Raw genomic sequence first — 288,358 nt, 5'->3', positions numbered from 1 at the left:
AGTGAACCAAGTAGAATTATACTCACTAGTTGATGGGCATAAATATCTGGTGTCAAATCAAAGAGGATTGTGTCAATGGAATAATGATTATTTGAACCAAACTCAAGTAAGAAATCCTCGATGGATTTATAATGTGATATTTGTACAATAAAATAACCCAAAAAGTAAATTTCCAAATAGTAGCCATAAAACATAAAAAATAAAGGAAAATAGTTTCCATGACTCAATAATCAATAATAGGAAAGAAAAAATTTCTTGAAATCAAAATTGTGTTATTTATTTAGCAATATCAAACCACAATAAAAACTTCAACACGATCTCATTCTCATTCTATGTAACCTTAAGATCACAATCCCATCTTCTCTCATATCATTTTGGGGCAGGAAACGTACCACAAAAAAGAGAAATAATTAAGAAAAATAGTAATGTCTAGAGACATTGTTGCGTTGAAGCATAAATGACATTCATGATCAAATAGTGATAGACTGATCCAAGGACCATTTATAAATAGGTTTTTCATGGACAAAACCAAAAAAGCATGGGACCATAGTTGTAACTATCCATAAAGGTGGATCTAAAAATCCAAATGTGGAAGCAATTAATTCATATTTTGGTTGACAACCAACACCAAGAATAGTTGAGTCCCTGATTTGAGAAGGTGAGATTTACTAAGGAACCCAATTCTCTAACAACTAGTATCTTTCAAAGTAGTATAATAGAATTCAATGGAAGATGAGGAGATAGTAACCCCTTCCACCTCTATCAAGATAGATCAATGGTTCACTCAAACATTAAAGGATACTTAGTCATATATTAAGAATCCTAGGAGAAAATTTAGAGAGAGTAGACTTCCAAATAATTTTCTAAATTGCAATGAATTAATGAGAAAAATACTATACTTTAATCCTTCCATATTTAGTGTGATGCCATGGTGGATGGGTACACCTCCATCATGAAGAATGATTTGAAGGGCATATTTTCAAGGCTACAGGGAAAATTGGTAGTGACTTCCAAGTGGCTCTACAACATCAAGCATGCAATAAATCAAAATATTGAGAAGTTCAAGGTGAAGTTTATGACAAAAGTGCTCTCCAATAAATAGGAACTAGATTTAGGAGAGCTTTTATCTAGTAACCAAGTATTCTTTGTTAGGCCCTAATACTACTAGTATAATCCCTTATTGTTATTAGTACAACCCCCTTATTATATTGTTGTACCCATGCAGTCCCCGTATTGTTATTATTGTGCCCCATACAAGCCCACTATTGTTATTATTGTGCCCTTACATTATTTTTGTTATGTCGGCTCTGATTATATTATGACCCCTTCGACTCCTATATATAGAAAGGAGGTCTTGTCATTTGTATCATCTAAGAATTGTTCATTTGTGTAATGTAAAGGAGGTTTCCCCCTTGAAGAGGCTGAATTCTAAGGTGTTGATCTATATTTTTTATCTTTTTGTGAGCTGGTTTCATAACATTTGGTATTAGAGCTTTGGATTATAGGGTTTTGCTGCTCCAAACAGGTAATCATGGGATTTTCACTATAACGTTTTTTTTGTTACGTTTCAGATGCTAAAAAAAAACCCATTTCTGCTGAAATCATTCTGAACCTTAGGTCCGAATTTTATAGCTTTTTGTGCTATATTTGTGGAGATATGATATGAGGAAGTTGGCCTTTTTGCAGACTCCCAAATTACATTCCAAACAGGAAACCTGGGGAAAATAGTCATAAATTTTGTTTTGAGGATCAGATTGAGATTTCGTAAGAAGTTACAAAAAGAGGAGGAACTTTAGTTTCCTGTGTATATTTTTTAGATCCTAAGGTCAAAACAGTGACATGTGGCACTTCGTACAAGTTCACTCTTTTGAAAAGGTATATAATCAAGTCATCTTGGGAGATTGTGCATAACTCTTTCTTGGAGAATATAAATTCGATCAGATTGGTGGCATTGGAAAGAGAACACAGAGGGCTACTTTAGGTCGCAATTTCAGAACTTAAAGATCCGAAAGTACAGAGTTATAGTCATTTCAAGATCGAACTCCTGAAAACAAGAAAAAGTGAGATGAGGAAGTTTGATGGAAAGGATCCGGTAAATTAGATACTACAGATGGAGAAATATTTTGATCTACATGGTGTACCACTATTACAAAAGGTATGTATTGCATCTTCATATTTAGAACAAGATCAATTTTTATGGTATAAAGGGCTTTGTTCTCGTAAACAACTTGTTGCGTGGTCAATTTTCACTGAGGAAATTATATCACATTATGAGAATACAAAGAGAAACACCTTCTTTATAGCAACACCACAACAATTGGAAGAAAAAAGAGAAAAAGGGCTTTGTTACAACTGTGATAAAAAATGCACTAAAGGTCATAAGTATTTTGAGAAGAAATTATTTTACATAGAGTATGAAGAGTAGGAAGAAAAGGTTCAAGAAGTGAAAGATCACACCAAGAAAGAAGAAATGAATCCAAACATATCTTGTAATGCATTGGCTGAAATTACCACTCCTCAAACTCTCAAGATAGAAGGACATATCAAGAAGAAAAAGGTTCAAGAAGTGAAAGATCACATCAATAAAAAAGAAATGAATCCAACCATATCTTGTAATGCATTGGTCGGAATTACCACTCCTCAAACTATCAAGATAGAAAGACATATCAAGAAGAAAAATGTTCAAGAAGTGAAAGATCACATCGAGCATCAAGAAATGAGTCCGACCATATGTTGTAAAGAATTGGAGGAAATTACAACTCCTAAAACTCTCAATATAGAAGGACATATCAAGAAGAAAAAGGTTCAAGTAGTGAAATATCACATCGAGCATCAACAACAAGTTCTCCAACTTTTAAAGGATAATGCCACTTTGGTGCATATTGAATGAAACAACAGGTAGATCAACATCATATTGAAAATAGTTTTGATGTAGATGATTGGTTATTTTTATAGCTACATCTCAAGCAAGCTATTTATGAGAAGGAAATGTTGGCATTACTACATGCACTTAAGAAATGGCAACCTTACCCAATGGGAAGACACTTCAAGGTAAAAATGGATCATGATAGTCTTAAATACTTTTTAGAGAAAATGTTATCTTTAGAAGAATATAAAAAATGGGTCACAAATATGTTGGGTTATGACTTTGACATCATCTATAGAAAAGGGAAGAAAATTTTTGTTGCAAATGCACTGTCAAGAAAGGATGAGGATGTGGAAGCATTATTTTGTGCTATTTCTACTATCCAACCAGATTGGATAAATGAAGCAAGGGATGAATGTAAGAAGGACAAAGAAGTGTGGACACTCATTCAAAAGTTGTAGAATATCTCAATTCAAACAATATTTCTAGAACTTGTAGAGGAAGGAAAAATCATATCGGAACCTGGAGCAATCATAGAAACAAGAACCCAACAACTATGAAATCGATCAATTTTGGAGTATCTCATCAAGTGGAAGAACTTACCTACTGAAGATTCCACATGGGAGGACAAGAATTTTATACAAGAAGCATCAAGAACTACTCAAGCATTGAGGACAACAATTTTTGAAGGAGAGGGGTATGTTAGGCTCGTATACTACTTGTGTAGCCCCTTATTGTTATTAGTACAACCCCCTTATTATATTGTTGTACCCATGGAGTCCCCATATTGTTATTATTGTGCCCCATAGAAGCCTACTATTGTTATTATTGTGCCCTTACATTATTATTGTTATGTCAGTTCTAATTATATTATGACCCCTTAGACTCCTATATATAGAAAGGAGGTCTTGTCATTTGTATGATCTAAGAATTGTTTATTTTTGTAATATAAAGGAGGTTTCCCCCTCGAAGAGGCTGAATTCTAAGGCATTGAACTATCTTTTCTATCTTTTTATGAGTTGGTTTCATAACATTCTTCCATTGAAAAGATTATGTCGTTAGTTTCATTCATAGGATGTGGGACACAACAGATCGATGTGAAGACAATTTTCTTTAATTGGATCATTGAGGAAGAAGTGTACATAGAGAAACCTCAGTGATTTGAGGTAAAAGGGAAATAGTCCCATATTTGCAAGATTCAAAAGTCATTGTACATACTTAATAAATCACTAAAAGCACCAAATTATATTATAGATAAAAATACACAAAGCATGGGATTCATCAAAAGTGAAGAAAACCCTATATTATATTACATATATTTTTTGGGACTGTTATGTTTATGTTGGTGTTCTATGTAGAGGAATTGGTTCTTAAAAGTGTAGAGAATTTCATTGTGGGCTAAAAAATTTACATGGAAACTAATTTGAGGTGAAGGACATTAAGATGATGCATTAGTTTTTAGGTTTGAATGTTTTGTAGAAAGTAGGGGAGATTGTCACTATGCAATGTAATCATGTAGTGGATATACTAAAGAGGTTTTAAATGAGGATTTCAAAACTATAGCCACACCCATTATCATTATTCTAAACAAGGTGATAACCTCAAATTCAAATCTAGTTGATAGTACATTATACAGGTAGTTGATAGGTTCCTTGATGTATTTGGTCAACACTAGAGCATATACATGTTTTTGAATTAACACCTTGAGTTATTTGTGGGGGAGCTAAGTCATGAGCATTGGGTAGTAAAAAGAGATGTTCATAGATACTTTAGGGGCACATTGGAGTATTATCTTGTAGTGGTGAAGTGATTTTTTAAGAATATTAAAACATAGATTGGGTAGATAGTGCAACAAATAAGAAAAGCAATTTAGGGTGCTACTTTAGCCTAGGATCAACAACGATATCTTAGTTAAATAGGAAGAATATTTCTATAGTTTTAATATCAATGGAGGAAAAATACATGCTAATTAGTGCTACTAATTGTGAGGCCATCATGTTTTGCAGGTTATGTGCATGATAGTTGAATAAAGGGTTAGACCCCACAGTCATTTACTATGACAACCAATATGTTATTAATTCATCTAAGAATCCAATTTTTCATGATAAGTCCAAGCACATAGATATCAAATATCACTTCATATGAGATTAGATTTAGGGACAAATTTGGATTGTTGCATAATCCCTTCCTTGCTAAGAGGGAGTGTTAAGAAATGTAGCATGAGGAGGGACTTCTTCCATAGTATTCTATATGAAAGAAGTGGTTCAGAACATTTTATTAGAGAAAAATATGGCAAAGTGGGAATAATTATGTCTTGTAATTTCACTTTAAAAATTAAATGAAATGTGAAATTCAAATTTGTTGAGGTGAACCAGTCTTAGGAATAAAAATAAAAGTTTCTAGAAATTATAAAACATTAGTAACTTACATTATAATTCAATATTATATATTCATCTCATGATTCATATAGCCATAAACTTGTTAGAAATATGATTTCATTGATGGCCAAAGTAAAAGAAGGCAATGGCAAAGGCATAGGCAGTTGCAAGAACAATGGTAAAGGTGCAAATACTTTGTAGCCAATTACAAATGAGAAGAGCATCTCAATAGCTCTTGGAAACTACTTACATGCATAAATATCCGAAAGAGCTTTCTAGTGGTGTATAGAAATCTACAAATGGTCTCCTAGATTAGAAGTTAATTTCATTCAAAAATCATAAGTCTCAAAGTCAAAAGGTTGTAGCTAAACTTGGTGGTAGAGTAAAGTTTCGATGTTTTAGCAAAATTGGTAAAGAAAATCAATGCTAAAATGTGGATAGCTTTGTGTGATGGATTTGAACCACATGTCCATTTAACCCATAAGAAAGTGTAGGGGTCCATGCCCACTTGAGGATTGAAAGTGGGGAAGGCCCTACATTGGTAAATATTGGCATACTGGTGATTGGAAGATCAATAAATACACTAAAAGCGGGACCCTGTGCCCATTTACCACTAAACCACATAAGGGGGATCCACCCAAAACCATGGAAATACAACATGGTCGTTGCAATGAAATCATGGTGAGTAATGGTTGACTGAGTGGGAGGTCCACATTAGACAACTCACCCTGGAGGTTCGACCCTAGAAGGGCCAAAGGAAACAAAATGTTGAGGGAGCCAAGATGAAAAGGAAATAGGAGAACATGGAATCTAGCTAGTGCATAATCAAAGGACACAACAAGGTGACTTGTCTCGAGACCCTTACTATTTTATTGAATAATTTCATTGACAAACCAAGGCTCGGGACACCCCCTTCCTTTGTACCCTTAGCAAGATGGAAAAATTGAGTAAAGACAAGTGGCATATTCTAATTCACTCATAAAGGTAACAAGAGAGATACATTGGTATGATGATGTTAACATGACATTAGCATGATGTGGTGCGAATGAAGGGGTCACACATGGCATGTATATTTTAAATTGTTAGGTACCCAAGTGGGCCAAAAATGAGTGACACATGGCACCAGTCAGTGAGTGACGTGTGGCCCTATAGAGGAAGTGGAAGATAACTGGCAGACACATCAACTCGAAAGGGAAACCCTAAGACATTTTTAACGTGTGTAGGCTTAAGCATCTAGGGATAGAGTTCCAAGGCATAGTGGAATTATGAGTGCAAAGACAACTCATCCCAACGGGACTTTGATTCATACATTTGCATAACACAAGTCCCATCGGGACATGTAATCACAAAGAAGGGACCCCAAAAGTATGGGAGAAGGAACACATGCATAGCTCTCTAGGATGACAAGGCTACAAGACACTATGGTATACACATCTAGAGTTGATGACTAATGGTAAAGGAATAATTAGCAAGGTGGGTCCTCATGTGACACATAATCCCAAAGGTCCAACCCGATTGGTGTTTTCAAAGGCACAAAGGAATAAAGGATGAGGAGCTAAACTTTAGGACCATGACGCAATATTGTGTGGACATCAAAACTAACAGAGTGAAAAGATTTCAATAATGATTAAACCCTCAAGGCTAATAGCACTAAGGGGCCTAGTGGAGGTTATATCTAATGCTTTTTGGTTAAAGCACTTAGGCTCAAATTACTATTCAACAACGATGATTTTATGTACCTTGTGCCTATATTGAATGCGTAACTCCATGTACAGGTAAAAAACTTTGGTGGTGAATATCATGTCTGATCAAATCCACCAAATCAACACTGCATCAATGTTGGGATATCAGAAATGAATGAGTTGGAAGAAAAGATAGTGAAATGGACCGATTTGAAAGAAAATTTAACAAATTATCCAAATTTGAAGTCAGCTAAATTTCAAAAGTTGTTACTAAACCCTGATATTCTTCCAAAATTACAAAATTAACCAGTTTAACTTAGATTTTCTTCTAGATACAGGGGAGAAGAGTTAAATAATTTAATACCACATTCGGAGGACTTAGCAGAAGTGTGATATAAGCATAAAATTTTTTTATGCATGGATACGATATTAACCTAACTAAAATTTGAAAAACTAAAAATATTAGTCCTAAATTCCTTATAAGAAGAATCAAGTTTGCAAGTTCGTAGATTTGTTTCAAGTTTGTTGGTTTTTGTTCATAGGTGGATTTCAATGGATTGATAAGTGATCAAAGATTGTTGAAGGTAATTTTATGATGTTTATTATCAATGATTGAAGTGAAAAATTTATTTTTTATGAATGGAAGTGGCCTTCATCATTTGAGTTTGAAATTGTATGAAAAATGAATCAAGGAGGTCAAGCATGTGGTAGCTTGTAGACCAGGGGTTATGTCTCCTTCAAATAGTGGCTAGTAGATATATTATGGGATGGAGCTCCATTGATTTGAAGCTAACAAACTAGGGGTTGTATCTCCTTTTAGTTGCAGCTCCTTTCAGTTGTAGATAATAAATTAGGGAATGGTATCTTCCTTCTGGCTGTAGTGAGAGAACTTTGTAACAACATGAAGAAACTTTTCTTTGTGGAAATAATTGAAGAGAAGTTTGAAGAATTTATGTGTTCTATTTTTTCTTCTAATGATTGATTCTTGTGATGTTGATATCAATTGTTGTTGAAGTATTTATTGGTGTTCTTGTAATATTTAATAATGGAATAAAATTTTAAAATTAATACAATATTGATTCACCCCCTTCTTAATATTGTCTGAGTTTCTAACAAAACTAGGATTGAGAAGATTATTTATCTTATCTAGAAGGAAAAAATAGGAAAAGATTGACGAGGTTGAACACATACATGAGAAGAAAACAAGAGAGTTGAGAAACTAAAGAGTGCATTAAAGGAGAAGAACAAAAGTAGATTGCCAAAGTAATCGATAATTAAAGTAAACCGTATGGATCATATAACTAATATAATAGTCATTTCTTTATGCACACATTTTACACCCTCTTATTTAGTAGTACATACTCAAATTTGGGCGTACACTATTGTTTGAGGTGATTTTATTGGACATATTTTTACTAATTCAAAGTAGACTACATAGGTCAGCATGCAATTGGTTAAAGGAATAAGAATTTTATTTGAAAGAGAAATCCATGTGTATGTGATGTATCTCTTTATTTGTTTATTTTTTAATTAGTGTACAATAGATTTAAATTTTATTATTCAATAAATTATATTTCATGTTATTTAGGATGAAGAAATTAGGATAACAATCAATTAGGTTTGTAAACATTACATAATCGCTATTAGAGCTCTAGTTTCTAGTGTTGGTGGCCATAATTTAAAATCATATAAATTGATAGCAATGCCCTTTATATATTTAATTACTAAACTAAATTATTACACAAATTCCATCGATTTAAAGTGTCTTTCTCACTGGATTTTACTCTTAATCCCACAAGAATTGTAGGGGCTAGTGATCAACTTTGATAATCATCTCCTTATGAAAAGGAAGTGCTTCCACTTCTTTAGTAATTCGATTAGGGCATAGATTTCCATAAACTATGCAGGGGTTTTTTCAATACTTTTCCATGCCATAAATACTAATGATAGAACATTGGTCTCCCCTTTAAATTAATATTGATCTCAAAGAATATGCACTAGAATTAATTTCTTCTTCAAATGACTCTAAAAATTAGTTAGTGTTAGGACTAATGTTGACTACCATTTTGTTTCATTGTTTCAAATGGTTTCTATTTAATCCTACCCAACTTGGCACCCTTTCCCCTAGTTGTTATAACATGAAGTAGTGTTGTGGACACTCAAAATGTTACTATAAACTTTCTAAAAAATATTTGTATCCTTGGTAAAACAACTGAATTTTGAGGACCTAGTACAAATATGCCATTTAAGGATGAACTCTACTTATTTGGGATGAATATTTAACTCATCTCCATCAATCGTATTGCTCAAGTGCATCAAGCACTAACTAACATACTCACACTTATTTATGTATGCTAACTACTAATGTTTCTTAAGTGTCTCTGTCACTTCCCTAATGTGTGTCAGATGCCCCTCCAAAGTATATCACAACAATTGAATCTTGGAATGAATGCAATATCATTAATTAAGAATATTAAATTAGTTGAGGAATTACGAAAACTGAAAGGAATTACTATGCATTCAAATGCTCCTTGCTTCATCTTTAAGACAATATTCCAAATGTCTTCTTTGTTAATCTATATTTGATTATAATCAATTTTCAAATCTAGCTTGGTGATGTACTATTCATGATATAACTACTCTAACAAGTCATTTATTTGTAGGAAAGGGTATTGATTTTGAGAGTCATATTATTCTAACCATAGTAATCAAAGCACATTAGCCAAGCCCCATTATTCTTTGCCACAAAAATTACATGGGGGCACATGGTAAGATACTTGGTCTTATTAATCCTTCCGCAAGAAACTCTTGCAACTAGTTGCTCAATTTACTTGACTCTAATATGGACTATCTATAAATTTTCACATATAGCAAAGGAGAATGTATTAGTAACCATATCTTGATCTTCACTCTCCTCTTGGAAAAAAAAACCTTTTGGTTCAAAAAGCACTTTTCTATATTCTTGCAAAATATCTCACATCTATCACTTATTTTCTTTTATACATCACTCCATGGATTCTTTGACATTTATTGAATCAAAATCTTTTTGGTTATAACTCAAGATAACAAGTACATACTTCTTACATGACTTAATAAATGTCTTAGATTGGTGAGCACTTAGTAGAGATATTATACTTATCTTTATGTGAATTAACGATATAATAGCTACCATGTTTTTATCAAGTGTTATTAGTTTCCCTTCTGATAAAATAGGGAGAGAATCTACTTGTCTAGGATACAAAAAACGACATGGAAATAGAAAAAAAAATGCAACATTAACTTCTCAACCATCACATACTTGTATAGTAACTTTTAAGTCTACATCCTTATTCACCCATCATAAAGGGAATGGACGAGGGTCATCGTGGATCTCTATAACAAGCTTACATACGAGGTCAGCTATATGAGGTTAACCATTGAAGTAGAATAGATCAATGAATTAACCTTTTTATTCTTAATACAATTCTTGATTTGGAACAAATTTTAATTTCTTTATCATGTTTTGTAATGAGAGATATTTAGATTCACCTCCTTCTATGTTGTTACATAAATTTGTAATTACTACAACTAAAAATTCAATTTAAGTGATCACTTTTAGTTTTTCAGAGAGCTTGATATGAACCCTTCCATTTTAAATGGGGTTTGATAATCATAGGTATTAAAGTTCTCTATTTTTTGGATTCATGTTTTGCTTCTTTTTCCTTGCCTTCTCATAATATTTTGTGTTCTCATAAGTTTAGAGTCACTCTAAATATGGGTTCATATTTCTCTGAAGAGTGATCATGAGTAAAGCAATAATCTTGGAAACATCAGCTACTCGAACTTCGAACTTCTACATATTCTTTCATTTTCATTGAAGGGTTGTTCGTACCCAATCTTCCAGTTTGTTAATTTGTAATGACTTTTTAACCATTTGTCTATCCATCTTAGAATACATAACATATAACTCTATAACAGACATAGATTATGAAATTATCATGAAGCTATACTTGATTAATAGTTTTAGTTTCTTTAGTGACATAATAAATAACATAAGCACACTAACGATAGATCACTATTACAAGAACAACCACAAAAATATATATTATAATACATAGATTTATTCTCGTATCTTCAAGGACTAATTTCGTTTTATTATATTTATTAATTTTAAAATTTATTGTTAATGTTATGTTAGTTTAAAAAACGGTTATATAATTTATGCACATTTTCTTAAATTGATATTAGTATATTACTGAAATGTTACTCATGAACCTAAAACTTCACAGAGATGGTTGCCACCCATCTTGATCCATTTGAAACATTTTATGGAACCCACTCTTGTATCATAGATGTAATTTGTATTATTACATTTTGAGTTAATTATATGTGAAACAATTTCAATTTATTTTCATATAATACCATATGCACTATATAAAGGTATCTTTCTCAAAAAGTCTTTGTCTGTATTTATGGTACCATGCATTGCCTTGTTTCATGACGTAAAGCATTGCAACATGTTTCATTTAAGTGCAATGCCTTCATGACGCTGACAAACGAGTCAATTGTCGGCCACGCAATACAATGGTGGGCCCGTCCTTATAATACACACATCGGCGAGAGCTGTCAGCGGACAGAGTGGACGAGGCACCGGACCTCTGATTCGGCAATGTGACTTCACGGGAAGAAACAAGAAGGAAGTGGATGGGCGGTGTTGCAGATGAATCCATTTGTTCATCATTTATTTAAAATCAAATGAAAGGAGTAGTCTAGCTAGGCGGAAGAATGGCCCGGTTTCCGTCACCGTCCGGAAAATAGTCTGGCTCCAGCCGCCAGCCATCCCTCGCCCTCCGCCACCCTCCTTCTCCGCCACCCTGGCACCTCTGACATTCCCTGACAGAAAATCCGATCGGAGCTGGAAATCCTGACCGGAATTGCGGAGTCCATCACCGTCTTGCCGCCGATAGTTAATGCACATTCCCAATTCGAATTCGGAAATAACCGCGGGCCCCTGGCCAATTCGACCCGGCACTCCCCTGTAGCTCACCTGGTCACAGAACAAGGCGGAAAACTCACTCCCCGGGTCGACTCGCCTCTGCGGCTCACCACGCGACAAACAGGCAGGTTTATTCATCGAACCCAATCCTGTAGTGATATGGTAGTCTAGTTGTTTTTGTTTTTGGTAGTGGAAGCAAATGATACTTATCTGGTCGAGCAGTGGTGTGGCGACCAAAGGAATTGCAAATCTGGGCTTAAATACAGGCAAAGTGAAGGCGCGATTGAAGTTGACTACATTAAAGTAGACCCATGGTGAAAGAATTTATGTTCTTGCTCTATGCTTGAATCTCCTTGTCTGTCAAATGTATTCTCATCTGCGTAACTACTGCTTACAGTGTGCCTGGTAGACTACTCCCATGGAAAGAAGTGAAAAGCGTAGTCTATCGTAGCATAAAATTCATTAATGAAGATTTCAAGCAAAACGCAAACTTCATTTATGAAGATTTCAAGGAAAACCCAAACTTGAAACCTGCAACTTCAATGGAACCACCTGTAATTGACAAATCGTTTGCTTCGGTTTGTTTGATGGAGCCAGCCAGGGAAACCTTCTGCCATGCGGGGCTGGTGGAGTTCTTTTCATTTCTAATGATCTTTCTTACTCTCGAAATCAGAATGGGTAGAGGAACAAACATCTTTGCAGAACTACAAGTTATTCTCAATCTTCTGAAGCGGGCTTCAGTAAACGGCATAGGCAGACTCCAAGTATTTGAGGACTTTAAACTTGTTGCATGGTTGAAAGGGAATTACAGGTTGCAGAACTCATCACTGAGGCCTTTGCTTGAACGGACTGTCCTCACTACACGTTAATTCTTAGACGCAACCACATTAGGAGGTCAATGCTGAAGCAGACTCTCTCTAAACAGGCTGTTGTTGGTTCCATTGGCTCTCTGCTAGTAGAGGAAGACACGGGGGTCAATGCCTCTGATGATCTCTAGTGTTACTTTTTCCACTGGCTGCTCTGTTTTTTCAGGATATGATTGTTATCATTTCTGATGATAATGTGGAAGATTTGAAGTCGACACTCGTTACCATCAAGACAGGGTCTATTTATGCATTTATTTCAGAACTATTGGGAGGTTTTTGTAAAGGCTTCAAAATCTGTTCTAGGTTTTAAGGGCACAGTCCCTTATTTGAATATGTAGGTTGCCATTTGATCATTTGAATATGTATGTTGCCATTTGATCATATGGTAGTCTATGAAGGACAAGTTTTGCTATCCTTTACTAGTAGTCTTTTGTTCTTTATATGAGTAGTCGATGGCCTTTTGGGGGTGGCAACTACTATATCCTCTTGAAATAAAGTTATGATTTTACCTTCCAAGAAAATCAAAGGTCTGACAAACTTTTAACTTGGTTGACTCAAATGTGTAAATAAGCAATTATATGATTGTATGATTACCAAATCCTGCTAGTAAATCTTGCTTCTTTTGCTCAAGGATATGGTTATATTATTGATAAACCAAAACCGAAAGAATTAGGCTATTTATCAGAGATTAGAATGGTTTATGGTGACTGAGCAGATGCCTATTCCAGAGTCCAGACAGAAGAAGGGTAGAACAAAAGAAATGCTATGCCAGGTTCTTCTATTCAGCAGGAATATGTAAATATAATAGGAAATGAACATGATATCATGGCATGTTTTGTAAAGAAACTTTAGGTGTACATTCCAAAATCCATAAGGAAAAAATACATAGTATTGAGCAAATAGCATAAAACGATTTTACTGAGTCCTTTGAACATACAACAAACCTATGGGAAATCTGTTTTAAAATATCATAGGTATGCTAGATCTGTTCTATAAATACCGTAGCTCTCAAATTTTCTTTTTTATCCATCTAAGCTTGTTCATACAAGGTAATGATAAAATGGTAATCGTTATGATAACCTTGTGTGTAATGGAATTACTTAATATTTATGACGATGATGATTGTTAATATCTACTAAAGACCAGCTTTGGCCTATCCTGGTAAAGAATTTCCTAGTTTGCTTTAGAACTTTATTTCTATACTCTGAAAAATAGGCCTCATCTTTCTTTTTTTCTCTAATAAACCTCATGTGATGCTGAGAAATCTCATGAGATGTTTGAGATACAAAGGAAACCCTAAATTAATTTACAATGAAGACAGGAATTTGTGAAACCATTACATTACCCTGCTCCTCCAGCTAACAATGATCTGGGGGCCTTCCAGGTTTTGATCCATTATAATCAACATACAAGCTCCATACACTAAGCAGAAGCAGAATCTACATTTAAATTGCAGAGTAAATACTGAATCTCATTTACAAGAATTTAAGTTTGGAGATTGTAAATACTAAACATCAGAATAGCAAGTAACATTTAGATAGTTCTATATTATGTTGATGCTAACATGTAAAGAACCCACATGTAGACAGAATTACCATAACCCAAGGGCACACACAGTAGCATGTGTTAATTTCATTTTATTAAGCAGTCTTCTAAATGTAGATTAAGTGTAAGTTTAGTGAGGTGCATACATACAGATAAGGGTACAGAGGATCCATGTTTGAATCAAGGATAATTTTAGGGGCGAATGTTCGCCCTTTGGCGAAATTAAGGGGTTTTAAATTTTTAGTGGGCGAATATTTTGTATCATAGTACATTTTTACAAATCACCTCAAATAGCCCACCTTATTTTAAGGGAGAGGGTAAAAAAGGTAAATTTAGCCCTTGAAATTAGGACTTACAACCTTCCATTCGCCCATTTTCAAGAATAGGTTTTATTTAAGTGAATCCTATGGGCCAAATACCATATTTATAAAAGAGGTATGGTAAATTAATAAAAATATAAATAAATGAGAGGTATGGTAAATAAATAAAACATTTTTTATATTTACTCCATAAGTCACCTTATATACATGTAAGGGTGTAAACAAATAAAAATATAAGTAAAGTGGAGGTATGGTAAATAAATAAAATGTCTTTTTATACTTATTCAAGAGGTATGGTAAATAAATAAAAATATAAATAAACTACACGTATCGTAAATAAATAAAACTTCTTTTTATATTTAGTCCATAACCCTCGTTCTATTTATGAAGGCTCAAGAAAGAGGTTTTATTTAAGTGAATCCTATGGGCCAAATACCATATTTGTAAAAGAGGTATGGTAAATTAATAAAAATATAAATAAACGAGAGGTATGGTAAACAAATAAAACATTTTTGAATATTTACTCCATAAGTCACCTTATATTTACGAACACTCAAAAAATGGGTTATATTTAGGTGAAACCTATGGCCAAAATACTATGGGACAAATACCATGGACTAGATTGTTATTAATACCATGCAAAAAGCCATTATTAACCCTAATATTAGAATTAATAAAAATAAAAATGCCACATGGTATTGACCCATGGTATTCACCAAAATGGCACATGGTATTGACCCATGGTATTCACCTGGAATGTAGCCTATTTAAATGGGGGAATTAAACCAACATGTAGCCTATGCTAAGATTCACTAGGACTTTACAAAGTTTTATTATTTAGTGAAAGACTCGCCAAGATCTTACAAGATTTTATAATTGAGTAAAATATTCGCCATGCCTGGTGAGAGATTCGCCAAAAAATTATATTTACATATTATATTATTGATAAAATCGCCTTCCATTTTTCTTATATACCATGGAGATTCGCCCATTTATTATATTTATAAATTTAGTGGGGGTTCTTAAAATTTTCCCCGGTTTGAATGCTTCAGATCATCTCCAATGGATGCATTGTTGTACATGTGTCCAGATTCATTGGGCTTACTCTTCTTCGTCTATAAAGTAGAAAGCAAGGGTATAGGCTCATTCATTTAGTACAGCAACAAGCAATGAATTACCCTGTTGTCTTTTTCCTACAACAAATTCCAGTTCAGAATTAATGAGAAAGAAATAACAAGTTTTGACAGTTCATCTATTGAGCTTCTGTTTTGCTTTTAACAATGATTTAGTATGTTGTAATTTGTATTCCTGCTTATTAATAGCACTGTGATTTAGGACAAAAATGTGAGTTTTAGTTATATATTTTCTATAGTATGTGTTAGCCAGTGTTCCAAACTTTAGTGATGTTAGTGAATTGTGCCAATGATTGGCACATGGACCTAAGACAAGTTGTGGGGTGAGAAGCCCTTGTTGATCTAATGATTGTAAAGTGTAGCTTGTTTGATGTTGTAACAATGGAGACTCCCGATATGCAAGAAAGTCATTTGTACCATGAATGTTGAGTTAACTGTTTATTTTAAAAATCGCATATTTGTGGTAACTTGTGTATGTTGTAATTTGTATTCCTGCTTATTAACAACACTGTGATTTAGGACAGAAATGTGAGTTTTAGTTATATATTTTCTATAGTATGTGTTAGCCAGTGTTCCAAACTTTAGTGATGTTAGTGAATTGTGCCAATGATTGGCACATGGACCTAAGACAAGTTGTGGGGTGAGAAGCCCTTGTTGATCTAATGATTGTAAAGTGTAGCTTGTTTGATCTAATGATTGTAAAGTGTAGCTTGTTTGATGTTGTAACAATGGAGACTCCCGATATGCAAGAAAGTCATTTGTACCATGAATGTTGAGTTAACTGTTTATTTTAAAAATCGCAGATTTGTGGTAACTTGTTGAGTAGGTGGCTGTGCCACCTACAGATCCCCAAGATTTGGTAGAACACAACAGGAAGGCAGTGGTAGCAAAGCGAATCCTGTTGGAATTAGTGAATATCACTTTATCCCTCATATCATCAGGAAGAACACTGCAAAAGAGATGTATGATGACTTGGGAACCTTATAACAAAGTGTGAATGTATCCAAAAATATGTTCTTAAAGAACAAGCTCAGCATTAACTGAATGAGCAAGACAAATATAATGACAAGCTATATCATGAAGATAGCAAAACTAAGAGATCAAATTGTAGCAGTCGGAGACACAATTGAGGATAATGAGCTAGTTCAGATTTCTCTTAATGGCTTTAGACCATCGTGGCACAATTTTGTCCCAAGTATCTATGGTCAAGAGAAGCCTGCTTGAGTTCAAGCACTTGTGGGATGATTTCAATGGAGAGGAGATGAGACTATAGCATGTAAGATAAAATGCCAAGCTTTCGCTTTGTATATATTTGTTTGAAAGGAACTCCTGGCTAGTTTCTGTTCGGTATGTTATTGTTTATTTATAACTGTATGTTATTGAAAAAGCCATATATGGAATGCCTCTGCAGAATTTTGTTACCTTTTTGGATGGACTAATAATTGATGAGTGCCTTTTTTTATGATGACATTGCAATCAATCAAATATTAAAATGAAATAGGGTCAGCGTAAATATCTTGTATTTTATGTATAAGTGGCCATTATATTACCCCATTGTTTAAAGATTTTTTATATGTCCAATGTACAAACCAACCATCCAATTATTTACTTGAAAGTAGAAAGATATTAGATACATATAAATGGTGATCCAAACCTTTAAAGCTATGAAGGAACTTTGATTAACACATCCACCGGTTACCAGATATTACTTGTTAACAATGAAATACAACATTGGTTTGAGACACTGTGCCATTAAGATATTACTATTCTTTTAATATAAACATGGATCTACCATGGAAAGGAGATCAACATAGCACTTGAGAAGATGACTCAGAGAACCTAGCAACAATGGTCAAAAGCCCACTTAAAATAGATATTGGCCTCCATTTTGGCCAAATTAAAAATTCTTCACCCGTCAATTATTCTAAATAATATCATAGGCACTGACCAAAGTAACAAAATAATAAATGTGAAAATCCATACCACCCAAATCTTAAGAAATATTAAAAGAATGCATAAAACAATTACTAATTTGAGTAAACTATATCAATCACAAAATTGCTAGAAAAAAGATTACAAAAATTCAACAACAAACACGAAATACCTACTAACCCCTAAATAGGCTCTCCAGCTAAATGAAAAGTTGTAGTTCTGCAAATCACATTTTCTCATATTTTACCCAAAATATTTGTTGCCTCCATTTAAAACAAATTGAACATTATTAGCAAACAAAGCAAGCCACCGAAAGTTTACAGCAATGACAAAATGAGGAAGCATATAACACTATATCCTGTTCTCTTTGATTATAATTTTCCCTGCAACTACTTGTAGTCCCTCTTTGATGATGCGGCTGCTGTCATATTTTGGTCTCTAAAGACATCAGTGTCAGTAACAGGCTGAAATGAATTTGCAACTTATTTTAAATGATCACCCAAAGTCTTAAAGAAATCTTGTGCAGCTGTCCTCTGCCATTCATCCAACTGATTAACAATCTAGAATCCCTAAACACTTGCAGCTGAGAAACATTGTTGTTCAGAGCACATTTGAGCAGAAACCTTAATGTCATATGAATTATTCATAGTTGTTCTAGCTCCCAATCCTGCAATTGTTTCAACAATTTGATTTCCAGACAGATGCAAATTACTCACAATAGTGCCTTTTTCTGAGGTTCCATCAAAGAACTCCTAAACTTGTATTTTATTGATTACCAAATGGAGTGGAGCTGAACATCAAAAGTTTAGAAAAATAACAGATTGCTAACAAAAAATTCACTGCAATGGATTTCATTATATTCAATTTATTACAAAATGCTAGAACTGTTCCCTCAAAACCATGGAAACTGCCACAGTATTGAATAATACTTCCCTTGTGCTTCCAGAGCATCATTTCATGTAATGATTGCTTATACAAAGGGTAAATTAATCTATCACAGTTTTATCACTTGCTGTACAACTGGAAGTTGGAAAACCATGGACTAGATAAAATACAAGCCTTCAACCATGGCCATCACTTCCATGATCTGTTTTACAACAAAAAATATTCGTATAGATAAACATTGTGTGCTTGGCAAAAGACCACATTGTGTGCTTGGATGAGAATTGCATGCTTGGAAAAATACCACATTGTGTGCTTGGCTGAGAATTTATGTCTTCCACATTGAGGTTCAATGCATGGACAATCCTGGTTGGAAGCAGAACTATAGAACAACCTAAAAAAAAAGAGCATCCACATTAAAATTTTGAAAATTAATCAACACCATTATCCTAGCAGACCATAAACTATATGTGACCAGGAACATCAACACACATATATACACAAGCACACAAGATCAAAATAAACACTTTCACCGAACACACAACTAAAAGATAACAACCGACATTGATTTGGGCAATAGTACAGTTAACACTTTATCACAAGCATAAAAAGATAGAACATCGTTCAGTGAATATCAACAAATCATGAAGAGGGCATGTTCAAAATAATGCACAGTTAACTGCATTATTTCACAGTTAACATCACATTTTCGTCTTTACCACTTGGATTTTCATGACCAAATAATGCACAGTTAACTGCAGGGCTCCGTTTGTGATTTTTTTTGTTCTGAACTTCAAAACCCTTAGGATATAAACCCACATATTCATGGTGCAGATTTGTACTCCTGATATAGGAAAGGATAAACTCTCTAGGATGCTCTTGTAAAACAGATAAGTAACATGGGATCCTTATTGTATTTTCATTTTTTTTCTTCTATAAAGCATCATCAACCTATCCTTTTTTGCCTCTTCTAAATTTCCTATAAGCAAGGTTTGTCTTCAAAGTTCGGATAGCTCATTAGCTGATTGACCAGTTAACCAGTTAGTCTCTCTAGGAAGGTCCGGTCTCTCTATCCAACCAGCTATCTATTATCCTGGCAAGAAAGCAGTCTATCTCCAGGCAAGGAAAGCATTGACTGCCTAGCCTATGGAGCAGTACCTGTTTACCTACTTGCAAATTAGACTGTAGGAAAACGGTGTGGCCAGCCAACTTGAATCTGCCAGGGGAGTAGAGCCCCCACTATTCTTCTCGGGTAATTTGAGATCAATGAATGTAGTTCCACTGACAATTAGTGGAACAAGTATAATTTGAAATATAAGTGATGATTGGGTTTGAAATAAAGCAATGGTAATGCAATCCAGCAACTCAGATGTGTGAGACTGACAAAATTGAGGCATACTTCGGGATTGATTTCTCAATCTGTGAGGTAAGTTCATTGTAGAAATTGACACCAGATATCTAATGTCATGCTTTAAAGGCAAAGAAATACTATAACTTCTTATCCAATAAACTGAGGGATTTAGAACAGATAGGAAGGGATGTAAATATTTTGAAAATGAGACTGATTATATAAACATGAACATAAAGAAGATATTGTGTTGTAAAGAAGAATGGAAAGTTTTTTACCATAATCTCCAAGCAGTGAACAAAGTAGTGATTCTAAGGCAGTACCAGATTTCGGAGAAAACAACGTGTGCTATGTAATGTGAAGTGGCTGAGGGTAGAGTTTACTTGTGCGTGTCTGTGGAGTGGCTGAGCGAAGTATCTCTGAGATGGTTGCTCAAATGTTGATGTGCTCAAGTGCTAGGCCTGTAAGGCTAGTATTCTTTGCTGGTTAAGGCTGAATGTTGTCCCATCTGCTATGTGTTCGTATCAAAGGCTGAGTGTGCTCCTGTAGTGTTTGGAAGGCTGTAACAGAGTGCAAAGATCAGAAATAAGGGGTTATTCATCACCTTTGCTGAAGTTGTACTGAGGGCAATTCTCCGTGTACAAACCAGGTTCCACTATTGTTCCTATTGTGATATACTATCTTAATATCTGCAATATATATCAGCAGCTCAAATCATCTCTGAATGCAATCTGCTATCTTAATATCTGGCCTGAAGTCTTCTTATATAGTTGCATCATTATATGCTATTGTTCAAGCTACAAACAAAATTTTTAACATCTACAGCAGTCCCGCAACAAACTCTTGTCAAAAGGCTTCACCTTAAAAAATCACATAAAACTCCAGTGACCAATTTGGGAAATTTATAGAGGGAATTCTACAGTGGAGTACCTAAAGAATAACAACGTGCATACCAAGGAACACATCCATATCTCCAACATCAACATAAAAGTTGTCTCTAACAGTATAATCTAGCACTATTAGTTATCTTCTTGACACATCATAGTTATCTTGAAACATCTTAGTTATCTTGTTTTTCCCCTAGGGCTTGAATTGCTGGACAGATCTTTTCCAAACAGATCTTGAATTGCTGGGCTCTGATATTTCAAAACAGATTTAGCAGAGCTATGATATTACAAACAGATTTACCAAAGAATTATAGGTTTAGTTTCTATGTATAAAGACAACTGATAAAGCCATTGAATTTAAGTAATATGCGGATTATTCATATGAATTTCTTCAGTGCACTCTCAAAGCCCCTGAAAACATCATGCTTCATTCTTCTTGTATGTGGCCTGGGGTGATTTCTTGTTTTATCCCATATTTGTTTCTCTTTCTTCACGCTGAATACTCTAGCCATACCTTTTCTGATTACTATCTTGAAGGCTAACTACCTCTGCTGATGCACGATCTAGCCTAATGTAGTCTTAGCTACTATGCTAAACCGAAAGACGAAAATGTGATGTTATGCCTTGGGTTATGGTAATTCTGTCTACATGTGGGTTCTTTACATGTTAGCATCAACATAATATAAAACAATCTAAATGTTACTTGCTATTCTGATGTTTAGTATTTACAATCTCCAAACTTAAATTCTTGTAAATGAGATTCAGTATTTACTCTGCAATTTAAATGTAGATTTTGCTTCTGCTTAGTGTATGGAGCTTGTATGTTGATTATAATGGATCAAAACCTGGAAGGCCCCCAGATCATTGTTAGCTGGAGGAGTAGGGTAATGTAATGGTTTCACAAATTCCTGTCTTCATTGTAAATTAATTTAGGGTTTCCTTTGTATCTCAAACATCTCATGAGATTTCTCAGCATCACATGAGGTTTATTAGAGAAAAAAAGAAAGATGAGGCGTATTTTTCAGAGTATAGAAATAAATTTCTAAAGAAAACTAGGAAATTCTTTACCAGGATAGGCCGAAGCTGGTCTTTAGTAGATATTAACAATCATCATCGTCATAAATATTAAGTAATTCCATTACACACAAGGTTATCATAACGATTACCATTTTATCATTACCTTGTATGAACAAGCTTAGATGGATAAAAAAGAAAATTTGAGAGCTACGGTATTTATAGAACAGATCTAGCATACCTATGATATTTTAAAACAGATTTCCCATAGGTTTGTTGTATGTTCAAAGGACTCAGTAAAATCATTTTATGCTATTTGCTCAATACTATGTATTTTTTCCTTATGGATTTTGGAATGTACACCTAAAGTTTCTTTACAAAACATGCCATGATATCATGTTCATTTCCTATTATATTTACATATTCCTGCTGAATAGAAGAACCTGGCATAGCATTTCTTTTGTTCTAGCCTTCTTCTGTCTGGACTCTGGAATAGGCATCTGCTCAGTCACCATAAACCATTCTAATCTCTGATAAATAGCCTAATTCTTTCGGTTTTGGTTTATCAATAATATAACCATATCCTTGAGCAAAAGAAGCAAGATTTACTAGCAGGCTTTGGTAATCATACAATCATATAATTGCTTATTTACACATTTGAGTCAACCAAGTTAAAAGTTTGTCAGACCTTTGATTTTCTTGGAAGGTAAAATCATAACTTTATTTCAAGAGGATATAGTAGTTGCCACCCCCAAAAGGCCATCGACTACTCATATAAAGAACAAAAGACTACTAGTAAAGGATAGCAAAACTTGTCCTTCATAGACTACCATATGATCAAATGGCAACATACATATTCAAATGATCAAATGGCAACTTACATATTCAAATAAGGGGTTGTGCCCTTAAAATCTAGAATAGATTTTGAATCCTTTACAAAAACCTCCCAATAGTTCTGAAATAAATGCATAAATAGACCCTGTCTTGATGGTAACGAGTGTCGACTTCAAATCTTCCACATTATCATCAGAAATGATAACAATCATATCCTGAAAAAACAGAGCAGCCAGTGGAAAAAGTAACACTAGAGATCATCAGAGGCATTGACCCCCGTGTCTTCCTCTACTAGCAGAGAGCCAATGGAACCAGCAACAGCCTGTTTAGAGAGAGTCTGCTTCAGCATTGACCTCCTAATGTGGTTGCCTCTAAGAATTAACGTGTAGTGAGGACAGTCCGTTCAAGCAAAGGCCTCAGTGATGAGTTTTGCAACCTGTAATTCCCTTTCAACCATGCAACAAGTTTAAAGTCCTCAAATACTTGGAGTCTGCCTATGCCGTTTACTGAAGCCCGCTTCAGAAGATTGAGAATAACTTGTAGTTCTGCAAAGATGTTTGTTCCTCTACCCATTCTGATTTCGAGAGTAAGAAAGATCATCAGAAATGAAAAGAACTCCACCAGCCCCACATGGCACAAGGTTTCCCTGGCTGGCTCCATCAAACAAACCAAAGCAAAGGATTTGTCAATTACAGGTGGTTCCATTGAAGTTGCAGGTTTCAAGTTTGGGTTTTGCTTGAAATCTTCATAAATGAAGTTTGCGTTTTGCTTGAAATCTTCATTAATGAATTTTATGCTACGATAGACTACGCTTTTCACTTCTTTCCATGGGAGTAGTCTACCCAGGCACACTGTAAGCAGTAGTTACGCAGATGAGAATACATTTGACAGACAAGGAGATTCAAGCATAGAGCAAGAACATAAATTCTTTCACCATGGGTCTACTTTAATGTAGTCAACTTCAATCGCGCCTTCACTTTGCCTGTTGCCTGTATTTAAGCCCAGATTTGCAATTCCTTTGGTCGCCACACCACTGCTCGACCAGATAAGTATCATTTGCTTCCACTACCAGAAACAAAAGCAACTAGACTACCATATCACTACAGGATTGGGTTCGATGAATAAACCTGCCTGTTTGTCACGTGGTGAGCCGCAGAGGCGAGTCGACCCGGGGAGTGAGTTTTCCACCTTGTTCTGTGACCAGGTGAGCTACAGGGGAGTGCCGGGTCGAATTGGCCAGGGGCCCGCGGTTATTTCCGAATTCGAATTGGGAATGTGCATTAACTATCGGCGGCAAGACGGTGATGGACTCCGCAATTCCGTTCAGGATTTCCAGCTCCGATCGGATTTTCTGTCAGGATTTTCTGTCAGGGAATGTCAGAGGTACTAGGGTGGCAGAGAAGGAGGGCGGCGGAATGTCAGAGGTACCAGGGTGGCAGAGAAGGAGGGCGGCAGAGGGCGAGGGATGGCTGGCGGCCGGAGCCGAACTGTTTTCCCAAATATTCAGCGAGGTGGAAAAATCTGTTTTAGGGTTTATGGGACCGCCTCATTTGTGGCTCCATAGGGTTTGTGGGACCACTTAATTCTAGGTCCACAGAGTTACGGAAGTTTTAACCATATATACAGTAACCCTTTACTTTTCACCAACAGCATTCATTCAAACACCTCAATTAACCAATTCTTGCAAATTTCTGGTCGCAGAAGTGGAGCAGAACTCGTTTTAGAACGTCGAGTTCCAAAGCACTAGACGACGAAGGCGGCATTGCTACACGAGAACCGTCTTGTTCTATCAAGTGGTTCATAATCACAATTGCTTTAGTTTTTCCTTGATATCTCATGATGAGTATGCTTTCCACTAGTAACCATTGCCTTTGATGGTCAAGCATAGTAGTGGAAACATCTTTTACTAGTTTCACTTGCATCAATAGAGTTGCATGGTGCACGTTTTTCACCATTGCTAATAGTTCAGTTCCATTATTCATGTTGTGACCCCGTGACATGAGTATAGGAATAGAATGTTTTTTTGGTCATATTTAAACACTCCAAAGCAACACCTAAAGTATTATGATTACACTTGGACTCCTCATTGAAGTTTATTTTGATGAACTCATGAATGATACTCTCTTAAAGATGTTCAATAGAGTTCATCCATTTCTTTATACAATGCATTTTATTTAATATTGTTGTTATTTTCTCATTCATGGTGAGCTTCCTCTTTCCATATTAGAATAGAATGCCTAATAAAATATAACCCTGGTGCTTCTTTTATTATAGGAAGATCATTTCAGAATCAAACCCTTGCATTTTGCTTACCAACATTGTTGCTCTTTTGATGACAAGTTTTGCTCCAAAAGACACTCTAAAAAGTGGCATGGTTTATATTGATTTTAAAGTGTCTCTAAAAGAGATACTATTACCATTTTTTTTCATGTAATGTTGCTTCCATTTCATTTTCATTAGTTCATATCCCTCTCTCTCTCTCTCTCTCTCTCTTAACAAAAATGAAAATTTTTGGAGAACCCTAACTTTAAAGATCGATTGCCAATATTACACCACATACAACTATTTCATAAATGCAACAAATGGGCTAGTTACAACATGTCACTTGAGACTTAAACCCATGAAGTTAAGCAAACAAATTGTTCACCAAACCACTTGAGCAAAGATCCTTTGACTTATTTTTTATATGATTATTTCACAAGGATGTTTGTTGAATTTCTTACTTGAAAAGCCAATGGCATCCCTTCTTGTGTCAACATTACTTCAATTCCTTCTCATGAAGGATCACATTCTACTATGAGTGTTTTCCCAAAATTAGGTGTTACTAATATTAGAGTAGAAGACATGGCATATTTTAAGAGAAAGAATGCCAAAGTAACCTCATCATGACATTCAAATGATTTTTTCTTCAAGAGACTTGTGTGTGTGTCTACAATTCCTACCTAATTCTCAACAAATTTTTTACCCAAAAGTTCTCTAACACTCCTAACTCTTCTTTCGAAATAATATGATTCAAATGCTCTACTTCTTGATTCCGAAAAGCACATTGGATCTTTTTGCACATAATTGATTGATCTATGTTAATGTTCTCCTTTGAATATTTGTTATAGATAATTATATCATCAAAGAAAATTAACCCAATTTCTAAGGTGGGGTCGCAATTTTTCATTTATAAGCCTTTGTAAAGTAGGAGCATTAATCAAACCAAAAGGTATGACCAATAACTCATAGTCTCCTTCATTTGTTTTAAAACTTGTTTTAGGAATATTTCCTTTCTTAATTTGATATGGTGGTATCGTAATTTGAGATCAAGCTTTGTAAAATAAGCCACTTGCCACTTCCTATGCATGCTCCCATGGTAGAATTGTCTATAGCTTTATTCCTGGTTTGAATATTACCATAAAATCACATTTTTGAGCTCATATACACCATGACAATTATTATCCATGTATTGAAATTTCACAATTCAATATTCATGGTAAACAAATCAAATGATTATCATTCTCATGCACATATAATATTAAAAACAATATTATCAATAATATAAATGAGTACAAATGTACATATTTTAAATGCCTATATTAATCTAATTAAGTCCAAATATATATTAATAAATGAGCTATTATGATGAGTAAAATTGAGGTTCTAACTATGTAAGACCAAAATATGGGGCATTGCATATAACAACCATGTAATAAAATCCATTTTGAATTTATTGTCATTAACATTCTACATAAAGTCACTATAAAACATCTCTATGTCTTCCCAAATATAGGATCCTATGCTATATAGGTCCAACAAAAACTTTATTTCATTGATAACATGTTCAGGATAGTATTTTCTTGAATGTAATTATACCTATGTATTAAATACCTTACTGTATGTTGACTCCATTTTATTACCAATTTTAGTTTAGTTAACGCAAAATGTTTCTCCTATTACAATTTCTCGTCCTTCGCGCAATGGCTTTACTTCTCACGTGGTGTACTATCTCAAAGTTGGGTTAAAATTCACATATTTAATAATTATTTAATGATAATCCTACCTCTAATACGACATTTAAAAATATTGAAATTATAATTCCCTTCTCCCATTCTAGATTCATATTCCTTGATAAAAATCATAATAATAACATTCTAGAATATAATTATAATTATGATAATAATAATATCTTTACCAACCCAACCAAAAAATTGGTGTTTGTAATTACTTTTCACTGTTATACTCATGCAAACTATACAAAAAATATTTATTTGTTTCAACATGCTTAGGTAGTGGCTTAATGTTGCATTCAAACCATTGGATGTGACTAGGTTTCTCAATGCTTGACATAAGTTTCCTAAAAAATACAAGGAATGGATTCCCAAATTCATTGAGAGTGATGCAATCACTCATGAAAAACACATACATTAATTCTATTTCATTGTTGGTGGAAGAGTAATAAAACTAGAGGATATCATCATGATGTTGTTTTCCATGTCTTTGGAAGGAAGTGCTAGGGATTGGTGTCTATATTTTCTTAAAGGGGTCCTCAAGAACCATGGCTAGCACTACAAAGTTGTTAGGAAAAATACTTGGTGGGGGGTGGGAAGCAACAAATCGATATTTTTATTTCACTTACTCTTCAATTTAAAATTCTTAAAAGTGTATTTTATTTTTATTTAAGCAACTCATGTGCGTATGTGTCTTTAGCGAATGAAAGTAGTGCATATGCATATTGCCAATTTTTTATTATAAAGAAAATCTTCTTACAATTTTGTACATGAGAAAACTCTTGCCAGTACGCAGGCTCCTACCTATAGGAGGCTACTACCACCACTCCTTCTCCATCTCCTACTAGTGGAGTGACTACCCCGTGATTAAGCTTATCGTCTCCTACCAGAAGGAAGTTGTGACTTCCTCACTAAAGGCTATGAGCCTCGGCACCTTTATGGGCCACGTTTCAAAATTTTTGTACTGGATCCACTTCTCTCAAAGAAAAACCTATAGGCCACCTTTCATCAATTTTCAAACTTAACCCACACCTAACAATATGATCAACTACAAAATACAAATAACCCCTCTAAAACCAAATATTGAAGAATTGAATAATAATTACACATATGCAATGATAAAATGATCAAATAAATATGTTCATTAAATACAAAGATAAAAAACACCCTTCTACAACTAGATCATTGATATACCAAGTCAGATGTAATTCAATACCACCACAAACATACTAATTAAGAGAATAAGAAAGCAATAAAAGACTCATTCACTTTCATAATCAATCAATACCATTTTGTTCATACTCAAGTTAGAATATATATGGGACTATAGCTAAATAAATATGTGTATATTATTGGCTTAGGTTGCGCTTACTCATGTTCGATTCTTTATTCCGCACCACTAACACCCTCAATCACTTGCCCTCTCAGCAACAACATGGAAGTAGATCGCAGTATCACCAGAAGTGACAATGGGAGGATGCAGAACCAGGTTTCTGCAGCCTTGGGGGATGATGCGATGTGGTATTTTTCTGTTCTTTTATATTCAACATTCATAAGTTACTTCGCATTCATATATTACTTCACTACATTACATTCATCACTAAAAGCATATCATATACTTCAATAAAGCTTCATTGTACTGAAATAAAGTGCAATTGCTACTCTATAACATATGATATTAAGCAAATAAACACATGAAGACACAGATTTTATCTTGGTTCATCCTAATGTCAGACTACATCCACAAGAAATGTTGTTTATAATAGATAATTTGTACAACATATAGTTCTTAGCCTGCACACTTAGCTGCAGGTAGTTTGCGCACTCCGCTGTGGACATAGGCCTCTACGCACTCTACTACAGAGCCTTGTCTTCTTCCCCAAACCAGAACTCACAAAGATTCTTCAAGATTATCTCCATCTTTATTATTCATCCCAAAACCATGGTCCATATAGTACGGAATCCCCTAATATAAGCTACTATGGTCCAAAAATCATTCATGATTTACAAAATAGTATTCTTTTACAAAAAGGGAGGGGCTTTGACCCACTCTAAAGCCCAAATACAACACGATATATCTACTGCACTGTTGACTTTGGCACTCCATTTCTCTACTGCGTGGTCCACTTCGCAGTCCACTGCATCCTTTAATTCACACTCCACTCACCAAAATGTGGAGTCTTCATCAGAATCTAGGGCAAGTTGGGCTATGCTCAACAGGTCCCCAACACTCACATGTGAATCGTCCAAGGTCACTGAGCTGCTTTGCCTCTGATGTTTGTTGTGATGTTGTTGTAGGCCTCGTTGAACTGTTGGAGAGCTTCTATCACCTGCTTGTCCTCGTTGCATACTTCCTCCAACATTACCTCTATCACATGTTTTGTATCCTTCTACACCAACATTGTTTCCCTTTGTCAAAGATCCTCAAGCTTCTCATCCACTACATGTGCTAACTAGAGGGCCTCATCCTACCAAGGTTGAGTCCTCTGTATCAAAATCTACTCCTCCTTCTTCAGTTCCTCAATGTTCTTCTAGAGGGCCTTACTCTCATTTATTTTCACGAGCCTTTATGAGATGTGTAAGATCTTTGCAGATGCCGAAATTTATTCTAACTGTGGTTTCTTGTACTATATTTCTTCCTGTAGTTTCTATACATTTGGATCTTCTTGCAGCAAAGTCCAAATTTGTAAACTTTCATCCAACAATTTCCAATAGTTTGTCAATGCTGCGGAGTTGCTGGCCATTATAGTCTTTAGGTTAGTCTCCCTTTGGTCCCTTACTTTCGGTGGAATAGTAGACTGCAACATCATTTGGAGCTCACTAATCTCCATTTCATACTTGAATTACACTGCGGTAATTTCATCCTTATACTCCTTCACTCCAAGGCTGAGCTTTGCAACCATTTCTTCTACTGGCTCTTCCTCTTGGACATCAAGGCCCATAATATCTTTACATGTGCCTTATACCACCTCCTTGATCTTCTGGTGTTCCTTTTCCATTTGATCATTTTCTTGCATGACCTTTTCAAGCTTTTGCCAAAGTACACCTCGCTCTTTTTCCACTTGTATATTCAGCTATGATGTATGTTGTTTCTGCAACTTCAGTTCCTCTATAATTTCTATCTGCAGTTTGTGTATTGTTTCCAATAACACTATTTCTATATTCATGTTTACATGCTTCCGTTCTTTAGCATGTTTCTAGTTAGAAGTGTGTCGTAGCGATCTTTGACTCTGTTCCACATTTCTGTTTTTGCTTCTTGTATCTCATCCCTGATTTGATCTAAATCCCCTTTCATAAGGACTATGGGATCATTCATCTTATCATCCTTCTGCTTCTTCTCTTTGTTTGAGGCAGCCTCGCCCTCTATCTCCTTGGTCTGCTCATCTCCCTCAGGAGTATCCTGCTGACCCTCATAATGTTGTTGTTCCTCCTCTAACTCATGTTCATCCTACTCCTTATCATTTCCACTTTCTTCGCCATGCTGCAAAGTTCCACCTTATCTTCTTCGATCACATTCTCTCATGTTTCCTCTAGTAGAGTCATCCCTTCTTTGGGAAAATTATGTATCTGTGTAGCAAGATCATCTTTAGTTACCATATATGGCAAGGCATGTCATTTCCTCTTCGTATCCCTACGTGCCTGTATGTATACTATGTGAAAAGATACTTTGAACTTCACCATAGAGTTATACTGCTCCTATAATCTCAGAGAGAGTCTAGGATGCTGGTTTATTAGCATGTGTAAATCTATGTCATAAAGTACAAATAAATTGTGTTTTCTTATGTGATCGATGCTTTGGTGGTAAAGCACAGTGAAACATACCTCACGGCTTCACAAGTATCTGTAGGCATCTGATGGAACTGTGATTCCTCTAGTTCCCTTCACACCAACATAACAATAATTAAGATCAACCAAGCATAGTGGAAAGTGTAACTTTATCCTGGAGCTCACGGAAGTCATCCAAGAACTCCTTTCTTAGTTATCCAGCCCAGTCATAGTGAACCCCGTTGGCATATTGTGCAGCTAATGACACCACTGACATAGGAACTTCATTTGTGTGACATTTCCTCATAATCCTCCTCGCGAATATGTGCAACGCGAAGTGAAATGTTTGGTCATTGATTGAATTTATATCATAACCCTTCTTTCCTTTTACCAGCATGAACTTTTTCTTCATAATTTCCGTTGTAGCATGGTCCTGATCCTTTCTAACAAACTCCTCTACGAGGTTTTGTCCTTGGTATGGTAATCTTTTGATCCTCCAAATTAGCATAGGGTCTATGTGGATCTTTTTTCCCAACCATAATTTCCATCGTGTACCAACACCAACAACTACCTCACACATGTTGTGCTCCCCACACTTTTGCTGAAGTGCAACATGTTCAGCATATTTAGCAGTCCCTAACTGCCCCAACCTATTCACCCATTGTTGTGGCTCTAACCTCGTCACTCCGCTGTTTGGGTAGTGCACTTGTTTCAAATACTGATCTGGTACGAAATGGAGGTACTTATTCCTATCGTTAAAATCATAATCCACGAACTTGAGCTGCGAAACTTTTCATAAAGCTTCTCCCTTAAATGGTACTTCTTCTCGCAACAAGGGTCTAATTGTGCCATACTTTGCATATTTTCATTGGCCATCCATTCTTTGTGATGGTGTTGTAGTTGATGCTACTGTGGGTGTTGCTACTATGGCCATTTGAGATGATGATGCAGGTGTACTAGCTGTTGCCACCACGGCTACTTCCATGACTCCTTCTATGCCTCTTTCGTTGAATATACATGTAAATTCTTTAGTTGACATGACGTTCATGCGGAAATTCTTTGCAATTTATTCGCACTATCAACACTGAAGCTCTCGATTTAGTAATGTTATTAATTTGGGTGGGACGTGGTTTATTTATAAAATTCATGAAATTCAAACCTGATCATTAGATTTGATTTTGTCCATATTTTCTCACTAATTGCATATATATCCTTAGAGATGAAAAAATAGATTATCTCCACTATTTCTTGTTTATTGGGCTATCAATCCAACCAGTGAGTGGATGAGGCCATCATAGGTTTTTTTCAGTCTTTTCAGCATTTGAGAAGCCCTCAATCACCTTCAACTACACTGTGTTTCTAACATATGCTATCCATGAGCAGTTCCTAAAATTTTCTACAGAGGGAACTTTTAAGTATGCTTCAGTTCTAGTTTATTTATTTTTATTCCATCAAGCAGACAAATTTCAATTTCCCTTACAGAAATTAGATGAGCAAGGAAATGGCCAATCTGTAATTCATTGGACTTCCTTGGTAAGGAAGCAGTCCAATGAATTTACCTTCAGTGAGTATGTTGATCAATTTTTATATAAAGTCTCTTGCCTATTGAATAGTAATGTTGAGCCAATGATAGGACCAGATATAAAAAAATTTCTTCATATCAGTGAGAAAACAAAAACAATTGATTAGAACTTGTACCAAAATTATACAAAAATTAGAGTGTATGGGTGTGAATTTCCACCATACAGGTTGGCCAAGTTTGTCCCAATGAGAATTTTTTCACTAGAATATATTAGACAGATGGGACAAATTATGTTAACTAGTTGGGTAAAATAACTTTTCAACTTCATAGTAAAGCAACACTTTCTAAGGCTGAATCATCACCAGAAATCTTCGAAGATAGTGCCAAATGACTACAACAAGTTTAATTACCTATATTTTTGTACTATTTTTGCAAACAATTTTTAGGATATTTTTTAAGGAAAATCTTGATATTTCAAATTAAGATATTTTGTTAAATTTTGTATAAATACTTCATGACTCGAAGTGAAAAAGGTTGGGACTTGTATCAAGAAATCATACTTTGATGTAAAGTTGCTCACTGAGCTAAAAGTGGTCATTTCATTAATACAGAAGATCATTCCAGGATTCATGTGTCAAGCAAATTGGTGATGTTTTTCCTCTTGTAAACTTGTTATATATCTGTTTTTCATGTCCTTATTATTTGTATTGTTTAAAAGAAGATGAAGGGTTGAACTTGTTTAATTACATTCTTTCCTAGCTTATAAGAAATATATATGTTTTCAAATAGAGATTAAATATATAATTCATGTTAAAATGCTCTTTGTTTAATTGAATATGTTCTAATATTTATTGCGCAATGGCCTTTTCTTACAGTTTCAACCAAACATTTCAAAAAACAAAACTTTGAACCTAATAACTACCCTAAAATCCCAAACAACAAATCTAAATCCAATAGAGAGATCGCTCTCTAAGTTTTAAAGGGCTAGCTTCTAATATTAAAAGTGGTTTTGTGGTTACCTCTAGGTTTCTTTCACAACCTTAAGAAATTACAAAGTGATAACAATCTACACTGAAATCAATGCATCTAGTGTAAGAAATCTTATTCCCTCTCTTCCCCCTCCATCTATATCTTTATCTCACTCCATATCTCTTTATTTGTCCATCTATCTCACCCCCCCCCAAACATAGATGCTCTCTCTCTCTCTCTCTCTCTCTCTCTCTCTCTCTCTCTCTCCCCACATCTATCTATCTATCTCCGCCTCCCTCCTTCCCTCTCTCTATCTCTCTTTTCTTCCCTCTCTCCACCTCCCATCTATATATCTCTCTCCTTATGCCTCTCCTTTGTATCTCTATATCACCCCCAAAACATACACAATCTTTCTCCATATCTAGCTATCTCTCCCTCCCTCTTCCGCATCCTCTCCCTCTCCCTCTCTCTTCCCCTTCTCTCCATCTCCACCCCTTCTATCTCTCTTCCCTCCTCTTCTCTCTTCCTAAGTCTATCTCCCTTATCACTCCCACTCACCTCTCTCTCCCCACCTTTCTACCTCTATGTCTTTCATTTTACCTTCCTCTCTCTCCCCCCCAACTCCATCTCTCTCTCCCTTTCTCTCCCACCTCTTGTTGTCTCACTCCCGTTTCTCTCTTCGCCCTCCAACTCTATCACTATCTACCTCCCTCTCTCCTTCTCTCTCATTCTCTTCCCCCTTCTTTCAACCTGTCTTTCTTTGTCTCTCTATCTCACCCAAAAACTTACACACTAACTCTCCATCTCTCTTTTTTCACTCCCTCTCTCTCTATCCACTTTTCTCTCTCCATATCTTTCTTCTTCGCTCCCTCTCCCCCCCTCCAACTCCATCTCTCTGTACCTCCCTCTTTCTCCCTCCTTATCTCTTCCTCTCTCTCGATTCCTCTCAATGGTCCTTCAGCTCTCTCCCTTTTTCTCCTACCTCCCTCTCTCTCCTCCCATCTCTCTCTCTGCCCTCCATCCTTATCACTATCTACCTCCCTCTTTCCTTCTCTCTCGCCCCCTCTCGCCCCACTCCATCTTTGTGTCTCCCTCTCTCTATCTTACCCTTCTCTCCCTCTCTCATTACTCTCTTTCTCTCTCTCGTCACTCCTCCTTCGCCCTCTCCTTTATTTTATCTCCATGTCTCCTTTGTCACTCCCTCTATCTCTCCACCTCTATCACTCTATGTTTTTATTCTTCCCTCTATATATATCTAGTCTTAATATATAACATGATATATTAATATATATTATAATATGACAAATTAGATATTATATTAACTTTAATATCTTATTAATCCAAAGTTATTAAATTCAATAATATTATAATATATTAATATTAATATTATATTTAATATTAATATTAATATAAATATTAATTTCTTGATATTAATATTAGATTTAATGGTTTTTTACATGATATGGCAACAAAATTTATAATAAATTTCATTAAATTAATATTTTCAAATTTTACAACTTTGATGTGGAAATATTTATGTCTTTAAAAATTTTAATATATCCATAGGATGTTTTTTTTTTCTTTTTAAAGATTCATTTTAAAAATATTTAATTAAAAAATATTAAATGATTTTGACCAAGATTTTTTTATTCTGTGTTGAATTAAGCTTTTTCTTTTGATTTAAGAAATGATATTGGCTTTAGTAAAGAGTAAAAATGTTCAAAATTTTACCTAATTTGGAATTTTAATGTAGTAATTGTTTTTTTGTTAAAGGTAAATTTTTGATCCATTCAAATTCACTTATATGATAAGTATGAGATAATTTATTATCCATTAAGATTGTATATAACAATACATAGTTATATTTTAATAATTAACCTTAGTAAAAAGTTATATATAATCTAAAGATTCAAGTTATATAGTTTAAGGTACAAGTTAATGTTTTGGCCAACATTAGCCAATTTTTTTTTTTTTTTCTGAGGACATGACATACTTACACATCGGCGTCATAATGGGCTATAAAATGCACCTCTCGGTGCAATAATAGATAGGTGATAAAATACATCTAATCTACATTGGATAAACAATATTATTTTTCAACCATCTCAATGCTTTTAGGGTGGAATATTTAGAGGAATTAGCCTGCAAGGTTATTGAGAAAAAGAGTTTGAAAATTTTCAAGTGAAAAAAATTCAAGAACCAATTTGAGGCCTTAAATGACCATTTTTTGTGGACCCAACCTTAGATGGACCTATATCCCATAATTTGAAAACCAATATCTTTCCAATAGTGAAAAAATTGCCTAAATCAGGGTCCATAAGAAAGCATTATGCCTTCCATAAGTAGACATATTGAAATTGACCACCATAATGCCATTTCATTCCAAATCATCCCCCTGTTGCTCATGGAAAGGATCCAAAGATGTGGGAACTATGTACAATACTATAGAAGGGTCTAGTTGTAACTCATATATAGGGTTGAATGGTGTGAATTTAACCCCTTATTTTCTATAAGGCTATGTCATAATCATGCTTCTAGGAGGAAAATGGGTCTCATTATATTTGAGTGCATTTTTTTCCAGTAGACGAGTAGCCTAGAGACACACAATGCAAGTGTCATCATCTTGGAATTGCAACATGAGTATCTTCAGTTAAGAGTTGTAGCATGTGTGTGTTTTGTTGATGTCCAGAATAGAAGTGTTGTTTGCCCAATATTTTTCGAATTCTTTATGGGATAGACCATGAAAGATGGGAACATAGCCCAAAATTTATATCCTTCTTTATATATATTACAACTTCTAAATAACTACTTATTATATGAATACAGTTAGCATTAGTATTGTTGTCCTATTTACATGCATGTACCAACCATAGATATTGCCATAAATCACAAAAGAAAACAATCAAAATGTCATACCTCACATATTACAAAAGAATCAAAATATCACCTCTCTCTCTCTCTCTCTCTCTCTCTCTCTCTCTCTCTCTCTCTCTCTCTCAAGTCACCCCTCTCTCTCTCTCTCTCTCCCCCTCCCTCCCCCCCACTCTCCCTCTCTCCCTCTCTCTCTCTCTCTCTCTCTCTCTCTCTCTCTCTCTCTCTCTCTCTCTCTCTCTCTCTCTCTCGCTCTCTCTCTCTCTCAAGTCACCCCTCTCTCTCTCTCTCTCTCCCCCTCCCTCCCCCCACTCTCCCTCTCTCTCTCTCTCTCTCTCTCTCTCTCTCTCTCTCTCTCTCTCTCTCTCTCTCTCTCCTCCCTCCCTCCCCCTCTCCCTCCCTCCCTCCCTCCCTCCCTCCCGCTCTCCCTCCCTCCCTCTTGCTCTACCTCTCTCCCTCTCTCCCTCTCTCTCTCCCTCCCTCCCTCCTGCTCTCCCTCCCTCCCTCTCTCCCTCCCTCTCTCCCTCCCTCTCTCCCTCCCTCCCTCTCTCTCTCTCTCTCTCTCTCTCTCTCTCTCTCTCTCTCTGTCTCTCTCTGTCTCTGTCTCTCTATCTCTCTGTCTCTCTCTCTCTCTCTCTCTCTCTCTCTCTCTCTCTCTCTCTCTCTCTCTCTCTCTCATGTAAATATGACAAAAATACTAATGCTAATAGTATTCATATAATAAGTAGTTACTTAGAAGTTGTAATATATATAAAGAAGGAGAGAGAGAGAGAGGGGTAATTTTTTTATTCTTCTTAATATTTTGATTCTTTTTTAATATGTGAGGTATCACATTTTGATTATTTTATTTTTTGATTTCTAGAAATATCTATGGTTTGTACACAGATGTAAGTATGACAAAAATACTAATGCTAATAGTATTCATATAATAAGTAGTTACTTAGAAGTTGTAATACATATAAAGAAGGATATAAATTGTTGACTACGTTCCCATCTTTTATGGCCTAACCCATAAGGGATTCGAAAAAGGTTGGAAAAACAACATTTCTATTTTGGACATCAACAAAAGACACACATGCTACAACTCATAACTCAAGATACTCGTGTTGCAATTCCAAGACGACGACACTTGCATTGTGGCTTCTTGTTACTACAACTATCATTCATGTGACTCTTAGTCAAGTGGCTACTAATATAATTATGGAAAATTATTATATCATATCACCTCAATTTCATATTTGTCACCAATTAATTTTCGAAATTGATTAACTAACCAATCTCCTAACACAAGAAAATGACAAAGGAAATTAGTGGTTTCATAAGAAAAGTGTGACCCAACTTCCACTTTCCATATATTTTATTGATCTAACATATGCCTAAATTCCTATCTTCTGAAGGAAATTCATGGTAACTAGATAGAACAATCATAATTTTATTACTTCCCATTGAATTCTTAATATAGTTCAAATATTTGTATAAGTAGGACAATTCGTGATGCACCTAGTAGTGAATCAATCACTCTGAATATGAAAGCTAGTTTGCAGTTGTAATTTAATTCTTTCAATACAAATTCAAATTTCTTTCCATCGATGGTGTGTTGATTGGCTAACATGTTGATTTTACTTTAACCAATACCTCCTCTAAAGAGGTAGCCCCCCCTTAGCTAGGCATTGTCTATTCATTATAGTGTAGCTATAGTTTTATTTGTATTTCCTTATTTCTGGTAATTCCTCTATTTATCCTTTTGTTGAACCTTTGATTATATTATTCACACAATGATGCGTCTTTAACATTTTTTTATAGCCATTAACACATTACTACAACTCTTAAACATAGACACATTTCAATTTTCCCACTACCACCATAATCGCATCATGTTGTTTGAATGTCTTTGGAAATCCCTTGATGAATTCCATGGATATGACTTCCCAATTCCACTCAGGGATTGGAAGTGGTTGCAATAATATCGTTGGATGTCTGCATTTGACTTTGATTTGTTGGCATTTTAGGCATCTCACAATATAATTAGTTATTTCCTTCTTTATTCCTAGCCAATAATATAAATTATTTATGGTTGTTATCATTTTCTAGTAACTAAGATTACCTAAATAAGGTATTTTCTGAAACTCATCCATTATGAGCATTTTCAAGTTGATCACACAAGGTACATACCATCTATCTTTGAAAAATAACATACCATCACTAGTTAGCTTGCAATTATTTCTTATTATTTTCCCTGGTTCTTGTTGTAATCATTCCTTCACATACTAGAAATCCTCATCATGTAGTCATGCTTCTTTAATATTTTTTTGTTGTGAATTTCATGAGTGCTTGTGGCTTGCAAGTGAACTACTTCTATACTTCCACTAAGTGCATCTGCTACCTATTTTTCCTTGCCCTTAATACGATTGATTTCAAAAATTAAATTCACTAATCAAATCCAACCATCTAGCTTGTTTAGAATTTAACTTAGTCTGATCAAACAAGTATCTCAGTCCTCCATGATCTGACATCAAGACAAACTTTCTCCCAAGAAGGTAGTGCCCCCACATCTTTAGTGCATCCACAATTGCTTCTATCTCCAATTCATGAGTCATGTAGTTACTCTCATGCTTTGTTAGTTTCCTTTAATCATAAAAGATTACATTTCCTTCTTGCATTGAGATTCCTCCTAGTCCTTCCTTGCATGCATTTGTGAAAACTAGGAAATGCTTCTCTCGGTTGATATCTTTGTGGGCCAGTAGGAATAAAATAGTGATTAAGCATTGATTAAGAATCTTAATTAAGAGGATTATTAATTAAGCTCATACATACCATTCATCATATTTTATGTAGAAACACATTATTCTAATTATTCTAGTTATTTCATCAATTTAATGAAACATTTAATAAACCATGATTGATTCCTTGCACATCTTGCAATCTGATTGAACTTTTCCATAGGAAAATGAATATCAATTAAATAAGAATGAATATAAAGGTACTTATAACTAAACAAGAAGAGTTTTTATGCATCTATCACACATTTTTAATGTTGTGAGAAAAATATTAAGTTAATATATTCAAAATCCATTGTTGTCAACTAAGAAATCATAATGCACAGTTTCTCATATCAATAATAAACTAAATATTGAACAACACAGTAGACATTCATTAAAAATTATAGACACACAAGATCTCATACTAGTCATAAGCATAACATTGAACATCATGGTTCATGATTCAAATATGCAATTGTAATATAATTATCTATATATATTAAACTAGTTGGCAACTGAAGGGGGGGCTTCCACTCTCCACCCATGTTTTCTTGGAGTCGACCACCCTTTCAGTGGATCCATTATTTGAGGAAATCTTCATTCAAGGAATTCACACCAAATGCTTGGTTTAACACTGAGAATATGGATCCCACTATTCAGGTGACTTATCAACTTCCTTCTAATAATGAGCATTGAGGTGATTTATCAGTTGTACCTACAATAAGCACTAGGGTATTTTATCAGTTGTTCCTAGTAAACGCCACAATGAACTACTCTTTCCTTTGACTTCATTTACGGGGATTCAGCCAAGGTTTATATGGGGTATTTTTGAGTCTTAGGAGTTGAAATCCACTTTTCAAGTGTTTTATCAACTTTGTTTGTATAGTAAGCACGAGATGGATCTAACTTCCATTTTCCAATTTGTTATCAGCTACTTAGCAAGCACCATAGTGACTTAGAATTCCATTTCCACTTGGTTTATAAGCTATACAACAAACACCATAGTGATGCAGTCATCAAATGAACCTCTCGCTAACCATAGAAGCTTAAACAACATTGTCCAATGACCTCACACATAGTTCACATGGTGTTCACCCAAAATTTGAGGAGTTTAATTCATACTTATGCGTTTGCATACTAGTTGAGACACCACTTTGTCTTCTATAATCAGTAGTGAAAGCTCACGAAATACAACCAACCAAACAACTAGTGAACCTGTGAACCAACCGACGAGAGCCAACCTAAAGCCAAAAGACATTTCTGCCCAAGAGAGCCCACTCCCTCTTTAGTCGTGCATTTATATGTTTCCTGATATCATCCCTTCATGTGTTTGAGAGGTCGTTTGCTTGTCTCCTTGATGAAATGTGGGAAGAAGGGCACCAAGTTTTCCTGCATTGCCTCTAATCACATATTATAAATTGACTATCAATAAGTAGCTTGCTTTTGTATGCAATAAATGGATCACTAACTTTAGTATTTAAGTTGAAGGTTGATTTCATGGCTTTCCAAGAAAGCAACTCCATGAGATATTGGGGTCCAGAAGGTCATCTTCTTGTTCAATTTGCAATTAGAATTAAATTTTTAAAACAAATTATATCATCTAGTCATGGCTCCCTTAACCACTTTGGCATTATAATCACATTAGAAACAATGGGGTAAATACAATTGTTGTCACATTATCTAGGTTTTGATAATATTAGTTATTAATTAATTTAATTTCTAACTTCATTTTCCTTTTTCTTTTCTTGCCTCCTCATGACATTTTGGGTTCTCATAAGTTTAGAGCCACTTTAAAAATGGGTTGATATTTCTCTTAGGAGTAATCATGAGTAAGGTAATACTATTGAAAATGTCAGCAACCTGAACTTCCAACATCATAAATCTTCTTTCATCTTCATTGAAGTGTCCTTCATAATGAAATATTCATAACATTTATTCTATGGACCTTAGGATCCATATCATAGAACCCTCTAGTAAACTTAGATTTTATAAATGGTATATGCATATATAACACCTAAATTACACAATGTCCAAATAAAATTAGTATAACACCACTATGATTTATAAATCATCCTAAATATTTTAATAGATGGTTCACAAAACTATGCTTTATTAATCTTTTGTAATAAATTAATAAATAATAAACACAACAACTAAATTCTTTAACTAGTGATATATGAAAAAAGCAAAAATATATCACATAATTTACCTTAATATGTCCCAATTCTAATTTTATTTTATTATATTTATTAATTTTAAAATTGATTACTTAATTTACTATATAAAATTTTTAAATGTATATTTGTGTTATATGAAAATAGATTATAAATATAAAATTTTAAATAATTCTAATTTTATTTTGTTATATTTATTAATTATAATATTGATTACGTAATTTACTATACACAAATTTTAAATGTATATTTGTGTTATATGAAAATAGATTATAAACATAAAATTTTAAATAATGTTGGCCGTTCATCTTGACACTTCTTGAATCTTTTTTATTTTGGCTTATGATAGATGTAATTTGCATCATCAAGTAATGTGAAAACCTTAGGGTTGACATTAGATATTTACTATTGAAATCTTCGTTTATGGCAAATATTAACTACTGTGCTTTACGTTGTTTTGTGTTGTAGAGCATGCAGTATGCCAAGCAGAATGTTTCATTTAAGTGCAATGCCTTCATGACGCTCACAGACGAGTCAATTGTCGGCCACGCAATACAATGTGCATCATGGTGGGCCCGTCCTTATAATACACACGTTGGCAAAGGCTATAATATACAGACTGGAAGAGGACACCGGCCCTTCGATCCGGCAATGAGACTTCACGGGAAGAAACAAGAAGGAAGTGGATGGGCGGTGCTGCAACTAAAAGGAAGTAGCTCATAAATCCATTTGTTCATCGTTTATTTGAAGTCAAATGAAGCAGTCAGTGAGGTGGAAAAATCTGTTTTAGGGTTTATGGGACCGCCTCATTTGTGGGTCCACAGAGTTGTAATTTAATAGGGTTTGTGGGACCACTTAATTCTGGGTCCACAGAGTTACGAAGTTGTTAGCCAACTACATGGCAACCCTTTACACACCTTATATTTAGCCATATTAGCCATGGAGTTTTTAGCCATATTTCAGCAACCCTTTATATTTCACCAACAACATTCATTCATACACCTGAATTCACCAATTTCCAATTTGGGCTCATTCCAATTTCTTATTCATCATCAAACATGTTGAATATAACTTTTATCTGAACACAACTAGCTAAATTTCTTGCAATTTGTGGTTGGTACAGGTTGCAAAGACCAGAAAAATGCATTTTGATCATAATGCTCCGGTCGGAATCCAGAAGGCCTGGAGCACCGAGTGCAAAACATGTGTGGAATCCTAACAAGTCAATACTCACTGCTGATGATGTTGCAGAATTAAAAGAACCAACCATATCGCAAACATAACAATTAGGATACCATAACGAAACGCAGACATAGTGAGAAGCACATAACACCCACGATACCATATAACGCACATATATTATATATATATATATATATATATATATATATATATATATATATATAATTATAATTATATAATTTTAATCAACTTAATATTTGACTAATTGTTAGTAATGGGAATAATGGCTCTTGGCTTTAAGAATGGTTCTCTCCATGGTCTATGGGTTTAGCATCCTTGAACTCTATATATTTAATTTTTTCTAAACTCTTCAAAATTTATAATTTGCTATAGTTATTTACTTACATGATGGCCTAAGCTTCTTATCTCATCATAAATTTATATCCTATTATTTGTGTCATACCATCTTTTCTATCTTACTAATTCTTAATCACTACTGCTTTAGTTTTTCCTTGCTATCTCATGATGAGTATGCTTTCCAATTGAAACATCATATCAAAGGAACCATTGGCAATGCCCCCTGAGCATTTTTTCCCAAAGTCTTCACAATTTATAATTTGTTATGACTACTTACTTATATGATGGTCCAATTTTCTTATCTCATCATAAATTTATATCTTATTATTTGTGTCATACCATCTTGTTCTATTTTACTAATTCTTAATTACAACTGCTTTAGTTTTTCCTTGCTATCTCATGATGAGTATGCTTTCCAATTGAAACATAGTATTAGAGGAACCATTGGCAATGCCCTCTGAGCATAATGGTGGAAACATCTTCTACTAGTTTCACATGCACCAATGGAGTTGCATGGTGCGTGCCTTTCACCATTGCTCCATTACTCATGTTGTGACCCAAGTGACATGAGTATAGGCATAGAATGTTTCCTTGGTCTTATTTAAACACTCCAAAGCAACATTGACTAAAGTGCTATGATTACACTTGGACTCCCCATTGAAGTTTAGTTTGATGAGTTGATGAATGAGACTCCCTTAATATTTGTTCCATAGAGTTCATTCATTCTTTATACATTGCATTTTTTGTTTAACATTGTTGTTATTTTCTCATTCATGGTGAGCTTCTTCTTACAGAATAGAAGGCATAGTAAAATATAAACTTGGTGACAACTTTCTCCTTGCATTTTTGCTCTTTTGATGACAACTTTTTCTCCAAAAAACACTTTAAACACTATCATGGTTTATATTGATTTTAAAGTGTCTCTAAAAGAGATACTATTACAATTTTTTTTTTATGTAATGTTGCTTCCATTTCATTTTCATAAGTTTATCTCTGTCTCTCTCTTTCTCTCAACCGAAATGAGAATTTTTGGAGAACCCTGACTTTGAAAGATCGATTTCCAATATTACACCACTTACAACTATTTCATAAATACCGGAAATGGGCTAGTTACAACATGTCCCTTGAGACTTAAACCCATGAAATTGTTCACCAAAGCACTTGAGCAAAGATCCTTTGACTTATTTTTCATATGTTTATTTCACCACGACATTTGTTGAATTTCTCACTTCCAAAAGGTAGTGAAATCCCTTCTTGTGTCAACATTACTTCAATTCCTTCTCATGAAGGATCACATTCTACTATGAGAGTTTTCCCAAAATTAGTTTTTACCAATATTAGAGTATAAGACATGACATACTTTAAGAGACAGAATGCCAAAGTAACCTCATCATGACATTCAAAAGAATTTTTCTTCAAGAGACTTGTGTGTATGTCTACAATGCATATACAATTCTCAACAAATTTCCGACAATATCTTGTAACTCCCAAAAATATTCTAACACTCTTGATGTTATTACGAATAGACCACATTTTAGCGTGGATCTTTTTTAGAGTCCATCTTAGCAATTCTTTTGAAATATTATGATTCAAGTGCTTTATTTCTTGTTTCCCGAAAACAAATTGGATATTTTTACACATAATTGATTGTTATCATGAATTTGAAGAACTCTATCTACCTATTTAATGTGCTCCTATGAAGATTTGCTATAGATAACTATATTATCAAAGAAAATTAACACAAAATTTCTAATATGGGTTCAAATTTTTTTGTTTATAAGGCTTTGTAAAGTAGGAGTATTAATCAAACCAATAGGTATGACCAATAACTCATAGTGTCCTTCATGTGTTCTAAAACTTGTTTTTGGAATATTTTATTTCTTAGTTTGATATGGTGGTATGCTAATTTGAGATCAAGCTTTGTAAACTAAGTCACTTGGCACTTCATATGCATGCTCCCATGGTAGAATTGTGTATAGCTTTATTCTTGGTTTGAATATTATCAGAAAATCACATGACTTTCATAACATTTTGTGGACGTTTAAGGAAAAACTCATATTTAAGCTCATGGTCTAAATGTAGATTTGTTTACACCATGCCAACTATTATCCATGTATTGGAATTTCACAATTCAATTTTCATGGTCATCAAATCGAATGATTATCACTATCATGCACATATAATAGTACAAATAATATTATAAATTATATAAATTAGTCCAAATGTACATATCATAAATACCTATATTAATTTAATTAAGCCTAGATATATATTAATCAATAAATTATTAAGATGAGTAAATTTGAAGTTCTAACTATATAAGACCAAAATATGGGGCATTGCATATAACAACCATGCATTAAAATCCATTTTGAATTTATTGTCATTCACATTCTACATAAAGTCACTATAAAACATCTCTATGCCTTCCCAAATATAGGATCCTATGTTATATAGGTCCAACGAAAACATTATTTCATTGATAACATGTTGGGGATATTATTATCTTGACTATAATTATACCTATTTATTAAATACCTTACTTTGTGTTACCTTCATTTGATTACCAATTGTAATGTAGTTAATGCAAAATGTTTCTCCTATTACAATTTCTCGTCCTTTATGCAATAGAATTACTTTTGACATGTTGTGCTATCAAAAAGTTCGGTTAAAATTCAAATATCTAATAATTAGTCCCATGTCACCCCTGAAAATACTGAAACGAGGTGACACGTTTCCTCTACCATGTCATCAACCGTATTGCCACGTCATTGCTGATGTCAGTTGTCCTTTCTACTCTAAAGACCAATCGCATGCCACCACATGACCTCTAAGAGGAGAGAGAAAATGGCCCCACCAGGACTTAGTTTTTTCATGAATGCCTTTGTTAGCGAATTTTCGGCCTCCTCGACGATTTTGTATTAAATCACAAAATCTAAGCTTTCCATTACTTCGGAGTTGCAGACCCCGCCAATCGTTGATGCCACATGGAGGAGAGAGAAAGGTGATGCCCAATCCTTATTTTTTCGGTCATTTCCTTTGTATTTAGTTTTCTCGGCCCCTCGATATTTTAACACTGACATTATAAATCAGCCTTCGCAAGCCTTTGGAGTGTCAGCCCATGAATCCACAGGTATGCCTATATGTCTATCATTGGTCGCTCTATGCCCGGGGCTCCCAACTACCAATATGTTGTAAACAGACCCGCCGCATGTCGATATGCGATATCGGCGATCGACAGATCATTTGTTTCTCACTTTCTTAGTGCTCCTTACCTGCCTAAACACCGATATGCAATATGTAATGAGTCTCCTAGGTCCTTATTGTGATTTTTCCCTCGTACTTAGCCATTTTTTGATTTTTTGAGATTTCCAAGGTAATCTTAAAAACGTTTTAACTTCTGCTCCAGGAGTCCATTTTTGTACTTCCATGTACTATTGGAAAGCTCTATCCGAGCACTAGGTAATGGAGAGGGACTGATTAATATATGATAGCTTCTGTGGCCCAAAAGTTAGCATCAAACCTCACTACTATTTGACTTTTTAAGGAACTAAAGACTGATGGAGTAAGTGATAACAGTTCCCCAAAATCATTGAGAGTGATGCAATCACTCATTAAAAACACATACATGAATTCTATTTCATTGTTTGTGGAAGACTAATTAAGTATGAGGATATCATCATGATCTTGTTTTCCATGTCCTTGGAAGGAAGTGCTAGGGAATCATATCTATATTTTCCTAAAAGGAATTCTCAAAAACCAGAACTAGCACTATGAAGCATTCAATAAGAGATGGGTCATTGTTAATGAAGGCATGCAACTCTTAGCTAAGTTCCATGGAGCAAAGAAAACTTGAAATGAGAGTGTTAAGGAGTTCACCCAATTATTCAATAAGATGCTTAAAGAAGTTCCTCCTCTATATAAATATATGGATCAAATAATCAAAACATCATCGTAAAGAAGTAAAACATGTGCTAGAGTCGTGGAAAAAGCAGGTCAAGGAAAGTGATAACGCATGCCTACGTGGTTTCTCCCTCTTGACTGCTATACACTCAAAATATTGGACCACCATTAGCTGGTCACTTATATATGGAACGTAGTCTTAAAGTGATTACCACTCCATTGACACTATATTCACTTACACCTATGAATTAATGGGTTAACCCATGACCTTTAATTTCCAATTGGGGGTTGCAAACACCTCATAGGGTTATACATTTAGCCATCACTAGAATAAGATAGGTAATACTTATATGGTGCTTGGTTTAGTTAGATATTTTAAGGCAGTATTTGTGTAAGGCATTGGTTGCACCCCTAACATTAAGTAGGACCCACTATGATGCATCCATGGTTTTTGATACCTAATGATTGTTGATTGCAACTTTATCTTGAAGAGGATTAGTTAGGTGGTTCTCATTATATTAGTATATGGATCATAGAGATTGACTTTGATGATGCATTGTCACATACTTAGAGCAAAATTTTGAGATACTTTATCACTATGAATGATGCTTGAAAACTCAAGGGAGCTCGATGTTGAAACATTAAGCCTATAAATATTGGTCTTGGGGATATTGATGATGTGTCAAGTGGACTTGGGATGCCCCCCAGCTAGCCTTGACACTGTTTGATGGAAATTACTTGTTCCAAATCCTAGATGATGATGGTAATCCTTGAGATGACAAGGGAGGGATTTTACATCACCTTGATGCCCCAACTCTTAACTTATTGAGTGCCATGTCACACCCCTTCTTCCTTTGAGGGTGACTCAGAGCACCATGTAAATGACATGTTCACATGGAGTGACTTTGTTGGCTTACATAAGATCCTTGAGATGCATCTTACAGTATGGAGCACTTATCAGGCCTTATAACACATTTTGGTGGCAACCCCTTCTTGAAGATGATCAATCGCTCTATTTCCTACTTTTAGGAGTTTTACCACTTCTTGTACTTTCTTAAAAATCTAGTTAGAGGATCCACCACCTATTGTATAAGTATCATCTCATCATATATTTATTCCATGGTGTCCTCCATTGGCCCTAGTTCTTGCTACATGGATGACTACAATTCTGCGGTGCTAAAATTCAGTGACGATAACCATTGATTCTCTGCCACAAGATCTTCTACTTGTTACTTCATTGCAACAAGTTCTTTCCTCGATCTAGAATTCTCACTTAGTAGATATTTAGAGTTGTCCTATGCTGCTATGGAAAAAATAATATTTTCCACCATGAATTCCCTAGGATTCCTTCTAGTATTGGTAGTGATCACCTTCTTTGTAGAAACTAAGACTGGATTCTGAGGAAACTTTAGGAAGTAAATATGCTTCTACTGCACGAAATTCTTCTTAAGTTGATCAAACATGACACTGCATACATCCAATAATCTATCTGCCAGTGGAGGTGTGATCCCCATTTCTCGAAACGGAGGATGACCACTTGTGAGAGGATGTTCCTCTGATGAACCTAGTTCATCCTCCATAGTTTGGATAGTATCTTCTTCCTCCAATTCTTCCTCTTCTATCTCTTAAGTCAAATATTCTTCTTCCAGTCTCTTTGTTTCTTCTTCCTCTGGGGACTACCTTTGTTGTTACTCTTCTATCCTTCTCCTTTCCTCCTCTTCTACTTGTTACTTCTCCAACAACTCATATTTCTTACCCTTCTCCTCTTCTTCTTATTATTTTTTCTCTTGTTCTTATTAATAGATCCTATGTTTAAAGGATCAACTTTCCACTTCCTTCTTCTCTCGCCTACCAAATCATACCCGATCCTATTCTTAGGAGTTATTTTTCTTGCTTGATGTGTTATATGTTCTTCATCTCGAACTTGCATATTTTGAACTAGTGGATCTTGGGGTGAACTGGTCTTTGCTATGGATGTGTTTTTCTAACTTCATTATACCATTTCTTCACTTTTTCTATGGACATCAATGAATACCTTGTATTGAAACTAATATGTTCACAATGTTTTCTGCACACTCTCCTGGGATCATATGCATGAAAGTCTTTAGTGGAAAAGTGCAAGCGATCTATCTCTTGTATTTATGTTGCTATTACCTTGTGGATTTTCAAATCATATAGTATGATCCTCAGTAGGAACATGAGCCAAGGGGATTTCTTCCTCTTGTGAAGAACTCCTGACAATCCCTTGTCCAACTAATTTGCTACTTCCTGCTTGACCACCTTATCGGTTACATATCACAACATGAGATGAGGGGATAAATCGCAACCAAAACATATAATGTATGTACCCTTGGGAGATGCAAACCAATCTGTGATATTTCGTAGTGACCCCTTCAAATGATCAGTCATGCAAGGAGGATCGATCTTGAATACCATATGGAAAATAATTGCAAAGAAGTGTTCAAACAATCTGTCATATGTGCCTCTGAAACTTGATTCTAACAACACTATGTAGTGGAAGTAGACTGGGAACTTATTCTTAGGGGTCATGTTCCATTACATTCCTAGGAATGAATATTGGGCACAAATTCTATCTAAAAGGAATGCAAACATATAATTTTGGATCCTAGTTTGCCATCAAAGATGATTTTTCCTTCCCCGCATGACGTTGCAACTGAAATGACAATATATCTTCCCAATTGAAGACTTTTCCATGGGTTAAGAACAAATTGAACATATATATCCATTTTTCCTTAAACACCTCAGTGTTCTTGAACCCATGCAACCAAGAACACATGGCTATCAGATACTGATATAAATCTATGAGAATCTTAGTCAAATAGATTGTATATGGGCGATGGAGAAACTTAACTTGCTCTCAAAACCATGATTTGGTGACATAGCTTGTGTTAAGGTCGGCCCATCTAATGTAGAAATTGTCATTTTCATATTTTGTGGGCCTATGCGTCTTGTAGTACGTATGTATGTCTTCTCCATAATAGGTGGTGAACTAACCGCCACTCTCACTGCGAAGCACAAGATAAGAGTCATGCATATGTATAATGATCAATTAAATTAATTCCATATAGGGGATGATCAGGAATCTACATGTGATCCTATGCAGCCTTGAATTCTAAATGTATACTTGTTTACACCATGACAACTATTATTCATGTATTGAAATTTCACATTTAAATTTTCATGGTAATCAAATCAAATTACTATCATTAATATGTATATATAATAGCAAAAATAATATTATCAATTATATAAATTAGTCCAAATGTACATATCTTAAATTCCTATATTAATCTAAGTCCAAATATATATTAAGAAATGAATTATTAGTATGAGTAAAATTGAAGTTCTAACTATGTAATACAAAAATATGGGAGCATTACATATAACCACCATGTAATAATATTCATTCTGAATTTATTGTCATTAAAAATCTACATAAAGTCACTATGATAAATCTCTATGTCTTCCCAAGTATCAAATCTTATACTACCTAGGTCCATTGAAAACTTTATTTCATTGCTAACATGTTGAGGATATTATTATCTTTACTGTAATTATATCTATTTATTAAATACTTTATTGTGTCTTAACTCCATTTTATTACCAATTGTAATTTAGTTAATGCAAAATGTTTCTCATATAGAATTTACTATCATTTATGCAATGATTTACTATTCACATGGTATGTTATCTCAAAGTTGGATTAAAATTCACATATCTAATAATTAGTTAATGATAATCCTACCTCTAATATGACATTTAAAAATATTGAAATTATAATTCCCTTCTTGCATCCTAGATTCATATCCCTTGATAAAAACATAACAATAACATTCTATAATATAATTATAATTATGATAATAATAAGATTGTTACCAACCCAAACAAAATTTTGGTGTGTAAAATTACTTTTCACTACTATACCCACTCAAATTATACACAAATTATTATAATTATTTAAATATATATCCATTTTAAATTAAGAAATAAAAATAAAAGTTGAAAAAACTATTTATTTATTTCAACATGCTTATGTAGTGCCTTAACGTTGCATTAAAATGATTCGATGTGTGCGGGTTTCTTGTTTCCTAAAAAATATAAGGAATGGTTTCCCAAATCCATTTAGAGTGATGCAATCACTCATGTAAAATAGATGCATGAATTATTTTTCATTGTTGGTTGAAGATTAATAAAAGAAGAGGATATCATCACAATGTTGTTTTTCATGTCTTTGGAAGGAAGTGCTAGGGATTGGTATATGTAGACAACTTGTGTGTACATTTCTTTAGTGAATATTGTTTTTCATGTCTTTGGAAGGAAGTGCTAGGGATTGGTATATGTAGACAACTTGTGTGTACATTTCTTTAGTGAATGAAAGTAGTGTATGTGCATATTATTAATTTTCATAATTTCCATTAATTTTTTAACTTAACCATTGAATCATTATTTCATTAGTTATTCATTATTCATTAACCATGAGCAGTAGTCAAATAAATCATAACACATAATCAACAAGCCACATGAGGACAACAATATTTTAGGTAGGAAACCAATGTGGGAGAAAATTAAGATGTTAGATGCACCAAACTCTATCCTTGGGAGGAAGATTCACGCTGATTCAGTTAGTTTTATAGCATATGGAAATCTATTGGATGCACCTTTTTGCATTGCCTATGTGCATTACCAATGAGACAAAATCTATAATAGCTAATTTTCTATGGCCGTAACTAGAAGGGAACAAAAAATATCACCTAATAAAATGGGAAGACAACACTAAGCCACGATACATTGACAGATGGGGAATTATCAATGTAAAAACCTTTGGAAAATCTCTCCGAATTCAGTCCATGTGGATATTTTTGTTTGGCGATGCGATCATACAAAGTATTTCCAGAGGAAAATATCTAAAAGGAAAGCCTTTTTTGGACTTGTTTCATAGAGGAGAAATTGGCATAAAATATGGATCATATATCTGGAGGAGTTTCCAGAAATCCAAATTACACTTTATACAATGCATTAGATTGGCTTTTGGAGGGGGTATTCAGATCATGAAATGAAGAGACAACATCATGGGTTTGAACAATGATTTTGGCCATTTGACGCGCATCCTAGAATCTCTACACCATCGAGGTTTGTTCTTCTTAGGACAAGTGATCAATGGGTGGCGTGGGGTACATCTGACATGGAAGGAGGCATCACAGCTTGGCATGACATGACACATTGCCTAGATTTGGAATGTTTTTGTAAACAGTTTAAGGAATGTTGATTTATGCAAAAGTTTAGGTGGATATTTCCTCACATGGGAGGGTAGTATAAAAAACCACTCAATGGTGGTGGTGGAATGTTATGAACACTTCTCTCTACAGGATTTAGAATACGCTGGTCGATCCTGGTAAATAAAAATATGGAATTCATTTTCACCTTTAAAAGTGATTTTATTTTGTTGGCTTGTATGGCAAGATTGCATTCTTATTTGGAATAACTTGTGCAAATGTGGTTTTACTGGACCAAGTTGCTGCATCTTGTGTCGTTCTAGAGAAGAATCATTATCACACTTTTTCCTTCATTGTAGCTTTACTTTACATGTTTTGTCTATCATACTTTCGTCATGCATGTTACCCTTTAGGATTTTTTTATCTATTGAGCATTGTCTAAGATGGGGTGCTGTTGGGGGTGGTACCATTTCCTACATTCCCTTCTTCATACTTTGGGAAATATGGAAGGCATACAACCATTGTATTTTTTATGGGCAGTGTATCCAAATACACCATGTATGTGTAAAAATTATATCTTGGATAAATCAAATGGAACCTAAGTTCCCCCATGTCCAGGACATGTCCACATGTCTCACATCCCCTTGCATTATTTTACCAGTGAGATACTTTGATGGTGCAATGCAGAGGGGAAAATGTGGTTGTGGGTGTTGGTTCTGCTTGGATGAGCATACTTTTTGTAGACTACACTAGAGTGTTGGACACATAACAGACACTAGGGAAAGCATGATTTCCCTCTGGGGCTTGCTATGGTTGGCTAGAGAAAAGGGATACAAAACATACATATTTTTGGAGATTCACAAACCATCATCGACGACTTCAAGGGGGTTACAGTATTTAACCCGCTGGATCTACGGGGATGGAGCGATTGCATCAATTCTATATTGTGTCCTTTTGAAAGCTATACTATGATACATATCTTGATGCAGTCTAATAAAGTTGCAGATGGTCTCTCAAAAAGGGGACCGCAAGACCCAAAATATGATTTGTTGTTGAATGTTAGTTTTTTTGTGCTAATTTCAACTTCAGCATTAAAAACAATCTCTCATCATTTGATTTATGTGCATAGGTTTCCTTTATGGTGTTTGTGAATGTAACAGGTAAATTTGTCAAGTTTTTATATCAAATTCATGAGAAAAATTGCATGTAAATCAAGTGCTAAACAATAGCAAACAAATGTACAACAAACCATCAAAATGAACATTTAACACAATTTTTTGATGGAGTGCACCCCTCCTGGGCTACATCTCCTTGGTCCAACTTCCATGCCTTGGGCCTCTATATTAGCTCAAAATGGAAAAATGTGTTGTTTACAATGCTCTACTACTCCTGAAACCTGCTTCAATGTGCTCAAAACATCAAAATCATATAGGAATGACTTTTTATGACCCCAAATTTGTCGAAAATTGTAAAAGTTATGACAAAAACAGTTTCCCCTAGGAAAATTCCACTAAAACTGGAGAAACTCCAGTTAACTCCACTGAATTTGGAGTTAGCATTGAATTTAGGGGACCACCAAAAATGTTTCCAACTTAATCTTGCATTGATTAAACAATAATCACATTTTAATTAGTTGTTAACCCCACTTAGCACTAATCACATGTGGTTGTGGTTAGGCTAGTGGTTTTCGTGGTAGTGGTCACATGGGAGGTGGTTGGCCCATAGGGCTGGCCCTCTCCTTCCCCCAACTACCAACCAATAAAATCAAGCCAAATCACCAAACTATAGACCAATCGCAATGCACCACTTGGCGAGACCTCATTGGCCATGACCAACCCTTTGACCTGCCTAGTCACCTGCGACGTCAACAGTACAGACTACTGACTATGCAGTGACTACTTTTTTTGCAGAATTCTTCTATTTGGAAAAGCAGACAGAATGCGATATCTTCCATATACAAGCTCTACTTTGAGTGAAACAAGTTGCATTGGCATCATGTCATCGAGATGGACGTGGTCATTCAGGTTTTGAGCAATTGTGAGCGATTTTCGAGCTAAATATTGATCACCTTATGATTCCTCCCCATTGGAAGCCTTTTGCACCCAAAAAAATACTATCAATTGTAGAAATTTTGAATAATATAACACTTATTCACAGAGATTATCCTGATTATACACTATTTGAGGAATGCATGCATAATACATAACCTCTTCTACGTTGATCATCAATTTCCAGAATTAAAGAAACAATCGCATGCGCACATTGAAATATCAACCACACATATCAACACAGTATGTACTGGGAAAGCATACAGCTGAAAACCCCCAACTATCTGTATATTATAATGATAGAGAACATGTAACAATACATAGAAAAATACTCCTCACAAGTACTCAGTACTATCTCCACCTGCTACACACAAACTAGCTCAGATCTGAACAAGTCACAGGTTCAAATCTCCTCCACTGTTTGCGTGCCTCTACTGCCCAATCCAAGTTGAGAATAGATCTAATCCAAGTTCGAATTCCCTTGGTTTGTACTGTGCAATCCTCACTGGCAATCTCAATCAATGATTGTGCAAATCTCATGCACAGATATAGTCACAACTGATAACAGTCTCACCCTTTCACCCACCTCTAACACTTGTCTCCACTGAACTGTCCATGCACTAAGTCAACTGATGTATTATTTAGTTGATTTATGAGTTAATAATTAATTCACGTCACTCATCACTAGTGTATTTGGCAGTTAGACTAAATACAACTAGTTCAACTAAGTCAAACTGAACACAACTCCATCAACTCCTCCATCAACTCCACCAAACTCAATCACTTGAGTTCTAACTGAAGTCCATCATGCAATAGCTCAACTAACCCATAGGAAAAGTGTATTTCCTTCTGGCAGTTGCATGTGCCACATCCGTAGCTCGAACTAAAGTGCTGCAAGAGGATAAGATAATGTTTATAGTCCAAATATTATTAAGAGCTAATAATATTCGACTGTTCTATTTTTAGACTAGCAGTCTAAAAATAGACTCTGCCCATATGTCTAAAAGTATAGGTCCATATATTTTTACCAACATTACCAATCATCCATAAATAGCATCCTGCAACTCATAGACCATGATCCATATGTCTAAAAATATACATAGTCTAAAAATAGACTTTGCGTCAAAAATAGCCTGTGGGCCCACTTAGTGAAGGCGACTTCTTTTCACTAAGCTCCATCATCTTGTTGCATTTTCAACATCAATTGTTTAGCAGGTGAGGGTAAAAGTCCCTCACCTTCTCAATCTGCATCCATTTGGCCTTAGAAGGATTTTGTCCCTTGAGTCTCACTCGAAGGTATTCGACATTCCCTCTCTTTGAAGTTCTAGTTCTTCTATCAAGTATGAGATATTGTTGTAGTTCATCAAAATATTATGGCGAGAAATCATCTATTTATGGCATATAAACATGCTCTCCTTGATCATCAATCAAAGAAGGCTCAAACAATCTCAAGTTCTCAACATTAACAACAGAGTATATTTGCATATAAGGAGGCAAATCTAGCTTAAATGCATTGTTACCAATCTTTTCCATAATTTTGAATGGACCATAACGGATTGGATTAAGTTTTTTACCTTCCCCTTGAAGTCTCTCTTTGCTAATATATAACCAAACTTCATCTCCAACTTGAAATTTATTGCCAACACGGTTTTTGTCATGCCTTGCCTTGTAGCTTCTTTGACTCTTTTCAAGTTGTTCTTGGACTGTGTGAAGTAAAAAGTGAATTTTCTTAATGAAATTCCTTGCCTTATCGATGTCGCTATGACCATCGATGGTGACATCTTTCTCAAAGATGAATTCCAATGGTGATCTTGGAAAGTACCCGAAACATGCCTCAAATGGTGATGTGTTTGTGGAAGAATGCTTTGCCCTATTGTATGCATGATCTATGTAATGCAACTGTTCATCCCACAACTTTGGATGTTTGCTGCAATATCCTCTAAGACGATGAATGGCTATCTTGTTGACCATCTCAGTTTGTCCATCTATTTATGGATGAAAGGTTGTACTCTTCTTCAACTTAGTGTCCATCATGTCCCACAAATTTGACCAAAAATTCCCAACAAATCGAGAATCTCGATCACTTACAATGGAAGTAGGAAGACCAAAATGAACACAAATATTTTGAAAGAATAGATGAGATGTCTGTTCAACTATGATTTTCTTTTTACATGGCATTAGAATACACATCTTGTCGAACCTATGTACAACTACATGCAAGTAATCATGACCATTCCTTGATAATGGAAGACCTCCTACAAAATCCATTGAGATACTCTCCCATGGACGTGAAGGTACCGGAAGTGGAGTGTACAATCCTAGTTTCCTATTGCTATGCTTACTTGTTGCACACAAAGAACATCCTCTAATGAAACGAGATACATTATCAAACATGTGTGGCCAATAACAATACCTTTGGAGATTCACTACTATCTTGCCTACACCAAAGTGTCCAACAATCAATGAAGTGTGCGCCTCCCTTATGATATTGTTTTTTTCTCCCTATGGAATACATAACTTTCCCAAGTGATATAACAAACTACTATGTACATGGTAATCTAACCCTTCAATTTGGTTTCCTTGCCTCAAGCTTTCATATGCATCTTGAAAGTCATTATCATATGCATATTGCTTAATGTAACTTTCATGTAAAACAAAATTGTGCTTGAGTATAATAGATGAATTTACAATAGGCATAGAAAGCATATCAGATACCTTATTGTAGATTCCCTCTTTTGTTTGATAACCAAATGAAACTATTGTAGAAAACCCATCCATCTGAAGTGTCGTGATTGCTGCAACTTTGACGGTGACTTTAAATACTGCAATGGTTGATGGTTGGCATGGATAATGGTGTCCTTCCCCATCAAGTAGTGTTTTGATTTTTTAACACTTTGTACCAATGCGTAAATTTCTTTGTCATAAGTGGGATAGTTAGTCACAGCACCATTAAAAATTTCAGAATGAAATGAAATGGGCTTACCATGTTGCATAAGAACTGCTCCCATGGAGTAATCACTAGCATCCATTCGAATCTCGAATGGTTATCTAAGATACAAAAGAGGCAATACTAGTGTTGAACTGATCTTTTGTTTTAAAGAATCAAATGTTTTTTGCTGTACATCTCCCCAATGGAAGACTTTCTTGACACTAGTCAATGCATGTAGTGGAGCTGGAATCGAAGAACAACTAGCAATAAATTTCCTCTAATATTATGCTGCCCCAAGAAAGCTTCTTACCTCTGTAACTGTATTGGGCTTGGGACAATTCACAATGACCTCAATATTAGAGGGGTCTATCTTCAGCTCACCTCCTCCAACAATGTTTCCCAAAAACACTAAAGAAGTCTTGCCAAATTCACACTTTGACATCTTTAAAAACAATTGTTCTTTTCTCAAGACATCAAGTACTTTGTTCACATGCATGACATGTTCATCTCTGGATTTGCTGAATATGAGAATATCATATAAGAAAACAATGATAAAAGAATCTAGAAATAGTCTCAATACACCATTCATAACTCTCATGAAAGTAGTTAGAGAATTTGTAAGACCCAAAGGCATAACAAGCTACTCAAACAATCCTTGTTTAGTTTTAAATGTGGTTTTCCAAATGTCCTCTTCAGCTATTCTAACTTGATGATAACCACTTTGTAAGTCTAACTTAGTGAAATACTTTGCATACCTCAATTGATCAAGCAAATCATCAATTCTTGGGAGTGGATAACGATTCTTTACCATTATCTTATTCAGTGCACGAAAATCCACACACATGCAGCAAGTCCCGCCCTTCTTTGGCACCAAGACAATGGGGGAAACACATGGTGAAGTAGATGGGCATATGATACCTTTTTTCAACAATTATTGAATTTTCTTCTTGATTTCCATGATTTCCATGATCAACATGTGATACATGCCAATGTTTGGAAGTGGAACATCCTGTTGCAGCTGTATCTCATGCTGAATTCCCCTCTTGGGAGGTAACTCCTTTGGTTCCTGGAACATCTCTATATGCTTTCTTACCACATAAAACAAATTATATCTTAACTTATCATCACAACCTTCAAAATATTCATAATCTATGTCATTCGTTTTCTTGATCATGAGAAGCACAAAATTTTTACTTGCATTTACTAGTCTCTTCATCTTCCCTGCACTAACCAAAGAAATGTTTAACTTTTTGCGATGGGCTCTCACAATATATTCCACTCCATCCTTGAGCAATTGGTATTTTTTCTGATGGCGATAAAATACCACTTCCCTATCATACAAATATGGGCTCCCGAAAATTATTCCTGAGATGTCTCGTGGAACTACATCTAACTCAACTTCATCAATGAATTTTCTAGTAATGGCAAACCTGAATAAGAATTTCCTTGTAACCGGTAAATTTGGATTATTGAATGTCCAACCCATGGGATATGGCTTATGATGAGGTACAATTTGAAGGTTATGGTTTTTTACCAAGTCTACTGAAATTAAGTTTGATTGTGACCCACTATCAAATAATGCATCAATCTTTGTATGATTTGAAATTACCCTTACATGGAACAACTCTATCCTTGATTCTTCATTTGGAGTGTTGTTGTGACTATGTGAGGAACTAGTGCTTGCTATAGCTTATTTTCCTTTTGTAACCATGGCTTAAATCTTGGTCTCATCACCAAAATTGGATCCAAGATCATGTTGTGTGGTAGCGGTTGCCTTTTGTTTCCCCTTATTTTTTTGTTTCTTAGGTCTTAGTTCAGGATGTAGTTTCCAACAGTGGGTGTCATCATGCCCCACTTTGGAAAAATGTTGGCATATAGTTTTATCCCCTTATTTCTTTACACTTGCATTCTTCTTTCCTTTCCATTTTCCACCCTCCTCTTTCTCCTTACCCTTGAATGACTTCTTCTTACTACCCTCTTCCTAAATGTTTTTTCCTCTTGCTTCAAGGTGCGTGGCTTGCACACATACCTCATCTAAATTACTTGGATTGAACATAAGGATAATTTGTTTTAAGTAGGAATATAAACCCCCAATATATTTCAAGAGAGTATCTTGGGAATTCAAGTTTATTCCTAACAACAAAGCCCTTTTCCTAAACCCCTGGGTATAGGCTTGAACTGGTTTGCCCTTGAGTTGCCTAAAAGTTTGCCAACTCATAATGGATTTTTTCATATACGCTAAAGGATAAAATTGTCTTTTAATTGAAGAAACAAATTCAACCCAAGAAATGGATATCTTACCATGAATTCACATTTCCTCTTGAGTCTTTTCTTCCCACCAAACTAGTGTTGCTCCTTCTAGCCTCAATGAAGCCAACTAGATTTTTATGTCATCTTCTTGAAGGTTCTGAATTCTGCAATAAACCTCCAATTGTTGAATCCAATTGTCTAACTTTTCTGCATTCACCTCACCATTGTACATGGGAAGTTCAAACTTAATGTCCAATTTGAGTAAGGGAGTTTTTCTTTTGGGGTTTTTGAATGAGTATGAACAGCTTTTGTGGTGGAAGTGGAAGATGATGTTGTTTGTGATGATGAGGATGATGAAGATGACGAGGAAGATTATGAATATGGTGGAGATGGAGGAGGCTTTCCTCCATTACCCTTTAAATCCTTCTTTTCATATTTTTTATCTTCTGAGCTTCCCTCTCCATGTGGGGACTTAGAACTCTCTCTAGCCATTCTAGTATTCCTCTCTTCGTAGAGGACTCTAACCATGTCAGTTAAGTCATAGAAAGATTTCTTGAATCCTTCATATTCTGAAAGACCTTCAGTCTTTGTTGCTCCAGACATGATGGCTTTGGATTCAAGCTCAACTTCTCGTACTGCTTGTAGCTCCTCAATCTCAATTGAAGGTAAAAATTGAGGTGCTTCAAGTGTAGCTGGGATTGAAACTTTGGGTGGAGATTGTGGCCTTGTGGCTCTCCTTCTTCTGGGCATTACCTCGAGATTTTCAACCAATAGTTTCCCTTCTCCTCTCAACAACTTTAACCTTGTAAGCATAACAAATTTGAAACCCTTAAAACCCTACTTGAACAAAACTCAAGCAATCAAGAAAATAACCTTTGCTCTTATACCAACTTGATCTATTGCTGAATGTTAGGTTTATTGTGCTAATTTCAACTTCAGGATTAAAAAGAATTGCTCATCATTTTCTTTATGTGCATAGGTTTCCTTGATGCTATTTGCGAATGTAACAGGTAAATTTGTCAACTTTTTATGTCAAATTCATGAGAAAAATAACATGTAAATCAAGTGTTGAACATCAATAAACAAATGTACATCAAACAATCAAAATGAACATTTAACACAGTGTTTTGATGAAGGAGTTCACCCCTCCGGGCTACAACTCCTTAGTCCAACTTCCATGGCTTGGGTCTCTACATTAGCTAAAAATGGAAAAAAAATGTTGTTTACAATGCTCTACTACTCCTGAAACCTACTTCAATGTGCTCAAAACATCAAAATCATTTAGGAATGACTTTTTCTGACCCCAAATTGGTTGAAAATTAAAGTTATGGAAAAAACATTTTCCCCTAGGAAAACTCCACTAAAACTAAAGAAACTCTAGTTAACTCCACTAAATCTGGAGTTAGTGCCGAATTTAGGGGACCGCTAAAAATACCGCCAATTTAATCCCACGTTAATTGAATGATAAGTGTAGTTTAATTAGTTGTTAACCCCACTTACCGCTAATCGTGTATGGTTATGGTTAGTGATGGCCGACAATTTTTGTGGTAGTGGTCACATGAGAGGGGGCTAGCACTCTCCTTTCCCGAACCAACAACCAATAAAATTGAGCCAAATCACCAAACTGCAGACCAATCACAATGCACCACTTGGCAAGACCTAGTTGGCTGTTGACGAACCTTTTGACCTGCCCAGTCACCTACCACATCAACACTACAGATTGTTGACTATGTAGTGACTGTACTATTTTTTTCCAAAATTCTTCTCTTTGGCAAAGAGGACAGAACACGATATCTTCATCATACAAGCTCCCTTTTGAGTGAAACTAGTTGTGTTAGGATCATATCACTGAGATGGACATGGTCGTTTAGGTTTTGAGCGATTCTAAGAACTTTGTTTTTTGACCTAAATACTGATCACTTGATCAAAATCCCTCATGTCCTATTGTACCAGCACAGAAGGCAACTAGCGAGAAGAAGGACAAATCGTCATTCCCTAGATGACGGGGTTTATTTTGTGTGTTTTATGCGTCTTCTTCTGATCCTTTTTCTTAACTTTTTGTGGAGATATTAGGTGGCTAGTTATATATTTCTTGAAAATGCATGTTTTTTCTGAATCCTGATGAACTATATCTTTAAATATGTCTTTCAATGTCTGTGTAATTTACTCCTAGTTTGGTTGAATTATGAAGGTGGATACAAAGGAATATATGTAATTGGTTTTCACTTAATATAAACACCAGTTAGTTGTTCTCTTTTCAAAAAATAAAAAATAAAAAATAATATGTGTGTGTGTGTGTGTGTTCTTCCACTATTCCTACTCGCATGGGTGTATTTTTATGCCTAACAAGGTCTAAAAACTATTCATAATAAGATTGATAACTAATTTCTATAACAACAAAGATGATTTAATTCTATAAAAATTTTGCAAGGCTATTTTTAGAAATAATTTCCTAAGATATTCCTTCATGATAATCAACAATGTCTTCCTCTCCCATTTTTAACTTTTTGTTTAAAATTTCCTAAAGTGATGATAAATTTTTCACTTACTTCATTGTTGTAAAAATAATTGTAAGAAGAAAAAGATATAAATAAATCAATATACTTGGAATTATATGTAGAATTATCTAATAGAATATATCCTAACCATTATCCAAATGTATCTTCAATATCGTGAATAGAAGACTTTTGGCTTACTAAAATGGTTGCACGTATGTCCTCATCTTGCTTGCAAAGTAATATGTGAGGTATCACAATGGAGTTTTCCTCCAATTTTCTTAATGTGTTTATAGAATCATGTGATGTCTAACTCATATGCAACCTATGAATAATATCATCATCTATTGAATTTTTATCATCATAATGAAATAGCTAATATGTGTCCTTTTCATATTTTTTGTGAGGGTTTTCAATTTTATCCTCATTAGTAAGGCATGATGTTATGATTTTTCATATAAAATGTTTATTAGATAATAATTCATTTTCATTGGCATCCAATACCTATTCAAATTTATGATTAATACGAGAAATCATATAATTACTATAAACTACATCATTAAATGTCAAAGTATGAAAATCTCCAGTGATAGCTTCATCAATTGTGTTTTCCTCTAGCCTACTCACATGGGTGTATGTTTATTCCTACCATGGTTTAAATCATAATCATTATAAGTATAATAATTAATTTATGGAAAAAAAAGGAATATTCTATTCTTGAAATTTTGCAAGGATTCTTTTAGAAATATTGTCCTTGGACATTTCTTTTCAATAATTGACAATGTATTCTTCACCCCTTGACTTTTTGTTTCAAAATTTTATGTAGTTTTAATTTTATGTGCACCTGATTAATTATGTATTTTGATCAATAGGACTATCGAATGGTCTTTTATGATTTCCAGAAGGTAATAATGAAATACGACTATCATGCTCAAAATATATAAAATAAAGAAAACACCTTTTTGAATATACAAGAAATAAAAGAAGAGGACTAAGCAATAAAGATAATGCTTTTGAAGCAAATGATTCAACATATTCTTGACCGTTTTGTAGTAAACTAAATATTTTCGTCTAATAAATTAGACATGTGTTAATAAGGTCCTATTAATTTTTAGGTCATAGAACTATTAATATTTTTCCACTTACAATGGAAAATAAATATTTCACAGAAGAAATTGTATTAAGTCTATATAAATAAATTTATTGCATACAAGAAAACAATAAACTCGTCATGTAAATCTAATATCTCACACTCACAACCATGAAATTTGAAAAATAACATTTGGGATAAACGCATTTATCATAATAGATAGGCGATAAAACACATATGAGCTAGACTAGATTAACACATTGGGTGGAATATTTATAGGAATTAGCTTCTAGGGTTATTCACAATAATAATTTGAAAATTTTCAAGTGAAAAAAATTCAAAAACCAATTTGAGGCCTTAAATGACCATTTTTTGTGGTCCCAACCTTATATGGACCTATATCAGACTAATGTCTTTCCAATAGTGTAAAAATTATCTCAATAAGGATTCATAAGAAAAATTTACACCTGCCATAAGTAGACCTATTGAAATCGGCCACCATAATTCCATTGGAGTCCACATCATCCCCATTACTCATGGAAAGGATGCAAACATGTGGGAACTATGTACAATAATATAGAAGTGTCTAGTTGTATCTCATATATGGGGTTGAATGGTGTGAATTTAAACCCCTCTTTTCTATAAGACTATGGCATAATCGTGTTTGTAGGAGGAAAAGGGGTCCCATTATATTTGAGTGCATTTTGTTACGTAGATGGACAATGTGTTAGAGAGAGAGAGAGAGAGAGAGAGAGGTGATATTTTCATTCTTCTTGATATTTTGATTCCTTTGTAATATGTGAGGTATGGCATTTTGATTCTTTCCTTTTGTGATTTCTAGTAATATTTATGGCTGGTACATGCATGCAAATATGCAACAATATTAATGCTAATTTCATTCTACAATAAGTAGTTACTTAGAAGTTATAATATATATAAATAAGGATATAAATTATGGGCTATGTTTCCATCTTTCATGGTCTAGCCCCATAAAGGATTCGAAAACAGTTGAACAACCAATATTTCTATTTTGGACATCAACATAAGACACACATGATACAACTTGTAATTGAAGACGCTCATGTTGCAATTCCAAGATGTTGACACTCACATTGTGACTCCTTGTTACTAAAACTTTCCTCCATGCCTTTGTTGCAACTCACTCCATCATAGTCTTGAAACTCTTAGTCAAGTGGCTACTAATGTAACTATGGAAAATTATTGTAGCATATCACCTCAATTGCATAGTTGTCACCACTGAATTTCCCAGATCGATCGACCAACCAACAAATCTCCTAACCAAAGAAAGTGACAAGGAAAATTAGTCGCTCCACAAGGAAAGTGTGTCCCAACTTCCACTTGCCATACATCTAATGAATCTACCATGTGCCTAAATTTCTATCTTCTTAAGGAAATTCATAGTAACTAGATAGAACAGTCAAAATTTCATTACTTCCCATTAAAATATTAATATAGTTCAAATATTTGTATAAGTAGGACAATAAGAGATGCACCTAGTAGTGAATCAATCACTCTGAATATGAAAGCTATTTTGTAGTTGTAATTTAATTCTTTCAATACAAATTCACATTTCTTTCCATTTATGGTGTGTTGATTAGCTAGCATGTTGATTTTACTTTAACCAATACCTCCTCTAAAGAGGTAGGCCCCCCTCCTTAGCTAGGCATTCTCTATACATTGTAGTGTAGCTATAGTTTTATTTTTTATTTTTTTATTTCCAGTAATTCCTCTATTTATCATATTGTTGCAACTCTGATTCTTTTATTCACACAATGATGCAACTCTAACATTTTGTCTAGGTATTTACACATTGCTGCAACTCTTGAACATATACATAGCTCAATTTTTCTAGTACCACCATAATGGCATCATGTTGTTTGGATGTATTTGGAAATCCCTTGATGAATTCCATGGATATGATTTCCCATTTCCACTCAAGGATTGGAATTGGTTGTAATAACCCTGCTAGATGTCTGCATTCGACTTTGATTTGTTGGCATTCTAGGCATCTAGCAATATAATTAGCGATTTCCTTCTTTATTCCTAGGAAATAATATAAATTATTTTACGTAAAAAGACATTATTCTAATTATTCTAGTTATTTCATCAATTCAATGAAATATCTAATAAACCACGATGAATTCCTTGCACATCTTTCAATTTGTTTCAACTTTTCCATAGGGAAATGAATATGAATTAACTAAGAATGAAGACACACATACTCATAACTATACAAGAATTTTTGTTATCCATCTATCACGCATTGTTAATCCTTTGAGAGAAAAATTGAGCTAGTATATTCAAAATCCATTGTTGTCAACTAAGAAAGCATAATGCATAGTTTCTCATATCAATCATGAACTAAATATTGAACAACATGGTTAAGACATTCATTAAAAATCATAGACACACAAGATCTCATACTAGTCATAAGCATAACATTGAACATCATGGTTCATGATTCAAATATGAAATTGTAATATACTTATCTATATGTATTGAACTAGCTGGCAAGTGGAGGAGCGGGTTCCACTCTCCACCCAACCATAGGCTAGCTACACAATAGTTTTCATGCAGTCGACCACCTTTGCACTGGATCCATTATTTGAGGAAATATTCATTTAAGGAATTCACACCAAATTCTTGGTTTAACACTCAGAATATGGAGCCCACTACTCAGGTGATTTATCAACTTCCCTCTAATAGTCAATGTTGAGGTGGTTTATTAGTTGTACCTACAACAAGCAAAAAGGTATTTTATTTGTTGTTCCTAGCAGTAAACACCATAGTGTCCCACTCTTTCCTTCGAGTTCATTTATAGGGATTCACCCAAGGTTTAGATGGGGTATTTCTTAGTCTCAAGAGTTGAAATCCATTGTCCAAGTTGTTTATCAATTGTCTTTTCATAGAAAGCACCATAGGGATCTAATGTCCACTTTCTAAGTGGTTTATTTGCTACATAGCAAGCACCATAATGACCTATAATTCCTTGTCTCTATGGTTTATCAACTATACAAAAACAACCATAGTGATTTAGTCATCCATTGAGCCTCTAGCACTAACCACACAAGCTTAAACAAAATAATCTAGTGGGATCACACACAGTTAACTAGGTATTCACCCAAAATTCTCAGGGGTATAACTCATACTTAGGGCTCTACATACTAGCTGAGACACAACTTTGTCTTCTATGATCATCAATGAAATCCCTCAAAAACCGACAAACTAAATAACTAGCAAACCTGTGAACCAACCAACGAGAGCCAACTTAGAGCCAATATACCATTCCTCCTGAGAGAGCCCACTCCCTCTTCAGTTGTGCATTTATATGTTTTATGCTAGTGTCCCTTTGTGTGTTGGCATATCTCCTCAATGCAATAGGGGGGAAATGGAACCGTGTTTTCCTCCATTGCCTTTAATCACATCTTATAAATTAACTATCAATAAGTAGCTCAACTAGGTAGGAAATAAATGGCTCACTAACTTTAGTGTTTAAGCTCAAGGTTGATTTCATGGATTTCTAAGCAAGCAAACTCCATAAAAAATTGGGATCTAAAAGGTAATCATATCCTTCAATCAACAATTAAAATTAAATATTTAAAACACATAATATCATCCAGTCATGGATCATGTGCCCACTTTGACATTACAATCACATTAGAAAAATGGGGGTAAATGTGATGGTTGTCACATTAAATAGGTTGTGATAATATTAGTTATTAATTTTCTTATTTTTAGCTTATTTTTTCCTTTCCTTTTCTTGCCTCGTCATAATATTTTGTGTTCTCAAAAGTTTAGAGTTAGTGTAAAAATAGGTTGATATTTCCCTTAGGATTGATCATGTGTAAGGCAATATTGTCGACTACTTAAACTTCCAACATCATAAATCATCTCTCATGTCCATTGAGAGGTCCTTCCTAATGACTTAATATTAACTTTTCTTCTATGGATCTTAGGATCGATATCATAGAACCCTCTAGTAAACTTAGATTTTATAAATGGGATATGCATATATAGTACCCAAATTACACAAATATCCAAATACAATTACTATGACACCACTATGATTTATAAATCATCTTAGATATTTTAATAGATGGTTCATGAAAGTATGGTTTATTAATTTTTTGTAATAACTTAATAAATAATAAACAGTCTCACTAAATTCCTTGACAAGAATTATATGATAAAAAAAAAAATATAGTACATGATTTACCATAAAAGGTCCAAATTCTAATTTCAATTTATTAATTTTAAAATTGATTACGTAATTCACTATACAATTTCTTAGAAAATTATATTTATATTGTATAAAAATGGCATATAAAACACAAAATTTTAAATAATGCTCGCGATCCATCTTAACATTTCGAGAGTCTTGAATTTATGTTTATGTGACCCATATTATAATTGTATAATTGTTTAGCTATCCTTCGGTGAAAATCACAGGGGAAACTTTTTGTGATAGCATTTAGTATAACTCATCGTTATGACACTTTCCGAATCTTTTTTATTTTGCCTAGTAATAAATATAATTTGCATCATCAAGTCATGAGAAAACCTTAGTGTTGAGACTAAGTATTTACAATTAAAATCTTAGTTTATGGCCAATATTTACTATCGTGCTTTACGTAGCAAAGCATGTGGTATGCGAAGCAAAATGTTTCATTTAAGTGCAATGGCATGAGAAAACCTTAGTGTTGAGACTAAGTATTTACAATTAAAATCTTAGTTTATGGCCAATATTTACTATCGTGCTTTACGTAGCAAAGCATGTGGTATGCGAAGCAAAATGTTTCATTTAAGTGCAATGGCTTTACGACGGTCACAGGGAAGTCCATTGTCGGCCACGCAATACAATGTGCATCATGGTGGGCCCGTCCTTATAATACACACGTCGGCGAGAGCTGTCCCGTAGGCCACAGACTGGACCAGGGCACCGGCCCTCCGATCCGGCAATGAGACTTCACGGGAGAAACAAGAAGGAAGTGGATGGGTGGTGCCGCAACTAAAAGTAGCAGATGAATCCATTGGTTCATCGTTTATTTGAAATCAGTGAGATGGAAAATCTGTTTTAGGGTTTATGGGACCGCCTCATTTGTGGGTCCACAGAGTTGTAATTTCAATAGGGTTTGTGGGACCGCTTAATTCTGGGTCCACATAGTTACGGAGTTTTAGCCATATATACGGTAACCCTTTACTTTTTCCAAACAACATTCATTCGAACACCTGAATTAGCCCATTCTTGCAAATTTGCGGTCGCAGAAGGAGAGAAGGACTCGCTTTGGACCGTAGAGTTCCAAGGCACTAGACGACAAAGGCGGCATTGGAACAGAGAAGAAGGCAGCCCAGGTCTGTTTTGTTTCATTTATACTTTTTTTCTAAAGCAGGAGTAGGTGACATTTTGTAACTTAGTTTTGCAGGATGGAGAATGAGAGTTGGATGAAATTTTGGTTGTCCACTGATACGAAGTCACCAGAAAAGGCTTCCCACGACGAATTCTGCATTGCTCCGGTGAAAGCCTTCCCAGTTGCTACCAAAGAGAGGATGTCTGACTTGGTTCTGCCCTTAGATGTCTTGGTATGTTTCCGCATGCATTTTTGGAGGCTATTCTTCCGTTCAGTTTCCTGGATTTGTTTTGCTGTAATTTGGAAGTAATGTGTTTGTTTTACAACACCACATAACAGGTACAGATTGTATTGAATCTCCGTCACGATGAACTGGAACCACTGTCTAGCGTTTCAAGTACGGTCAGAGAAGCGGTAAGGGCTTTGGGCTCATTACAATTTAACTTTTTGATGTTTGGTCTATGCGGAGAACTAGAATCAGTATAAATTGACCGTTATCTGAACACAACTATTGCTTAAATTTCTTGGAATTTGTGGTTGGTGCAGGTTGCAAAGGCCAGAAAAATGCATTTTGATCATAATACTCCGGTCGGAAGATCATCGAGAGCGGGCAATGCCTGTAAAAGGCCTGGAGCACCGAAGCCAAAACATGTGTGGAATCCTAACAAGTCAATACTCACCGCTGATGATGTTGCAGAATTAAAAGCACCGCTCATATCGCTACGCAAAATGAGGCAACGTCACTGAGATCCCAGGCGGCAACAACGACATCAACAACGGACGGCTAAAGGTAAACAGTATATAAAAAAGGTAAATAGAGCATACATAACAATTAGGATACCATATATAACACACATAATATCCATAATACAAATACCTACATATTTTCTATATAATTTTAATCAACATAATATTGGACTTATAGTTAGTAATGGAAATAATGGCTCTTGGCTTTAAGAATGGGTTGTGACTCATAGGCAGTAATGGAAATAATGGCTCTTGGCTTTAAGAATGGGTTGTGACTTATAGCCAATAATAGAAATAATGGCTCTTGGCTTTAAGAATGGGTTTTTCCAGTGGTTTATGGGTTGAGAACCATTGAATTCTACATGTTTAAGCTTTTTTAAAGTCTTTACAAATTAAAATTTGTTATAGTTAGTTACTTACATAATGGCTCAAGCTTTTTACCTTATTATAAATTTGTGTGTTATTATTTTTGTTATACCATTTTGTTCTATCTAGTAGTTCATAATGACAATTGCTTTAGTTTTTCCTTGCTATCTCATGATGAGTATGCTTTCCAATTGAAACATCATGTCTTAGGAACCATTGGTAGTGATGGTCAAGCATAGTGGTGGAAACATCTTCTACTAGTTTCACGTGCACCAATAGAGTTGCATGGTGCATGCCTCTCACCATTGCTAATAGTTCATCTCCATTACTCATGTTGTCCCCCAGTGACATGAGTATAGCGATAGAATGTTTCGTTGGTCATATTTAAACACTCTAAAGCAACATCTAAAGTACTATGATTACACTTGGACTCCTCATTGAAGTTTAGTTTGATGACCTGATGAATGAGACTCCCTTAATATGTGTTCCATAGAGTTACTTTGTCATTCATTGTGAGCTTCTTCGTGCCATATTAGAATAGAATGCATAAGAAAATATAATCTTCGTGCTTTTCTTATTATAGAAAGATCATTTCAAAATCAAACCCTTGCATTTTGCTTCCTAACATTGTTTCTCTTTTGATGACAACTTTTGATCCAAAAAACACTTTAAAAAGTAGCATGGTTTATATTGATTTTAAAGTTTCTCTAAAAGAGATACTATTACCATTTTTTTTCATGTAATGTTGCTTCCATTTCATTTTCATTAGTTCATCTCTCTCTCTCTCTATCTTTCTCTCTTCTCTCTCTTTTAATAGAAATGAGAATTTAAAGATCGATTGCCAATATTACACCACATACAACTATTTGATAAATGACACAAATGGGCTAGTTACAACATGTCACTTGAGACTTCAACCCATGAAGTTAAGGAAAAAAATTGTTCACGAAACCACTTGAGCAAAGATCCTTTGACTTATTTTTCATATGTTTATTTCACAATGGCATTTCTTGAATTTCTTTCTTTGAAAAGCCAATGACATCCCTTCTTGTGTCAACATTACTTCAATTACTTTTGATGAAGAAGCACATTCTACTATGAGTGTTTTCCAAAAATTAGGTGTTACCAATATTAGAGTAGGAGACATGGCATACTTTAAGAGAGAGAATGCCGAAGTAACCTCATCATGACATTCAAATTATTTTTTTCTTCAAAATACTTGTGTGAATGTCTACAATTCATACATAATTCTCAACAACTTTTTGACCCAAAAATCCTCTAAAACTCTTAACTCTTCTTTTGAAATAATATGATTCAAATGCTCTATTTCTTGATTCATAAAAGCACATTGGAATTTTTTACACATAATTGATTGTTCTCTTGAATCTGTAGAAATTTATACACCCTAATGTGCTCCTCTGAAGATTTTCTATAGATAACTATATCATCAAAGAAAATTAACACAAAATTTCTAAGATGGGGTCAAAATTTTTTGGTTATAAGCCTTTGTAAAGTAGGAGCATTAATCAAACCAAAAGGTATGACCAATAACTCATAGTGTCCTTCATTTGTTCTAAAACTTGTTTTAGAAAAATTTCCTTTCTTAATTTGATCTTGTAGTATCCTAATTTGACATCAAGCTTTGTAAACTAAGCCACTTGAGACTTCCTATGCATGCTCCCATGGTAGAATTGTCCATAGCTTTATTCTTGGTTTGAATATTAGAAGAAAATCACATATTTAAGCTCATATACATCATGCCAACTATTATCCATGTATTGAAATTTCACAACTCACTATTCATGGTAATCAAATCAAATGATTATCACTATCATGCACATATAATATTAAAAACAATATTATCAATTATATAAATTAGTCCAAATGTACATATTTTAAATGCCTATATTAATCTAATTAAGTCCAAATATATATTAATGAATGAACTATTATGAACTATTTTAATTATTTAAAGAGAATCCTACCTCTAATACAATATTTCAAAATATTGAAATTATAATTCCCTTCTCCCATTCTAGATTCATATCCCTTGATAAAAAGACATAATAATTACATTCTATAATATAATTATAATTTTGATATTAATAATATCTTTACCAACCCAACCAAAAAATTATTATAATTATTTAAATATATATCAAATTTAAACTAAAAAAAATAAAAGTTGAATTTTTTTTTTCAACATGCTTAGGTAGTGGCTTAATGTTGCATTCAAACCATTGGATGTGACTAGGTTTCTTGATGCTCGACATAAATTTCCTAAAAAATACAAGGAATGGCTTCCCAAATTCATTGAGAGTGATGCAATCACTCATGAAAAACACATACATGAATTCTATTTCATTGTTGGTGGAAGACTAATAAAACTAGAGGATATCATCATGGTGTTGTTTTTCATGTCTTTGGAAGGAAGTGCTAGGAATTGGTATCTGTATTTTCCTAAAAGAAATCCTCGAGAACCACGGCTAGCACTACAAATTTATTTTCCTAAAAGAAATCCTCGAGAACCATGGCTAGCACTATGAAGTTGTTAGGAAAAATACTTGGCTGGGGGAGCACCGAATCGATATTTTTATTTCACTTAGTCTTCAATTTAAAATTCAAAGAACTATTTTATTTTTATTTAAACAGCTCATGTGTGTATGTGTCTTTAGTGAATGAAAGTAGTGTATATGCATATTGCCAAGTTTTCATAATTTCCATTAGTTGTTTAACTTAACCATTGAATCATTATTTCATTAGTCATTAGTAGTAGTCAAATAAACCATGATCAGTAGTCAAATAAACAATTAACACATAATCAACACAACACATAAGGGCAATGCGATCATTAGGTGGAAACCCAATGTGGGAGAAAATCATCATTGTTTTCACTCTATCTTATTCTTTTATTATAAGGAAAATCTTCTTTTATTGTAAAGAAAATATTCTATTATTATAAAGAGAATCTTCTTTTATTATAAAGAAAATCAGTTGCAAGTAGTCTGCACACTGAGCTACGGAGTCTCTCCTTCGCGCCAAACCAGAACTCACAAAGATACAACCATTCAATACATGATTTGATTCTTTAAGACTTTATCCTTTATTATTCATCCTTATATATGATATTAAATTGATGGATATATCATCACAATACCATGGTCCATATACTATGGACTCCCTTAATACAAGCTACTATGGTCCAAAAACGATTCATGATTTACAAAATAGTATTCATTTACAAAATTGGAGGGACTTTGACCCACTCCTAAGCCCATATACAACATGATATATCTATTGCACTTTGACTTTGGCGCTCCACTGCTTGGTCCAATTCGTGCTCCGCTGCATCCTTTACTTCGCACTCCACTCACCAAAATGCGGAGTCTTCATCAAAGTCTAGGCCAAGTTGGGTTGCTCCCAACAGGCCCCCAACACTCACATGTGACTTGTCCTTAGTCAATCAGCTGCTTTGCCTCTGATTTTTGTTGTGATGTTGTTGTAGGCCTAGTTGAACTGTTGCAGAGCTTTTGTTACCTTCTTGTCCTTGTTGCATGCTTCCTCGAACATTACCTCTATCACATGTTCCGCAACCTTCTACACCATCATTGTTTCCCTTTGTCAAAGCTCCTAAAGCTTTTCATCCACTGGCTATGCTAACTAGAGGGCTTCAACCTGTCAAGGTTGAGTCTGCTCTATCAAAATCTACTCCTCCTTCTTTAGTTTCTCAATGTTCTTCTAGAGGGCCTTACTCTCATTGATTTTCTCGAGCCTCTATGAGATGGGTAAGATTGTCGCAGATGACCAAACTTATTATAACTGTTGTTTCTTTCGCTATATTTCTTCCTATATTTTTTGTACATTTGGATCTTCCTGCAGTGATGTCCAAATTTTCAAACTTTCATCTAACAATTTTTTATAGTCTGTCAATGTTGTGGAGTTGTTAGCCATTACAATTTTTAGGATGAATTTATATATGGACAATTATATTCAAATCTAAATGTCAATATAAACCAATCAACCATCTTTGCCCAGCTCGCAGTAACATGTCGAGGCTCTGTTTCCAAGTACCAATTAAGAGAGATTATCTCCAATGTATGAATGAACCCATGTACCCATTCTTGTCGTGGAATCTCCTTCCATGTTGTAGTACATAATTGGATATGCTCACGAGGACTCATTTCACAATCATATTTCAACTCCATTTCTATGTCTATCTGACCAAATATTATCCACATCAATCTTCGACATTCCTGTCAATCTCCTATAATCTTCTTATGTGTACACCACCATCTAGCTAGAGTATCTTTTAGGGCTATATCCAAAGCTAACAATATTTGACTTTATGGAACTTGTTCCTCATAATCAACAAGAAAACCATTCACATCACCTAAGCCATCATAAGAAGGCAACTAACATACCTCAGATGTCATGCAAAGAACCAATTTAGTAACTCTTGCACAACGCCTTGTAGATACTTCATGTAGGTTGTTCTACTAATTCTCTAATTCTTATTTTGATTTTGATGCACAAGAACTATCATCCCCCAAGTTAACTTGCACTCTGCAGTAGGGTTAACAAAATTCTATTCCTTTCCTATCAATTGATAAATATTATCTATAATATCCACATAGTATTCTTCTCTAATTGGCTCTGTATACCTTGCACCTTTTGAAGGATGCAAGGGAATAATTACTCGCTTATTATTCCCTTTGAATATAATTTGTCTCTTCTTTAGATTAATTATATCCATGTTAGCAAATGGCTAATCAAGTCCAAGAAATGCAGGATAGGGGTTACTGTCATTCACAATTTCCATTACTTCAAAGTCAACTGTAGTGTGAACTCCTTCAATCTCTACTGTTACACCTAACAATCTTCCTAAGGGGAAGATCTTCTGCTAATTTCCCATCCTTAGCTGAATAGGTGACCACTGTAACTTCGGCTTACCCATTAAATCCCATGTCTACTCGTCACAACATTAGCCTCATATCCCAGATCTAAAATAACATGATCCATCTCATAGTCCCCTATCTATGCACAAAGCCTCATTTCTCTTCACATTCTCTTATGCTAATGAAAATTGTTAGCTGTTCTCAACTCACTTCGCGGTATTTCTTTAGATGCACATGAATCTATCAATTCCTAAAGTCCTTCTACAACCTTTTTATCTCTTAATAAATTCATACTAGTTTACATAAAATACTTTAAAAAACCTTCTTGGTTCGTTGACTCTTGATCTTGTGTTAAAGATTGTGTATGTGCTGAAGCTAATGTTATGTCACATTTACCTTTTTGTTTTAGTGGTGCACTAGATGTGAAAGCTCCAACATCCATAAAGCTTTTATTGGCTTCCCTAAACACCTATTTTTCCTTCTGAAGATCAAAGATAGGATCCTTTTCAGCAGCCTTTCTAACCGATGTAGTTTCAAATTCCTATTTTTCATTCACTTTGTCATCATCAGTCACAACTCCACTTCTAGTAACAATATTGATTCGGGGATCATCAGTTCTTTTTTTGGCGCTCATCATTTGGATTTTGTGTCAGCTACTGATTTCTCTATTATTGTAGTTTTTCCATAAGTACCAGACATTCTTCAATTACATGGTCAAAGGATTTATAATACTTACATGTCCTAGTGGGAATCTGATAATCCCTCATGAAGTGCCTTGGCTGGCCGTCATTATAGAAAATAATATGTCCGCATCCTCGACCAACTCCACCACCTCGACCTCTTCCTTGATAACCACCTCAACTATTGTGTTTTCCATTATCCTCATGTCCATGATCTTCTACTTGAATTTTATAAGTGTCAGGACCACACTACATCATTAGTTCATAAGCTCGACAACGGTTTTCATCATGTCCTACCAATTTACAGAACTTGCAATACATGTTCCTAAGAAGTTGAACATATTTTTGTCACAAATTAAAATTTTCTGAGCAATGTTCCCCCTATTTTTTCATATCTCACACCATATGCTGGATTTGTCATTTAAAGGATTCATTGCTCCACTAGCCATGTAATTTTTAAAGAGAGGGCATTGTTCTCTAGAGTGGCCTTCTCATTCGCACTTCACACACCACACTTCTTCTCTGACTTCTTTGCTTTTCTTCACATCTTGTGACTGCAAAGTCAAATTTTCCAACTGACTTTGAATCTGCTGCATACCTGCATTGGTGTCTCCTATAGCTGAAGCTTCTAATTTCATTGCAAGCTATGAAGCTTTGGTTTCAGTTTCTATCTTTTGTTGTGTCAAAGTCAATATGATATGTGGTAGTAGCGCAACTATGAACCATTCAGTATGTTGTTGCAGAGCTATGTCAAATCTTACCTTATCTAATAATACCTTGAATCTCTAGTAAAATTCCTGAGTAGACTCAGTAGGCCTTTGTTTGATTTCTTTTAACTTTTTGATACACTGTAACTCTGAGTTTGACTTCTTAAATTCTTTTACCAACTATGTTTTAATATCTATGAATTATTTGACCTAATTGCTTGAATACTTCATGTACCATGTCAATGCTATATCCCAAAATGTCATGATAAGCTACACCTTATTTATATTTTCATCATGGACCTTCTTCATTGTCCATACTACTTTGTATAAATACGAGAATTGTTCTAGACAATCCAATCCAGTTCCTTTAAAATAGGTAGCTTAGTATCATTGACTATATCTTTTCTCGGAGGGGGACAGGGAGGGGTAGGGGGATTTATAAGGGGATGAGGATGTGGGTTATGGGGTGCAGGGCGACGGAGAAAACCCAAAAGCACCATGATTATTACTCAATTCTGGCTTCATTGAAATTTTAGGCTGGAAGGGTAAATGCTGCGAAGTTGCTTTAGGGTTTTCAGGGAGGCTTGCTTCACTTTCAGATTCACTCAAAAGAGGGCTCTAGTCATTTTCAATGAAACTGTTCAAATCTTGGCCATAAGATCTCTATCTAGTATTTATTCTATATCTTTTTCCCCTTTGTGTTGTTCTAGTCTCTTCTTTGGATCTTCTCTCGAACAAAAGTAAAATAATTTAGTCTCACTGCATTCGTAAAACTCCCTTTTCACACAAAGCATCTTAATCCATAGTTTTAGTTATCTCAAATACTTACCTTGTTGTACTTTGAAAAATTGGTTTTTTACTTTGCTATAGGACACAGTAGAGTCTACTGCGAATGCAGTAATGAATCCTCCCATGATGCTATCAATCTAGAAATCAAGAGCTCTTGAAATCCTATTTTCGTTTTTCTTGAGTTGTTGTATCAATTCAGGAGTCCACTCCTTAGGTTCATCTTCTTTAAAACAACATTTTATTTTGGTCAAAAGTGACATCCACTTGTAAAACTAAACATTAAATTAACTAAAGAAAATTTCGTATTGATCTTGAAAAATATATTTCTATAACCACCTTTCAAATGACAGATGACGAATTCTATTTTATTGATATGAAAATTCTCTTTCCTTCTGTTTTACCCAATATTGAATCTCCTTCTTCGACAGATGCCACATAAACATATCCCTCAAACAAATCTCGGTCCCAATAATGGAACCATTTGTTTTCATAGGTTAGGATGACCTAGGTTTGATTCTTTCATGTGAATGAACAAAACCCTCAACCACTGGCCCTTTTGTCCACGACCTGCAAGAAGATCGTAGTCTCACTTGAAATGACTATGGGAGGATGCAGAACTAGGTTTCTATAGCCTTAAGGGATGATGTGATGTGGTGTTTTTCTATTATTTTACCTTTAACATTCATAACTTACTTCACATTCATACATTACTTCACTACATGAAGTTCTTGCTCGATCAGGGGTTACCTAACCATATTGCTAATGGAAATTTGGCTAGTGGGTTTAGTGAGTCTCTATAGCATCAAGCAAGTGATTTTCCATTCAATACTATCTCGTGACATGTGGGAATGGTAAATAGGTTTAGAGTTTCACCATATTTTAGGGGGTTCTTGATTCCATGTGATGACTTGTTGGATTGGTGAAATAAGTACTAGTCTTGTGTCAAGTGGTGCCTAATCAACAAATGGGAATTAGCTTATGAGTGACTTAATCCTTTGCAAAAGGAACATGTCTAGTGTGATTACATATATTTGCATGATGTTGATGTAGGATTATTTCCACATGGTTCTGTTATAGAACATGAGCTATATGGATTGATCAACACAGCTAAGATCATTCAACCTTTTCTTGTGATAATTTTTTTTTTCAATATCATCTTAAGAAGTTAAACAGAATACCTCCTTAGCTAAGAGGTAGTGTTAAGTTTTTGTAGTTGTGATTGATACTCTTTATTTTCATTAGCCCACAAAACATTCAAAGAGGATGAAAATATAAATTTGATAAGTTATCTCGACATAAAAATGGAAAAAGTCAAATTTCAATTTTCAATTTTTTCCTCCAAAATATCAAGTCATCCAATCATAAAATCAAGTTGTCCCCAGCGAAGAGTCATAGCTATTTAGACTCTTCCAACCAATATAAATATGAATTCAACCTACCTCACTTGGAGTTGTTGAGAACAATTAATTTCTTATCTTTTCTATCCACACATGGAAGGAGAGAGGAAGAAAAGGCCATCTAAGTTTGACCTGAAGTTTGAATCACATTGACTAGTTCTATTGAGGTTTTTCTGGGCAGGTTGATTGTAGGTTGACCGAATTTCTAAGGTAGTTAGAGAGGCCAAAATTTGGCCTATTAAACCACAATTTGACTAGGTCGTATTAGGTTGAAAATGTGGTTTTTTGAAAAGGCTTGAGTCATTGAACTTGTTGGATAGTTTGACCTTGTTTGCTAAGAAAATATTAAATTATATCTCTTGTTGAATTGGTCAAATTTAATAAGAAAAGTTTGTTGGGATTTTCCTTCATTGGGGTTTTCCAAGGGTAAAAACTTAGTGTCTCTTATGTTTGGCTATCTCTTCATGATCCGATTGTGATTATTGTTTTATTTTTAATACTTTCTATCTATATTTGGCTTAGTTATGTATATGACACAAGTCAAATTAATAATTAAAACATTAGAAGTAATTATCATACTAGAGAATCCTAAAAATAAATACAATAAGCTTCCTTCCATTGGGTAATTTAACCAAATCCCATGTTTCATTCTTACGAAAAGGATAAATTCCTTCTTTCATGGGTTTCAACTAGAGTTTACTTCTAACAAGTCGACTAACTTATTAACTAACCTAGGTTCATAATCAATGAAATGTAACATAAAGGAAGATTGAAAACTTAGTGGGCTATACCTTTCAATTTCTTTTCTCACTCATCCATACCTCCTTGGAATGATTTGAATTAGACCATTATATTTTTGTCATATGTATTGATCCTTTTAAAGTGGGAAAAGTGGAGGAATTTCCTCACAAGACCATTTTTACTGGAAGGACCTACTTTGGAAAATTAGGGTCTAAAACCTTCTAGTAACATTTTAAGGTATTGAATGGAACTTTTTTTGATAAATATTTTCCACTTTATTCCCCACATTTGTTCCTATCCTACACATGGAGACCTTTCCAATGATGCGAAAATTGACTAAATCATTATCTATTTGCAAAATTGATTGCACTAATATTTTTAGCTTCCTATTTCTTCCATCATAATTTGAGAGGAAGCCATATCATCCCTTGTTACTCAAGGAAAAGGATCTAACCATGTGATCATGATGAAGAATACTCGAGAATATTTCATATTGTAACTCTATTTAAGAGTTGAGGGGGTTAATCCTAACCACTAGAGGTTATAATGTTGTGTTATAATTAGGCCACTAGGAGGGAAAGGGCTTCCCTTCTTTTCGATTGCATTGTGTTTCATAGATGAGAAAAGTAGGAAAGAGGCATAAGGAGACAAAACACAAAGAGGATTTATGCCCTGCAGTATCCGATGGGCTAAGATCCTTACTTATTTGTAATCAAAGCCATTTTATAATCAAATAAATATAGAAGTGAAACCTCACCTTTGAACTGGGTTCTCTCCCTGTTGTCTCACAATCTAGTAGGTATTATGAGAGTCCTCACGAGACAAGGACTATCCAAGGTACATCATTATGAAGTGGAGGCCCATTGTTACCATAGCCATTGCATCTCACTCTATACATCACTTAATACAGGAATACAAAGTCTTAGGTTCAAAGATAACAAAGACAAGACTAGGAATGACACTAAGGACAAGGGTAAAATAAGTAAAGACAAGCCAAAGCATGCCATTTAAGAGGCATATATAGGGCACATGTGACCTACTATTTAATGAATAGGTAAGGAGAAGATATTACCAAGGTACACAAGGAAAAAAGAAGGCTAATAAGATCGGTGTTCAGTCAATTTAATGTCTTAAATTGCTAACATAAATTATCGACCAGGGTTAGTAAACTGATGAAGTGTGGTGCACAATATGTGCTTAGTTAACCTTGTTTCTTACTTCGTTGCGTATGTTTTTGTATTATTTTGAGGGCTTTGTCTTTTATGCCTAATGATTTTAAAGGATGTTATGTGTCAATGTTCAACTAAGTCTAATGGATGTTTAATATAAAAACTAATTTCTAAGAAGGAAGAAAAGGAAATGTACTTCAACTAATTTAATTTTCATAAAATCAAATCAAAAACTTGAATGGTTAGTCTAATATAGGCCGACACTGTGTCTATGAAAAACAGAGCATTATTCTAGATACAATTGTATTCATTGATAAGATGAAAATTAAATCACTTCTTATCCTATTATTGAAATGAAAGCAAGCAATATAAAAACAACTATGATCTACTGCATGCTCAAATACTATTGTGAACATTCAATATAGGAAGATGTCGAAATCATATTCTTGAAATGACTTAAGCAATTGAGTATACGTTAGATGTGATATAAGAAAGCATCATAAAAGCATGGAAAGGAAAACTTGCAGCTACTATGTGACCTAATGCCTCTTAGGCAACCCAAATTGGAAGAACTACCTTCTTGGACTTGCTGATCATGAGATTACATAATAGATGAAAGCTTAATATAAAAAGCATCACAAAAGAATAAGGAGAGAAACTAAATCATAGTTTATTCTTAATGCTTCAAGTAACCAATATTGGAAAATAGATGAATGCTACCTTCTTGAGAAGCTCTTTGGAAAACATAGGGTGAAATAGTGAATGCAAAGCTGAATCTAAGAAAGCATTGTAAAGACATGTGAAAGAAAACTAAGTCATTGTATTCTCTAATGCTTCAGGCAATCCAATTTTAGAGAATAGATAAAACACTACCTTCTTGAGATGTTCTTAGGAAACATAAAATTACATAGTGAGGTAAATCTACATTTGAAAAATAAAATAACATTTGCAATGGAAAGCTAAACTATTTGCATGAATTAAAGTAAAACAGTCTAATTAATCTTACAAATTTACAAAAGGATGCACATGGTTGATGGGGGCCATTCCATTGTCCAATAGCATTCCAACTCGCAAAACTTACATTCTAAAATTCAATAACAAAAAGAACCTTCTTTATTGATAAACTCGCAACTTTACATAATGGAAATCTACATTCCTAATCTCATTACATCAATATCTCTTCACTTTACATCCCATTCCATCTCAAGCCTTGCTACAAAACATTCTATAATTCTTTCTCTTCTTCCTCCTTTTACCCTCATGATAGGAGAAAACTCCCTCTATTTGTACGAAAAGATGAGAAGCTATCTCATTAATGAGAGTCCATGAATCTATCCCTATATCTCCAGAGTTACAATCAAAATAGGAAATGATAAGACACATGTCTTCTTAGAGTTTCAATACAAATAGGAAATGAGACACATATCCTTATGATCCCATGATCTTCTCCACTCAAATTCGAATTTGGTTTTGGGAGGCCACATAAAAACCTTTTAGAAGATTCCTTTTGACCTACACATGTCAACAATTTCATCCCTCTTGTTAGGTATAAATATATACACATTATTTTCTAATTTTTAACCATAAATTCATTTAAAAATGCTAAGAATTAATAAAGTTTGGAAAAATATAAATGTGACCCAATAATGATAATGGTAAGGAAAATGTAATGAAATGGAGGTAAATGTATTGAAATAGAGATGGAGTGAATGTGACAATATGGAAATATAAGTGAAAATGTAATGGAAGTGAATGAAAATTTCGAGGCCCAACATACCCCCCAACTGAACATATTCCATGTCATGCAATCTATTGCATTAATTCCTTTTTATCCTTGAGATTTGGCTTAATTTTGCATGATATCATTTGATAAATTCATACTTCTACAAAGTCTTTTAGTTGAATTGCAACATGGTTGGTTCTTGTGTGACAACCATGATTGTGTTTGCATCCAATTATCTTTTAAGTACTTTTGAAAAGCCTTTTTATGCTCATAACAATAATGTAATAGTTAATATCTTTCTAAAGTATGTGGGATTTTGAATGTGATATGAATATCAATGTATCCCCCCTGCGTCGCCCCCCCCTCTCACAAACTGATGACATTGGCAATTTTATGAGATGAGGAAGAGAAGTGTTTTTTCCAAAAATTATCATTCTAGCTTTTCAAGGAATTTTATGGTGAAAAGTTACAAAATAACATACCATAACTTAGCCTTTGGAAATGGATGAGCTACGTGTGCGGTGGCTAGAAAATTCTGATCATAATCTTGTTCAAGTGGTTGAACAAGTTATGGAGAAAAGAGTTAAGATGACTTTTTATTGCTTTTATTAAAACTTGTTGAATCTGCTACATAATAGTGTTGATTCTGCTACTTCCATCTGATTCCACAACTGTTATTTGATTTTGCAGCTGTCATCTGAATCCGTAGCTGTCATCTGAATCCGTAGCTGTAAGTTTTCTACATTTGCTCCAAAATGCTTTAAATGATAGTCTTCATGTTTTCAAAACTCATTGCAATAATTTCTGCTATGTGACTAGATGTTCTGATGTCGAGCATAGAAGGAAATTATTGACTTAGTGGCCATTAATGAATGCCACTTGTCAACATGATAACTCTCACCATTTATGACAATGAGAGTCAAGATGCCCAAACACATCTTGCTAGGTACGAATAATTTTGCTATTGTCAAGTACCTAGAAGACCTAATGAATAAGGAACATTAATGTATTCCCATTGTTCATCAGCACGAGGACTTTTCATTAAGGCATGAAAGCCTCAAGGTGTTTTTGCAAGGATTTTAGACTCAAAGGACTATGGACTCAATAATTTGCATTGAAGGAGGTTTTATTTGCGAAATGAAAAATGAAAATGGAAGATGACAATGGAAAATAATAATGAAAATGGGCAATAAGCATGTTAGTGAGCTTCTTGCTTTTATTTGTCGGTGAGGAGTAAAAATAAAGTAATGGGAAGTGTATGTGAATAAAGAAAAATGAACAAATGACTCTTGCTAGGAAAATATTTGTGGCTTGATTCGAAGTTCTTGGTTGGATTTATAATACAAAATGGAGGAAGAGTAATAGTTTTGATGAATATGGACATGGAATTGTTCTTATGCTTCTCATGAGATTGGTTTTTTGAAGACCAATTGTCATCACAATTTAATCTCCTTATTGATCATTCAATCATCGTAAACCTACAAAAAAAACTTGACACAAAGAACATAAGTGTGTTAAAAAATAAATAGCTAATTTCTTTCTGATTCTTACGCAAAAATTGAATGTCAAATGAAGCAGAGCAAGGAAAATCAAATGTGTTATATTTGGTCCAATTCATGAGATCGATAATAATACATTTTTAAGAAATAACCATGAAAAAAAATCAATTCCCTATTGGCGGATGACTTCATGCACTGTGCTCAGTAAAAAGATTGTCATCACAAAGATTTGTTGTGCCCTGCAAGTTAAAAATTCATAGAAAAATACTCAGCAACAATATTAATGCCAAATATTTAGAAATCATCTAAATAATTTTCCAATGGTTATTCAAGCCATTATTGAATCGTCATCTGTGCTACAAAAATGACACGCTGTCAAAAATATTTGAAGTGGCAAAAATATGAAAAAGTACTTGTACAAAAAAATTATTTCAATCAAATTTTGCAAGTATTTTTCGTTTTTATAAATTGCTTCCAAAAATTGATTGCATCATTGCAATATATATATATATATATATATATATTCTTTATTTTATTTTATTTTTCTTTATCAAAAAGAAATTATTAATAAAGAAAATGATTTATTATTATTATTATTTATTTTTTAATCATGAGACACATAGGGAATGAGACACATATGTGTCTAAAATCAAAATTTTTAAATCAAAATGGACTCTTAGACCTCATGCCATGTGGAGCAGAGTTTGTTATTCACTTTGATTTTTTTGCTTTCAACTTGCCATGTTAAAACAATTCAAAACAAATCGTTTTTCATCACGCAATCTGCAAAACAAAGCTCTGAAGAACCCTAAATTTCTCCCAAATGGTTGTTAAATTCGGAAAACAATTTTTGGGTTACCTAATTCACCCTCTTCCCAAAAAAACCGATGTCTTGGATTTTTCTAATTCTGTGAGATTTGCTCAAAAAATGCATTTTGAAATTGTGCATCAAAATAGTTACGTTTTATGTGATGCTCCAGCAACAAAAATCGATTGTAGTGATTGGATTTTTTTATTTGTAGGTTGGCTATTGGTTAGGCCTACTTGTTCATGAGCGTCTTGGGAAATGCTTGCAGAAATTCTATGAGTAGCCACAACTTCTCTCTAACTAGGTGTAGATGGGCTGTTGTGTCATCTGCTTCAGCCATGATTTTCCCCTCTATTCTATGCCGCCTCTCCAATTAGCTTCAACAGCCTTTGTAACCTCCCTTCTTGTTCAATATTTTAGGACATAAAAGGGTTTGAAATCCAGAGCAGAGCATCGACTTCAAATGCAAGTCTAGTCTGGCTTCAAAAGCAGAGCACTGGCTTGAAGATGTTTCTTTGTTTTTTTTAAATTGTTTTTGTCAAATTTGGCTTTTTTATTTATATATTTTTAAATGAATATTTTTTAATGTTTTTGTTTTTTTATTTGTTTTCTTGTTTTTTTTTTAATTTAAAAATAAATGTTTTATTTAGCAATTTAAAAAAAAAGAGCTAAATAAATTAACTAGGCATATTTTTTTTTAATAAACAAAGAAAAATAATTTGTTTTAAGAAGATCTGAGACGAGAAATTGAAATGGAAATAAAAATTTAGGCAATTTTTTTTTTGCAAGCAATAGTCGATTTAGATCTCCTAGTCATTTTTCAGATTTATAAATTATATTAGAAAATTGCAAAGCTAACTTATTCAATTTCCTTTCTGATCTTCCAGGTCGCACAAGGCACAAGAAGAGAGCATACTTGGGATTTTTTTTTAGATGTAAGAAATAAGGTCCCCTAATTACACTTCCCCGACAATGGTGCCAAAATGTTCAGTCAATTTGATGTCTTAAATTGCTAACATAAATTATCGGCCAGGGTTAGTAAACTGAGGAAGTGTGGTGCACAATATGTGCTTAGTTAACCTTGTCTCTTAGTTCGTTGAGTATGTTTTTGTATTGTTTTGAGGGTTTTGTCTTTTATGCCTAATGATTTTAATGGATGTTAAGTGTCAATTATCAACTAAGTCTAATGAATGTTTAATATAAAAACTAATTTCTAAGAAGGAAGAAAAGGAAATGTACTTCAACTAATTTAATTTGCATAAAATCAAATCAAAAACTTGAATGGTTAGTCTAATCTAGGCTAGCACTGTGTCTATGAAAAGCAGAGCATTATTCTAGATACAATTGTATTCATTGATAAGATGAAAATGAAATCACTTCCTATCCTATCCTTGAAAACTCTTGATCAAAAATAAAACTAATCCTATTCTATGAAATGAAAGCAAGCAATATAAAAACAACTATGATCTACTGCATGCTCAAATACTATTGTGAACATTCAATATAGGAAGATGTCAAAATCATCTTCTTGAAATGACTTAAGCAATTGAGTATACATTAGATGTGATATAAGAAAGCATCATAAAAGCATGGAAATGAAAACTTGCAGCTACAATGTCATCTAATGCCTCTTAGGCAACTAAAATTGGAAGACCTACCTTCTTGGACTTGCTAATCATGAGATTACACAATGGATGAAAGCTTAATATAAAAAGCATCACAAAAGCATAAGGAGAGAAACCAAATCACTATTTACTCTTAATGCCTCACGGAACCAATATTGTAAAATAGATGAGTGCTACATTCTTGAGAAGCTCTTTGGAAAACGTAGGATTAAACAGTGAATGCAAAGCTGAATCTAAGAAAGAATTGTAAGGACATGTGAAAGAAAACTAAGTCATTGTGTGCTCTACTGCTTCAAGCAATCCAATTTTAGAAAATAGATGGAACACTACTTTCTTGAGATGCTCTTAGGAAACATAAAATTACATAGTGAGGTAAATCTACAGTTGAAAAATAAAATAACATTTGTAATGGAAAGCTAAACTATTTTCATGAATCAAAGTAAAACAAACTAATTAATCTTACAAATTTACAAAGGGATGCACATGGTTGATGGGGGCCCTTCCATTGTCCAATAGCATTCCAACTCGCAAAAATCACATTCTAAAATTCAATAATAGAGATGAACCTTCTTTATTGATAAACTCACAACTTTAGACAATGAAAATATACACTCCTAATCTCATTACATGAATATCTCTTCACTTTACATGCCATTCCACCTTAGGCCTTGCTACAAAACATTCTATAATTCTTTGTCTTCTTCCTACTTTTACCCCCATGATAGGAGAAAACTTCCACTATTTATACAAAAAGATGACAAGCTATCGCATTAATGAGAGTCCATGAATTTCTCCCTATATCTCTAGAGTTACTATCAAAATAGGAAATGATAAGACACATGTCTTCTTAAACTTTCAATACAAATAGGAAATGAGACACATATCCTTATGATCCCATGATCTTCTCTATTCAAATTCGAATTTAGTTTTGGGAGGCCACATAAAGGTCTTTTAGAAGCTTCCTTTTGACCTACACATGTCAACAATCTCATGCCACTTGTTAGGTATAAGCATATGCACATTATTTTCTAATTTTTAACCATAAATTCATTTCAAAATGCTAAGAATTCATAAAGTTTGGAATTACATAAATGTGACCCAATAATGATAATGGTAAGGTAAATGTAATGAAATAGAGGTGCAGTGAAGGTGACAATATGGAAATATAATTGAGAATGTAATGGAAGTGAATGACAATTTCAAGGCCCAACAATAGGTATGATCAATAATTGGAGAAACAAACCTTCAATAAGCCCCAAGTTGAAGCCTAGGAAAAGATTAGGATTTGCCCTAAGGAAATATTACCTAGGCCTTACGATGCCAACTCTAAAATTAAATATTTTTTTTGTGGAAAGGGATAAAAGTTGATGCAATAAGGCTTAAACCACCTAAAGGGCCCTTCCAAATGCCAACACACTTGTCCCTATAGAATTCAACACCAGACTTATCCTAGCGAATTGCCTTAAACAAAAAAAAATGTGAAAGTGCAGGGGATAAATTTCAAGATCTTTTCTAAGGTGTGATCACCTATTTGAAAATATTGTGCTTCATCTTTGGTGTTGGAGTCTATAGTGAGATACACTCATGGATGAATCAAACCCTAGTATCTAGTAAGGGATAGAAAAATCATAGTGTTTAAAACCCTATATATCATTTTATGAGGCTATAAAACATGTATAAAATCATTTAATATAGTTTAATAGAAAGATTCATTCAAAGGATTGTCACACATTATTAATGGTAATGCATACAATAATTTTCCAAGATTTCATAGAAAAATGTTCAACAAAACTAGTAGATATCAACCATAAGAATAGCCTTTACATGTAATATCCATAAAAATATTTCCAATAATATAGAATAATCACAGGAAATTAATGAACCAATCCTTGATTATACAAAAATGATGTCTCCATGGCAAGAAAATGTCTTCAAAATCAAAATCACTGCAAAATATCAATTCTCTATAAGGATACAAGGCTATCTCTAGTAGGTTGAAATCCTTCTAAGAGTCTGAATACCAATGAGTTGATCTCTATTTTTGTAAGGTATACATAAATTAACTTTTCACTATTGAAGTCCCTAAGACAATTCCAAAGAATAATAACCTTGGGTTACAAGGCAACCTAATATATAAGTGATAGAATAAACCATAATTTCCCATAAGCGTGTTCGTAACATTTACAAATGTTGACACCATGCCAAGGTGAAATGAGGTCTAAAAATGTTGCATGATGTTGGGATCATCCAAAATTTGAGGAAGTTACTTCAAATCCTCCTTTTGGTCCCAAGTCTAGCTAGAGTTCCATCATGTCATCTCCATGGCTTCTCCAAGTGCTGAAATCCATACCAAGAATATTAATGGGAGACCATCCTCATCTAGGTTTTGAATCAACTCTTTTCCATCATGTTATTTCAAATCAAACCTAGAGGTAGGCTACATTGAGTAGTTTCATCACAAACAATCCATGATGCTAGGTTAAGGTGGACCAATGTCCTATGTCTTGAGGATGTTATCGGACATGCAACATCTACACAAGTCAGATATAGGTTGAAATTTCTCGATGTTTCATTTTATAAGACATATATATCTATTAAGAGGCGTGGGTATAATTAGAGGATGTTTCCTCAAGACTTGGGTTTCTATAGACCACTTGAAAAATGAAAATGTGAAGTGAAAGAAAAAATCCATCAAAGATAGATATCATATATGCATCTAAGTGGACAAAAATTTCATGTTAATGAATATTAATACCTCAAATAAGGATAAATTTTTTATATCTAAGTATACCAAGTCTTGTGAAGGTGTTCCCTACCTTGGTAGGGGTGGTTAGTGGTTAACCTTATTAGGTGCTCCCAACCCTTAAGGAGTGGAATTTCCAAAGTGAACCCTTCAATCAATAGGCATTAGTGTAAATATGCGACAATGAAGGGGAAATGGCTACATGGCTTGGTGTCATGGTCAAGGGTAACAACAAATGGGGAGCCCACATCTTGAGTGTATAAATGTAAAGGAGAGAGAAGTCATGGAGGCATGAGTAACCCTACTCATCCTACATTTGTTGATCCTCTTGTGTGTTAGTGTCAGTCTTTGCAGCCTTCCTCCAGTGATCAAACATGCTCTTACAAAGTGATTTTAAGGTGTCAAGGTCAAATTTTGTCATTTCAGTGAGTCTTCAAGCAAAATTTGGTCACTAGGGATTAGGTCTAGGGTTTGATTTTACCCTTGTCAAAGTTGTCCAAATTTTGGTCCATGTCACCGTTCAACTGAGTGTACCATCATTCAGAGAGTTTTCATTATCATGTCAAGTCCCACTGGGTCATTTTACACCTTGTTCATGCTTCAGTTGCGCCTAGGTAAGGTCATTTCCCTCTCCTAGGGTTTTAAAGGAAATTTCTCTTGGCCGGTCAAATCATTGGTAAAACTAGTATCCTGATGTTCATACACCTTCACCTGTCCTTAAATTACCTTATCAAACACTTCCCATCACTGAGATCCCCCAAATTCCTCATTTTCACACAAACCCTAGTTTCTTGCTACAACATGGAAATTTTCTAGGTTGGACCTGTGTTTTGCCCTTTTGTACCCCTTCCCCTCACTCAATTTCAGATATTCCACTTTCCCCTATTTCCTAACATCCCTCCCTACTTCCCAAAATTTCCTGAAGAATTCAGAAGCTCCCTATCCCCTTCATTTCGCTTCATTTCGACAAATCCCTTGTTCCACACATTGGGGTAGGTTTCACTCAAATGATGTTTCTGAGAAATAAAAGATGAATTTATCAAAAATGACAGAGGTTTTTGTCCACAACAGGCCAAGAAAGAAAAACCTCCTTCACTTTTTACACAGGTGTCATGGTTTTAGAGAAATGTCAAAAATACAATTGCCTCAGGAGAATTGATGCACCTCTGAAGTGACCTTGGGAAAATCAAATTTTCTCCTAGCTAAGTTGGCCAAATGACTTGCTTGATGAGTCAAATGATAGCTAGACGCAAATTTCTTTCCAATGAGCTATCTTGAGCTCACTTTGGAGTTGAGGAAGGCATTCAAAAGCTGACTATAACAGTACTCTGCCTTGAGGCAGCCTCACTAGGCACATTTTGACTAGTCTTGGGAGATTTGATTTTTGATAGGGAAAAAGAACTCCAAATTGAAAAATTCGGGTTGGGTTGGAAAGTAGACTAAAAGAAATTTTGAACAAGCTATCTTGCACCTAATTTTGAAACCAGGAAGGCCTCCAAAAGTCACCTGGAAAAGAGCGCGACGCACAGAGGGAGCGCAGCACACTGGGAGAGATTTTCCAATGTAAAATTTACACTTGCGCGACGCACACAGAGAGCGCGGCACACGGGGAAAAAAGGGCCTAAAATTGTGCCAAATTGCCTCAAATTTCTTATGAAGCCCATCAAATTGCAAGGTAGGCTCCATAAACTCACTTGTAAATCAAATTTGATAGAGATATGATGGTTTATTGCCTGTGATTGAGTGCAAAAAGTTTCATAAAGCAAACACAAGAAGACATCAAAGAAAGAATATTCTGCTAGGGTTTTTGCTACAGTGTTGTTGCTACCAAGGTTATTCTTCCTACCCTACCCCTACTCCTTATTCCCCTATTCCATTGTCCCCATAATCATTACCCTAACATTACCAAGATCATACTCCCTTTCCCCTCCTCCTATTGCTCAATAAACACAAACCCTACCTTACAAACCCTAAAACCATACCTTGCTAAAAACCCAAACCCTACCCTATCAAAAAACCCCAAAAGCCCTTGTATATCCCTAAGAAAAATTCTCCTATAAACCCCTATTCCCATTATATTATCCCCATCCTAATGCTCCCTATTAAATTGCCCCCTTGGTGGCAGATTGTCAAACCAACTTCTAGCTTCATTTAAATCAAAGGGCAGCCCAAATTCAACTTTTAAAACACCAGTCATGGCATCTGAGGTTTCATCGGAATATGAGGAGGAGACCCACAGTGACAAAGCTTCAGGAGAATAGGCCCACAGGAGAAATCAATGAAAATAGGGAGTTTTGGCTTGACAAAGTAAATTTCCATTTAAACAATCTTCTTAAGAAGGCCAAAAGAGATAAAAAATTTCAAAGACGCATGGCTACTCATTGCTACACAAGGAATCAGGTCTCCAAAGTCAAAATCAAGCAGTTGAAGAAAATACTCCAGGAAACCCTAATCAGGAAAAAAGAGAAGGTTAAGTTGGATTTTCTTGCTGATGCTCCCCTCAGAGCAATACAGGACAAGGACAAGAAACCTATGCATGATGAGGGGCCATCAGGTGAACAGGAGGCCGATTTCATCCTCATTCAGGATGATGATGCAGATGTGGAGAGGGCCAAATGGATCATCAAGTATTTGGAGCAGAGAAACAAGCAGCCTGAGGACTAGCATGAGATCATGGAGCTGCAAAACATCCGTGAAGACCAGCAGGCTGCCCAAAGAAGCCTAAATGAGAAGACACCTATTCAGCAGGAGATAGAGGCTGATTGAGAGATTTGGCTCGAGAGGATCCACATCTACTAAGAGAAGTTGTTGATGAAAGCACACAAGGACAGGGACATGCTCAGGAACATGAAAAACCACTACTGGGCACGGAACAGGGTTTGCAAGGCATGAATAAGGAAATTGAAGGCAAACCTAAGGAAGGCATCAAAACGGGAAAAGGAGAAAGATAGACTTAGAATCTTGACTGAGGCTTCCTTGGCTCCGCATGGCACCCAATAAGGAATCTCTACCACAAATTTCAGCAAATTTGGGGAAGTTTTGGTCAAATTTTGATTTTTTGGACAAAAAACAGGAAATTTCTCCATGTGCGCCGTGCCACTGGCGCAGCGATAAAATTCTAGGGCTCTAATGGAGAAACCGCTTGGATATTTGGATTAAGCATCAAACAATTACGACTACTAATGCCCGGGCAAGAAATTTTGACAAGTTTTGGGTCTCCTAAAGGTCAAAAAACACCCAAAAATGGCCTCTCTGCCACTTTTTTGACACACAGAAACCAGTCTTCGGAGAATGAAGAGTTGGAGGGGCAAATGAGCACCAAATTGAGAAATTCTAGTGGGGTTAGAAGGTAGAAAGGACAAGCTTTTCAACAAACCCACTTGGGCACATTTTGGACACCTGCAAGAGCCCCAAAAAAGGCTCCAAAGTGGCACGACGCACAGAGAATTTGGCACGGCGCATAGGGGAGAAAACGACCAATTTTCTCCCATTTCGCGAAATATTGGGTAGCGAATTCTCCAAGTGGGCCCGGTCATCTACACTTCATTTTTTTGGCACCAAAGGTGGAATTTAAAGATTTTTCTCTTTAGATGGGCATCTATCCAAGTGGCAAAAGAATGCAAGGGGTCACCACAGCCAAATGTCATGCTTGAGAGCACTACACCTGTAGCTGATGGTTGGCTCTCCATCTCCTTTTCGAAATGATTTGAGTAAATTCCCAACCCCTGGGCGTTCCATCTCTTCTCTACACTCTCTATATATTGTATGCAAGTTATTTGCAAAGGGTTAGCTGGCTTGTAACTTCTGGGAGACTGTGCGAAAGAAACTATGTTTCTGCACTGTGTATTTTTGACAGAGGATTAATGAAAGGCAGTGGCTCCGTTTCATGAGATTCTTGTGGTCGTGAGTGTAGCAAATGTGTTCTTATGTTCCATATGTATCTTGTTATGTTTCATATTTCATTTCATGCTTCATTTTAGTGAAATTTTCTAAGTGAGATTAGGTAGAATTCAATTTATATTGCTCTGCCTGTGGGAAAATTTCATGTGTAGTGTTATTCTTCTGTTGAAAAGGATTCACGCGACCATGCCCTTTTCACTCTCTTCATCAATCTCTCCATTCCGTGTTACCTTAAGCCGAAATTGTTGTGCTTGCCGCCTACCTTGCCTCATGGAATAATTCGTGCCTTCATTTTCAATTCTCTGTTCTTTGTTGAGCGCCAGTCCCATATACATCCCAGAAGCTCGGTCACTTCATAAAATCTTTTCCAAAATCCCTTTTCACTTACTAGCCTAAGGTAAATATTGCTTTGTAAGTCATCTCAGACCATTTTTCCTATCCATTCGCTGAGCGTGACTCGGAGAGAGCCCTCTCCTGCTCTGGTAGGGCTAGCTACCAGACTGAGTGTGGTTTGTGGTTACCCTAATTTTTTCCTTCCTTCAGCCTAAGGCAGATTTAGGTGCTAACGTAGTGGCGACTCCACTGGGGAAGAGAATGAAATGGTTTGCTTGTAGATTGTCTTTCCCCAGTACATCTATCAAGCACAGATCTGATGGTTGATGGTGAACAACAACCAGACATAAGAAGACGGCTGAAATCATTCACCTGGTGACTCCATTCACTGAAGAATCCATGCAATCAATCCTTCATGGTGACTCCACTGCAGAGGGATCAGTAGCTTTGAGATTTCTCAAGATGGATCGGATTGCAAGAAGATATGCTCCCATGAGCCGAGTTCACATCACAGGTTTTCCAAATAAAATGCCCAAGGTAGATTGGTCAAAGAATTTGCTTGTGTTCAGAAATGTGGAAGGTAATAACGTTGCTCTTCATCTGGTGAAATTTCACATTCACGTGCATAAATTAAAGATCAATTTTCCTGAATACTATTTGATGAAAATGTTTATGGCTACTCTGGAAGACGACGCCTGATCTTGGTATGAAAGCTTGCCACCTACCTCCATTTATTGTCTAAAGGATTTTCACTCAATATTCTTTGAGAAGTATAAAGAATATTATCCATCATTAAATCTAGTTCATGACTGTTGCAAACAGGCTTCTACTTTTATTGAAAGCCTTGAAAAATATTATGAAGATGATAATTTCATGGAGATGAGATCATGGAAGCCCTGTACGAAAATCCCTTTCAGCAGCGTAAAGACGATCATGAAAATTTGCAGCTTGATCAAGATTGTAGTACGGTGGAAGATGAAAGAATTCTTCATCTTGACAGTCAACATGATTTATATGAAATAGATCAGCAGGTTGAAGAGTTCCATATGGCTGAAGTTGATGAAAGAAAAAGTGTCGGTTCAGATCTGTCAATAGAAGAAGATGGCATGCAGGTAAGTTCAGTTCTAATTTCAGAATGTGATAATGTCAAGACAACAATTTTAGTTCCAGATTCAAACTCTGATGACCAAGAATGCCTAGTATGGAATCCTATGAAAGAGAACTCTGCTACTGAAATCATCTGGGATGAAGAAGAAAAAGTTTTGGATCCAAATGTTCTCAGTTCATTAGAATACAGCCTTCACGAGGAGGTAATCCAGTCAGTGTATGAAAAACAAGATCAGACCTTCATTCAATACATTCACACCATAGAAGATCAAAACATTCAGGATTTTCATTCAGATTCCTCTTCATATGTTTCATGTGTTGAAATGTTTTTCCAAGAAGATATCTGCTCATCTACCTGTTCAGAGTTTTTTGAAGCCCAGGAGCATAGTTTTACTGAAGCACATGATGAAGGAAGATCAGAATTTGAAGCAAAGGACACCTTGTTTCTTTAGCAGGGAGAAAATATTCATGTTCTTCAGGATCTAATGGCAGATTTACTGCAGTCAGCCGTGAAGGTGATTATTGCAATATTCGGTGACGAAGGAGATCAGGGTCAATTAGTTTTTTGGATGCCCAGTTGCAAGTATCTATTGTTGACCAGAAGATCTGATCAGGAGAATCAATCAAGAAGGCGTCTACTTGATTGGTTACATTGGAAGACAAATTACACATGATTGTACATATTGCATTAGTACGTAGGTGGCTGTCATCTTGATTTGAAACCCTCGAATCTTGATGGACTGTTGCCATTGAAACAAGCTTTGTAAATACTTGTTTTAGTTAAGTCAGTCATGAGTCATTTCATTTTGCATAGAGTCAAGTTTTTCAGTCATTTCAGTTCGCAATGAGTCAGTTTGAGTCAAGTTTCAGTCAATATATTGAGTCATGTTGGTTTGTCGGAATAATGGACTCCATAGCCCAATGGACAAAGGCACTGTCTGCTCACCCAAAGATCTGCAGTTCTTGGCACCTCCAAGGAGCTGCCATCCCTATTGGAGCCAATGTTAGTGTCAGTCTTTGCATCCTTCCTCTAGTGATCAACCGTGATCTTACAAAGTGATTTTAAGGTTTCAAGGTGAAATTTTGTCATTTCAGTGAGTCTTTAAGCAAAATTTGGTCACTAGGCATTAGGTCTAGAGTTTGATTTTACCTTTGTCAAATTTGTCCAAATGTCAGTCCATGTCACCATTCAGCCGAGTGTACCATCATTCAAAGAGTTTTCATTATCATGTCAAGTCCCACTAGGTCATTTTACACCTTGTTCATGCTTCAGTTGTGCCTAGGTAAGGTCATTTCCCTCTCCTAGGGTTTTGAAGGAAATTTCTCTTGGGTGGAAAATCATCGGCAAAACTAGTACCCTGATGTTTATACACCTTCCCCTATCCTTAAAGTACCTTATCAAACACTTCCCATCACTGAGATCCCCCAAATTCCTCATTTTCGCACAAACCCTATTTTCTTGCTACAACCTGGCAATTTTCTAGGTTGGACCTATGTTTTGCCTTTTTGGACCCCCTCCCCTAACTAAATTAAAGGGATTCCACTTTCCCCTACTTCCTAACATCCCTTCCTACTTCCCAAAATTTCCTGAAGAATTTAGAAGCTCCCTATCCCCTTCATTTCGCTTCATTTCGACAAATCCCTTGTTCCACACATCGGGGTAGGTTTCACTCAAATGATGTTTCTGAGAAATCAAAGATGAATTTATGAAAAATGAGAGAGTTTTTGTCCAAAATAGGCCAAGGAAGGAAAACCTCCTTCACTTTTTACACAGGTGTCATGGTTTTAGAGAAATGTCCAAAATACAATTGGCTCAGGAGATTTGATGCACCTCTGAAGTGACCATGGGAAAATCAAGTTTTCTTCTAGCTAAGTTGACCAAATGACTTTCTTGATGAGTAAAATGATAACTAGACACAAATATATTTCTAATGAGCTATCATGAGCTCAATTCGGAGTTGAGGAAGGCATTCAAAAGTTGACTATAACAGCACTCTGCCTTGAGGTAGCCTCACTGGGCACATTTTGACCAGTCTTTGGATATTTGATATTTGACATGGCAAATGAACTCAAAATTGAAAACTTCTAGTTGGGTTGGAAATTAGACTCAAGGACCTTTCCAACGAGCTATCTTGTGCCAAATTTAGACACTCAGAAGGCCTCACAAAGTCACCTGGAAAAGAACGCGACGCAAAGAGGGAGCGCGGCACATTGGGAGGGATTTTCCTGTGTAAAATTTACACTGGTGCGACGCATTCAGAGAAGGCGGCGCATGGGGAAAAAAGGGCCTGAAATTGTGCCAAATTGCCTCAAATTTATTTTGAAGCCCATCAAATTTCAAGGTAGGCTCCATAAACTCACTTGTGGATCAAATTTGATAGAGATATGATGGTTTATTGCCTGTGATTGAATGCAAAAAGTTTCATAAAGCAATCACAAGAAGACATCAAAGAAAGACTGTTCTGCTAGGGTTTTTGCTACAGTGTTGTTGCTACCAAGGTTACTCTTCCTACCCTACCCCTGCTCCTTATTCCCCTATGCCATTGTCCCGATAATCATTACCCTAACATTACCAAGATCATACTCCCTTCCCCCTCCTCCTATTGCTCAATAAACACAAACCCTACCTTACAAACCCTAAAACCTTACCTTGCTAAAAACCCAAACCCTACCCTATCAAAATACCCCAAAAACCCTTGTATATCCCTAAACAAAATTCTCCTATAAAACCCTATTCCCATTATATTATCCCCATCCTAACGCTCCCTATTAAATTGCCCCCTTGGTGGCAGATTGTCAAAGCAACTTCTAGCTTCATTTAAATCAAAGGGTAGCCCAAATTTAACTTTTAAAATAGTAGTCATGGCATCTGAGGTTTCATTAGAATATGAGGAGGAGACCCACAGTGACACAGCTTCAGGAGAACAGGTCCACAGGAGAAATCAATGAAAATACGGAGTTTTTACTTGACAAAGTAAATTTCCATTTAAACAATCTTCTTAAGAAGGCCAAAAGAGATAACAAATTTCAAAGATGCATGGCTACTCATTGCTACAGAAGGAATCAAGTCTCCAAACTCAAAATCAAGCAGTTGAAGAAAATACTCCAGGAAACCCTAATGAGGAAAAAAGAGAAGGTTAAGTTTGATTTGCTTGCTGATGCTCCCCTCAGAGAAATACAGGACAAGGACAAGAAACCTATGCATGATGAGGGGCCATCAGGTGAACAAGAGGCCAATTTCATCCTCATTCAGGATGATGATGCAGATGTGGAGAGGTTCAAATGGATCATCAAGTATCTAGAGCAGAGAAACAAGCAGCCTGAGGACTAGCATGAGATCATGGAGCTGCAAAACATTCGTGAAGACCAGCAGGCTGCCCAAAGAAGCCTAAATGAGAAGACACCTATTCGGCAAGAGATAGAGGCTGATTGAGAGATTTGGGTCGAGACGATCCATATCCACTTAGAGAAGCTATCGATGAAAGCACACGAGGAGAAGCACATGCTCAGGAACATGAAAAACCACTATTGGGCACAGAACAAGGTTTGTGAGGCACAAATAAGGAATTTGAAGGCAAACCTAAGGCATCAAAACAGGAAAAGGAGCAAGATAGACTTAGAATCTTGGCTGAGGCTTCCTTGGCTCAGCATGGCATCCCATAAGGAACCTCTAGCCCAAATTTCAACAAATTTGTTGAAGTTTTGGTCAAATTTTGATTTTTTGGACAAAAAACAAGAAATTTCTCCCTATGCGCCGCACCACTGGCGCGATACTAAAATTCTAGGGCTCCAATGGAGAAACCGGTTGCATATTTGGTTTTAGCATCAAAAATTATGACTACTGGTGTCCGGGAAAGAAATTTTGACAAGTTTTGGGTCTCCTAAAGGTCAAAAAACACCCAAACATGGCCTCTCTGCCACTATTTTGACACAGAGAAAGTAGTCTTGGGAGAATGAAGATTTGGAGGGGAAAATGGGAACCAAATTGAGAAATTTCAGTGGGGTTAGAAAGAAAACAGGACAGGCTTTCCAACAAGTCCACTTGTGCACATTTTTGACACTCGGAAGTGCCCCAAAACAGGCTCCAAAGTGGCGTGACGCACAGAGAATTTGGTGCGAGGCACAGGGGAAAAAAACAGCCAACTTGCTCCCGTTTCGTGAAATTTCGGGTCGCGGCTTCTCCAAGTGGGCCCGGTCATCTACACTTCAATGTTTTGGCACCAAAGGAAGCATTTAAAGAGTTTTCTCTCCATATGGGCATCTATCCAAGTGGCAAAAGAATGCAAAGGGTCACCACAGCCAAATGTCATGCTTGAGAGCGCTGCACCTGTAGCTGATGGTTGGCTCTCCATCTCCTTTTCAAAATGATTTGAGTAACTTCCCAACCCCTGGGCATTCCATCTCTTCTCTACACTTTCTATATATTGTATGCAAGTTATTTGCAAACGGTTGGCTGCCTTGTAACTTCTGGGAGACTATGGGAAAGAAACTCTGTTTCTGCACTGTGTATTTTTGACAGAGGATTAATGAAAGGTAGTGGCTCTGTTTCATGAGATTCTTGTGGTCGTGAGTGTAGCAAATGTGTTCTTATGTTCCATATGTTTCTTGTTATGTTTCATATTTCATTTCATGCTTCATTTTAGTGAAATTTTCTAAGTGAGATTAGGTAGAATTCAATTTATATTGCTCTACCTGTGGGAAAATTTCATGTGCGGTGTTATTCTTCTATTGAAAAGGATTCATGCGACCATGCTCTTTTCACTCTCTTCAGCAATCTTTCTGTTCCGCGTTACCTCAAGCCGAAATTGTTGCGCTTGCCGCCTACCTTGCCTCACGGAATAATCCGTGCCTTCGTTTTCAATTCTCTGTTCTTTGCTGAGCGCCAGTCCCATATACATCCCAGAAGCTCGGTCACTTCATAAAATATTTTCGAAAATCCATTTTCACTTACTAGCCTAAGGTAAATATTGCTTTGTAACTCATCTCAGACCATTTTGCCTATCCATTCACTGAGTGTGACTCGGAGAGAGCCCTCTCCTGCTCTGGTAGGGCTAGCTACCAGACTGAGCGTGGTTTGTGGTTACCCTAATTTTTGCCTTCCTTCAGCCTAAGGTAGATTTAGGTGCTAACATTGTGCACTCATACTTCTTGATAATGCTTTGCATTGTCGTACATAGTTCAAGGGTTCAAGATTTATCTTTATGATGTAGAATTTATATTGTTGGACAAATGAAAGTCAACGATCACTTCGTGTTTTAAAACATGTTCCTAACAACCTTTCAAGGATATGTTAACTTTAGTGATGTGTCTATTTACTAACACCTATATATTTTGGTGTAATGGAAATCATGATTATAACAAGTGGTATCAGGGAAAAATACCTCAAGTTTTAAGCACACCCACATTATGTTGGGGTAGAGATTGTTGATAATTGAAGGTTAGTGCTCCCCATGTGTTTTACAACATGTGCCTAATATCCTCTTGAGGTCTCATTAACTCTGGCAATGTGTCCTTTTACCAGCACTTGTGGGTTTTGGTATAATGGCAATCATAATTCCGACATATATTACCCCTTAAGATGAGACAATTTCTCTCTCATTAGGGTTGGTATGTGAAAGGGTTCCTTTCAATGTGAAGGAGCATCACATGCCTAGGAATTGGATGATGACTAATGATGAGGGAATATATCATGCTAGAATTTTTCCCATGTGCCATAATTATTTGCAAGGGTATTTTAAGAAATATTTTGTTAGGATATTCCTTTGTGATAATCAATAATGTCTCTTTCCCATTTTAACGTTTTGTTTAAAATTTCCTAAAGTGATGATTGATTTTTCACTTACTTCATTATTGTAAAAGTAATTGGAAGAAGAAGAAGACATGAATAAATCAGTATCCTTGGAATTATATGTAGAATTATCTAATAGAATAGATTCTAACCATTATCCAAATGTATCTTCAATATCGTGAATAGAAGACTTTTGGCTTACTAAAATGGTTGCAGGTATGTCCTCATCTTGCTTGCAAAGTAATATGTGAGGTATTACAATGGAGTTTTCCTCCAATTTTCTTAATGTGTTTATAGAATCATGTGATGTCTAACTCATATGCAACCTATGAATAATATCATCATCTATTGAATTTTTATCATCATAATGAAATAGCTAATATGTGTCCTTTTCATATTATTTGTGAGGGTTTTCAATTTTATCCTCATTAGTAAAGCATGATGTTATTATTTTTCATATAAAATGTTTATTAGATAAGAATTCATTTGCATTGCCATCCAATAGGTATCCTGTTAGGCCCCTATACTACTAGTGTAACCCCTTATTGTTATTAGTACAACCCACTTATTATATTGATGTACCCATGTAGTGCCCATATTGTTACTATTGTGCCACATAGAAGCCCACTATTGTTATTATTGTGCCCTTACATTATTATTGTTATGTCGGCTCTGATTATGTTATGACCCCTTAGACTCCTATATATAGAAAGGAGGTCTTTTCATTTTTATCATCCAAGAATTGTTCATTTATGTAATGTAAAGGAGGTTTCCCCCTCGAAGAGGTTGAATTCTAAGGCGTTGATCTATCTTTTCTATCTCTTCTTGAGCTGGTTTCATAACATTTGGTATCAGAGCTTTGGATTCTAGGGTTTCGCTGCTCCAAACAGGTCATCTTGGAATTTTCCCTGTAACTTTTTTCTGTGACGTTTCAGAAGTTGCAAAAAAAAACCCATTTGAGAAGAAATCGTACTAAACCTCAGGTCTGATTTTCAGAGCTTTTCGCGCTATATTTGTGGAGATATGATCTGAGGAAGTTGGTCTTTTTCCAGACTCCTGAATTACATTCCAAACAGGTGACCTAGGGAAAATCATCATAACTTTCTCTCTGAGAATCGGATTGAAATTTCGTTAGAAGGTACAGAAAGATAATGGATTGTAGTTTCTTGTAGATATCTTTTAGAGCCAAAAGGTCGAAACAGTGAAACGTGGCACTTCATACAATTTTTCTCTTCTGGAAAGGCCTATAATCAGGTCACTGTGGGAGATTTCACATAACTCTTCCTTGGAGAATCTAATTTGGATCAGACTGGTGGCATTGGAAAGAGGACACAGAGGGATACTGCAAGTTGAAATTTCAGAATTAGAAGAATTTAAATTACAGAGTTATAGTCGTTTTAAGATCGAGGTCCTAAAATCAAGAAAAGGCGATATGAGAAAGTTTGATGGCAAGGATCCAGTTAATTGGATACTTCAGATGGAGCAATATTTTGATCTACATGGTGTACCACTATTACAAAAGGTATGTATTGCATCTTCATATTTAGAACCAGATCAATTTTTATGGTATAAAGGGCTTTGTTCTCGTAAACAACTTGTTACATGGTCAATTTTCACGGAGGAAATGATAGCACATTATGAGGATACAATGACCAACACCTTCTTTAGAGCAACACCACAACAATTGGAAAGAGTAAAAGAGCTTTGTTACATATTGGAAAGTAAAATTATGGCAACAAGGAAGTCTACCCCTCACAACTATAGTAACGGAGGTGTTGTTTCTCCTAGCCTTCCACAACCTACAAGGGTTACACCACAACAATTGGAAGAGAAAAGAGAAAAAGGGCTTTGTTACAATTGTGATAGAAAATGCACTAAAGGTCATAAGTGTGCTGAGAAGAAATTATTTTACATAGATTATGAAGAGGAGGAAGAAAAGGATCAAGAAACATCAAAAGAAGAAGATATACGCCAGGACCCCACCCCAGAGAAAGAAGAAATGAATCAGACCATATCTTGTAAAGCATTGGCAAGAATTACCACTCCTCAAACTCTCAAGATAGAAGGACATATCAAGAAGAAAAAGGTGCAAGAAGTGAAATATCACATTGAGAAAGAAAAAATGAATCCAACCATATCTTGTAATTCATTGGTCGAAATTACCACTCCTCAAACTATCAATATAGAAGGACATATCAAGAAGAAAAATGTTCAAGAAGTGAAAGATCACATCGAGCATCAAGAAATGAATCCGACCATATCTTGTAAAGGATTGGAAGAAATTACCACTCCTCAAACTCTAGAGATAGAAGGACATATCAAGAAGAAAAATGTTCAAGCAGTGAAAGATCACATTGAGCATCAACAACAAGTTCTCCAACTTTTAAAGGATAACGCCACTTTGGTACAAAATCAAACGAAACAACAGGTAGATCAACATCATAGTGAAAAATGTTTTGATGTAGGTGATTGGCTATTTTTACAGCTACATCTCAAGCAAGCTATTTATGAGAAGGAAATGTTGGCAATACTACATGCACTTAAAAAATGGCAACCTTACCGAATGGGAAGACTCTTCAAGGATGAGGATGTGGAAGCATTGTTTTGTGCTATTTCTATTATCCAACCAGATTGGATAAACGAACCAAGCGATGAATGGAAGAAGGACAAAGAAGTATGGCCACTTATTCAAAAGTTGCAAAAGATCCCAATTCAAACAATATTGCTAGAAATTGAAGAGGAATGAAAAATCATATTGGAACCCGGAGCAGTCACGGAAACAAGAACTCGACAGCTACGAAAACAATCAATTTCAGAGTATCTCATCAAGTGGAAGAACTTACCCGCTGAAGATTCCACATGGGAGGACAAGAATTTTATATAGAAGCATCAAGAACTACTCAAGCATTGAGGACAATGGTTTTTGAAGTAGAGGGGCATGTTAGGCCCCTATACTACTAGTGTAACCCCTTATTGTTATTAGTACAACCCACTTATTATATTGATGTACCCATGTAGTGCCCATATTGTTACTATTGTGCCCTTACATTATTATTGTTATGTCGGCTTTGATTATGTTATGACCCCTTCGACTCCTATATATAGAAAGGAGGTCTTTTCATTTGTATCATCTAAGAAATGTTCATTTATGTAATGTAAAGGAGGTTGCCCCATCGAAGAGGCTAAATTCTAAGGCGTTGATCTATCTTTTCTATCTTTTCTTGAGCTGGTTTCATAACATATCGAAATATATGATGAATATGAGAAATCAAATCCATACTATAAAATACATCATTAAATGTCAAAGTATGAAAATCACCACTGATAGCTTCATCAATTGTGTTTTCCTCTAACCTACTCACATGGGTGTATGTTTATGCCTAACAAGGTTTAAATCATATTCATCAAAAGTATAAAAAATAATTTTTGGAACAACAAGGAATATTGAACTCTTCAAATTTTGCAAGGATTCTTTTAGAAATATTGTCCTTGGACATTTCTTTTCAATAATCAATAATGTATTCTTCACCGCCTAACCTTTTGATTGAATATCTTATGTAGTTTTAATTGAATGTGTACCTAATTAATTATGTATTTTGATCAATATGACTATCAAATGGTTTTTTATGATTTTCACAAGGTAATAATGAAATAATTTTATCACGCTCAAAATATATAAAATAGAGAAAACACATTTTTAAATATACATGAAATAAAAGAAGAGGACTAAGAAATAAAATTATTGCGTTTGAAGAAAATGATTCAACATATACTTGACCATTTTGTAGTAAGCTAAATATTTTCTTGTAATAAATTAGACACGTGTTGATAAGATCCTATTCATTGTTAGGTCATAGAACTATTAATATTTTCCACTTACAATGGAAAATAAATCTTTCACTTTAATCCTTGACAACAATGCTAAAACATATGTTGTTCTTCAGGTTGATCTTGGTTAAGGTATTCCCTTAGAAATTTAATAAGAAGAAAGTGTATTAAGTCTATATAAATAAATTTATTGCATACATGAAAACAATAAACTCATCATGTAAACCTAATAACTCACAATGACAACCATGAACTTTTTAAAATTTGATTTGGGATAAATGTATTTATCATAATAGATAGGTGATAAAACACATATGAGCTAGATTAGATTAACATATTATTTTTCAACCATATCAATGCTTTTAGGATGGAATATTTAGAGGAATTATCTTGTAGCGTTATTAACAATAATAGTTTGAAAATTTTCAAGGGAAAAAAAATTCGAAAACCAATTTGAGGCCTTAAATGACCATTTTTTATGGTCCCAACCTATTGTGGCCACAACCACCACCCTATTAAAACCTGCCTTGGTAGCAATTTTGAATGGGTCCCCTAAAATTTGATCTTTCACCTGTTTGAATGATTTGTTTTATCCCAGAGACTTTAACTCGTTGTCGAGTCAAATCTTCAATTCCTAATGGTTGAGCCCCCCTTAACAAATATTTTCCGCATGATTCATCTATAACCCTTTCTATCCCTTCATTCATATCCCCCATTGGGACTTTTTCAACCCTCAAAAACCTTCTATCACACCTTTATTTCCATTATAACACTTTACGATCGAAATGCTTCACAAACCATGGATAACACACCCTTTTTCACTTATCGAAATCAACATTGACACATAACGCACAACATAAGGCACCGGACCCGACAGCATTATTAACCATAATATACATATTTCGGGTTTGGAGCCTTTCGTATATCACAATCAGTGCGAGTCAATGTTGAGCCATAAGGCTGATGCAATACAGCGGACCTGACAAGACTATCAAGCATAATACATACATTATCGTGTCCACTTCTCCAATTGCATATCGCAATCGGCAGAACCCAAGGGTTATATATAAGGTGTGTTGTGATATACCAGACCCGCCGAGAACTATGAATTTGGGTATATAATATTTCAAGTTTGGCCTTATGGTTGGATGTGGGTTTTCCCATGTATTCCCATGTTTTCGATAAAGTGTTGGGGTCTAGTATTTAAAGGGAAAAGCCCATAAGCTAGACCCATCAAGACTATTAAGCACAACATATACATATTTTAGGTCTAGAGCCCATCTCATTTCGCAATCGAGCTTCGATGAAACCCAAGGTCCATTCACTCGCCATAAAAGTATTACGATGCGATATGGCAGACCCGACGATAACTATAGGCCCCGGTGTATATCATTTGAAGTCCGGCCTTATGGTCAATTGCTGGTTTTCCTATGCTTTCCTGTGTATTGCGATAAAAGTATTGCAGTCGGTGTTTTCAGAAGAAAGGCTTATATGGCAGACCCGATGGGATTACTAACTGCGACACATATATATTTCGAGTTTGCCTCCACCAATCACAAATCACAGTCGAAAAAGTCCAGTGCTTATACATAGGGTGTGATACCATATGGCAGACCTAGCTGTTAGTGCCTAAATCTACCTCAGGCTGAGAAAGGCATGTCTAGGGTAACGTCAAACCATGCTTAACCTGGTAGCTAGCCCTACCAGGTCGGGAGAGGGCTCTCTCCTTGTCAATCTCAATGAAAATATGGCAATTGAGGCTTGATATGACTGATATGAATACTAATTTTAGGCTAGGTATGCTTTCACAGAAGAATTTGATTGATTTTAATGGTTGGTTGCTGGATCATATGGGGAAGGTAGCATTGTGTCTGGGAAATCAACACAGATTTGCAGAGGTTTCTATGGGGTGAGGTAGGCAAGTGTTTTAAACTTTGAAATGAGTGTAATAGTGAGGCTAAGACTGGTGAGGAGTTAGAGATGGCATGCAAATGTCATGAGTCCTCTTCAAACAGTTGAAAACATGTAAAACTAAATAAACCCCAAGGTAGAGCACTTAAACATCAATGGATTCTACCCTTTACACTTGATTCATTTATTTATGTAGAATAAGAGGGATGATGCCACACATAAACATAAGATAAACTAAATATCTGAGAAGAAAAAAATGCTAATTCACATTACCACAACAATCCCACAAAATGTTGCAAAACCCTGGTTTATTTCCTTTCCAAACTGTAGAAGTGATGTACAATAGTGCTCAATGCATCCACAAGAGTCCAACCTTGAAAAATGACTAAGAAAGTACAAGATATGAGTCAAGTAGTTGTTTCAATAAGATCTAAACTAGGAACTAAAAAATAGGCAGTGGAAAAGCTTGCCTCTAAAACTATGGAAACTGATTACTTAAGCTCAAAACCACCTAAAATTGATGTATCTAACTCCTTAAGTCATCTTTCATCATTTTTACATAAAAGTACATTAATTTACATCATATTACATCATGAATTTGACCATGAGAGAGAAAAGTTCAAACTGGTAAAAACTAGGCGAAAATTTGAGCTTTTGAGCAAAGTTGGCAAAATTTTGCCTGATGTGCAGCGCCATTAGCCTGATGTGCAGTTCCTTTTCTAAGCTAAGTTTTAAGGCCTTCCCCTTCACCCAATTAGCTCCAAGATGGCTTGTTTGAAAGGTTTGTCTACCTTATTTCTAGGACAAGTGGAATTTTTGGATTTGGTGTCCATTTGCCCCTTCAAAAATCAGTTCTCCCAAGACTGCTTCCTCTGGGTCCAAAAAGTGGTACAGAGGGCATTTTTGAGGTGTGTTTTTCCCTTTAGGTGACCTAGATCTCCTCAAAAATTCATGAAACTTTCTAGGTTTGCATATTCTTTCATGAGGAATCCAAAAATGTAAACCATTCCTCAAAATCCAAGAAATTTTCTGTGTTTTGCAATTAAAATTTAGGAAATGACAAAAAATTCTCCAAAATGCTTCAAAAGTGGCAAGAGGAAAGCCTATAAATTTCTTTGCTGAGCCAAGGAAGCTTCAGCCAAGATTCTAAGTTTATATTGCTCCTTTTTGGCTTTTAAGGCTCTTCCTAACTTGGCTTTTAAGGCTCTTCCTAACTTGGCTTTTAGGCTTCTTATACTTTTTTTTAAGATTTTGTTCTAAGAAAAATAGTGATAGGACATGTGGCGCAACTTGTTCTTCTCCTTATTAGCCTTATCAAGAAGCTTCTCAAGGTGGACATTCACTCTTTCCAACCATGATTCTCGATCAGCCTCTATTTCTTGCTCTAGTGAAGTCAGCTTGATTTTCCTTCTTTTTGCCATTTGTCGGTTTTCCCTTATGGTTTGCAGCTCCATAATTGTTTGTTTGTCCTCCAATTTCTTGTTTTGTTGCGCAAGGTAACTAATGATCCATTTATCCCTCTCAAAGCCAAGTGATAAGGCTTGGATCTCAGCTCCTTTCTCCTTGATGACCACATCCTTGAGTCTTGAGCTTTGGGAGCCCAAATCAGTGTCCCCTTCCTCAATCAAAATAAAATCCTTGTCTTGGCCTTCAGAAGGTCCTTCATCTTGCAATGGTTGCTTTCCTCTGTCCTGTACCTGTTCTGCTGAAGAAGAAAGCAAAGCCCCTTTCACCCCAGGTGAAGATAACATTTTCCTATTGTCCAGTGAAGAGAATGAGACCCCTTCCACCCCTGGTGGAGATAATACTCATTTCGCAGTTGCAAAAAGTCTTCTTGTCCCCTTCTCATAAGTTATAAACACAAGAATGTGAGCCTCTTCAGTTCTGCTTCCATGCTTTTTTTGTTGTCCGGAAGCTCCACCTTCCTCTTGTGGTTCTACAAAAATTTAAGGCCCCTTGAAAATCTCATGGGCAATGAAAGTTTCCCATGGCACTCCCAACTGAGTGAGATGATGCACAACAACAATCTTGATGACACCAAAGTGATTTATGCTACTAAGCTATTGTGGGTATGGTTTTCTCTTTGCAAGTACAGTCATCCTCTCTATGTTTTTGCAAATGAAGTATGGGTTACTGATCATTCTAACCCTGGTAAAATGCATAAACAATATGATATGATAGGCATAGAGTCTGGAGAACCTTCCCTCACATGTGAAGTATTTAATGATGAGTTTCATTGGTGGAACATACAAGTCCTCCAAAAACTTAAAAGGAAACACCCTGCCCAATTGACTATGATATTTGGCTTTAATGTAGGGTTCATAGTTTTGTTTGCTGATGTTCTATCTTTTGTTCCATCTTTCCCCCACATCTGGCATCCTAGTTGCTTCTGCAATAATGGCTGGTGAAAGAGTGAAATTGATGCCAACAAGCTGTACCATATTGTCCTCCATGTTGATGACAAATTTCCTAGCCAATTTATGATGATACTTAACCCTCTCAACTATCTCATAAAACTCAAAGCAAGATTGGTATCTGAAACAAGTGGTGGCAAGAGGACAAGCAAGAAGTTCAGTAATGCTATTAGGCTCCTCTCTAATTATCTTCCCACCCTTGTGAGGTCTCCTAGGTTGTACATTCCTTTCTCTTGAACTGTCACTTTGTGTTTCTTCTTCATAGCTTGAGTCACTATGTCTTGCCATAGTGCTTGTCTTAGGAAAATGATGAGATGAAGGTATGTTGAAAAATGGTGATGAAGGAGGAGAATGGTGATGCGTATGAAGAGATTTTACTCTTGGGAAGTGGAATTGGGGAATGAAGGGAATAGTTTTGGGAAACTAGGGTTTAGTGAGGGATTTAGGGTTTGATGAGGGAATTAGTTGCTTTAGGGGAGTGGGATATGGGAATATGGGATAATGGAGTGTTTTAATGTAATAAAAGAGTGAAAAGGGGTTTAATGATGTTTTTGTGATGATGGAATGAAATTTGCACAATGAAATGGAAAACAGTGAAGAGAAACTACGGTTTCATTTTTAAACTTGTAAGATTCATGAAGAACACAAGAGTGAACTCAAATTCAGCTGTAGGATGTTGTTTACTTACTTGTATAATGCAAAATATAGTAAATTTGAGGGTTATGGCACGATTTGGAATGATTTAGAAAAATCTGGTTTGACGCGCAGTGGACTGGGCCTAATGCGCAGTGCCCTCCTAATGCACAGTGCCAGTTTAAAATAACACTGCAGTTTTTCCTCTGTTGTGCAGCGCTTGCCTGCTGACTGTTTATTGAGATTTTTTCTGACCATGGTGACAAGCCCTAGACCTAATGAGACCTAAAACCCTAAAAGTGATTGTAAATGAACTTGTGAAAATAGTCCAGCAAGTAAAGATCATGAGGGAAATTTGATAATGAACCACTACCATCAGTTGATCCATGACCTAATGGAATGCAGTTGATAAGATGCGACACCTAAAATGCATGCAAAAAGAGAAATTTGATCACTGATTGAGGGATGAATATACCGACACTAAAATTGGCTCCAATGTGTATGGTAGCTCCTGGGAGGTGCCAAGAACTATAGATCTCTGGAAAAGCAGACTAGTGCCTCTTCCATTGGGTAAAATGGATTCAATAACTTCAGCAAACTAAAACCAAGATCTTGACTCAAAAATGACTCAATTACAAAAATTGAAAATGGACTTAAAACTGACTCAAACAATCCACACTAAATAACCAAAAACTGAGGCCAGACATTTAGCTTTATAGCCTTCACTTCAGGCCCCAAACTAAATGAATGATGATAGTACAAACTGACTCTAAAAATATCTTGAAATTGACTAAAACAAAAAATGACTCAAGACTTACTTAACTGAAATAAGTACTTACAAAGCTTTTTAATGGCAACAGACCATCGAGATTTGAGGGTTTCAAATCAAGATGACAACCACTTGCCTACTGATGACATATGTACAATCATGTGAACTGGGCCTTCCAATGTATCCAATCTAGCAGACGGCTACATACTGAAATTCTGCTCTCACTTTCCTCGAGCAGGTAGAACGATGTACATGTAGGAAAATCATAATAACTACTAAAACCAAGGCTTATGATAACGAACCAGGAAACATTCATCTTCTCTAATGCTTGCAAAAGAATGCAGAAGGGATCTTGAAAATCCTGAAGCACTAGCTTGTCTTGAGATCCAGTAGCAAAAATACAAGTACTCCCTTTATTCTGATTTCAAAGAACAACTGGTTGATGAGTGATAGGAAGGCATAGAGATGTATAAGCTTCTACCATCTGCGTGTTAGCTGTAAATTCCTCGAGCATGAGAAATTTTGGCACATTGTCTCTCTCAGGCTCATATTCTCCAATTTCATGGTCTAGGTCATTCTTAAATAGAAAACAATCTTCAAGATTATCAAACATGACAACCTTTTCATCTTCATGAAAGAAAATATTATTTATTCGTTGATCTATAAATCTAATTTCAGGACTGTCATCATTTTCAAAAGAGGAAGAAGTTTCACCAACACCTTCTTTACCATGTGCACACTACAGAATTGCATTAGCTTGGGCTGTAACCTGACCTTTCAGGAGTTGATCTATCTCATCTTTAGACAAAGGAGATAATAATTTCTATTTTGTTTTTCTCAAGCGATTATTGTCTTCTTGGAATAACATGAAAAACATGACTGGCAGTCCTCAATTCCCTGTCCTTCTAAAATTTGAAAACATTGTTGATCATCTTCATATGACATGGCAATCAAATTATCATTTACTATTGAGTTATCGAGAGAATATATTTCACTCACTTGAATAAAGATGTCATCTTGTTTTTCATCAAATGACTGGATTACCTCCTCATGAAGGCTTTGTTCTAATGAAATGAGAACACTTGGGTCAATAACTCTATCTTCTTCATTCCAAATGATCTCAACAGCAGAGCTCTCCTTCATGGGATTCAAAACAAGGTACTCTTGATCATCACGATTTGAATCTAGATCTGAAATAGCCGACTTGACTTTATCACATCCTGAAATTGAAACTTGATTTCCCTGCATACTGTCATCTGCTATGAGCAGATCGGAAGTAAGACCTTCTCTTTCATCATTTTCCATTGTACTAAGATCTTGATCTAGCTGCAAATTTTCCTATGCAACTTGATAAGTATCCTCTAAGATCTCTTTATTCTGCTGAAATGGATTGTTAGATAGGGCTTCCATGATCTCATCGTCCATGAAGTCATCATCTTCATAAAATTTTTCAGGATTCTCAATAAAACTATAAACATGGCTACAACAGTTCTGAACTAAATTTAAGGATGGATAAGATTCTTTATACCTTTTAAAGAAAATGGTATGAAAATCCTTTAAACAGTAAATACAAGCAGGTGGCAAACTTTCATACCAAGATCGGGCTTCACCTTCCAGAGTGGCCATGAATATCTTCATCAAGCAATCTTTAGGAAAATCAACCTTCAACTTGCGAATATGTATGTGAAATCTAACCAGATGTAAAGCAGCATCGTTCCTATCATCATCTTTAAATATAGGCAAATTCCTTTGCCAATTTACCTTAGGAATTTTATTTGGGAAACCTGGAATGTAATCTCGGCTCATGGGAGCATACCGTCAAGCAAGAAAATCCATTTTGATAACAATGAATTGACCAAGAAATTCTTCAAGCTACTGGTTCTTGAAGAGTGGAGTTGCCATTAAAATTCTAAACCTTGGGATTCTTCAACACTGGAGTCGCCAGGTGAATGATTTTAGCCTTCCAATGTCTAATCGTTGTCCACCATCAACAATCAGATTTGAACTTGATATATTTTTCTGAGGAACATAAAACTACGTTCCCCAGTATGGTCACCACTATGTTAGTGCCAAAATCTACCTCAGGCTGAGAAATACAGGTCTAGGGTAACATCAAACCATGCTTAACTTGGTAGCTAGCCCTACCAGGTCGGGAGAGGGCTCTCTCCTTGTCAATCTCAATGAAAATATGGCAAGTGAGGCTTGAGATGACTGATATGAATACTAATTTTAGGCTAGGTATGCTTTCTCAAAAGAATTTTATTGATTTTAATGATTGGTTGCTGGATCAGATGGGGAAGGCAGCTTTGGGTCCAGGAAATCAACACAGATTTGCAGAGGTTTCTGTGGGGCGAGGTAGGCAAGTGTTCTAGCACTTTGAAATGAGTGTAATGGTAATTCTAAGACTGGTGAGGAGTTGGATAGGGCATGAAAATGTCATGAGTCCTCTTAAAACAACAGAAAACATGTAAAACTAAATAAACCCTAAGGTAGAGCACTAAAACATCAATGGATTCTACCCTTTACACTTGATTCATTTAGTTATGCAGAATAAGAGAGATGATGGCACACATAAACATAAGATAAATTGAATAACTGAGAAAAAGCAATGCTAATTCACATTACCACAAGAATCCCACAAAATGCTGGAAAACCCTAGTTTATTTCCTTGCCAAACTGTAGAAGTGATGTACAATAGTGCTCAATGCATCCACAAGAGTCCAACCTTGACAAATGAATAAGAAGGTACAAGATATAGGCATCAAACCACCTAGGCTAGCCATTAGGGGTCGAATCCATGACTCAAGGAGTTGTTTCAACAAGATCTAAACTAGGAACTGAAAAATAGGCAGTGGAATAGCTTGCCTCTAAAACGATGGATACTTATTCATTCAGCTCAAAACCACCTAAAACTGATGTATCTACCTCCTTAAGTCATTTTTCATCATTTTAACATCATAGTACATCAATTTACATCATATTACATCATGAATTTGACCATGAGAGAGAAAAAGTCAAACTGGTAGAAAACTAGGCAAAAATTTGAGCTTTTGAGCAAAATTGGCAAAATTTTGCCTTATGCGCAATGCCTTTTCTAAGCTGAGTTTTAAGGCCTTCCCCTTCACCAAATTAGCTCCACGATGGCTTGTTGGAAAGGTATGTCTGTCTACATTCTAGGACAAGTAAAATTTTTGGATTTGGTGTCTATTTGCCCCTTCAAAAATCCGTTCTCCCAAGACTGCTTCCTGTGGGTCCAAAAAGTGGCAGAGGGGAAATTTTTGAGGTGTTTTTTGCCCTTTAGGTGACCCAGATCTCCTCCAAAATTCATGAAATTTTATACGTTTTCATATTTTTTAATGAGGAAGCTAAAAATGTAAGCCATTCCTCAAAATTCCCAACCAGCTCAATGCACAACGCCAGTGGCGCTGTGCATGAGAGGAAATTTTTTGTGTTTTGCAATTAAAATTTAGGAAATGACAAAAAATTCTCCAAAATGCTTCAAAATTGGCAAGAGGCAAGCTTATCAATTGCTTTGCTGAGCCAAGGAAGCTTCAGCCATGATTCTATGTTTATGTTGCTCCTTTTTGGCTTTTATGGCTCTCCCTAACTTGGCTTTTAGGCTTCTTATCCTTGTTTTGCATATTTTGTTCCGAGACAAATAGTGATAGGCCATGTGGCGCAGCATGTTCTTCTCCATATTAGCCTTATCAAGAAGCCTCTCAAGGTGGACATTCACTCTTTCCAACCATGATTCTCGGTCAGTTTCTATTTCTTGCTCTAGTGAAGTCAGCTTGATTTCCTTCTTTTTGCCATTTGTCGGTTTTCCCTTATGGTTTGCAACTCCATAATTGTTTGTTTGTCCTCCAATTTCTTTTTTTGTTGCTCAAGGTAACTAATGATCCATTTATCCCTCTCAAAGCCAAGTGATAAGGCTTGGATCTCAGCTCCTTTCTCCTTGATGATCACATCCTTGAGTCTTGAGCTTTGGGAGCCCAAATCAGTGTCCTCTTCCTCAATCAAAATAAAATCCTTGTCTTGGCCTTCAGAAGGCCCTTCATCATGAAATGGTTGCTTTCCTCTGTCCTGTACCTATTTTGTTGAAGAAGAAGGCAAAGCCCCTTTCACCGTAGGTGAAGATAGCATTTTCTTGTTGTCCAATGAAGAGAACAAGACCCCTTCCACCACTGGTGGAGATAACACTTGTTGGCATCTGCAAAAAGTCTTCTTGTCCCCTTTTCATAAGTTATAAACATAGGAATGTGAGCCTCTTCAGTTTTTCTTTCATGCTCTGTTTGTTGCCCAGAAGGTCCACCTTCCTCTTGTGGTTCTATAAAAATTGAAGGCCACTTGAAAATCTCATGGCAAATGAAAGTTTCCCATGGCACTCCCAATTGAGTTAGCTAATGCACAACAACAATCTTGATGACAACAAAGTGATAAATGCTATTAAGCTGTTGCAGGTATGGTTTTCTATTTGCAAGTATAGTTATCCTCTCTATGTTTTTGCAAATGAAGTATGTGATACTCATCATTCTAACCCTGGTAAAATGCATAAGCAATCTGATATGATAGGCATAGAGTCTGGAGAACCTTCCCTCACATGTGAAGTATTTAATGATGAGTTTCATTAGTGGAACATACCGGTCCTCCAAAAACTTAAAAGGAAACACCCTGCCCAATTGAATATGATATTTGGCTTTAATGTAGGGTTCATAGTTCTGTTTGCTGATATTTTGTATTTTGTTCCATATTTGCCCCACATTTGGCATCCTAGTTGCTTCTGCAATAATGGCTGGTGAAAGAGTGAAATTGATGCTAGCAAGCTGTACCATATTGTCCTCCATGTTGATGACAAATTGCCTAGCCAATTCATGATGATACTTAACCCTCTCAACTATCTCACAAAACTCAAAGCAAGATTGGTATCTAAAACAAGTGGTGGCAAGTGGAAAAGCAAGAAGTTCAACAATGCTAATAGGCTCCTCTCTAATTATCTTCCCACCCTTGTGAGGTCTCCTAGGCTGTACATTCCTTTCTCTTGAACTGTCACTTTGTGTTTCTTCTTCATAGCTTGAGTCACTATTTCTTGCCATAGTGCTTGTCTTAGGAAAATGATCAGATGAAGGTATGGTGAAAAATGGTAATGAAGGAGGAGAATGCTGATGAGTATGAAGAGATTTTACTCTTGCGAAGTGGAATTGGGGAATGAAGGGAATAGTTTTGGGAATTATGTTTTAGTGAGGGATTTAGGGTTTGATGAGGGAATTAGTTGCTTTAGGGGAGTGGGATATGGGAAAATGGGATAAATGGAGCATTTTAAGATAATAAAAGAGTGAGAAAGGGTTGAATGATGTTTTTGTGATGATGGAATGAAATTTTCACAATGAAATGGAAAACAGTGAAGAGAAACTAGGGTTTCATTTTAAACTTGTAACATTCATGAAGAACACAAGAGTGAACTCAAATTCAGCTGTAGGATGTTGTTTACTTACTTGTAGAATGCAAATATAGCAAATTTGAGGGTTATGGCACGATTTGGAATGATTTAGAAAAATCTGGACTGATGCACAGTGCACTGGGCCCAATGCACAGCGCCCTCCTGATGCGCAACGCCAGTTCAAAATAACATTGTAGGTTTGCCTCTGATGCACAGTGCCTGCCTGATGCACAGTGCACTGCCTCTGATGCACAGTGCACTACCTCTGATGCGCAGTGCCAGGCCAAGTTGCCTTGAAAAATAGGGTTTTTGTCTCCTTGGCTCCCAAATCACAATTTTTGCTCTCGAAGAGTATTTTGCACAATGAAATGATAAAGAGGACCTCTTTCTCTTTAAATAATGAATGACTTTTAATTTTTACTTATCTCAAACCAACTTTTCTAATGTCAAAGTCGCTTTTGGTCATAAGCTCTATTTTTTCATTTGAATTGACTTTTCTTGATCATTGGGTAAACTAATGCATTGATGCTTGTGTTTTTGTCTGTAGTGGCTAGATTTGGCAATGTGAGCAAGGGTAGCAGCTTTGAACTTATTACATATAGAAAAAATTGAAATTACATAAAATTTTGTACATAGAAATAAAAACTCTGTTTTCACCTCAAAACAGAGTTTTGAGGTAAAAATCACTTATTGGGTATATCATCATTGACATTTTGATTTTGTGAACTTATTGGACCTCCTCATGTGCCTGCTGACCGTTTATTGAGATTTTCGTTGACCATGGTGACAAACCCTAGACCTAATGAGACATAAAACCCTAAAAATGATTTTTGCAAATGTAATGATAAAAATGACTGTAAATGACCTGAACTTGTGAAAATAGGCCAACAGGTAAAGACCATGAGGGAAATTTGATAATGAACCACTACCATCAGTTGATCCATGACCTAACGGAACGTAGCTGATTGGATGGGACACCTAAAATGCATGCAAAAAGAGAAATTTGATCACTAATGGAGGGATGAAGATACTGACACTAACACCGACGATAATTATATGCCCAAGTGCGTAATATTTGAAGTGTGGCCTTATGGTCCAGCCATGGGTTTTCCCGTGCTTTCCCATATATTTCGCCAAAATGGTGTGGTCCTAGTTTTCGAAGGAAAATCCTGTAGAGTGAATAAGTCTGCCCTTGAAGCATTGTTAAGGAAATCCTTGAGTAAAATGAATATTAGGGGCAACGAGAATACATGTCACAGCAAAGCCAAGTGGTTTGATAATTATAGTTTCTTTGTGTGCAAGATTAAATAGAAATTGTGGCTGAATGCAAGGTTTGTTTGTGATCATGTTGTGTTGTTTCATAATCATAAAACTAATGTTAATCATCTCTACAGGTGAGGAGAAAAAAAAACGCATGAGTAGATCCGGAGAGTCCATGTACATGGATGTGTTCTGTTTAAAGATGTAGCCTTAGGCATTCTCGGTCGGGTTTCCATGCATTGCCTGTGTATTTCGAATGAAAAATTGTCCCAGGTTTCATCATGAAGAGATGACACATAGTCATCCTCTTCTAATCAACATCTATTCATTTCCCCAAGAAATGAATCGCTCTAGCAGATATGATTTCTATGTGTCAACAGTGACACCAACTATTCTAGTATATGTATTCTGATCTATATATTGAAAAGAACAGGGGGAGGCGAAAGGTGAAGGGAAGACCGAGAGTCATTTCCAACTACATAAGTATTACCTCCAGATAGGTGATGGGGACTTTTTTTTGGGCAGAATAGCTTTTGATTTATTATGAATAAAGCATACTATTTGGGTCTAAAAGGAACCTTTTGTTTCAAATATATTCTCTTCCTCTTTTATATGTTTGGAATCAAGGTGTTGTTGCTAGCTTAAAGGTAAATGTGTTTTTCTTTTTGCATATTGATAGCATACAGTTCATGGTTATTTCTAGTTTTTTGAATATAATTCAATAGCATGCTTAACTCATGAATGGTTGCTGAGTCAAAACTTTGTTAAAAATTAGTCGCAAGTGTTATTTGTATGGAAAGGAATGTTTATTCCTGTAGAAGTAATTGGATTGCAATTAGGATTTAATAGAACCTTGCTCTCACATGAACCAGTAATTGATTCATTTTGACTTGGAATCTATATATCGTATTTAACCTCCTTTTGTTATGCTCTTGTAGGATAGATTAGGATAGTTAGGACTATTTTAAGTAGTGACAAGTAGTGTAGATAGGATTTGATACATATAGGTTAGCTATTTCTTTTGTTGATCTAATTGAAGTCTTCCTCAAGGAAGCAATCTCCCAACAACTTTAACAGTTTACGAAATCCTTTAAAACCCATTGGAGCTAGCCATTCCAAATGAAACAACATCTAATTGGGTCTGTGATCAGGTTAGTTCCCCTTATTGGTATAGTGAAAATTTGTCATGTCAACAAATTGGCATTAGAAGGAGGGCCTGAACCTCCATCCACAACTTTTCAAGATTTCATCTATAAATGCCATGCATGTATTAAAAAATATTAATGTATGGACCGTAAAGGTCGAAAAGATCATTCTTCCCATTGGGAAGAGCCTAATTTCGAATAAACAAAGATCTCTCTCAGTCCCATGTCTGGGTCACCTAAAGAAGAGAGACTATGGGAGTATCCTATTACTCAGGAACAACTAGTCAGAGTGCTTACTCGTGACTACGCTCGCTCCCTATCTCAGCTTCCCATCTCCCGTTCCTTACTTCTGATAGCTAAAATAAATCTAAGGATCCTTCCCATAAATGAAGAGACATCTGCAGCCCCTTCTCTTAAATATATTGTGCTAGACTCTTTGAAAAGTATCAACACTCCTTGGGAAGAAATTCCTGAGGATTCTTCCTCTAAAGGTAATCCTTGGATTGATTTTGGAAATCCTAGCAAAGGACGCCTTGAAGAAACCCTCAACTAGAACCTACATATCCATAATATGGCTAATGCTCCCCCTTTAGGTGGGAATCCACCTCTACTATCTCCTCCAGGTGGGAATCAACCCCCACCTCCTCCAAGAGCACTCCCTCCCTAGCTTGCATAGGATGTCATAGTAGTACAGGGGTAGCAACATCCCTTACCCAAAAATGCAGAAAGAGTATTGCCTAAATTCGTCCCTGAGCGGGGAGACACTGATGATAACCATATTCACTCTTTCTTCCTACTCGTGCACATGTTGGGGGTAGCTGATGAGGATGTGGTATGTCACTTATTCCCTTTTACTCTGGTTGGTGAGGCCTCCATAAGGTAATTTATTTTGAGAATAGGATCAATCACCTCATGGGGTGCCTTTTAGTAGGCCTTCTTAAACAAGTTTGGTGATGCGAAAACACTTGCAACCGTAGTTTTAGAATTATCTCATTTAAAAATGGAAGCCAATGAAAAGGTCAAGGATTTTAACATCTGGTTCAACAATTTGTTCAGCAGAATCCCGGCCAATGATAGACCTACAAATGAGGTTCTCATGGAATTCTATGTCACGGCTCTCCCTCTCCCTACTGTGATGTGTGTCAAGAGAAGTAATGCAAAAACATTACAAGGTGTTATCGATGAAGCAATAAAAGTCGAGAATGAAATGGTCAGTTTCACAACCTATCATCATACGACTAAAGGGAAGAAAGCCTCTCAGTCATCCAAGAAGAATAATGGGAGTGATAAAAAAGTGGCTGAGGGTAAAGAAAGGGACACCACAAATGTGGAAGGTTTGCATCAGATCATTAAGAAATTGACAAACACAGTCATCGATATGAAAAAGAATTTTGGAGATGGTGGAGGAGAGTATAACAATAGAAAACCCTTCAAACCTTTCTATCGTAAGAAGACAAAAGGCAGTCACGGTCAACTTGCGTTACCTGCTCCACCCAATGAAGGGAACCTATATATGGAAGAAATGGCTCTCATCGGATCGCTCCTTAACAAAGAAGAACCTATAATGGAGCTGGAGCCAGAACAAGAAAGTGAGGAAGAATACCAAGTAGAAGAGCCCTTGGATGAAGAATCTCAAATCAATGTACTGTGGGATTTCTATACAAATGAGAATGATGATGACCAAGGAGACAGTATGGCAGAAATCCACACACAAAGTAAGGGGCCACTTGCAGGTGTGATGAATCAGGTAGACTAGACCAAGAAATATGTTCACCCTTTGAAGGCATCTTCTCCCAAAGTTCCTGTCGAGAAGGGTAGACCTAGTGGTGAGTCCAACAACACTCCAGTTGCAAACCATCCAGAGAAAGAGAATACATCTTTGACTGCAACGAAGGTGACTCAAAATGGTAAAATCCCACCTAGGAATGGCAAAACTAGTATGTTTACTCTGCCCTACCCTATTTATAACTTTGATTACAACATTGTGGATGATCTTAAGAAATCTAGGGTTAATATCACATACTTTGATTTGCTAAAATTAACGCAGCAAAGAGATTTGCTCTTGAAAACTATGAATGAGCGGAATTGAAAAACTCCCACCATCCCGAGCAACCAAACCAAGAAGTCGATTTCTAGACCTTTTAGTACCCCTACTACGGCCCAAATACCATCAACTATGGAAGCCACTCTGTCTAAAATGAATCGAAATCCCCAAGATGTCAGTGCAGCCATGATAGGGAGAAAATCAAAATCCATGACTCCACCTTTCCTTATCACATTTGAAATCCTCAACATGAACATACACAATTGCTTGGTAGATTCCAGTGCCTCATCCACTATGATGCCTTACGCTATTGCTAAAAGACTGCATAAGGTAACCGAGAAAAGTGGGACTGAAATTATGCAAGGGAACCAACATCTGATGGCCAGCCGGTTGGAGTTCACGTGCACCAAAAACATGGTAGAATACGAAGGCTTGCTGCAGGTCCTGAAAAAAGCCATTGACATGAAGGTGAAAAATCTTAAAGTTCTTGGTGACTCACAGATAATTGCGGACCAGGTAAGGAAGAGGATACACTGCAATTTGCCACACCTGGTAAGATACCAACATGAGGTATGGAACTTAATTGACAGTTTTGATTCTCTTAATATCACATACATACCTCAAGGACAAAACCAAGATGTCGATCTGATGGCTAGTATGGCTGCAAAACTTTTTCTTGATTTTAGATTAAAGAAGAATAAACGTTACGTTGAATCGATTTGCAAACCATTTGTGCCTGATAACATCTCAAATTGGAAGGTGTTCGAAGGTGACGAGCAAATCCTGGAGTTCTTTCACTATGAGAAGACATTCAAGAATGCAATCATTGATGAAAAAGAGCATGACAGGCTTATGAATGAGAGGGAAGATGAGGGAAAAGATCAGTCCAATACAATTCCCAAGTCATTTGTCAAGATGGAGCACTTGTATGACCTGCATGATAAATTCAAGAAGTCAAGTAACTACAAAACACATAGCTCATCCATGAAGTACGAATAGGTCAACCTTGGAACCAAAGAAGACCCAAAAAATGTCAATTTGGGCTTGGGGTGCTCTCCACAAGTGAAGGTTGCATTTTTCAAGCTATTTAAAGAATACAAGGATGTCTTTGCATGGACATATGGAGACTTAAAAACCCTTGATACCAGCATTATGCAACATGTAATTCCTTTGGAAAATGAGGCTAAGCCCTACCAACAAAAGCTTCGTAAGATGCATACAAGCCTAGAACCATTGGTTAAGAAAGAATTAAACAAAATGATGGATGCTAAAATCATCTTTTCGATCAGACACACCCACTAGGTAGCCAATCTTGTGCCAATAAGAAAGAAAAATGGATACATCAGGTTGTGTATCGAATTCGGAAACATGAAAAATGCATCGCAAAAGGATAACTATCTTGTCCCTTCTATGGCACACATTCTTTAGTGCGTTTATGGGTCTGGAATGTTGTCCCTATTAGATAGGTTTTCATGATATAATCAAGTGTTGGTATCTAATGGGGATCAACTTAAGACAACCTTCAACACTAAATGGGGCACTCACACATATCGTAAAATTACTTTTGGACTTATTAATGTGGGCATAACATTCCAGAGAGCTATGGACATAGCTTTTCGAGTGTTGATTAACAGATCAACAGTGGTTTACATGGATGACATCACTATGTATTCATATCACAAAAGGGATTATATTTATCACTTGAAATAGATTTCGAAAGATGTCGAAGATACAGAATATTGTTGAATCCCAAGAAGAGTGTCTTCATAGTTACAGAAGGGAAACTACTAGGTCATATCCTCTCTAAAGAAGGGATTGCTATTGATCTTGAAAGAATAGGGACCATCATGAGAATACAACCCCCTCCAAATAAAAGGGCAATGTAATATTTGTTCGGGAACATCAATTTGATTAGGAAATTTGTCTCAAGTTTCTTAGAAATAGTGCATCCCATGCAACTAATGATGAAGAAAGACATTGTGTATAAGTGGAGAAATGAATCTAAGAAATTGTTTCAGTGAATTAAGGAGGCCATCGCAGAAGCTCTTGCGCTGGTTAACCCCAATTTCGACAAGGAATTCTTCTTTTACACTTTTTCTTCTGATGTTTCATATGCCACAATCCTCACTCAAAAAAATGATGATGGCAACGAAGTACCTATTTCTTATATGAGCTCTAATATTCAGGGAGCGGAACTGAACTACCCAGATGTGGAGAAACAAGGCTTTGTGGTTTTTAAAGCCATAAAAATTTCTGCCCTTATTCATTAAAGGCCAGGACTAAAGTGATCATTCCACATCCTGTTGTAAGAGCCCTCTTCATGCAGAAATAAATGGGTGAACAAAGAGGGAATTGGATAACTGCACTTCGAGAATTCGACCTCAAGATTAAGCTGGCAAAGATAGTTCAAGGGCGGGGATTGTGTAGGCTAGTAGCAAAAGCCTTGGTAGATAAAGAAGGGGTGTCCAAAGAACCAAAAGCACAGAGTGTGCAAAATGCACAAGTAGAATTCAGGGAGGAGCTCCTATCGATTAATGAGACACTGATGTGTGAGCCCAAAATGTCGGAAGCCCTTTTGGATCCTGAGTTATGGTATTATGACATATGCTTCTATCTCACACAGGGAGCATGCCCTGAACACATGAATGCATCACAAAGGAGAGCACTTATATTGAAATCTAATCAGTATCACTTGGCCAATGACACATTATACAACAAACATTATGATGGAATCTGGCTGAGGTGTTTAGAAAAGGATGATGCTGACCATGTCTTAAATGAAATGCACAAAAGGCCAACAGCTAGTCACTATGGTGGAGAGACCACTGCTCACAAAATCTTAAGAGCTAGATATTATTGGCCCACAGTGTTCAGAGACTCGCATGCCTACGCTCGGATATGAAAGGTATGTCAAACTACCACAGGACGAGAAAGTAAGCCAGTCGTTCCCCTCAGGCCCATTATGATTTATCGTCCATTCCGGCAATGGGGTCTAGATGTCATAGGCGAGATCACTCCAAAATCTTCATAGCAGCATAAGTATATACTCACAGTGACTGACTACTTCACCAGATGGACTGAAGCCATCCCTCTTCGGAAGGTAAATGAGGATGAGGTAATATCATTTATTGAGAAATTCATTATCAACGGGTATGGCATCCTTGACACTCTCATATTTGATAGTGCTTCTTAATTTTCGTCACTGAAATTGACTGAATTTGCTATTGATAAATCAATTCACATAAGGTATGCATCAAACTATTACTCCCAAGGAAATGGAGCTTCAAAGTCCTCAAATAAAAACCTCATCTGCATAATCCGTAAATATGTCGCTGACAACTAAAGGAACTAGCACAACGTTCTAACAAATGCCCTTTGGGCCGATAGGGTCACCCCAAAAGTGGCCTTAGGAAATTCACCATATTTCCTCATCTATGGGCAGGAAGCCATCTTGCCTCTCGACATTACCCTTCCCTCTTTACAGCTCTCCCAAGCCTCAAGAGGGACCCCTTCAGCCTTCAAGAAAGGATCAACTAATTAGCGAGGTTGGAGGAATTGAGAGATAGAGCTAGAAATAAATTTAGAAATCACCAAATGATTGTAAAGAGATGGTTTTATCTCCATCTGGCAGGAGATAAAGATTACCAAGTAGGAGAGATAGTCCTAAAATGGGACAAGTCAAATGAGCCAAAAGGTAAACACATGAATTCCAACAGTTATGGCTGGACCCATTCCAAGTTGTTGAAAAAATTGGTCAAGGAACTTACAGATTGAAAACTTTACAGGGAGAAACTAAAAAACTCCTTGCTAATGGCCAACATCTTAAGAGATACTTCTAGTAGCCACCACGTGGTGGTTACTTCTTGAGTAGGTTAGAATTCATTTTATTTTACTGTTAGCTTAGTTATATTTCCATCCCTTCCATTTTTCTATTTCCAAAAAGTGCATTTTCTTTCTGTTTTCGATGATATATTTTTTTTTTTTTTCAGCCAAATGATTTCAGTCCTCCAGTCTCATTTTCGCCTCTTCAAATCTCTTCAAATTACCCTCATTCACCACCTTTAGCTTTTTCACCCCTCATTAACCTACTGATGAGTCTGCTGATCCTAAATCCATCGTTACCTTGCAAATCAAACAAACTTTCAATGAGCCCATGAGAACTTGAAAATCAGCTATGGAATTCAAATTGAAGCCACTCATTAGCATCTCTTGGGAACTAGGTAAGATCTGTTGATATCCTAGATACCTGGAGCATATAGGGGCATCTTTATAAAACAAAAATGTGTAACTACAGCTGGACTAGCATGGAGGAATGCTGCATTTTTTAAATAAATCCCACTCAGATCTAGCCTATGCTTGCCTGTAAGGTTTGCATTTATTCTCCATTGGTCCCATCCACCACACTAAATTCTCCAATACCTATCATCTACAAGTATACCTCCTTTTATGGGCTAAGCTCACTTTCATACACCCTGCGGAAAATCCAATTGTGCTCTAGTCGTTGTGCGTGAAACTGGAAGGAATTATTTAAAAGAAAATGAAATGTCAAGTCCTTGTGCAAATTTGGAAGGACAGGTTGTTTGGGAAGCCAGTTAGAGTAGGGACTATTGCTGGGCTCAGAGTACCGGTTGACACAACAAGCCCAACCTTACTTAAGCAGTTTAAAAATATGGTGTGATCCATGACTACACCCCATTAAATCATATGAAAATATAGCACTGAAATTTTTACATAAAGTGCAGATAAAAATATTTACATCAAGTTGGATGAGAAATAAAGAGTTGAGGTACACACCTAAATAGGTATTGACAGACCAGTGATGGCCCTAAAAGTACTTTTGAAAGTAGAAAATAGGTAAAAGATGGTAAATAAATCCCATAATACTACCATTGGAGAATGCCTGTCAAAGCCCTATCAGGAAATAGAAGTTATTTGTATTTATCCCACCTGAAGCAATTAATGTTGAAGTGGAACCCATGCCTATCCATCCATGCAGTTTGCATTCAAGTTTATCTTAACACCTTGATGTCCTATTAATCCAATTTTTATTTCGAAAGAGAGATAACTAGTTCACCCAGTGGTTCGCCATTTGTTTTGGCCACAACCACCACCCTATTAAAACCTGCCTTGGTAGCAATTTGAATGGGTCCCCTAAAAGTTGATATTTCACGTCTTCGAATGATTATCCCAAAGACTTTAACTCGTTGTTGATTGAAATCTTCAATTCCTAATGGTTGAGCCCCCCTTAATAAATATTTGCTATATGATTCATCTATAACCCTTTCTAGCCCTTCATTCATATCCTCCATCTGGACTTTTTCAACCCTCAAAAACTTCTATTGCACCTTTATTTCCATTATAACTCTTTACAATGGAAATGTTTCACAAAACACCAATAACACACCTTTTTTCGCTTACCGCAATCAACATTGACACACAACGTGTACCATGAGGCACCAGACCTGACAACATTGTTAACCATAATATATATATTTTGGGTCTGGAGCCTTTCGTATATCGCAATTGGCGGGAGTCAAAGCCGAGCCATAAGGCCAATGCGATACAGTGGACCCGACAGTACTATCAGGTATAATGCATACATTATCGAGTCCGCTTCCCCAATCGCATATCGCAATCGGCGGAACCCAGACATTATATATAAGGTGCGCTGTGATATACTGGACCCACCGACATCTATGAATTCGGGTATATAGTATTTCAAGTCTGGCCTTATGGTTGGATATGGGTTTTCCGATGTATTCCCATGTTTTCGATAAAGTGTTGGGGTCCAGTATTTAAAAGGAAAATCACATAAGGCAGACCCACCAGGACTATTAAGCATAACATATACATATTTCGGGTCTGTAGCCCATCGCATATCGCAATTAGGCTTCAATGAAACCCAAGGTCCATTCACTTGCCATCGAAGCATTGTGATGCGATATGGCGAAACCAACAATAACTATAGGCCTGAGTGTATATCATTCGAAGTCTGGCCTTATGGTTGGCCACAGGTTTTCCCATGTTTTCTTGTGTATTGCGATAAAAGTATTGTGGTCGAGGTTTTCAAAAGAAAGGCTTATATGGCAGACCCAATGGGATTACTAATTGCGACAAATATATATTTTGGGTCCGCCTCCCCCAATCACAAATCACAGTCGGCGAAGTCCAACGATTATACATAGGGTGCGATACCATATGGTGGACCCAGCGATAATTATATGTTCGGGTGCATAATATTTGAAGTCCGGCCTTATGGTTCGGCCACAGGTTTTCCTGTGTTTTCCCATATATTTTTCCAAAATGGTGTGGTCTTGGTTTTTGAAGGAAAATACCATAAAGTGAGTAAGTCTACCCTTGAAGCATTGTTAAGGCATTCCTTGAGTAAAATGAATATTAGGGGCAACGAGAATACATGTCACAGTAAGGCCCGGTGGTTTGAAAATTATAGTTGCTCTGTGTGCAAGATTAAATAGAAACTATGGCTGAATGTAATGTTTCTTTGTTATCATGTTGCGCTATTTCATAATCATAAAACTAATGTTAATCATCTCTGCAGACGATGAGAAAAAAGAAATGCATGAGTAGATCCAGAGAGTCCATATATGTGGATGTGTTCTGTTTAAAGATGTAGCCTTAGGCATTCTCGGTCAGGTTTCCATGCATTGCTTATGTATTCCTAAAGAGAAATTGTTCCAGGTTTCATCATGAAGAGATGACACACAGTCATCCTCTTCTAATCAACATCTATTCATTTCCCTAAGAAATGAAGCACTCCAGCAGATATTCCTTCTATGTGTCAGTAGTGACACCGACTATTCTACGTCTATGTATTCTGATCTATATATTGAAAAGAACAGGGGGAGGCGAAAGGTGAAGGGAAGACCAAGAGTCATTTGCGGCTACATAAGTATTACCTCTGGATAGGAGAGGGGGAATTTTTTTTGGGCAGAACAACTTTTGATTTATTATGAATAAAGCAGACTATTTGGGTCTAAAAGGAGCCTTTTGTTTCAGATCTATTCTCTTCCTCTTTTATATGTTTGGAATCAGGGTGTTGTTGTTGGCATAAAGATAAATGTGTTTTTCTTTGTGCATATTGATAACATAGAGTTCATGTTTATTTCTGGTTATTTGAATATAATTTAATCTCATGCTTAACTCATGAAAGGTTGTTGAGTCGAAACTTTGTTAAACATCAGTTGCAAGTGTTATTTGTATGGAAAGGAATGTGTATTCCAGTATAAATAGTTGGATTGCAATTAGGATTTAATATAGCCTTGTTCTCATATGAACCAATAATTGGTTCATTTTGACTTGTAATCTATATATGATGTTTAACCTCTTTTTGTTATGCTCCTGCAGGATAGATTAGGATAGTTAGGACTAGCTTAAGTAGTAAGAAGTAGTGTAGATAGGATTTGATACATATAGGTTAGTTGTTTCTTTTGTTGATCTAATTGAAGTCTTCCTCAAGGAAGCAATCTCTCAACACCTTTAACAGTTTATGAGATCCTTTAAAACCCATTGGAGCTAGCCATCCAAAATGAAAGCAGATCTAACTGGGGTCTGTGATCAGGTTAGTTCTCCTTGTTGGTATAGGGAAAATTTTCCATGTCAACACAACCTTATATGGACCTATATCCCACTAATGAATTTCTAATAGTGCAAATTTTATCTCAATCAGGGTTCACAAGAAAAATTTATGCCTGCCATAGGTAGACCTATTGAAATTGGCCACCATAATTCCATTGGATTCCACATCATCCCCCATTACTCGTGGAAAGGATCCAAACATGTGGGAACTATGTAAAATAATATAGAAGGGTCTAGTTGTATATCATATATAAGGTTGAATGGTGTGAATTTAACCCCTTCTTTTCTATATGACTATGACATAATCGTGCTACTAGGAGGAAAAGGGGTCCCATTATATTTGAGTGCATTTTTTTTCTGTAGATGAGAAATGTGGTAGAGAGAGAGAGAGAGAGAGGTGATATTTTTATTCTTCTTCATATTTTGATTCTTTTGTAATATGTGAGGTATGACATTTTGATTGTTTTCTTTTGTGATTTATGGCAATATCTATGGTTGGTACATGCATGTAAATATGACAACAATATTAATGCTAACTTTATTCATATAATAAGTAGTTACTTATAAGTTATAATATATATAAATAAGGATATAAATTATGGGCTATGTTTCCATCTTTCATGGACTAGCCCATAAAGCATTTGAAAAAGGTTGGAAAACCAATATTTCTATTCTGGACATCAACAAAAGACACACATGCTACTAATTGTAATTGATTACACTCATGTTGCAATTCCAAGATGTTGACACTCACATTGTGACTCCTTGTTACTAGAAATTTTATTTGTGTCTTTGTTTCAACTCACTCCATCATAGTCCTGAAGCTCTTAGTCAAGTGGCTAATGATGTAACTATGGAAAATTATTGTTGCATATCACCTCAATTGCATAGTTGTTGCCACTGAATTTCCCAGATCGATCGACCAACCAATCTCCTAACCCAAGAAAATGAGAAGGGAAATTAGTTGCTCCACAAGGAATGTGTGACGTAACATCCACTTTCCATACATCTAATAAATGTACCATATGCCTAAATTTATACATTCTGAAGGAAATTCATACTAGCTAGATAGAACAATTAGAATTTCCCTACTTCCCATCAAAATCTTAATATAGTTCAAATATTTGTATAAGTAGGACAATAAGAGATGCACCTAGTGGTGAATCAATCACTATGAATAGAAAAGCTACTTTATAGTTGTAATTTAATTCTTTCAATACAAATTGACATTTACTTCCATTGATAGTGTGTTGATTAGCTAGCATGCTAATTTTACTTTAACCAATACCTCCTCTAAAGAGGTAGGGCCCCATCCTTAGCTAGGCATTGTCTATACATTGTAGTGTAGCTATAGTTTTATTTTTTATTTTGTTATTTCCAATAATTCCTCTAGTGATCGTATTGTTGAAACTTTGGAGGCTCAGCCTATGAGGTAACGATGTGACATGAATATCTCGCGAAGACAGAGAATGGAACAGAGAATGAGTTGCATGTGCTGAAGCAGCAACTCAGGAAGAACATGAAGCTGCATAGATAGACGAATGAGTTGCAGGAAGAATTGGAAAAATAGTGGGCACAACGAGCACTCATGGATGAAACTATGCATGTACAAGTTAATGATCCATCCCAATAGCTGACATGAGGTACACATGGTGAGTGGTGTTTTTGATCACATTCAAGGGATTCAACAACATGCAGGTCATTGTGCACATGCATACAATCCAACCCATTCAACACACTCACCAAGGCTAAGACAAGAAGTAAGTCCAACTGGAGCTGAACATCTACTTCGACATGTTGATGCACATGACGAGCAACACACACTTGAAGATCAACATGAACACTATGCACAAGTGTGTTTCTGGTTCAACTGCACCCAAGAAGACCATGCACATGTTAGAAGACGAGTTGGATGAAGGGGCTGAACCAATGCACCGGTTGCAACGGAGGTAAGATTTCGCTTCAGCAAGATTTCACCATGAGGTGCATGCATACCATCACAGATGACCAAGCTTGGCATCAGGTCACCATATTCACCATCACAAGCATGTCAAAGAGTTGGTCTCATCATAGTGGACCAAGTGTTAGTGATGTCTTGCAAGGCTTGATCAATCCATGTTGTCTCACATGAGTACATGTGCATTGTAATGTTGAGTCATGTCAAGTGTAAGTCAAGTGTCAATAGTTGGATGTAACAGTCATGGAGTAGGTGAAGAGTCACGAGGGTAGTTGAACTGTTACAAAGGTGAATCTCAGGGGTCACCTCACCCTTTACTATAAATAGTCCCTCATAACTCATTTTATAGGCTTTTGGTCAGCCAAGCTTCTGATAAGACTATTTTAGAAAGAGCTTGGATAGTATTGTAATGCACCTTGGCTTCTTCACTACACGAAGCTAGTTCATCTCTTTGGGGAAGCAGGCAGATGTGGCTATAACATTGCACTATTGGGGCTAGTAGGTTTACATGCATGTATTGTATGATTGGAACTTACACTTCTTTATATAATAAGAGCCAACATGTTTTCACACATGTATTGTATTTGTTGTAAGACTGATCTTTAACACTTGTAATTGTAATGCCATACATAATCTTATCATGCAAATTTTATTAGTGTTTAAATTACCTGAAAATATTGACTTATAATTATCAAGAAGTATTGGTACATACCTACATTTGTGAAATTGTAAATTTATTTACTGATATAAATTTTATTATTGTTATTATTCAATTCCCAACTTGTCTTCTCAAATTTAATTTTTGATAGGATATGGTCTCCTCCCATTTATTCTAATTTAAATATCCATATCATATCCCCAAAATGTCTTCTCAAATCTACTTGGGAGAAGATATGGTAAGAAAAATCAAGGATACTAAATGAAAGGATGAGGGGGTAGTCATGAAATTAATGATAGGTGGTTGAGGTGGATGGGAGGAAGAGGCATAAAAGAGGAAGGATGATGGGAGAAGGGGGGAGATCCTTGGTCTTGGTTCTGGTTTGGTTTTGTTTTGGAGGAGGGATGTGGAGACAAAGGAGGGAGCTAAAAATTGGATCTAGAGAGTGTTGGTTAAACTTGGACTCAATACATATGGTTGGACTTGGGCTCAGAGGGCTATGGAACCTATGGAGGTTCCATTGGCTAGGAAATACTTCCAAGATGGTTGGGAGGCAAATCCAGTCATGTAGTCAAGAAGAGCATCCTAATGAGTCAGGATTTTAGGAGCATCTCAACTAAGCTATTGGAACATGTATTCCTCCATTTCTTGATGACTTACGTAAATGGTTACAATGAAATTCTTACTTATTTAATTTGTGGTAAATAAAGTTTAATGGTATATTATCATCAAATAAATGTTTAGATATAAATAAGTTATTTCCCATCTTATTGTGTTTAAAATGAGAGAAATTTAGTTTTTAGTTAGAGGACCCTAGGAGGCAGCCTCACACGTGGTATCAGAGCTTAGGTTCGAAATATGGACCTTGAAGCCTACCTACTAGATTGTTTTTATTTTTGTTTTTTTTTTGCAATTTCAAATTCAAAATTTGGAGCCAAACTAGCTCACTTAATCATAATGAATTAATCATTTTTTTCTACATTAATATATAAATTTTCTCCCAACATGCCACTGCAACCTTCTTTCAATCTTTCATTGGAGTTATTTTCTGAACTCTCACCAGACATATTTTCCAAACCCTCAATCATTTTTTTTTTCCACTGAATTGAATAGCAATGTCGCTTCCCAGAATTGAATCAGAGACCTCATTGAGCCATACAAATATACCCACCAAGACCTACCTGATAGGAAGAACGATGCCATATAAATCCATCCTGCTCAAGTGTGGGTTTATAATTAGAACGCCTTTTCTGTTCCTCTGTAGACTTCATCACGACATTGTCATGCTCAACTAATAGCTGATATTTTGAAAGCCTACTAAGGTTTCTCGGTCCATTTATTCTTTCCTCCAGTTATAATCGTTCATGTAAGGTAGCAGCTACTACTACAACTTGTGACACAAATACCTTTCTCTCCAAAATGTGCACATCTGCAAACTCAACTTTGTCTCAAACGTCATATGCTTATGTTTTACATTCCTTGGGTAGAAAATTACCTTAATGATCTTGCTATCACTTTGATGCCTGGAAGCTATGTATTTGCCCTGTATATTTGAAGATTGTCCAATTCAAGTTTGAGACCCAATTATAGCCTCTTTGATTTCTCTGCCTCTTGCTTTCTTCTACCAACACCATCTATGTAATGCCACAGAGGATTCTTAGCCCTGAACAACTCCATTTCTTTAGCTCCAACCTCAGCCTGAACTAAATATCTGACTCTAGCAACATCCTTCTCAGACGTTTGAGATAGTATAAAAGCATCCTTTTCCTCTATCTTCCTTTAAAGTCTCATCATTTCTTTCATAACGCTTCTGAGCGCAACTTCTACATGTTTCTTCTCTTGGGCTTTTAATTTCCACTCTTCCATATCTGCTAACGAATTTCTGAGCATACTCTACCCCTTATTTTCTTTTACGTTAAAGCTCCACTACATACCTATTATGGATAATTAATTTCCCGTTGGTTCCTGCAATGGATTCATCCTTGATATGAATATCTTCATTATTGTTAAAGCGTTGAAATTCAAGCTGATTTACTAGTTGTTTTTTCTCACATCTCCATTCCTCCTCCTTCGAAGAAAAAACTACAAGTGCCCTATCACTGGACTTGAGATCCTCTAGTCTTTTCCGATTCATTTCCTTTATTTCAAATTCCAAATATTTAATCCTTCACTGAAATTATTTTTTCTTAGCTTCCCAACTACTAGACCCCTTAATAATAATTTCTTTTTCTTGGGCCTCATCCTCCATTATGAAGTTTCTCTACAAATATCATGGACTCATTACCAAGAGAAGAAGAAGACTCCCCCATTACTTATGTCTGGCTTTACAAAAATAGCTACTTGCCATGACAATGAAGTGACTATTTCAAACTAGCTCTCATTATAATTCTCCTCACCAACAGTTGATGGATGCTCCACTTAGAAATGAAAAGATCCTGCTACCATCCTTCTACAATGAAACTCCAATCAAAAGAATGTCCATTATAAATCCAGGTGCACCTTCAAATGGTGCAGCAATGACTATCCACATGTTCACATACTTCTCAAATACTTCATTGTAGAGTGAGAGAAAACATTTGATTAGAACCTCCCATTGAATGGCTTATGATGGTTACTTTCTTTCCTCTAGAAGATTTATGTATGAATTCTAACTTTTCTCTTAAATGATCCATTTTTTCTTGAAGCCTGTTACTTTGTCAAAACTCATAGAAAAAACCAAAGAGAGTAGTACCCTCTAGATATCCCCAACCTAACATCTTTCGTATGATTTCATGGAAGTATAAACAATATTCATCAAGATAATCAAATTAGGGTCCAAAATGTCACAAGAATATAGTCCAAATTTGTCTTCTAGGACTTCAATCGTTGTTTTTTGGATCTAAGGACATAGTTTTTCCAGTGCTAGGATCATAAAGGGACCAAAGCTTTGTTCGAAATTCATGATCAGCAACAAAAAGATGAACCCAAACTTGCTCTTTGTGGCCCTTTTCACTCACAGTTGTTAATATCGAACTCTTATGCTAGGCACAAGTAAAACTGGGTCCAAATTAGGATCCATGTATGGTTTCTTTTTCTCAGCCAAGTGAAGCCACTCTTCAATTTTTTGAATTATTTCCTGCCATACTGTGGCAATTTTCACTATACCAATGTCAAAGTAGACACTGTATTATAGGAGAGAAAGGAAGTCTTTCTACTTAAAGACGTTATGCATGATGTTTCCAGAATAAAGCCCCTTTTTGAAAGATAATACATTTTTTCACTTGCCAAGTTTTCACCAAGCTTCTCCTTAGATGATTAAAACTCTCAACACTCTTCTAGCTTGCTGAGTCTTTATCAAGCGAAGTATGATAATATGTTTAGCTTTAGAGTATGATAGCTATGAAATAAGTCGAAAAAAATTCAACCGTAAAGATACCAACTATTCATGGAGTTTTAATTCTATTATCAAGCCCTTTCGGACATCAAATTTATAACCAATGATTATGTCAAAAGATAAAATTTATTTTCCTGTTACTAAACTAGACTTAAACTACAAAAAATATTCCAACAAATGAATGAATAAAAGTATGTTAAAAGGAGAATATCGCCTACTGTTTTCCAGCGTCGATTTAGCTTATGGATATATTTTAAACATGAATTGACTTCCAATTTGAGAAACTCAAGAAAAATCAGACTTGAAACCTTCATCCATATAGTAAATTCTAGCAGGTGTAAATTGCATTTAAGGTGAAATGTTAAGTTCCTTAAGCAAGTAGTTGAGGGTTTTTTACCTTCAATTTGGTGTATATTTGGTGTTAGAACACAAAACAAGTGAACCTTAAAGAGAATAGGTTCCAAATATGTCAAACTAGTTCTTGAACCCTCAAACGTTGACAAACTAGAAAGAGGAAATTCGTTAAGAATTCCTGGATATTGATTTAATGCATGTGGGTCATGAGATCATGAATTATATAATATTTTCAAGATACAATGTCAAGTTTGTCAAACCCCTAATTAATAATGAAGCTGTGAAATAGACTTAAAACAACAAGATTGTTTGGTTAATTATAACATTGCTTTAGTATACTTAGTCAATCTATTGTTTAGATTGACAAAAGCTTTTGAAGCTAAACCACTATAGATGTAAGAGATATGCAAATTTTTAAGTGATTGAAGCAATGGAAATGAAAAGATTAGCAAATGAAATACTCTTTCTAAACATTATGCTAGAAAACTTGAAGAACCAATCTAGATTTAGAAATAAAATAAATTTAAACCCTAGGTTGCAAGAAAAATGAAAAAAAATGAAAGGGGAATTTTAAAAGTCTTTGGTTGAAAAGTAAAGGGATTAAACCAATGCATATACCTCTTGGGCTATGGGGAACACTTAGTCTACTTGAAGTCACATGAACCTTTTAAGGATTTCCTTTAAAAAAATAAAAATAGAAATAAAAAGTTTCTATCGAAATTAAGTCATAAATATTGACCTAAAATCTTCTCTCAATTCAATTAGTTTCAAAGAGTTAATAATTTATGAAAATTATATGTTAAATACATTTTGAAATTAAGACTTAAGTGTTTGGTCTAATGCAAGTATATAAATGATATTAATTTCCATTCTCCATTTTACTAATATCACAAAAATGGCATTCTTTCATCCCAGAATATTGTAGACTTTGTCTATGAAGCTCGTAAGATTTCACCTTTATTTTAGCAATGTTATTTTTCTTCTTTATTCTAATTATTACATATATATAGATATGCATTCATGGATAATTTCTTAGAAACCTTGCTTCGAGGACACTACCTCTTCAAGAGGTGAGACCAATTGTTTATATGTCCTATAGGAGATCCCAAGATTCATAAAATGGGCATAAATGATTTTAAAACATAATGTAAAGGGTGGCAAGGAACAACTCTTGGCCATAGACGGAAGACATGAACAAGAAAGGGTATTATTCACATTAGTATTTAACTTAATTATTTGAATATATTAAACCAACTTATCAATTAGCTTAATATTAAATTATAACTATGGTACTAAAGAAAACAATTTTGTGTTAGAGCGTGACTTACAAAGTACATTGCACCAGTACCCTAGCGAGTATCATGAGAAAATTGGAAAGTTGGGTAGAACTCACACATGAGAGGATTTGGTAGATCCTTGGGAATATTCTCAGTATTAATAATGCTTGTTTATGATCATAGTAAAAGAAAAACTTATGACTATCGTTATACACATGTATGTGAGTCAGCTAAGAGTGGACAAGTCCTAAGTTTGATTAATGAGTCTTGAGTATCATCCAGATATTTGAACAATTCAAAATGGTGAGAACGCGAAGAAATCAAGGTCAAGGAGGGTCATCACAAGGACCTCGTACAAATAACCCATTACCTTCATCAGAGTTGGCTCTCGTCTTGCATTCCCTAGAAGCAATTAATGAGACTTTAAGAGGGCGACAAACAATTGAAGTGGAAGTAGAGCACCCTCCATTAGGGTTAGGAAATATCGAGGGATCAAGGGACTCTGATAGAGGAACTCCAAATGAGGACATTACTAGGGAGCTCTAAAATATTAAGCTCCCATAGTTTTCTAGAGGTCGTGCCAACAAACATGTAGAAGCCTAGTTAGAAGGAATGCAAAGGTGCTTCGCACTAAGAGATTATACTTCCAAATCAAAAGCTAAAATAGAAATATTCCAACTCAGAGATAGTGCTCTGAATTGGTGGGGTAACTAAGAGTGTCAAATACACCTCACTCCAAACACAGTTACTTAGGAGTTATTTAAGGAGAGATTCAGGAAAATGTACCTACCAGCATATTTTGACAAAAATGTAGGAGCCTTCCATGCCTTGGTACAAGGAAATCGTACGGTAGAAGAATATGAGATTAGATTCATGGAATTGGTCAAGAATGTGGAAACTGTCCTTAGTTGTAGAAACTATCGAACATGCTCATTATGTTGAAGAAGACTTAGACTTAAAGGGTGGAAACAAAACCAACAACCAAGGTTTATGGGGAAGGCCCCTCGTACCTTCCCCAGGGGAGGAAGTTTGAGGCCACCGCCATATGGAAACAGGGTTGTACCTAGAGCACTGCCAATGGGGATTTCAATGGTTACTAGTGCATCATCACCCACAACTTCAAGGATGCAGGAAAATCGAGGTCATACGCAAGGAGAAAAAAGTAGGGGCAGGGGCCCCAAGGGAAAGAACTCTTTCCAAATAACTCCACAACATTTTGTTCAAAGTCTATGTTGCATCACTTGTTAGGGATGCGGGGGACCTCATTACCAATGTGAATATCTTGAGTTACAAACTAGTAACAACTGTAGAGAAAGAAAAGCACCAATGGGGGCAGCAAGTAGCCACCATCGAATTTATGCAATAGTTGATAACCAACAATTTGAACATCAATATGTAGTAGTAGAAACCTCAAGTATGATAAACAAAGTAAAAGTTAAAATTTTGTTTGATTCAGGTGCTAAAGATAGTTTCATTTCACTATTTGCATTAGAAAAATGTGGGTTGGCAGCCTATGAGCATGATGACTTTAAGCAAGTTGAGATGGATTTTGGGATAAAACAAGTAGTAGGACCTAGCGTTGCCCAATGTCAGGTAAACCTTGGGGTGTGTATAACTAATTGGATGGCATACGTCACAGCATTGGGGACGTATGATGTTATTATTCGAATGGACTGGCTAGAAGCTCAGTGAGCTTTGGTAGACTGTTTCAAGAAAAAGGTAATTTGTTTAGATCATGAAGGTAGGTCAATTCATATTTTTGGAATCAAGAGAGGAGTGTGCCTACGATTCATATCCATGATTGAGGTAAAACATTGTCTTTGACAAGTGTGCAAACTATCTGTGGTCGAGTGATCTAGGTGGATCTTCAAGAACACACAGGACAAAAAGGGCTTATGGAGGCTCAAAAATCAAAGTCATCAGAATGACCTTTATCTAGGACCAGATCGTAGATCTCGTCGTCCTGATCGCGGAGGTGTGAATGGTTCGCCAAACCGAGCTCGTATGCAAAAGATAGATCTCTTCAAAGTTTTACATAACAGGGAAAAAGTGGGGCCCACAGTTTGCCACATGGCATCCGAGTAAGCAAGTGGGACCCACAAGGCAACCCCTCAGCCATTGACACATGGCAACCCGTCATTGGTCTCCTAAACCTATATAAGAAACAAAAATCATTTTTGGGTTAGAAAACATATAGCAAAAAATAATTTTAATACAGTATAGAATTTGTTATATATGTGTTTTGGGAAGTGCGCCCATTAAAAAGAATTTACATGGTAAAGGGCTGGTTCAATCAAACTGATATATGGTAAAATTAAAGGGGTAGGGTTTGACCTCCTAACCTCTCTCAACCAATTTCTAAGTATTACCATTATACCAAACCAATTTCCTAGCAATTCTGCCAGTGAATTTATTTAAGAACTCAGTTTTTTCCAGAAGGGGGAGGAATGCATGAATTTTGAGACTAGATTTGGCATGCAAATCGAGGCAGTTTAATATTCTTTTAACGCAGGAACCATGAATTTTGTAGGATGGCAAAATTTTCAACATCTCAGAAATTGACAAATTTTATATGGATTTTACACCTCTCATCGCCACGAACACAATTGCGCTATCAAATTTTAAATTTGAGTTCTGTATCTTCCAGTGATTTCCATAATGCACGTGGAACCATGATTTCAACAAAAATAGGCAGTGGAACCATGAGCCATGAAATTTTCCCACGGAGGTAAAATTCCACATTGTCAGAATATGGTCGAGTTTATACTAGTTTTTCATGGTTTTTCACAGGGATCCTAATGGTGAAATCAGATTTGACATCTAAGCAGCAGATTTTCAGCTCATACATGAAACATAATTTTTGAGGAATCCCAGGGGAATCTAAAGGATTCCTTGAGCTCCGAATTTTCAAATTCTTAGAATTTGGATTTTGGACAGTCGTTTCAGCACTACTCAACACCACAAATCTGATGTTGTATTCATATTTGTCTTTCTCTCATTCCTTCTTTCAGTCACTTTTCTAAGTGCCAATGCAGATGTTCATCTTCATGTGTGAACAGTCTGCTTGCGATCGATGATGTGAGGTCGATGTTTCAGAGAGCTTCAGCATTTTGATAACCTCTGCTTCAGACGGCCCTTGGTTGTGAGGTATATGATTCGTCATGTTCATATACTTCTTATTTTTGCATTATGTTGTACAGATCCATAATTGATGATTGAAGAAGGATCTTGTTATTTCATATTGTAACGATTCCTTGCTTCATGTTATGCAGAATATTTATATGTGATGTACTTTTTGTCATAACTCTTTGTCTTATGCTTTGAGATCCCTTGTTGTATGTTGTTGGGATACTCTTGTTGTCGTCATGCATGTGTTTTGCTTTGACATCCCTTTTGTGCCATGTTGGCGGGATGCGCACCATGCTTGTTGTTGTGTCATACTCATAGGAGTCTTTTGATTGAGTGTTCTAGCTGTGGAACATCTCTTAGAGCCACTTCTGCGTGAGGGCATTCTTCCTTGTATGATCGAGACATCATATCTGTGTACATCATCTTTATTGACAACACATAATGCAGCAGCCTACACCATCTTAACACTGGGGCCTGGACACGTAGTCCCTCTTGGATGAACTCCGTTATCAATGGCTTTTGTTTTCATGTGCTAATGATTGTTATGTTCCTCTTCTTTACAATATGCAGATGGATTCCTTCATGTTCCTTTGAAAGCAATTTTAACACATCATGAAAGTAAAAGGTCTTGGGAAGGTCCTTCTTCACACCCGGACCTAGATCAAGTGGTATCAGAGCGGTCTTTACGTGTACGTGAATTGAAATGTGAACAATGGAACCTAAAGTGACAGAGAATGAAAGAGCAATATATGAGACCATGGTCAACATTTCCAAGAGAGTGTAAATCATGTACAAAACTCTATAGAAAGAGACAGAGGAAAAAGAGCGATTGCAACTTCAGCTGCAAGCCACAGAGAAGGCCATGGAAGCATTGAAGCAAAACAAACATAATCTTCAAACAGAGAATGATGAATTGAAGATGCATCTACAAGAAGAGAAAGGGGAAAAACAAATTTTGCTACGACAGCTGCAAGCAAAGGATGAGACCTTGGAAAAGCTGCAGCGTGACTCATGTGAGGTAAAAAGTAGTTCTCCATCTTCATGTATGTTTCCTAATGATGATTTCTCTATGTTTGAAAATCATACCACAGGAATTGGCTCCAAATTGTTGAAGAGAATGGGGTATGAAGGAAAAGGCTTGGGCATTAATGGCCAAGGCATTGTCAACCCCAACAAAGTAGAGGAATTACCCCGTCAAGCAGGACTTGGGTATGTTAGGAAAGAAGTTGGGGAGTGCTCAAAGGCGTCAGAGTCATCCGAGACATCATTGAGGAAAGAGAATGATGGGAAAGCATCCCCATCATCCCATGGAAGTTTCCATTATAGGGAGAGAGCTGAGGCAAGCTCTCATCGGCATGCTGACATCAGAAACAACAAAGGAAGGTATAATCACTTTCGATCCTCAAATGTTCATTTTGATTATGATCATGTTGTTATAAATGAACGAAGAAAAAGGCATCGAAAAACATGTACTTTTTGTGCTTTACCTAACCATACCTTTTCAAAGTGTTGGAAAAGAATGGCAACATTCATGAGGCATGGAAGACCCTCTCAATAGCATGAAAAGAAATTGGTTAAGCAGATATGGAGGAAGAAAACCTACTGTAGTCATTGTGACAAAAATGGCCATCAAAGAGCCACTTGTTGGAAGCTCCATCCAGAGCGGTGCCTTAATGACAAAGCGTCAGTGCATGAACTAGGAAGAGCAGTTGTTCGACAAGCAAAACCACCTCAAGGAGGTGACCCATTCACATTGATCAGTGAGAAATGTTTTCTAGACATGTTGTCATTTCATGGTCATTCTTTTGTAAATCATTTGTTGCATTTTAAAGTGTAAAAGTGATGATGTGTTCCCCATCACTTGGTCAGCAACAATGATGTCTGGTCGTGTTTTGAGTCGTATTTTGAGTTGCATGTTAAAACTCTGAAAGTGACGTTATGTTTCCATCACTTTGTCAAAACAATAGTGTCTGGCCTTATGAATGTAAATCGTGTGTTTCAGTGATGAGGTGTTTTCCATCACTTTTTGAAGCAACCATGATGAGTTGGCCTTGTTGTCATAGCTGGGGTATTGCATCCATCTTGTTGTAAACTTGACCATCAAGTATGTGTTATAAACTGGTGGAAAGTATGGGATGTTTGGGTCTTTGGTTTGGTCATGTCATTCAAAGAATGTCATTTGCAAGCAATGTACTATAGGTTGCAGATGTAGCAGGTGTTGGCTCATTGCTTAAGGCTCTGAAGGACAAAGGTGAAGGAGATGGAAGCAAGACCTTTTAAGGATGCTTGTGATGCAGACAAGGTATAGGGAAAGTTGCAGATTATTCTACATGCTTTTGGAGGACCAAAATCTCCTTAGTGAGGAGGATTGATCCAGGTGGATCTTCAGGAACACACAGGACAAAGAGGGCTTATGGAGGCGAAAAAATCAAAGTCATCAGAATGACTTCGATCTAGGACCAGATTGTAGATCTCGTTGTCCTGATCGCAGAGGTGTGAATGGTCAAATTGAGCTCGTATACAAAAGATAGAGCTCTTCAAAGTTTGACATAACAGGGAAAAAGTGGGGCCCACAGTGTGCCACATGGAATCCCAGTAAGCAAGTGGGATCCACATGGCAGCCCCTCAACCATTAACACATGGAAACCCGTCATTGGTCTCCTAAACCTGTACAAGAAACAAAAATCATTTTTGGGTTAAAAAACATATAACAAAAAATAATTTTAATATAGTTATTAAAATAACTATATATAAAAAAATAAATAAAAAATAAAAAACCATATATATAACAAATCATTCAATATGGCATATAATAACCAAAAATAGAAAAGAAAGGGTTAATATTTTTGGTTATATTAAAAAAAAAAGTGTCATATATTATTATAACAATGTAAAAGAACAAACCAACATTCAGACGGTTTGGTTGGTATGGTCAAAGGGGTATATAAGGCATGGGTATATAGAGTCATAACAAAACCATCGGTCGAGCACTTAAGGCAGATACACGGTGATCAAAGGGGATGGGTACGGGCCATGTGAGGTACGGACCTGCCACCCAATTTTGGTTATAATATAAAACATATATAATGCGCCCAGATTTCATAGAATTTGTTATATATGTGTCTTGGGAAGTGCACCCATTAAATTAAAAAGAATTTAGATGGTAGAGGGTTGATTCAATCAAACTGATATACGGTAAAATTACAGGGGCAACATTTGACCTCCTAACCTTTCTCAACCAATTTCTAAGTATTACCATTACACCAAACCAATTTCCTGGTACTTTTACTAGTCAATTTATTTAAGAACTCAGTTTTTAATTTCTACACTGGAGCTAGCATGCAAATCGAGACAGTTTAATATTTTTTTAATGTAGGAACCATGAATTTTGCAGGAGGGCAAAATTTTCAACTTCTCAGAAATTGACAAATTTTATATGGATTTTACACTTCTCATCACCACAAACACCATGGTGCTATCCATTTTTGAATCTAAGTTATGCATCTTCCGGTGATTTCCAGAATTCATTTGGAACCATGATTTTAGCAAAAACAGGGAGCAGAACCATGAGCCATGAAATTTTCCCACGGAGGTAAAATTTCACTTTGTCAGAATATGGTCGAGTTTATACTTGTTTTTCATGCTTTTTCGCAGGGATCCTAATGCTGAAATCAGATTTGACATCTGAGCAACATAGTTTTAGCTCATACCTGAAACAAAATCTTTGAGGAATCCCAATGGAATCTAAAAGATTCCTTGAGCTTCGAATTTTTAAATTCTCGGAATTCAGATTTTGGACAGTCGTTTCAGCACTACTCGATGCCAAAAATATGATGGTGTATTCAGATTTGTCTTTCTCTCATTCCTTCTTTCAGACACTTTTCTAAGTGCAAGTGCAGATGTTCATCTTCATGTGCAAACAGTCTTCTTCTTGCGATCGATAATGTGAGATCGATGTTTCAGTGAGCTTCAGTACTTTGACAGCCTTTGCTTCGGATGGCCCTTGGTTGTGAGGTATATGATTCGTCATGTTCATATAAATCTTCTTTCTACATTATGTTGTATAGATCCATGATTAATGATTGATGCAAGATATTGTTATTTCATGTTGTCATGATTCCTTGCTTCATGTTGTGCGAAATCTTTCTATGTGATGTACTTTCTATCATAACTCTTTATGTTATGCTTTGAGATTCCTTGTTGTATGTTGTTGGGATACTCTTGTTGTCGTCATGCATGTGTTTCGCTTTGACATCCCTTTTGTGCCATGTTGACAGGATGTGCACCATGCTTGTCATTGTGTCATACTAATAGGATTCTTTTGATTGAGAGTTCTAGCTATGGAACATCTCTTAGAGCCACTCCTACGTGAGGGCATTCTTCCTTGTATAATCGAGACATCATCTCTGTCTACATCATATTTATTGACAACACATAATGTAGCAGCCTACACCATCTTAACACCGGGGCCTGGAGATGTAGTCCGTCTTGGAAGAACTCCGTTATCAACGACTTTTGTTTTCATGTGCTGATGATTGTTATGTTCCTCTTCTTTACAGTATGCAGATGGATTCCTTAATGTTCCTTTAAAAGTAATTTTAACACATCATGAAAGTAAAAGGTGTTGGGAAGGTCCTTCTTCACACCCGTACCTAGATCATCGAGGCTATAATCAAACAAAAAGGACCCTTCCTAGATCAGCACCCAATTTTGTTAAAGTTCAAGGATGTTTTTCCTAAGGAATTACCTGGATTACCTCCTATAAGGGAGATTTATTTCACAATAAATCTAAAACCTGGTGTAAAACAAATATCTAAAACACCTTATAAGATGACAATCCAAAAATTTTTGAGTTGTAGATGCAGTTAAATGAGATTTTAGACTTGGGATTTAGCAAACCTAGTATTTGACCTTGGGTGCACCATTTATTTTCATCAAGAAGAAGGATGGTTCCTTAAGGGTATGCATAGATTATAGGGACTTGAATAGAGCCAAAATAAATAATAGGTACCTGATAGTTAGAATAGATGACCTTTTTGATCAAATGAAGGGAGCAACAATTTTCTCAAAAATCGATCTACAATTTGGATACCACCAATTGACGATTAAGGAAGGTGACATCTCAAAACTACATTTCGAACTCGGTTTGGGCACTATGAGTTTGTAGTTGTTCCATTTGGTTTGACCAATGCACTAGAAGTATTCATGAGCCTCATGAATGGCGTGTTCAGGAAGTATTTGGACCAATTCATGCAAGTCTTTATGGACAACATTCTTGTGTATTTCAAGAATGAAAAGGAGCATGAAAAGAACCTGAGGGTTGTGTTGGCATTATGTTTTCTGGTATGACTATATGTTACAGATGTTGTACTTGATGGCAACTCCAGTGGCAAGGCTCTCAGTTTGTTGAAAATTAAGAAGGACGCAGGAAACTAGTTCAGGAGGTGCGTACCCGCAGGTACACCATGCAGGGTCCGCGTCCAGAGACGCTGGCCAGTCGTTCAGAGGGTGCGTCCACCCAGTGCACACATTTCAAGGTAGACAAAAGCATGTGGGGGTTTCTTGTGTGATATCTAGCCGACGGTTTTGTGTTTCTATGGTGTCGGCTCGTGGTATTGTTCCATGTTTTGGGGAGGAGCTTGCCTATATAAAGCAAAGGAGTTCATTTGGATTGAGCATGGTCTTTGGTTGAATATCTTATTTGCTGAGATCTAGTCCAGATCTAAGAGGGCGAATCTTCTAATGGACTGTGATCTCTATGGCGCATGATCAGATCTGTAGATTTGACTGTTTGGGTTAGTCTTCAAGTCTTCATATCATTTATATCTGAAGGGACGCAGGTTCAGTGGAAGAAAAGTGCGCCGGGACGTAGGTACTGTAAAGGGCAAGTGCGCTGAGACGCAGCACAATAGAGAGAGACCTGCGTGGGGACGCAGGGCGATCAAGGTTCAGGTGCGTCTCTGAAGCAGAAGGACGCGGCGCGATAGTGTTTTCAGGTGCGTCTCTGTAGCGAAAGACGTGGCGCGATAGTATCTTTGGGTGTGTCCCTGAAGCAACAGAATGCAGAGCAGTCAAAGGAACAGTGCGTGGGCACGCAGCGGAGCAGAAGGATATTTGTGTGTGGACGTAGAGTAGCAGAAGGTTAACGGCGTCTGGTCGCAGGCCACAGAAAGAAAAACTGCGTCTCTATTTTAAGATGTTCTGTTGATTGAATTTCTCTATTGATAAGGTGTTCTGGGTTAGTTCTGTTGTTGCTGATCTGATATCTGTAGTGATCTATATCTGTTATGTACTTGTTGATTATCTGATGCTTTATGAAAAGAAGTAGGGGGTTGTAGCTCCCTTCCAGGAGTAGACTGGAAAACGAGAGAGAGAGAGAGAGTTGTAGCTCTCTGCAGGTTGCAGCCTGCGTACTGGTAAAGGACTGCACCAGTACAAAATCATTGTAAAAGAAGTTTCTAAATTGAAAGAAGATAGAGACATATTGCAGCAGGTGGTTTTCACCCACATTGGGTTTCCACCTTACATCTTGTGTTCTTTGGTGTGACTATCTGTTTTTCATGCTCATTATGTTATGGTACTGACATGCTAAAATAATTCAAAGATCAAATAAGGAAGATTTATTAAATTGCTAGATAATACTGATTCACCCCCCCCTCTCAGTATTATTTCCAACAATTGGTATCAGAGCAGGTCCTTCAGAGATGCTTGATCGCTTGAAGGTAGATCGTTCATCATGAGCAACTACGAGAGAGAAGCATCAATCAGGCCACCGATTTTTGATGGGACAAACTTCAATTATTGGAAGGTAAGAGTTACTGCATATCTTCAATCTCTTGGTACAGAAGTTTGGGACATTGTAGAAACAGGCTATGCTTTTCCTTCAGCTACTCCTACAGATCCAGCTGAGAAAAAGAAGTATGAAACAAATGCAAAAGCAGTCAGTACTCTATTAGGAAGTATATCCCAAACAGAATTCATGAAGGTAATGCAGTTCAAATCAGCAAAAGAGATATGGGACAAAATGGTCACGAGCTATGAAGGAGATGAACAGGTAAAACAAGCTAAACTTCAAACTCTCAGGATTCAATATGAGACTCTCAAGATGTATAATGATGAAAGTGTTGCTAATTATTTTCTTCGGGTAGATGAGATTGTTAATTGTATGAAAAATTTGGGTGAAGAAATAAAAGAGGCTATAGTAGTTCAAAAGATTCTAAGATCATTATCTCCCAAGTTTGAATCTAAAGTATCTGCAATAGAAGAAAAGGAAAATCTCTGTGTTCTCACTATGTCTCAGCTACATGGAATTCTAACTGCTTATGAAATGAGAAAGGGAGGTCCATCAGATAGAAGGGAAGCTGCTTTTAAGGCATCAGGCAAAGAAGATTACTATGAAGCAAGCCATGTTCCAGAAGAAGAGGAAGAAGAATCAAATTTTGTCAGAAATCTTCAAAGGGGTTCTGGAAGGTTCAGAGGTAAGTTACCTTTCAAATGCTTTGCTTGTGGAAGAGTAGGTCATTATGCTGCAAAATGTCCTTATAAGGATAAAGGAAAGGAACCTGCTAGATGGAACAAGAAACAAAGTGCAAATAAGAAAAGCTACTACACCCATGAAGATAGTGATGGTTTATCAAACAGTGATGAAGATGAACAAGGTAATAAATATAAGTTGTTAATGGCATTTGAAGATGATGATTATGAGGATGCTGTAGATGTGAATAACCTCTATGATGAAATTACTAGACTCAAGAGATGTATAGAAGAAAAGAATGTGATCATTGATACTCTACAATTTCAAATTGATGAAAAAGAAAAACATCTTGAAAAACTAGAAGGTGAAATTGTTGGTCTCAGAAAAGAAATTGAGAAAAAAAAAGCTATTAATCTTAAGTTTGTCAAAGGATCTGAAACTTTGTATGAGATTATCAATGTGCAGCGGTCTCCTCTAAACAAGACAGGTTTGGGTTACAATGGAGAAACCTCTCAAGCATCCACCTCAAAAAGTTATCTTGATGCGGCAAGAAGAAATGAGTAGAAGAACAATGAAGATAATCAGGTAAAGCAGGGACAAAATACAAACAGAAACTATCAGGGGCAATCCATCTTAAGGGTGAACAAAAGCTACAACCAGCCACAGGTAAAATCTTCTCAGTTTGGTTCAAGAATAGATGAAAATAGAAATTACAATCAGTTGGCAGGTAGATTCAATAACCGCAGAAGCTTCTTCAATGGACAATGCTTTTCTTGCCATAATTTTGGTCACAAAGCAGCTCAATGTGTTGCATATAAAACAATCATGACTAGGGAAGCTCAAAAACAAAGAAGTATGACAGGGATAACAAAAAGGACCTATAACAACTTTTCGGTTCTTGAAAATGAAGTCGAATGTTCTATTTGCAATAACTTTGGTCATGAAGAATCTGAATGTAGGAGCAGGTTTCAGCAGAAAAAGGAGCAAGCCTCAAGCACCAAAACATGGAGAATAAAGGAACCTCAAACAGAAAGATGTGGAATAGCATTTTATGCAGAGGGACAGGAAAATCTATGGTACATTGACAGTGGATGTTCAAAGCATATGACAGGTGATAAAGAAAAACTTGAATCTTATTTTGTTCTAGAAAAAGGAAAGAAAGTCTCTTTTGGAAACGATACTCCTGCAATTATAAAAGAAAAAGGCATTGCTCAGTTAAAAGGAAAGGTCAAGGCTGGAAATGTTTTGTATGTTGATGGATTGAAGCATAATCTTCTAAGTGTCAGCCGGATGTGTGATCAAAGGACCGAGGTTATTTTCAGATCGAATGGATGTCTTGTTCGTGATCTTGATACAGGTAAAACAATACTCAAAGGCAAAAGAACTCCAAATAATCTGTACATATTTGAAGAAGGACAACAACAATGCTATCTGAGCAAGGATGAAGAGCACTGGTTATGGCATCGAAGGTTGGGACATCTAAGCTTCTCACAAATAAGGAAAGCATGCAAATATCAGGCAGTTCGCGATCTTCCAGATATCAAAATTCCTGACAACACCATATGCAGATCATGTCAGTTTGGAAAACAAACCAGAACTAACTTTCCAGAGAAGGAAGGATCAGCTAGCATGCCTCTTGAGCTAGTACATACAGATACATGTGGTCCATTCAGGAAAAGAACACCTAGAGGAGAGGAATACTTGATATTATTTATTGACGATTTCTCCAGGTTTGTCTGGTTAGGACTTATGAAGCACAAAGATGAAGCTTTCGAAAAATTCAAATCCTTCAAAGCCTTGGTTGAAAATGAATCAGGTCACAAAATTAAGTGCCTCAGATCCGACAGAGGTGGGGAATTTACTTCAAATGAATTTTTCGATTTCTGTGATGAACATGGAATAAGGAGAGAATTCTCTACAGCTAGAACTCCTCAGCAAAATGGAGTTGTTGAAAGAATGAACAGAACAATCCAACAAATGGCTCGTGCTATGCTTGATGAATCAAGAACTCCCGCAACTTTCTGGGGTGAAGTTGCACATGCTGCGGTTATTATTCTCAACAAGACAAATGTCCGGGTAAACAGCACTCAAACTCCTCATGAGCTCTGGAGTGGTAAAACTCCTTCGGTAAAGCACTTCAAAATCTTTGGGAGCAAATGCTATATCAAGAATACTGATGAGCAGCTTGGCAAACTTGAACCTAGAGCAGATGAAGGCATTCTTCTTGGTTACTCTCCACATAGCAAAGCATACAAGTGCTACAATAAAAGACTTGGCAGAATTGTTGACAGCATTGATGTGGTGGTTGATGAGAAGGGATACATTCCTAGGCAAGTACATCGGGAATATATCGAAGAAGATGAAGGCTACCCTCAAAGACAGAATGATGAAGAAGAAGAACCTCAAGAAGAACCAGAGGAGCAGACAAGAATAGAAGAGAAAACTCCATCCAGATATGTTCAGAAGAATCATCCAGAATCTCAGATTGTAGGGCAGAAAGAAGCAGGTGTACAAACAAGAAGAACAGTTGCAGAAGCCTCAAGCTATTTGGCATTACTATCCTCTACTGAACCACAAAATGTGAAAGAAGCATGCAAAGATGAATGTTGGGTAAAAGCAATGGATGAAGAACTTGAGCAAATCGAAAAGAACAACACTTGGGAGCTGGTTCCTAGACCAAAGGATAAGAATGTTATCGGAACAAAATGGGTCTTCAAAAATAAATTGAATGAAAATGGAGAAGTAATTAGAAACAAAGCCAGACTTGTTTGTAAAGGGTATGCGCAGCAAGAAGGAATAGACTTTGAAGAAACTTTTGCTCCTGTTGCAAGACTTGAGGCCATCCGAATGTTCCTTGCTCTCTCAAGTTTTCAAAACTTCAAAGTATTTCAAATGGACGTGAAATCAACCTTTTTGAATGGAGACTTGGAAGAAGAAGTGTACATTGAACAGCCAGATGGGTTCATTCTTGGAAATGATCCAAATCTTGTATGCCGATTGAAAAAGGCTCTCTATGGTCTCAAACAAGCTCCAAGGGCTTGGTACTACCGGTTGGACAAATATCTTCATCAACAAGGTTTTTCCAAAGGTTCAGCAGATAGCAATCTGTATATAAAAGTTGAAAATGACAAATTTCTAATACTTGTTGTGTATGTAGATGACATTATTTTTGGCAGCAATGAAGAAGCTATGAGTCAAAGTTTTTCCTCGGTCATGCAGAAAGAATTTGAAATGTCCTTGCTAGGAGAACTGACATATTTCCTTGGTTTGCAAATCCAACAAAAGGAAGGAGGAATCTTTTTATCTCAAACCAAGTATCTCAAACAGATTTTGAAGAAATATGGCATGGAAGATGCAAAACCAGTATGTACACCCATGGTCACAGGATGTAGTCTCAGTGCAAATGATGAATCTGCAGCAGTACATCAACCAACCTACAAATCTATGATTGGAAGTTTACTATATTTGACAGGTACCCGACCGGACATCATGCATGCAGTTGGAATAGTTGGAAGATTTTAGGCAAATCCGAAGGAGACTCATCTTCAGGCAGTAAAGAGAATCTTCAAATATCTTCAAGGGACTCAAAATTATGGCTTATGGTATCCTAGAGATACAGATCTTTCTCTTCATGCTTATACAGATGCAGATTGGGCCGGAAGCGTGGATGACAGGAAAAGCACAAGTGGTGGTACGTTCTTTATGGGTTCCAGACTGGTATCTTGGTTCAGCAAGAAACAGAGTTCGATCACCTTGTCTACAGCTGAAGCGGAATATGTTGCTGCTACATCTTGTTGCACCCAACTTCTCTGGATGATGCAGACTTTGCAGGATTTTCAAATCACTTGTACACCACCAATCCCCATCTTATGTGATAATACAAGTGCAATCAGTATCTCAAAGAACCCTGTTATGCATTCAAAAACCAAGCACATACCAATCAAGTACCATTTTCTCCGGGAACAAGTGCTTGAACAGAAAGTCAAGTTGGAGTATGTTCCTTCCAAGGAACAAGTTGCTGATATTCTCACCAAACCATTGCCCAGGAACACGTTTGAATACCTCAGGCAAAAGCTGGGGGTTGTTGATGCATCATCTTATTGTTGAACATCTTCTTATTGGTGGTACAGGCTCAGGGGGAGCACATAATGCATTGTTGGCATTATCGAGAAGGAGATCTTGGAAATAGCTGCAATATGTCTCTATCTCTTTCATGGTGGATCTCTGGTTATTTGTTGCAGATCTGGAGGAACATGAGCTTAGGGGGAGCATACCCTTTGCCCTTGATGTCAAAGGGGGAGAATGAAGCTGAAGTTTGTAAGGTTGCCATCAAGTCCAAAGGGGGAGATTGTTGGCATTATGTTTTCTGGTATGACTGTATGTTACAGATGTTATACTTGATGGCAACTCCAGTGGCAAGGCTCTCAGTTTGTTGAAAATTAAGAAGGACGCAGGAAACCAGTTCAGGAGGTGCGTACCCGCAGGTACACCATGCAGGGTCCGCGTCCAGAGACGCTGGCCAACCGTTCAGGGGTTGCGTCCACCCAGTGCACACATTTCAAGGTAGACAAAAGCATGTGGGGGTTTCTTGTGTGATATCTAGCCGACGGTTTTGTGTTTCTATGGTGTCGGCTCGTGGTATTGTTCCATGTTTTGGGGAGGAGCTTGCCTATATAAAGCAAAGGAGTTCATTTGGATTGAGCATGGTCTTTGGTTGAATATCTTATTTGGTGAGATCTAGTCCAGATCTAAGAGGGCGAATCTTCTAATGGACTGTGATCTCTATGGCGCATGATCAGATCTGTAGATCTGACTGTTTGGGTTAGTCTTCAAGTCTTCATATCATTTATATCTGAAGGGACGCAGGTTCAGTGGAAGAAAAGTGCGCCGGGATGTAGGTACTGTAAAGGGCAAGTGCGCCGAGACGCAGCACAGTAGAGAGAGACCTGCATGGGGACGCAGGGCGATCAAGGTTCAGGTGCGTCTCTGAAGCAGAAGGACGCGGCGCGATAGTGTTTTCAGGTGCGTCTCTGTAGCGAAAGACGCGGCGCGATAGTATCTTTGGGTGCGTCCCTGAAGCAACAGAACGCAGAGCAGTCAAAGGAACAGTGCGTGGGCACGCAGCGGAGCAGAAGGATATCTGCGTGTGGACGCAGAGTAGCAGAAGGTTAACGGCGTCTGGTTGCAGGCCACAGAAAGAAAAACTGCGTCTCTGTTTTAAGATGTTCTGTTGATTGAATTTCTCTATTGATAAGGTGTTCTGGGTTAGTTCTGTTGTTGCTGATCTGATATCTGTAGTGATCTATATCTGTTATGTACTTGTTGATTATCTGATGCTTTATGAAAAGAAGTAGGGGGTTGTAGCTCCCTTCCAGGAGTAGACTGGAAAACGAGAGAGAGAGAGAGAGAGTTGTAGCTCTCTGCAGGTTGCAGCCTGCGTACTGGTAAAGGACTGCACCAGTACAAAATCATTGTAAAAGAAGTTTCTAAATTGAAAGAAGATAGAGACATATTGCAGCAGGTGGTTTTCACCCACATTGGGTTTCCACCTTACATCTTGTGTTCTTTGGTGTGACTATCTGTTTTTCATGCTCATTATTTTATGGTACTGACATGCTAAAATAATTCAAAGATCAAATAAGGAAGATTTATTAAATTGCTAGATAATACTGATTCACCCCCCCTCTCAGTATTATTTCCAACAGGTTGTAATGACTTGCTTAAGGGAAAATCAATTTTATGGAAAATTGTCAAAATTTTCCTTCTTTCAGAAGAAAGTTCGTTACCTTGGACACATCATTTCAGGGGAAGGGATTTCAGTTTACCCGAAAAAGGTAAAGGCCATAATGGATTGGCTAGTACTGAAAAATTCTCATGAGGTGCATAGTTTTATGGGCCTAGCAGGGTATTATCACAGGTTTGTGGAAGGGGATTTGAGGATTGCAAAGCCCATCACCAAATTACAATGAAAGGGGTTCAAGTATGAATGGACATATGAATGTGACACTGCATTCACAGAACTAAAGAGGTTACTAACTAGTGCACTAATCCTTTGAGTACTAGACATGGAAAAAGACTTCACTATCTACACCGATGCTTCGAAGAAAGGATTGGGAGCAATATTGATGCAAGAAGGTAGAATAATAGCTTACACATCTAGGAAATTGAAGAAACATGAAGAGTTGTATCCTACCCATGAATTAGAGTTAACAACAGTGATGTTAGCTTTGAAACTGTGGAGACACTTCCTTGTTGGGAGAATTTTTGAGTTAAGAACAGATCATCAAAGCTTGAAGCACCTCTTCACTCAAAGGGATTTGAATGCTAGACAAAGCTAGTGTAGCGAATTCATGAGTGAGTATGATTTTGAGATCTCATACATTAAGGGAAAGGAGAATGTGGTGGCTGATGCACTAAGCAGGATGCCACAAACCTTCTCCCTAGTAACCTTAAAGGTAAATTTGAGGGAATGTGTGTTGGAGAAACTCTTTTAAGATACTTGGTATCTAAAGGTTATATCAACACTCCAGAGTGGGAAGTAGACAGAACCAAATTTTGAGGGATATATCCTTGAACCAGATGGACTATTGAGATTTCAAGGGAGAATGTACGTATCTATGGAAGGGGGTATAAGAAGGACCATCCTCGAAGAGTCACATAGAGCACTCTATTGTGCACATCTTGGAGTGAAGAAGATGTACACGAACACGAAGAAACTCTTCTTTTGGGTAGGCATGAAGCACGACATAGTCTAGTTTGTCGCCAAATGTCTTGAATGTCAACGAGTGGAGGTTGATCATCTCCATCCAGTAGGACTCCTACAACCACATGACATCCCTATGTCTAAATGGGAGGTAATTTCTATGGATTTGGTTGTGGGTTTTCCACTCACGTCACAAAGGCACAATGCTATATTGGTTATAGTTGATAAATTGACCAAAAGTTCCCATTTCATTCCAGTAAGAGACACTCACGATGTTACTAATGTGGCCTGAGTTTTTATAAGTGAAGTTATTCAACTACATGGGTTACCCACAAAGATCATTTTTGATAGAGACTCTCGATTTACATCTAGGTTTTGGAAAAAGTTTGTAGTCAGCACCAGGGACTCAGTTGAATTTGAGAACTACATATCATCCAAAAATAGATGGGTAGATTGAAAGAGTAAATCAATTTATGGAATACATGCTTAGAATGCACATCATGGATCATCAAACTCAGCGGGAAAGGTACTTACCATTGGTAGAGTTTTCCTATAATAACAATTGCCACAGTTCAATCGAGATGCCTCCTTATCAAGCTCTGTATGGAAGGCCATGTAGGACACCATTGAGTTGGGAAAATTTGGAGGACCATGTAATAGTTGGGCCATAATTAGTTAAAGAAATGGAGGAACAGGTAAGATAGATTCGACAAAGTTTAAAGGAAGCACAAGATAGACATAAGAGTTATGCTGATTCACATAGGATTGATTGTAGTTATGAAGTAGGCGACCAAGTTGTTATTCATATCTGACCCAACAAAAGCACCATTAGGTTTGGGAAAGGGATGAAGTTGTCACCTTGGTTTGTAGGACCTTTTAGGATCAAGGAGAAGATTGGACTAGTTTCTTATCATCTTGTATTGCCACCCCATTTGCATACAACTCATGATGTTTTTCATGTATCTATTTTATGACATTGTGTTTCTGATCAATCTCACAAACTGGATTGGAGGGAATTGCAGGTCTTAGACATTGGAACCACAGTGGTCGAACCATTACGCATATTGGACCGTAGGGTTTGACAACTCAGATGTCACATGGTGGACTAGGTTAAGGTCCAGTGGGACAAGTATAGCCCAAGATTTGGTACCTAGAAGGATCTAGAGACTATACATCGTGACTACCACTCACCTTTTGAGCATCTATGATGCCCATTTTGACTTAGATAGCCTCCCATGCTAAGGCTCTATTTTCTAGTTCCATGTTATTTATTTATGAATGCTATGTAATATTGATGAATTTAGTTGGACATGTGAAACTACTTATATAAATCATTAGATGGATTAGGTATTGATGATGGAAATGTTTGACGTATGACCTAATGTATGACTTACTTGGCGATAATTTATCTAGTGCATGACTTATTAGAGTTATTGTTGTTTCATGTATGACTTATGTGGATATGATTTATCGAATGAATTAATTAGTGAAATTATGATTTATCTAATGTAAGATTTATTTCCAATATGAACTACAAAATTGACACGTGGATACTAGACTTAATAACATGATGTTTAAGAACACTTATATATATATATTTTATATATATATGCATGAATGAGAACTAACCTGCAGATTGGAAAGAACTATATGATAACCAAGATCTACTCTTACATTGGGGAAGGTTGAGACATCTAATGAGGAAAGGTATGATGTACATTGTTCTATTACATTTCATATCTACTTGATATGCACTCATATGACATGGGTAAAATGTAAATGGTAGGTGACAAGACTAGTTGACAGGATTATTCGATGACAAGTATTGAACCAACATTGTAGTGTGGTCCATATTAGCGTGTTGATCCTAGTTGTAGGGAGGGGTGGAGGTATTCCCCACCATGTAACCTCAAAACTTGCAGATGTGGGAGGGTAGTGATGGACACACTCCGCTAGATGTGTGATGATGATTTCCAATTGCCTGCTAGGGAAGTTAGGTCGATATAGTCGATGCTTCCACCATATTGGTTTTATCAGTGTTTAGATTGGTATAGCCTATGTCATAGTATATAGAAGCAGAGGATGGATAGGGTGGGAACGGAAGTGGGTTAGGAAGGATATGAGGATATAGATTCCTTGGATACTCTTGATAAGAAGTGGTGTTATTGTCTGACTTATCAAATTTTACTACTATAACTCTCTCTCTATTTTGCTATGCCTTATTATCAAACTGCTTTCGAACTCCTTGTATATTTTTCACTCTAACTTCGGGACGAAGTTTAATGAAGGAGGGGTGTATGTAATGCCCTACTTAAGCTTATCATTTAAATCTTATTAGTGTTTAAATTACCTGAAAATATTGACTTATAATTATCAAGAAATATTAGTACATACCTACATTTGTGAAACTGTAAATTTATTTACTAATATAAATTTTATTATTTTTATTATTCAATTCCCAAATTGTCTTCTCAAATTTATTTTTTTATAGGATATGGTCTCCTTCCATTTTTTTGATTTAAATATCCATATTCCAAGGTGTCTTCTCAAAATCTACTTGGGAGAAGATATGGTCATCTCCAATTAATTTCCAAAATTAAATATCCATATCCTACGCTCAAAATGTCTTCTCAAAATCTACTTGGGAGAAGATATGGTCTTCTCCAATTAATTTCCAAATTAAATATCCATATCTTATCCCCAAAATGTCTTCTCAAATCTACCTCGGAGAAGATAGGGTAAGAAAACTCAAGGATACTAAATGAAAGGATGAGGGGGTGGTCATGACATTAATGATAGGTGGTTGAGGTGGATGGGAGGAAGAGGCATAAAAGGGGAAGGATGATGAGAGGAGGGGGCAGGGATCCTTGGTCTTGGTTTTGGTTTGGTTCTGTTTTTGGAGGAGGGATGTGGAGAAAGAGGAGGGAGATAAAACATGGATCTGGAGAGTGTTAGTTAAACTTGGACAAACTACATCTAGTTGGACTTGGGCTCGGAGGGTTAGGGAGCCTGTGGAGGTTCCCTGGGCTATGAAATACTTCCTAGTTGGCTGGGAGGAAAATACATTTGGGTTGTCAAGAGGAGCATCCCAACAAAGTCACGAGCTCACGAGAATCTCAACTAAGCTATTGGAACAGGTATTCTTCCATTTATTGATTACTTATGTAAATGGTTGCAATAAATTTATTACTTATTTAGTTTGTGGTAAATAAATTTTAATGCTATATTATCAAAAAATAAATGTTTAGATATAAATGAGTTATTTCCCATCTTATTGTGTTTAAAACTAGAGAAATTTAGTTTTTAGTTAGAGGACCCTATGAGGGAGCCTCACAGTAATGCATGTTGCTTTAACTTGTGTTCTACATCTGAAATGATTCATTTGTTGTAATGAATAATATATTAATGTAAATGTGTTTGCTATGCTACTAATGTTGTCCCGTCCGTGTCAGTTGCTTTGCCAAACATCAGACAAAGCTTTCACATGAACCTTGTTGTAACAATTGTTGCACTCGTTCAGAATGATCTATGAGTGTTGTATGTGTTATCTTACCTTGTATGTTGTGACTATCACACCCGAGTGGACTACTCCACTAGAAGTTGTGTATGTCCTGTGCGTTGTGTGTTCCTAGCCGAGTTGGCACTGATCCCTTTCAACCTGGAACTCACCTTCACCCTCATCTCACTCACCTGTGTTAGAACCTCTCATACACCTTCCTTTACTCACTGTAGCAGTCATACCCTTGCTACTAACAGTGTTATCTTACTTACCTCTTTGCGACATCGCGGTCAATGCATTACCTTACGAACCACCATTGGGACTCCTACACCAAACGGTCTGAGATCTAATTGGGACTTATTATCGGGGAGACCCCCTTACATGTTGGCAGGTCCAGCATCGTCAACACATATTTTTGCACATAATTGATTGTTCTCATGACGTTATAGAACTTTATCTACCTCAATGGCTCATCCGAAGATTTGTTGTAGATAACTATATCATCAAAGAAAATTAACACAAAATTTCTAAGATGGGGTCGAAATTTTTCGTTTATAAGACTTTGTGAAGTAGGAGTATTAATCAAACCAAAAGGTATGACCAATAACCCATAGTGTCCTTCGTTTTTTTTTTAACTTGTTTTAGGAATATTTCCTTTCTTAATTTGATATGGTGGTATCCTAATTTGAGATCAAGCTTTGTAAAATAAGCCACCTACCACTTCCTATGCATGTTCCCATGGTAGAATTGTCTATAGCATTATTCTTGGTTTGAATATTACCATAAAATAACATATTTAAGCTCATATACACCATGCCAATTATTATCCATGTATTGAATTTTCAGAATTCAATATTCATGGTAATCAAATCAAATTATTATCATTATCATGCACATATAATATTAAAAACAATATTATCAATAATATAAATTAGTTCAAATGTACATATTTTAAATGCCTATATTAATCTAATTAAGTCCAAATATATATTAATAAATGAACTATTAAGATGAGTAAAATTGAAGTTCTAACTATGTAAGACCAAAATATGGTGCATTGCATATAACAACCATGTAATAAAATCCATTTTGAATTTATTGTCATTAACATTCTACATAAAGTCACTATAAAACATTTCTATGTCTTCCCAAATATAGGATCGTATGCTATATAGGTCTAACGAAAACTTTATTTCATTGATAACATGTTGAGGATATTATTATCTTGACTATAATTATACCTATTTATTAAATACCTTACTATGTGTTGACTCCATTCTATTAACAATTGTAATTTAGTTAATGCAAAATGTTTCTCCTATTACAATTTCTCATCCTTTATGCAATGGCTTTACTTTTCACGTGGTCTACTATCTCAAAGTTGGGTTAAAATTCACGTATTTAATCATTATTTAATGACAATCCTACGTCCAATACGACATTCAAAAATATTGAAATTGTTATTCCCTTCTCCCATTCTAAATTCACATCCCTTGATAAGAAACATAATAAAAACATTCTATAATATAATTATAATTATGAGAATAATATCTTTAGCAACACAACCAAAAAATTGGTGTCTAAAATTACTTTTCACTATTATACCCATGCAAACCATACACAAATTATTATAAGTATTTAAATATATATCAAATTTAAACTAAAAAAATAAAAGTTGAAAAAATTATTTATTTATTTCAACATCCTTAGGTAGTGGCTTAATTTTCCATTCAAACAATTGGATGTGACTAGGTTTCCTGACGCTCAACATAAGTTTCCTAAAAAATACAAGGAATGGATTCCCAAATTCATTGAGAGTGATACAATCACTCATCAAAAGAACATACATGAATTATATTTCATCGTTGGTGGAAGAGTAACAAAACTAGAGGATATCATCATGATGTTGTTTTTCATGTCTTTTGAAGGAAGTGCTGGGGATTGGTATCTGTATTTTCCTAAAAGGAATCCTCAAGAACCATGGCTAGCACTACGAAGTTGTTAAGAAAAATACCTGGCGGGGGGAGCAGTGAATTGATATTTTTATTTCACTTACTCTTCAATTTAAAATTCAGAGAAGTGTATTTTATCTTTATTTAAACAACTCGTGTGCGTACGTGTCTTTAGTGAATGAACATAGTGTATATGCATATTACCAATTTTTTATTATAAATAAAATCTTCTTATAATTTTGTACAGGAGCAGACTCTTGCTAGCATGCAGGCTCATACCTATAGGAGGTTACTACGACCAGTCCTTCTCCATCTCTTACTAGAAGGGAGTGACTACCCCTTGATCAAGTTTATCGGATCCTACCAAAAGGAAGTTGTAACTTCCTCACTAAAGGCTATGACCGTCAACAATTTTGTGTGCCGTGTTTTAAACTTTTCATACTTGATCCACTTCTCCCAAAAAAAAACCCATAGGCCACCTTTCATCAATTTTCAAACTTAACCCACACCCAACAGTATGCTCAATTACAAAATACCAATAACCCCTCTAAAACCAAATATTGAATAATTGAATACTAATTACACCTATGCAATGATAAACTGATCAAATAAATATGTTCATTAAATAGGAAGATACAAAACACCCTTCTGCAACCAAATCATTGATATACCAAGCTAGATCTAATTAAATACCACAACAAACATACTAATTAAGAGAATAAAAAAACAATACAAGACTCATTCACTTTCATAATCAATCAGTACCATTTTGTTCATACTCAAATTAGAATATATATGGGACTGTAATTAAATAAATCTGTGTATATTGTTGGCTTAGGTTGGGCTTACCCAAGTTCGATTCTTTACTGCGTGTTGTAGTTTATATTGTTATTTAAGCCTTATTTATCAATTTTATCACAATTTGTGGCCTAAAATAATTAAGGGGGTTCAACCTCAATGAAGCCCTTTATATTTTCTACTTCACAAAGTCTAAAAGTAATGAGGTATTTATTCGTTATAATATATCAAAATCGCAAAAGGAACAAGCATAAAGGAATTAGCTAATGTGATCAAGTTAAATTGCAACATAAATGGAGCCATAACCGATATATATATATATGTATGTATGTATATATATATATATATATATATATATATATATATATATATATATATATATATATGTGTGTGTGTGTGTGTGCATATTGAAGTAAAGAAATATATTAGTTTTACAAAGGAGACAAGTGTTAAAGAGTTAACATCGGACCCGAAATACTACAAGTTGTGTTTTATAAAGTTCAACGGGTCTGCAGTTATATATATGTATATAGATCCGCTAATTGTGATTTATGATGATGGACCCGAAACATATCTATGTTATATTTAAAAGCCCGCTGGGTCCGCCATATCAAAATGTCCTTCATATACATTACGATTATGCATTTTATATATTTCTATTATAAAGGGATTATAATGGAAATAACCGCCGATTGTGATTGCAATAAAGTACGCCTCGATAGTTGTGCAGATCCCGCATAGAAGTGGAAAAAACATGCTTTATGGTATATTTTCATTATTAATAGAAAAGCGCAAATATGAAAGAATTATGCATAAGTCCAATATTACAATGGAAAGCACCGAATGCATATGTGATTAGTTCATTCATTGATTGTGATATGCGATGGGAAGCCAACACTGTTGAAAAGCCATATCTGATTGATTTATTAAACAGAGTTAATTCCTTTCAATTTCGCTTGGCGTGTTTTGTGTTGTTTTCGCTGTGTAAGCAAAAAAATCAGTGTTAAGGCCAAATTTGAAGAAAAGGCAATTGGTTGGGTTTCTTGGTGTTTTGGCCAATTAAAATGCATCTGATATATGCGTAAGCCAGGTTATGCACAAATTAAACACAAGTTGTTACGATTAAAGAAGACTAATTACCATTGAGGCACCTTCAGAGGAATTCAATAGCGGATTAAGCAGAGCGAGCCAAGAGTTATCATCTCCTTCTAAATTTAGTGTTGTTCTTCCTATTCCATGTTCTTTGAGTTGTTTTACCCTCTCTAAATTCTGTACTAATTTTATTTCATATAGTTAGAAAATAGTTAGATAGGTTTCAAAAATCAATAACTGTTCCACAAATGTATAAAGGTGGAAAATTTTACTAAGGGTTGGAATTTTGGAGAACCGGGCCACTGTATTCCTGATATCATCACTGATTGAGGAAAGAAGCAAAAGTTTCCATGAGTTGTTACATATAATTTTGTGAGTTTCTCTGTCATGTGTCATGCTATGTTTCCTTCTGTTCAAGTATAGTAATGAAGCTGTAGTTTAAAATCCCTTAAAGAGTGCTCCTGTACTTGAAACCTTCATCTCCTTTATGAGTTATAGGTAATAGTTTCTATGAAAAACTAGCATATTATTTATGATTCAGTTCTAATTGTCATAATTCCTCTAAGTTATGGATAATAGTTCCTGTGAAAGATCAACATATTATCTTTAACTTCTTCTTCAAAACTTTCCTCATTCATCATTTATATTTAGCAACAAATGGCATTTTGAGATGTTCTGATCACACATGTATTAAGAGTCTAAGGCCAAGTTTTCCAAATCCTTCATTTGACAATATAATAAACAATAAGTGACAATAAATAAATTTTATTAATGTCTTGAGCACAATTTCCCTACAGCCAAGAAATTGGTTTCTTAAGGTACAACATTAATTGGCATCATTGTCGAGGATCGAAGACAAGAACACTTTTCCCTGGGGTTTCATGGCTTTCCTCTAGTTGTTCACTAAGGAGGAAATACTTTGTTGTTTTGAATAAAAGCAATAAAAGGTGAATCCATTGTAACAAAGACCACAAACCACAAAGAAATAAAAAAAGAACACTTTCTCTTGAATTCCTTAAGCTTGAAGTTGATTCTTGAGAGTGACAAGTTTCAGCAGTTGGTTGTACATCCACACTTGTGATTTTCACTTACCACATTGATTGGTGACTTCACTGTACTTTGAAGTTTTATTTTCTGTGTTTTAATGGCTCTCCCTGCATTCTTACTCCATAAATTTGATCCATTTGATTTTACTGGGATCACTGGTTATCCTCGTGATATGCCTTCATTTCCGGTGTGGAATGAGTATCTTCCAAAATTCAATAGAAAAGATATGAAGATCTAGGTCACCATATCCAAGAGTTTCATGAATGCATGGAGCAACAGGGCATCATTCATCAAGATGTTAAGATGAAGTTGTTTATGTTTTCTTTGGATCAAGAAGCTAGGGCTTGGTTTAGGTCTCTACCTCTTTCAAGCATTTCATCTTTGAAAGATTTCCATTCAGTGTTCAATTCTTCTTGTAAAAGTTTCTTTTTGAAGGTTGTTGGGAATATTATGATGTTAAAGAAACTTTAAAAAATCAAGATAATCTTGTTGATGAAACTAATGAGTTTGTTGGGAATATATCAAGCATTCAGAGTTATGAGCAAGTCTTTGAAAGCGAGGAACTATCATGTTCTCAAAATGATGCAGAGGGGGTTATAAAATGCTTTTCTTCAATAATCTCCCAAGAAGAGAATGGGTTGACTCTGTTCCAAGCAGATCAAAAGATTATTCATATGGAGTAAATTTCAAACATGCATCGAGAATTTCTACTTATCAGTCGAGAAGAGGAAGGAATAATTAAGTTGCAAATAAATCCCCAGAGTTCCTATTTTGTTAAATTTGGTGATCCTCCTATATATAATTAAAATGGTTTAAATAGGGAGTAGGATGAAGTTCTTCAAGTTCATCAGTTGGCTGTTGAACATACAGGAAGAAACCAACAAGTGGGATGTGTTGAACATCAATATATTGATCCCTCTATCATAGCAAAAGAGGTTATTTCCTATAAAAAGGAAGCTGATAAAGAGGTTGTATGCCATTGCATTGAAGAACAAAATGGTGCCCATGGATTAGAGGTAAACAATCTACTTGAAGTTGATCATATGTCATATAGTAATGTGACAAAATTTCTTTTTCTTCCTGAGGTTAGAATTACAAATTATTTTCAATCTGTTAGAGTCGGTCCTTACATCCCTCCGTCAGAGATCATTTCTCTTATTGCATTTCATTTTTCAGGTGTCTCATACAGTTCATTCATCTGCATTCCGTTAGGGGCATGCCATAATCTGATGGAAGGGCCTTGTCACTCATTCCCCTCATGTTATCTACCTGCTGGCTCATGTGTGTTCATTTTAAAAAAAAAAAAACATATACAATTTTTTTATCTTGAAAATTGCAAGGTTGTCTTTGGGGTTTCATGGTCACTTAGGTCTAGGGTTTTATTAGGGTTTCGTCAAAAAATGTGTCAAAGTGTTCAATAATTGCCAATAGGCCATGAGGATGTTTCAACATCAATAAATTTCATCGCCAAGTGTTCGCAAATGTGTTTTTCCTCAAAACTCTGTTTTGAGGAAAAAATAGAGTATTTAGCATTTATTGTACAAAATCATGAAAGTTTTTGTTTTCCTCATTGTAAATTCATTCATATGCACCGTGGTTTCTTTCCTTACCCTAGAAGCTCCAACACCTGCAAAAACAAGTAAGCTCAGGTCATTAAATTCATCACAAAGTGAAAAGGCAGTGAAAAATGCCCAAAAACAGAGTTCATAAAATGAAGTCAAATACAAAACATTATAAAAGTGGGTTTCATAAGCCAAAATTTCAAAAGCTCTTTGTTTATAAGTGATTCCTTCATATGATAAGCTCATTTGCAAAAGAGAAGCAAGATAGAGAAAATTGGGTGAGTGAGTGTGAGCTTTGGGCGAAAATCTTTGTAAGAAGACCGATGTGATGCACTGAGCACGAGGCGCGGCGCATTGGTGAGGCACGACGCACTGGGGTTTAGAACACAATGTATTTCTGCATGGGTGCGGTGCACTGGTGTGGTGTGACGTACTAGGTATTCTGCGTGGCGCATATAGTCATAGGACCCAAAAATCACCAGAACGACCTCCAATCGCCAAAATCGCACGAGTTCACCTTGTTCTAAAGGTCAAACGATCTTCAAAGGTAGTCCAAACACAGTTTCACATATCAACACCTATTTCTTCAAGGCAATTTGTTCACCAGCAGTTATGGCATCAGATCCTTCATATGATTATGAAGAGGAGACTCAAAGTGATTCACCCACGGAGGGACATGCACCCTGGAGGCATCATAGAGGTGGCAGACATATTAGAGAAGAACCCACCACTCCTACTGAGTTGCAGGCCTGTCCTCTTGCCATGTTTTGTTTCCAGCATCAGTCATACTATGAATTTTGTGAGAAGGTTGCTCATATTCAGTATCATCGTGAGTTGGACCGCTTATTTGTGTTGCATTTGCATGGTGATCAAGCCACTCCTTCTGGTGTTACTTTCACATTAACACCAGAAACCATTTCATTGGCAACCGGTATACCAAACATTGGAGAACCATGGAATAAGAGATAGAAGATTAACCGGCAACACTATGAACCATACACCAAACCTGGTTTTCTGAGGCAGCTTAGGAGAGTGTTTCCTTTTTGGTTTCTCAAGGATGAGTATGCTCCTTTAATGAAACTCATCATAAAGTATTTCACCTCTGAGGGCCGGTTCTCCCGCTTGTATGCTTATCACATCAGGTTGCTGATGCATTTAACTCGGGTATGGATGATGAACATTCCTTATTTCATATGCCGAAACATATAAAGGATGACCACCCTTGTGCAGCACAAGACCCCTCAACAACAACTTAACAATGTTTATCATTTTTCTCTCATCAAGATTGTGGTTGTTCATTAGCTTGGATTACAGGGCATCACTTGCGATGACTTCATCTCACGTGAGTTTTTCAGAGCTTCACAGGGACCATCAGAGGTTAAGCATGAGATAGGTGGACCTTCTCATGAATATGAGGGCCATGAGACCGCTAGTGTGCCGGTGTTCATCTCTTATCAGAGAGGCACTAAACAGTTGTTTGCATCAGCGAAGCGAGTGTTATCTCAACCCGGGGTGGAAGGGGTCTCGTTTCCTCCATCAGCATAGGATGTTTAGGATCGAGGCAAGAGCCCTCTGTAAGACGAAGGACCATCAGGTGAGCGAGAGATTGATTTCATCCTCATTGAGGGTAATGATACTGACATGGGCCCACCGAGTGCAAAACTTAGAGAGATCATTCAGGAGTAGCAGGCGGAAATTGATGCCTTGTCCACCAACTTGGATAGAGCCCAGTGGAATATACAATATTTGGAGAAGAGGAACAAGCAGCTTGAGGATCAGCAAGTGGTGATGGAGTTACAGAACATTCGGCAAAACTGCCAAAGTTCTCGAAGGAGGAGGATGGAATTCAATTCCTTGGAGCAAGAGATCAATGCCGATAGGGAGTCATGGATCGAGAGAGCCAATATCCACTTGATAGGAAGCTGGAGATGGCAATAAATGAGAATAATATGATTATAAACTTGTCATATCATTACCTGTCCTGAAACTTGGTGTGCCAAGCAAGAATCAGGAATTTGAAAGAAAAGCTAAAGAGAGCATCAAAGAGGCAAAAAGAGGATGAAGGACTTCAAATCTTGGCTGAGGCTTCCTTGGCCCATCACAGCACTTGATAGAGATGACTCAGCCCAAATTTCAAGAAATTTGGAGCAATTTTTGTATTTTTGAAAACTTTTGGCACAAAAAATAGAGTTTTTCTCCCTATGCACCACACCATGTGGGGCTCGCTTTTGCTAGGGGGCTCTAAATCACAAAAAATTTGCATTTCTAGATTTGGCATGAAAAATTACACTAGTCTACCATTGTCCAAGAAATTTGGGCAGGTTTTGGGCCCTCAAGAGGTCAAAAAACACTAAAAAATGACCTCACTACCCCTATTTTGACACACAGGAAGCAGTGATGGGAGAATGGACTTTTCGAGGGGAAAATGGAGGCCAAATTGAAAAATTCCACCTAGGTTGGAAGGTAGATAGGCATACCTTTCCAGAAAGCACACCTAGAGCTCATTTAGACATCAGGAAAGCCTTTAAAAATGTGTCCAAATAGGCGCTACACATAGAGAATCAGGCGCTGTGCATAGAGGAAAAATTGACAGTTTGACCAAGTTTTACTCTGTTTTTCACCCAGTTTCACCTAGTTTGACTTTTTCATTTTCGTAATGGAAACTTTATGATGTAATTTGATGAAAATTGATGGATTATGATGTAAATATGTTTGATTTCCACTTTTAGAGGTAGATTCATCAGTTTAGAGGTTGTTTCAAACTGAATGAATCAATTCCCTTGTTTTTAGAGGCATGTTGTTATCTTGCCTAGTTTCTAGTTCTCAGTTTAGAATCAGTTGGATCAGCTCCTAAACTCATGAGCTTGACCCCTAGAGGAAAGGATGAGCTATGTTTGTCTATATTATGTTGTTTTTCAGTCATTAGCATGGTTGGACACTTGGGATTCCTTGAACTCCATTGTACATCTGATTTCTCCATTTTGGCAAAGGAAAGACCAGGGTTTTGCAGCACTTGTTGGGATCCTTGTGGCTCTGTGTTTTGATAGTGTTTTTCTTCATGTAATTGTAAGTTCATTGATGTTTTATGTATGCCATTTCCCTTCTCTTTGGTTCTGAAATTAAACAAATTGAGTGACAAAGGTAGAATCCATGAGTTTGTTGTGCTCTGCCTTAAAGTTTCTTTAGTTTTACATGTTTTCATCTGTTTGGAGAGGATTCTTGAAGCCTCTTGCCCTCTTTAGCTCCTCAACGGTCTTTTCTATCCATTCATTTAATCTAAAGCATCAAAACTACTGCCTACCTTGCCCCAACCGAAACTCTGCAAAAATTTGGCCTCATCCCCAGACCCAAATTTGCCTTTCCCTTTTTCCAACAAAACCCCCCAAAAAAACTCAAATTAAATCCTTGCGTTTCATACCTAGCCTAAAATTATTTGTTAAATTAGTCATCTCAAGCCCCATCTGATTATCTCTTGCTGAGGTTGACTTGGAGAGAGCCCTCTCCTGTCCTCGTAGGGCTAGCTATGAGGCTGAGCGTGGTTTGATGTGGACCTGGAATCTTACCTTTTCAGCCTGAGGTAAATCTAGGCTCTAACATAGTGGCGACTCCACTAGGGATAAATTATTTGTTTGTTGGTATTCTTAATTTTATAAGCTACAGACAGAGCCTGAATATTAGCCAGGTAGCCTTCGAAATGATTTTTCTTTACGTTAGCACAAGTAGATAAATGCTACTTTAGTCAATCTCCGGTCTAGTCTTATAAATAGAGTATATAACTTGCAGATTGCCCCAGTACATCTAAGAATTCTAACCTTTTGGATGATAAGTTTAGGATTTGATAGGGTGAACAAGTTGTTTATGTCCCTTTGATTTCTTGAAATAATAACACACTGACTTCCAGAAGACATACTAGAGAAAATCTGGATCGTGATCCCCCTCCTGTCTTTGAAAATCCTAACCTTATTCCAAGAGTCATTCGCCAAGGAAGTTCTATCATTCTCGTGTTCAAAGCTCAGTCGTGTCCTGTTGGTTTTGAGTATCTTGAGGGTCAAGAATTTGATGAGCAGTTTGAGTTGTCTTTGTTTGAAACCAAATCTGAAAGTGGTGTCGCTTCCACTGTCTTAAATCTCAAGTTTGTTCGAAATCTTGAAACTCAAAAGGACAATAAATCCATTGATGATTATATTTTGAACTAGCTCCAGACTTCAATTACGGCTTCTAATATTGTTGATTTCTTAGAGACTGCTTCTGCAACCCTTGGGTCATCCGCAATTGTGTCTAGTTCAAGAATTCCCACCGAACCTACTTTCATTCCTACCCTTCCCCCGTAGCCTACTGTTTCTGATCAAAAATCTGCAGTGCTATCGCCTCCATCTACTGCTTCTACTCCTAAAATACCCAATATTGTTTCGCTACCGCATACACCTCCTCATACTCCCCATACATCAAATCCACCTTCTCCCCCAACATCACTAAGACCGATTGCAAATCCACCAAGAGCAATCGCTGCTCGTTTTGCACCTCTTGCACTGCCTCAAGTTTTGGATGATATGCGCATAGATTATCAAAGTAAAATTCCTTTGTTTGATGGCACTCCTCATGGTACCATAGCTCAGCAACATGTGGACAAAATGACAGTTTTCTTCGATCTTTATGAGATTGATGCAGAAAACGTGACCATGAGATTATTCGTGCAAACTTTCAGCGGTGAGGTAAGGAAATGGTTCAGAGCTTTGGCAGCTAGAAGTATTCCCACATTAGAAGAGCTTCAAAGACAATTCTTGGATTGCTGGGAAGTAAAGAAAGATCCTCTTCAAATCACTTATGAATATACCAAGATCAAGCAGAATGTCGGTGAGTCCGTGCAAGACTACTGTATTAGATTCAATGCGGTTTATAATGCAATTCCTGATGATTTAAGGCCATCTAGAATGTCAGCTTTGCTTAAGTTCCCAGATTGTTTTGATCCGGACATGGCTTATCAATTAAGAGAGAGAGATCCGACTACCTTAGAAGAAATGTAGAAAATTACCATTAATGTTGAGGCAAATTTGATTGACAAGAGAGCTAGATTGAAAGCCGAGAAGAAAGTCTCAATAAAGGAAGAAGCTTCTACCTCAGACCAAGTACTCCACAAGGTAGAAAATATGATTGAAAGGTTAACACTTGATAAGCCTGAACCGCAAATTTGGAAGCCCAATTTCCGTGGCCAGTAGCAGTCACAATTCAGGATCAAGCAACGTGAGCAGTGAGCACAAGAACCGGAACCACAACAACAGAAAGTAAAGACACCTCTTCAGCAGAATTTTGTTGGTCCTGAATCTGATGATGAAGACAATGTAATAGGAGAAGAAAATCACTTCTTTACTCTTGATGATTTTCCCACCTTTATCACTGAAGATGATGAGTATGCAGAAAATTCAGCTGTACAGAAGGATGTAGATTTTATCTTGGCGAATGACACAGCTCTTGAAGAAGAGTCGAATGAGTATTAGAGAGTTTATATGAATGCTTTGTCCACCCAGCAACGTCAGTATTCAATTAGAAACAGAAATGTTCCCATCAATCCAATCCAGAAGAGAAAGGAAGTTCCAGCATCTAAGAACGAGCCACTTGTTGTACCAAAGAAAGGAAAATAAATTGTTGATCCTACTACTAGCAAGTCCCCACCAGCAAATGAAAGAGTAAATCAGCCAATTGTATCAAAGGATAAAGCTGAAAGAAAAGATGTTCCAACCAAAGAGGTAGAGAAGATTTCTACTTTTAGTTTAGAAAATGAAATTTCTAAATTGAAGGTATCCATTCCATTGACTGAACTAATGAGGAACAACAGTTATAGAGGTCAAGTCTCTAAAATTTTGAATTTTGACCCAATGTCTGATATGGTGAGTGTGGAAGATGATCAACCTGAACTGATTTTTGGACCAACATTAAATGGTGAGTCTCCAGACAGTGATGTGCCACCTTTTTATATCAGTCTGAGATTGCATGAGTTTGTGTTGCATAATTCTATGTTTGACTCTGGCGCTTCTCACAATCTTATGCCGAAGACTACCATGGAGAAGTTAGGTTTGGACATCACTAGGAAATACCATGACATTTATTCATTTGATTCTAGCAGGGTGAGATGTATTGGGCTCATTAAAGACTTGGTTGTAAGTTTGGATCAGATTCCAACGAAGAATGTTTTGATGGATGTTGTTGTGGTAGACATTCCTCCCAGATTTGGAATGCTTCTTTCCAGGTCCTGGGGAGCAAAATTGCAAGGGACGTTACAACTAGATTTCTCCTATGCAATGATTCCTGTGTTTGGCCAAATGAGAAAACTGTATCGGGAACAAAAAATGAAATACATGATTACAAGCAAGGAGAAACCGATTAATCATCCGATTAATTATGTACATACAGATTTAGAGTCTTTTGTTTTGTATTCAGATAGTTTCAATGATATCGATAGTCAGTTAGTTGTAGCAGATGATATTTCAGAAATAGCAGAGAATTTCATAGAAGTTTTGAAGAAAGAAAGACAAGAACAGGACAATACCATTCAGCAATCAGCTGAAGATAATGGACAACAAGCAGAAAAAATAGAGCTAATAGAGTTTTAGCACTTAGAAGAAGAGAAAGATGGTCTCTGGACCATGGATTTCGATGGAGCAATGGGAAATGATGGTGCTGGAATTGGTATTTAGGTACACATTCCTTTGTCTGCTTTGAACAAAGTGCCTAGTAATGTGCGGGTATGTTCTTACAAGTTAGTTTTTGATTGTTCAAACAATGAGGCTAAGTACGAAGCTTTGATTGCTGGCCTAAAAATTCTAAGAAAGCTAAATGCTAAGAGGATTGTCGTATATGGCGACTCCGAATTGGTGATTAAGCAAGTCAAAGGCGAATATCAAGCAAAGCATCCTCAGATGCGGGCATACCAGAATGCAGTTATATATATCCTGAAGTTGTTTTCAGATTATACCTTAACGCGTGTGCCTCGTATTCAAAATAGCATTGCAGATGCACTTGTTAAGGCAGCGAGTAATTTGAAGATTCCAATGAACTCAACTAATAAATTCGAAATCCATGTGAAACATCATCCAACTGTCCCGGACAATCAGAGATATTGGCAAGTTTTCCAAGATGACGAGAAGATTGATGATTTTCTGCAAAACAAAGGTAAGTTTAAAGATACCTCAATTGATGTAGAACATGATGATGGTAAAGACGATGTGCAGATCAATCAAATGGAAGTGTTGCAGCTTAAGGATAATATTATTCCTAAAGGCTTGATACCTTTAGAAGAACTCTTTGATCACGATGAAGTAGCCCGCAAACCAACATTGCAGCCAACAGAGAAGGGAGTCGAAGAGGTGAATATTGGAACAACTAAAAATCTAAAGATGGTAAAGCTGTCCAAAACATTGCCACAATAGGTAAAGGCCAAATATATCAGTTTGTTGTCATCCTTTGCTATTGTGTTTGCTTGGGACTATTCCGACTTGAAGACATATGATACCAATATAATTCAGCACACTATTCCTATTAAGCCTAATCAAAAACCTTTCAGACAGAAGTTGAGAAGGCTAAATCCAAAACTGCTTCCATCAATTGAGAAGGAGGTAAACAGGTTGTACAAATTAGGAATCATCGTTCCCATCAGATTTTCTGATTGGATATCTAATTTGGCGCCCGTACGAAAGAAGACAGGTGAGATTCGTTTGTGCATTGATTTTAGGAATCTCAATAAAGTTTCATTAAAGGACAATTATCCGTTGCCAAAAATGGATCACATACTTCAGTGAGTAGTTGGAGCATCCCGTATGTCACTGCTCAATGGTTATTCTGGATATAACCAAATTTTGGTCCATGAAGATGACCGAGACAAAACAACGTTCACCACTCCGTGGGGGACTTTTCATTACGCTAAAATGCCTTTCGGTTTGAAGAACGTAGGTGCCACATTTCAGTGGGAAATGGATATGGCTTTAACAAATGAGAAGGATGTCTTTTTGGTCGTGTACCTTGATGATTTGACAGTGTTTTCCAATTCAGATGAAGAACACATCTATCATTTGAAAATTGTCTTTCAAAAGTGCAGAAAATATGGTGTTTCGCTAAATCCAAAGAAGAGCTTGTTCGCCATGGATGAGGACAAACTACTTGGACACATTATCTCAAAAGATGGCATTCGTATTGATCCAGCATGTGTAGAGGCGATTCAGCAAATTGACCTTCCCCGGAACAAGAAGGAGATACAATCGTTTAATGGTAAGATGAATTTTTTACACCGCTTTGTGCCTAATCTTGCTGAACACTTAAGAGAGATTACAAACATGCTTAAGAAGGATAGCCAAGTGACGTGGACCGAAGAGGTTGTAATATCTTTCAATCTAGTAAAATTGGCTCTTTCTTCAGCTCCGGTTCTAATTAGCCCGGATTACACTTAGGATTTTATACTGTTTTCATTTGCTTCGGAGCATACTATTGTAGCTGTATTGATGTGGAAAAAAGATGAGCACGAAAGACCAATTGCTTTCTTCTGCCGAACTATAAGAGATGCGGCCTTGAAGTACAACATCATTGAAAAGTAGGCCCTTGCACTTGTAAGAGCATTGAAAGATTTTCGGGTATATATTCTGCATTCTAATATTTTGGCTTATGTTCCTAATGCTGCTGTCAAAGGTATTTTGGTACAAACAGATCTGGAAGGAAGACGAAGCAAGTGGATTGGAACTTTGTTGGAGTATGATGTGGAGATAAAGCCCACAACGCTTGTTAAAGGATAGGGATTGGCAAAGTTAATGACTGAATCGAATTTTCATGTGTTAGACATAAATCTGATTGCTGCTATGTCCGATGAGAATGAGGAAGGTTCGTCAATTCAGGTATCTAAAATATTTGTTCTTTCTCCGTGGTATTCAGATATCATATATGTGCTTCAGAATTTGTCCCCACCACCTGGTATAGCTAGAAACAAAGCTAGAATTCTTATGTTAAAGGCTGCTAAGTTTTGTATTTTGAATTCTGCACTTTATTGGAAAGATCCCAGTGGTGTTTTGTTGAATTGTTTGGTGGAAGAAGAAGTGAAGCAAGTCATGGATGATTTCCATAAAGGAGATTGTGGAGGTCAGCTTTTCTAGAAAACAACGACAAATAAAATTCTGAGAGCAGGGTACTATTGGCCGACATTGTTTGCTAAGGTATATAAGGTTGTCAAGAGCTATCATAAGTGTCAAACTTTTGAAGGAAGGTAGAAATTACAGCCTTTGCTGCTTAAGCCCATTGAGGTGAGTGCCCCTTTCAGCAGTGGGGGTTGGATTTCATTGGTGAAATTCATCGTACTTCTTCAGGTCAGCATAGATGGATCCTCACGGTGATAGATTATTTCACGAAATGGATCGAAGCAATTCCCGCCAGACAAGCTACAGATGCGGTAATAATTTCATTCCTTGAGAATAACATTTTGTCTCGTTTTGGTTGCCCGAATAAGTTAATCACTGATAATGCAGCAGATTTCAAATCAAAAAGGATGATTGAGTTTTGTAACAAGTATAAAATCATTTTGGGAGACTCAACTTCTTATCATCCACAAGGCAATGGATTGGCAGAGTCTTCCAACAAATCTTTGGTCAATATCATTAAAAAGTTGCTGGAAATAAACAAGAAGAGTTGGCATAAGAAGTTAGTTAATGCACTTTGGGCAGACCGAGTGAGTCAAAAGAAACCCTTTGGTATGTCCCCCTTTGAGCTAGTTTATGGAGTTGATACAGTGTTTCCTACCTCTCTCACAACTCCTGTAGTCAAAATTCTTCAGGAGGCTAGTAGCGAAGATGATCCTATGCAGAGAAGACTAAATCAAATGATCCATTTGCAGCAGACATGAGAAGAAGTTTTTCAAAACACGTTCAAGTTGCAGGAGAGAATTAAGAAAATTTATGACAGAAAAGCAAAGGCAGACAAATTTTAGTTGGATGACGTGGTGTTGAAGTGGGATGCAAGGAATGAGGAAAGGGGCAAGCACGGTAAGTTTGAAAACCTCTGGAAAGGTCCCTTTAAGATTGTAGCGTATCGAGGTCAGAATGCCTTTCTTCTGAAGGAGATGAATGGGGAAGATTGTCCAGGAGGGCTGGTCAATGGTCGGCTACTCAAGCGGTATCATTTTTGAGTTGTTTTTGCTGTTTACATTGTCATTGTAAATACCATTTTATTTCTGTTTCATTGCAAGTGTGTGCTGTGATCTTTTCTTCAGTCTGGGGCCCGAAGTGAAGGCTATAATTTTGAAGAAATATTTCATTTTTGGGTTCAATTTGTCGAGTCATAGAGGTGGCAGACATATTAGAGAAGAACCCACCACTCTTACTGAGTTGCAGGCCTGTCCTCTTGCCATGTTTTGTTTCCAGCATCATTCATGCTATGAATTTTGCGAGAAGGTTGCTCATATTCAGTATCATCATGAGTTGGCCCGCTTATTTGTGTTGCATTTGCATGGTGATCAAGCCACTCTTTCTGGTGTTACTTTCACATTAACACCAGAAACCATTTCATTGGCAACCGGTATACCAAACATTGGAGAACCATGGAATAAGAGACAGAAGATTGACCGGCAACACTATGAACCATATATCAAACTTGGTTTTCTGAGGCAGCTTAGGAGAGTGTTTCCTTTTTGGTTTCTCAAGGATGAGTATGCTCCTTTAATGAAACTCATCATGAAGTATTTCACCTGTGAGGGTCGGTTCTCCCTCTTGTATGCTTATCACATCAGGCTACTGATGCATTTCACTCAGGTACGGATGATGAACATTCCTTATTTCATATGCCAAAACATAGAAAGGATGACCACCCTTGTGTAGCACAAGACCCCTCAGTAGCAGCTTAATAGTGTTTATCATTTTGCTCTCATCAAGTTTGTGGTTGTTCATCAGCTTGGATTACAGGGCATCACTTGGGATGACTTCATCTCATGTGAGTTTTTCAGAGCTTCACAAGGACCATCAGAGGTTAAGCATGAGATAGGTGGACCTTCTCATCAGTATGAGGGCAATGAGACTGCTAGTGTCCCAGTGTGCATCTCTTATCAGAGAGGCACTAGACGGTTGTTTGTAGCAGCAAAGCGAGTGTTATCTCCACCCAGGGTGGAAGGGGCCTCGCTTCCTCCATCAGCATGGCAGGTTCAAGACCGAGGCAACAGGGCTTTGCAGGAGGAAGGACCATCAGGTGAGCGAGAGACTGATTTCATCCTCATTGAGGGTGATGATACTGACATGGGCCCACCAAGTGCAAAACTTAGAGAGATCATTTAGGAGCAGCAGACGGAAATTGATGCCTTTTCCACCAACTTGGATAGAGACCAGTGGACTATATAGTATTTGGAGTATAGGAACAAGTAGCTTGAGGATCAGTAGGTGGTGATGGAGTTACATAACATTAGGCAAAACCACCAAAGTTCCTGAAGGAGGAGGATGGAATTCACTTCCTTGGAGCAAGAGATCAATGCTAATAGGGAGTCATGGCTCGAGAGAGTCAATATCCATTTGGAGAGGAAGTTGGACAAGGCAATAAATGAGAAGAATATGCTTAGAAACTTGTCATATCATTACTTGTCCCGAAACTTGGTGTGCCAAGCAAGAATCAGGAATTTGAAAGCAAAGCTAAAGAGAGCATCAAAGAGGCAAAAAGAGGATGATGGAATTGAAATCTTAGATGAGGCTTCCCTGGCCCATTACAGCACTTGATAGAGATGACTCAGCCCAAATTTCAAGAAATTTGGAGCAATTTTTGTATTTTTGAAATTTTTTGGCACAAAAAATAGAGTTTTCTCCCTATGTGCGCGCCACATGGCGCTCACTTTTGCTAGGGGGCTATAAATCAGAAAAACTTTGCATTTTTGGATTTTTCATGAAAACTTACACTTCTCTACCTATGGCCAAGAAATTTGGGCAGGTTTTGGGCCCTCAAAAGGTCAAAAAACACTCAAAAATGACCTCACTGCCGCTATTTTGACACACAGGAAGCAGTGTTGGGAGAATGGATTTTTGCAGGGGAAAATGGAGGCCAAATTGAAAAATTCCACTTGGGTTAGAAAGTAGACAGGCATACCTCTCCAGAAAGCACACCTAGAGCTCATTTGGACATCGATAAGGCCTTCAAAAGTGGGTCCAAACAGGCGCTACGTATAGAGGAAAAATTGCCAGTTTGACCAAGTTTTGTTATGTTTTTCACCAAGTTTCGCCTAGTTTGACTTTTTCACTTTCCTAATGGAAAATTTATGATGTAATTTGATGAAAATTGATGGATTATGATGTAAATATGTTTGATTTTGACTTGTAGAAGTATATTCATTAGTTTAGAGGTTATTTCAAACTGAATGAATCAGTTCCCTTGTTTTTAGAGGCATGCTGTTATCTTGCCTAGTTTCTAGTTCTCAGTTTAGAATCAATTCGATCAGCTCCTAAACTCATGAGCTCGACCCCTAGAGGCAAGGATGAGTTAATTTTGTCTATATTATGTTGTTTTTCAATCATTAGCATGGTTGGACACTTGGGATTGCTTGGACTCCATTGTACATCTGATTTCTGCATTTTGGCAAAGGAAAGACCAGGGTTTTGCAACAATTGTTGGGATCCTTGTGGCTCTGTGTTTTGATAGTGTTTTTCTTCATGTAATTTTAATTTCATTGATGTTTTATGTATGCCATTTCCCTTCTCTTTGCTTCTGAAATTAAACAAATTGAGTGACAAAGGTAGAATCCATGAGTTTGTTGTGCTCTGCCTTAAACTTTCTTTAGTTTTACATGTTTTCATCTATTTGGAGAGGATTCTTGCAACCTCTTTCCCTCTTCAGCTCCTGAGCGGTCTTTTCTATCAATTCATTTAATCTAAAGCATCAAAACTACTACCTACCTTGCCCCAACCGAAACTCTGCAAAAATTTGGCCTCATCCCCAGACCCAAATTTACCTTTCCCTTTTTCCAACAAAACCCCCAAAGAAAACTCAAATTAAATCCTTGCATTTCATACCTAGCCTAAGATTAGTTGTTAAATCAGTCATCTCAAGTCCCATCTGATTGTATTTTTCTTAGATTGACCCGGAGAGAGCCCTCTCTTGTCCTCGTAGGGCTAGCTACAAGGTTGAGTGTGGTTTGATGTGGACCTAGAATCTTAACTTTTCAGCCTAAGGTAAATCTAGGCTCTAACACAATCAAAGCCTAGAGATGAAAAGTGGAGATATGAAAGAGACATAGATCATTTTCTTAAATATTTTGTTGATTGTTCTGTTGAACATGTTATCCCAATACAAGGTTTAATTGAGTAGGAACCTTCATACATAGAGGATTTCTTTTTTGAAGTTGATCAAGAACAAATTTCTCCTTATATTTTTGAAGATCCTATGGTAGAATACATGGAAGAATTTATCAGTAGTCTACATATATCATTTTGTGGATATACTCCTAATTTTTGTTATGAGCTGCCTTTATTCATAGTTTATTTTTCATTCAGGATGAATTGTATTCTAAAAATTCACTGGCAGAATGGTCCAAGAATATGCACTCAAATTCTAACCTAGTACCATTGAAAGATTGACTTCACCTGATTGAGGTCAGTAATGTACGTATGTAGGAATTTGTACATAAATAAGCTCATGTGTTGAGCATTTGGTTTCCAGTTGTAGTTCTTCAGTTTAATCATTAGTTGAGGAATAAGGGTGACTTTCCCTATTGGAAACTAGTTTGCAGAGGTTTCAAACTTCAAGATTGTCAGGTTTCAGTTGTCATTTTCACAGTTTTGGACTCCACGCCCAACTAAGGCTATTGATCTATGATTTTTAGTATTTTGCTGTCAAAATGCAAGCATCTAAACACTGTAGATATTGGTGTGGGTTCACTGTATGGATTTTCACACCGATAATACTTGGCAAAGCAATACATGACTCCATGCCCAATGGATAAGGCACTGATCTGCAGTTCTTAGTGCTTCTAGGACAAAAACACTATCGCCAGGTCGAGCCAAATGTTGTAGCTTATATTGTGATTTAAGCCTTATTTATCAATTTTATCACAATGTGTGGCCTAAAATCATTAAGGGGGTTCAACCGCAATGAAGCCCTTTATATTTTATACTCCGCAAAGTCTAAAAGTAATGAGGTATTTATTCATTATAATATATCAAAATCACAAAAGGAACAAGTATAAGGGAATTGGCCCATGTGATAAAGTTAAATCACAACATAAATGGAGCCATAACCGATATATATATATATATATATATATATATATATATGTGTGTGTGTGTGTGCATATTGAAATAAAGAAATATATCGGATTTACAAAGGAGATAATTGTTAAAGAGCTAACACCAGACCCGAAATACTATAAGTTGTGTTTTATAAAGTTTGGCGGGTCCACAGTTATATATATGTATATAGATCTATCGATTGCGATTTATGATGATGGACCCGAAACATATCTATGTTATATTTAAAATCTCGGCGGGTCCACCATATCAAAAATTCCTTCATATACATTATGATTACGCATTTTATATATTAATATTATAAAGGGATTATAATAGAAATAAGCCCTGATTGCGATTGCAATAAAGTATGCCTCGATAGTTGTTCAGAGCCCACGTAGAAACAAAAGAAGCATGCTTTATGGTATATTTTCATTATTAATAGAAAAGCCCAGATATGAAAGAATTATGCGTAAGTCCAACATTACAATGGAATGTGCCGAATGCATATGTGATTAGTTCATTCGCCGATTGCGATATGCGATAGGAAGCCAGCATTGTTGAAAAGGTGGATCGATTGATTTATTAGACAGATTTAATTCCTTTCAATTTTGCTTGGCATGTTTTGTGCTGTTATTGTTGTGTAAGCAGAAAAATCCTTGTTAAAGCCGAATTTGAAGAAAAGGAAATTGGTTGGGTTTTTGGTGTTTTGGCCAATTAAGATGCATCCGATATATGGGTAAGCCAAGTTATGCAAAAATTAAACACAGGTTGTTACGATTAAAGCAGATTAATTACCATTGAGACACCTTCAAAGGAATTCAACAGTATATTAAGTAGAGCGAGCCAGAAGTTATCATCTCCATCTAAATTCAGTTTTGTTCTTGCTGTTCCATGTTCTTTGAGGTGTTTTACCCTCTGTAAATTTTGTAGTAATTTTATTTCATATAGTTAGAAAACAGTTAGATAGGTTTTAGAAATGAGTAACTATTCCACAAATGTATAAAGGTGGAAAATTTTACTAAGGGTTGCAATTTTGGAGTATCAGGCCACTATATTCCTGATATCATCATTTACTGAGGAAAGAAGCAGAAGTTTCCACGAGTTGTTATATATAATTTTGTGAGTTTATCTGTCATGTGTCATGCTATGTTTCCTTCTGTTCAGCTATAGTAATGAAGTTACAGGTTAAAATCCTTTAAAGAGCGCTGCTATGCTTGAAACCTTCATCTCCTTTCTGAGTTATAAGTAATATTTTTTGTGAAAAACCAGCATATTGTTTATGATTCAGTTCTCATTGTTATAATTCCTCTAAGTTACAAATAGTAGTTCCTGTGAAAGATCATCATATTATTTAACTTCTTCTTTAAAACTTTCCTCATTCATCATTTATATTTAGTAGCAAATGACATTCCAAGATGTTCTAATCATACATGGATTAAGAGTCTAAGACCAAGTTTTCCAAATCCTTCATTTGAGAATATAATAAACAATAAGTGACAATAAATAACTTTTATTAATGCCTTGAGCACAATTTCCCTATAACCAGGAAATTGGTTTCTTATGGAAAAACGCTCCGCACTAGCAACACCCTCAATCACTGGCCATCTCGGAAACAACCTGCAAGTAGATCACAGTCTCACCCAAAGTGACAATGGGAGGATGAATAACCAGGTTTTTGCAGCCTTGAGGGATGATGCGATGATGTATTTTTCTATTCTTTTACATCTAACATTCATAAGTTACTTCACATTCATATATTACTTCACTACATTACATTCATCACTTAAACATATCATATACATCCATAAAACTTCATTGTATTGAAATCAAGTGCAATTTCTATGCTACAACATCTAATATTAAGAAAATAAACACATCAAGACACATATTTTATCGTGGTTCTTCCCAATGTGGGACGACATCTATAAGAACTATTGTTTATAATAGATAATTTGTAAAACATATATATCTTTGCCTGGGCAATCAGCTGCAAGTAGTCTGTACACTTAGCCACAGACATAGGCCTCTCCGCACTCAGCTGCAAAGCCTCGCCTTCTTGCCCAAACCATAACTCGCAAAGATACAACCATTCAATACATGATGTGATTCTTCAAGACTATCTCCTACTTTATTATTCATCAAAATACAATGGTCCATATACTATGGACTCCCCTAATATAAGCTACTATGGTCCAAAAACCGTTCATGATATACAAAATAGTATTCTTTTACAAAAAGGGAGGGGATTTGACCCACTCCGAAGACCATATACAATGTGATATATCGACTGCATAGTTGACTTTAGCACTCCACTGCTCTATTGCATGGTCCACTTCGCGTTCTGATCCATCCTTTACTTTGCACTCCACTCACCATAATGCAGAGTCTTCATCAAAATCTAGGCCAAGTTGGGTTGCGCTCAACAGGCCCCCAACACTCACATGTGATTCATCCCTAGTCACTCAGCTACTTTGCCTCTAATTTTTGTTGCGATGTTGTTCTTGGCCTCGTTGAACTGTTGGAGAGATTTTATCACCTGCTTGTCCTCGCTGCATATTTCCTCCAACATTAACTTTATCACATGTTCTATATCCTTCTACACCAACACTATTTCCCTTCGTCAAAGATCCTGAAGCTTCTCCTCCACTTCCTATGCTAACTGGAGGGCCTCACCCTACCAAGGTTGAGTCCTCTCTATTAAAATCTACTCCTCCTTCTTCAGTTCCTCAATGTTCTTCTAGATGACCTTACTCTCATCTATTTTCATGAGCCTTTATGAGATGGGTAAGATCTTCACAGATGCCCAAATTTATTCTAATTGTTGTTGCTTCTGTTGTATTTCTTCCTACAGTTTCTGTACATTTGGACCTTCCTACAACAAAGTCCAAATTTGCAAAATTTCATCTAACAATTTCCTATAGACTGCTAATGTTGTAGAGTTGCTAGCCATTACATTCTTTAGGTCAGTCTCCCGCTGGTGCCTTACTTCCAGTGGCGTAGTTGACTATGACTTCATTTTCAGCTCACTAATCTACATTTCATACTTGAATTTCACTACGTCAATTTTACCCTTATACCCCTTGATTGAAAGGTTGAGCTTCAAGAACTTTTCTCCTACTGGATCTTCCTCTCGGACATCAAAGCCTATAATATCTTTACATGTGGCTTATACCACCTCCTTGATCTTCTAGTGTTCCTTTTCCATTTGATCGTTTTCTTGCATCACATTTCTGAGCTTCTTCCAAAGTACAACTCACTCTTTTTCCACCTGTATATTGAGTTGTGATGTATGTTGTTCCCACAACTTCAGTTCCTCTATGATCTCTATGTGTAGTTTGTGCAGCCTTGGCAATAGCACTATTTCTATATTCATGTTTACATGCTCCCATTATTTAGCATGTTTCTGGTCAAAAGTGTTCCCTAGCGATATTCAACTCTCTTCCAGGATTTTGTTATTGCTTCTTGTATCTCATCCCTGAATTGATCTAAGTCCCCTTCAGTAAGGACTATGAGATCCTTCATCTTATCAGCCTTCTGCTTCTTCTTTTTCTTTGAGGTAGCTTCACCCTCTATGTCCTTGGTCTTCTCATCCCCCTCAAGAGGATCCTGCTAACCCTCATCATGTTGCTCTTCCTCCTCTAACTCATGTTCATCCTACTCCTTATCTTTTCCACTAGCTTTTCCATGCTGCAAAGTGTCCACCGCATCTTCTTCTACCACATTGTCTCCTATTTCCACCACCAGAGTAATCCATTCTTTAGGAAAATTCTGTATCTACATCGCAAGATCATCTTTAGCTACCACATATTGCAAGGCGTGTCATTTCTTCTTCGTATCCCTGCATGCCTGTATGTGTACTAGGTGAAAATATGCTTTGAACTTCACCACAGAATTATACTGCTCGTATAAGCTAGGTGAGAGTCTAGGAGGCTGGTTTACTAACATGCGTAAATCCATGTCATAAAGTACAAAAAAAATATAGTTTTCTTTTGTGCATAATGCTTTGGTGGTAAACCACAATGAAACATACCTCGCGGATTCACAAGTTTCTGTAGGCACCTAATGGAAATACGAATCATCTGGTTCTCTCCACACCAACATAGCAATAATTAAAATGAACCAAGCATAGTGGAAAGTGTAGCTTTATCCTGGACCTCATGGAAGTCATCCAGGAACTCCTTTCTTAGGTATCCAGCCCAGTCATATTGAACCCCGTTGGCATATTGCGCGGCTAATGACACCAGTGACGCAAGAACTGCATTTGTGCAACATTTCCTCATAATTCTCCTGGCCAATATGTGCACCATGAAGTGAACTGCTTGGTCATTTATTGAATTTATATCATAACCCCTCTTTGCTTTTACCAGCATGAACTTTTTCTTCATACTTTCTGCTATAGCGCAATCCTAATCCTTCCCAATGAACTTCTTTGGAGGGTTTCATCCTTGGTATGGCAATCTTTTGATCCTACAAATCAGCATAGGGTCTATGGGGATCTTATTCCCCAACCATAAATTTCCATCAAGTACCAACATGAGCAACTACCTCACACATGTTGTGCTCCCCACACATTCAACATATTTAGGAGTCCCTGACTACACCAACCCGTTCAACCATTGTTGTGGCTCTAACCTCGTCACTCCATTATTTGGGTAGTGTACCTATTTCAAATACCCATCTGATATGAAATGACGATACTTCTTCCTGTTGTTAAAATCATAATCCACGAACTTGAGTTGCAAATTTTTTCCTAAAATTCTCCTTTAAAGCGTAATTCTTCTGGGAACAAGGGTGTAAATGTGCCATACTTCGCATCTTTTCATTCTTTCATGGGTTTAGAATTTTTTTTCCTCAACAAGATGGATGGTGGCAGGGGAGATAAAATTATTGTGTTTCCTTCCTCTGCCTATATCTCCTCCAGTTTTTCTTCACTGTATTTTACTTGTTCAGGCTTTTGTTGAGATTTAGTGGGTTTCTTATCTTGTTTCTTCTTGCTTCTCACTTCCTGAGTCTGATTCTTTCTCAGGGATCTCCTTTGTTTCTGTGTGATGGTGTTGTAGATGATGCTACTATGGGTGTCGCTACTATGGGCATCTGAGTTGTTGTAGCGGGTGTACCAGTGGTTGCTACAGTGACTACTTCCATGACTCCTTCTATGCCTCTTTCATCGAATACACACACAAATTCTTTAGTTGACACGATGTTCATGTGGAAATTCTTTACAATTTCATCGCAATATCAATTCTCAAGCTCTCAATTCAGTAAAGTTCTTTATCTTGGTGGGACATAGCTTATTTATAAAAATTATGAAATTCGAACCCGATCATTAGATTTGATTTTGCCCAGATTGCATTAAGATTTTCTCATTAATTTCATATATATCCTTAGAGATTAAAAAAAAAATTATCTCCATTATTTCTTGTTTACTAGGATATCAATCCAACCAGTGGGTTGTTGAGGCCATCATAGGTTTTTTTTAGTCTTCTCAACATGTGAGAAGCCCTCAATCATCTTCAACTATAGTGAATTTCTAACAGATGATATCTATGAGCAGTTCCTAAATTTCCTACAGAGGGAAGTTTTAAGTATGCTTTAGTTCTAGATTATTTATTTTTATTCCATTAGGTAGACAGATTTCAATTTCCCTTACATAAATTGGATGAGTAAGAAAATGGCCAATCTGTAATTCATTGGAATTCCTGGGTAAGGAAGAAATCCAATGAATTTACCTTCAATATGTATCTTCACCAATTTTTATATACAATCTCTTACCTATTGAATAGTAATGTTGAGATGAGGATCGGACCTAATATAAAAAGATTTCTTCATCTCAATGAGAAAACCAAAACAATTGACTGGAACTTGTACCAAAATTATCCAGAAATCAGAGTGTATGGGTGTGAGTTTCGACCATACAGGTTGCCCAAGTTTTTCCCAATGAGAAATGTTTCACTAGAGTATATTAGACAAATGGGACAACTTGTGTCATTAACTTGGGTAAAACAATTTTTCACCTTCAAAGCAAAGAAACAATTTTTCACACTGAGTCACCACCAACATTCCTCGAAGACAGTGCCAAATGACTACAACAGTTTTAATTACCTATATTTTTGTAAACATTTTTTAGGATATTTTTAAGGAAAATCTTGATATTTCAAATCAACAAATTTTGTTAAGTTTTGTTAAATACTTCATAATTCAAAGTACAAAAGGTTAGAATTGTATCAAGAAATCATACTTTGATGTAAAGTTGTTCACTAAGCTAATAGTGGTCATTTCATTAATACAGAAGATCGTTCCACAATTCATGTGTCAGGAAAGTTGGTGATGTTTTTTCTCTTGTAAAATTGTTATATATATATGTTTTTCGTGTCTTTATTATTTGTATTGTTTAAAAGAAGATGAAGGGTTGAACTTGTTTAATTACACTCTTCCCTAGCTTATAAGCAATATATATGTTTTCAAATTGAGATTAAATATATAATTCATGTTAAAATCCTCTATGTTTAATTGAATATGAATCTTTTCCTCCCTTTCACTCCACGCAGCTTCAAAGATCCAATAGGGTACCTACTTTCCCTTGTTTCAAATCTATGCTAATATTTATGTATCTGATCACCCTAGGACTTTGACTCCATTGCGTAATGGCCTTTCCTTATAGCTTCAACCAAAAACTTCAGAAAACCAAACTTTGAACCTAATAACTAGCCTAAAATCCAACAACAACAAATCTAAATCCAATAGATAGATCCCTCTATAAGTTTAAAACGGCTAGCTTCTAAGCTTAAAAGTGGTTTTGTGGTTACCTCTGGGTTTCTTTCACAACCTTAAGAAATTACAAAGTGATAACAATCTACACTGAAATCAATCCATCTAGTGCAAGAAATCTTAATCCCTCTCTCCCCCCTCCATTTATATCTTTATCTCCCTCCATCTCTCTTTCCTTTTCTTTCTATCTCACCCCCACCAAACATACATTGTCTCTCTCTCTCTCTCTCCACATCTATCTATCTATCTTTGTCTTGCACCTTCCCTCTCTCTGTCTCTCTCTTATTCCCTCTCTCCACCTCCCATCTATATATCTATCTCCTTTTGCCTCTCCTTTGTATCTCTATATCACCCCCAAAACATACACACTCTTTCTCCATATCTAGCAATCTCTTCCTCCCTCTTCCTCTACCTCTCCCTCTTCCTCTGCCTCTCCCTCTCCCTCTTCCTCTCCCTCTCCCTCTTCCTCTTCTCTCCCTCTCTCTTCCCCTTCTCTCCATCTCCACCCCTTCTATCTCTCTTCCTTCCTCTCCTCTCTTCTTGACTCTATCTCCCTTATCACTCCCTCTCAGCTCTCTCTCCCCACCTTTCTCTCTCTATGTCTTTCATTTTACCTCCCTCTCTCCCCTCAACTACATCTCTCTCTCTCTTTCTCTCCCACCTCCTGCTGTCTCACCACCCTCTCTCTCTTCGCCCTCCAAATCTATCACTATCTACCTCCCTCTCTCCTTCTCTCTTCATCACTTCCCCCTTCCTTCCATCTGTCTTTCTTCGTCTCTTTATCTCACCCCAAAACTTACACATTATCTCTCCATCTCTCCTTTTTCACTCCCTCTCTCTCTATCCCCTTTTCTCTCTCCATATCTTTCTTCTTCATTCCCTCCCCCCCCCTTCCAACTCCATCTCTCTGTACCTCAATCTTTGTACCTCCTTATCTTCTCCTCTCCCTCAAGTCCTCTCTATGGCCCTTCCCCTCTATCCCCCCTCATCTCTCTCTCTGCCCTCCAACCTCGTTACTATCTCTCTCCCTCTCTCCTTCTCTCTCGCCCCCTCTTGCCCCCCTCCATCCTTTTGTTTCCCTCTCTCTCTCTCTCTTACCCTTATCTCCCTCTCTCATTATTCTCTTTCTCTCTCTCTTCACTCCTCCTCTGCCCTCTCCTACATTCTATCTCCATGTCTCCCTTGTCACTCTCTCTATCTCTCCACCTCTATCACTCTATGTTTTTTTTCTTCCCTCCATATATATCTAGATTTATTATATATCATGATATATTAATATATATATTCTAATATGACAAATTAGATATCATATTAACTTTAGTATTTTATTAATCCAAAGTTATGAAATTCAATAATATTATAATATATTAATATTAATGTTAATATTAATATTTTAATATTAATATTAGATTTAATGGTTTTTTACAAGGTATGGTAAGAAAATTTATCATAAAATCATTAAATTAATATTTTCAAGTATTACAACTTTGATGTGGAAATGTTTATGTCTTTAAAAAATTTAATATATCCATAGGATGTTTATTTTTCCTTTTAAAGATTCATTTTACAAATAATTAATTAAAAAAAATATTAAAAATTTTTCGACCAAGATTTTTCATTCGGTGTTGAATTAACCTTTTCCTTTTGATTTAAGAAATGGTATTGGCTTTAGTAAAGAGTAAAAGTGTTCAAAATTTTACCTAATTTGGAATTTTAATGTAGTAAATTTTTATGTTAAAGGTAAATTTATAATCCATTCAAATTCACTTATATGATAAGCATGAGATAATTTATTATCCATTAAAATTGTATATAACAATACATATTTATATTTTAATAATTAATCTTAGTAAAAAGTTATATATAATCTAAAGATTCAAGTTATATATAGTTTAAGATTCAGGCTAATGTTTTGGCTGACATTACCCAAAATTAAATTTATTATTTTTTGAGGACATGACATACTTACACATCGGCGTCATATTGGGCTATAGGATGCACCTCTTGGCGCAATAATAGATAGGTGATAAAATAAATCTAATCTAGATTGGATTAACACATTATTTTTCAATCATCTCAAAGCTTTGAGGGTGGAATATTTAGAGGAATTATATTGCAAGGTTATTGACAATAATAGTTTGAAAATTTTCAAGTGAAAAAAAAAAGATCAAGAACCAATTTGAGGCCTTAAATGACCATTTTTTATGTTCCCAATATTAGATGTACCTATTTCCCATAATCTAGAAAACAATATCTTTCCAATAGTACAAAAACTATCTCAATCAGGGCTCATAAGAAAGCATTACGCATTCCATAAGTAGACCTATTGAAATTGACTTCCATATTTCGATTCCATTCCATTCTATTCCAAATCAGCCCCCCTTTTACTCATGGAATGGATCCAAACATTTGGGAACTATGTACAATACTATAGAAGGGTCTAGTTGTAACTCATATATAGGGTTGAATGGTGTGAATTTAACCACTTCCTTTCTATAAGACTATATCATAATCATGCCACTAGGAGGAAAATGGGTCCCATTATATTTGAGTGCATTTTGTTCGAGTAGAAGAGTAGTGTAGTTGGGATTAGAGAGAGAGAGAGAGAGAGGTGATTTTTTTATTATTATTGAAAACTTGATTCTTTTTTAATATGTGAGGTATCACATTTTGATTCTTTTCTTTTTTTATTTATGGCAATATCTATGGTTGGTAGACACATGTAAATATGACAGCAATACTAATGCTAATTGTATTCATATAATAAGTAGCTACTTAGAAGTTGTAGTATATATAAAGAAGGATATAAATTCTCGACTGTTTTCCCATCCTTTATGGTCTAACCCATAAAGGATTCGAAAAAGGTTGGACAAACAAAATTTATATTCTGGACATCAACAAAACACACACATGCTACAACTCTTAACTGAAGATACTCATGTTGCAATTCCAAGATGATAACACTTGCATTGTGACTCCTTCTTACTACAAGTCTCCTTCGTTCCTTTGTTGTAACTCACTCCATCATAGTCTTGCAACTCTTAGTAAAGTGGCTACCAATGTAACTATGGAAAATTATTGTAGCATATCACCTCAATTGCATAGTTATTGCCAATAAATTTCCCAAATCGATTAACTAACCAATCTCATAACACAATAAAATGAGAAGGGAAATTAGTCACTCCATAAGGAAAGTGTGACCCAAATTCCACTTGCCATATATTTGATTGATCTAACATATGCTTGAATTTCTATCTTCTTAAGGAAATTCATAGTAACTAGATATAACAATCATAATTTCATTACTTCCCATTAAAATCTTAATATAGTTCAAATATTTGTATAAGTAGGACAATAAGTGATGCACCTAGTAGTGAATCAATCACTTTGAATATGAAAGCTAGTTTGCAGTTGTAATTTAATTCTTTCAATACAAATTCAAATTTATTTCCATCAATGGTGTCTTGATTGGCTGGCATGTTGATTTTAGATTTGAGAGATCTGTGATTTTTATCTTTTGAATTGATCGGAGAATCCACAGTGTAAACATTTTTGAACCAACGTTTCGAATCCCAAGTGGGATCCATCATCAGGGTTGAAGAATGATGATAAGAGAAGAGCAAGCAGCAAAGAGGTAGGCCCTCCTCTAAAGAGGTAGGCCCCTCTACATAGCTAGGCATTGTTTATACATTGTAATGTAGTTATAGTTTTATTTTTATTTCTTTATTTCCAGTAATTCCTCTATTTGTCCTATTGTTGCAAATCTGATTCTATTATTCACACAATGATGTGACTCTAACATTTTGTCTAGGTATTAACACATTTCTACAACTCTTAAATAGAGACACATTTCAATTTTCCCACTACCACCATAATGGCATCATGTTGTTAATGATGTCTTTGGGAATCCCTTGATGAATTCCATGGATATGACTTCCCAATTCCACTCAGGGATTGGAAGTGGTTGTAATAATCCCGTTGGATGTCTGCATTCGACTTGGATTTATTGGTATTTCAAGCATCTGGCAATATAATTGGTTACTTCCTTCTTTATTCCTAGCCAATAATATAAATTATTTATGGTTGTTATCATTTTCTGGTAACTAATATTACCTAAATAAGGTATTTTATGAAACTCATCCATTATGAGCATTTTCAAGTTGATCACACAAGGTACATACCATCTATCTTTGAACAATAACATACCATCACTAGTTAGCTTGCAATTATTTCTTATTGTTTTCCCTGGTTCTTGTTGTAATCATTCTTTCACATACTAGAAATCCTCATCATGTAGTCATGCTTCTTTAATATTTTCTTTGTTGTGAATTTCACGAGTTCTGGTGTCTTATAAGTGAACTACTTGTACACTTCCTCTAAGTGCATCTACTGCCTATTTTTCCTTGCCTTTAATATTCTCGATTTCAAAAATCAAATTCACTAATCAAAGCCAACCATCTAGCTTGTCTAGCATTTAACTTAGTTTAATCAAACAAGTATCTCAATCCTCCATGATCTGACATCAACACAAACTTTCTCCCAAGCAAGTAGTGCCTCCACATCTTTAGTGCATGCACAATTTCTTCTAGCTGCAATTCATGATTCACATAGTTACTCTCATGCTTTGTTAGTTTCCTTTACTCATAGAATATTACATGTCCTTCTTGCATTAGGATTCCTCCTAGTCCTTCCTTGCATGCATTTGTGCAAACTAGGAAATGCTTCTCTAGATCGATATCTTTGTGGCCCAATAGGAATAAAATAGTGATTAAAAATTGATTAAGAATCTTAGTTAAGATGATTATTAATTAAGCCCATGCATACCACTAATCATATTTTACGTAGAAACATATTATTCTAATTATTCTAGTTATTTCATCAATTCAATGAAACATTTAATAAACCATGATTGATTCCTTGAACATCTTGCAATCTGATTGAACTTTTCCATAGGAATATGAATATCAATTAACTAATCATGAATACACAGGTACTAATAACTATACAAGAAGAGTTTTTATCCATCTATCACACATTGTTAATGCTCTGAGAAAAAAATTGAGTTAATATATTCAGAAACCATTGTTGTCAACTAAGAAATCATAATGCACAGTTTCTCATATCAATAATAAACTAAATATTGAACAACACAGTAGACATTCATTAAAAATCATAGACACACAAGATCTCATACTAGTCATAAGCATAACATTGAACATCATGGTTCATGATTTATATATGGAACTATAATATACTTATCTATATATATTGAACTAGCTGGAAATTGAAGGAGGGGCTTCCACTCTCTACCCAACCATTGGCCATCTACACAGTAGTTTTCTTACAGTTGACCACCCTTGAATTGGATCCATTATTTGAGGAAATCTTCATTCAAGGAATTCACACCAAATGCTTAGTTTAACACTCAAAATATGGAGCCAACTATTTATGTGATTTATCAACTTCCCTCTAATAGTAAGAATTGAGGTGGTTTATTAGTTGTACCAACAATAAGCACTAATGTATTTTATCAATTGTTCCTATTAAACACCACAATGAACTACCCTTTCCTTCAAGTTCATTTACAGGGATTCACCTAAGGTTTACATGGGGTATTTCTCAGTATTAGGAGTTGAAATCCACTTTCCAAGTGTCTTATCAACTTTCATTGTATAGTAAGAACCACAGGGATGTAATGTCCATTTTCCAATTTGTTATCGACTACTTAGCAAGCACCATAGTGACATAGAATACATTTCTAGGTGGTTTATCAGCTATACAACAAACACCATAATGATTCAGTCATGAAATGAACTTCTCACTAACCATAGAAGCTTAAACAAAATTGTCCAATGACCTCACACACAATTCACATGGTATTTGCCCAAAATTTGAGGAGTGTAATTCAAACTTATGCATCTGCATACTAGCTGAGACACCACATTGTCTTCTATAATTAGTAGTGAAAGGCTAGGAAATCCAACCAACCAAAAAACCAGTGAATCTATGAACCAACTGAAGAGAGCCAACCCAAAGCCAAAAGTCCTTTCTATCAAAGAGAGCCCACTGCCTCTTTAGTCGTGTGTTTATATGTTTTCTCCTATCATCCCTTCATGTGTCTGAGAGGTTGTTTGCTTGTCTGCTCGATGTAATGTGGGAAAATAATCACATCTTATAAATTGAATATCAATAAGTAGCTTGCTTGTGTATGCAACAAATCGCTCACTAAATTTATTGTTTATGTTCAAGGTTGATTTCATATCTTTCCAAGGAAGCAACTCCATCAGATATTGGGGTCTAGAAGGTCATCTTCTCCTTCAATTTGCAATTAAAATTAAATGTTTAAAGAAAATTGTATCTAGTCATGGCTCCTGTAACCACTTTGGCATTACAATCACATTAGAAAAAATTGCGGTAAATATGATGGTTGTCACATTATCTAGGTTTTGATAATACCAGTTATTAATTAATTTATTTTTTAACTTCATTTTTCTTTTTCTTTGCTTGCCTCCTCATGATATTTTAGGTTCTCATAAGTTTAGAGCCACTTTAAAAACAGGTTGATATTTCTCTTAGGAGGGATTGTGACTAAGGCAATACTATTGAAAATGTCAGCAACTTGAACTTGCAACATCATAAATTTTCTTTCATTTTCATTAAAGGGTCCTTCATAATGACATATTCCTAACATTTATTATATGGACCTTAGGATCTATATAATAGAATCCTCTAGTAAACTTAGATTTTATAAATGAGATATGCATATATAACACCCAAATCACACCAATGTCCAAATAAAATCACTATAACACCACTATGATTTATAAATCATCTTAAATATTTTAATAGATGGTTCACAAAACTATGCTTTATTAATACTTAGATATTTTAGTAGTTGGTTCTTAAAACTATGCTTTATTAATCTTTTGTAATGAATAAATAAATAATAAACACAACACATAAATTCTTTAACAAGTGTTATATGAAAAAGGAAAAAAAAAATATCACATAATTTACCTTAATATATCCCAATTCTAATTTTATTTTATTATATTTATTAATTATAATATTGATTACGTAATTTAATAGACAAAAATTTTAAATGTATATTTGTGATATATGAAAATAGATTACAAACATAAAATTTAAAATGATGTTGGCCGTTCATCTTGACACTTCTTGAATCTTTTTTATTTTGTCTTATCCAGATGTCATTTACATCGTCAAGTAATGAGAAAAATTTAGGGTTGAGATTAGATATTTACTATTGAAAACTTCGTTTATGGCCAATATTAGCTATTGTGCTTTTACGTTCTTTTGCATGGTAAAGCATGTGGTATGCCAAGCATAATGTTTCATTTAAGTGCGATTCTTTCATGACGCTCACAGACGAGTCAATTGCCGGCCACGCAATACAATGTGAATCATGGTGGGCACGTATTTATAATACACACGTTGGCGAGAGCTGTCCCGTAGGCCACAGACTAGATGAGGACACTGGTGCTTCAATCTGGCAATAAGACTTCACTGGAAGAAACAAGAAGGAAGTGGATGGGCAATGCTGCAACTAAAAGTAGCACATAAATCCATTTGTTCATCATTTATTTGAAGTCAAATGAAGCAGTCAGTGAGGTGGAAAATCTTGTTTTAGGGTTTATGGGACTTCCTCATGGGTCCATAGAGTTGTAATTTAATAGGGTTTGTGGGACTGCTTAATTATGGGTTCACAGTGTTGGAGGTACTACACACCTACATGCGGACACTTAGTTAGAGCATGGGACTACATGCAAGATTCCTTCTGCATGATTTACTCCCTGATTTGCTCCTTCTTTAACTCCACAACTGGCTAGTTCTTTTGCATGATTTACTCCCTGATTTGCTCCTTCTTTAACTCTGCAACTGGCTAGTTCTTCTGCATGATTTACTCCCTGATTTGCTCCTCCTTTCACTTAGCAACTGGCTAGTTCTCTCTCGAACATGTTGTAGGTGTTGAGTCCCCTCATTGATCACCACTATGGTGCATTAGCTTGGGATCTTCACTAAGTAATGCTATACCATGAGCATTATAACCTATTTTCTAATGAATCATTCTTTTTTTCTTTCGATTTTCTTTTAGTGTTTTTGCTGCTATGTGTTCAACCTTTATTAGCTAGATTCATCTGTGCAGGTTTTCTAACACATTTACATGGTATCAGAGCCCACAGTTTGCTAGATAAAAGATGCACAGTACTTTATTTTGTAGGTATTACAGCTTGGAGATCGAAGATCGACAGAAAAATGGAGTTTCCCAAAGTATCAATCCTAACATCGTACAACTATCATAGATGGAAGGACCAAATGGCTCAATACCTTCATAAAAAATGGTTGTATAGGATTACCATGACTACAAAAGTGGAACCCACTTCAGCCATAGAGAAATCCAAGTACCTCAACCGCATGGAAGAGGCCCACGGATCCATATGCATGTGCATCTCCCCAGAGTTGCAGTTTCATCTATCTGCCTGCAATACTCCCAATGAGATTTGGAAAAAGGTTGAATAAATCTACGGGAAACAAGATGAAATGAAAGGATTTCTGCTCGAAGTGGAGCTGTTGTCATTGGATCCATGGAACTATGACATAATTCAAGACTTCTTCACTAAATATAATGATCTATTGCTGCAACTCAAGGGTTGTGGAATTGACAAATCCAAGGAGGAGAGTCACCAAGTTCTCTCTATTATGTTAAAGCTCAGACCGAAATACTCTGTCTTTGTATCTACATTTCATTCAGTAAGGCTCACAATAGGTAAATCCTACACTATGCCTTCTCTCAAAGAGTTCATGGAGTCCCTCACTTTTGAGCAAGATAAACTCATTGGCATGGGGAAAATAAAACCTCCAAAAGCACTTGCACTTGCTATGCATGATGGCAACCATAATAAAAATCATAGATCTGATTCAAATCAGAAAAATCAGCAGCAAAAATGCAAGGGAAAAGCACATTCCTATTCAAAGAAGGAAGGGTACACCAAGCCCTTCAATGACTCCCGCCTCGAGAAATAAGAAAGGGAAGAAAGGAAACAAATGTACCTACTGTCAAAGAGGATTCCATCCAGAATCCTCTTGCATGAAGAAACAAATTGATCAAATGGAAAAAATCCTTCAGAAGCACAACCTTGGGGACCACATCCCTCAGGGCGCCAAGAAGAAAACTGAGGATCTGCCACACGGGAAAGGTAACCATTTTCATGCTTTAGTTGCAATTAATTATTCCCCTGATGCATGGATTATGGATTCCAGTGCATCATATCAAATGGCTACTGAAAAGGAAGTCTATTCCTCTTTGGATGCATGCAAAGGACCTCCCATCCTCATTGGAGATGACTCACCTATTGAGGTCACCGGAAAAGGTAGAGTGGAACTTTTACACGGAAGCTTTGAAGATGTGCTTCATGTTCCAAAACTTTCGGTAAACCTACTTTCAGTTTATTAAATCACTCATTCCGGCACCGAAAAGAGAGTCGAATTCACTCCAATGCAGTGAACATATATGACCTACATAGCAGCTCCAAAATTGCAACCAGTGAGGTAAATAATGGAGTTAGACTGTATACATTTTCTGAATTTATTGAATTTGAATCCTCATTATTGCTTACACATGTTGATGATAGTAGTAGGCTTTGGCACGAGAGGTTTGTTCACTTAAATTATAGGTATATGCAGTAGCTAAGCAAGAATGAGATGGTGGAAGGCTTGCCAAATATCAGTTTCTCCAAAGGCGTTTGTGAAGGGTGTGTCATTGGCAAACATCCTAGAGAAAAGTTTGACACGAGCAAGACTCACAGAGCATCCTCTCCTCTAGATCTGATCCATGGTGATCTCATGGGGCCTTTTCCTCATCCTTCCATCAACAAAGCAAGGTATGTGCTTACGTTTATTGATGATTTCTCATGATATACTTGGGTGTATGTTCTCATGGCCAAATCTGAAGTTTTTGCACACTTTGAAGATTTCAAAACACTAGTTGAGACACAGTCAGATAGAAAGATAAAATCCCTCCATACAGACAATCAGGGGGAATATGTTAACACAACACTTCAGAACCTTTGCCTTGAGTCCGACATACAGTTGTAGTACACAGTTCCATACACTCCGCAGCAAAACAGAGTTGCTGAGAGAAAGAACTAATCTCTCAAAGAGATGGCTTCCTACATGTTGCATGTTAAGTCACCGCCTCATAAGCTATGTTCTGAAGCACTTAATTGTTCTAACTACATCCAGAACAGATCTCCTCATAGGTCTATCAAGGATTAGACCCCCTTTGAGGCTTAGAGCGGCACTAAACTAGAGGTCCCCCACTTTCGTGTTTTCGGCTACCGAGCATGGGCCAGGATCCCCTCTGAAAAGAGGAAAGCTCTTAATCCACAGAGAATTGAGTGTATCTTTGTTGGATACCCTGATTGTGTGAAGGGATACCGACTCCTGATTTCCTCTACAAACAAGCTCATCATTGAGCGAAGTGTCAAATTTGAGGAAAGTCTCTCGCATGCACCTCAATTGCCACATGTAGACACCTTTTATCCGCCTCATGTTCGAGATGATGACTCAATACACTCAGATGCAGATACAGAGCATGCAGATTCCACGGTAGAGCATGCAGATGCAAAGACAGAGTCTTCAGATAGAAATCCAGTGCATGCATATGATGATCCACATCCAAGCCCAGATCGGGCTTCCAGCAGTGAATCAACTTCCCCTGTCATAAATCAAAGAACAAGGAGCTTACATGAGATATATGCACAAGACCACCCAGCTACTAGAAATGGTATTGTGGGGGATAATTCTGATCCGCGGAGGACTACCTCAAAGTTTATTGAGTCTCCTCTTGCCCTCACTACCACTAAACCAACACCATCCTGGCATTGTCATTTGGTTCAATCTTCTGATCTGCAGTCTTATGCTGAGGCTGTTGGGCATCCATCTTGGGAGTCTGCCATGGAGGAGGAGTATAACTTCCTCCCCGAGAACCAAACCTGGGATTTGGTCCCCCTTCCTTCAGGAAGGAAACTTGTCCAATGCAAATGGGTCTACAGGACCAAGAGTGCTACAGATGAGCAAATCACCAGACAGAAAGCTAGGCTAGTAGCCAAAGGCTTCCAGCAAGTGCATGGCATTGATTATGATGAGACCTTTACTCCAGTAGCAAAGATGGATTCCATACACCTTTCACTTGCCATTGCCGCTGCCCAGGGGTGGGAAGTACATCAGATGGATGCGAAGAATGCCTTTCTTCACGAAGACCTATTTGAGGAGATCTACATGGAGCAGAAACATGGTTTCATTCAGCATTCATCTTTGGTCTGCAGACTGAAGAAATCTCTCTACGGCCTTAAACAGGCCTCGAGAGCTTGGTATGCGAAGATTGATTCTTTTCTCTTATCACAAAACTTTGAAAGATGTAAGTCTGATCTGAGTGTTTACTTGCTCACGACACATGATCCTCTTCTTCTCATAGTTTTGTATGTGGATGATCTCTTGATCACTGGCACCTCGGCTTTAGCCATTGCTGCAGTCAAGAGGGCCTTGCATGATAGGTTCTTGATGACAAACATGGGTCCATTACACTTCTTTCTTGGTCTTGAGATCAGCCAAGATGCCACAAGCATCAAACTCTCTCAGGCTAAGTATGCACGGGATCTCCTCGAGAGATTTCAAATGACTAACTGCAAGCCATCACCGACTCCTTTTCTATCCGAGGTTTGCCTTGAGAATGGAGGTGACACTCCATTAGTTGACAATACTCTCTACCGACAGCTAGTGGGGAGCTTATTGTACCTCACCCACTCCAGAGCAGATATCTCATATGTAGTAGGGGTAGTTTCGAGATACATGTAGGAGCCACATGAACTACACTAGAATGCTGCCAAGCACATCCTCCAATATGTGTAGGGGACCATCACCTTCGAGATTCACTATGCAGTAGGCATTGCATTGAATCTCCTTGGCTTCATTGATTCTGATTGGGCAGGCGACAACATTGATCGCAAGTCCACCTTCGGATATTCACTCAGTCTAGGGTCTGGCCCTATCTGTTGGTTGAGCAAGAAGCAGGCTACTATTTCTCTCTCTTCAGCCAAGGCTGAGTACAGAGGAGTAGTCAACATCACTGTTTAGGCTCTGTGGCTACAACAATTCCTCACTAAGTAGGGTGTCCAGTTCCACCAGCCCATTGTCATCTGGTGTGACAACCAAAGCACTCTCAAATTTTGCAGGGATCTAGTACAGTGGCAGTAGACAAAGCAAATAGAGATCCATATGCACTACATCAGAGACTTAGTACATGATTGGGTCATTCATTTGCAGTTCTGTCCTTTAGCAGAATAGACTGTAGAAATCTTCACCAAGACATTCACTGAATAGAAGTTTCGCTCTCTATGCGATCATCCTGGAGTGAAGGACACAGTTGCTTAGCAACTATCTTTTCTTCCTCTTTTCTTTTGATTATAGTGTATTCTGAGGGGGGTTTTTCCCATGATTTTTTCCCTCTTTCCTCAATTTTAGTACAAGTTGCATTGTATTTTGGGTGACCTTTGGCCTTAGTTGCCAAGGCCCATTTTCTATTTTTCCCCATAATGGTGTTCAGGGGGGGTGTTGGAGGTACTACGCACCTACATGTTGACACTTAGTAAGAGCATGGGACTACATGCAAGATTCCTTCTATACGACTTACTACCTGATTTGCTTCTTCTTTAACTCCACAACTGGCTAGTTCTTCTGCATGATTTACTCCCTGATTTTCTCCTTCTTTAACTCCGCAACTGGCTAGTTCTTCTACATGATTTACCCCCTGATTTGCTTCTCCTTTCACTCAGCAACTAGCTAGTTCTCTCTGGAACTTGTTGTAGGGGTTGAGTCCTCTCATTGATCACCAATATGGTGCATTACCTTGGGATCTTCACTAAGTAATGCTATATCATGAGCATTGTAACCTATTTTCTAATGAATCATTCTTTTGTTCTTTCGATTTTCATTTAGTGTTTTTCCTCTGCAAAGCTGTGTGTTCAGCCTTTACTAGCTAGATTCATCTATGTAGGTTTTCTAACACATTTACACATAGAATTACAGAGTTTTTAGCCATATACATGGAAACCATTTACACACCTTATATTTAGCCATACTAACCATGGATTTTTTAGCCATATTTCAACAACCCTTTATATTTCACCAATGTCATTCATTCATACACCTGAATTCACGAATTTCCAATTTCGTCTCATTCCAATTTCTATTTCAAGATCAAACATGTTGAACATAACTTTTATTTGAACACAACTATGGTTTAAATTTCTTGGAATTTGTGGTTGGTACAGGTTGCAAAGGCCAGAAAAATGAATTTTGATCATAATACTGCACTCGGAAGATCATCGAGAGTGGGAAATGCGTGTAAAAGGCCTGGAGCACCGAATCCAAAACATCTATGGAATCATAACAAGTCAATACTCACTGTTGATGACATTGCAGAATTAAAAGCACCAACCATATCACATACATAACAATTAGGATACCATCACATAAATGTTAAATAGTGAGAAGCACATAACAACTAGGATACCATATAACACACATTATATATATATATATATATATATATATATATATATATATATATATATATATATATATATATATATATATATATATATATATATATATATATATATATATATATATATATATATATATATATATATATATATATATAGATAGATAGATAGATAATTTTAATCAACTCAATATTTGACTAATTGATAGTAATGGGAATAATGGTTTTTGGCTTTAAGAATGGTTCTCTCCATGGTCTATGGGTTCTCTAAATATTTAATTTTCTCCAAAGTTTTCACAAATTATAATTTGTTATAGCTACTTACTTACATGATTGTCTAAACTTCTTATTCCATCATAAATTTATATCTTATTATTTGTGTCATACTATCTTTTCTATTTTACTAATTCTTAATCACAACTATTTTAGTTTTCCTTGCTATCTCATGATGGGTATCCTTTCCAATTGAAACATCATATCAGAGGAACCATTGGCAATGCCCTTTGAGCATAATGGTGGAAACATCTTCTACTAGTTTCACATGCACCATTTGAGTTGCATGGCACTTGGTTTTGACCATTGCTAATATTTCAGCTCCGTTACTCATGTTGTGACCCAAGTGACATAATTATAGGCATAGAATGTTTCTTTGTTCATATTTGAACACTCCAAAGAAACATCTAAAGTGTTATTATTGCACTTGGACTTCCCATTGAAGTTTAGTTTGATGAATTGATGAATGAGACCCCCTCAATTTTTGTTCCATAGAGTTCATTCATTTCTTTATATATTGCATTTTTTCTTTAGCAGTTTTATTATTTTCTCATTCATGGTGAGCTTCTTCTTGCCATACTAGAATAGAATGTGTAATAAAATATAAACCTGTTGCTTCTTCTATTCTACGATGATCATTTCAAAATCAAACCCTTGCATATTGCTACCCAACTTTGTTGCTCTTTTGATGACAACTTTTTCTCAAAAAAACACTTTAAACACTAGCATGGTTTACATCAATTTTAAAGTGTCTCTAAAAGAGATACTGTTACCATTTTTTTTTCATGTAATTTTGCTTCCATTTCATTTTCATAAGTTGATCTTTCTATGTCTCTCTGTTTGTCTCAACCGAAATGAGAATTTTTGGAGAACCCTAACTTTGAAATATGGATTGCCAATTGTTATTGGGAAAACTAGTGTCTATGCAGAGCCGCTAGTCCCACTAAGGCTGGTAGCTACCTTAGAAACAAACAAACTAAAAACTACTTTCGTTTTCCTCTATGAGAAATAGATAAGAGGGGAATAAGGAGACCAACCTCTATCTTGTGCTTGGTTCCTTGCTCGATTCCTCTCCCTTCTGATAGGTCTTCGCCACTCGCTTCCTCGTCTACCCAGCTTCAAAAAGCACCTGTATAATCAAAGCAGCGTAACACTATCCAAGAACATAGATCTATTATCATAAACAATATAGGACCAGATGTATATTGACCACACAAATGCATATAATATCAATCATACAAGAATGTGGAGGAAAACTTGAATAGCTTTATTGATAATCAAGAAAGAGCAAAGAGGATTACAACCAATTGTTCTGACCCAGCATCATCCTCTTAGCAAGAAAGCCCTTCTTCACCTCATGAAAAGCTTAGATCACCTAACACTATGATATTGCACCAAGAAACCAACAACACTTCCTTACAAGATACAAAATTCCAGCCTCTGGATCTCTGGGATGAGGGATCCATATATAGATGTTTGCAAGGGAGGTGAGTCAGCTTTTGAGATTTGATTAGTGTCCTCTCTCTGATAGTTCTTGATTCCACTTGGAGATTGATGATCTCTTACTCATCCCTGGGCGAGTGCAGAGAGGCAAGTGTCACAGGAGAAGTTTCTGGAAGATTCCATGATCCTCCACCTTGCCGATTGACCCTGCCATTTGTCCACTCTCGCCCTTCACAACCCATAGAAGGGCTTTTCAACATGCATCACACCTACTGTGTGTATTCAGGTGGGATGCAACGCACTTAGACCATGGAGCAGGTGAAATGGTCCAGTTTTGACCAGTTCTGAGTAGTTTTTCATGGAGAACTTCTGGGAGATGCTGTAATCAATTGACCTTGTTCTTTTAGGGGTTGGAACAACACCTTTAGCGACTTAGGAGCCCTTGGTTTATGGACATTTATGAGATTGGGGTTGCAGTTCCCAAAAATGTCTATAACAGTTGCCCCCTAAAGCATGAGGTCGTTAGTCTTTTGATGTCGGGTGAAATGATTTATCATGAGGATCCAAAGTTTTTTCAAGTTGGAAGACGACCTGTAATAAGATACAATACAATATATTATCTTCATAATATTTTCATGATCTAGCTAAGGCGGGCATTCCCATGCTCATCTTTATAAATTCATTTTCATGTACATAGGACAGACAATCGTCTGAGTGTAGACTGATGATTCTGGTAGAGCCATCATCCCTTAGATTGGATGATTATCTGTGCAGCAATGATGTACATTTGATGTTTTTATTTTTCTGAATATATATCGCAGCCTGGATGGATGAGACTAGATCCGGGGTCTTCAATCTCATTCGATCTTCACTCAAAGTACAAGTTGATCCATGTGAGAGATGATTTGGAGTCGAACATGGAAAGACATCGCCTGATTACCGGCCAATGATGTAAGCTGTTAACAGCCACGAGAGGAATCATCGATAATGATGATGACCCTCAAGGTACTACAGTACTATTCATGTGGTGTGAATAAGGGACTTGGCATCAAACACCAGACAAAATCTTTCGATCGAGGGCCATTTCTGTAAACCTATCGCTGAAAGTGAGAAACTTGCCATTGAGGCATGCAAGCTTCCAAGTACTGAAAGGGTTGTTCCTAGACCAACTTCTTGGATAATGAGCTAATGTTGACAAGAAGCGATCCATCATAGGAGGGCCTTAGTGAATCCCACATCAATGACACGGAACAGAGAAAATGATTTTAATGGAGGTGAAAACGATCTGGTGATATAAGGTTCAGGGTGGCGGTCATGAAAGAATGGAGCGTAAATGTATTGCAGTGGGTGAGACACAGGTGAATTCTCTGAGCGACTTCTCTTGAACATATCGGCGGCACTGACATGATGGATTGGTAGCATTAACCCCAAATATGGATGGTGTGATGGAACCATGGTGATGTGACCAGTGAATGGAACAACCCAACCCGACTCGGATGCGGAGTGAAAGTGTCATGTGCAAGAGCGACTTGCTACCAACAAAGTTTCTTCAAGTTTTCTTTCCAATTTTTCCCCAGTAATTGTTGACCAGTACCTCTTTATTTTTGTCAAGCTTGAGGAGGATAACATATGCTTGTTCTATAATTTTCCCTTCGGGCAAACCCATCGCTATGTTTTAACGAGCCTAGCAATAGTGAAACTCGTTCTTGTCTGTTATGGACAAGTTTGTCGCTATTCAGTTTTAATGAGTTTAACGACAAAGATAACTCGGTCCTTTTCAATTTTAGAGAGTCTAAAAAGGGACGTAAAGGAAACTGCAAAAATCCTTTTTTGTCATCTAATCCCTTAAGTCCGAAAAAGTATAAAATAATACAAAAGGGATGAATTTTCGGTAATTTTAACGAGTCGAACAAAACAAGCGCTCGATCCTTTTTTGTAATAATCCCTCAGGTCCAAAAAGATTAAAATCTAAAGGAGGGATAGCACTTCCAGTCACTTTAACGAGCTGGAGAGGCCAATGGCTCGGAAATCTTTTTCATATTTTATGAGTTAGTTGAAAAGAGCTTAAAGGAGACTTGTTTTTGAGGAACGAGTGATAGATTCGGGTAGCAGCTGATTCTAGGTAAGGTTTGGAATTTTCCAATCATGGTAGTGTCACAAGGATGGCTAACAGGATCACTCTTCGCAGCTTTTCCTCAAAAGGGGTAAACAATCAAGTGGAGGTGAATGATCAGCCAATACAGAGTGGAGGTGATGATGAGAACATGACCAAGGCTTCCAAGGTTGATGATAATACATTCACGATGGTTATTTACCGGTAAATAGTTCATTTTTTAATGAGCTTAAATGCTGGGGGGAACACTTGCTCATTGCTTATGTTTATTTTTTAATGAGCTTGAATTCCGCGTTAAAACTTCTCAATATAATGGTCATTGATTTTCTTGATTTTACCATTAATAACTTTTTCCTTCAAAGATTGTACTGCCTGCTCAATTGCTTCATCAAACTAGTTATAAATGAACAATATATGTTTGAAAAATGAGTTAAGACACTAATATTTTACTTGAATTACGTAAAAAGTAATTTAAAAGTGCTTTTACCCCTCATTTTACCATTTCATTTGAACTTTGGTTTGTAGGAGCTTTGGAGGTGCTTTCCCCCTTGATTTTCACCAGCTGATTCCGGGAGATTATGTGGACGATTTTCAGCGCCGTCTGGACCAGGTAGGAGCTAAACCTGAGCTCTTTCATTTCATCCTTTCCATTTTTCATTCTGAGCATGTTTTCTGGTTTTTCTGAGCCCCTGGGGTTTGAAAAACTTGCCTTGGCTCCATCGCACCCTTTCTATATCGAAAGGTATACTGCATGTTGGCCTGACCATTGGCCAGTTAGCATGGAATGCACCCAGAACACTACTGGGGGTGCGATGGGCACAAGGAGGGAAATTTATGCACAGTTTTCCATGTAAATTTTTGCCTGTTTTTCACCAAATCAGGGTCTAACTCTTCTCTTGTTTGTTTTCAAAGATTCATTGGAGCAAAATTCCTGTTACATGGCGCAAATGTGAGCATGAAGAAGAGGACATGCTTGCTTTACATGATCCGGTTACAGTAAATGCACTGCGGAACTGTGGCCTGTTCAAGTTTTTCCGCATCTCTAACATGAGGCAACAAATCAACTTGTTGCAGTATTTTCTCGATGCCTGGGATTCTACCAGCAAGGTGTTCCAGATTATGGGCAAATCTATCCCCTTGACTGTTGTGGACATCTATTTTTTGACCAGCTTATTGAGGCGGGGTGCCCCTATCTCATTATCAGGTTCGGCCCGTGGGGGTGAATCTGTAAGAGATTACATTCACAGGTATTGCAGAGAGGGATCTCAGCCGAGTAAGGATGGCAAGATCAACATCCGAGATGTCACTGACAGGCCCTTGAGGACCATTCTGTTCACTTTTGCTAGGATGGCTAGTAGTGCGGCTCTTCATGTGGCCAGCCGATCTTATATCCAGTATGCCTTAGAATGCCTTGAACCAATGGTGTTCAACTGGTGTGATGCAGTACTCTCTGTGATGAAAGAACAATTGACCAAGGTGAAAAACGAAAGATTGAAGAACTTTGGATATGGTTCTATTTTGACCACCTTTGCCTTGGAAAAGATACCACTGATGCAGCCGCAGTATATTTCATTTGGTTTACCTCCAACGACTGAGCCATGGATGCAGAGATGGGTTGACCATATGTCCATACATGCTGGTCAATCTCAGGTTCCTTTTCTGATACCTTCTTTGGGTGGTTCAATCGTTAGGAGATGGTTTTCTCTAAGTATCCATATGCTGGTATGGATTTCCGGGGTCACCCAGATTTGTTACTGCCAGCTGGCGAGCAGTGGGGTGCCATTGGTAAATTCTTTGATCATATCTCTGTTCATTGTTTCTCTTTATAATGTTCTTGTGCTTTATTCTATCAAGTTTAATCAGAACTCATGTGCTCATGCAGATGTTGGAGCAATTCAGCCAGTAATACACCTGAGAGTGCCAGCTGCCGCTCCAGTAGGAGAGGCTGTGGGAAGGGCTATCCTTCGCGACCTCGATGTGGTCGAGACTCTTTTAGCATTATAGGATCAGGTCAAGGGCCTCACTCTTGGTATTCCAAATGTGAGGACTGACGAGCTGCCTCTGAGGTTGCAGCGACATACTACTTGCGTGCCAAGTCGATGGACTAGGCTTTTACGCATGATTGCATAGGCAGTGACCTGTTATCACCAGCATCATTAGACTAGGGTGCCTCTTAGCATTTTGAGTTTTGGGTCATTTGACCAGTTTTTTCTTGGTTACAGAACATTATGTGTAAACCATAAACAATTATATATATATTTTTTATTTTCAGAGCTTTATTTTGGTTGAGTTACATGATCCTGATGTAAATATTGATGAAATGCTTCCTTTTATAAATGTTGCAAACGTCTATCTAACACATAATTTGCCAATGAGCCTGTTAATGTGTTTAAGTTTCTGGAAATATGCTGATATTGAATAAAATCAAATTGCCTTTCCAAAATCTTGACCCTTAGGAACATGCAATAGATAGCTGGATTTCGGACAGAGTAGATACCAGTGAGTTGTAGTATGACGAGTTGTGAGTCTAGCCTGATGACAAGTCGGCATATGCCATGTGTGATGGCATCAGAGAGAAGTTCTATCAACGCGCTATATTCAGCGATGTTATTTGTTGACCGACCAATACATACCCCTGTGAAACTTACTAACTCGCCGCTTAGATCAAAAATGGCCCAGGCGAGCAGATGATAGGTTCCGCAAACTATGACTCGCTCCGTCGGCATATCCAACAAATGATTCCAATAGGTTCGACATCTGCAACAAATGTAAAAGGTGGATTACTTGACCAAAACAATTACCCTTAGCGAAAACAAAAACGTAACAAAAGAATATGGGTTACTACACTGCATCATGCATAGTAACGCTTAAGATACAACCTGTTATAGGTTGCACCAGCGGAATCCCGTCATAATCCATTAACTCATAGGCTCCTTTTGCTAATACACATTTAATAATATAGGGGCCCATCCATAAAGACTTGAATTTACCTGCTCCCAATTTATTGGATTCTTGGTCGTAAAGCAACACGAAGTCACCTTCTGAGAAGACACGGGGTTTGACATTCTTGTTGAAATGCGCCTTGACTCGTTTCTTATGGGCTTCGTTAGCCAAAGCGACATCACGACAGGTTTCATCCAGTTGGATTAATTCCAAGAAACGAGCCTCCTCTTCTGAAGTTCCAGGGAGAAGGTCGATCGCGAGTTTGAGGGACGAGATTGCACACTGAATTGGTAAGATTGCTTCTAGGCCATACACCAGTTGGAAGGGTGTAAACCTGGTTGCATTCCTTACCGATGTTCAGTAGGCCCACAAGGCCGAGTATAGGATCAAGTGCCAACTCCTTTTGTGGACTCCAATCATCCTTTGCAGCATGCGCTTCAGGATCTTGTTGATTGCTTCAACTTGTCTGTTGGCCTGCGGGTAATATGCAGTAGAGCTATCGTGGGACAACCCTAATTTGGCAGCCAATTCAACCATCATGTGATTGCGAAAATGTGATCCATGATATGTGAATATAGCCTGTGGAACTCCAAATCTGGAGACTACATGGTTGAAAAAGAAAAGGGCAGTTGTTTCACCAGTGTTATCTAATGTAGGCATCGCCTCGGCCCATTTGGTAAAATAGTCTACTGTGACTATGATATACCCATGCCCCCCGGTCGAGGTGGGGTTACATGTCATGAAATCTATGCCCCATTTGGTGAATGGCCCAACAACAACTATTGGCTGCAGAGGTGCGGGTGGTCTTCTGGTTTTGCTATCGAAAATTTGACAGGCATGGCAACTTCTGACTGCGGTTATGCAATCTTTGAACATTGTTGGCTAGAAGTATCCTACTCGTAAAAATTTTTGCACCGTAGCATAACCAGATTGATTCCCCCCACACGCGCCTGAATGGCAGTCATTAAGGACTTTTTCGGCCTCCTCATCGGTGAGGCACCTCCTCAGAACTGTATCGACACCATGACAGTAAAGCGTATCACCGACGATCATGTAGTCTTTTGATTGGTATCGAATAAATTTTTGTTATGAGCGGGAGGTATTAGGCCTATATTTTTGGGTTTGGAGATAGATGATTATATCTCCATACTGCAGATTGCTTGAAGATATCAGAAACAAAGATTCATCCACGATTGTTTCCTCTGATGTTTCATCGTTGGACAATGATGGGAGATCGCATAGTAATTCCGTGAAAACCAGGGATTTCTTTGACTTGGATTTTACAAATTCCAGATCAAACTCTTGAAGAATTGCTATCCATTTTGAATATTTGCCCCCCAGCAACTATCGCAACAATATATAAGTCATGGGGTTGCAATCTGACAGAATGGTAGTTTTTCGAAAGAGGACATAGTGTCGAAATCTTTGTATCGCTTGAACAGCTGTGAGTGCCAGCTTTTCAACATAGGAATATTTTCTTTCTGTATCGTTTAAGTTCCTACTTAAATGATATATAGGATTTTCAATTCTGTTGTCTTCTTGAACTAAAACCATTGCGATAGTTGTATCCGCTGCAGCCAGATACAGGTTAAAGTCTTTTTGATAATTAGGAGCATACATTAATGATGATTTCATTAGGGATTCTTTTAAAGCATTAGAGGAAGCTTGTGTGACCTGGTCCCAGACGAAGGGCACTTCCTTATTCAATAGACGTGTATAACCTTTAGCAAGTTTGGCGTAATTTGGAATGAACCTCCTTAGAAAGTTTGCTTTCCCTTGGAGTTTCTGAATCTGAAGCAAATTTGAAGGTGGAGGCAAATTTATGATTGCCTGAACCTTACATGGGTCGAGACGAATCCCATCTTTCGAGAATAAAAAACCATGCAAACGACCAGAACTGACACAGAACACACATTTATGTGGATTGAGTCGTATCTTGTAATGTCGGCAACGTAGAAATATCACTCTCAAATGCAACGGATGATTGGTCCACTTTCGCGAATGAGCCGGAAGGTCATCGAGATATGGTTGAATGATGTTTTTGATGTCATGGAAGGCATAATTCATCACCCTCTGGAATGTTGCCCCTGCATTCTTTAAACCAAAGGGTAATTTTCGATATGCGAATGTGCCCCACAGATAAATAAATGCAATCTTTGACTGGTCCTGTGGGTGGATATTTATTTGGTTATACCCGGAGAATCCATCCATGAATGAAAAGATTTCACATCCAGCGCATTCATCAATTATCTGGTCAATAAAGGGTGTAGGGTAGTTGTCTTTTGGACAAGCTTGATTTACATCCCTATAATCGATGCACACTCTAATCGTTCCTTGTTTTTTCATCACAGGAAGAATGTTCGATACCCAATCGGTTAGAGGAACTGGGTAAATGAAACCAGCATGGAGAATCTTTTCAACTTCTGCCTTGATGGCAGCGGCTTTCTTGGGGTGCACCTACCGTAGAAGTTGTCGTACTGGTTTGACATCTGGATACATCTTGATTTCGTGTTCAACTATACTCAATTCAATGCCTGGCATTTCACCATAAGCAAAGACATCTCTGAATTCGCGAAAAAGAGCGTTATATATTTCCAGTTCTGAAGGAGAACAACATTTGCCAACATAAATATTCTCTACAACATCTGTTTTGGTCGAGATATTTATTGCGATAGTCTCTTCAATATTGGATAAGTTTCGCTCGGAATCCACCGTGTTTACAGTATTTTATAGGAAATCAAAAACTGAAGGATGATGAAGGTCATCAGGAGTATCTTCTTGACAATCCAGAAGATGGGAATGATGGTGGTAGTCTTCCCATGGCGCACCGTCAGTTATCATTGATTGAACAATTCCTTCGTTGGTGTAATGCACTTGTGACCAAGGATCTGAAAGGGTGGCATATTCCTTAGACCTATCTATCCAAACGCTTGATGAGCATTGATTCGGGTCTACCTCCCATGCCAAAAACATTGATTGCTACAATATTTCTATTGGGCTTGGAGGCAATACCGACGGATGATCCATGTTTATATCGTTTTCTGATATCTTTTGAATCGAAGATATCATATTGTAGGTTCCTATCATTGCCACTTCCACCAGATTGACTGGAGGCGGGAGGGAAAAAGTCCCCATTAATACATGGTCTTTTAGTAGGCCTACTCTGGTATTTTGAAGCATATGGGGGCTTCCATGGATCATCGGAATTCTTCCCGTAACTTGGGAACTATTGGGTAGAAATGTTTGTCGGTCGACGATTGTAATTCCTCCTTGAAAAGGAAATGCAATCTTCCTAAAGTAGGTCGACACAACTGCAGCCATAGCATATATCCATGGTCTTCCCAGTAGGATGTTGTAATCGAGGTTTCTGTCGATTACTTCGACATCTATTTCTACTGTTTTCCCCCTAATTCAACTTTCAAGTTACTTAGAATACCATATGGGGTATATGTTCGTCTGTCAAATGCTTTTAATGTTGTCGAAGATCATGACAAGGTTCGAGATCCTAAAGTTTTCCAACAACTCATCGACATAATACATGTAGATGCCCCCTCATCAATAATTGTTCGATGAACAGTTTTTTTGAGGGCTTTCACTTGAATGAGGAAAGCTAGTTGAGCTGGTAACTGAGGATTGTATCCTTTATGATTAAAGGACACAAGATTAGAATCCTTTGGGTCTATGTTGGGTCCCTATAATACTAGTGATTACCCCATTACTATTGTAGTTATACCCTTTATTTATATTGTTGTACCCCTATTACCCCCATATTGTTATTTCTGTGCCCCATAGAATCCCTCTATTGTTATTTTTGTGGCTTTATATTATTATTGTTAGGTCGGCTGGATTATATTGTGACTCCTTAGACTCCTATATATAGAAAGGAGGTTTTGTCATTCGTATCATCCAAGAATTTTTCATTTATGTAATGTAAAGGAGGTTACCCCCGCGAAGAGGCTGAATTCCAAGGCGTTGATCTATCTTTTCTATCTTTTCTTGAGCTGGTTTCATAACATTTGGTATCAGAGCTTTGGATTCTAGGGTTTCACTGCTCCAAACAGGTCATCGTGGCATTTTCGCTATAACGTTTTTTCTGTGACGTTTCAAAAGTCGCAAAAAAAACCCATTTGAGAAGACATCACGCTGAACCTTGGGTCCAAATTTCATAGCTTTTAGCGCGCTATTTGCGGAGATATGATCCGAGGAAGTTGGTATTTTTGCAGACTCCTGAATTACATTCAAAACAGGTGACCTGGGGAAAATTGTCATAACATTCTCTCTGGGGATCGGATTGAAATTTCGTCAGAAGGTAAAGAAAGAGGACGGACTGTAGTTTCTTGTGTGTGTGTTTTAGATTCAAAGGTTGAAATAGTGACTCGTGGCACGTCGTACAAGTTCGCTTTACTGAACCAGTCTAAAAGCAAGTCACTGTGGGAGATTTCACATAACTCTTCCTTGGAGAATCCAATTTGGCTCAGACTTGTGGCATTGGAAAGAGGATGCAGAAGGATACTACAGGGAGTAATTTCAGAACTGGATGATCCGAAATTATAGAGATACATAAGATTCAATATCAAGCTTCTATAAAGTGAAAAAAGGTGTGTAGTTTTTTTTTAAATTTTTGTGTAAGCTTGGTTTAACGGAATTCAAAGGGCATAGTAAAGCATTATTATCGGTAACTGTTGCCCCGAGGAAAGAAAATGCAAACACCTAGTAAGGAAACTGAAAGCTCTAGCATGACTCATGAAGAAGAGGAAGAAATGCTACATGATATATCAAAATTACAAGAACAAGTGCAACAAATGTCACGCTCACAAAAGCTAACAGAAGCTAAGATAAGTGGTGTGGAATCTAAGATAAATGGCGTGGAATCTAAGATAAAGGGCATGGAAGCTAATATGGATGATTCAAAGACAGATTTGAAGAGAGACATGGTAGATTTGAAGATAGATTTGAAGACAAACATGGAAGAATTGAAGAAGTTTCTACAAGAAAGGGTCACTAATGGTGAAAAGGTAGTAAAGGAAACTCATGATGAGAACAAAAGAAATGTTAATCATGATTCCATAGACGCTAATGTTGGATCAAAGAATCACCATATTCCAAAAATTGATATGAGGATGTTTGATGGCAAGGATTCCGCCACATGGATATTAAAGATGGAGCAATTCTTCGATCTCAATAATGTGAAAAACGCACAAAAGGTACGTATGGCAACTGTATATTTGGAACCAAATCAGTTTGTATGGTATCAATGGCTTTGCTCTCATAAACATTTTATCACTTGGGCAATTTTTACGGAAGAATTGATAGCACATTATGAAGATACAAAAAGCAACACTTTTTTTAGCCAATTGATAAGTCTCAAACAAAAGGGTTCAGTAATGGAGCACATTGAGGAGTTCTAAAAATTGAACATAAGGGTAAAAGATATTCCAGAGGAGCATAGGATTGATGTGTTCATAGGTTCTTTAAAGGATAATATCCAACATGATGTTCGCCTTTGGGAACCTGATTCATTAGAGAAGGTATTCAGGTTAGGAAGAAAAATAGAAAGCAAAATTATGGCAACCAGGAAGCATACCACTCACAACGATAAACACGGAAGTGTTGTTGCCCCTAGTCTTCCACAACCTATAAGGTTGAAACCACAACAATTGCAAGAAAAAAGAGCAAAAGGGCTTTGTTACAGTTGTGATAGTAAATACACTAAAGGTCATAAGTGTGCTGAGAAGAAATTATTCTACATAGATTGTGAAGAGGAAGAAGAAAAGGAGCAAGAAAGGTCAAAAGAAGAAGATATACTCCAAGAAAAAAGCTTAGATGACGAACAAATAAATCCGATCATATCTTGTAATGCATTGGCAGGAATTACCACTCCTCAAACCATCAAGATAGAAGGACAAATCAAGAAGAAAAAGGTAATAGTGTTGATTGATTCAGGAAGCACCCACAATTTTATTCATTGTAGGGTAGCAAAAGAATTGAATTGCTTCCTATATCCAGCACCAGAGTGTCAAGTGATGATTGCAAATGGAGGAACAATAAATTTCTCTGGAAAGTGCCATAATATCAAGCTATCCATGGGAGAATATGTATTGACTAGCCCAATGCTTTCCATTCCAATGGGAGGTGCCGATGTTGTACTAGGAGCCCAATGGCTACAATCCTTGGGTACAATAGCTTTTAATTTTCAAGAACTTTTCATCAAATTTTCTACGGAAGGAAAGGAAGTTGAATTAAGGGGTATTGCAGGGAAACCAGGAAAGATAATCAGCTCTAATGGCATGACAAAGCTTCTAAAAAAGGAGCAAAGAGGTGTAATTGCACAATTATGTTCGCTAGATGTTTCCACATTGGAATCATCTATTTCTCCAGATCTCCAAAATGTCCTGGACAATCATTCCAAGGTATTTGAGACTCCAAAAGGTCTCCCACCTATGCGTGATCATGATCATGCTATTCATTTGATTCCAGGAAGTGTTCCTCCAAACATCAGGCCGTACAAATATCCCTATGTCCAAAAAAGTGAAATTGAACGTATGGTTGCCGAAATGCTAGAGGCTGGTATAATTCAACCGAGTCAAAGTTCTTTCTTAGCTCCAGTAGTATTGGTGCACAAGAAGGATGGATCATGGTGCATGTGTCTGGATTATAGGGAGCTCAACAAGCTCACTATTAAAGATAAGTTCCCCATTCCTGTTATTGATGAATTACTGGATGAATTGCATGGATCAAATTACTTCACCAAGTTGGATCTTCATTCGGGATATCATCAAATCAGAATGAAGATTGAAGACATTCCGAAAATGGCCTTTAGAACTCATGAGGGTCATTATGAATTTTTGGTCATGCCTTTTGGCCTTACCAATGCACCTTCAACATTTCAAGGTTTGATGAATTCAATTTTCAAACCATTCCTTAGAAAATTTGTGTTAGTATTTTTTTATGATATACTAATCTACAGCAAGTCTTGGAAGGATCATGTTGAACATGTTGACAGGGTGCTACAACTATTGGAGGAGAAACAGTTATATGCAAAAAGATCCAAATGTTTCTTTGGAGTCCAGGAGGTGGAATATTTGGGTCATATTGTATCTCATGAAGGAGTTAAGGTAGACCCTAGAAAAATTAAAGCCATTAAGGAATGGAAAATCCCCACATCCATAAAGCATACGCGAGGATTTCTTTGGTTGACAGGGTATTATTGCAAGTTTGTTAAGAATTATGGGAGAATAGAAGCACCTCTAACAACATTATTGAAGAAAGATTCATTTTCATGGACTCCGGAAGCAACAAAGGCCTTTGAACATCTTAAAGAGGCAATGTGCCAAGCACCGGTCTTAGCTACACAGGACTTCACAAAAACCTTTATTGTGGAATGTGATGCTTCAGGAAATGGAATTGGTGATGTTCTAATGCAAGATGAAAGACCCATTCGGGGAAAATTTTAAGAACCCCCACTAAATTTATAAATATAATAAATGGGCGAATCTCCATGGTATATAAGAAAAATGGAAGCCGATTTTATCAATAATATAATATGTAAATATAATTTTTTGGCGAATCTCTCACCAGGCATGGCGAATATTTTACTCAATTATAAAATCTTGTAAGATCTTGGCGAGTCTTTCACTAAATAATAAAACTTTGTAAAGTCCTAGTGAATCTTAGCATAGGCTACATGTTGGTTTAATTCCCCCATTTAAATAGGCTACATTCCAGGTGAATACCATGGGTCAATACCATGTGCCATTTTGGTGAATACCATGGGTCAATACCATGTGGCATTTTTATTTTTATTAATTCTAATATTAGGGTTAATAATGGCTTTTTGCATGGTATTAATAACAATCTAGTCCATGGTATTTGTCCCATAGTATTTTGGCCATAGGTTTCACCTAAATATAACCCATTTTTTGAGTGTTCGTAAATATAAGGTGACTTATGGAGTAAATATAAAAAAATGTTTTATTTGTTTACCATACCTCTCGTTTATTTATATTTTTATTAATTTACCATACCTCTTTTACAAATATGGTATTTGGCCCATAGGATTCACTTAAATAAAACCTCTTTCTTGAGCCTTCATAAATAGAACGAGGGTTATGGACTAAATATAAAAAGAAGTTTTATTTATTTACGATACGTGTAGTTTATTTATATTTTTATTTATTTACCATACCTCTTGAATAAGTATAAAAAGACATTTTATTTATTTACCATACCTCCACTTTACTTATATTTTTATTTGTTTACACCCTTACATGTATATAAGGTGACTTATGGAGTAAATATAAAAAATGTTTTATTTATTTACCATACCTCTCATTTATTTATATTTTTATTAATTTACCATACCTCTTTTATAAATATGGTATTTGGCCCATAGGATTCACTTAAATAAAACCTATTCTTGAAAATGGGCCAATGGAAGGTTGTAAGTCCTAATTTCAAGGGCTAAATTTACCTTTTTTACCCTCTCCCTGAAAATAAGGTGGGCTATTTGAGGTGATTTGTAAAAATGTACTATGATACAAAATATTTGCCCACTAAAAATTTAAAACCCCTTAATTTCGCCAAAGGGCGAACATTCGCCCCTAAAATTATCCTTGGACCCATTGCTTTTGAAAGTCGTCCAATCAAGGGAAAGTTTTTAAGCAAAGCTATTTATGAGAAGGAAATGTTGGCAATACTCCATGCACTTAAGAAATGGCGACCCTACCTAATGGGAAGACACTTCAAGGTAAAAACGGATCATGATAGCCTTAAATACTTTTTAGAACAAAGATTATCCTCTGAAGAGCAACAAAAGTGGGTCACAAAGATGTTGGGTTATGACTTTGAAATCATCTACAAAAAAGGGAAGAAAAATGTGGTGGCAGATGCACTCTCAAGAAAGGATGAGGATGTGGAAGCATTGTTGTGTTCCATTTCTATTATCCAACCAGATTAGATAAACGAAGCAAGGGAGGAATGGAAGAATGACGAAGAAGTGTGGGCACTTATTCGAAAGCTACAACAAGATTCTAGTACTTCTGATACATTTAGTTGGCAAAATGATTCATTATGGTACAAAGATCGCTTATACCTCTGTAAGAATTCCCAGCTAAAACAAAAGATTCTTATGGAATTGCACACTTCTCCCTTAGGAGGGCACTTAGGATTTTTAAAAACTTACCACAGGGTTAAGAAGGAATTTTTTTGGGATGGCCTTAAATCGGATATTCAAAAGTTTGTGGCGGAATGTTTGGTTTGCCAGCAAAGTAAGGTTGAAACAATTAAGACACCGGGTCTATTACAACCTTTATCCATCCAAGCCAATGTTGGGAGGAGGCTTCAATGGATTTTATCACAGGTTTACCCAAGTCTGAGGGAAAGAGTGTCATCATGGTGGTAGTTGACAGACTTACCAAGTATGCACACTTTTGTGCATTATCACATCCATTTAAAGCCGGTACAGTTTCGACTGCATTTATGGAAACATTCAAAAGCTACATGGAAACCCAAAGATTATTGTAAGTGACAGAGATCCCATTTTCACTGGAAATTTTTGGACAGAATTATTTTCTTGTCTTGGTACTCAGTTAGCTCATAGCTCATCTTATCATCCTCAATCTGATGGGAAAACTGAGATAGTAAACAAATGTTTGGAAGGATATCTTCGTTGCTTTGTATCTGATAAACAGACACAATGGGTCAAATGGTTGCCTCTGGCTGAATGGTGGTATAACACTTCCTTCCATACAACAACAAAAATGACCCCATTTATGGCACTTTATGGGTATCAACCACCATCCATCACATCATATTTAAGAGAAAATTCTAAGGTTCAGGCAGTGGAACATCACATTGAACATCAACAACAAGTCCTCCAACTCTTAAAGGATAACCTCATGTTGGCACAAAATAGAATGAAGCAACAAGCAGATGAACATCGCAGTGAAAGAAGTTTTGATGTAGGTGATTGGGTATTCCTACGGCTACAACCATATAAGCAAATGTCCCTAAAGCAAGCTAAGAAGGATAATAAATTATTGTTAGGATATTCCGACACATAGGATATAGTTAAGTTCAACTTGGTCTAGTATAGAGTTAGGTATAGAGTTAGATAAAGTGTCTCTCTTTACCGTTGTACATTTTGTAACTTACAATCCGACGGTCACGATATGTAGTGATCCGACGGTTCACTCTCACCTCGGTATTACCGACACTTGATCCGTGGCTTGACACCCGATTGGTCCATGAGTTCTATTTAAAGCGCATGGAGGGTCATTGTTCGGGTAATCCGTGCATGAGAGAAGCTTATGTAAATTTTCATTCTTTGATTAATAAATTGCCTGTAGTAGCCACGTTGGCGCAGGCCGTGGACTTTTTCCCTCCTTGCACTTTGAGGGTTTTAACCATGTCAAAAATACTGGTGTATTGATTTGAGATCTGGTTGTGAGCGGTGTCCTTTTGGTGTTCTTTTTGAGGAACTTACCCTGTAAATTCCTACATGGTATCGGAGCTATTTGAGGGCCACGTCCGTTGGTGATCCAAATCTGAAGCCGGTAAAACTGCATGCGGCTGTCGTTTCCTAGATCTGTTGTTTCTGACTGCTTTCGGGCCGAGAGGACTGCTCTGTTGTGTTCGGAGCATCTGTTCCAGTGAGGAACCCCTTTCGTTTCACGCGAAAAGGTTTCTGGTAGCCCTAGCTGCGTCATTTTTCAAATCGGGAGGTATACAGTGCTTTTTGCAGTTTACTGTTATTTTCTCTCTGCTTATTTCGGTTTCGGTTTATTTAGCCTTTTTTTTAACCGGATCTATACCTTTCATTTCTGCGTATGCTCTTTGCCCTGCGACTCTGTGCGATCTGGACAAATCAGAAACAGAAAGGAAGGATTTTTCTCATGCATATGCTCTTTTCCCTGCACCTTAGTGTGATCTCGGAAAATCAGAAACATTGAGAAAAATATTTAGTTTTTCGGCTAAAGCTAACTTTGAGATTTTTTTTTTAAATTTCTAGTTTTTTGGCTAAAGCTAACTTCGAGCCGCAAGGTTCGTTTTTCTTTGCATATTCGTGTTGGGTTTTGTGTTTTGTGTTTTGTAGGGAAAAAGAGCTTTCTCAAGGCAAGCACGCAAACCAAGCCCCCCCCCCCCCCCCCCCCCTCTCTCTCTCTCTCTCTCTCTCTCTCAAATTTTTTGTATAGATCAATTGGTTCAAAGCTATTTTAAGAGAGTAGAGGTCTTGGGTTCAAGTCTCCATTTTGTGGGGGCGGATTTTTTCATTCCCGCACATTCGCGCACTTTGCCGGCAACGTCAACAATTTTTCTTCAAAAAGCCATAACTTCTTCATCCGGAAGCCTTTTTCAGAGCCGTTTTTTCTAAAAACGCCAATTTTTTCGAGATCTATCCATTGGAACACTTACTTTCAGCATCTTCAGCTTCAGTTTTTTTAAAAAATGGAAAGTCCATGCCAAGTCATTCTTGACAGCACTAACTACTTCCAATGGGTAGCCTACATGGAAGATTTACTTAGAAGTAAAGGTCTCTTTAGAATAGCCACAGACCAAGAGAAGAAACCAAAAGATGAAGACAAGGCTGCAAAATGGGAAAATAGACAAGATCAAGCACGTGGTTTGATAGGGATGTCTATTTCTCCTGATCTTAGATTCCACATTGCAGAACTTGAGACTCCTCATGAAGCATTAGAAAAACTCGCTAAAGTTTTTGGGATTAAAAATGAAATTAGAGCCCATCAACTTGAAAATGAGTTGCTTACTTTGGATCCTAATAATTTTTCTTGCATTGAAGATTTCTTGTCCAAATTCAAGACCCTTAGATATCTCTTGGAAGGTGTTAAAGTTAAGAAAGAAGATGGTAACCTTATTTATTCCATCCTTACCAAGTTGGGACTAGCCTACTCTGTATTTGTTTCCACTTTCCATTCTACAAGGGAAGCTTTCATTTGTCAAGGAAAAGACTACAAGGCCCCTTCCTTTGACTCCTTTTGTGATTCCTTAATAAGAGAACAAGAAAAACTCTTACACCTTGGTCTTCTTAATCTTGGAAACTCTTCCACGAAAGCGTTAGCCGCCCAGCTGCAACCAAATTCAAAGAATCCTAAGAAGTCATATCCTCAAAAGAATGGTCCTAAACCATTTCAGCCTCAAAATGAAAGATCATTTCAGCAAAATGATAAGACCAATAAAAACAAATGGAAGAAGACTGATAGACATTGTAAATTTTGTAATCGAGATGGCCACTTAGAATCTAAATGCTTTAAGAAAATGGAAGCCTTGGAAGCCGCAATGAAGAAACATAACATCCATGTGGAGCCTACTTCAACTTCAACTTCCGGAATGGCACTTTCTGCATGTCGTTGTCAATCATCTCAGTCTGGTTATGCATTAAATGTATCTTCTTCTTCTTCTCATTCTCATGAGTGGCTCATTGATTCTGGAGCCTCTTATCACATGGCCAAAAACCAAGCCATGTTTTCTTCTTTAAATGATTGTAACACCAAAAATATATATGTTGGTGATGATAGATCTCTTAATGTTGTAGGGATTGGAACTGTTCATCTAGACAATGGTCAGTTTAATGATGTATTATGTGTTCCAACCTTATCCTGCAACCTTCTATCTGTCTATCAGATAACTCATTCAGGTGAAGGTAAAATTGTTGAATTTTCACCTCATGATGTTGTAATCAAGGATCTAAAATATCCTAAACAGATTCTAGCTACTGGTCTTGCTGATGATTCCACAAGGTTGTATAAGTTTCACAACTTTGGGTCATCCAATCTTCCCTCAGTATTTGTTGCTCATAATGATGAAGTGAGCAAACTTTGGCATGAGCGATTTGGTCATTTAAACTATCGCTCCCTTCAGCATCTATGTAAAGAAAATATGGTGACAGGTCTTCCTATGGTATCTTGCAGAGATGGTGTTTGTTCCGGATGTGTACTCGGAAAACATCATCGAGACAGTTTTGACAAACGTGCCTCTTGGCACGCCTCAGCCCCTTTACAGCTTGTGCACAGTGATTTATGTGGTCCTCTTCCTGTTGCTTCATTCTCTGGCTGCAAGTACTTCTTAACTTTCATTGATGATTTCTCCAGACGCACTTGGGTATACTTCTTAAAACTCAAGAGCGAAGTATTTAACACTTTTTTGGCCTTAAAAGCCTTTGTTGAAAAACAATCTGGACATCAAATTCTTAAGCTAAGAATTGATAATGGTGCAGAATATGTTAAAAACACATTCATCAACTTTTGCACCGAAAATGGAATTCAAATGCAACATACTGTTCCATACACTCCACAACAAAATGGTGTAGCTGAAAGGAAAAATCGCACCTTAAAGGAAATGGCTAATTGTATGCTGCAATCTAAAGGACTCAGTCTTAGTTTTTGGGCTGAAGCAATTAATTGTGCAAATTATATAATCAATCGCACTCCTACTAAGGTTCTAGAGAATATCACTCCAGAAGAAGCTTGGAGTTCCATTAAACCAGATGTAAGTCACTTTCGTGTTTTTGGAAGTGAAGCATGGGCCCATATTCCAGATGAAAAGCATAAAGCTTTAGAACCTAAGAGTGAGAAATGTACTTTTGTTGGATATTCTGAAGATGTAAAAGGTTATAGACTTATTCCATTTAAGTCCAAAAATGTTATCATTAGAAGAGATGTAAAATTTGATGAAAATAAATCGGCCTGCGAGCCTAGTCCGGCGGATGTGCCACCTCTTCCTATCTCTTCTACTTTTGAAAACATTTCTTCTTCAGATGATGAAAGTGAGGATGATAATCCTCCCCCACCTTCTCAGGATCCTCAACTTCCAAGATGGGTCTGTGCTACTCGGGATGCAGCAGGTGATCTTGCCGGTGATCCTACAGATCAGTGACGTACACGTTCTCAGTTTGAAAGAGCCTCTTCTTTACTGGCTCAAGCTCCAGTAAATCATGATCCTGACACTTTTGCAGAAGCTTCAGGCCATCCACATTGGGAAGCAGCTATGAATGAAGAATATCATTCATTATTGACAAATGATACATGGGATCTTGTTCCTCTACCAAAGGGACTCAAACTTGTAAGATGTAAATGGGTTTACAGAACCAAGTATGGACCAGATGGGAAAATTGATAAACATAAAGCTCGTCTTGTTGCTAAGGTCTTTTCACAGGTTGAAGGCATTGACTACACTGAAACCTTCTCCCTTGTTGCCAAAATGAACTCTATCCGCCTTGTTCTTTCCCTTGCTGCCTCTTTAAAATGGGAAGTCCATCAGATGGATGTTAAATCTGCCTTCTTGCATGGGGACTTGAAGGAAGAAATCTATATGGAACAACCCATTGGCTTCATACAAACAGACTCCAGCCTTGTTTGTCGACTCAAGAAATCCCTTTATGGTCTCAAGCAAGCTCCTCGGGCTTGGTATGCCAAAATGGATAGCTTTCTTTTAGAATCTGGCTTTTCTAGGTGTCATTCTGACAATACTGTCTACACCAAGAAAGTGGGCAACTCTCTTATCATCCTTGTTCTTTATGTTGATGATCTTATTCTTACTGGTAGTGATCCCAACCTTATAAACCATGTGAAGTCCAGCCTTAAAAAGAAATTTGAAATGACAGACTTAGGACACTTACACTATTTTCTCGGTCTTCAAGTCTTGCAATCCCAGGAGGGTATTTTCCTTTCCCAGTCCAAGTATGCTTGTGATATTCTTCGTCATTTTCACATGGAAGACTGTAAGCCAGCCCCTTCTCCCTTTCAGTCTGGAGTCAAACTTTCAGTCTCTTGTACTTCTCCTGAAGTTGATGCTACCTTATACCGTCAACTTGTCGGAAAACTCTTGTATTTAACCCATACTCGTCCTGATCTTTCCTTTGCTGTTGGCCTTGTTGCTCATTTTATGCAAAACCCCCATGAAAGTCATTGGAAAGCAGCTAATAGAATACTTCGTTATGTTCGAGGTACAATACAGTTTGGGATTCATTACAGTGCCAAAGCAGCTCCTCTGTTAGTTGGTTTCACTGATTCTGATTGGGCTGGTGACCCTGATGATCGGAAGTCTACTGCCGGTTATGTCTTCACTCTTGGTTCAGGACCTATTACATGGGCTTGTAAGAAACAGGCTGCCATTTCTCTTTCGTCAGCAGAAGCAGAGTATCGTGGTGCTGTGGAAGCTAGTAAGGAAGCCTTGTGGCTTCGTCAGATCCTATCAGAGTTTGGCTTTGAGCAGCAGCATCCAACCACACTTTGGTGTGATAATCAAAGTGCCATTCAGCTATGCAAAGATCCAGTCCAGCATCAGCACAACAAACACATTGAACTACACATGCACTTCATCAGAAAGCTCATTCATGACCATGTTCTTGAAGTGCAATATTTTCCAGCAGATGATCAGGTTGCAGACATCTTCACAAAGGCTCTCACAGAGGCGAAGTTCACTAAACTTCGATATATGCTTGGAGTTCAGGAAGTTGTCACTAAGGGGGGATAGGCTCTAGTGCCTCCTTCCTTCTCCTATTGTGTCATATTTGTAAATCCTTCAATCCTATCCCAAGTTGTTCTTAAGGGGGGATGTTAGGATATTCCGACACATAGGATATAGTTAAGTTCAACTTGGTCTAGTATAGAGTTAGGTATAGAGTTAGGTAAAGTGTCTTTCTTTATCGTTGTACATTTTGTAACTTACAATCCGACCGTCACGATATGTAGTGATCCGACGGTTCACTCTCACCTCGGTATTACCGACACTTGATCCGTGGCTTGACACCCGATTGGTCCATGAGTTCTATTTAAAGTGCATGGAGGGTCATTGTTCGGGTAAATTTTCATTCTTTGATTAATAAATTGCCTGTAGTAGCCACGTTGGCGTAGGCCGTGGACTGTTTCCCTCCTTGCACTTTGAGGGTTTTAACCACGTCAAAAATACTGGTGTATTGATTTGAGATCTGGTTGTGAGCGGTGTCCTTTTGGTGTTCTTTCTGAGGAACTTACCCTGTAAATTCCTACAATTATCACCAAAGTATTATGGTCCGTACAAGGTGTTGCAAAAGATTGGTACTATGGCATACAAATTGGAGCTTCCTGCAGCTTCTCGATTGCACCTAGTTTTCCATGTTTCATGTTTAAAGAAGGTTATAGGTGACAAGCTCCCAATTCAAACAATATTGCCAGAACTTGACGAGGAAGGAAAAATTATATTGGAACCGGAAGCAGTCACAGAAACAAGAACTCGACAGCTACGAAATCGATCAATTTCAGAGTATCTTATCAAGTGGAAGAACTTATCCGCTGAAGATTCCACATGGGAGGATGAGAATTTTATGCAGAAGTATCCATAACTACTCAAGCGTTAACGACAACACTTTCTTGAAGGAGAGGGGCATGTTGGGTCCCTATAATACTAGTGATTACCCCATTACTATTGTAGTTATACCCCTTATTTATATTGTTGTACCCCTATTACCCCCATATTGTTATTTCTGTGCCCCATAGAATCCCTCTATTGTTATTTTTGTGGCTTTATATTATTATTTTTAGGTTGGCTGGATTATATTCTGACTCCTTAGACTCCTATATATAGAAAGGAGGTTTTGTCATTTGTATCATCCAAGAATTGTTCATTTATGTAATGTAAAGGAGCTTGCCCCCTCGAAGAGGCTGAATTCTAAGGCGTTGATCTATCTTTTCTATCTTTTCTTGAGCTGGTTTCTATGTTTATATCGTTTTCTGAGATCTTTTGAATCGAAGATATCATATTGTAGGTTCCTATCATCGCCACTTCCACCAGATTGATTGGAGGCAGGAGGGAAAAAGTCTCCATTAATATAGGGTCTTTTAGTAGGCCTACTCCGATATTTTGAAGCATATGGGGGCTTCCATGGATCATCAGAATTCTTCCCGTAACTTGGGAACTATTGGGTAGAAATGTTTGTTGGTCGACGATTGTAATTCCTCCTTGAAAAGGAAATGCACTCTTCCTAAAGTAGGTCGGCACAACTACAGCCATAGCATATATCCATGGTCTTCCCAGTAGGATGTTGTAATCGAGGTTTCCGTCGATTACTTCGACATCTATTTCTACTGTTTTCCCCCCTAGTTCAACTTTCAAGTTACTTAGAATACCATATGGGGTATACGTTCGTCCGTCAAATGCTTTTAATGTTGTCGAAGATCGTGACAAGGTTGGAGATCCTAAAGTTTTCCAACAACTCATCGACATAATACATGTAGATGCCCCCTCATCAATAATTGTTCGATGAATAGTTTTGTTGAGGGATTTCACTTGAATGAGGAAAGCTAGTTGAGCTGGTAACTGAGGATTGTATCCTTTATGATTAAAGGACACAAGATTAGAATCCTTTGGGTCTATCCCACCTATAGCTGATAATAAAGCATGTTTTTGGGATGGGCAATTTTGCAGTACCTCAAGTGTTGACATAGCGGATGGAAATTGGGCCAGTTCTTCCACTATATTATAATGCTGTGCTGCTCTGGCATGAGGATTAAATGTCAACTTGTGTACTACTCCCTTTGGCAGTTTTATTGTTAGCTCTGGAATGACAGGCAGCGCAACTTCTGTTGAAGTTGTTGCGAACTACTAGGTTGATCTTTATCCTTGTTGTTCAACAGCTGTGGATTCCCGTAATCTTTATTCCTTGTCGATATCAAAGCATCATTTTGCTGTTTCGAAACCGACAACATCAGCACTTGGGACGGGGAAGCATTTTCACTAGCAACTAGATTTGTCCTTGGATTTGGAAACGGATCAGTCAATACCACCGAGGTTTTTGAATTCTTGAAGAATATTTTAAGCTTAGCTTTATGTGGACAATCTTTTATCCAATGATCTTCATCGCATATTAAGCATGGATTTTTTGGTTTCCTATCTTTAGGAGGGTTTGCAGAAGAATTTTCAGGTGATGATTCTTCTTGTTTCTTCTTCTTCCCTTTGTTTTTCTTCTTGCCTCCTGGTTGCTTGGTTTCTTTGCCTTTATCAGTCGAGACGACATTTACTTCTGAGGCGAGAAGTTCTTCTTTTGCATTTTGATTGGAAATCTTACGGGCCTTTTTAGATGTAGCCTTTGTCGATTTCGTGTCTGTCGTACCAATCATGCCATCGCTGGCATGAGAGTCATTGTTTGATTTAGGAGGAGGAGGGATGGAAAATTACGGTCTGGGAGCGTCAGGGATTTTATCGTAGAGCATGCCAGACTGAGTATAAATCAAGTCTAAATATTGTGCACGAGCAATTACTTGCTCTTCAGTGATGACTCCTCTTGCCACATCTTCTGTAATGGAAGGTAATAATGACTTAATAAACCATTCAGCTAAAAGCTAATCAGGAATATACGTTTTTACCATTCTACGACGACGTCGCCACTCATGAATATGATCGGATATGTGAGTGGTTGTTGTTTGGTTGAAATTGGTAAGAAGTTCTGTTCCCATTTCATACCTTATCGGTAACTGAAAATGGGTTAAAAAGGTTGTGGCTAGGGTACTGAAGTTGTCAAACGAAGCTCTATGAAAGTAGGAAAATGGAAAACTAGTGGAGTCGCCATTTTGTTATCGGGAAAACTAGTTTCTATGCAGAGCTGCTAGTCCCACTAAGGCTGGTAGCTACCTTAGAAACAAACAAACTAAAAACTACTTTCATTTTCCTTCATGAGAAATAGATAAGAGGGGAATAAGGAGACCAACCTCTGTCTTGCACTTGGTTCCTTGCTCGATTCCTCTCCCTTCTGATAGGTCTGCGCCACTCGCTTCCTTGTCTACCTAGCTTCAAAGAGCACCTGTAGAATCAAAGCAGCGTAACACTATCCAAGAACATAGATCTATTATCATAAAAAATATAGGACCAGATGTATATTGACCACACAAATGCATATAATATCAATCATACAAGAATGTGGAGGAAAACTTGAATAGCTTTTTTGATAATCAAGAAAGAGCAAAGAGGATTACAACTAATTGTTCTGACCCAACATCATCCTCTCAGCAAGAAAGCCCTTCTTCACCTCATAAAAAGCTTAGATCACCCAACACTATGATATTGCACCAAGAAACCAACAACACTTCCTTACAAGATACAAAATTCCAGCCTCTAGATCTCTGGGATGAGGGATCCATATATAGATGCTTACAAGGGAGGTGAGTCAGCTTTTGAGATTTTATTAGTTTCCTCTCTCTGATAGTTCTTGATTCCACTTGGAGATTGATGATCTCTTACTCATCCCTGGGCGAATGCAGAGGTAAGTGTCACAGGAGAAGTTTCTGGAAGATTCCATGATCCTCCACCTTGCGGATTGACCCTGCCATTTCTCCACTCTCACCCATCACACCCCATAGAAGGGCTTTTCAACATGCATCGCACCTAATGTGTGTATTCAGGTGGGATGCAACACACTTAGACCATGGAGAAGGTGAAATGGTCCAATTTTGACCAGTTCTGAGTAGCTTTTCATGGAGAACTTCTGGGAGATGCTATAATCAATTGACCTTGTTCTTTTAGGGGTTGGAAAAACACCTTTAGGGACTTAGGAGCCCTTGGTTTATGGACATTTATGATTGGGGTTGCAGTGCCCAAAGATTCCTATAACACCAATATTACACCACATACAACTATTTCATAAATGCCACAAATGGGCTAGTCACAACATGTCCCTTGAGACTTAAACCCATGGAATTACGAAAACAAATTGTTCACTAAAGAACTTGAGCACACATCCTTTGACATATTTTTCATATGTTTATTTCACAAGGACGTTTGCTGAATTTATTACTTTCAGAAGGAAATGAAATCCCTTCTTGTGTCAACATTACTTCAATTCCTTCTCATGAAGGATCACATTCTACTATGACAATTTTCCCAAAATTAGATGTTACCAATATTAGAATAAAAGAAATGGCATATTTTAAGTGACATAATGCCAAAGTAACCTCATCATGACATTCAATTTTTTTTTTTCTTCAAGAGACTTCTGTGTATGTCGACAATGCATATATAATACTCAACAAATGTCTAACAGTATATTGTAACTCCCAAAAATCTTCTAACACTCTTAATCTTCTTACGAATAGACCGCTTTTTAGCTTGGATCTTTTTTAGATTCCATCTTAAATATTCTTTTGAAATAATATGATTCGAGTACTTTATTTCTTGTTTCCCGAAAGGATGTTGGATATTTTTACACATAAATGATTATTCTCATGAATTTGTAGCACTCTATCTGCATATTTAATGTGCTCCTCTGAAGATTTTCTATAGATAACTATATCATCAAATAAAATTAACACAATATTTCTAAGATGGGAACAAAAAAATTTGTTTATAAGGCTTTGTAAAGTATGAGCATTGATCAAACCAAAAGGTATGGCCAATAACTCATAGTGTCCATGTGTTCTAAAACTTGTTTTAGGAACATTTTCTTTCTTAATTTGATATGGTGGTATCCTAATTTGAGATCAAGCTTTGTAAAATAAGCCACTTGCCACTTCTTATGTATGCTCCCATGGCAGAATTGTCTATAGCTTTATTCTTGGTTTGAATATTACGAGAAAATTGCATGACTTTGATAAGATTTAGTGGATGTTTAAGGAAAAGCTCATATTTAAGCTCATGGTCAAAATGTACACTTGTTTACCCTTGCCAACTATTATCCATGTATTGAAATTTCACAATTCAATTTTCATGGTAATCAAATCAAATGATTATCATTATCATGCACATATAGTAGTAAAAATAATATTATCAATTATATAAATTAGTCCAAATGTACATATCTTATATACCTATATTAATCTAATTAAGTCCAAATATATATTAATAAATGAATTATTAAGATGAGTAAAATTGAAGTTCTAACTATATAAGACTAAAATATGGGGCATTGCATATAACAACCATGTAATAAAATCCATTTTGAATTTATTGTCATTCACATTCTACAAAAAGACACTATAAAGCATCTCTATGTCTTCCCAAATATAGAACCCAATGTTATATAGGTCCAACGAAAATGTTATTTCATTGATAACATGTTGGGCATATTATTATCTTTACTGTGATTATACCTATTTATTAAATACCTTATTGTGTGTTGTCTTCATTTTATTACTAATTGTAATTTAGTTAACGAAAAATGTTTCTCCTATTACAATTTCTCGTGATTTATGAAATGGATTTACTTTTCACATGGTGTGTTATCTCAAAGTTGGGTTAAAATTCAAATATTTAATAATTAGTTAATGAAAATCCTACCTTTAATATGACATTTTAAAATATCGAAATTATAATTCCCTTCCCCATCCTAGATTCATATGCCGATAAAAAACATAATAATATAATTCTATAGTATAATAATTATTATCATAATAATAAGATTTTTACCGACCGAAACAAATAATTTGGTGTCTAAAATTACTTTTCATTGTTATACCCACTCAAAATATACATAAATTATTATAATTATTTAAATATATATCAAATTTAAATTAAAAAAAATATTTATTTATTTCAAGATGCTTAGGTAGTTGCTTAATGTTGCATTCAAACCATTCGATGCACTGGGTTTCTTGATGCTCCACAAAAGATTCCTAAAAAGTATAAGGAATGGTCTCCCAAAATCATTGAAAGTGATGAAATCACTCATGAAAAACACATACATGAATTCTATTTCACTATTGGTGGAAGACTAATTAAAGATGAAGATATCATCATGATCTTGTTTTCCATGTCCTTGGAAGCAAGTTCTAGAGATTCATATATATATTTTCCTAAAAGGAATTCTCAAAAACTAGAACTATCACTATTATGCATTTAATAAGAGATGGGCCATTGTTAATGAAGGCATGCAACTCTTAGCTAAGTTCCATGGAGCTAAGAAAACTAGAAATGAGAGTGTCAAGGAGTTTACCTAATGATTTGATAAGATGCTTAAAGAAGTTCATTCTCTATACAAATCTATGGATCAAATAACCAAAAAATCATTGTGAAGAAGTAAAATGTGCACTAGAGTGGTGGAAAAATTACACCAAGGAAAGTGATAACACATGCCTAGATTGTTTTCTCCCTCTTTACTGCTATACACTCAAAATGTTGGACCACCATTAGCTGGTCACTTAGATATGGAATCTAGTCTTAAAGTGATTACCACTCCATTGTCACTATCTTCACTTACACCTATGAATTAATGGGTTATTTGACGACATTTCATTTCCAATTGGGGGTTGCAAACACCTCATAGGGTTATCCATCTAGCCATCCCTAAAATAATATAGGTAATACTTATATGGTGCTTGGTTTAGTTAGATATTTTAAGGTGGTGTTTGTGCAAGGCATTGACTGCACCTCTAACATTAAGTAAGACCCACTATGATGCATCCATGGTTTTTGTTACCTAATGATTGTTGATTGTAACTTTATATTGAAGAGGATTAGTTAGGTGACTCCCATTACATTAGTATATGGATCCTAGGGATTGAGTTTGCTAATGGATTGTCACATACTTAGAGAAGCATTTTGGGACATTTGACGAATCTGAATGATGCTTGAAAAGTCATGGGAGCTCGATGTTGAAACATTAAGCCTATAGATCTTGGTATTGGGGATATTGATGATGTGTCAAGTGGACCTTGGATGCCCCCAAGATGGCCTTGACACTATTTTATGGAAATTTATTGTTCCAAATCCTAGATGATGATGATATTCCTTGAGATGAAAAAGGAGGGATTTTACATCACCTTGATGCCCCAATTCTTAACTTATTGATCACCATGTCACACCCCTTCTTCCTTTGAAGGTTACCCAGAGTACCATTGACATGAAATGTTCACATGAAGTGACTTTGTTTTCTTACATAAGATCCTTGAGGTGCATCTCAAAGTATGGAGCACTCATCAGGCCTTATCACACATTTTGGTGGCAACCCCCTCCTGAAGATGATCGATCACTCTATTTTCTATTTTTAGGAGTTTTACCACTTCTTGTACTTTCTTATAAATTCCAATTAGAGGATCCACCACCTATTGTTTAAGTGTCATAACATCATATAGTCATTCCATGGTGTCCTCGATTAACGCCAGTTCCTCCTACATGGCTAACTACAATTTTGTGGTGCTAAAATTCTGTGATGATAATTGTTGATTCGCTACCACAAGATCTTCCACCTATTTCTTCATTGCAACAAGTTCTTTCTTGAATCTAGAATTATCACTCAGTAGATATTCAAATTTTCCTATGCTGCTATGGAAAAAATAATATTTTCCACGATGAATTCCATAGGATTCCTTCTAGTGTTGGTATTAATCACCTTATTTATAGAAACTGAGACTTGATTCTGAAGAAACTTTGGGAAGTAACTATGCCTCTACTACACAAACTTCTTAAGTTGATCAAACATGACACTTCATACATCTAGGAATCTATCTACTGGTGGACATGTGATCCCCATCACTCGAAATGGAAGATGAGCACCTGTGAGAGGAGGTTCCTCTGATGAGCTTGGTTCATCATCCATTGTTTAGATAGTAGCTTCTTCCTCCAACTCTTGTTCTTCTATCTCTTGACTCAACTATTCTTCTTCCAGTCTCTTTGTTGCTTCTTCCTCCTGGGACTACCTTTTTTGTTCCTCTCCTATCCTTCTCCTTTCCTCCTTTTCTACTTGTTACTTCTCCAACAACTCATCTTACTTCCTCTTCTCCTCTTATTTTTATTATTTTTTCTCTTGTTCTCCTTAATAGATCGTAGGTGAAAAGCATCAACTTTCCAATTCCTTCTTCTTTCACCTGGCAAATCATACCTGATCCTCTTCTTAGGAGTTATTTTCCTTGCTTGATGTGTTATATGTTCTTCATCTTGAATGTGCATATTTTGAGCTAATGGATCTTGGGGTGAACTAGTCTCTACTGTGGATGTGTCTTTCTAACTTCATTATACCATTTCTTCACTTTTTCTATGGACATCGATGAATACCCTGTATTGACACTGATATGTTCACAATGTTTTCTGCACACTCTCCTGGGATCATATCCATGAAAGTATTTAGTGGAAAAGTGCAAGAGATCTATCTATTGTATTTATGTTGATATCACCTTGTGGATATTCAACTCATATAGTATGATCCTCAGTAAGGACATGAGCCAAGGGAATTTCTCCCTCTTGTGAAGAACTCCTGACAATCCCTTGTCCAACTGATTTGCTACTTCCTGCATGACCACCTTATTCATCACATGTCTCAACATGAGATGAGGGGATAAATCACAACCAAAACATATAATGTATGTATCCTTGGGAGATGCAAACCAGTCTGTGATATGTCGTAGTGACCCCTTCACATGATCAGTCATGTAGGGAGGATCAATCTTGAATACCATTTGGAAAATAACTCCAAAGAAGTGTTCATCCAATCTATCATATGTGCCTATGAATATTGATTCTGACAAAACTATGTAGTTGAAGTAGACTCGGAACTTCTTTTTCGGGTTTATGTTCCATTACATTCTTGGGAATGAATATTGTGCATAAATTCTATCTAAAAGGAATGCAAACATGTAGATTTCTGGAGCTTGGTTCACCATCAATGATGATTTTTCCTTTCCCACATGATGTAGCAACTGAAATGACAATACATATTCCCAATTGAAGACTTTTCCATGGGTTAAGAAGAAATTGAGCATATATATCCATTTTTCCTCAAACACCTCAGTGTTCTTGCACCCATGCAACCAAAAACACATGGATATTAGGTACGGATATAAATCTATGAGAATATTAGTCTAATAGATTGTGTATGGGCAATGGAGAAACCTAACATGCTCTCAAAACCATAATTTGGTAACATCGCTTGTGTCAAGGTCGGCCCATATAATGTCAAAGTCGCCATTTGAATATTTTGTGGGCCTAAGCATCTTGTAGTACATAAGCATGTCTTCTCCATAATAGGTGGTGAAGTGATTGCCACTTTCACTGCGAAGCACAAGATAAGAGTCATTCATATGTGTAATTATGCATTCAATTAATTCCACATAGGGGATCATCAGGAATCTACATGTGATCCTATGCATCCTTGAATTCTAAATGTATACGTGTTTAACCATGACAACTATTATCTATGTATTGAAGTTTCACATTTCAATTTTCATGGTAATCAAATCAAATGACTATCATTAATATGCATATGTAATAATAAAAATAATATTATCAATTATATAAATTAGTCCAAATGTACCTATCTTAAATTCCTATATTAATCTAATTAAGTCCAAATATATATTAAGAAATGAATTATTAAGATGAGTAAAATTGAATTTCTAACTATGTAATACCAAAATATGGGAGCATTACATATAACCACCATGTAATAAAATCCATTCTAAATTTATTGTCATTAGCAATCTACGTAAAGTCAATATGAAAAATCTCTATGTCTTCCCAAGTATCAAATCCTATGCTACATAGGTCCATTGAAAACTTTATTTCATTGATAACAGGTTGAGCATATTATTATCTTTACTGTATGTAAATCTATTTATTAAATACTTTATTGTGTTTTAACTCCATTTTATTACCAATTTTAATTTAGTTAATGTAAAATGTTTCTCGTATAGAATTTACTATTCTTTGTGCAATGGATTTACTAATCAAATGGTATGTTATCTCAAAGTTGGGTTAAAATTCACATATCTAATACTTAGTTAATGAGAATCCTACCTCTAATATGACATTTAAAAATATTGAAATTATAATTCCCTTCTTGCATCCTAGATTCATATCCCTTGATAAAAAAAAATAATATAATTCTATAATATAATTATAATTATGATAATAATAAGATCTTTACCAACCCAAACAAAAAATTGGTGTGTAAAATTACTTTTCACTACCATACCCACTCAAACTATACACAAATTATTATAATTATTTAAATATATATCCAATTTAAATTAAGAAATAAAAGTAAAAGTTGAAAAAATTATTTATTTATTTCAACATGCTTACATAGTGTCTTAATGTTGCATTAAAACAATTGGCTGTGAGTGGGTTTCTTGTTTCCTAAAAAATATAAGGAATGGTTTCCCAAATTCATTAAGAGTGTTGCAATCACTCATGAAAAACATATGCTTGAATTATATTTCATTGTTGGTGGAAGACTAATAAAAGAAGAGGATATCATCATGATGATGTTTTTCATGTCTTTGGAAGGAAGTGCTAGGGATTGGTATCTGTAGACAAATTGTGTCTTTATGATCCTTTAGTGAATGAAAGTATTGTATGTGCATATAACCAATTTTCATAATTTCCATTAGTTTTTTAACTTAACCATTGAATCATTATTTCATTAGCCATTCATTATTCGTTAACCATGAGTGGTAGCCAAATAAACCATAACACATAATCAACAAAACACATAAGGACAACAATATTTTAGGTAGAAAACCAACATGGTAGAAAATTAGGATGTTGGACACACCGAACTCTATCCTTGGGAGGCAGATTCCCTCTGATTCAGCCAGTTTTACAACATATAGAAACCTATCAAATGCACTTTTTTGCATTCCCTATGTGCATTACCAATGAGATAAAATCTATAATGACTCACTTTCTGTGGTTGGGATCAGAAGGGAACAAAAAATATCACCTAATAAAATGGGACAAAATCACTAGGCCATGAGACATTGATATATGGGGAATTCTTAGTGTAAAAAACTTTCTAAAATCTCTCCTCATTCATTCCATGTGAGATTTTTTTTGGCGATGGGATTATACATGATTTTCAGTGGAAAATATCTAAAAGGAAAGCCTTTTTCGGACTCATTTCACAGAGGAGAAATTGGCATAAAAATGGATCATATATCAGGAGGAGTTTCTAGAAAGCCAAATTACAGTTTATACAACGCATTAGATGGGATTTTGGAGGGGTTTTAAGATCATGAAATGAAGATACAACATCATGGGTTTGAACAATGATTTTGACCATTTGACACGCATCTTAAAAGCTCACCATTGAGGTTTTCTCTTCTTGGAACAAGTGATCAATGGGTGGCATGGGGTACATATGACATGGAAGGAGGCATCATGGCTTGGCATGCAATGACATATCACCTGGATTTGGAATGTTGTTGTAAAAAATTTAAGGAATGTTGGTATATGCAAAAGTTTAGGTGGAGATTTCCTCACTTGGGAGGGCATTCTAAAAAAGCACTCAGTGGTGGTGGCGAAATGTTATGAACACTTCCCTTTACAGGGTTTAGAATACGCCCCTCGATCTTGGTATAGAACAATATGGAAGTCATTTACACATTTAAAAGTGATTTTATTTTGCTGGTTGGTATGGCGGGATCACATTCTTACTTGGAATAACTTGTTCAAATGTTGTTTTACTAGATTGAGTTGCTACATCTTGTGTTGTGTGAGAAAAGAATCAGTATCACACCTGTTCCTTCATTGTAGCTTTACTTTACATGTTTGGTCTATCATACTTTCTTCATGCAGGTTACCCTTTTGGATTTTTTTATCTAGAAAGCATTATCTAGGATGGGGTGGTGCCAGGGGTGGTACCATTTTCTACATTCCCTTCTTCATACTTTGGGAAAAATGGAAGGCATGCAACCAATATATTTTTTTATGGGTAGTGTGTCCAAGTACACCATGTATGTGCAAAAATTATATCTTGGATAAATTACATGGAACCAAAGTAACCCCGCATCTGAGACATGTCCAAGTGTCTCACATCCCCTTGCATTATTTTACCAATGGGATACTTGGATGGTGCAACACAGAGGGGAAAATGTGGTTGTGGGAGGTGGTTCTTCCTGGATGAGCATACTGTTATAGACTACACTAGAGTGCTAGACATAGAACAAACACTAGGGCATAGATGATTTCCCTCTGGGTTTTTCTATGGTTTGCTAGAGTAAAGGGATACAAAACATACATATTTTTGGAGATTCACAAACCATCATCGATGCCTTCAAGGGGGTTAATTTAACCTGCAGGATCTATGGGGATGGAGGGACCGCATCAATGGTGTACTGTGTATTTTTGGGAGCTATCCTATGAAAGATATCTTCATGCAGTCTAATAAAGTTGCAAATGGTCTCTCAAAAAGGGGATTGTAGGACCCAGAAGGCCTCATGTTCTATTGTACTAGCACAGAAGGAAACAAGCCGGAAGAAGGACAAAACATCATTACATAGATGATGGGGTTTATTTTGTGTGTTTTATGCCTCTTCTTCTGATGCTTTTCTGAACAATGTGTGGACATATTAGGTGGTTGGTTATATATTTCTTCGAAATGACTATTTTTTCTGAATATTGATGAACTATATGTTTAAATATCTCTTTCAAAGTCTGTGTAATTTACTCCTAGTTTGGTTGAATTATCAAGGTGGATAAAAAGGAATATATGTAATTGGTTTTCACTTAATATAAACACCGGTTAGTTTTTTTCTTCTAAAAAAAAAAATTAATATATATATCTGTGTGTGTGTGTTCTTCCACTATTCCTACTCGGTGTATTTTTATGCCTAACAAGGTCTAAAACATATTCATAATAGGATTGATAACTAATTTCTATAACAACAAAGATGATTGTATTATCTAGAAATTTTGAAAGGGTATTTTCAGAAATATTTTCCTAGGATATTCCTTCTTGATAATCAACAATGTCTTCCTCTCCCATTTTGACTTTTTGTTTAAATTTTCTAAATGGATGATTGATTTTGCACTTGCTTCATTGCTGTAAAAATAATTGGAAGAAGAAGACAGGAATAAATCAGTATCATTAGAATTATATGCAAAATTGTCTAATAAAATAGATTCTAATGATTATCCAAATGTATCTTCAATATCATGAATACAAGACTTTGTCTTACTAAAATGGTTGCAAGTATGTCCTCATCTTGCTTGCAAAGTAATATGTGAGGTATCACAATGGAGGTTTCCTCCAATTTCCTTAATGTGTTTATAGAATCATGTGATGTATAACTCATACACAACCTATGAATAATATCATCATCTATTGAATGTTTATCATCATAATGAAATGGCTAATTGTTATAGACATTTTTGTGCCTCGCAGCATGGAGCATGAAATGTCAATAATTACAGGGATCCTCAGTCCCTAAACATGTTGTTCTTACCCCTAGAAGAACAAGGTCAGCAAACCACAGCACTTCCCATCAGTTCTCCACCTGAAAAACACTCAAAACAGGCTATTTTTGGATCATGTCAGCTGCTCCACTGAGCAACTGCGCTGAATGTCAACTGCTCCTCCTTGTACCTGCGCTGAAAGTCAAAACCAATGAAGGCTACCTGCGCTGGGCGAGATTGGCCAAGTGGCACAGTCATTCTGCAAGGTGTCAACTGCCCAGGAAGCTTCCAAACTGACACTTGGTTCAAGGGATTCGCCCTGTGATGAGTAAGAGGTACTTGATCTCCATGTGTAAGCAAGGATCTCCAAGTGGACTCAAGAACTGAAGATTAACTAAAGTGGGAGAGGACACAAGGCAGCTTTAGGTCAGTCTCAAGCTGACTCATCCTTTCTCCAAATCTCCTATATATAGAGCTCTTCTATGAGGTCTAGGGAGGCTGGAATTTTGTGCAAAGCAAGGAAGTGCTGTTGGTTTACAGTTAGAGCTATTGGGTGATTGCTTTTATAGAGGTGAAGAGGATATTTCTGGCCAACTATGTTTAAAGATTGCATAATAGCTGTCAGAAGTTGTCATGCGTGTAAGATCTTTGATAGCAAAACCAGGAGACCGCCCGCAACGTTGCAGCCTATAGTTGCTGTTGGGCCTTTCGCCAAGTGGGGCATCGATTTCATGCAATGTAACCCCACCTCGACCGGGGGGCATGGGTATATTATAGTCGCTGTTGACTATTTTACCAAATGGGCCGAGGCGATGCCTACATTGGATAACACTGGTGAAACAGCTGCCCTTTTCTTTTTTAATCATGTAGTCGCCAGGTTCGGCGTTCCGCAGGCTATAGTGACAGATCATGGATCGCATTTTCGCAATCACATGATGGTTGAATTAGCTGCCAAACTAGGGCTATCTCACGACAGCTCTACCCCATATTATCCACAAGCCAACGGACAAGTTGAGGCAATCAACAAGGTCCTAAAGCGTATGTTGCAAAGGATGATCGGGGTTCACAAAAGAAGATGGCACCTACTCCTGTACTCAGCATTGTGGGCTTACCGAACCTCGGTAAAAAACGCCACTGGGTTCACACCATTCCAATTGGTGTATGGCCTGGAGGCAGTCTTACCGATCCAGTGCGAAATTTCGTCTCTTAAACTCGCAATTGACCTCCTCCCCGGAACCTCAGAAGAAGAGGCTCGTTTCTTGGAATTGATCCAGTTGGATGAAAACCGTCGTGACGCCGCTTTGGCGAACGAAGCCCATAAGAAACGAGTCAAGGCGCAGTTCGAAAAGAATGTCAAACCTCGTATCTTCTCTGAAGGTGACTTGGTTTTGCTTTACGACCAAGAATCCGACAAATTAGGAGCAGGAAAATTTAAGTCCTTATGGATGGGTCCCTATATTGTTAAAAGGGTGTTAGCAAAAGGAGCCTACGAGTTAATGGATTATGACGGGATACCACTGGCGCAACCCCGCAACGGGTTGTACCTCAAGTGTTACTATGCCTGAATAGTAACCTGAGTGCTTTTGTTGTATTTTGTTTTCGCTAAAGTGTTTGTTTCGGTTTAGTAATCCACCCTTCTCGTTTGTTGCAGATGTCGAATTTTTCTGAGACATATGTAGGATATGCCGACGGAGCGAGTCGTAGTACGCGGAATTTGTCCTCCGCAGCCTGGGCCATTTTTGATCCAAGCGGCAAGTTAGTGAGTTTCAGAGGTGTGTGTATTGGGCAGTCAACGAACAACATCGCTGAGTATAGCGCGTTGATTGAACTCCTCTCTGATACCATCGCTCATGGTATACGCCGACTAATTGTTAGGCTAGACTCACAGCTTGTGATACTACAACTCACTGGTATATATTCAGTCCGCAATCCAGCTATTTATCGAATGTTTCTGAGGGTTAAGATTTTGGAAAGAGAGTTTGATTCAATTCAATACCAACATATTTCCAGAAACTTGAACACATTAACAGATTCATTAGCAAACTATGTATTAGATAGACATTTACGACATATATAAAAAGAGATGCATCGGTGCTATGCAAGTGGATCGCAAATAAACCAGAATAAACCCCGAAAATCAAAATATATAAAGCTGTTTATAGTTTGTACATGATGTGCTGTAATCAAAACAATATTGGTCGTATGACCTAGAACTCAAAAAGATGCTAGGGGGCACCCTAGCCTAGTGGTGCTCATGATAGTATGTCACGGTCTGTGTAATCATGCGCAAGAGACGAGTCCATCGTCTAGGCATGCCAATAGTGTGCCGCTGCAACTGTAAAGGTAACTCGTCAATCTGTACATCCGGAAGACCACGAGCAAGGCTCTCAACCTGCTCCTGCACAGCTGCAAGTATCTCAGTATCACCAAGGTCGCGAATAACAACTCTCCTAGCAGGCTCTGCTGCTGGGGCAGCAGCTGGCGATCGTGGACGGGCTGCTGGACGAACAGGACCAACATCTGCATGCACCCAAGAGTTTGATCAGTTTTGCACAGTAACATCATGAGTAAAAACAATAAACAGTGATATGGTCAGAGATTTTACCGATAGCACCCCATTGCTCGCCATCCGGCAGCACCAAGTCCGGATCACCTCGGTAGTCCATACCCACGTATGGATACTCAGAAAACGCCATCTCCTGGCGCTCGAACCACCTAAAGAAGGCCTCAGTGAAAGTAATCTGAGGTTGACCAGCATGTCGGGACATGTGGTCAACCCACCTCTGCATGCGTGGCTCGGTCGGAGAAGGCAAGTCAAGTATGATGTACTGAGGCTGCATCAATGGGATTTTCTCCAAGGCGAAGGCAGTCAGAATAGAACCAAATCCAAAGTTCTTCAACCTCCCGTCCTTTACCTTGGTCAATTGACTGTTCATCTGAACAAGTACTGCATCACACCAGTTAAACACTTTCGGTTGGAGACACTCCAAGGCGTGCTGCATGTAAGATCTGTTGGCAACATGTAAAGCTGCGCTACCAGCCATCCTACCAATGGTAAACAGAATGGACCTAAGAGACCTGTCAGTGATGTCACGGATATTGATCTTGCCGTCTTTGCTCGGCTGTGAACCTTCCCGGCAATACTGACGAATATAGTCTCTGGTGGAATTAGTCCCTCGAGCCGTACCTGACAAAGAAACGGGGGCACCCCGCCTTGACAGCCCAGTCAAGAAGTACATGTCCTCTATGGTCAAGGGGATGGTTTTCCCCCTAATCTGGAATACTTGGTTAACAGGATCCCAAGCATCAAGCATATACTGCAGTAAAGAAATCTGTGCTCTCATGCTAGAGATACGGAAGAACTTCAGTAGGCCACAGTTCCGAAGCACGTTCACCGTGACCGGGTCATGGAGTGCAACCATGTCCTCTGCTTCATGTTCTCGTTCTCCCCATGTAAGGGACATTTTGTTCAAAGTTCCCTGCAAGCAAAAGAAGGAGTAAGTTCCTAATTTTGATGAAAAACTGGCGAAAAAATCATCAAAAATCACATGCAGGATCAGTTTTTCTAGGCCCAGCGCAGGCAGAGAGTCTCTCCCTTGCGCTGAGGCACAGTCTGCCTTAAGACCACCTGAAATACAACGCAAGTTTCGAAAGGAGAACCTGCGCTGATGCCAGGGCGCCTTGATGAAACCCTTGAGGCTCAGAAACCCTGAAAAATGTGCATAAAACTGAAAAAGGAAACCATGAAAGTGAAGGGCTAAGGTTTAGCTCCTACCTGGTCCAAACGGCGTCGAAAATCGTCCACAGAATCTCCCAGAATCAGCTGGTGAAAATCAAAGAAGAAGAGGCACCTCCAGAGCTCCAACAAGCAAAATGCAAATGAAATGGTAAATGAGAGGTAAAAACACCTTTTTATGACTTTTTACACAGTTTAAAGTTAAATGTTAGGGTTATAATCTCATTTTCATGCAAATATTGTCCATTTCTAACAAAGTTTGTTGCAGCAATTGAAGGTGAAGTACTACATTTGAAAAGAGAAAAGCTAGTAAAAGTAAAAAAATCAAATCTGACCATGAATCGAGCAGTTTTACGGCAGAATTTATGCTCGTTAAAAAATAGAAAAGCGTGAGCAAAAGTTCCCACCAGAGTTCAAGCTCAGTAAAAAATGAACCTATCCTGGTAAATAACCATTGCGATCGTAAAATTATCAGCCTTAAAAACCTTGGTCGTGTTTTCATCCATCACCTCCACCGTCATTTGGCCGGTCGTTCACCCCCATATGATTGTTTACCCATTTTGAGGAACAGCTGCGAAGAGTGATTTCACCTAGCCATCCTTGTGACACTACCGTGATTGGAAAATTCCAATTTGTACCTGGAATCAGTTGCTATCCCTGTTTATCACTCGTTCCTCAAAAGACGAGTCTTCTTTGAGCTCTTTTCACTGACTCGTAAAATATGAAAAGTTTGCCGAGTTTTGGCCTTCCAGCTCGTTAAAGCGACCGGAAGAGCTATCCCTCCTCTAGATTTTAATCTTTTTGGACCTGAGGGATTATTGCACAAAAAGATCGAGCGCTTGTTTTGTTCGGCTCGTTAAAAGTACCGAACACCCATCTCTTCTGTATTGTTTTATACTTTTTCGGACTTAAGGGATTAGATGACGAAAAAGGAATTTTGGAGTTGACTTTATGTACCTTTTCAGACTCTCTAAAAATGAAAAGGACCAAGTTTTCCTTGTCGTTAGACTCGTTAAAATGATTAAATAGCGACAAACTTGTCTTTAGATGAGAACGAGTTTCCCTATCGCTAAGCTCGTTAAATCATAGCGATGGGCTTGCCCGAAGGGCAGGTTATAGAACAAGCATATGTTATCCTCCTCAAGCTTGACAAAAATAAAGAGGTACTGGTCAGAAATGACTGGGGAAAAATTGGGAGAACATCAAAGCTTAACGGTAGCAAGTCGCTCTTGAACATGACACTTTTCTTCCGTACCACATCGGGTTGGGTTGTTTCATTCACCGGTCTCATCACCATGGTCTTCGCCAAACCATCCACATTTTGGGGTAATGCTACCGATCCATCGCATCAGTGTCGTTATATGTTCAAGAGAGGTCATTCTAAAAGTGTCAACCGTGTCCCATCCACTGCCATACATTATCCTTCATCCATTCATGATCGCCACCCTAAATCATATGTCACAGTTTGTTTTCACCTCCACTAAAATCATTAGCTCCGTTCCGTGTCATTGATGTGGGATTCATTAAGGCCCTCCTTTGACGGATCGCTTCTTGTCGACTTCAGCTCATTATCCAAGGAGTTGATCTAGGAACAACCCCATCAGTACTTTGAAGCTTGCATGCCTCAATGGCAAGTTTCTCACTTCCGGCAACAGGTATACATCAATGACCTTCGACCAGAAGATTTTGCGTGGCGTTCGACGCCAAGTCCTTTATTCACGCCACGTGAATTGTACTGCAGTACCTTGAGGGTCATTATCATTATCGGTGATTCCTCTCGTGCTTGTTAATGGTTTTCATCATTGACCGGTAATCAAGCGATGTCTTTCCATGTTTGACTTCAACGAAATTCTCACATGGATCGACTTGTACTTAGAGTGAAGATCGAACGAGTTTGAAGACCCCGGATCTAGTTTCATCCATCCGGGCTGCGATACATATTCAGGAAATATAAAAGCATTTGTCATGTACATCATTGCAGCAGATGATCATCCTACTCAAAGGATGATAATTCCAGCAGAGAATTATCGGTCTACCATCAGACGATCGTCTGTTCTATGTACCAAAATGTATTTATAAAGCTGAGCATGGGAATGCCCGCCTCAGCTAGATCATGAAAACATAATGAAAAATAATGTATTGTATTGTATTGTATTACAGGGCGCCTCCTCAGCACTGGAATGAACTTCGGACCCTCTAGATAAAGCATTTCACCCGATAAACGGCCTCATACTTTAGGGGGCAACTGTTATAGACATTTTTGTGCCTCGCAGCATGGAGCATGAAATGTCAATAATTACAGGGATCCTCAGTCCCTAAACATGTTGTTCTTACCCCTAGAAGAACAAGGTCAGCAAACCACAGCACTTCCCATCAGTTCTCCACCTGAAAAACACTCAAAACAGGCTATTTTTGGATCATGTCAGCTGCTCCACTGAGAAACTGCGCTGAATGTCAACTGCTCCTCCTTGTACCTGCACTGAAAGTCAAAACCAATGAAGGCTACCTGCGCTGGGCGAGATTGGCCAAGTGGCACAGTCATTCTGCAAGGTGTCAACTGCCCAGGAAGCTTCCAAACTGACACTTGGTTCAAGGGATTCGCCCTGTGATGAGTAAGAGGTACTTTATCTCCATGTGTAAGCAAGGATCTCCAAGTGGACTCAAGAACTGAAGATTAACTAAAGTGGGAGAGGACACAAGGCAGCTTTAGGTCAGTCTCAAGCTGACTCATCCTTTCTCCAAATCTCCTATATATAGAGCTCTTCTATGAGGTCTAGGGAGGCTGGAATTTTGTGCAAAGCAAGGAAGTGTTGTTGGTTTACAGTTAGAGCTATTGGGTGATTGCTTTTATAGAGGTGAAGAGGAGATTTCTTGCTGCTGGGGAGGTGCTGCTAGATTGGAGCCATTGATGGTTGTAACCTTCTCAGAACCCTTTTACTTCTATCAATAAAGCTTTGAATGTTCTCCTATATACTTGTATTGCATTGATGTATTGTATTTACTTGTATATCTGATTCACTCTAATCCATGCATCAGTTATGAGTACATGTTTCTTGTAGTTTCCCTCTCTTGTTTGTGCAGGATCTGTGTGTAGCTGGGCCGGCAAAGAGAGCAAGGAGCTGGGAACAAGAGACAAAGAGAGAGGACAGGATCGACAAAAGCGAAAGACACCGGTTGGTTAATCTTTTCTTCCTTCTCTGTACTTTCATAAAGGAAAATATCAAAGCTTTACTTTCAGTTGTTGCTAAGGAACTGTCACCCATAGAGTCGGGATAGGGTCATTCCGAGTCGGATACTTTTCCCCACAACACTAATATGTGTCCTTTTCATATTTTTTGTGAGGGTTTTCAATTTTATCCTCATTAGTAAGGCATGATGTTATGATTTTTCATATAAAATGTTTATTAGATAAGATTTTTTTTCCATTTGCTTCCAATACATATTCAAATTTATGATAAATATGAGAAATAAAATCAATACTATAAAATAAATTATTAAATGTCAAAGTATGAAAATCACCAGTGATAGCTTCATCAATTGTGTTTTCTTAAAACCTACTCACATGGGTGTATGTTTATGCCTAACAAGGTTTAAATCATATTCATTAAAAGTATAATAATTAATTTTTGGAACAAAAAGGAATATTGTACTCTTGAAATTTTGCAAGGATTCTTTTAGAAATATTGTCCTTGGACATTTCTTTTCAATAATCGATAATGTATTCTTCACCCCTTGACTTTTTGTTTCAAAATTTTATGTAGATTTAATTGAGTGTGCACCTGCTTCATTATGTATTTTGATAAATAGGACTATCAAATGGTTTGTTATGATTTTCACAAGGTAATAATAAAATATGTCTATCATGCTCAAAATATGTAAAATAAAGAAAACACCTTTTTAAATATACAAGAAATAAAAGAAGAGGACTAAGAAATAAAATTAAAGCTTTTGAAGCAAATGATTCAACATATACTTGACCATTTTGTAGTAAGCTAAATATTTTCTTGTAATAAATTATACACGTGTTAATAAGCTCCTATTAATTTTTAGGTCATAGAACTATTAATATTTTCCACTTACAATGGAAAATAAATCTTTCACTTTAATGCTTGAAAACAATGTTAAAACATATGTTGTTCTCCAGGTTTATCCTAGTTAAGGTATTCCCTTAGCAATTTAATCAATTGAAATTGTATTAAGTCTATATAAATAAATTTATTGCATACAAGAAAGAAATAAACTCATCATGTAAACCTAATAACTCACACTCACAACCATCAACTTTGGAAAATAAGATTTGGGATAAATGTATTTATCATAATAGATAGTTGATAAAACACATATGATCTAGATTGGATTACCACATTATTTTTGAGCCATCTTAATGTTTTTAGGGTTGAATATTTAGAGGAATTAGGTTGTAGGGTTATTGACAATAATAGTTGGAAAATTTTCAGGTGAAAAAATTCAAAAACCAATTTGAGGCCTTAAATGACGATTTTTTGCGGTCCCAAAATTATATGGACCTATATCACACTAATGTCTTTCCAATAGTGCAAAAAGAATCCCAATCTAGGTTCATAAGAAAAATTTACGCCTTCCATAAGTAGAACTATTGGAATTGGCCACCATAATTCCATTGGATTCCACATCATCACCCATTACTCATGGAAAGGATCCAAACATGTGGGAACTATGTACAATAATATAGAAGGGTCTAGTTGTATGTCATATATAAAGTTGAATGGTGTGAATTTAACCCCTTATTTTCTATAGGACTATGGCATAATCATGCTACTAGGAGGGAAAGTGGTCTCAATATATCTGAGTGCATTTTGGTCTGTAGATAAGCAATGTGGTAGAGAGAGAGAGGTGAGATTTTCATTCTTATTGATATTTTGATTCCTTTGTAATATGTGGGGTATGGCATTTTGATTCTTTTCTTTTGTGATTTCTAGCAATATGTATGGCTGGTTCATGGATGCAAATATGATAGCAATATTAATGCTAATTTCATTCATACAATAAGCAGTTACTTAGAAGTTATATAATATATAAATAAGGATATAAATTATGGGCTATGTTTCCATCTTTCATGGTCTAGCCCATAAAGGATTTGAAAAAGGTTGAACAACCAATATTTCTATTCCAGACATCAACAAAAGACACACATGCTACAAATTGTAATTGAAGACACTCATGTTGCAATTCCAAGATGTTGACACTCACATTGTGACTCCTTGTTACTAAAACATACCTATGTGCCTTTGTTGCAACTCACTCCGTCATAGTCTTGAAACTCTTAGTCAAGTGGATACTGATGTAACTATGGAAAATTATTGTAGCATATCACCTCAATTGCATAGTTGTCACCACTAAATTTCCTAGATCAATCGACCAACCAATCTTCTAACCCAAGAAAATGACAAGGGAAATTAGTCACTCCACAAGGAAAGTGTGACCCAACTTCCACTTTCCATACATCTAATAAATCTACCATATGCCTAAATTTCTATATTCTGAAGGATATTAATCGTAACTAGATAGAATAATTAGAATTTCATTACTTCTCATCCAAATCTTAATATAGTTCAAATATTTGTATAAGTAGGACAATAAGAGATGCACCTAGTAGTGAATCAATTACTATGAATATGAAATCTATTTTGTAGTTGTAATTTAATTATTTCAATACAAATTCAGATTTATTTCCATTGATAGTGTGTTGATTAGCTAGCATGATGATTTTAATTTAACCAAATTATACCTCCTCTGAAGAGGTAGGTTCCCCTTCGTAGCTACGAATTTTCTATACATTGTAGTGTAGCTATAGTTCTATTTTTTTATTTTGTTATTTCCAGTAATTCCTCTACTTATTGTATTGTTGCAACTTTGATTATGTTCTTCACACAATGATTCAAGTCTAACATTTTTTCTAGGTAATTACACATTATTGCAACTCATGAACACATACATAGCTTAATTTTTGCAGTGCCACCATAATGGCATCATGTTGTTTGGATGTATTTTGAAATCCCTTGATGAATTCCATGGGCATGATTTCCAATTTCCACTCAAGAGTTGGAATTAGTTGTAATAATCTGCGGGATGTTTGCATTCAACTTTGATTTGTTCACATTATAGGCATCTAACAATATAATTAGCGATTTCCTTATTTATTCCTAGGAAATAATAAAAATTCTTTTACATAAAAACACATTATTCTAATTATTATAGTTATTTCATCAACTCAAGGAAACATCTAATAAAGCATGACCAATTCCTTACACATCTTTCAATATGTTTCCACTTTTCCATAGGGATATGAATATCAATTAACTAAGAATGATTACACACGTACTCATAACTATACAAGGAGTGTTGTTATCCATCTATCACACATTTCTCATGCTTTGAGAAATAAATTGAGCTAATATATTCAAAATACATTGTTGTCGACTAAGAAAGAATAATGCTTGGTTTCTCATATCAATCACGAGCTAAATATTGATCATCATGGTAAAGGCATTCATTAAAAATCGTAGACACGCAAGATCTCATACTAGTCACAAGAACAACATTGAACATCATGATTCATGATTCAAATATGCAACTATAATATAATTATCTATATATATTGAACTAGCTGGCAAGTGGAGGAGGGGCTTCCACTCTCCACCCAACCATAGGCCAGCTACACAATAGTTTTCTTGCAGTCGACCACCTTTGCACTGGATCCATTATTTGAGGAAATATTCATTCAAGGAATTCACACCAAATGCTTGGTTTAACACTCAGAATATGGAGCCCACTATTCAGGTGATTTATCAACTTCCCTCTAATAGTCAGCATTGAGGTGGTTTATCAGTTGTACCTACAACAAGCACCAAGGTATTTTACCTGTTGTTCCTAGCAGTAAACACCCTAGTGTCCCACTCTTTCCTTCGAGTTCATTAACATGGATTCATGAAAGGTTTAAGTGGGGGTATTTCTCAGTCTCTAAAGCTTAAATCCATCATCTAAGTTGGTTATCAATTGTCTTTTCATAGCAAGCACCATAGGGATCTAATGTCCACTTTCCAAGTGGACTTTTTTCTACTTTGAAAGCAACACAATGACCTATAATTCTTTGTCTAGGTGGTTTATCAACTATACAACAAGAACCATAGTGATTTAGTCATACACTGAGACTCAAGAACTAACCACACAGGCTTAAATAACATAATCTAGGGGGCTTACACACAGTTTACTAGGTATTCACCTAAAATTCTCATGGGTATAACTCATACTTAGGGCTCTACATAGTAGCTGAGGCACAACTTTTTATTCTATGATCATCAATGAAATCCCTAAAAAATTGACCAACTAAACAACCAAAAAATTGTTGAACCAACCAACAAGAGCCAACTTAGAGCCAATAGACCATTCCTCCAGAGAGAGCCCACTCCCTCTTTAGTTGTGCGCTTATATGTTTTATGCTAGTGTCCCTTTGTGTATTTGAGAGGTCATTGTCCTATATTGTCGATGCAATAGGGGGAAAAGGGCACCATGTTTTCCTCCATTGCCTTTAATCACATCTTATAAATCAACTATTAGTAAGTAGCTCAACTTGCATCGATGGCTCTCTAACTTTAGCGCTTAAGCTTAAGGTTCATTTCACGACTTTCTAAGCAAGCGAACTCCATCAAATATTGGGATCTAAAAGGTCATCCTCTCCTTCAATCAACAATTAAAATTAAATATTTAAAACACATTATATCATCCAGTCATGGATCATGTTCCCACTTGGACATTACAATCACATTGGAAAAATGTGGGTAAATGCGATGGTTGTCACATTAAATAGGTTGTGATAATATTAGTTATTAATTTTCTTATGTTTTTAGATTATTTTTTCGTTTCCTTTTCTTGCCTCCTAATATTTTGTGTTGTCATAAGTTTAGAGTCACTTTAAAAAGAGGTTGGTATTTCTCTTAGGAGTGATCATGACTAAGGCAATATTGTCAGTTACTTGAACTTCTAACATCATAAATTATCTCTCATCTTCATTGAGGGGTCCTTCCTAGTGACTTATTATTAACCTTTTTCTATGGATATTAGGATCCATATCATAGAACCCTCTAGTAAACATAGACTTTATAAATGGTATATGCATATATCACGCCCAAATCACACAAATATCCAAATAAAAATACTATGACACCACTACGATTTATAAATCATCTAAGATATTTTAATAGATAGTTCATGAAACTATACTTTATTAATCTTTTTGTAATGACTTAATAAATAATAAATAGTCCTAATAAATTATTTGGCGAAAATTATATGATAAAAACAAATAGGCATAATACATGATTTACCCTAATATATCCAAATTCTAATTCTAATTTATTAATTTTAAAATTGGTTACTTAATTTACTATACAATTTCTAAAAAAATTATATTTGTATTATATGAAAATGGCATATGAAACATAAAATTTTAAATAATACTCATGATCCATCTTGACACTTCTTGAATCTCTAAATTTAAGCTTTTGTGATCCATATTATACTTGTTGAGCTATCTTTTCTTGAATTTTTTTTATATTTTGCCTTGTATTACATATAATTTGCATCATAAATCATGAGAAAACCTTAGAGTTGAGACTACATATTTACAATTAAAATATTTGTTAATGGCCAATACTTTCTATCATGCTTTACATTGCAAAGCATGTGGTATGCCAATAAAAATGTTTCATTAAAGTTCAGCGGCTTCACGACGCCCACAGATGAGTCAATTGTCAGCCAAGAAATACAATGGTGGGCTCATCCTTATAATACACATGTCAGAAGGAGTTGTCCTGTAAGCCACAGAGTGAATGAGGGCACCGGCCCTCTGATCTGGCCATGAGACTTCATGGGAAGAGAACAAAAGGAAGTCGATGGGCGATGCCACAATCAAAAGTAGCAGATGAATCAATGAGATGGAAAAATCCATTTGTTCATCGTTTATTTGAAATCAATGAGATGGAAAAATATGTTTTAAGGTTTATGGGAGTACCTCATTTGTGGGTCCACAGAGTTGTAATTTTAATAGGGTTTGTGGGACTACTTAATTTTGGGTCCGTAGAGTTACAGAGTTTTTAGCCATACATATGGTAACCCTTTACATTTCACCAAAAACATTCATTCAAACACCTGAATTAACCAATTCGTTCAAATTTGCTTCTTCTTTTAATTTGAGGTAGCCTCACCCTCTATCTCCTTGGCCTACTCATCTCTCTCAGGAGGATCCTACTGAGCCTCATCATGCTGCTCTTCCTCCTCAAACTCATGTTCATCCTGCTCCTTATATTTTCCACTAGCTTCACCATGCTACGAAGTGTCCACCTCGCCTTCTTCTATTGTGATGTCTCTTGTTACCTCCAGTAGAGTCATCCATTCTTCGGGAAAATTTTGTATTTGAACCGCAAGAACATCTTTGGTTACCATATATGGAAATGCATGTTGTTTCTCCTTTTTATCCCTACGCATATGTATGTATACTATGTAAAAATATTCTTTGAACTTTTCCATAGAGTTATACTGCTCGTATAAGCTTGGCGAGAGTTTGGGATGTTGGTTTACTAGCATGTTTAAATCCATGTTATAAAGTAAAAAAAAAATTGTGGTTTTTTTGTGTCCACGATGCTCTGGTGGTAAACCATAGTGAAACATGGCCCGTTGTTATAGAAATTTTTGGGCACTACAACCCCAATCATAAATGTCCATAAACCAAGGGCTCTTAAGTCCCTAAAATTGTTGTTCCAACCTCTAAAAGAACAAGGTCAACTGATTACATCTTCTCCCAGAAGTTCTCCATGAAAAACTACTCAGAACTGGTCAAAACTGGACCATCTCACCTACTCCATGGTCAAAGTACGCTACATCCCACCTAAATACACACAGTAGGTGTGATGCATCTTGAAAATCCCTTCTATGGGGTGCGATGGGTGAGAGTGGACAAATGGCAAGGTCAATCGGCAAGGTGGAGGATCATGGAATCTTCTAGAAACTTCTCCTGTGACACTTGCCTCTCTGCATTCGCCCAGGGATGAGTAAGAGATCATCAATCTCCATGTGGAATCAAGAACTATAAGAGAGAGGACACTAATCAACTCTCAAAAGCTGACTGACCCCCCTTGCAAACATCTATATATGTATCCCTCATCCCAGAGATCTAGAGGCTGGAATTTTGTATCTTGTAAGGAAGTGCTGTTGGTTTCTTGGTGCAATATCATAGTGTTGCGTGATCTAAGCTTTTCATGAGGTGAAGAAGGGCTTTCTTGCTGAGAGGATGATGTTGGGTCAGAACAATTGGTTGTAATCCTCTTTGCTCTTTCTTGATTATCAATAAATCTATTCAAGTTTTCCTCCACATTCTTGTATGATTGATGTTATGTGCATTTGTGTGGTCAATATATATCTGGTCCTATATTGTTTATGATAATAGATCTATGTTCTTGGATAGTGTTATGCTGCTTTGATTCTACAGGTGCTCTATGAAGCTGGGTAGACAAGGAAGCGAGTAGCAAAGATCTATCAGAAGGGAGAGGAATCGAGTAAGGAACCCAATGCAAGACAGAGGTTGGTCTCCTTATTCCCCTCTTATGTATTTCTCATAAAGGAAAACGAAAGTACTTTTAGTTTGTTTGTTTCTAAGGTAGCTACCAGCCTTAGTGGGACTAGTAGCTCTGCATAGACACTAGTTTTCCCGATTACAAAATGGCGACTTCGCTGGGGAGCGAATAGATTGTTTGTTTATCTACATTTATTTGCTTTATAAACTTACAGACAGAGCCTGAAGTCAATCCAGCTTGCCTTCGAACTGCATTTGCTATGCAAGTGAAAAGTAGATCAATGTTGCTTCAGTCTATCTCCGGGTTTTGTTTATGGACTGAACAATTTATTTCCAAGCTCTCTAATTGCCCTTGTGGTTGCTCTAGTAACCTCTTTAGATCTACCCATGTGATTGATTTACTGATTATGACTTGCTCGGCCTAAATCCCTGAACTGAGCTGCAAACTGTGACCCGGAACCCAGTTAAACTCTCGTCCCTGGTCCAACGCACTGTCTCTTCTATGAATTCCAGATGCATCGCACTTCCTGAGTGTAGTAGGTGTGCTGCATCTCTAGTTCACTGTGTTACAGGTGCGCTGATCAGACAAGGCCTTTCCTGCTCCTAGATTTGGTTTCTGTGTTCACTCTTTTCAGCTCTATTCAAGAGTTTTGCTGCCTGTAGTTAGTACACCTCTGTTGAAACCCCCTTCCTTGCCATTATTCCGCCTCCATTATGCAAAGGACTGTAAATGTTTTTATGTATTTTGAGCCATTTTCAGTTCTCTTTTACAAAGAAGTAGCGTAATCGTACTGTCGTTTCTTGATTTGAAAGTGTCGCAAGTGTCGTTTTCAGTCATAAAACAGAATCTGATTGTTCTTGATAGTCGATTACACTGTTACTCTTGTATTTGATTTGAATTAGTAGTTTTTCAAGTGTCGAAAGCAAGTTTTCATTTCCAAATTGCAAAGTGTCGTCATTGTCCTCATTTTGTCTTGAAAAGAAACTTGTTAGTAACGTCGCTTTGAAAAATAATTCAGATTTGTGCTTAGCTTTCTTTTTATCATTCACACATTAAGAAGGCTGAAAACAAATACATGCACGTGCATTTGCATTTAGAATGTTTGTTGGTTTGATTTAGGACAATGCATATAGTGTGTGCTCTCTGCTCTATGTTGAAAGAACGCCATCACTCTTTCCTTAGTAGCTAGGATTTTCATTACAAAAAGAAGATTAAACAACTGTTTATCATCTTAGATTGCATTTTAGGAATTGTACATCTACATCACGCAATGAACCTGAAAGGAAAATTTCTTAAGCAAGATCAACTGTAAAATAAATTTAATGAATCTAAAAACACTTTGGAACCTAACGCACAACATCTAGAAGTCTAGGCTAGAGACATATTCCGGCGTCATAAAGCCTGGTAACTGTTGCTTTCATTGTTGGTTGGGTGATTCCTCCACCTTGAGATGGTAAGTGCCAGTACGGACTTGTGCTCCCATGCACCATTGAGTATATATTGGGAGACCACAATAGGCTTTATCCTTTATCCATAGGAAGCCGTGTCTGCTGCCCTATCGATCGCAATGCACTAAACACAACATTCAGGAAGATTGACTGTCGTGCCGTAAAAAGTATTCTGCAGTTTTGCGATTGGTTTGGTAATCCCTCTGTCTAGATTTCTAGAGCAGTCTCTTCCGTTCCTTTTCAGACTCCTTAAAGTAAAAGGTCCATCTGACCACTTGTCACTTCAGGCTCATTAAAAATCGAAGGCTACTAGAGTCATCTTTTGTTTTTTCTCGACTCTTAAAAATTGAGAAAACAAGTTGTGTCAAAGTGTCTAAAATTTATTTTAATCGGAATAAATATCACCTTTCCTACGTTGGTCTTAAGTTGAGAAAAATGGAACCCACCAACCAAGGAGCTCCCCTTGGGGGAAATCCTAGTCCCTTCTCCTCTTGGGGATATGTTGGTGTACCCCATATGGCCACATTGTCACTTCCAAGATTGACAATTGGCTTGCCCGTATGGCTCTTCTCAACTTCTGTTGTTCAGAACCTAGTGATTCCTGAACAATTGAGTCAGAAACTAAATGATACCAAAGATACCCCCCAATCCTCTACTTCATCCAATTCTTCCTCTCCTCCTTCCTCTTCACTTGATGAAGTTGGTAAAGCCAAAAATAATGTAACCGAGAAGAAGAAGGAGAAGAAGAAGAAAGAGAGGAAGAAGAAGGAGCCAAAGACAAAAAGGGGCAACTAGGCATCATCTAGCGAAAACCCACACACTACACCATCCAGGCCTAAATCGCCATGTGTCATTTGCAAAGGAGACCACTATCATCGAGATTGTCCTTGCATCCCTCGGATCTTAAGGGACCGTTCGTTTGCACAATCCGGTGTCATCAACCTCTGATGGTCATGTTGAAAGTACACCATCAACCCTGGACAAAAAGGAAGATGTAAATTTCCTTGTAAATTGTGTGAAAGCGATCACGCCGTCCACTGTTGTCCCTTCTTAGACGAGGCTAAAAGAGTTTTGGACGACCGTCTGGTTTCATCGTTACGGCTTCATCCTGGATATAAGAAGCTCTTGCCGAGTCCGTCACTAGTTGGAAAACCGGCTGACACACCCTTGTGGTCGGCCGAAGCGTCTATCATGGAAGATAAACCATCTGAATCCACACCAGACAAAAGTCAAAAGGTTAAGGTGGCAGTTGACCCGGTCTTGCCTTCAGAGGATCCATCTTCAGATGATACAGTCATCGAGGAGAACAAGGATGACATCATCCAAATTCTTTTGGTAAGCACAGATTCCAATGAACATGGGGGCGATCTACCCATTCCTTTACCGTAGGAAGGAAGTTTGTCAGATTCGTATCCGGCCGTCTATTCGGTCCCACCTCTAAGCAACCTGGTTGTTTCCTTTGATTGGAATCTACTAGGCAGACCCTGTTTACCGGCTAGTGTACCATTTCGAATCATTGCTCAAATATATAGAATGGTCATGGCCGGTACCATCATAGATGAAGGGGCTTCTATGAGTATCCTTTCCTCAACAGCTTGGAAAGCGCTTGGTTCACCATCGCTTTTGCCTGAGATGAGAAATCTAATAGGCTTTGACAAAGGAACCAGTTGACCGTTAGGGATCCTTCCCGATGTGCCGATAACGTTGAGAAGGAAAATCGTTCACATGAACGTAATGGTAGTCCAAGGACCCCTGGATTATAATCTACTCCTTGGACGAGACTATATTTATTGCATGGGAGCCATTGTCTCCTCACTCTTTAGAGTAATGTGTTTTCCACATGAAGGAAGAGTGGTCAAGCTCGTAGACCAGCTTTCATTCCCCGGTTCACACATAGCAAATAGTCATATACCAACCCTGAATGGTCTTTTCACGCAAGGAATGTCTCATCAATCCCCAGTCCGTCCTCCTGATGAGCGCGAGTGATTCAGAGGATATGACTGAATCCCACGGGGCATGTACCCTAGCCTATTTCGATAGGAGAACTTTGAGTATAGGATAGGTTTCCGTGGAGGATATATGACTGGCTGACACACCTGTCCATTTTGGAAAATGGGATTAGACCGGAATAAGATACTTCTATGAAGGTAGGCCTTTCCCAATAGAACAAATGTTTTGTCTGCAAATTAACGGGTAACCTGGAAAAGGTATGCCTTTCCTGATAAAACAAGTGTTTTGTCTACAAATTGAGGGGTAACCTGGAAACTCTACTTCGCTATACCTGGGGGCATGCAAACCTTTTGGCGTGTAAGCGAAAAGCGACCATTTATTTTCTTAAATTTATAGGTCCTCTAACCCTTTAAACTCATAGGATTGGTCGTTTCCTAACTTGCATAAAGAAAGGATGCAGGGCAAATCTTTGAAATAATGCTGTTTTTATATGAGACATCTTATTATACCACTGGATCGAGTAGTTTTAACGCGGAATTCAAGCTCGTTAAAAAATAAACATAAGCAATGAGCAAATGTTCCCCCAGAGTTTAAGCTCATTAAAAAATGAACCATTCTCCGGTAAATAACCATTGTGAATGTATTACCATCAGCCTTTGAAGCCTTGGTCATGTTCTCATCATCACCTCCACTTTGTTTTGGCCGATCATTCACCTCCATTTGATTGTTTACCCTTTTGAGGAACAGCTGCGAAGAGTGATCCTGTTAGCCATCCTTGTGACACTGCTGTGATTGGAAAATTCCAAACCTTACCTGGAATCAGCTGCTACCCATATTTATCACTCGTTCCTCAAAAAACGAGTCTCCTTTAAGCTCTTTTCAACTGACTCGTAAAATATGAAAAGATTTCCGAGCCATTGGCCTCTCCAGCTCGTTAAAGGGACCGGAAGTGCTATCCCTCCTTTATATTTTAATCTTTTTGGACTTGAGGGATTATTACACAAAAAGATTGAGCGCTTGCTTTGTTCGGCTCGTTAAAAGTACCGAAAATTCATCCCTTTTGTATTATTTTATACTTTTTCGGACTCAAGGGATTATATGACGAAAAAGGATTATTGGAGTTTTCTTTACATCCCTTTTTTAGACTCTCTAAAATTGAAAAAGACCGAGTTATCATTGTCGTTAAACTCGTTAAAACTAAATAGAGACAAACTTGTCCGTACAGACAAGAACGAGTTTCACTATCACTAGGCTCGTTAAAACATAGCGATGGGTTTGTCTGAAGGGAAAATTATAGAACAAGCATATATTATCCTCCTCAAGCTTGACAAAAATAAAGAGGTACTGGTCAGCAATGACAGGGGAAAAATTGGGAAGAAAACTTGAAGAAACTTTATCGGTAGCAAGTCGCTCTTGAACATGACACTTTCACTCCGCATCTGAGTTGGGTTGGGTTGTTCCATTCAATGGTCACATCACCATGGTTCCATCACACCATCCATATTTGGGGTTAATGCTACTGATACATCATGTCAGTGTTGCCTATATGTTCAAGAGAAGTCGCTCAGAGAATTCAGTTGTGTCTCACCCACTGCAATACATTCACGCTCCATTTTTTCATGACCGCCACCCTGAACCTTATATCACCAGATCGTTTTCACCTCCATTAAAATCATTTTCTCCATTCTGTGTCATTGATGTGGTATTCACTAAGGCCCTCCTTTGACGGATCGCTTCTTGTTAACATCAGCTCATTATCCAAGAAGTCGATCTAGGAACAACCCTTTCAGTACTTTGAAGCTTGCATGCCTCAATGGCAAGTTTCTCACTTCCGACGATAGGTTTACATCAATGGCCTTCGATTGAAAGATTTTGCATGGTGTTCGACGCCAAGTCCCTTGTTCACACCAGGTGAATTGTACTGTAGTACCTTGAGGTTCATCATCATTATCGGTGATTCCTCTCGCGTCTGTTAACAACTTACATCATTGGCTGGTAATCAGGTGATGTCTTTCCATGTTCGAATCCAGAACATCTCTCACATGGATTGACTTTTACTTTGAGTGAAGATCGAACGAGATTGAAGACCCCGGATCCAGTTTCATCCATGCGGGCTGCGATATATATTCAGGAAAATAAGGACATCAAATGTACATCAGTGCTGCACAGATAATCATCCAATCTAAGGGATGATGGCTCTACCAGAATCATCAGTCTACACTCAGACGATTGTCTATCTTATGTACATGAAAATGAATTTATAAAGTTGAGCATGGGAATGCCCGCCTCAGCTAGATCAAGAAAATATTATGAAGATAATGTATTGTATTGTATCTTATTACAGGTCACCTTCTAGCTTGAAATAACTTCAGATCCTCATGATAAAGCATTTCACCCAACATCAATAGATTAATGACCTCATGCTTTAGGGGGCAACTGTTATAGACATTTTTGGGCACTACAACCCCAATCATAAATGTCCATAAACCAAGGGCTCTTAAGTCCCTAAAAGTGTTGTTCTAACCTCTAAAAGAATAAGGTCAACTGATTAAATCTTCTCCCAGAAGTTCTCCATGAAAAATTGCTTAGAACTGGTCAAAACTGGACCATCTCACCTGCTCCATGGTCAAAGTGCGCTGCATCCCACCTAAACACACACAGTAGGTGCGATGCATCTTGAAAAGCCCTTCTATGGGGTGCGATGGGTGAGAGTGGACAAATGGCAAGGTCAATCTGCAAGGTGGAGGATCATGGAATCTTCTAGAAACTTCTCATTTGACACTTGCCTCTCTGCATTCGCCGAGGGATGAGTAAGAGATCATCAATATCCAAGTGGAATCAAGAACTATTAGGGAGAAGATAGTAATCAACTCTCAAAAGCTAACTCACCCCCCTTGCAAACATCTATATATGGATCCCTCATCCCAGAGTTCCAGAGGCTAGAATTTTGTATCTTGTAAGGAAGTGCTGCTGGTTTCTTGGTGCAATATCATAGTGTTGGGTGATCTAAGCTTTTCATGAGGTGAAGAAGGGCTTTCTTGCTGAGAGGATGATGCTGGGTCAGAACAATTGGTTGTAATCCTCTTTGCTCTTTCTTGATTATCAATAAAGCTATTCAAGTTTTCCTCCACATTCTTGTATGGTTGATGTTATGTGCATTTGTGTGGTCAATATATATATAGTCCTATATTGTTTATGATAATAGATCTATGTTCTTGGATAGTGTTATGCTGCTTTGATTCTACAGGTGCTCTGTGAAGCTGGGTAGACAAGGAAGCGAGTAGCAAAGATCTATCAGAAGGGAGAGGAATCGAGCAAGGAACCAAACACAATACAGAGGTTGGTCTCCTTATTCCCCTCTTATCTATTTCTCATAAAGGAAAATGAAAGTAGTTTTAGTTTGTTTGTTTCTAAGGTAGCTACCAGCCTTAGTGGGACTAGCAGCTCTGCATAGACACTAGTTTTCTTGATAACACTCATGGCTTCACATGTATCTGTAGGCACTTGATGGAATTGTGACTCTAGTTCTCTCCATGCCAACATAGCAATAATTAAGATAAACTAGGCATAGTGGAAAGCATATCTTTATCCTTGACCTCGCAAAAATCATCCAAGAACAACTTTCTTAGGTATCTGGCCTAGTCATACTAAACCCCATTGGCATATTGCACCGCTAATGACACCAGTGACGCAGGAACTTCGTTTGTGTGACTTTTCCTCATAATCTATCCAGCCAATACGTGCATCAAGAAGTGAACTTCTTGGTAATTGATTGAATTTATATCATAACCCCTCTTTCCATTCACCAAAATGAACTTTTTCTTCATACTTTCTGTTAATGCATGGTCTTGATCCTTTCCAACAAACTCCTTTGTGTGATTCTCCCCTTGGTATGGGAATATTGTGATCCTCTAGATCAGCATAGGGTCTATGGGGATCTTATTCCCCAACCATAAATTTCTATCATGTACTAGCACGAGCAACTACCTCACACATGTTGTTCTCCCCACACTTCTGCTGAAGTGCAACACATTCAACATATTTATCAATCCCTGACTGCACCAAACCATTAACCTGTTGTTCTGGCTCTAACCTTGTCACTCCACTGTTCGGGTAGTGCACCTATTTCAAATATCAATCTGGTACAAAATGAAGGTACTTCTTCTTGTCGTTAAATCATAATCCATGAACTTGAGCTGCAAAAATTTTCCTAAAACTTCTCCTTTATAGGGTATTTCTTCTGGAAACAAAGGTGTAAATGTGCTATACTTCACATCTTTTCATTCTTTCACGGATTTAGAATTTGTTGTCCTCGGCGAGATATATGGTGGTAGGGTTAATAAAAATATTGCGCTACCTTTCTCTACCTATATCTCCTCCACTTCTTCTTCACTGTCTTTTACTGGTTGAGGCTTTTGCTAAGGTTTAGTGGGTTTCTTATCATGTTTGTTCTTACTTCTAACTTCCTTTGTCAGATTCTTTCTCGGCGATCTCCTTTGTTTCTGCATGACGGTGTTGTAGTTGAGGCTACTGTGGGTGTTGCTAAAGTGGGTTTTTGAGCTGATGCTGCAGGCATACTAGTGGTTGCTTTAGAGGCTACTTCAATGACTCCTTTTATGCCTCTTTTGTCGAATATATGCACAAATTCTTTAGTTTACATGACGTTCATCCAGAAATTCTTTTCAATTTTTTCTCGCTATCAACACTCAAGCTCTTGATTTAGTAAAGTTCTTAATCTGGGTGGGATGTAGCTTATTTATAAAAATTATGAAATTCGAACCCCATCATTAGATTTTATTTTGTCCAAATTACGTTTATATTTTCTCATTAATTACAAATATATCCTTAGATATTGTTAATATGTCCTCATAAATTCAACTTTCCGCATATTTTTCCCTTTTAACAGTAATATTTCTATTTTCCAATGGACTTCAACACATTCCTCACTATCGCGCACATCACGTCTTCTTTCATAGCTCCTGAAAGCACTGACATACTATGTCGAAGCTCTCTACATCATAGTTTATAGTCCAGTGCCCACTTTCAACTGTAGGTGGCACTAAGATTTTTCTCCTTTCTTCCTCAGGGCGAAGCTATAGGGGCAAGGCTATCCCTGTACGATTTCAACCTATTACCATTTACTCTTTATTGAATCAACTCTCCATTTAACTTTGATAACTGAACTGCACCTCCATCAATAATATACTTGATAACATATGGGCTTAACCAATGCATTTTCAATCTTCCTGGGAACTTCACAAACTTACTATCATAGAGGGGACCAAGGTCTCCTACCTAAAACATAATTTTCTTAATATTCCTATCATGCCATGCCTTTCCTATTTCTTTTTCTATATGCTGATGGAATCTTGCTATAAATTTCTCTTCTTCTAAGGCATTCAAATCCGGCATTATTCTGTACATTATGTCAGGGTTTTTCATATTAGTAAAATATGCAATCCTTGGGATAGCGATAATGTATTCCATGGGCATCACAACTTCTTTCCCCGTAAACCAACCTAACGATTGTTTGACCTGCCAACTTCTTGCAATAGTCTATAATCCCATAATACTGGTGGAATTCTAAGGTCCCAATCATATCTGTTTACATTGCATACCTTAGTTAGTGCATTCTCCAAAATATTGTTAAATTCTTCCATAGTTCCGTTGGCCCAAGGATTATAAGGAGTATGTTTTTGGTGATAAACTTGAAATTCCTTAATCAATGCTTCAATAGTCTTGTTTAGGAAATGTGAACTTTGGTAATTAATTCATCGGGATCTTTTTATACCCAGATCTATATAGTATGTGTTCAAAAATGAATTTTGCATTAGTCTTTACACTACAGTCCCTTACTAGTTGTACTTCATCCCATCTTGTCAAATAATCAGTTGCAGTAATTATGCACCTCATACCAACCCTCGTTCCAAGTGGATTGATAGGTATAACAAAATCAATAACCCGTTTATCAAAAGTGTACAATGTAACCTATGGTACCAGTGACATCTCATCTCTTCTCGAAGCTTTTTCTGTTCTTTGACACACATCACAAGCTATACAATACTCCTTTGCATCTCTATGTAGTGTAGGCCACCACAATCTTGCTCTCAAAATATTTTTCCGTAGTAGCCTTTCCTGCATCATGTCCGCTGGTTGCACCCTCATGAGCCTCTGTTAGAATGATTTTCCTTTCATCTTCAGGAACATACCTGTAGAGTATCCCATCTAGTCTCGTCTTATATAAGTGTCCTGCTATCAATGAAGAATCAATTGTCTTCACCACTAATTCTTTCTTATGTTTCATAGTATATTCTAAATGAGCCATTTCTATGTTAAAAAACTTAATAATGTCTATAAAATGATCATCTGTGATTTTGATTGCAAATAGTTACACATCATGGAGATTATCCTCTATGCTGGTTGGTTCTTCACTTGTTGCCAACCTTGACAAATGGTTAGGTCCTGCATTCAGCCTTCCCAGTTTAATTATAATTTCAAAGTTGTATTATTGGAACAACAATAACCATATGCAAATCTTCCCTCCTAAAACAGGGTTATTAAGAAAATACTTTAATGCAAAATGATTTGTAAACATCTTGAATTGTGATCCCAACAAATAATATTTAAACTTCTACAAGGAATATACCATTACCAATCATTCCCTTATTGTAGTTGTGTAATTCTTCTCTACTTTAGATAGTTTCATACTTGTAAAAGTTATAGGATGATCAACTTCTTGTGCACTAGGCTGTCCTACTACCACTCCTAAAGCTATAAAAGAAGCATCCACATGTACATGAAATTCCTTATTACAATTAGGGAATACTAGTATAGGAGCATCTACCATCTTTTCCTTCAATATGTCAAGGCTCTCCTAACATTCTTCATTCCATTGAAAAGTGACATATTATTTCAACAATTTTTCCATACGCACAGTGACCTGAGAATATCCATTGATAAACTTCCATAATAACCTATATGTCCCAATGTAGTGTGAAGTTGTCTTACTTTCATCAGTGGAGGTAAGTTCACAATGATTGAAATTTTCGCATGATCCACCATTAATCCTTTCTTGTAAACAATATGTCCAAGGAATATACTAGAAGGTACATAGAATATGCACTTCTTCAGGTTCAAGTAGATTTGATATTGTCTACATGTATCAATCCTAAGCCTTAAACTTCTAGTATGTTTTCTTAACAACCCAAACATTTTCCAATCCTCAAAGTATACCTCTAGAAATGTGTGAACATATTCTTTGAAAGTTGTGACCACCACTCTTGAAAATATAGCAGGGGAATTGTTTAGTCCAAAAGGCATCACTGTGTATTGGTATGAACCTCATTTAGTATCAAAGGTGGTCTTATATCAATCTTCAAGTGCAATTATAATATGATGATATCCTAAAAATCCATATGTACATGAATAAACTTCCTTACCACCTACAATGTCTAATACTTCATTTGTGAAAGGGGTAGGGAAACGATCGTGTAAGAATGTATCATTTAAATTCCCCAAATCAACAAAGATCCTAATTTCTCCTTTTTTTTCTTTTCATGTACCACCATATGACTTACCCATTCTGATTCTTCCACAGGTTCAATAGCTCCTACTGCTATCATCTTATCCAACTCAACTTTTACTTTCTCCTTATACTACAGATTCAATCTGTAAGGTCTTTGATTGACTGGCTTCACATCAGGCTTAAGGGGGATCTTCATAACCCCTAAATCTCCTACTATATCCTTCATTTTTGAAAACTTAGTGGGAAAAATCTTCTTATATTCATGAAGCAATTATGTCACTTTGCTGACTCTTTCTTCATCCCAATAATATCCTATAGTTGCAAACTTTGGTTCCTCTTATGATCCTATATTTACCTTCTTTGTCTTTACTATATTTTTTATATCATGTATTTCTGGTTTAGGTCCATTGAATTTGCGTTGTACTTCTGATTCTCCTAGGTCAATGTTGCGAGGATCTTATTCTTCTTCAACAATAAGGTTGTTGAATTCTAGTGCATGTCCTATCTGCGCAACCCATTGAAGTCGATGCCAAGTCCTTGGAGCTGAATTCTCAAAGATATTCTTCTTAACTATATGAAGGGATGAATCTATATATGGATAGTTACCTTCAAATCTAAATGTCAATGTAAACCAATCAACCATCTCTTCCCAACTCATAGTACCATGTCAAAGCTCTATTTCGATGTACGAATTCTGAGGAATTATCTCCAATGTATGAATGAACCCATGTATCCATTCTTATCGTGAAATCACATTCCATGTTGTAGTACATAACCAGATATACTCCCTGGGATTTGTTTCACCATCATATTTCAACTCCATTTATGTGTTTATCTTAGAAAATTGTATCCACATCAATCTTCAACATTCCTGCCAATCTCCTCTATTCTTCTTATGTGTACGCCACCATCTAGCAGGAGTATCTTTTAGGGCTATATCCAAAGCTAACAATATTTTACTTTATGTAAATTGTTCCTCATAATCATCAATAAAAACATTCATATCACCCAAGCCATCAAAAGAAGGTAGGCTACATACCTCAGATGTCATGTGGTGAACTAATTTAGTAACTCTTGGACAAAGCCTTTAAGATATTTCGTGTAGGTTTTTCTACCAATTCTCCAATAATCATTTTGAGTTTGATGCACAAGAACTATAATGCTCCCATGTTAACTCGCCCTTTGCAGTAGGGTTCACAAAATTCTATTCCTTTGTTGTCAATTAATAAATATTATCTATATCAGTTGTGCAGTATTATTCTCTAATTGGCTCTGTATACCACGCTCCTTCTAAATGATCCAAGGGAACAATTACCTTCATATTATTCCCTTTCAATATAATTTATCTCTTATTTAGATTAATTATAGCCATTTTACCAAATGGCCAATCAAGTCCAAGAAATGTAGGATAGGGGTTATTGTCATCGACAATTTCTATTACTTCAAAGTCAATTGTAGTGCGAACTCCTACAATGTCTACTGTTACACCTGATAGTCTTCCTAAGGGGAAGATCTTCTGCTTGTTTCCCACCATAGGTAAATAGGTGACCACTATAACTTCGACTTACCCATTAACTCCCATGTCTGCTTCGTCACAACATTAGCCTCATATGCCATATCTAAAATAACGTGATCCATCTCGTAGTACCCTATCTGTGCACAAAGCCTTATTTCTCTTCATGTTCTCTTATGATAATGAAAATTCTTAACTGCATGCAACTCACTTCACGGTATTTATTTAGATGCACATGAATCTATGAATTCCTTAAGTGCTTCTACAACCTTTTGATCTCTTAATAACTACATACAAGTTTACAGAAAAAACTTTAAATTGCCTTCTCAGTTTTCTGACTCTTTATCTTGTGTCAAATCTTGTTTCTGTATCGAAGTTGATGCTACGTCGCAGTTATTTTTCTGTTTCGACAATGCAGTAGATGTGCAATATCAAACATCCATAAAGGTTCGCTTGTCTTCCATAAACACCTATTTTTCAAATTCCTATTTTTCATTCACTTTGTCATCATCGGTTGCAACTCCACTTCTTGTAATAATATTGATTCGGGGAGCAGCAGTGCTTTCTTTGGCAGTCATCATTTGGATATTTTGTGTCATTTGTTGATTTCTCTTTTCTTGAATTTTTTCCATGAGTTCAAGACATTCTTCAAGTACATGCTCAAAGTCTTTACAATACTTACATGTCACAGTGGGAATCTAACAATCCCTTATGAAGTGCCCTGGCTGGCCGCAATTATAGCAAATAATATGTCCATGTCCTCGACCAAATCCGCCACCTGAACCTCTTCCTTGATAACCACCTCGACTATTGTGTTGTTCATTGTCATCATGTCCATGTTCTTCTTCTTGTACTTTATAAGTGTCAGCACCATGCTCCATCATTAATTCATAAGCTCGAGAATTGTTTTCATCATGTCCTACTGATTTACAGAAATTGAAATACATGTTCCTAAGAATTTGAAAATATTTTTGTAACAAATAAAAATCTTCTAAGTAATGTTCACCCCTAGTTTTTCATATCTCGCACCATAGGTTGGATCCTTCATTTAAAGGATTTAGTGCTCCACTAGCCATGTAATTTCTAAAGAGAGGGCATTGTTCTTTAGAGTGGCCTTTTAATCCTCACTTAGTACACCACAATTCATCTCTAGCTTCTTTCCTTTTCTTCATATCTTGTAACTGCAGAGTCAGTTATTCCAACTGACTTTGAATCTATTGCATACTTGTATTCGTATCTCCTATAGTCAAATCTTCTAATTTCATTGCCATCTCTAGAGCTTTGGCTTGAGTTTCTATCTTCTCTTGTGTCAAAGGCAATATGATATGTGGTAGCAATGCAGCTATGAACCATTCCTTATGTTGTATCGGACCTATGTCAAAGCTTACTTGATCCAATAATACCTTTAATCTCTAGTCAAATTCCCAAATAGAATTAGTAGGCCTTTATTTTATTTCTTTTAACTTTGTGATACACTATGACTCAGACTTTGACTTCTTAAATTATTTTACCAGCTCTATTTTAATATCTGTGACTGACTTGATCTAACTTCTTGAATACTTCATGTACAATGTCAATTCTCTATCCTGGAATATCATGACAAGTTGCTCCTTTATATTTTCATCATGGACCTCCTTTGTTGTCCATACTACTTCGCACAAAAACTAGAATTATTTTAGATTTTCCAATCTAGTTCCTTTAAATATATGTAGCTTAGTATCATCGACCATAAATGTTCTCAGAGGAGGACGTGAAGGGGAAGGCGGATTCATAAGGGGAAGAGGATAGGGGGTAGGGGGAAGGGGAAAACCAAAAGCACCCTGATTATTACTCGATTCTAGCTGCAGTGAAATTTTAGGTTGGAAGGGTAAATGTTGCATAGTTACTTCAGAGTTTCCACGAAGGCTTTCTCCACTTTCATATTCACTCAAAAGAGGGCTATAGTCAATTTCTACGAAAGTCTTCAGATCTTGGCCACAAGTACCCTTTCTAGTATCTATTCTATATCCTTTTCCACTTCGTGTTGTTCTAGTCTCTTATTTCAATATTCTCTCAAACATAAGTAAACTAATTGTCTCATTGCATTTGTAAAACTCCCTTTTCACCCAATAGAATATTAATCCATAGTTTCAGAGACCTCAAATACATACCTCATGGTCCTTCGAAAAATTGTCGTTCTGCTTCGCTATAGAACATAGTCAAGTCTACCATGAACTCATTAATGAATCCTCCCAAAGATGCTATCAATTCATAAATCAAGAGCTCTTGAAATCCTATTGTCGATGTTCTTTATTCGTTGTATCAATTCAGGATTCCACTCTTTAGGTTTCTCTTCTTTAAAACAATCTTTTCTTTTGGTCAACCGTGACATCCACTCGTACATCTCAACATGAAATGAACTGACTTAAATTTTGTATTCATCTTCAAAAATATATTTCTGTAACCACCTTTCAAATGACAAATGAGGGATTCTATTTTCTTGATCTGCAAATTGTCGTTCCTTATGTTCTACCCAATATTGAATTTCCTTCTTCGAAAAATGCCACATAAACATATCCCTCAAATAAAGCTCGGTCCCGACAATGGGACCATTTGTTGGCTTAGGTTTGGCTGACCCAGGTTCGATTCTTTACTGTGCACCAACAAAACCCTCAATCACTGGCGCTTTTGGCAATGACCTACAAGAAGATCACAGTCTCATACAAAATGACTATGGGAGGATGGAGAACCAAGTTTCTATAGCCTTGAGGGATGATGTGATGTGGTGTTTTTATGTTCTTTTATATTTAACATTAATAAGTTACTTCACATTTATACATTACTTCGATACATTACATTCATCACTTAAAACATATGATATGCATCCATAAAATGTCATTGTATTGAAATAAAGTGAAACTTCTATGCTATAACTTATAATAAGCAAATAAACACATGAAGACAGAGATTTTACCATGGTTCATCCCAATATGGGACTATGTCCACAAGAACTATTGCTTATATAAGACAATTTTTACAACAAATAGTTCTTAGCCTACGCACTCAACTGTAGAGCCTTGTCTTCTTTCACAAACCATAACTCACAAAGATAGAACCATTGAATACATGATGTGATTCTTCAGTACTATCTCCTTCATTATTATTCATCCCTATATCTGCTATTACATCGAGGGATATATCATCACAATACCATGGTCCATATACTATGGACTCCCCTAACAGAAGCTACTATGGTCCAAAAAATATTCATCATTTACAAAATAATATTATTTTACAAAAAGGGAGTGGCTTCAATGATCCAAATCGGATCCTAGAACACTCTCTAAGTTTTCATGAACTCTTCAAAATTATGCCAAAGGCTACAAGTATTATAAAGATCAAGCTATTAGAGGCATCCTCGTAACAGTTGCAATTGGTGATCAACACGGAGCAACAAGGACTGTCGGTCAAGTGCACAGACCATCATGCCATGGTAATGCGCGCTGTCTCAAATTAGCAAAACCAGAGGTCATTTCAAGAAACGAGGGTCGTTTCCGATATGTGATTAGTGACATGTCACTAATCGCATATCGCAGGGCAAACCCCTCAAAGAAGGAAACGCCACAAGCACTCGAACATGAAAAATTATAAAATGAAATGGATATCATTATGATTCCGTGGAAGTGGGATTCCATAAAACTGACAGAATATCAGAGGGGCTTCAAGAGGTAAGCGGTTTTAACCAAGTTCTGCCTGATGCCATATAGTGAGTGCCACATGTCCGGTGGAAGAGAGAGAAAATATTTCACATTGGACGTGTAAAAATCATGCTACTTAGCTGCCTGATATGAACAATCACTGTAGGATCTAGGGCACCCAGATCAACAACGTAGATGCATTCCGATGGATGACTAGATTTGATGGGGTCAACAGGAAGAGTTGTATAGGATTTTAAGTTTGACATGGACAATGTGTTGGCAAAAGGTCGTGTTTTATGGGTATTCTTGGAGTTAATGGAATAAACAATAGTTTCGAATATGTCCAAGAGAACTGACACTCATCCATTACAAAATAGGTGGCCACCTCCGTATGAGGAATTATACAGTCACTGATTACACAGGATAGAGAGATTCAAATGGATAGAGGAAGGGGAACTAGAAAGTCGGGAAGCAGAAAGGAATAGTCAGGAAGAAGATTGGCTTTAAAGCCACAAACTAATAGAGAGAGAAAGGGCAAGCAAGTTAGAAGCAGAGATGAGAAGCTGAGCTGACCTGTAGAAGCAAAGGCAACATCAAACCAGAGTCAAGATAGAGACGGAGAGAGTCAAAGAGTCTGTGTGCTCTAGAAAAGGCTTGAGAGATTCAACTGCACTCCTCTGTAATTCTTGTCATGTATGAGTCTCAGATTGGGCTCATACTATTGTGACCAATAGAGGTCAAGAATTCAGTGAGGAGAGTCTGTGTACTCTAGAGACTTGGGGAATCCAAGTACAATCTTACTGATTTGTATCTGCTGAGTGAGACTCAAATTGAGCTCACAATTGTAAAAACTCTACTTGAAAACATAATAGAGAGGCCATCACTGAAGGTTGGACCAGGAGATGTAGCCCAGGAGTATTGGTTGAACTCCTTATTAAACTTGTTGTATTTACTTATGTTTCCTATTATGTTTTCTTTACCTGCTTCATTGCCTGTGTATTTCGCAATCTTATCGATCCGTTGCATAAAATAACATAGGCACATCCATGCACATGAGTCTGTAATACCTTATTAATTGTCTTAAATCAATTACAGATCAAGTGGTATCAGAGCTCTAGGTTGCTAAGGTTAGACAAGCTTGTGCTAGATTTTGTTTGTTGAATGATAACTAGATCAAAGCTTAAATTAGGAGAAGGAGAGTTGATTGAAGCTAACCTAGAAATTGGAAGAGTTTATCCTAAGAGGAAAATGTCATAAGAAGGTCCCTTGGAATTAGACTCCCAGTTCATGGACAGTTTCATGACCATGAGAACCATGGTAGAAGAACTGTATAGAGAATTTAAGAGAGGTAGAGGTGGAGAGTTATCAACCTCCAAACAAGATAAAGGAGTAGAAGAACCTCTTCTAGTTGCCAACCCAGAAGGAAAAACAAAAGAATACAAGCCCTCTCCACCATCTCCCCCATCATCACCTTCATCATCATCTTCTTCACATAAAGAATGCCCTGAAAAGAAAAAGAAGAAACCTTCTTTGATTAAGTTAGATGTGAAGTCTGATTTTCCAGTTTATGACGAAGAATTGAATGCGGAAAAGCTAGATAACTGGATTAGACATATTGATGTATATTGCAATGTGCAGAACATCGAATTAGAAATGAGAATGATTCCGCTAGCTAGCCTATGCCTTGGAGGCACCAGCCTGGTATGGTGGGAAGGCAGGACACAAGCTGATTTGAAGAAGCATGGTAAACTTCTTTCTACCTGGAATGAATTTGTTTCTGCAATTAAAAAACGATTCTATCCACTAGCTTATATACATCAAGATATGATGAGTTGGCAAACTCTTCACTAATTGAAAGGGCAAAGTTTACAAACTTACACCCAAGAATTTAGAAAAAGGTCTTTGATTCTAGGCATTTATTTAGACTCACTTGAAACTTTGTTGAAGTATATAGGTGGTATACATAACTATTTAAAGAACACCATTCTCATGTTTAATCCCACTTGCATAGATGAGGCATCTGTTCAGGCTACACATCTAGAGGCTAGAGGGAAGAATGTAAACCCAGAAGTTGGGGGATCATCAAAACCCATTGCAAGAAAGAACAAGGAAAAGAGAAAGTAGAAATGGAAAGAGAGGAAGGCAAATGTTGTACAAAAGACCAAGCCTTCATGCACTCACTGCAAGAAGGATGGGCATGATGATGAACACTACTGGATTCTACATCCAGAGCTGAAACCCAAGAAGTACGATGGCAAAAGAAGACTGCTACAACTATTTAGAAGGATTTGGGGTCAAACTCAGGGGATGAAACAACAATCATAGCCACAAGTATAAAAGGTAAAAATTCTGAAGCATCTACTAGTAATTCTACACAATCTACCGATAATGAAGGAAATGAGAGAAAAATACATGAGCTTTTTCATATTAGAGTTATTTCCAAGCATCAAAAGATTGATACTTTGTTTGATAGTGGCTCGCAAGTAAACTTAATTTTTGAGGCAATTGTAAAGAAATTGGGATTACTAACCACGCCTCACAAGAAGCCATAGCCATTGGGTTGGTTATGTGATAAAGCAAAGCTACAAGTGACTAGACAGTGTAAACTTAGGTTTTCTTTTGGGTCAGCATTTGTAGATGAGGTTGAGTTAGATATTGTTCCCTTGGACATATGTGGAATTGTTTTAGGAAGTCCTTACTTGTATGATAGAAAAGCCATTTTATATAGAGCTGAAAGCAAGTATCAACTCGTTAAAGATGGAATTGAATATATTGTAAGAGCTCATAAACTCAAGAATAATTATACTGTCATAAACTCAGGGTAGTTGAAAAGAATTGTAAATTCATGCAAACAGTTTTTACTGATGGTTGTAAAGGAAAAGAAACCTGATAAAACAATGTATTTGAAGGCTGTAATTCTAAACAACAAGCTGATTTAGAAAAAGTTGTTTCGGAATATGATATACTATTTCAGGAACCTAAAGGTTTGCCACCCAAAAAGGAAATAGTACATGATATTAATTTGCAAGAAGATGCTCCATTGCCTAACATCGGAATGTACAAGTTGTCGGCTTTAGAGAATGCAGAAATCAAGAAGTAGGTACAAGAGCTACTCGAGAAAGGGTTCATAAGACCTAGCACATCACCATGTGGGTCTCCAATTGTTTTCATGAGAAAGAAATATGGCTCATGGAGAATGTGCATTGATTACCGAGCATTGAATAAGATAACGATCAAAAATCGTTATCCCCTTCCTCTCATAGATGATCTATTAGATCAGTTGAAGGAGGTTGTTTACTTTTCCAAGTTGGACTTGCATAGTGGCTACCATCAGGTTAGAGTTGCAGAGCAAGATGCATGGAAAACTTCTTTAAAAAAAAAAGCAGGGATTGTATGAGTGCTTAGTTATGCCTTTTGGCTTAATTAATGCTCCTGCTACTTTCATTAGCGTAATGAATGATGTACTCAGGCCTTTTATTGATGATTTTGTCATTTTATATTTAGATGGCATTCTTGTATTTAGTAAAACATGGGAAGGACATTTGAAGCATGTAAAGCAGACCCTAGATGTTTTGAAAAGTGAAAATCTTTATGTTAAGCTATCAAAATGTGAATTCGGAAAAACATCTTTGAATTATTTGGGTCATATTGTAGGGGGTGGTGAATTGAAGCTAAATCCCTCTAAGGTTGTAGTCATTGTAAACTGGCCTAAACCCAAATCTGCTACAGAAGATAGAAGCTTCCTAGGAGCAGAACAGTATTGGACAAAGTTTATTGCTAACTTTTCCTTGAATGCAGCTCCCTTGCATGCTTTAACATGATTGAACAAGGTGTTTTAGTGGGGAGGAAAACAGCAGAAATCCTTCGACACCTTAAAAGAAAATATTAGTACAACACCAATACTAGCACTACCGAATCTTCAAAGACCCTTTTAGATTGAAACAGATGCCAATGACTATGCCATGGGAGTAGTGTTAATGCGGCACAGTAAACCCATATGTTATCATTTTGAGACATTTAATTTTGCAGTAATTAATTATCCCACATATGATAAAGAATTATATGCATTAGTACAGAGTGTGAAAAAATGGAAACATTATCTAATGGGATACGAGATAGTTATACATACTGATCATCAACGACTTCAATATTTACACTCACAAACTAAGTTGCAACAATCAAGACACTATACGTGGATGGGTTTTCTACAACAGTTTCATCTTGTCACCATATATAAAAAAGGGCATACACAATAAAGTTGCAGATATGTTGTCCAGACCAATCATAAATGCATCTATTATACTTAAGCATAATTCAGTATTGCATGAAAGCTACATTGAATAATATGCTCAAGATATAGATTTCAAAGATGTATATGCAACTTTAAGTCATGGCAAACAAGTAGAAGAATTGGATTATCATGTTAAGGACCAACTCTTGTATCATTTGGGAAAGTTATGCATTCCTCAAACTGAAAGAGTAAAGATAATTCGAGAAGCACACACTTCTCTAATATTAGGTCACTTTGGTGTAATTAAAATAGTTGCACAACTGCAAAGATTTTTTTATTGGCCCAAAATAAATGAAACACTTTCTAGATATGTAAGAGGGTGTACCATGTGTGCTAAGAGCAAGCCCAACAATAGAAAACTAGGCTTGTACACTCCACTACCAGTTCCTTCTCATCCTTGGGAGAATATTTCCATGGAATTTGTTGGGGGATTGCCTAAATCTAGAAAAGGTCATGACTATTTATACATTATTGTAGACAGGTTCAGCAAAATGTGTATTTTAATACCTTCTAACAAACAGATTACATCTGAACAAACAATAAACTTGTTCTTTCATCATGTATGGGTTCATTTTGGATTACCCACTTCCATTGTATCTGATCAAGGTTCCCGATTTGTTGGGAAGTTTTGGTCAAGTCTGTGGGAGTTGATGGAAACTAGATTGAAGAAGAGCAGAGCCTTTCATCCATAAACAAATGGCCAAACAAAGGTGGTCAATAGGACAATAATCCAGTTGCTCAGAGGCTATTACAGCAAGCATCCCAAGCTTTGGGATGAACATTTGTGTTATGTGCAACATACTTACAACCAGGATAAACATTATTCTACATAGAGATCTCCTTTTGAGACCCGTTTTGGTTTCATACCAGGGCCTCCCTTGGATTTTGTCTTTGGTAAAGACATAGCGGTTGATGGACACAGTGATGTAGACAAGGCAACCAAGTTCATTGAACAAATCCAAGAGATTCACTAGGTAGTATAGGAACAACTGTAAAAAAGCCAAGCCAAGTACAAGGCAAGGCATGATAATCATCGGATTGAGCATAGTTCCTAAGTTGGTGACCATGTCTGGCTGTATATCAGCAAAGACAGAATACAAGGTGAAGGAAGGAAGCTGAAGCCGATAAGGTATGGACCTTTCAAGATACTTGAGAAAATCAGTGAGAATACTTTTCGCCTTGATTTCCCAGCTTAAATGCATATATATTCAGTAGTTAATGCAGAAAGCTTAAGACTGTTTGAACCTTCATTGATTGAAGATGCCGAAGAGCGGAGTCAATTGCCTTCCATTGATGATCTTTTGCCTGAATACCTCCATGAATTGCAGAAAGATACAGTTTTGGACAGGAAGGTGAGAACTATGCATAGAGGGGATGTTGAGTACCTTAGGATTGGACTCAAAGGTTCAAAACCAAGCAATTCAAGATGGATAGAAATTGGGCAAGCAAGGAATCTATATCCTCACTTGATTGATGCTTAAAAACCAACTTTTGGTGGTCCAAAAGCTTTTTTTCAGTGGGAAGGCCGTGATCCAAATTGCATCCTAGAACACTCTAATTTTTTATGAACTCTTCAAAATTATGCCAAAGGCTACGAGTCTTATAAAGATCAAGCTATCAGAGGTATCCTCATAATAGTTGCAATTGGTGATCAGCACGGAGCAATGAGGACTGTCGATCAAGCACGCAAACCATCGTCCCATGGTAACATGCACTGTCACAAATTAGAAAAACCAAAGGTCATTTCAAGAAATGGGGATCGTTTTTAATATGCGATTAGCGACAAGTCATTAATCACATATCGTAGGGAAAACCCCTCAAAGAAGGAAAGGTCGTAAGCACCCGCACCCAAAAAATTATAAAATGCAACATATATCGTTCTGATTCCATGGAAGCGGGATTCCATAGAACTGAGAGAATATCAGAGGGGCTTCAAGTGGTAAGTTGTTTTAACCAAGTTCCACTCGATGCCATACAATGAGTGCCACGCACCAGGTGGAAGAGAGAGAAAATTGTTCACATCGGATCGGTAAACATCATGCTACTTCGCCACCTTATATCAATGATGACCGTAGGATCTGGGGCCCCCAAATCAACGACGAAGACGCATTCTGATGGATGACTGGATTTGATGGGATCAACAGGCAGAGTTGTATAGGATTTGAAGTCTGACATGGACAATGCGTTTGTGAAAGGTTGTGTTTTGAGGGTATCCTTGGAGTTAACGAAATAAACGATCATTTCGAATATGTCCAAGAGAACTAACACTCATCCATTATGAAATAGGTGGCCACCTCCCTATGAGGTGTTATACAGTCACTGATTACGCAGGAAAGAGGGATTCAAATGGACAAAGGCAGGGGAATCAGAAAGTCGGGAAGTAGAAATGAACAATCAGGAAGCAGATTGGCCTTAAAGCCACAAACTAACAGAGAGAGAAAGGGGAAGCAAGTTAGAAGCAGAGACGAGAAGCCAAGCAGACCTGCAGAAGCAAAGGCAACATTGAGCAGAGTCAAGATAGGGACAGAGAGAGTCAGAGAGTCTATGTGCTCTAGAGAAGGTTTGAGAGATCCAAGTGCACTCCTTTATAATACCTGTCATGTATGAGTCTTAGATTGGGCTCATATTACTGTGACCAATAGAGGTCAAGAATTCAGTGAGGAGAGTCTGTGTACTCTAGAGACTTGGAGAATCCAAGTACAGTCTTACTGATTTGTATCTGCAGAGTGAGACTCAAATTGAGCTCATTGTTGTAAAATTTCTGCTTGAAAACATAATAGAGAGGCCACCACTAAAGGCTGGAGCAAGAGACGTAGCCCAAGAGTATTGGGTGAACTGTACCTTATTAAACTTGTTGTGTTATTTGTGTTGCCTGTTATGTTTTCTTTAACTGCTTCATTGCCTGTGTATTTAGAAATCTTATCGATCCATTGCATAAAATAGCATACGCACATCCATGTGCATGAGTCTATAATACCTTATTAATTGTCTTAGATCAATTCTAGATCATTTGACCTACTCTGAAGCCCATATACTGCATGGTATATCTACTGCGCAGTCCACTTTGGCACTTAGCTTCTCTACTACGCAGTGCACTTTGCGGTCCACTGCATCCTTTACATCACACTCTACTCCCCAAAATGCAGAGTCTTCATCAAAATCTAGGCCAAGGTGGGTTGCGCCCAACATATATACATGGTTCTTGTTTATAAAACCTATGTATATATTTCAATGTATTGAATACCAAAGCATCTCTATCAAGTCATTATGTGTGTTCAAGTAAAACCTTAACACATACATCAATCAGCAAGAAAGTAGCTATTAACAACCTAGGTCAAGAAAAAATATAAACAAATATTATCTCAGAATGTATACACAACTGTGATAAGGTCGATCCATGTATGGAAACGATATCCATGAATACAACCAATGTACATATTTCAACACACTAATTATTGAACACATCAAACCCTCTATGTAAGCACAATCTCTATCCTACATACAAATTTTGAAAAGATCACAGATCTCTACACATGCATTTAGATCATAGCTCTATTATAATCATTGATCCTACATTTGTGAACAACTTGAACGTTTACCCATAGTTACACCTATAAGGAGCACATCCATTAGCTCTCTAAAACATATTTAGATTTCTCAATGTTGAAGATCATCCTTTTGCCCTAGTGCACACTTATTTCAAATTAGATCACAATGAATAATCCATTGAATTCACACAAAACTCCTTGATATCCTTCTCCTTTTACAGGAATTTGTCTTGCCATTACCATAGGAAAATCCTTTGGTAATTGTTGTCAGTAATTTTTTATGGGATCAAATAGAAACCATGAAAGCTTTGAAATGAGAGTAAGATACTAAACATAAAATAAGGTATTAATGTCTATGAAGCTACCACAAAACATGGTTAAAGATTGATCTGTAAGAAAAGAAAAATTATAGTTTGAATGAAGAAAAATTTACTTGGTAAGAATGCCTCTGGGAGAATAGAGTTCTCAAATTTTAATGAAAATTGTAACGATTAGAGCGAATCCTTGTGATAAAACAAAACAAACTAGAAAACCTACAAGAATAATTCTATTACTAATCAGGCTTATGCTTTATTATATAATAGCTATAAATTGACTTTCAACTAGAACCCATGAATATATAACCAAGCTATGGAGTTAAGCATATATACCTTTAAGAGCATAATTGAGTAAAAATAAGGGTATATCATTATGATGTTGTTTTTCGTCTCCTTGGAAGCATGTGCTAGGGATTGTTATTTGTATTTTCCTAAAAGGAATCCTCAAGAACCAGGACTAGCACTATGAAGTTGTTAGGAAAAATACTTGGCTGGGGGGAGGCCATGGGATTCCACTTGTAGATTTAAGCAATCAAGAATTGAGGAGATTTGTTCGCAAAAGAGTGAAATGCTAGCCACAAGGCGTCATATTCAAGGAGAAACGAAAAATGAGAAAGACAATGGCAACACCGAATCCTAAGCAAATATATTAAACAAAGCCCAAAACACTAATCATATATTGACTATCGATTTTGTTATAAGGCACCTGAATCATTGGATCAATTACCACAATAGAATAAATGTGTCCATTGGAATGTGTTTCCTACCTTGATGGAGAACACTCCCGAAGCTTAATTATAACATAAATAATTGGAGAACCATACTTTAATAAAAATAAAAATACATTGAATATGTGATCGTAGGAAAAATCCAATAAGTTAATCTGTTAAATATACTATGTTACAACAAAAACATGGAGTTACCATAAGAAATAAAGTTATGTAGACATGTCGTAGATCAATTATAGAATAGCTTTGAAATATTTGATTGTTTGGACCAGAGGTTCATCTTATTTTTAGATAAAATATTTGAGCACTACTTATGATCACTTTGAAGGTCAAACTATATATATATATATATATATATAGATATATATATATATATATATATATATATATATATATATATATATATATATATATATATATATATATATATATATATATATATTCACATGTGAATATAAGCGTGACTGCTATAACTACAAATAAATCGATATTCATATCTTTTTAAAGAGTGTTAGAAACAAATATATAATTATAAACAAAGGGGTATTCATTTAAATATGAGAAACATGAATAAAGAACTAAGGAATAACCAAAGTTAAAACTTGGAATATATGAATATAAACCTAAATGAATAAGTTGTGGGAAAAGAAATATTAATTCCACAAGACTTTCATAAAGGAATTCAAATATCTTTAGTAAACAAAAGGCTACAGGACATTATGCTATACAATGGAATGTTTTGGGTACAAATTGTTATTGTTACTATTAAAAAAAGAAAAAAATAGTGTTAGAAGTGAGGATATTTATAAGTTGTATCAAAGTTATAGTTACAACTTTGGGCATCTCTTGGGTCCTAAAATTGAAAATTGCTATCCCTGTCATGAACAAATTACACAAAAAACACTAGCGAAATGAGAAATGGAAGAATAATTTAATGGACAAACTTCTATAGGATCACCAAGGGGTGGTACTAAATTGGGAATGGTTGGAAGTTGAACTAGTAATACAGAAAGATATGATATCAAACTGCTGCAAGTAACAAGGAATTTGAAAATTGATTTGCATGATATTAAAGTAAATCAAGAAAGGTTAGTAAAATCTAGAGAATACTAAGAAGAGAGCAATGGATACCTATTAATAAAATCATAGAAGGAAAAATATAGTAAAAAAATTCATAGGAAGAGACCTAAAAGTAAATCTGTTAGCACTACAAGAAGAAGAAATTAAAAAAATTCTACTGATAATAAAACCAATGAGTCCCGTGATCAAGATTAATAAAAACCTGGTAGCATCAATTCCTAATCAATAAAAAGAGAATCATCTTCTCAATTAGAGGGAGAATTTAAGAAAATAAAACCTCCCAATTTTGATGGTGAATTCATAGAAGGAGCAGAGGCATGCCTCTTTAATAAGTCTAAATAATTTGAAGCTTACAATTATCCAAGTAATTTTATGCAAAGTTTGGCCATCTATCAGTTAAATGGTAAGGTCGCCTTATGGTGGGAAGAAAAAAAGGAAGTTAAAAGGATTACAAGAAAAGATTTAACTTGGAAATTATTCAGAAAGGAATTAAAAAATAAGTATTTAACAAAGAGATATTTTGATGAGAAATCTAGGGAGTTCCATGAGTTGGAGTTGAGACAACTCACCATGGATGAATTTGTTGCAAAATTCATGATCTCGTTGAGATATCCTCCATAATTAAAAGAATAAAAAGAAAAAATCCAAAGGTTTGTGATCCATCTAGCTTTCTCATATAGAAAAAGAAGTGAATTTGATCAGCCAAAAAAATGGATGATACCATTAGAAAAGAAAAGCTCTGTCTCTAGTAGAAAAAATCAAAAAAGGGGGAAGTTATAAAGGATGGGTGACAAAAACAACTGAAAATTTCAACAACAAAAGAAAAGGATTTGAAAATCTCAGTTTTACAAAAAGTGTGCAATCACAAAATTAGAATAAAAGATTTAATCATGTATTTCTTGGGCTTGTCTTGTCTACAAAAACTCTCTAAACATGAAAAAGATGTCGATTTTTACCTTCGTTGGACTCGTTAAAAAATCAAACAACGATGGACTTGTCAAATATGACAGGTCCAAACCACTCCTTCTCAGGGTTCGTTAAATATACTCGAAGGGATTCATCTGAAGGATGAACTTACATATCAAGAATATGTTATCCTCGTCAAGATTGTTAAAAAATAAAGAGGTATTGACCAGTATGGTTGGGAAAATTGGGAAAATAGGTTATTCCATTTGCTAATGGAAATGAGACTCTCTTGAACATGACACTCTTCAACTTCATCTCCCTGGTTGTTGGGTTGGGTAATCTGCTTGTATTTTGGTTATCATAATGTTTTCAGAGCCTCCATTTCATTTTTTCGTCAATGTTGCCAACTCTATTCATTGTTGTCCATGTGTTAAAGAGAGTTCATTCAGTTGATATCTATTACAATACTCCTAAGCCTTCACTCCATGTATGCCTTTCCTGATCCAATTCCATCTCAGCATCATTTTTCCTCAATCATAATACCTATTTTGTGTCATTAATGGGGGGTACATCAAGGCCATCCTGTGATGGGTTGCTTCTTGTTGACATAAGCACATTATCTAGGAAGTTGACTTAGAAACACCCTTTCGTACCTTGGTGCTTGCATACATCAATGGAAAGTTTCCTTGCTCTTAGCGACATGCTTACATCAATGGCCTTCGACCGAAAGATTCTATGTGGCGTTGGACATCAACTCATTTATTCACAGCATATGAACTGTACTGAAGTACCTTGAGAGCCATTAACATCATCGATGGTTTCTCTCTCTTTTTTTAATGACTTACATCATCAGAAGGTAATCAGATGGTGTTTACCATGTTCGACCTCAGCTCATTGATTCACATGGTTAGACTCTTACATTGTTTGGTTGCCTGAAGGAGATAGAATATCTTAGATCTATTTTCATCCATCCAGGCTGCAATTTTAGGAGTTACACATAGATCACAATGTATATTGATGGCTATGATCATATAGACAATCACTAGTTATGGGTCCACTAGTTGTCATCTGTGGATAAGTCTTCTTATCATTGTACATGTTATGTCAGCTTATGTGCTCATTATGCATATGCCTCCCTCTGAAATAAAGATGTCATGATGAAAATGTATTGTAACAGATGAAGCTGGCTAGTTGTTCTTCATCTCGACTTGTCACAAGGTAAAGCACTTCATTCATCAGTCGTCATTTATGACTTTGCACCTTAGGGGACAATCTGTTAGAGACTATTTTTTCACATCTGATCAATAGACCTTCTAAAGGGATCAATCAACATTCTATTCCCCCTTTTCACCATCTTGCACAAAGCACTTGCATGTCTCTTTCATTCCCTAGAGTTTCATCCATAAACTACATCATCTGAGGTAGTTTTAAGACCAACACACTCTGGACTCTTGCTGGACAACATTCACCTACAGGTTTCTCCAGTGTGGCCTATGTTGATCACCTACAGGTTTCTCCCCTTTGCACTTGCATTGGTTCAATAAATTCTGGAAAATTAGAGAAATTCTAGAAGCCTCCTTTTCCAGAAGATTCCACAATTTGTTGTAACCATTTACCTCAGATAAAACACTCGGATCCTATCCTATCCTACCTTGGATTTTCCATCCCTTATCCTTTGATCCCATCCTCCCATCAAAGGTGGCTTTAAAACCTTAGATTGCTAATTGGATAAGAACTCCCAACTTACCCCACTCCTTTATATATTTACAACCTTCCATATGCAAGAAGTTGGATTTTGGAGAGGGATTTTACCCTTATGCTTCTTTTGTGAGAGGTTTCATTTCTTGCACTTATGGTGATTGGAGTTGCACATTGTGACAAGGACATGATAAGTCAGCCTAGAGGGTCTCTTCTACAAGATCAACACCTATTTCTGGTTGTAAACTCCTTCCATTTATATTAATGCAAAGACTTCTCTATTTTCCTATATGTGATGTTTTTATTTCATAGATTTCAATAGCATGTTGATTTATTGATTAGAGTATTTATATGATACTGCATAAATCTTGTAGTTTCTTGCCTTGTGTTATCTGAATATGTAGGTTCTAATTTTGTCAATCGAAATTGGAATTGGATCATTCAATCTAAAGAAAGAGTGAATCCTGTGCCAGATTCCAGGTAGGTTTCATTCAATAATCTATTTACTTTAAGTGAAGAATTGGGTTCCTTGTGTCTTTGTTGTTCTGGGTTAGGCACCAAACCTAGCGGAGATACTTTTTTTCACAATTGTAAATCTAGTATTACAATACCTAGAGGTTGAGAACAAGGCAACTTCTCCTACGCCTTTTAATCCTCCCATCCAACCAAATTTTCTTCCAAATGAACCAAATAGATATCCAAATTTCCCACTAAGAAATAAAATTTCTTATCTTCGTCTTAACCATCCTCAAATATTACAAAGAGGACAACAACCTGAAGAGCTTCCTATTCAACCCCCTCTCATAAATAATGTATAAATTCCTTGTAGATTCAAACTTCTTATGTAATATGCTCAAACAAAAGACTTGAACCTACTATACCCATTAGCGAAAAAAATTAATCGATTTAGAAATCAAAACATAAACATGAGACAAGAGTCAATCACGTATGCTCAGATATTTATCTAAGGGGAAAGCAATTGCTCAAAAATCCTTCCGATATGTATTGTATTTGTCAAAAAATACAGAATAAATACAATTTGTGTTCAAGCATGAACAATCTTTGCATGAATATCATCTATCTCACCTCTTACTAGACATGCTAAATAAATACAATTTGTGTTCAAGCCTGAACAATCTTTGTATGAGTATCATCTATCTCACCTCTTACTAGACAAGATCTGGTCAATACTTAACCAAATCCAAGCCTTCCCCAGTCCCTATTTCCTTGCACTATTTCCTTTGGAATTAGCCCCTATTATTTAAGGAAATTTCTCATCCATAATTGCACAATCCCTATAGGCCCTTCTCTGACTACATGCATCACCTATACAACTCAAAAAAATATACAACTGATAGTACATCACCCTTGAACTCCAATGTCAATAGGGTAACTCAAATTTCATGCATGCATGATTTAACTATGGCTGATTTATCAGTTAATTGGTTGAACACTAAATTTGCACCCCATTGTTAGAGCTCCTACTAGTTCCTCCAACAGTTCGAACTAGTTTAACTGAATTAAACTATTACAACTCAAATTAAACTTAACCTAGGCTCCTAGAATTTAGGAACCACTCTACATGACTCAAGTTAGGCCCTCAACTCTAATTTAGGTGCTCAACATGACTCATGTTAAGCCCTCAGCATGACTCTTGTGATGTGGAATTAGAATTTTCTCCTAATTTAATTCAAAGGAAAATTAAAACAGGATTTTCTTGTTGGCATTTTCAATATTCCCTTTCAGAAACAATGGGATTCACATCTACCCCAATCCAATACCATTGGAATGTAATGCATGCAACACCCCTTATTGTTTTCTTTGCTACTAGAAAATCTGCAAATGAGAATACAAAATAAATAAAAATAATCATTGAATCAAACCGCAACTATCCACTGGGAAAATTGTGTTGTTGCAGACTTTTCTGCCAAGCCTACTCCTTTGCTGTTAAATTTTCTCTGCACTCAGTATGTTCTTGAAATTGATCCTCATGCTACCTCATATTGTGGGGCCCTCGTATCAAGGTAATGAGCCATGAGACAAACTCACCTCAATGGACTCTGCCCAAATTTCTGAAACCCTTGGGACTATTGCTTCACATTGCTCCACCTCACACCTAGAGATATGGCTGCATGTGCTCCCTCTTCTCGCTTAGCTGAAAATTTCCCACTACTAGAGGTCTCTGCTTTAGTGGATGTTTCCACTCTGTCTCCTCTCTACTTCTCCAATTGTGGGTGCTCCACAACTTGCCAAGGCTGCTTCTGAGGCTCAATTTTGAGAGGTAAATCATGCTCCCTCTCAACTACCAAGTATCCAACATTTTCCTTTCTCATCAAGGCTTTGCATGCATCATCGACCTTAAGTGCACATAGGTTCTTGACTCGCACACTTATGTGCTTCACCTGTCCCATGGTGATGTGTGTAAGGAAAACCTTCCCTTTACTAAATATCACATCGTAGCCATGGTATTCCAACATCGTGATGGAAATAAGATTCTTCTTTAGTCCAGGAACAAACATCACATCCTTGAGTCTGAGAGGGTAGCCAAAATCCCTCTAAAAAGTAACTATAATTATATCGGTCATGTTACACCTCACATCATCTCCAAACTTAATGTTTGTATTGAGGTCTTTCTCTTCCAATTCATTGAATAAATATCTATTCCTCATCATATGGAACGAGGAATCATTGTCGAGATACCACATGCTTTCCACTAATATGATTTCCATGCATGTAGTGAGAGTAAAATCTAGCTTGAATTATGAAGCTATAGCTTCACCTCTTCCTGCTACTACAAGCTCCTACTTTCCTTCCTTATTTTGTGGACATTTCATGGCATAGTGCCCAAATTCATGATAGTGAAAGCACTTGATGTGGGACAAGCCTTTCTTATTTCACTCTTCACCTTGGGACTTATTTCCCTTATCTTTCTTTCCTTAGGTGACTAATGCAAGGTCCTCCTCGTCTTATTTGGATGAGATCATGTCTTTGTTGTCATGCCTTATTTCTTCCTGCACTAGATTGAATCATAACCATGCCCAACTTGGTAATTTATCTCTACCATTAATGACATCATGATAACTATGCTAGCTCTAGGGAAGACCCAATAGAGCTAGAGCTACCAAATATTTAGAGACAGCCATACCAACCTCGCCAACTTCATCACGACCAAGTCCTTAAGTGCCATCTTCCTATGGTCACTATTGTTCTCAAACAAATCCATCAATAGTTTCCACATCAGGAATGGAGTTTCTTCCCCATGGATATTTGAGACAATATGATCTCAAACTCCATCCAATATAATCTCAAACTCTTTAGCTACATCTTTTTTCCACTTAGAGAGATTATGGACATCAGTTGTTGGGGGCTTAACTATATTTTTCTTGATGTAATGTAGTATCCTGTTATCATCTAATTCCTTCTCCGTATGGATCTTCCATGCCACAAAATTTGTGGTTCCTTCCAAAGAATACTTGAGCCTGAGTACGGTGCAAGTCATCTCCTCAGTCCCAGAGAAAACCTACAACACTGATATTTTAATTCAAACCTCCTACACAAACTTTGAATCATCTTGTCTAGTATGATTTTAGCTCTAATACCATGTAGAAATTCCTTGTAGATTCAAACTCCTTATGTAATATGCTAAAACAGATGACTTGAATCTACTCTACTCATCAGCGGAAACAATAAGTCAATCGAGAAATAATAGCATGAACATGAGAGAAGATTCAATCACATATTCTCAGAGATTTATCTAAGGGGAAACAAACTGCTCAAAATCCCTTCCTATCTATATTGCATTAGTAAGAAAATAGAGAAGAAATACAATGCTTGTTCAATCCTGAACAATCTATGTACAAGTATAATCTATCTCATTTCTTTCTACAAACAAACAACATTATTTACATTCTCACGAAGCATTGTCCAGGGATGAAGTTTTTTTTCTTCATGTACAAGCTTGGATTGGTTGAGAATGCTTCCCTTGGTTAAAGGGAGTGTTGATGTTGTAAGATCATGCTGTGGATATTCTCCCCTGGTCAGCATCTTGACAGTTCATGGGTATTGAATAGGGTCCATGTAATGTGGTTAGGGAGATTGGCCTAGATAGCATCAAAGTTTGAAGTTCTTCCTTGATCAGGGGTAACCTAACCATATTTCCAATATAAATTTGGCTAGTGGGTTTAGTGAGTGCCTATAGCATCAAGCAAGTGATTTACCATTCAATACCATCTGGTTACATGTGGGAATGGTTAATGAGTTTAGATTTTCACCATGTGTTAGGGGGTTTTTTATTCCATGTGATGACTTGGTGCATTGGTGAAATAAGGACTAGTCTTGTGTCAAGCGGTGCCTAATAAACAATGGGTAATTGGCTTATGAGTGACTCGATACTTTGCAAACTAGTGTTATTAGATATCTTTGCATTATGTCTATGTAGGATTACTTTCACATGGTTCTAGTATAGAACATGAGTTATATGGATTGATCAACATACCTGAGATCATCCAACCTTTTCTTGTGATAAATGCTTCTTTTTTTTTAATATCATCATAAGAAGTTAAAGAGAATACCTCCTTAGCTAAGAGGTAGGTAAAATTTGTGTAGTTTTGATTGATACTCTTTATTTTCGTTAGCCTGCAAAACATTAAAAGAGGATGAAAATATAAATTTCATAAGTTATCTCCAAATAAAAGAGGGAAAACATAATTTTAAATTTTTCATTTTTCTCCTCTGAAAGGTCAATTCATCCCAGCGTAAAGTCAAGCTGGCCCCAGCCAAGAGTCACACCTATTCAGACTCTTCCATACACTATAAATATGAATTAAACCTACCTCACTTGGAGCAATTCAGATAACTTAATTTCTTCTATTTTATATTCACACATGGAAGGAGAGAGGAAGAAAAGGCCATCTTAGTTTGACCTAAGTTTGAATGACATTGACTAGTGTTTTCGAGGATTTTTTGGGCAGGTTGATCGTAGGTTGACCGAATTTCTAAGGAAATTAGAGGGGACAAAATTTGGCCTATTTAACCAAAATTTGACTAGGTTGTAGAAGGTTGAAAATGTGGTTTGTTTCCAAAGGTTTGAGTCATTGAATTCGTTGATTAGTTTGACCTTATTTTGCTGAGAAAATATTAAATTGTATATGTTGTTGAATTGGACAAATTTAATAAGAAAAGTTTGTTAGGATTTTCCTTCATTATCATTTTCCGAGGGTACAAACTTAGTGTCTCTTGTGTTTGGCTATATCTTCATGATCCTATTGTGATTATTGTTTTATTGTTGAATATTTTCTATGTATATTCAGCTTAATTATGTATGTGACACAAGTCAAATTAATAATTAAATCATTAGAAGTAATTATCATACTAGAAAATCCTAAAAATCAATACAATAAGCTTCCTTCCATTAGGTAATTTAACCAAATCCCATGTTTCATTATTATGAAAAGGATCAATTTCTTCTTTCATGGCTATCAACTAGAGTTTACCTTCTAACAAGTCAACTACCGTATTAACTAACCTAGGTTCATATTCAATGGAATATAACATAAAGGACGATTGAAAACTCAGTGGGGTATACCTTTCAATTTATGTTCTCACTCATCCATACCTCCTTGGAATGTTTTGAATTAGATCATTATATTATTGTCATCTATATTGATCCTTTCAATGTGGGAAATGTGGAGGAATTACCTCACGAGACCATTTTTACTAGCACAACCTATTTTGGAAAATTAGGGTCTGAAACCTTCTAGTGTAATTTTAAGGTATCAAATGGAATTGTTTTTGGGTGAATATTTTCCACTTTAATTCCCCACATTTGTTCTTATCCTACACATGGAGACCTTTCCAGTGATGTGAGAATCGACTAAATCATTATCTGTTTACAAAATTGATTCCACTAATATTTTGACCTTCCTATTTCTTCAATCATAATTTGAGAGGAATTAGTATCATCCCTTGTTACTCAAGGAAAATGATCTAACCATGTGATCGTGATGAAGAATACGCTAGAATATTTCATATTTTAACTCTATTTAAGAGTTGAGGGGGTTAAACTAACCACTAGAGGTTATCATGTTGTGTTATAATTGGGCCACTAGGAGGAAAAGGGGTTCCTTTATTTTCAATTGCATTGTGTTTCATAGATGAGAAAAGTAGGAAAGATGGATAAGGAGAAAAAAACCAAAGAGGATTTATGCACTGTAGTATCTCATGGGCTAAGATCCTTACTTATTATTTCTCAACCATTTTATAATCAAATAAATAGAGAAGATCAACCTCGCCTTCGAACTGGGTTATCTCCCTATTGTCTCACAATCTAGTAGGTATAGTGAGAGGCCTCACAAGTCAAGGACTAGCCAAGGTACATCACTATGAAGTGGAGACCTATTGTTACCATAGCCACTACATCTCACTCTATTGTGGATTTTCACCACAAGGGAGGCTTCCCTATGTAGGTCACTTAATAGGGGAATTCAAAGTCTTAGGTTCAAAGATGACAAAGAAATGACTACGAATGACACTAAGGACAAGGGTAAAATAAGTAAAGACAAGCCAAAGCATTCCCTTTAAGAGACATATATAGGGCACATGTGACCTACTATTTAATGAATAGGTAAGGAGAATATGTTACCAATGTACACAAGGAAAAAACAAGTCTTAATAAGATAGGTATGATCAATAATTGGAGAAACAAACATTTAATAAGCCCCAAGTTGAAGCATAGGGAAGGATTAGGATTTATCCTAAGGAAATATTACTGAGGCCTTATGATGCCAACTCTAAAATTACATAATTTTATGTGGAAAAGGATAAAACTTGATGAAATGATTCTTAAACCACATGAAGGGCCCTTCCAAATGCCAATACACTTGTCCCAGTGGAATTCAACACTAGCCTTAGCATAGCGAATTGCCTTAAAGAGCAAAAATGTGAATGAACAGGTGATAAATTTCAAGATTTTTTCTAAGGTGTGATCACCTATGTGAAAATACTATGCTTCATCTTTGGTCGTGGAGTCTAGAGGGAGATACACTCATGGATGAATCAAACTCTAGTATCTAGTAAGGGTTAGAAAAATCATAGTTTTCAAAACCCTAGATATCATTTTATGAGGGGATAAAACATGGATAAAATCATTTTAGAGAGTTTAATAGAAAGAGTCATTCAAAGGATTGTCACACATTGTTATTGGTAATGCATACAATAATTTTCCAAGATTTCATAGAAAAATGTTCGACAAAACTAGTAAATATAAACCCTAACAATCACCTTTACATGTAATAGCCATAAATTAATGAACCAATCCTTGATTATACGAAAATTATGTCTCCAAGACAAGAAAATTTCTCCAAAGTCAAAATCACCGCAAAAGATCAAGTCTCTATAAGGATACAAGGCTATCTCTAGTAGGTCGAAATCTTTCAAAGAGATTCAATAGATCCACAAGTGATAATGAAAATACCAATGAGTTGATCTCTATTTGTATAAGGTATACCTAAAATGTTTTTTGACTAATGAAGTCCTTAAGATAATTTTGACAAAATATAACCTTGGGTTACAAGCTAACCCACTATATAAGTGATAAAATAAACCATAATTTCCCAAAGCGTGTTCGTAACATTTAGAAATGCCGACACCATGCCATTTTCGAGCTCCAAATGCCATGCCATGGTGAAATGAGGTCTAAAAACGTTCCATGAAGTTGGGATCATCAAAAATTTGAGGAAATTCCTTCAAATCCTACTTTTGGTCCCAAGTCTAGCTAGAGTTCCATCATGTCATCTCCATGGGTCCCCATTGATTAAAACAAGGTCTCCTTTGTCCATTGTTAGGGCTTCTCCAAGTGTTGAAATCTGTACCAAGAATATCATTGGGACACCATCCTCATCTAGGTTTTGAATCAACTCTTTCGCATCATGTTATGTCAAATCTGACCTAGAGGTATGCTAGGTTGAGTGGTTTCATCACAAAGAATCCATGAAGCTAGGTTAAGGTAGACAAATGTCCATTGTCTTAAGGGTGCTATGTGACATGCAACAGTGACACAAGTCAGCTAGAGGTTCAAATTTTTCAATGTTTGATTTTCTAAGACATATATCACTATGAAGAGGCTTGGGTATTATTAGAGTAGGTTCCCTCAAGACCTGGGTTTCTATAAACCACCCAAAAATGAAAATATGAAGTGAAAGAAAAAATCCATCAAAGATTGATATCATATATGCATCTAAGTGGACCAAAATTGCACGTTAAGGAATATTAATACTTCAAATAAGGATCACTTTTTGATATCTAAGTAGACCAAGTCCTGTAAAGGTGTTCCCTACCTTGGTAGAGGTGGTTAATGGTCAACCTTATTAGGTGCTCCCAACCCTCAAGGAGAAGTGGAATTTCCAAAGTGAACCCTCCAATCAACATGTGTTAGTGTAAATACAGGACAATGAAAGGGAAATGGCTACATGTCCAGGTGCCATGGTCAAGGGTAACAATTAATGGGGAGCCCACATACTGAGTGTATGAATGTAAAGGAGAGAGGAATCATGGAGGCATGAGACACCATACTCAACCTACCTTTTATGATCCTCTTGTGCACTCATACTTCTTTATAATGCTTTGTATTGTCATACATAACTAAAGGGTTCAAGATTTCTCTTTATGATGTAGCATTTATATTTTTGGAAAAATGACAGTTAGTGCTCCCTCCATGTTTTACAACACGTGCCTAACAACCTTTCAAGGATATGTTAACTTTGGTGATGTGTCTATTTACTAACACCTATAAGTTTTGGCGTAATGGAAATCATGATTCCAAAAAGTGGTATCATTGACAAATACCTCAATTTTGAAACACACCCAAGTCATGCTGGGGTAGAGAATGTTGGATGATTGAAATTTAGTGCTCCCCATGTGTTTTGCAACATGTTCCTAATAGCCTCATTATGGCGCATTAACTCTAGAAATGTGTCCTTTTACTAATAGTTATGGGTTTTGGTATAATGGCAATCATGGTTCTGAAATATATTACCCCTTAAGATGAGGACATTTATATCTAATTAGGGTTCATACATGGAAGGGTTCATTTCAATGTGAAGGAGCATCACAGGCCTAGGAATTGGCTGATGGCTAATGATGAGGGAAGATATCATGCTAGAATTTTTCCCATGTTCCTTTATTATTTGCATTTTGATTTTATTATTTCTCTTTTGTTGTGGTCATCATATGACTTTCCATTCTTTCATCTAGATCAGCCTACAAGGCAATAGTTTCATGGCCCTAATTAAAGAATTTGATGTGAGGGTGGAAAATACCAATGAACCAATGACAGGTTAGACCCATAATCGATGAGGTATGTGAGGTCTGTAATGTGGAATGGAAATTGTTAAGTATGGTATAGGGGATATGGGAACATGCTATCACAATCATAGTTTTCCACGTAGTTCCCCTATTATACCTCGGAGGCATCAAAGGAGGTCCCATTGGTCTAGACATAAATATTAACCCCCATGGTAAGCTAAGAGAATATATTTGCAACCATGATCAATCAATCTTTGAAATCACTCCTTTATTCATAATAATTTCCAAAAACACACAAACATAAGGACCTAATTGTGAAATGATCAAAGTACCTTTTGAATAGTAACATACCTTCGTCCAAGTAGTACTTTTAGGTGGAGGGAGGCATATGGAATGGTGCACATGGTGCAGGAACATGGCATATCATCGTCAAATAGTGGTTGTCATGGGTTGATGGCTAGGTGGGCGTTTTCCTAGTTCTCAAGTGTAGGATAAACATTTTCTCCTATGGGGTTATACATTTTGGAGGGTCATATTCCCAAAATGGTTTTCCCAAGATATATCTTATGTCAATTGTGTTTTTTGAGTTTTTATTTTGTTTTTTTTATATTTTCAACATAATTATAATTTTTCTTGATTAAGCAATAAACGATAATTTATAGATCCAGACATCTAAAGAGAAACAAACCCTCATTGTGTGGATTTTGGATTTCTAATCATAATTTTATTAGATCTATTGTGATGAACTTTCTAGTGGAATATCCATAATAATTTACATATAATAGAACTATACTCTATTGCTTAACCTCTTCATTTCACTGGGTCAACTCATCTGAGTCACTTTCTTTTGATTTCATGTTCAAAACTAGGTTTTGTTTTACTTTCTCCTTTTCAGAGTATTTTTAGTGTTGGAAGTAGACCTGACTTTGTTTATGATCAAATATCAACTATAAACTATCTTCCTTGTCACTATATCCAACATGTTATACAATTTCATCCGATATTTATAGTTAATGAAAATGCATTTGACTTGCTATCTACCATTGTCCTCTTATCCTTAGAATATGAAAAAAATCCTCACAACCAAAGAATTTGAGATGTATAAATGATGGATTTATGAAACCAAAATTAATATGGAATTTTTTTTACTAATGCTATTGATGGTGACCTACTTTCTTAATAAAACAATTTTGACTTCCTCCACCCAATAAATTTTTTTTAATCTAGCACTAATGAACATGCTGATTTCCTTGTCCTTCAATGTCTTATTCATTCATTTAACAACTCCACTATGTTGAGAAGTATAAGGAGTAGTTGTCTGGAATGATATCCCAAGATATTTCAAAAACTTCTCAAACTGTCTACCACAAAAAAAATTCCTCCATTGTCATTTATCAACCCCTTTATCCTAAATTTCTAGTTTTCCATAAGAGATTTTGTTGACACCTAATCACGGGGATTGGGTGAACAGCTGTAAATAGTGTAAATAATAAATAATGGAAAAGGAAAAGTCATCGGGAGATGAAACCCAAGATTCACTCTCTTATCTATATAACTATGAGGAATCTAAGTGAATAAACAAATTTCATTTGAGGAGGTACCTCTTGGCGTGATATGGTATCAAAGCCAACACCATTTTTGGCTTCCCTCTCTGCTCTTGTAACTCCCTTATGTCATTTTTGTAGTTTTTCATATTCTCTATCCTGTATTAGTATTATTCTACTCTATTTTTCCTGACATGGTATGCTGCAATTATTTATGTTTTCCCTATTGCATTCTCAATGCTGCTCCCCTACCTACCCAGACCAACACTGCTTTGTAGTTACTATTACTCTACCTGTGGGTTTGAGGTGTTGAAAACCTGTTAACGCATGAACAAGGCCACCCGAGTCTCGGCCTTCCCTCCTCCTATGCACTGCGGCAGTGCTCCGACACAGTCCTCTGTGTTACACAGTCCACAACACAACACTCCACTACGTTCAACCTCAGTCCCTCCTCATAGTTTATGGCCAGTTTTTGATACCACATTCCTCCATCATCAAAAAGGGTGAGCACTATTCATGGAGTAGCATAGTGCATAAAGCACTACATAGAGCACTGGAGTGGCAAACGGATAGAGCGTTACAGTGGCATGGGAAAGGCGACATGGTTTTCATAGCCCAACACTCATACCACTGCTCGGTCTGTTGAACTATACTGTCGTATTACATTATAACGCTGTGGTATTACATATAATGTTGTGTTATTACCTTAAACGTTGGATTCTGTCATATCATAAATGTTGTATTACATTAGACGTTGTTTGGTATTTTGGTTTTGGTGTAGCAGTTTGTGTGTTTGGTTTACGTTTAATACCTCCACTGTATAATGTATTCACCTCACACAACTCCTCTCCCTCCTCACCATTACATTGAATTCATTGACTCCTTCATTTCATACCTTATTTCATATGCCCAACTCCTTATATCTTATTACATTCAAAACAAGTTTGAACCAGCATATTGATATTTTGATTCTGTTGTGGTATTTGAACTCCATATATAACGAATGTTTTTAATATATAAAGTCTCCCTGTCATACACCTGCATACCATATATCTTATCTCTACTTATAAATTCTCTGACAGTCATAACCATGGGGCCTCCCACCCCCCATTTAACCCTTTCCCCATATAAACCTCCCTCACATAATACCTTTTTTTCATATATTAGAATCAGATTTTTTTACCATTAGGAGTAAAATTCTGCAGTGGAAGTATTTTTTTACCACAATAAAATTTTATAATGCATTCATTGATATCTATTATGGAGTGGTTCTCACCAGGAAGGAGAACTATCCAAAATGGTCGTAAAAAATTAAGCGCACTCTCCTTTTTAATGAGTCGTGGAAAGGAGTGTGTGTTGGTGAAGGAGACAAAGAAATAGAAAAGCCTACCTCTGACAAGGAATTTTCCATTTGGGACAATAAGAACAAAAGGCTTATGCTTTGATTGTAACATCAATAAATGAAGAGCTGAGTCACCATATTTCACCATTTTCAAATGCTTTTGAAGCCTTACAAAAATTGAAGGAACTCAATGACTCACACTCTGCACTCGAAGTTGTTCAGCTCATGATTAAATTGTTCAGATTTGAATTAAAAAATGATGATCCTCTTACTCTTGCATTAGAAGTAAAATCTATTATGCATGATATCAAAGTCACTAATGTTGAACTGGAGATTCCTCTGATAGCTTTTGTCAAGGCACTTTATCTGACTTACTCAAATTACCTTTGATTCCCTTAGGAATAAATTTGTTGAGAGAGAGAAAGATTTTGGGAAGAAGACAACTCCTCGGTCTTTTGAAGAGGTTGTGTGTCTTGCACATAGAGAGAAGAATCTCGCTCAAGATTCTTCCAGAGGAAGAGGTGGTTAAAGAGGAAGAGGAAGAAGAAATTTCACAGGAAAGGGGGGCAGACACTCTCAAGGAGAAAAGCCATATTTGCATTGCATACATTGCAATAGAGATGGATCACATGATGCATCCACATGCAAGTTGCCTTGGGAAAAAATTGAGTAGGAAAGAAATCATCCCATAGGTAAAATTAATGACAAAGAGAAAGGTAAAGCACCTAAATCTTCTCACTATGTTGTGGCACACTGTAATATTGGAGTAAATGAAGACTTATTTAATGCTTCACTTGCTTCTTGGAAAAATGATTGGTTGCTTGATTCAGGAACAACTTGCCACATGAATTTTAGAAGAGATTTTTTTGAAGAATTTACTGACAATGTTGATGGAGCAGTATACTTTGCAGACAAATCAAAACTCAAGCCATCAGGGCTTGGCACAATCAAGCTTAAATTGCCTGGTCTTCTAGACTTTCTTCTACATGATGTTTTATATCTCCCACAACTAAGGAAACACTTGTTGTCCTTGGTCCACATCCGCTAGCAATATCCATTCATATGTTTGATGGCAAGGTTGAGGTGAGAAAAGCATCATATCACTCACTTGTCATGACGAGGATAGAAGAAGAAAGGCTTCTCAAGCTGCAAGGTACCTCTACTCATGCACAAAATTTCGCATACAATTCTCATTATGATGAAGGTACATTTCCATCAAGTTTATTATGGCATTCCAGATTTGGACACTTGAACTATGATAGCCTCCACTTGTTGAAAGAAAAATGGTGTTATTGGTTTGCCTACAATTCCTAGGAAACTTAAACAATGTGATGCTTACATTCTAGGAAATCATAGCAAACAATATTTTCATGATTCACATTTTAGAGCACATAGAAAACTTGAACTCTTTCATTCATATTTATGTGGTCAAATGATTATTCCTTCTGCAAATGGAAATAAATATATGATGACATTTATTGATGACTACACCAGAATGTGTTGGGTTTATTTATTGAAGAAGAAATATGATGCTTTTCGAACATTCAAGAACTTTCATACATGGATTGAAAATGATGCACAATCTCATATTGGCTCTATTCACACTGATAATGGAAAACAATACACTTCAAATGACTTTAAAAACTATCTTCACCAACATGGATCAAACATCAAACAATTGTGCTTTATAATCCCCAATAGCATGGGGTCGCTGAAACAATGAATAGAATAATCTTAAATATGGTGTGATCCATGATGCATTTAAAGAATGTAAAATTGATGTTTTGGGCTGATGCAGTTCTATGTGTTGTATATGTAAAGAATAGATGTCCATCTAATGCTATTAGAAGAAATACTCCTTATGAAATGTGGTATGGGTACATTCCTTTGGTAAAGAATCTCGGGGTCTTTAGTTCCACCTGTTATGCCTTGATACCAAAGGTACATAGAAACAAACGTGGTGCAAGGAGTTGTAAGTGTATCTTCTTGGGGTATTCAAAGACCTCCAAAGCATACCATCTCTATGACGAAGTTAATAAAAATTTTGTTGTATCTAGAGATGTAATCTTTCTTGAATCATCCAAAGCTGACAATATTGTTGAGCGGAAACTTGATCGCTTGGATAGACTCATAAATGAAAAATAATTTCAAGAATTTGATAATCAAATTCCACATCTTGAAGGGGGGATTCCTATACTGGATCAACCTGT

Source organism: Pinus tabuliformis, chromosome 1_2 (genome assembly GCF_031772625.1).
Source record: "Pinus tabuliformis cultivar Carrire ecotype Pingquan chromosome 1_2, CPIR1, whole genome shotgun sequence".
NCBI lineage: Eukaryota > Viridiplantae > Streptophyta > Pinopsida > Pinales > Pinaceae > Pinus > Pinus tabuliformis.
Note: the sequence above shows the minus strand (reverse complement) of the source record.